At 44.0% G+C, this 255,157-nt stretch overlaps 2 protein-coding genes and 1 non-coding gene across 4 annotated transcripts; 1 reads left to right on the top strand and 2 right to left on the bottom strand.

Moving 5' to 3' along the window:
• The first annotated feature begins 30,624 nt into the window (after positions 1-30,624).
• ELAPOR2 (endosome-lysosome associated apoptosis and autophagy regulator family member 2) lies at positions 30,625-124,267 on the top strand. 2 transcript variants are annotated; one of them, XM_038741037.1, is made up of 22 exons: positions 30,625-30,711; positions 77,219-77,339; positions 83,098-83,293; positions 85,308-85,455; positions 89,094-89,180; positions 92,580-92,685; positions 95,831-95,983; positions 96,400-96,488; positions 97,721-97,901; positions 99,752-99,880; positions 101,568-101,658; positions 103,449-103,551; positions 105,939-106,076; positions 106,473-106,736; positions 107,342-107,515; positions 109,467-109,656; positions 110,863-110,959; positions 111,227-111,328; positions 116,079-116,205; positions 118,033-118,211; positions 119,452-119,617; positions 121,512-124,267. In XM_038741037.1, exons 3-22 carry the CDS (start codon positions 83,130-83,132, stop codon positions 121,569-121,571), a joined length of 2,748 nt encoding a protein of 915 aa, XP_038596965.1. In that variant the 5' UTR covers positions 30,625-30,711; positions 77,219-77,339; positions 83,098-83,129; the 3' UTR covers positions 121,572-124,267. The 2 variants fall into 2 exon arrangements, with proteins under 2 accessions (XP_038596965.1, XP_038596964.1); XM_038741036.1 differs by lacking the exons at positions 30,625-30,711; positions 106,473-106,736 and having other exon boundaries at positions 77,264-77,339.
• On the bottom strand, positions 36,305-36,442 carry LOC119921192. Its single transcript, XR_005448497.1, has one exon. It is a non-coding gene; the product is annotated as a small nucleolar RNA SNORA7 (small nucleolar RNA).
• Positions 124,268-129,178: 4,911 nt separating the features above from the next.
• GRM3 (glutamate metabotropic receptor 3) lies at positions 129,179-251,420 on the bottom strand. Its single transcript, XM_038741404.1, has 6 exons — positions 251,240-251,420; positions 182,893-183,493; positions 171,363-172,218; positions 148,283-149,349; positions 142,999-143,173; positions 129,179-129,737 (listed from the first exon to the last, which is right to left on the bottom strand). The coding sequence occupies exons 2-6, from the start codon at positions 183,352-183,354 to the stop codon at positions 129,664-129,666; spliced, it is 2,634 nt and encodes an 877-aa protein (XP_038597332.1). The 5' UTR covers positions 183,355-183,493; positions 251,240-251,420; the 3' UTR covers positions 129,179-129,663.
• Positions 251,421-255,157: the final 3,737 nt, after the last annotated feature.

Here is a 255,157-nt window from a genome sequence, read left to right as displayed (position 1 = left end):
TAATAAATATGTACAAACACATAGACATATATACATTCATTCGTTCATTCAATCGTATTTATTGAGCGCTTACTGGGTGCGGAGCACTCCCCCGTTGTTGATCGGCGAGGGCCAAGAGAAGGATGAGGGAAAATCAATCAATCAATCGTATTTATTGAGCGCTTACTGGGTGCAGAGCACTGGACTAAGCGCTCGGGAAGTACAAGTTGGCAACATGTAGAGACAGTCCCTACCCAACAGTGGGCTCACAGTCTAAAAGGGGGAGACAGAGAACAAAACCAAACATACTGACAAAATAAAATAAATAGAATAGATAGGTACAAGTAAAATAGATAGAGTAATAAATATGGACAAACATATATACAGGTGCTGTGGGGAAGGGAAGGGGGTAAGATGGGGGGGATGGAGAGGGGAACGAGGGGGAGAGGAAGGAAGGGGCTCAGTCTGGGAAGGCCTCCTGGAGGAGGTGAGCTCTCAGTAGGGCCTTAAGTGACTTGCCCAAAGTCACACAGCTGACAATTGGCAGAGCCGGGATTTGAACCCATGACCTCTGACTCTGATGCCCGTGCTCTTTTCCATTGAGCCACGCTGCTTCTCCCTCATCCTTCTCCCCCTTCTCTTTTCTTCTCCCCCCCACCCTCCTGTCATCCTACATAATCAATCCAATATCAATCGTATAATGAAGGTGGTATTTGTTAAGCGCTTACTATGTGTCAAGCACTGTTGTAAGCGCTGGGCCCACTGTTGGGTAGGGACTGTATGTGTTGCCGACTTCTACTTCAATCAATCGCATTTATTGAGCGCTTACTGTGTGCAGAGCACTGGACTAAGCGCTTGGGAAGTACAAGTCGGCAACACATAGAGACAGTCCCTACCCAACAGTGGGCTAGTCGGGGTAGGCCAAACCAAACCAAACCACATAGTAAGCGCCTAACAAATACCATCATTATTATTCTCTGGGCCTCAGTTCCCTCATCTGTAAAATGGGGATGAAGACTGTGAGCCCCCCGGCGGGACAACCTCATCACCCTGTAACCTCCCCGGCGCTTAGAACGGTGATTTGCACATAGTAAGCGTTCAATAAATGCCGTTATTATTATATACATTCCTTCCTTCCATCGTATTGATTGATTGAGAGAACAAAACCAAACATACTGACAAAATAAAATAAATAGAATAGATATGTACAAGATAAATGGAGTAATAAATATGTACAAACATATATACATATATACAGGTGCTGTGGGGAAGGGAAGGAGGTAAGACGGGGCGATGCAGAGGGGGACGAGGGGGAGAGGAAGGAAGGGGCTGAGTGTGGGAAGGCCTCCTGGAGGAGGTGAGCTCTCAGCAGGGCCTTGAAGGGAGGAAGAGAGCGAGCTTGGCGGATGGGCAGAGGGAGGGAGGGCATTCCAGGCCCGGGGGAGGACGTGGGCCGGGGGTCGATGGCGGGACAGGCGAGAACGAGGAATGGTGAGGAGGTGAGCGGCAGCAGAAGAGCGGAGGGTGCAGGCTGGGCTGGAGAAGGACAGAAGGGAGGTGAGGTAGGAGGGGGCCAGGTGATGGATGGACAGCCTTGAAGCCCAGGGTGAGGACTTCCCAAGTGCTTAGTACAGCGCTCTGCACACAGTAAGCGCCCAATAAATACGATTGATTGATTGCTGGGGGAGTTGTAAGGTCATCAGATTGTCCCACGTGGTTCAGTGGAAAGAGCACGGGCCTTGGAGTCAGAGGTCATGAGTTCGAATCCCGACTCCGCCACATGTCTGCTGTGTTCGTTCAATCGTATTTATTGAGCACTTACTATGTGCAGAGCACTGTACTAAGCGCTTGGGAAGTCCAAGTTGGCAACATATAGAGCCGGTCCCTACCCAACAGTGGGCTCACAGTCTAGAAGGGGGAGACAGAGAACAAAACAAAACATATTAACAAAATAAAATAAATAGAATAAATATGTACAAATAAAATAAATAGAGTAATAAATAGATGCAAACATATAAACATATAAACAGGTGCTGTTGTCTGTGAAGAAGTGAGAACGGCGGCCAGTTTTGACCTCGGATGGGTCCCTCGGTTGGGTTTGTGAGGGAAATACGCTTTGATGATGATGATGATGGTGGCATTTACTAGGCGCTTACTAAGTGCAAAGCACTGTGTGACCTTTTGCAAGTCACTTCACTTCTCTGAGCCTGTTACCTCATCTGTAAAATGGGGATTAATCAGTCAATCAATCAATTGTATTTATTGAGCGCTTACTGTGTGCAGAGCACTGTACTAAGTGCTCTGGATTAAGACTGTGAGCCCCACGTGGGACAACCTGATCACCTTGTATCCCCCCCAGCACTTAGAACAGTGCTTTGCACATAGTAAGCACTTAACAAATACCATCATTATTATTATTAATCCCCATTTTATAGATGAGGCAACTGAGGCACAGAGAAATTAAGTGACTTACCCAAAGACATCACACCTGACAAGTGGTGGAGCCGGGATTAGAACCCACGACCTCTGACTACCAAATCCGTGTGCTTTCCACTGAGCCACACTGCTTCTCCTTTATACTTAACATTGAATTGAATATATATATTCAATATATATTCAGCTATTCCCCTACTTCTGTTTCACCCCCGTGTCTCTATGAGGTGTGGGTTGAATTTAAGGGAGGATTGATAAATCCTCCCCAATCCTTAAGAAATCCTGCTATTTATATTTTTCCATCCAAGTTCTGGCCTCTTATCCCTACCCTTTGTTTCCATTCTCTTAGCTGGGATCCTATGCAGGCAGAGCATTTTCTCTAGGTCTGGGATTAATTTTTTTTAGTAAACCCTCCTGTGCAAACTTGCCAAAGGTTTCAAAAAAAACCTAAATACATTAAATACATTGGTTTTCCTCTTCCCATCTTTTATCAGCCCCGTAGATTAGTGGAACATGCTGGGGAATGTGTCTGTTATATTGTACTCTTCCAAGAATTTAGCACAGTAAACGCTCAATAAATACGATTGATTGAAAAATCATGTTGCCTTCCAAGAAGTTGTGTTTTTCTAGTGCACACCTATCCTAAACTTTATAATAGGCCCTTCCAATTTGACAGGCTTAGAAGTGCGACTGACTAGTTTTTAATTCTCAGGATCTCCCAGTGATGTATCAGTTATCCCGTAAAGTGGCCATCTGTAATGACAGGTTATACACACCTTGCCAAGAGTTCTGCAGTCTGGACCCAGAGATTTGTTTTTATCCAGTTTATCAGTTTTGGTATAAAACATCCTAAGGTCTATATAATAATAATAATGATGGTATTTGTTAAGCACTTACTATGTGCAAAGCACTGTTCTAAGTGCTGGGGAGGTTACAAGGTGATCAGGTTGTCCCATGAGGGGCTCACAGTTTTAAACCCCATTTTACAGATGAGGTCACTGAGGCACAGAGAAGTTAAGTGAGTTGCCCAAAGTCACACAGCTGACAGTTGGCGGAGCTGGGATTTGAACCCATGACCTCTGACTCCAAAGCCTGGGCTCTTTCCACTGGACCACGCTACTATATCTGATTGTGACCCAGTTCCTCTGATCTGGCTATTACCAAAAAAAAAAAAAGGGGGTAATCTCAAGGTGGGAATTCAAGAACTCATTGAGCCCCTTGCCTGTTGTTTTCATCTCTGCAAGCATCTTGTACATCACATCATCAAATGGCTTCAGCCAAATTACAGAATTAAGCAAAAAACAGTAGTGGTTTTTAAAAGGAAGAAACAGGACCAAATGAGTGTTTTCACAAAAATGACATTTTTCTAAGGTAGGTGATTCTGATATCCAGAATTTGTTTTAGCAACTCTCTCTGTGGCTGGGTGTAGCTGTTATCTGCTGTCCAGAATTTTCTTAGGAATTATTTTTTTCAGTTGTACATTTCCATTACCAAAAACCACCATGCATCCCAGTGGTGCCAGCACATATCAAAGATCTGTTTAGGTTGTATGGCTCATAAAATACACTAGTCTACTCATTATTAATATTATGGTATTTGTTAAGCACCATACTATGTGTTAAGCCCCGTTTTAAGTATTGGGGTAGATACAAGTAAATCAGGTTGGACATAGTCCCTGTCCCTAATAGGGCTCACAGTCTAAGTAGGAGAGAGAACAAGCACTGAATCCCTATCTTATAGTTGAGGAAACTGAGGCACAGGTAAGTTAAATGACCTGCTCAAAGTCACACAGCAGGCAATTAGCAGAGCTGGGATTAGAAACCAGGTCCTCTGACTCAGGCTCTTTCACTAGGCCATGCTGCTTTTCCATCGGTGAAAGATGAAAAAATCAAGGTTGAGAATTGGGCAGCTTCTTCAAGCCCCTCTGTTATCAGGAAACAGCAGTAAGAGGTAGAGATGGGTTGAGAGAAAATGTAGAACAAAACAGACAAACCAAATGCAGCAGTCAAAGGCAGATAACATCAGACCATGGAAATGCTCCATCACCTCGCCCCCTCCTACCTCACCTCCCTTCACTCCTACAGCCCAGCCCGCACCCTCCTCTCCTCTGCCGCTAATCTCACGGTGCCTTGTTCTCGCCTGTCCCGCCGTCGACCCCCGACCCCCGACCCATGTCATCCCCCTGGCCTGGAATGCCCTCCCTCCAAACATCCGCCAAGCTAGCTCTCTTCCTCCCTTCAAGGCCCTACTGAGAGCTCACCTCCCCCAGGAGGCCTTCCCAGACTGAGCCCCCTCCTTCCTCTCCCCTTCCTCTCTCTCCCCATCCCCCCGCCTTACCTCCTTCCCCTCCCCACAGCACCTGTATATATGTATATATGTTTGTACGTATTTATTACTCTATTTTATTTGTACATGTTTATTCTATTTATTTTATTTTGTTAATATGCTTTGTTTTGTTCTCCGTCTCCCTCTTCTAGACTGTGAGCCCTCTGTCGGGTAGGGACCATCTCTATATAATAATAATAATGATGGCATTTATTAAGCACTTACTATGTGCAAAGCACTGTTCTAAGCACTGGGGAGGTTACAAGGTGATGAGGTTGTCCCACGTGGGGTTCGCAGTCTTCATCCCCATTTTACAGATGAGGTAACAGGCCCAGAGAAGTTAAGTGACTTGCCTAAAGTCACACAGCTGACAAGTGGTGGAGCCGGGATTTGAACCCATGACCTCTGACTCCAAAGCCCGGGCTCTTTCTATATGTTGCCAACTTGTACTTCCCAAGCGCTTAGTACAGTGCTCTGCACACAGTAAGCACTCAGTAAATACGATTGAATGAATGAATGAATGAATGTTCGGCAAAATGAAGTAATCATTTATCAAGCTCTGGTATATTCTGCCACTGAATAGTCATGTTTGATTCTGGTCAGCAGCATCAATCATGCCTTGGCTTAAAATGAACATTTGAAATACGGCATTATTCCAAGGAAGATGGTGCATTTCTTTCAGGAGGTTGAGCAGTGTCTAGGTAATTTTGCAGGCCTAGAAATTGGCAGCGTAGGGAAAATCTCTGTGCCGTGATGCCGCCAGGTTGGCTTTGAGTTGTTATCACAAGTGAAATTTTAAGCCACATACATCAGCATAGCATGTCCAAAAAAAATTTCACGTTCATCAGCTGAGTGACCTGGGGAAAGTCACTTTATCTCTCTGAGGCTCTGTTTCCTTGATTAAAGAGAGAGATCCAGTGTTAGTGAGCTCTCCGCTTCATCTCACTTTGTTTTTCGTCATCCCTGCTTTTGCCCTGTGAGTTGTGATGGTCGTTGTATTACAACCAGCAGATGTCCCTATTGTTCAGGCGGATCATTCCCCCCCGCCAGGCAGAGAACATCACTTGGAAAACTTTGTTGGTACATTCATTCCTTCAATTCAGTCATATTTATTGAGCGCTTACTGTGTGCAGAACACTGTACTAACCGCTTGGAAAATACAATTCGGCAACAGAGACAGTCCCTACCCAAAAACGGGCACAGACTCTAGAAAGGACCAGCTGTCAGAGAAGAAATTCTTCCTGCAAACCTTCCTTACCTTGGAAAGGGGAAAAAAAAATAGTACCAATTACAGGATTACCTACGGGGTGAGCAAGAAGAGGTGGTGGTTAATCTACAAGGCAGCGAGGCTAAACTACCGACAGAGCATTAACAAACTGGATCAATGAAGCTCCAATCCACAGACCGTGGAATAAATCCCCATGAGGGTATCCAGTCCCTCGGTCACTGTCTACTTTCACCTTTACACAGGCCCAGCCTGGGTTCTTCCCTCACAAGCCCTGAACCCTCAGTTTTGGGAGATCAATCATTCAATCGTTTTCATTGAGTGCTTACCGTATGCCAAGCACTGTATTAGGTGCAAGGGAAAGAAGAATATAGTAGAGTTGGTAGACGTGTTCCCTTCCCACAAGGAGCTCAAAGTCTAGAGGGGGAAATCTGGATCACTTTAGGTCGTAGACGTTATTCTGATAGGACCCAGGGAAAAAATGGCTCTACAGTTATTATTGGGAGATCAGTCCAACTCCAAGGTAGGGAAGCAGCATGATCTAGTGGAAAGAGCATGGGCCTGGGACTCAGAAGACCTGGCTTCTAATCCCAGCTCTGCCATGTGCCTGCTTTGTGATCCTGGGCAAGACACTTAAATTCTCTGTACCTTAATTCCCTCATCTAAAAAATATGGATTCAACACCTATTCTCCCTTCTACTTAGAATGTGAGCCCCATCCACCCCAGAACTTAGTACCCTGCTTAGTTCATAGTAAGCACTGAACATATATTACAATTATTATTGCTTTATTTATTAAGCACTTACTGTACTAAGTTCTAGGGAGAGTACAGTTTAACTGGTAGACATGATCCTTACCCACAGGGAGCTGTCAGTCTAGAGGGGGGAGACAGAGAATTAAAATACATTTTGAATATGTACATAACTGCTGTGGAGCTGAGGGTGGGGTGAATAAAGAGTACAAATCCAAGTCCAAAGGCAACACAGAAGGAAGTGATCCTGATGTGAAAATTGGAGTGAGAGAGTGAAGAGGACTTCTACTTCTGTTCTCCTTTGGCCAGGGAGCTCTCAAGGGAGTCCTCTGTCATACTCTCCCAAGCGCTTAGTACTGCACAGTGCACACAGTATACGCTCAATAAATGCCATTGATTGACTGATTGAGGTGGCTCTGAATACTGAACGTAAAGAGCTGCTGAGAAGCAGACATCACCCTAACAACTGCACCCCTCTGGGCTCTGTGGAAAAGGTTTGAAATTGGCAAAGCCTCTGCCTTACTGTGATGAGGAAATTGTGGGAACATCCAGACTGCAGTTCAGGAGAAACCCAGGAGATGAGTCTGTAAGCTCGATGTGGGCAGGAATGTGTCTGTTTATTGTATTCTCCCAAGCGCTTAAGTACAGTGCTCTGCACTCAGTAAGCGCTCAGTAAATACAATTGACTGACTTACTGATGAGGCATACGATGGAGGGAATTCATCTTTGACCAGATCTAGTGGTGGGGCAGTGACCTTAAAGCCACACTGAAGCAGAAGCAGCATGGCCTAATGGCTAGAACATAGGCCCGGGAGTCAGAAGGACCTGGGTTCTAATTCCGGCTCCTCCACTTGTCTGCTGTATGACCTACAGCATTTCACATTTCTGTGCCTCTCAGTTCCCTCATCTGTAAAATGGAAATTAAGACCATGAGCTCCACGTGGGGCAGGGACTGTGTCCAACTTAGCTTGTATCTACTCCAGTGCTTAGTACAGTCCCTGCCCTGTAGTAAATGCTTAATAAATGCCATTTAAAAAAATTTGAAGCAGTAGGAGATTTTTGTGTTTGTTGGCAATGCCACACTGTCTCAGAGATTTTGTCCTTCTCTAGCAACAGGGAGAGATAAGGGAGGGAGCAGAAATTTGGGCAGGGGATTCTGGAAAAATGAATGTGTTCTCCCTAAGTGTCAGGGTAACTGTGATGGAAGTGAGGTGGGGCTGTTGCCTGGTCAGTGACCCCCAAATTTGTCATTCTCTAAGGGACGTCAAAATAGGCCATGTTCTTGTGGAACTGTAGGAGAATCCTTTGTTACTTCTGAGCATCATTTAAGTAAAAACTTCTGTTTAAGCAAAATTCACATTGACTAAGAATTAGCTATTTTGGGCAGCCAAAGCTATTCCTGTACCATGCTATATTTTAACAGAAACCACACTCAAGGTGTGAACGGCAACAGGATTTGAATACGGATGCTATCTTGAACAACCCAGTCATTTTCTCACATGCATATAATGCTGGCAAAAAGATGCCTTTGATGCTGTCTATGAAACTGCTGTGGATTAGCAAAGAGAGGAATGGGGCACTTGGGGAGGAAATCATGACTATGGGCCCAAACATAGCATTAAGGGGAAAGTGCAGTGGCCTCCTGGAGACTATGGTGAGATAAAACAGCGAATGGGATTGGGAGAAACTAATCGCACATGGCTGGCAGCAAGGGTTTGAGTTAGGAGACCTAAGCCCAGGGACTGTGTCTGAACTGCCCATACTGATTCTTCCCCAACATTTAGTATAGTGCTTGGCACACAGTAATTGCCTAACAAATGTTATTATTATTATTATTACTTTCACCAAGTCATAGTTCTGCAAACCCCAAATTGCCCTAGAGCGTGCCTCTACCCCCATACAACCCCCCAACTCTTCCTCTTTCAGACACATTGCTACTTCCTCACAATTTACTGGTATTTGCCAACTGCCTGGAAGCACATTTCTGCCCCTGATGGGATGGATGGTTATGGGATTGGTGTCCATTTTCAGGGACCTCCCCCTAGGTCCCTACAGGCAACAACTGAAATAGTTCATTTACAAAAGATGAACTGCATGGCAGTTCATGAAAAAATACGGATCTGAGAATCTGAGAGGATCCTGCTGCTGTTTGTGGCCACATTTCCATTTTCCCTTTCAGCCCAACACAAAGGGGACTCTGGTCTTCGGCCACACAGAGCCCTAATAGCCATGAGGCCAGTCATAGTAGTAACAGTAGGACTTAGTAAATGCTTACTGGGAAAGAATAGCCAGGTGGGAATTAGCCACAGTCCCAAGCCATCAGGAGGCTCGCAGTCTAAGAATAGGAGGGGAACAGATAAGGGAAAGATGAAACAAGAAAAACACTAAGCAACAGAAATGACAGGGACAGATAACCAGAATAACAGATAACAGATAACAAGTTGTTGCCAACATGTACTTCCCAAGCACTTAGTACAGTGCTCTGCACACAGTAAGCGCTCAATAAATACAATTGATGATGATGATGAAGAATAAAAACAAAAAAGCAGTAGGGTACTGTGGCTAGGGGAGCAGAATTTCAGGCTCCTCGTGGCTCAGAGTTCAAAACATCCGCAGCCATAGTGACTGCTTTAGCAGTGGCTACCACAGTCTTTTTAAGGGTCCACAGTTTGTTTAGGCTTTATGCTGCAGCTGTTATGTTCTTTCTGTTGTGTTGGTGCCAGGAAGGTTGGGATAACAAGGCAAGTTACTGATAGCAGGAATGCTAACTCTGTCTTCTCCCATCTTCCACCAGCCCCATCTAGATCCAGAGGAGTTCTGAGGGGTCTCCATGACCAGGATGCTCCTTGTCCATCAGGTTCCAGCACAGAAGTAGAGGCAAGACTGAGATCTAGGCCTCCATCAGTGTTCTTACAGAAAAATAATTTGGTCGGCGCATTCTCTGCACATCAAAAGCTTTATGCAGCACTTTTATTTTCCAGAGCCCCTTCACATCACTTACCTCTTTTTCTTTCTCACAACATCCCATGAGGTAGGGAATGGCAAGAATTACCCCCATTAATGGAGGAGGAGTCTGAGATGACATAAAGGTTTTGCAACTGGAGTGTAGTCACACAGCTGGCCAGAGGCAGAGCTGGAATGAAAACCTTGCTCCAGACCTGTGCTTTTTCCCAACTGACTCCTCCACCCACCCACTCTTCATGTTTAATAGGCATTGTTTGTGCAGTTGGAAATACGGTAAACCAAGAAAATCCCACACATGTTTGGGGTTTAACCCAGTAAGAAATTCTGGTCACAGACTGCCTGTAGGCACAGATTCTAGGGCCACAGCTCCAGTTGCAAAACCCCACACCATACATATAGGTATAAAAAATGCATTTTGAAGATTTCCTAGTTTGAATTACATTTATTAGTAAACTCAGGTAGAGGGTTTTGTCTTCAATGGACTCTGAAGTGGGGGGCTAACTGTGTCTTAAGGATTAAGCAATGGTAGGTACATTAAGTTTAGCTGTATCATACCAAATCTAGGGAAAGCATGTCAGAAGATTTGTGACCCCCTTTCTGCTCTTATTTTATTACTGATTTGTGGTTTAATCCCCTGAGGAGTCTTTATCCTTTCAACTTCAATTTTCTCATCAGTAAAATCGGATAGCAATACTTAACTGCCACTTTAAGAGCAGTCACTTGAGTTATTGCTGTCTTCAGAATAGGTGTCTCTATCTTGATGCATTAAGAGGGGCTGTAGGATCATTCATATTTCAGGAGCAAACATTGCATTTTATAATGCTGGAAATGAGGATGGCATTCCTAGTGGTTCAGCAGTCCTAGTGGTTCAGCTCTTCCAGTCTTGAATCAGGGCTCTCCAATGCTCTCTAATTTTAGGGCTACAGGATTATTCAAGATTTCACCAGATGTGTACCTTGTAAATGTTTGATTTAAATTGTGCATTAAAATGAAAGGTGGATGGGCCCTCAAATTTATGAGGCCAAAATGAAATATGTTGAATTATCATTTGGAGAATACAATACAACAGAGTTGGTAGATATGTTCCCTGTCCACAAGGAGCTTTCAGTCAAGTGTCCTCTCCTAGCCCCAGTTTTGGCCTATCACCGTGGACCTATCCCTCTCTATAACATGGGATGGGGGTTAGCCAGGCTTCATCTGCCCTTGTGGGTGAGGGTGGAGGATCCTCCTTCCCTTTCCCTGATTCCCTGCAGGCACCAACTGAGGCTTGGACAGCTCTAGGACCACCTTTGTATCCTAGACAAAAGCTGGTGGTTCTAGTTTAAGCCTTCTGGAAAGCCACAAAGGTCACGTCATAGCTTTTAAAGGAATAGGAGAGATGCTCAGTGAAACAGGAAATTATTAAATTTGGACAAGGGGGAGGGAGGGAAAAGAGAGAGAGAGACCATCTGGAGGTGGGGGCAGTGGAAGATGAATTGTCAGTAAGAGGGTGGAAAAAAATGGAAGCATTAATGAGCAGCGGGACAATACAACACCCCCACAGGGATAATGCCAGAGGAGCATCAGAAGGTAATTTCCCACAAGATTTGCCTATCACTCAAGTGATACAGCTACAGATCGTCCAGTCACTGCACACACCAGGCTCTTCACTAATGGTCTTGTAGTCAGTCTTAAATTATAGAAGGATGACTGCTGGATGACTTCATGAGAAAATAGGGTATTTTCAAAAGCCACACCATTAACACTTTTTTGCCAGTAGTAAGGGCTTGATAAATACCATTTCCACTACTGAATGTGAATTTAATTCTCCCCTCTTTTGAAAAGTCTGAATCCAGGCATATGTGGTTAGGTGGTGATTCATAAAGTAGCTTTGTTCTAAGCAGTGTCACAGACTTGAGTGTGCACACTCTTCCAGTTAGGAGAATTAAACTTTGATGTAACCTGTGAAGTAGGAAATGCTTTTTTAGATCTCACAAGCAAGATAGAGCTAACTTGGTAGCTTTGCGAAGGAAGCGATTGTAGTTAGAATAATAATAAGCACTTGCTATGTCGACTTCTGATTCTTCGTATGACATATGCTCTGAGACCTCCTGTAAAGTAAATTCAGGATTTGCATAATGAAGGATAGATTAGCCGACCTGATAGAATTGTCGAGCTAGAAATTTCATCTTGAGGTCATCTTGCCTATCCCCCTCCCTTGGGGTGGAATTGAACCTCATCTATCCATTTGGTTTTGCCTCTCACCTCTCAAGGAAGTTTCTACTCTGTACTCAGGTGTCTGTCCCCAGGTGTCTGTAAACAGAGTCTTGCAACTCTCAGAGACAAGATCATCCTGTTGGCTAATCTAAATCCCTCCAGTAGTAACTATACAGTAGTCTAGAAATTTTGAACACAACAGCCGTGTCTGCGTGCTCTAAATTTTTTTGAATTTGATTTTATGCTCTGTCCTGTGAAGATTCTCTAAATAGAACACCCCAAGCTTCTCTATTGCAGCTTTAATCATCTCAGTTCCCTTAACTCCTGCATAGATTCAACCTGAGACATAGCCCACAGTAACCAAATAACCCAATTTGGGTGGGACAGTCCCAAAATGTTAAGGTCTGTCTCTCCTCTCTTAAGTTTTTGGATCCAGGTCCATGTACTGAAAAACCTCAAGGAAAAAGGTGGCCGGCTAAAATGCATGAGCATCTCAGGTGATGGGAGGGGTCCTATGGGGAGGGAAATGCATACCCAAGTCAGCCCTAGACCCTCCCTACACCGGGGAAAGACAGGGAGCAAAGTGGGCACATCTAGTTATTTGGGAGAAATGTTCTCTGTAAATCCAAAGCATTAGTCTTTTATTTTAGTTGATAAAAAATGTCATTATTAAACAGCAATATTGCTACTAAAAATAACATGGCTAGGGAATCTCCTTTTATTGTAGTGTACCACAAACAGAGTTAACTTTGCACTAAAAAGTCAGTCGGACCCTGTAGTTGCCTGAATTTTCATGGAGCAACTTGCAAAGCCATACTGATAAATAATAATAATAATAATAATAATAATGGTATTTGTTAAGCACTTAATATGTGCCAAGCATCGTACTAAGCACTGGGGTGGATACAATCAAATCAGGTTGGGCACAATGCCTGTCCCATATGGGACTCATAGTCTCAATCCCCATTTTACAGACGAGGTAACTGAGGTACAGAGAAGTGAAGTGACTTGCCCAAGGTCACACAGCAGACCTATGGAGGATCCAGGATTAGAACCCATGACCTTCTGACTCCCAGGACTGTGCTCTATCCACTATGCCGTTCTCCTTCTAAACTGCAGAGATTAGAGGCCTGAGCTCATCCTTCTAACTGGGAGCTATTTCCTTGAGCGTCTAATGTGCTTTGCCTTCTTGTTGTGGTATTGCCTTTGTTTGTGGGTGCCGAAAGCCCTCAATTGACCTAGATTGAATTTGGAGTGCTCCCTTGTGTCTGCCCTGCCTATGGCCTCTCCGCTGTTGACAGAGCTGGACGTACATTATTAATAATATTATTTATTTCCTGGAACCGCAGGTGCATGGAGCACTTTAGTTGAGAGCCAAGAGAGACAGAGGAGACAAACACTCCATCCTGGAGGATTTACTGTCCTGGCCCATTCCTCGGGGACACGCACAATGACAGAAGAACAGTAATTGGCTTGGTCTGAATGCTGTACAGAACAAGATGTAGCGGGGAGAGGTGATGGAGAAGAGAAGAGAGCAGCAGCCGGTTTGAAGACAGTCATTTATCTGGAGGCCTGAACTGCCCACCCTATTTAGCTTTGCCAAACCTCATCCTGCCCTCCTTCCAAGTCCCTCTAAAAAGTCTCAAAGCAGTGTGGCCTAATGGAAGAAGCACCTATCTGGGAGTCAGAAGACCTGGGTTCTAATCCTGCCTCCACCACTTGCCAGCTGTATGACCTTGGGCAAATCACTTCACTTCTTGGTGCCTCAATTTCCTCATCTACATAATGGGGGTGCAATACTCTGTTTTCTTTCTTACTTAGACTGGGATCCTCATGTGGGACAGGCCCTGGATCTGATCTGCTTATCTTCAGTGTTGACCACATAGTAAGCGCTTAACAAATATCACAATTCTTCTTCTTCTTATCTCCCCCAAGAAGCCTTTTCTGTTTATCCCCAACACATACACTCCCACCACCCACACCCCATCATAGTCATGTCACCCTCAACAACCTTAGTACCTGAGGGTGTTCATTAATTTGCAACTAATTTATCTAACCACTTCTTTTTATGATTCCTACCTATTTCCTGGTCCTTTCTACTATTCAGTAATGACTAACTTGCGGAATTCTCTAGGGCCTATGCCTTCTATTTATGTTTGTTCCCTAACCACCCAAGAGAGTGTCCTGCACACTGTATGCCCTCAGCCACTGTTGATGTAGATGAAGGTGAGATGACACAGGAACCATAGTCGGGAGAGGCAGAGGTGGAGTTGGGTCAAAGCCAACAAAAGGAGAGGGGAAAAGGTTTGTATCTGATCTGAATATGAAAGTGTTTTGTCTCTCTTCCCTTCAGAAAGCTTCTTGAGAATGGAGGTGTTATCTTCTAATTTAATTGTAATGTCCCCAGCTCTTAAAGCTCAGCACACGGTGGGGGCTTAAGCCATGAAAGATCGGAAGATTGATACAAATAAGAGGTGGAAAAGATGTTGGAGGAAGGCCATGTGCCCATCCCCCATCTAAAAGAGCTAAATTTTGAGTTTCTTAATCCTAAAATGTGTCACATTTCCTTCGAGTCATCAAATCAATGAATCTCATTTCCGTGGAGTCACAGACCTTTTCTCGTAATGTTCCTGTACAAGGTATCTGTCTTTTATGGCAGCTTATTATTTTTATTATTATTTTACTCTTTGCATTTATCTAATCCTGAGGGTTTTGGGAGATTACCAAGGCAATCGTTAGCTGTACAAAATTCCTCTTCCCTTCAGTTTCAGATTTACTGAAACCGTTGTTAATGTAAATGTAATGCCATTAAATTTGTGTCAAAACCTCAAGGATTCTGGCAAGGAAATGCACACTTTCCCTAATAGTCTGACTTTAGAAAGCAAATCAAAGGTGGGCTAACATCTTCAAATAGCATCAGAGGCAGCAAAGGCCTTTTGTGCTGACAATAGGTATTTCAAGTGGATGGTTAATGTATTATTGATTATAGTTTTACTAGTCAGTTATAGGAAGATTGAATATCCTCACCCACTCATCTGGGGACAGGAAACAGTCAACTCTCCTGCCCAGCAGGGGAGACAATGGGAAGGATTTCTTCTGGGACACCCATCTCACGCTTGAAAGATTCACCTATCAGAGGGGTCTGGAGGTTCCAGAACTGTTTTCAATCAATTGCATTTATTGAGCGCTTACTGTGTGAAGAGTACTGGTCGAAATGCTTGTCACTGTACTAAGTACCAAGTGTATAAAGTGATTGGTCATCCAGCTTTGCATTGGACTGTCCAGTTTTCAGCTAGTCTGTCTCCTTTCCAGTAGATAGGGTGTCAAATGCCTTTATGTAGGGTATCTTGGTATTCAATACTCAGCCTCCCTCTCCATGGCTCCTACTGCCAAAATTCATGACTCAGAAGCAGAAGAGAGTTTAGAGGGATCTGGGAAGGGAACACAAAGGCTCTGGAACAAGAAGGGGGTGAAGAGGTACCTCAGAGAAACACTCTGGACTTGGACAAACTCAGCCCATTTCCTCAAAAGATTGGGCCAACGTTGTGTAAAGCTGCATGCCTGGCATAGTGCACATGATATAATAATAAGTCACACAGCAGACAAGTGGCAGAGCCGGGATTAGAACCCACGTCCTTCGACTCCCAAGCCCGTGCTCTTTCCGCTAAGCCACACTCCTTCTCCTATATGATATCACACACACATGTGATATGTAATATCACATGTATTTCCAGGTCCAGTAGTTCTGGATTACCTCTTTGCTCATGATATTTTTATTAATGGGAGTACTGAGACAAGGCTCTGGAAACATGGGCTCCCTTGGAACGGATTCACAGAAGATTAAACGTTGAGCTGCTGGATTTATACGACTCACTTTAACCTAGGTAAGGCTGATACAGCCTCATTTCCTGGGTCTTCCTCATTCTCTTTCTCCTCCTCCTTTTCCTCTTCTCCCTACTCCTCCTCCTCCTCCTGCTCCTTTTCCTCTTCCTCCTCCTCCTTTTTCTTCTTCTTCATCCCTTTCTTAAGGTCACACACCAGGCAGGTGGCGGAGCCGGGATTAGAACCCAGGTCCTCCGACTCCCAGGCCAGTGCTCTTTCCTCTAGGCCATGCTGCTTCCTTAAGCAGTGAAGTAATCCCAAAAGTACAATCAAAAAGGGCAGTTCCCTGGAGGGCACAGGTTGAGTGGCTTAAAGAATAAGGGCTAAATCATGTAGGAATAGCCAAAGACTCAGTGAAAGCACACAAAAGCCTTATCTCCATCAGAGATCCATTAATAATATTTACTGAGCACCTGCTGTGGCAGAGCACTGTATTAAGTGTTTGGGAGAGTGTGATGGAGTCACTCATCTAGAAGGATTTGGTCTTGAGACTTTAGGACCAAAATGCCCACCAAGAAATTGCTGATGGTGATGATGGTTTGAGCACAGTGCCTAAGAGCTCTCTCAGACCCGCTGGTCTTGTTCTCGCTGGGACAAGGAGGGCAACGAGTGGATAGGAGTACAGGGATGCAGCATACAGGGAAGTTCATGCCCGGGGTTTTTACATGAAGGACCCATTGATGGCCCAAATGACCCCAGCCGAGTGCTGATACTGGATTGCAGCCCCATGGCCCAGAAGGCAGTTGCCTTGTAGTTCCTGCGGTTTTCAATGCCCAAATGCCCTGTCACTATCAGGGAGCTGGCTGACAATCTAATCATGGTCAGGATTGGTTTAGAGATGCCCCAAATGTTGAGAGGCTTCTTCCCTCAGTACCTATTCCTCAGTTCTCCGAGTGAAGTGCTCAGCGGTGCAAGATAGTTTGAGTCCTCTCTGATTTTCCCAATTGACAACTTGAATTAATTGCCATGGAATGGATAATTATGGACGGCGCACACTACCCCATGACACTAAATCGCTCTGTCAAAAAATGCAATTAGCTGTGTGAGTTTTGATCATGTAGCTACTCTCCTCTGCAAACTGTCCATACGTAGAACCATCTGTGAGAAGATCTGTTTGATGGGAGTTCAGAGCATGGGAATATATGTTGTAAGAGATGTGTTCAGATGTAACCCCTGCTTTTCCCATCCCGCCCTCCCCAATTATGAAACCCTGCATTTTAAATAGTCACTGATTCAGCTTTATTATAATTTGGGCCAGAGGCTGACCCAAACTATGCTGTCTGTTTAAGAAAAATCCCTTTTCTCAGTGATGAAGGAAATCAGCTTAGGACTCTATTAGTAGCTCCCTTGTTGTGAGACTATCGAGAAGGTTGTTGACATTAGCAAGAACACTTATAATAATACTAATAGCAACACAAACACTTGGAATTTGTATATTATGGTGATTAGATTTTTCCAAAACACTTTTACAACCTTCATTTAATAATAATAATAATGATGGCATTTGTTAAGCATTTACTATGTGCAAAGCACTGTTCTAAGCACTGGGGAGGATGCAAGGTAATCAGGTTGTCCCACGTGGGGCTCACAGTCTTCATCCCCATTTTACAGATGAGGTAACTGAGGCACAGAGAAGTTAAGTGATTTGCCCAAAGTCACACAGCTGACAATTGGTGGAGCCGGGATTTGTGTCCCCCCCAACATCTCTCAAAGATAGGGAAGGGTGGGGATTCAAGTGTCATAGCAAGTCCATGAAGCTGGTCTGTGGCAGAACCAGCAATGAGAACCACGTCTCCACATTTCTTTTGTTAGATGATGCTGAGCCCCAGTTGATTAGCTCCCAGAGAACTGATGAGCAGGTGTCTCTGGAAGGCTCTCCTTTCCTTTCTGCAGCCTGCTCTGGTCTCATTGGGCTGTATTTCTCTCCTTCTTCTATCTCAATCAATCAATGGGATTTATTGCTTGGGAAAGTACAATAGAACAAGTAGATTTGAGCCCTGTTCTTGGTAATATCTCTCTCTCTCTCTCTCCCCTTCTTTCTCTGTTTCATTCTGTCCCTCTCTCCGCCTCTCTCTCCTGTACCCCACTGCTCTGGGAGTCAGAAGGCTGGGTTCTCGTCCTGTTCTGTCTCTAGTTAGCTGCCTTATTTTTATGGTATTTGTTAATTGCTTTCTATGTGTCAAGCACTGTTCTAAGTGCTGGGGTAGCTATAAGCTAATCTGGCCAGACACAGTCCCTGTCCCACATCAGCCATATTTACCATGTGTTTACTGTGTGCAGAACATTGTACAAGTTCTTGTGAGAGTACAATATAACAGTTGGTAGACATGTTTCCTGCCCACAATGAGCTTATAATCTAGAGGATGGGGCTCACAGTCTAAGTAGGAGGGAGAACAGGCTCTGAATCCTCATTTTACACTTGAGGAATCTGAGGCACAGGGAAGTTAAGTGACTTGCCCAAGGTCAGTGGCAGAGCCAGGATTAGAACCCAAGTCTTCTGGCTCCCAGGCCTGTGCTTTTTCCACTAGGACCCCTTGCTTCCTGGCTTGGATGAGGACTGTACTTTGCAAGATGCTACATCCCTGTCTGCTATTCACTCGCTGCACTCCGTATGCCAGAAGGAAGATGGTCGGTGGGGTTGAGAGAATTTGTGTGGCTCCCTGCCACCACAAACATGAGAATCAATATTTTTTTGCAGGTTAGTGAACTCTTTGGAGTGAGGCTCAGTCATCATTCCTGATGGAAAACTCCATCATCATCATCTCTCTCTCTCTCTTTCTTTCTCCCTTCCCACCCCTTCCTCTTTTGCTCTCTTTCCTCAATACAGGGTTGAACTCAACGTCGGAACAGGTCACAGCTGTGAAGCCACTAAAGGCAGCACCTTTATAAAAAGACTCCACCTCCTGTCACCTGCGTAGGATTTCGGGTGAGGAATTAAATTCCGAAAAAAATTCTCCAGCCCCACACACTGTGAACTCCTGCCTTGCTCCAGTTCTCTGCCATTACAAAGTTTCGATATTCTGGACACATTGACAGCAGGACAGTCCTCACCGCTGCTGGTGGCCCGCAAAATATCACTGCGTTGACACGCTCCTCTCAGCTTGGGAGAGCAGTGAATTTGCTCTCTGTTCACCTGCCCCTGCCACTTTAGCAAGCCTCACTATAGACCGTAGGAACCACCAGGCAACACGAAGATGTTTCCATTTACTTCTCTGATTTCTGAGTGTAAGAGGCTTTTAAAGGACCTCTGCCCTCCTAGTGCATTGTATCAACCACCCGGTGACATGTCAAATGACAGATAATGAATGGAGGGCTTCTATAACAATGTGAGTTCTTCTTTAGAGAAAGGACAAGAACGCAGCTGGAGAAGCAAAATCAGATTTTTCAGGTGAATTCAGAATGGAGGTCACTCAGCTGCCAGATGCCATAAAAGAACAGTGTGATTTTCAACATTCCAGGCTGTAGTTCTAAGTATAAAATGGAGCAGAGCTCTGAAAATGGAGCAGAGCTGCAGGAATCCCCAAACCTGAAAGGGATGAAATTAGATGGCCCCTTAAGCCACCAAGGGGTGTGAGGCTACTCCTGACCTCACCCCATTCGATTCTGGGGTGGAAACATTTGAAGGAGCAGAAGAACTCCAACTGGGTGAAAGCCGCCAGGGCCAGAGAGCCCTGGGATCTCTTACAGATGGCCTCCCGAGACAGGGGGCTTACCCGATCTTGAAGGTTTTTTTTGAAATCAGTCAGTAATATTGATTGAATGTTTACTGTGTGCAGAGCACTGTACTAAGCTCTTGGGAGAGTACAATAAAACAGAATTGGTATACATGAGAAGCAGCGTGGCCTAGTGGATAGAGCGTGAGTCTGGGTGTGAGAAGGATCTGGGTTCTAATTCCAGCTCTGCCACTTGTCTGCTGTGTGATCTTGGGCAAGTCACTTCACTTCTCTGTGCCTCAGTTACCTCACCTGTAAAATGGAGATTAAGGCTGTGAGCCCCATGTGGGATATGGACTGTGTCCAATTTGATTATCTTGTGTCTACCCTAGCGCCTAACAGGGCTTGGCACAGAGTAAGTGCTTAATAAATGCCATTAAAAAAATTACCTTCGCACAAGTAGCTTACCTCTCAAGTTGCTCTTCTGCTTCGATTTTTGGACCCTACTAGAATCCCAGACTAATGTTCCCCTAAACAATTTTCCCTGGGTACCTGAGTTTTGTGAATGTCCAAGGGAATTCAGTTCAGGCTATTTCCACCCTTATTTTAACTTTAGCACGTGGTTTGGTAAGGTTGATTTACCCCAGGGCTCCAAGATCTTCCCCTGCCCAGGGATACTGACCAAGTATTTTAGGCACTTGCTTAAACTCCTTCAGACCTCTAGGTCCTATTTCACATGCTGAAACACGAGCTGACTGGACACTTACTGTCCTTGTCCAATTTATCTCACTATAGAGCTCATTTCACCCTACGTCACACAGTTTTTAGAAACTCTACTTAGAGTCAGACATGAAGGATGTTGAAAGAGCCAACACAGAGCTATGTTCTGTGTTCTGTTAAGTCCTGTAAGAGTGAAATCTCCTTGTGGGAAGGGAATGGGCTTTGTGCTTCCCTTGTACTCTCTTAAGTGCAGAGTACAGTGATTCTTTCTCAGGCGGTGCTTAATGAAAATTATTACTTCATTGCTTAAATAAGGGATCACCCATTGAAGCTGGAAAGTGGTGAAGCAGCGTGGAAAGACCACGGACCTGGGAGTTGGAGAACCTGGGTTCTAATCCTGGCTCTGCCCCTTGCCTGTTCTGCAACTCTAGTCAAGTCACTTGACTTCTCTGTGCTGCAGTTTTCTCATTTCTAACATGGGGAATTAAATACCTGTTCTCCCTCCCCCTTAGACTGTGAGCCTCAAATGGGAAAAGAGCTGTGTTCACCCTAATATTTTGTATTTATCCCAGCACTTATACTTTGAGATCCTTGTGGACAGGGAGCATTTTTGACTCCTGACTCCTACCCTAACATAGTAGAAATCTTCTATGCTAAGGTAAACAGAATCAAGAAAACTCTGTTCAGTAAAAATCTTAGTTGACCCAAAATTAAGCCGGCTTAGCTTCTGAGGATCACTATGGGATCAAGTTGTTACCCTCCCAAGCACCTGTTCCATGGTAAGTACTCAATAAATACTATCAAATGAAATGGATGAATGAATTGGTGTTAAGGATCCTGTACAGATTGTTGTAACTCTAAGATACCATTATCGGAAACATTTTCACTGGTGAAGTAACCCAATCGAAGCTGGATTTGCAGGCTGTGGGAACCAAGGTGAAATTAGAGATCTCGGTGCTCTGCACACAGTAAGCACTCAATAAATACCATTGATGATGATGATGATGATGATGGTGGTGGTGGTGGCCATGAGAACAGAGAATAAGTAGTCTCAACCTGGCTTGCTCTTCTCCCATTCTCAGAAGCATTCTGATTCCTCTCCAGTGCCACTACTCCACAGGTAATCAGGGGAACTAGTGGGGTCTCTCTGGGATGGGGTGGGCTGGATGTAACCTCCTTGAGAGGAGGGAGCGGATCTACCAACTCTATTGTATTGTAATCTCTCAAGGACTTAGTATAGTGCTCTGCATACAGTGAGCCCTCAATAAATATCGATTAATTGATCTGGTCCATAGGGCCCTTCACTTGCATCCTTTCCCTCTTTTACTTTTTCCAGGGGCTTTTTTCATGTAGGATGTTTTAGAAGTTTAGATTTAAGAGGCTCAATGGTAGATAAAATAGATGGAATAAGTTATTGGTTCATTCTCCCCTGCTAAACAGGTTTTAGTTCACATAATGATTTTCTAGTCATCCTGAAGTCCATTTCTCCTCCTCCATATATGGTGGGTGGGTGGATGGGTTACTCTAAAGACTTTACAGCGATTGTTTCCTGCTGGCTTTTGGAATCCTGTAGATTTTAAAGCAAGATGCAATAAAAACTATTTCTGGAAGAGATGGGTTATTAAGCCTGAAGATACAGCCAGAACATAACGATGATGAATATGAAATGAGACGTCTCACTGTTTGGTCATATAAATTTTGCATTGAAGTTAAGGGAGATAATGATCTTGGTTAAAGCAGTGTATGAACTTAAAAGCACAAGGCTTGAAACGTTCAGGTTTAGATGACTCCCTATATAAATATGTTAGCAAGGCTTGAAGAGCACCTTGGTCAGAGTGGAAATGGCATTTGAAGGATGAAGAGAAGAAAGCCGTTGCAGTTAAGATAGACAAATGACTTAGGGAGGAGACAAAGCAGAGCAAGCTCGATTGTTCAGGCAATCTGTGATCACTGTGCAAATGGAGGGGAATTGTAGCAAGGACATTACCAACAGTTCACATCACCAAATGGGAAAGGTGTTTTGTGGTCTGGGAGGGGAGTGGGGGAGATGATCTGACAGGTGTCTTGGTGATGAATTGAAATCAGTCAATAGTATTGAGTGATTGTTTATTGTGTGCAGAGCACTGTACTAAGATCTTGGGAGAGTACAGTAAAACAGAATTGGTATACATAAGAAGCAGCATGGCCTAGTGGATAGAGCGTGAGCCTGGGTGCCAGAAGGATCTGGGTTCTAATTCTGGCACTGCTCCTTAGCTGCTGTGTGACCTCGGGCAAGTCACTTAACTTCTCTGTGCCTTAGTTACCTCATCTGTAAAATAGGGGTTAAGACTGTGAGCCCCACGTGGAACAACTTGATCACCTTGTATCCTCCCCAGAGCTTAGAACAGTGCTTTGACATAGTAAGCGCTTAACAAATGTCATCATTATTATTATATATTACTTCACTTCCCTGGGCCTCAGATACATACATCAGAAAATGGGGATTAAGACTGTGAGTCCCCTATGGGACATGGACTGTGCCCAGTATGATTATCTCATATCTATCTCAGCGCTTAGTACAATGACTGGCACATAGTAAGTGCTAACACATACCAATAAAAAGGATTGAAAAGACCCCAAATGATGGCTTTTTGGCCTATTAGCTCAATGAAGCCCAGCCTTTCCCAGTCTTCACCCATGCCCCCCCTGCTAAACCCCCTGCCCACTTTTCACCATGACATACTCAGTGAGAAGCAGACACCTCTCACTCCCAGACTCATGCTGTTTTGGCATTCGGTATTTTTTTTGGAAATCAGTTAATCAATAATATGTATTGAGTACTTACTATATACAGAGCACTCTACTACGCACTTGGGAGAGTACAATACAACGTAATTAGCAGGCATGTTCCCTGACCATAATGAACTTGCAGTCTAGAGGAAGAGACAGACATCAGTATAAATAAATCATTTATGATACATAATTTAAAGATATGCACACAAGTGCTGTGGGATTGAGGGTGGGACGAATATCAAAAGCCCAAGGATCACAGATCCAAGTGAATAAATGGCACAGAGAGGAGGAGAATGAGGCATGGAAAAGACTTGATTGGAAAAGGCCTCTTGGAGCAGATGTGACCTTAATAATGCTTTGAAGGTGGAGCGTGTGGTAGTCTGGTCAGTGCCTGGTACATAGTAAGTGCTTAACAAATACCATCATAATTATTATTATGTGGTGGTGGATGGGCAATCCCTGGAGGTTCTTGAGGAGCCCAGCTTTCTTCCAGCTTGGCTCTTGCCATGGAGTTCCATGGGTCTGAAGTGGCCCCAACATTCCCAGTGACCAGCGAGCAAATTCAGAAGGGTCAGGGGTCTCCCCAGAGAAAAGCTCTAGGTTCAGGTGACTTCAGATGGAACTCCAAAAAGTGGTGTATAGTTCCCTGAGTGCCTGACCTAGTAATCATGGATTTTTTTCAGTTGCAGCCCACACAAACACTCTAAGGGTGTGAGCAAAATCTAAGGGTGAAAGCGTATGAGCTCCCACAGTCTGTGGGTATGAGTAACTGTGAAGTCGGGCATGTAGTTCCCAAAGGCGTGGGACTTGAGAAGTGGCCCAAATTCACTGCACCCATAAGACAGCCTGGGTACAACCCTTCTTCACCCCCTTTGATGAGTGTCCTGTATAATACTTCTCTATTGAAGTCCCCTCCTGTACGTATGTGATTCACCTCAGTCTTGCCTGGCCCACTGAAAAGGGACTAGTTGGTTCTGACTAAACGCTACTCAGAAGCTCTAACTGTGGATTGTGAGCTCATGGTGGGCAGGGAACGTACCTACCAACAACCAACTCTGTTGTATTGTACTCTCCTAAGTGCTTAGTACGGTGTTCTGCACAAAGTAAACACTTAATAAATACCACTGATTGATTGATTGATTGGATGGGGACCTCTCACCAACCACTTTAGCTTTTTCGCTTGATTTGGGTTTTCCCATGTAGCCACTGGCTGGCAGCCCAAACCCCTGAGCTCAATCCCCCTTGCTATAATTCAACCCCATTAGATCCCCAGTGATCTGTCCACTGTTTGTTTATGGCTTAGTACTGCACTCTGGTCAGCTTTAGTTATCTAGGGACAGGAGGCCTGGTTTGTGGGTTATCAGGCTCTAGGCATCCAACCCACTTTGGGGTCATTTTCCTGTCAGCACCTCAACTGAAGGCTGTCAAGGAGTAGAGGTGAAACCCATAACTGTTCAGTTAGGCTACTAGTTAGTACTCTAGTAAAGGGTCTGATGAGAAGAAGATTGAAGGTAAAATGAGGGTTTTAGTTGATCTGTAGATTTCAAGAATCTCAAGGTTTCCCAGGCCACAATTAGCATAATCAAGAATGGATTATACTCATTTTTTACCCACTACAGCCTATTTTCTTGCTAGTGTTAAATCTGTTTGTTTATTAATATTCACATGGCGTCTTACTTTCACAAAGAGATTAGATATTAAATTGCCAGCCGCCTCGACTTTCCCTGAAGAACTGAAATCTGCGTATACCAATCCATCTACGACATTCCCCTTATCTTCAAAATGATTTGTGTCATCCAAGATGAAATTTGAGGTGATTGATTCTTTTTCCACAGCCGCAGCTTGGCAATTACTTAACCCTCTGTTTCCTCCTCTTTTCCAGGGTGACTATTAAAAAACCTTAGGGTTAAACAAAGCTCTCTAGATGCAGTTCAGTCTATCCATCAATAGTATTTATTGAGCAGCAACTGTGTGCAGAGCACTGAACTAAGTCCTTGAGAGTATACAATGGAGTTAGAAGACCCGACCCCTGCCCTGAAGGGGTTTCAGTGGCTGGTGCTACTTTCTGTTGGTAGATATCCATGTAGGTGTGGTGAATGCTTGATGTCTGTGTATGTATGTATGTGGTAGAGGTGTCCATGGAGGTGTCTGCATTTACCCAACCAGCTTGATGTTACATGAAGATTCTATGATTTCTTCATCTAGGGTGAGGTGGCTATAGGGTGGGTCTCTATAGCTCGACCATTTTCTTTCAGTGTATGATCAGGGGTTTCCCATGCCCTGTGGCTCTGGTCACCAACCAAACCGTTTCAGTGCTCGTCTCTTTGCTGCTCTAATAAATAATAGGCTCATGGGCTCTTTATTCTCTAATACAGTGGCTATGACCCCAGTAAATGGTTTCAATATGGTTCTTGGAGGACTCCTGGATTTGAAAGCTGGAATCCACCATACTGCTGATGTGGAGAAGTGCACAGATTCAAGGTCAAATCACTCTATTAGTGGTGCTTATTGAGCATTTACTGTGTGCAGAGCCGGTCAAATTTTTTTATTCCTTCAAGTTAACTTTTCTTGAATCAATCAATCGGTGCACTGTAGTGAGCACTTGGGAGAGTAGAGTATAAAAGAGTTGGTGGACATCCCTGCCCTCAATGAGTTTAGAATCCAGAGGAAGCCACTTATGCTAGGCATTGCTCTGACCAAAGCCTGGGGAAGCTGATTTTGAGGTAGTGGTAGAGGTAGTCTGGGGGAAGACAGGAGACTGAATAAGAGAGGGAAGCCAGAAAAGAGGGGATGTTGAAATAGGGTAGAGGCAAATCTGCACCTGGGCTATGGAACGGGGAACATCATCACCATCAGCTTCATTATTATTTATTGAACGTCCACTATGTGCAAAACACTATAGTAGGGGCTAGGAAACTGAGAGTAAAAGTCAAGACTTAGCTCCTGCCCTCGAGATGCTTTCAGTCTAACTGGAATAGAGAGGGAAGGGTGAATGGGAGAAAGGTTCCAAGAAAAGATTAATTAAGGTTGACCCAGAGTGGATGTGATAGGCAAAGGAGAGAACTTGGGGACTGGGAGATGGATTATAGCTGTGATGGGGAAACCAGGTTTGAGAAAATCATGAATTTTGTGTTTGGTATGCCCAGTTTTAGGTGGCAGAGGGCCAACATAATGTAGAAATAAGCTCACTGTGGGCAGGAAATGTGTCTACCAACTCTGTTGTATTTTCCCATGTACTTAGTACACTGCTCTGCCCATGGTAAGCGCTCAATAAACACCATTTTTGATGGTGATGATGATGAGTAATTTGAGAGTGGAGAGGGTGGGATGTCAGAGACAGTGATTTTAATGTGTGAGGATCTGCAAACGGATTCACAACAGCATTCAAATCACTGTTATTTTATCCAACAGAACTTTCACTTAGAGAGGATTGATCTTAGAGGAACTTCTTTAACTTGGGGATCCTAGACAATTAGATGCTGTTATTCACTCTTCCAAAATTTTATCATTTAATTCTTTTCTTGGAGAAGGCCCATTAGGAATGCCAGTGCTAACCTGTTCCCAGCCTCGAACGCAGAAGTCAGGGCATTTCAGAGCTGCTCCAGAAACTTTGACCATCCAGAGACGGTTGCAAAGATTTCTAAGGACAGCGGATAGGTCTTCTCAAAGAAGAATCGGCTTCTTCTAGGGCAGCTGTTCAGGCAGGACCCAATAAAGTTTCCCCTAACTGAATTCCTCTCACTAGGAGTTACAAAAAGACAGCCCAGAGGAGGCACGACTGGTTTCCTAGAATAATAATGACAATTGTGGTATTTGTTAAGTGCTTACTATGTGCCAAGCACAGTACTAAACCCTGGGGTAGATCCAAGATAATCTAGTTGGCCACTCCCTGGGTCACAGTTTAAGGGGAACAAATATTGAACGCCCATTTTACAGATGAGGAAACTGAGACCCCTAACTACTCCTCAGACAAATGGTGGAGCCAGCATTAGAACCCAGGTCCCCTGACTTTCTTGGACTTTATGTGGAAGATACTTATTTGACTACTTTATTATTATCATGATAGTATTTGTTAAGTATTTACCGTGTATCAAGCACTTTTCTTACTGCTGGGATAGATACAAGTTAATTAAATTGGACACAGTCTCTGTCCCCCATGGGCCTCACAGCCTAAGTAGAAGGAAGAACAAGTATTTAGTCCTTATTTTACAGCTGAGGAAACTGATGCACAGAGAAGTTAAGTAACTTGTCCAAGGATCACATACAGCAAGCAGTTGGTAGAATCAGAATTAGAACGCAGGTCCTCCAACTCCCAGGCCCGTGCTCTTTCCACTAGGCCATGCTGCTTTATGAAAGGAATGGTACAAGGTACCGTGAGAGCCCGACCCTGACAACGAATCATGGTCTTATTTTGTGAGATATCTGGGGTTCAGGTTTCTGATCAATCAGCATGGCCATTCCACCTCTTTTTCCAGAAGCTAGAAACATAGGCTTAAAGCCACAGGCCTGGGAAAGATTAAAGCCTAAGATTCTTGTGGCCAGAGGCAAGCCACTTAACTTCTCTGTGAGTCAGTTCCCTCATCTGTAAAATGGGGATAAAGATTGTGAGCCACCCGTGGGACACCCTGATCACCTTGTAACCTCCCCAGAGCTTAGAACAGTGCTTTGCACATAGTAAGTGCTTAATAAATGCCATCATTATTATTATTATTATTTGGAGACAGGCATGCTAATGTTAGAAAGTACACAATGACACTTGAGAGTCTCTGGACGGTATTCTCTAAGGAGACATGGTAGGAATTTCACTAATGATTTATTCGTCAGCAAGTTCAGCAAGGCAGTTTTCTGCTTTGGAAAGAGAAATGACCTTTTGCAGGTGATGACAGCATAACTGGTATATTTAAATGTAATTAGGAATTGGGTTACCAAACAGCAACTGAAGCCACATCCAGAATTAGTACTGGAGATGAGAAATTCTATTAGTCATCATTTAAGAGGCCAACTTTTAATTCAGAACTGAGATTTTACTAACATTTGATTCTGGATTAGTATTTTTACAGTAACTACACTAGGGCAGGAAGAATTGGGCAGCTTAAAGTAAGTGGTAGAGAGAGGAGGGCAAATTTATGACTGTCTAATATGATTGCATTGTATCTACCTCAGCACAGTGCTTGGCACATAGTAAATGCTTAGAAATACAATTATAATGATGATGATCATGAAAATCCTTCCTGCTAGCTAAAGTCCTGGTTGAATTGGAACAGATCCATGTCCTTGGCTAAATCATTTAATCCTTAAACTCCTTAGTTTAGCCATCTGTAAAGCAGGGATGGTCAAATAGCTACTTCCATGATGCTCCTAGGAAGCTCTATTAGTTAATGGGCTTCATTTCCCTCATCTGGAGAATGGGGATTGAGACTGTGAGCCCCATGTGGGACAACCTGATTGCCTTGTACCCTCCCTAATGCTTGGCACATAGTAAGCGCTTAACAAGCCCATTTTGGGCAGGGATAGTCTCTATTTCTGTATTGTACTTTCCAAGTCCTTCTACAGTTCTCTGCACACAGTAAGCGCTCAGTAAGTATGATTGACTGAATGAATGAACAAATATCACCATCAAGGGCATGGGTGATGCAGAAGGCAAGGAAACAGGTGGAGAGAAAAGAGATTATGGGCATGAGGCGTGATGGGGCTTCCTTTCTGCTGGGGCTACAACAACTAATAGGAGGCAAAATAAAAGAAAAGGAGGCGGTAAATGTTGGTAAAAGGTGGCACACTCGAGGGGAGGCATTTCAGGCTGGCCCAACGTCAGGAGGATTTAATAATGAAAACAATAATAATAATAATGGTATTTGTTAAGCGCTTACTTTGTGCCAAACCCTGATATAAGCGCTGGGGTAGATACAAGGTAATCAGATTGTCCCACTTGGGGCTCACAGTTTCAATCCCCATTTTCCAGACGAGGGAAGTGAGGCCCGGAGAAGTGGAATGACTTGCCCAAGGTCACACAGCAGACAAGTGGCGGAGGTGGGATTAGAACCCACGACTTCTGACTCCCCAGCCCGGGAGCCTTAGAGACGCCACGTTGCTTCTAGGCTGTGAGCCCGTCTTTGGGTAGGGACCGCCTCTATCTGTTGCTGATTTGTACTTCCCAAGCGCTTAGTCCAGTGCTCTGCACCCAGAAAGCGCTCAATAAATACGATGGAATGAGGCGGTTTAAGGAGATAAGTGGGCGGGTTTGCGTGTGAACCCCAGACTCTCCCCCTTTTCTCCAGACTGAGCCCCCTTTTTCCTCTCTCCCTCCCCATCCCCCCCACCCTACCTCCTTCCCCTCCCCACAGCCCCTGTATATATGTTTGTACAGATTTATTACTCTATTTATTTTACTTGTACATATTTACTATTCTATTTATTTCGTTCATGATGTACGTCTAGCTTTACTTCTATTTATTCTGATGACTTGACACCGCATATCTTGTCTTGTCATTCATTCAATTGTATTTATTGAGCGCTTACTGTGTGCAGAGCACTGTACTAAGCGCTTGGGAAGTACAAGTTGGCAACATATAGAGACGGTCCCTACCCAACAGAGGGCTCACAGCCTAGAAGGGGGAGCCAGACAACAAAACAAAACATATTAACAAAATAAAATAAGTAGAATAAATATGTGCAAGTAAAAATAAATAAATAGAGTAATGAATATGTACAAACATTTCTAGACTGTGAGCCTGCTGTTGGGTAGGGACCGTCTCTATATGTTGCCAACTTGTACATCCCAAGCACTGTACTAAGCGCTTGGGAAGTACAAGTTGGCAACATATAGAGACGGTCCCTACCCAACAGCGGGCTCATAGTCTAGAAGGGGGAGACGGGCGACAAAACAAAACATATTAACAAAATAAAATAAACAGAATAGATATGCACAAGTAAAATCCCGGCTCCGCCAATTGTCAGCTGTGTGACTTTGGGCAAGTCACTTCACTTCTCCGTGCCCCAGTTCCCTCATCTGTAAAATGGGGATGAAGACTGTGAGCCCCCCGGGGGACAACCTGATCTCCTTGTAACCTCCCCAGCGCTTAGAACAGTGCTTAGCACATAGTAAGTGCTTAATAAATGCCATTATTATTATCATTATAATAAATATGTACAAACATTTCTAAGCTGCGAGCCCGCTGTTGGGTAGGGACCGTCTCTATATGTTGCCAACTTGGACTTCCCAAGCGCTTAGTACAGTGCTCTGCACACAGTCAGTGCTCAATAAATACGATTGATTGAATGAATGAATGAATGAATGAATGAATGAACGACGAGCCCGCCCCGTCCCCCGCCCCTGGCCGCGGCGCGCATGCTCCTCGCAGCCGGGGCCGGAGCCTCCCTCCCCGGCCAGGCCACGCCCCTCTCCGGCTAGACCACGCCCCTCCGTGTTAAGGCCACGCCCACTCGACTAGGGCACGCCCCCATCAGAGGAGCGCCCCCCCCCCCGCGCGTGACAGCGCCAGCATCCCGGGAGCAGCTGCAGCTGCAGCGGCGGGCAGGTAGCGGAGCCGTCCGCCCGTCCGTCCGGCCGCGGATCCCGCATCCCCGCCCGCCCGGCCGCCCGGCCGGCCATGGTCCCTCCGCGGAGCCGGAGCCGGAGCCGGAGCCGGAGCCGGAGGCGGCGGGGGCAGCGTGGGCCCCGGCGCCGGCCTCCCGGGTCTCCGTGCCCGGCCTGGGGCGCCGCCTGGATCTGCTGCTGGGCGCTCGCGGGCTGCGGGGCGGCCCCAGCCGGCGGACCCGCCCCCGGCCCCCCGCTGCCGCCTCCCTGCCAGGAGGTGAGCTGCCTTCCCCCGTAGCCCCCGACCCACAGCCCACCCGCACGTCACCGCTCTGCCTTGCCCCCGACCCTGCCTGCCCGCCTGCCTGCCTGCTCCTCTACGCCTTTCCCTCCTTCCATCCATCCCTTTCTCCTTCCCCTCCCCACCTGTATATATGTTTGGACGGATTTCCCTCCTTCCCTCCATCCCTTTCCCCCTCCCCATCCCCCCCGCCTTACCTCCTTCCCCTCCCCACCTGTATATATGTTTGGACGGATTTCCCTCCTTCCCTCCATCCCTTTCCCCCTCCCCATCCTCCCCACCTGTATATATGTTTGTACGCCTTTCCCTCCTCCATCCATCCCTTTCCCCCTCCCCATCCCCCCCGCCTTACCTCCTTCCCCTCCCCACCTGTATATATGTTTGGACGGATTTCCCTCCTTTCATCCATCCCTTTCCCCCTCCCCATCCTCCCCACCTGTATATATGTTTATACGCCTTTCCCTCCTTCCCTCCATCCCTTTCCCCCTCCCCATCCCCCCCGCCTTACCTCCTTCCCCTCCCCACCTGTATATATGTTTGGACGGATTTCCCTCCTTTCATCCATCCCTTTCCCCCTCCCCATCCTCCCCACCTGTATATATGTTTATACGCCTTTCCCTCCTTCCCTCCATCCCTTTCCCCCTCCCCATCCCCCCCGCCTTACCTCCTTCCCCTCCCCACCTGTATATATGTTTGGACGGATTTCCCTCCTTCCCTCCATCCCTTTCCCCCTCCCCATCCTCCCCACCTGTATATATGTTTGTACGCCTTTCCCTCCTTCCATCCATCCCTTTCCCCCTCCCCATCCCCCCCGCCTTACCTCCTTCCCCTCCCCACCTGTATATATGTTTGGACGGATTTCCCTCCTTCCCTCCATCCCTTTCCCCCTCCCCATCCTCCCCACCTGTATATATGTTTGTACGCCTTTCCCTCCTTCCCTCCATCCCTTTCCCCCTCCCCATTCCCCCCGCTTTACCTCCTTCCCCTCCCCACCATACACGTATTTCCCTCCTTTCATCCATCCCTTTCCCCCTCCCCATCCTCCCCACCTGTATATATGTTTGTACGCCTTTCCCTCCTTCCATCCATCCCTTTCCCCCTCCCCATCCCCCCCGCCTTACCTCCTTCCCCTCCCCACCTGTATATATGTTTGTACGGATTTCCCTCCTTCCATCCATCCTATTTATTTTATTTTGTTAGTATGTTTGGTTTTTTTTTCTGTCTCCCCCTTTTCGACTGTGAGCCCAATGTTGGGTAGGGACTGTCTCTATATGTTGCCAATTTGTACTTCCCAAGCGCTTAGTACAGTGCTCTGCACATAGTAAGCGCTCAATAAATGATTGATTGATTGATTGATTTCCCCCTCCCCACCCCCCCCGCCTTACCTCCTTCCCCTCCCCACCTGTATATATGTTTGTACGCCTTTCCCTCCTTCCATCCATCCCTTTCCCCCTCCCCATCCCCCCGCCTTAACTCCATCCCCTCCCCACCTGTATATATGTTTGTACGTATTTATTACTCTATTCATTTATTTGTACATATTTACTATTCTGTGTATTTTATTTTGTTAATGTGTTTTGTCATCTGTCTCCCCCTTCTAGACAGTGAGCCCGCTGTTGGGTAGGGACCGTCCCCCTCTCCATCCCCCCCATTTTACCTCCTTCCCTTCCCCACAGCACCTGTATATATGTTTATATGTTTGTACATATTTATTACTCTGTTTATTTTACTTTTACATATCTGTTCTATTCATTTTATTTTGTTAGTGTGTTTGGTTTTGATCTCCGTCTCCCCCTTTTAGACTGTGAGCCCACTGTTGGGTAGCGACTGTCTCTATATGTTGCCAACTTGTACTTCCCAAGCGCTTAGTACAGTGCTCTGCACACAGTAAGCGCTCAATAAATACGATTGATTGATTGATTTTGTTTTGTCGTCCGTCTCCCCCTTCTAGACTGTGAGCCCACTGTTGGGTAGGGACCGTCTCTATAGGTTGACAACTTGTACTTCCCAAGCGCTTAGTCCAATGCTCTGCACACAGTAAGCGCTCAATAAATATGATTGAACTGAATGAATGAATGTATATATGCTTGTACATATTTATTACTCTGTTTTACTTGTACATATTTATTCTGTTCTATTTTGTTCATATGTTTTGTTTTGTCGTCTGTCTCCCCCTTCTAGACTGTGAGCCCGCTGTTGGGTAGGGACCGTCTCTATATGTTGCCAACTTGTACTTCCCAAGCGCTTAGTCCAGTGCTCTGCACACAGTAAGCGCCCAATAAATACGATTGAATTGAATTAATGAATGAATGTGTATATGCTTGTACATATTTATTACTCTATTTTACTTGTACATATTTATTCTGTTCTACTTTATTTTGTTCATATGTTTTGTTTTGTCGTCTGTCTCCCCCTTCCAGACTGAGCCCTCTGTTGGGTAGGGACCGGCTTTAGATGTTGCCAACTTGTACTTCCCAAGCGCTTAGTCCAGTGCTCTGCACATAGTAAGCGCTCAATAAATACGATTGAATGGATGAATGAATCCATCCATCCCTGCCCTTCCATCTCTTCCTCCTTCATCCCCCAGCCCTTCCTCTTTCCCTCCCCATCCATCCCTGAGATGCAGGCTTCCCGCGGCTGGGGGCAAGTTTGGGATAGTAGCGGGGTGTTTGTGTTTTATTATTTTTTTTGTTGTTTTTTGGAGTGGGAAGTGGGTGTCTTTGAGCTCGCCCTTGTCCCAGCTCGGGGTTTAAAGGCAGGGAGGGGACTGGGGACACCCCGAAGCATGGGATTTTCCCGGCCACCGCTCATCTCTCCCCTCGCATGCAGCTGGATGCTTTCGGCCAGCTCAGGTGACCGAGCCAAACCGTCCACTGTCCTCTGGTCCCAAGGCCCCCGCCGGCCCATCTGTTGGGATTCGTGTTGTCCTGGCAAAGGCAGGCGGTAAAGATGGGGTGGGAGAGAAGAATGAGCGGGTGGGGAGAGGGGATGTTTGCAGGAATTCAGCAAAGCGAAGAGAACCCCGTCTCGACCATTTGGAGATGCTACATCACCTGGCCAGAGCAGTTGCCATTGAGGTTTTTGTAGCGTGAGCCTACATTGTTGGTTTTCTGCTGCTGCGAGGGATGATTTATGGTTGTGTGAGAGAGAGGGAGAGAGGCAGCCGCTGCCTCCTGCTGCTGTCAGACTGCCCACACTGTGCCATGGGGCCCTGTTGGCTACTTGCACTATTTATCTACCCCCAGGGCCTGCTTTACAGACTGTGTCCATTGAAACGGACGGAAAGATGAGGTCAGAAGTGAAGACAAATTTAAGGAGACCATCCTGGAGAGGATTATTTAGGGGGCTTGTAGGGAAATACGGGATCAGGTCAGTTCATTTGGAAAGAAAGAGCTGATCAGACAGCCGGTCTGTCAGTGTAACAAGACCAGATCTGAGCCTGGTAACCCCTCCTCTCCTCACTCTCTGCCCAGGCTGGGATTAAAGAGGTACCTTGTCCTGAAAATCCTTGGTTCCGTCTTCGTCCCTGGTGTACTTTTGATGGAGTCGTCCACTGAAGCAGCCTACAGGGTGAACTGAATTAAAATCAAAGTGTTGTCTGCCAGGATGCAGTTGTGCTTTGGCTGAGGAAACATGGCAAGCCGCTGACTTAATTTGAATTGATCAATTCTATTAACCACAGCAGTGATTGTGTGCTCTCCTGCTGCTTAATATGTAAAGCAGAGGTACAAGGCAGAGCCCCTGAGGCTGCAGGAAGGGGAGTGGGGTGGGAGCAGGCTTTTGGTGGGCAGCAGGATAGACTCCTCCAGGTCCTCCACTCGTTTTGGACCACAGTTAAGTTAATCTCCTGTCGACCTCATTAATAATAATAATAAAAATAATTTTGGTATCTAAGTGCTTACTATGTGCAAGGCACTGTACTGAGTGTTGATAAATGATAATTATGGTATTAAGTGCTTACTGTGTGCCAAGCACTGTTCAAAGCGCTGGGGTAGATACAAGGTAATTAGGTTGTCTCATATGGGGCTCATAGTCTTAATCCCTATTTTACAGATGAGGCTACTGAGGCACAGAGAAGTGAAGTGGCTTGCCCAGGGTCACACAGCAGACAAGTGACAGAGCCAGGATTGGAACCCACATCCTCCGACTCCCAAGACTGTGCTCTTTCCATTAAGCCACACTGCTCCCCTACCTAAGCAAGCATAAACTTCTGTAGCTAGCCTCTTTCCCTAGAGAAGCGCATGGCCTAGCAGAAAGAGTGGGGGGCCTTGGGGCCAGATGACCTGGCTTCTAATCGCGACCCTCTGTCTACCCTTGGGCAAGTCACTTAAATTCTCTGTGCCTGTTTCCTCATCCGTAAAATGGGGATCCAGTGCCTGCTCTCCCTTCTATTTTGATTGCGAGTCCCCTGTGGGACAGAGACTGCAACCGACCTAATTAATTTGTGTCTACCCTAGTATTTAGAACTGTTTGACTCATAGTAAGTACTTAACAAATACTATTATTATTATGGTTGTTATGATGATGATGATTTGTGCCACTGCCTGGGTCAGCAAGGAATGCTCTGTTAGGTTTAGAATTTGCACTTGGACTATGATTGGCTGGGAAGGCCGGGCCCTGTGGTGGGCAGTAGGAGGAACTGGGACAACAGGGGCAAATGTCATTATCATCAATAGGATGAGAGGAGAAAGAAGGGCAGGGAATGGGAGGTTGGAGCCATCAGGGTGGATGAGGAGAAGAAAGAGTCTGGCTACAGAGGGGCCAGCCAGGACAGGGAGGGGGGCATGGTCTTTTGGGGTCAGACTGGGTTTCATTATAAATCATATCTTAAATGGGAGAGTCCGTACTCTTGAGTAAAGCTATGTTATTGGAATTTGCAGTTGGACGATATGATGTGTTTTAAAGTATTACTGTTTTTTTTTCTTTCCAACCTGTAAACTTTAAGGCCCACATGGCATCGGTCCCTTTTAATGAGGTGTCTGTTGAGTAAAACGAAGTGAAATTAAATGGAATGAAAAGATCAGGGGTCGGGAAAGTAATCTTGTAGGAACTGTTTCATGGTTGATGAATTAGGGCAGCTTTCTAGGTGTGAACCACTTCTGCATTGGAGAAACCAAAGGACAGTTGAAACCTGGGAAAAATTGAAGCTGGAGACTGGGTGTGACTTTGCTGACCACAGGACAGGGCTACCTTTTTTATTTGCTAAAAGCCTCTTGACACTTGCTCCCCAGATTCTAGGGCTAAGTCTCCCTTTCCCTGCCTGTAAAAGGTGACAGAAATGTCAGCTACTTAAACATTGTGAGGAAACAGCTCTTACATGTCACCTGCCACTTACTCAAGGGATCTGTTGTTGTCTTATGCTGCCGTGTCCGACCCATAGCGACTCCATGGACACACCTCTCTCAGAGTGCCTCACCTCCATCTGCAATCGTTTTGGTAGTGTATCCATAGAGTTTTCTTGGTAAAAATATGGAAGCGGTTTACCTCCTTCCCCCTTCCATGCAGTAAACCTGAGTCTCCACCCTCGACTCTCTCCCATGCTGCTGCTGCCCAGCACAGGTGAGTTTTGACTTGTAGCAGATTGCCTTCCACTCGCTAGCCACTGCCCAAGCTAGGGAGGGAATGGATATGTCTCTGCTTGACTCTCCCTCCCGTAGTTGAGACTGATAAAGTCCTGGAAACTCTCCAGGTGCGACCCTGAGAGGTGTCAAGGGGATTGGGAAAGGAGAATTTGTTTTCAGGCTCTGAGAATTGAGGTTATCCTGGCTTCCAAAGTGTGTGGGTAAGGCAGCCAGTAACATGGTAGCATGTCTGTCGTTGGGACAGAACAAACCAGGATGAAGGAAGAGGTTACACTTCGAGGGACCAGTTCTCTCACGTGGCTGTTCTTTTGAGAGGAGATGTCCGTCAAAGACCTGAGCCTGCTCAGTTCCTGTTTTTAACCAAAGAGTGACTGCTGGGTTCCTATTTGGGCGAGGTGTGTGGAAAGGATTCAGCACCGCTTTGTCTACCATCTGTGATTAGGGTGGCCAGATGTTTAGCTCCTAGGCGGCCTCTCCCCTGCCTGGTGCAGATAGAGCATCCGGTTTCTTTGTGTCTGGTAGTTTTATTGTCAGTGTCCAGGCTCCTGCTGCTCAGATGCGATTCCTGTTTCCAGAGGGCCTTGGGAGGGGGAATCATAGTTTCCGGGGTCAAGGGTGCCCTTGGACAAATGCTCTGTATTTAGCTAAACTCAGCGCATTTCTGCAAAACGGCACATTTGTGTTCTCATACATGGTATGCTTGGTCTAATGCATGGCACGTGACATCACATGTGTCTCAATATTTGTCAAAGTCTCTCTTATCTGTGACCTTGAAAGATGCTTTTAGTACTGGATGAAGCAGCTTAGCTAAGGCATGTGAAGCAGAGTGTGTCTGTTATATTGTTCCACAAGGGCATATCTTCCTATTTAGAGAGAGCTGTAGGTTTCAAAGGAAGGGAGAGCTGGGGAAAATGAGGGAGACACTTTTCTTTGTTTGATTATCTTAAGCCTAAACAGTATCATCTGGGAGAAAAATGGCTATTAGCTAATGAGAACAAACCAGCAATGTTGAACTGACCCTACTGACGGGCCCAAAGAAAGAAGCCAATCAATCAGTTTTATTTACTGGGAGTTCACTGTGTGGAGAGCGCTGTACTAAGTACTTGGGGAAGTGCAATACAACATAGTTGGTAGACACGATCTCACCCTTCAAGAAGCTTACAGTCTAGTGGAGAAAACAGACATTAAAATGAATTGTAGAGAAAGGAAGCAATAGAGTGGGTCAGAGAGGAGTGAGTTGCAAAGTGCTGAGGAGGTACAGGTCCACAAATATAGGTGAGGGAGAATAGGGTGGGGTGATGAAAAGGAAAGTTTTTTGAGGGAATTATGGGTTTTAAGGTTGAGGTGCGTGGTGGTCTGTTGGGTATGAAGGGGGAAGGAGTTCCAGGCGGAAGGGAGGGTGTGAGCAAGGAGTAATGGCGAGAGAGACGAGAGCAAGGCATGGTATATTGGTGTTAGAGGAGCTAAGCATGTGGGTTGTGTTGTGGATGGAGAGGAGCAAGGATAGATAGAGAGAGCTGGTTGAGGGCCTTAAAGCCGACGAGGAGGAGTGTCTGTTTGATACGGAGATAGATAGGCAACCTTTGGAGGTTTTTAAAGAGTGGAGAGATGTGTGCAGAATGATTTTTCTAGAAAAATGTTCCGGGCAGCAGAGTGAAGTATGGACTGGAATGGGGAGAGGCTGGAGGCAGGAAAGTCAGCAAGGAGGCTGATTCATTCATTCATTCAATTGTATTTATTGAGCGCTTACTGTGTGCAGAGCTTGGGAAGTACGAGTTGGCAACATATAGAGGCGGTCCCTACCCAACAACAGGTGAGACGAGCTCTGACAACTGCTTGGATAAGTGAGGTAGCAGTTTGGATGGCGAGGAAAGGGAGACATTGTGAAAGGGTTAAATGTCCTGGGTTGGAGTGGGGAGGGGGCACTAAAGGAAATGTTACATTAGGGCTTCAAGAGGAAAATTATCAGTGGGTCTTTGAGATACCTGTGCAGAACTGCCTGACACTGGCTTCAGCAGTTCATGGTCTTTTATCTTTAACCATGACACCCAAATAATGGTGTCTAATTACAGTAGACAGCTCCTAACAGCCAAGGAGCTGAACGCTTTGCAAGCATTAACTCATTAGTGCTCTTAGTATTTCCTGTAGTTGGGTTGAGATTAAATGGCTGTTTGAGCGTGTACAGCACACTATCTTTAGCTTTAGACCTTGCTGTTGTTCGGTAAAGTCATAACTGGCTTCCTAAATATGGGAGAAACTCCCTTCATTCCATTGTGAGGAAGTCAGTACTATTTATTGAGCTCTTATTGTGTGCTGAGCACTGTATTAAGTGCTTGGGAGAGTACAATAGAGGTAGTAGGCATAATCCCTCCCTTCAAGTGGCTCAGTGGAAAGAGTAGGGCTTTGGAGTCAGAGGTGGTGGGTTTGATCCCGGCTCTGCCACATGTCTGCCGTGTGACCTTGGGCTAGTCACTTAACTTCTCTGAGCCTGTTACCTCATCTGTAAAATGGGGATTAAGACTGTGAGCCCTGCGTGGGGCAACCTGATCACCTTGTATCCCCCCCAGTGCTTAGAACAGTGCTTTGCACATAGTGTGCGCTTAACAAATGCCATCATTATTATTCAAGGATTTTGCCATTTAGTGGGGGAGACAGACTCTAAAATAAATTACAAGTAAAGGGAGAGTTTAGGAGTATGTGCATGAATGCTATAGGGAAGGGGAGTTGTGGGGTAAGTGATTAGGAGGTGAGGACTCAAATGCATAAGTGATACAGTAGTAGGAAAAAGTGGTGGAAGATGAGAGGTTAACCAGGGAAGGCTGACCTGGGTTCTAATTCTGGCTTCGCCACTTGCCTGCTCTGTGATCGTGGGGAAGTCACTTAACCTCTCTGTGTCTCAGTTTCCTCATCTGCAAAATAGGGATTCAGTACCTGTTCTCCCTCCTGTTTAGGCTGTGAGCCCCTTGTGAGACCTGATTGTGCTGTATATACCCTAGCACTTAGTGCTCAACAAATGTTGTTGTTATTATTATTAATAGATTTGATTTTAGCGCTTTGAGCATTTGAAGAGTAATGGCCACCCAATTGTGAAGGGAGAATTCCAGGCAGGAGGGAGGGCCCTGAGCAAGAAGTCAGTGGTGGGAGAGACAAGAGCAAGGCACGTTGAGAGGTTGACATTAGAAGAGCAAAATGTTCAGACAAGATTGTAGTGGGAGGAGAGTGAGGGATAAGTGGGATGGAGAGAGCTGATTGAGAGCCTTAAAGCTGTTGGTCAAGAGTTTCTGCTTGATGCAGAGAGGAATGGTAACAATTGGAGAATTTTCAGGAGTGGGGAGATGAGTAGAATGTTTTAGAAAAATGATCTGTGCAGAAGAATGAAGTACAGACCAGAAGGGGAAGGGGGTAGTGGGGGAAAGAAACAGGGGGAAGATCAGCAAAGAGGCTGATGCAGGAGTCCAGACAGGCTGTGACAAGTGTTTAGACCAGCATGGTCACAGTTTGGATGGAGAGGAAGGGATGGATTCCATTAGTGTGCAAGGCCACAATTGTATGGTTGTTTCTGCCCTATGTTGACCAGGCCACTGTGTGTATGTTTTACAGTTTATATATCTTCATTATTTGTGTACCCCTTATCATTTTTAAAGTGGGAGTTTTGGTAATAGAGCATGTAGGGCAGGTTAGCTGATAATTTGCTCAGAGGCTGCTTAGATAGATTTCCAAATATTTGAATTTACCAAATTCTTACCAACAATAAGCAAAAAGGTCCTCTGTGTTTAATGCAACTTTCTAAATTCAGAAGTTAGAATACTTGATCATTTAAGATGCATATTTAATGGAGTCTTATGCATTAAGGAGTCTTATGATTATTGATACCAAGTGCCAAAGTATACCAGGGAGATAGTTTAAAATAAAAAAGCAGTTCATGGCTAGTATGGACCGCCGTGATTTAAGCGTATTTTTAACATGCTGTCACTGAGCAATTCATCAGAGAGATGTATGTATTTTTAGGAGATTATTGGAAGCCACAGAACCTATTGCATATTCTCATGTTAAAAAAAATCCCTCTGAATTTAGGTCTCCAGTTATGGAGCCAAGTGATACACCAATTCCTAATCCAGAAGTGCTAATTTGTTTGACTCTGGTTTAATAGCACTTTAGTAAAAAGGCTCCACTTTCTGCAGCCTCTGGGTCTGAGAACTGATCCTCTCCCTTCTGCCCCATTGAATCTAACTGATACAAGTTGGGCTGTTCAGGTGGTGGATTATTCAGACCCCAAGATAGTAAATGGACTGAGTGCCTGGGCATTTGTTATCTGCCTCTTGTCCAGCTCCTACCTCATTGCTGCTCTCTGCGGGCAGCAGAGGTGAACCCTCCAAACCCAAGTAGCCTGTGTAACCTGGAAGTGGCCAGAAGCCTGCTTCTCAGGGTCACCACCTACCAGGAGAGTAAACTGTATTCTAGCGAAAGCATTCCACTCCCAAACAAGGTGGATTTTTGATTCACCCGCTGCGACTGTTAATTAGGCTGTGTTATGGGAGAAATACTCTCTGCCAGCCCGTTTTCTGGATGAATATCATGCTTACTGTGTGCAGACCACAGTTCTAATCGCTTGGGAGAGTACACCATGGCAGACTGTTTCCTGCCCACAGCAGATTTACAGTCTACAGTGACCAATCATATTTATTGAGCGCTTACTGTGTGCAGCATGTTGTACTAAGCGCTTGGGAGAGTACAGTATAACACTATAACAGACACATTCCTGGCCTACAACGAGCTTAGATTCCACAGTGATGTGTTCTGCTGAGCATAATGGAGGAGCCATGGACCTGCTGCTTTGGAATTAAAGATCTGGGTGAAGGAATCAGTGATGGTGGCATGAGTGGTTTGCAGACTCTGTCTCTCTCCCACTGGCTGTGCTCCAGCCAGGGCCTGGAGGGCATCGAGCGAGTAGGAGAGGAGGACTGCAGCTCATTGCAGACTTTCCTGCAAGGTTTATTTTACATGCTGGACCCCCTGATGGCCAACGGCTGTAGCATAGTGCCAATAATAATTGTGGTATTTAAGTGCTTACTATGGGCTATTTTAAGCGTTGGAGTGGATACAAGGCGATTGGATTAGACACAGTCCCTGTCCCGGAAGGGGCTCACAGTCTTAATCCCCATTTTACAGATGAGGTTACTGAGGCCCAGAGAAGTGAAGTGACTTGTCCAAGGTTACCCAGCAGACACATGGCGGACCTGAGATTAGAACCCAGGTCCAGGCTCTATCCACTAGGCCATGCTGTTTCTCAATGCTTGTGCCCTTTGACCTGTAACTGAGGAGGGGGGGTTCCTTGAAGGCCAGTGTGGTCTTCACAGCTCAGATTAGCCAGTTGTTTTTCAGCTTTCTTGCTGGGCTGGTCCGTCTTGCAAAATGTCCTAGGTGGTTCTCAGTCAGAAACCTTTCTCGCTGATGGAACAGACATTCCCATCTGGCGAAGCTAGGCTTAGTCCCCAGGGCTCTTGATTCCTAGGCCTCTTGATTCCTCGGGCCAACCTCTCTTCCACTAACCCCAGAGCAGGGCTGGGTGGAAGGATAGGTTTCTAGATTCGGTTGCGGAAAAGCCTAGCCTCTTCCTTTTGGAACCTGTTTCTCCTTCTTGGCTTTGTGCCCTAACTCACCAGGTAGGGAAAAAAGTTGCCCTGCCAGGGAGTATGGTGAAGCTGACCCAATCAATCTTTTCTGTAGTTCTGATGCCAGCCTCTTGATAGGGCTTACTCGGTTCAGTTGTTTTTTGTTTGGGCTTTCATCAGACCGAGTTCTTTTCTTTGGTAGTGGGAGGTCAGCTCGACCCTGCAGTAATCTCAGACAATGGGGTCTGAAGAACCCTTTCAGTCTCAGGGCTCCTGTGATCATGTCTCCTTGGAGAGAAAGCTGGAGGCAGAGGCAGGGGCTGCGTGCTGCTTTGGAAATGCAGTGTCAAATCATGCTAATAGTTGTAGGTTTTGGTTAAGTGCTTACCATGTGCCGGGCACTGTGCTTTAATGGTCGGGTAGAAAAATAGGGAGTCCTACATGGGGCTCACAGGCTGAGGGGAAGGGAGAACAACTGTGAAATTGTCATTTTGCAGATGAGGAAACTGAGCACGGAAAGCCAAATGATTTGCCCCAGGCCACACAGCAGGCATGTGGTAGAGCTGGGATTAGAACCCAGTTCTCCTGCCTCCCAGTCTTGTGCTCTCTCCATAAGGCCTTTTTTTTAATGATATTTGTTAAGTGCTTATTGTGTGCCAAGCACTGTTCAAAGTACTGGGGTAGATACAAGGTAATCAGGTTGGACACAGTCCCGATCCTCCATGGGCTCACTCTCTTAATCCCCATTTTACAGATGAGGTAACTGAGGCACAGAGAAGCAAAGTGATTTACCCCAAGGTCACATGGTAGACAAGTGGTGGAACTGGGATTAGCACACAGGTCCTTCTGACTCCGAGGCCTGTGCTCTAGCCATTAGGCTATGGTTGCTGACTCTCCTCTTGGTGGAAAAGGCAACCAACTTTCTAGTTCTTTTTCTTGACTGGCATGACTGTCTTTCTGAATCACTCCAATGTATGTACATGGTAGCATTCTGAGGTTCTTCCCTCAAGCAATGCTGCAGTGGATATGTGTTAAAGTCAACATGAGACAGTCAATACCAGAAAGATCTTATCAAGGTGAACCGTGTTACTTGGGACAATTTCTTGCAAGCGGAACAATGTCCATGTACTTATATATCCAAACGTGTCTGATTTTAACAATGTTTGTAGCAGTACAGTTTGCATATGTGATACGCAGCTGCTTCAGGTTGTTTTGAGGACAATACACCTTTCCGTATGCAGTTTTGGGTTGGCCATTGATGGCCCTCCCAAACTCCAGATGGTGAGATACCTCAGGTCGGATCAGGACCTCGTAACTGCTATTTTGCAGGTCTAAACCAATTTTGTGCGATCCTAGAGCACTTCTCCGGGGGGATCCCTGAGCCCCTTACGTACTCCAGAGCCCCCCTGTTCCCCTCCAGGGCCCAAGTGTGCTGTCCCACCAGGTCTGAGCCACAAACTTTGGCACCAAGAGCCAATGCAGAGGCTGGGTTTGGTGCCCAAAAATTTTAAAAGGGCATAAAGGAAGGGGTCTGAAATAACAGAAGCTGTTGGGAATAGGCCATCCCTAAACTGGACTGTCCAATTTAAGACTGGACTTCCATTCTGGACTCATTTTTATTAAGGCCTCTCTCTCTTTCCTGGCAGAACACTAATTTCCTCAGTTGCATGAATGGTTTTCTTTTGACTGGTCTTCCTTCACGGTAATCTCTCCCTCTCCCCCTAGGCCTACTTCTCATTCCTCTTTCAGGGTATCTGAGTTCATTTTAGTGGGCCCAGATTGCTGGGTGACACCATGGGGCGTCGAAGGGATTTAGAAAAATGGATTTCTGTCTCATTCTGTCTGAATGAGTTTCGGCCCCACCTATTCCCTGCTGTCTGCCTCTGTGAAATAGAAGATAAAAATGAGTTAGGGAAGTGATTTGCAGCAGCACATATACTTTATTGGGAGACTGGGGTCAGTATGAGAAGCAGAGGGGCCTAGTAGAAGGAACACAGGCTTGGGAGTTCAGGGGATCTGGGTTTTAATCCCTGCTGCGCCACATGTCTGCTATGTGACCTTGGGCAAGTCACTTAATACCTCACTTACCTCATCTGTGAAATGGGGATTGAGACTGTGAGCCCCATGTGGTAAATGGACTGTATCCAACCTGATTATCTTGTCTCTACCCCAGCACTTAGTACAGTGCCTGGCACTTGGTGAGTGCTTAACAAAAGCCATTTAAAAAAAAAGTATGGCCTAAGGTTCTGAATTGTCCTTTCTTAGATCCCCTCAAAATGGCCTTTATCAGATACCGATTACCTCCCTGGAAGCCATTGTCTGGCCATCCTTTCCCTGGAGTAAAATCAATCAATCAATCAATCATATTTATTGAGCGTTTACTGTGTGCAGAGCACTGTACTAAGCGCTTGGGAAGTACAAGTTGGCAACATATAGAGACAGTCCCTACCCAACAGTGGGCTCACAGTCTAGAAGGGGGAGACAGAGAACAAAACCAAACATAGTAACAAAATAAAATAAATAGAATAGATATGTACAAGTAAGATAAATAAATAAATAAATAGAGTAATAAATATGTATAAACATATACATATATACAGGTGCTGTGGGGAAGGGAAGGAGGTAAGATGGGCGGATGGAGAGGGGGACGAGGGGGAGAGGAAGGAATGGGCTCAGTCTGGGAAGGCCTCCTGGAGGAGGTGAGCTCTCAGTAGGGCCTTGAAGGGAGGAAGAGAGCTAGCTTGGCGGATGGGCGGAGGGAGGGCATTCCAGGCCGGGGGGATGACGTGGGCCGGGGGTTGATGGCGGGACAGGCGAGAACGCGGCACGGTGAGGAGATTAGTGGCAGGGGAGCGGAGGGTGCGGGCTGGGCTGTAGAAGGAGAGAAGGGAGGTGAGTTAGGAGGGGGCGAGGTGATGGACAGCCTTGAAGCCCGGGGTGAGGAGTTTCTGCCTGATGCGCAGATTGATTGGTAGCCACTGGAGATTTTTGAGGAGGGGAGTAATATGCCCAGAGCGTTTCTGGACAAAGACAATCCGGGCAGTAGCATGAAGTATGGACTGAAATGGGGAGAGACATGAGGATGGGAGATCAGAGAGAAGGCTAATGCAGTAGTCCAGACGGGATAGGATGAGAGCTTGAATGAGTAGGGTAGCGGTTTGGATGGAGAGGAAAGGGCAGATCTTGGCAATGTTGCAGAGCTGAGACCAGCAGGTTTTGGTGACGGCTTGGATGTGAGGGGTGAATGAGAGAGCGGAGTCGAGGATGACACCAAGTTTGCAGGCTTGTGAGACGGGAAGGATGGTAGTGCCATCAACAGTGATGGGAAAGTCAGGGAGAGGGCAGGGTTTGGGAGGGAAGACAAGGAGTTCAGTCGTGGACATGTTGAGTTTTAGGTGGCGGGCAGACATCCAGATGGAGATGTCCTGAAGGCAGGAAAAGAAGCCTTTGCTTCTCTGATGCTAAGCTACTCACTGTACTTCAGTCGCATCCACCTCGTTGCTGACCTGTTGCCCACGTCCTGCCTCTGGCCTGGAACACCCTCCCTCTCCATATCGTACAGACAATCACTCTCCCCACCTTCAAAGCCTTACTGAAGGCACAGCTCCTCCAAGAGGCCTTCCCTTCCTAGGCCCTCATTTCCTCTTCCCCCACTCCCTTCTGCATCTCCCTGTACTTGGATTTGCTCTTTTTATTCACATCTCCCTCAATCCCACTGCGCTTAGATACCTATCCATAATTTATATTAATTTCTGTTCCCCCTTTAAGCTTGTTGTGGTCAGGGAACGTGTCTACCAACTCTGTTATATTGTACTCTCCCAAGTGCTTAGTACAGTGCACTGCACACACTAAGTACTCAATAAATATGATTGAAAGGAAAAAAATGAAGAAAAAGCGCCATTTACTGCTTTCCTCTATTCTGAATGGTACATTAAGCAGGACTGCCATCTCTGCTTTCCCATTTTGTAATGTAATCCTAATAAAAATGGCCACATTGATTTACCTGAAGATTAAAGCTGGCATTGGTTTAGATTGAAACTAGATTAAAGCAGGCAACTTGTTCTATTATATTTCCTTTTTTTTTCCCACTCCCAATGTCTATCCCTCTGGATATCAGCATCAAATGTGAGACGAGTTTGCTTGACATTATTTTGCGGGCATGAAAGTAGCAAATCCTTTGAGTTTTCTCCTCTTGACTTCCCATCAGTTCTGTCAGTGTGGAAAGGCAATTTCACTTTGAATGTTTGCTAAGTCATGGTATTAATGGAAATACCCGAACATATGGCTATATTCATAGGCCTGTTTTTATGTTGTGCGTGGTTCGTTCGAGGAAATGTATAGGGAGAATGGGTTTGAGTTTGTTTTCAAAGCAGTGCTGCCAGAACAGTAATACCTTTCCGCTTACTGCACTAAATAAGCCTTAATGATAGGCAATATTTTTTTGCTAAAACAATTGGCTGCTTAGGCAATGAAATAGAGCTCTTTTTATTGAAATTTCAAGAACCGAGAGGACATCACACTTTGAAGAAAACACATGTAATTAAAACTTCTTTAAAGAGTCAGAGACCATGTCTTCTATAGTTGTGGAATTATTTAACTATGTCCCACTTTTATTTTAAGAGGGTGGTCAGAAGAAGGGAGAAAAGGGGAAGAAAATAATTTTCAACTGAAATTCTCAGAAAGCAGTGGAGAAGAGGATAAGAATTACTACTGATTTACATATACTAAGATCGGGTGGGAGACAGATCATATTTGTTTGGCATTTAATGAGCCCTGAAAAATGCCACAGGGATTAATATATTATTTTCACTAAGAAAAGGCTTTGCTTTTGACTCCTCTGTGGGGTATTGATGACTGTGCATCTGAGGACAGAGAAGCACAGCCTGCCAATTATTGTCGGAAACAAAGGGGCTGGCAGTGCTAGCTTGTAAACAGTTTTGCATCTTGCTCTGTGTTGGCCAACAGATGGCTGCCCCTGTGATGTCATCAGGGCTGGTAAGCCAAGTAGGTTCTGTGTTGGAGTCGGAGGCCTAAAGGAGCAACTTCATGTCTTCAGGGCAAGCTGTTGGGGCTTTAGCCAGATGGCTTGCTCACCCTTGAGAAGCAGCATGGCTAGTGGCTAAAACTTGGGCCCGGGAGTCAGAAGGACCTGGGTTCTAATCCTAGCTCTGCCATTTGTCTGTTATGCGACAGACTATGTGGGCAGGCACTTAACTTCTCTGTGCCTCGGTCATCACATCTGTTAAAATGGGGATTAAGACTGTGAGCCCCATGTGGAACATGGATTCTGTCCAAATTGATTACCTTGTATCTACTCCAGCACTCAGGACAGTAACTGGCACATAGTAAGCATGTAACAAATACTTGGAAAAAACAAAAAAACCTTAAACATGCCCTGAGGCAGGGTAGGATGTTGCTGTTTATGTTCACTGAGAAGAACTTGCTCTGTGCCAAGCACTGTACTGAGCACTGGGGTACCATAATTATTATTATTACAGTCAAGATAATCAGGCCAGGCACAGTCGCTGACTTCATAGTCTAAATAGGAGGGAAGGACATTAAAGAAAGAGTGAGCCAGTTACTGCTTCCCTCAATTCTGAGTGGTCCGTTAGGAGTGACTTTGGAGGGAAGGGAAGGCTTTGGGGATGATTTCCTGCAAGCCCATTCCAGATGGTGCCACTTGGAGTTTATCTTCAGGTTAGTGGTTCTGTGAGTGTTCCAAAGGCCTAGAGATGGCATATATGTTTACTAGTTTGCTATGACCTGTACCATCCTCTGAGGTGGCCCATGGCGGGGGTGCTAGGGGTGACAGGGCAGCCCCCTGGATCTGCTGATCCATAGCCCTGAAAAGCCACACAGTGGGCTCACGCCCTCTCCCCCCATCTCCACCAACGTTTTGGGGGGAGAGGGTTGGTGGGACCAGCCTCAACTCTAACCCACACCTGGGTAATATGCCAGCAGTGAGAGTGAAGTCTTTTCCCTTGTAATTTTACAGCAAGCCCCAGGCGAAGTCCTGGCGAAGACCAAATAAGAATCCTTCTTCAAAATAGACAAGGCATGGTGACAGATGATATAACGCTGTTTTTCTCTCTCCCCCAACCCTACCCACCACACACAGTCACACTTAAATGACTAAGAGATGTAGGAGGGTGGATCATATGGGGGTATTTTAACCCTGTCCACTCTGTCAATTCACCCAGAGGGAGAATAGCAGACTATATCCGAACAACACATTTTAATGCAGTAAGGAGTGAGTGGTTTGGGGGAATGGAGGAGCACTGCATGTTTTGGGGATTAAACAAAGGACTTAACGTATCATTAATAGCATAAGTCTGAGGAAAAAATTCAGCTTCCCCAGCCACTTCTGTTCCCTCTTCCTTTCACCAATTCTGAATGAAGTTCTTGAGTTGGTTTCTGTTTATACGTTTTTGCTTTCTTTGTCTGCCCCATTTTCCCAACTACTCAGGGGCTCTGGCCCTTAAGGGACACAACATTCATTTCACACACAAAGGCTTGGGGTGTGAGGGTGAGAAGGTAATCATATCTTCAGAGAGACATTAGTCACTGTTTTATTCCTGTGCTCTGCTTAAAACACCCACTTGGGCAGCCTTGCCTAAACAGCACTAGCACTGCACTAAGGTTATGAATAATATAGGTTCAAATAGGGTCTCCCAGTAAAATAGGTTTCCTTGTTATTTCAAACACTTTTTTTTCTTCTTGCTGTAAAGAGGTTGTTTGGCACATAGTAAGTGCTTAATAAATGCCATTATTATTATTATTATTATTATTCAGTAACAAAAAAGTGTCTTTTGGTAATGCAATGCATTGAATTTTAGAAGTATCTCATATGACGCCTGTCACCGCTCACATTAATTCACGCAAACACAGATCTAATAGAGAACTGCTATCTCCAGATGCTCATGAAAACGCAAGGTGAAAAAAGACACTTTGGTGACTATTATCACCAAGCTGGGTTGATAGATTTGTTGGAATGGGTTTTTTGATATTTCCAATATGACAGGCAATTTTCTTTTGGGAAAAATTAGGTGGAGAAGTCTTTTTGTAGCCTTTCAATTGCACTTTATAATTGCCGAATACTTTATGGTCATTTGATTCTCCTATCTTCAGCAAGGTGCATTATGCGGTTAGGGAATGTGACAGAAGAGATGTAGCTACTTGTTCAGGGACACAAAGGTGTTGTTAATAATTATTAATCGTTAGTGAATTTTAAATTAAGAGCTCCTACTTGTAATATGTCCCTATTTTCCATTGGCCATATTATTTCAGCCTTATAGATCCTGGGAACCATGGAATTGAAATAGATTAATAGATCCCCTTTCACATCTCAATCAATCAATCAATCGTATTTATTGAGCGCTTACTATGTGCAGAGCACTGTACTAAGCGCTTGGGAAGTACAAATTGGCATCACATAGAGACAGTCCCTACCCAACAGTGGGCTCACAGTCTAAAAGGGGGAGACAGAGAACTGAACCAAACATACCAACAAAATAAAATAAGTAGGATAGAAATGTACAAGTAAAATAAATAAATAAATAAATAAATAGAGTAATAAATATGTACAACCATATATACATATATACAGGTGCTGTGGGGAAGGGAAGGAGGTAAGACGGGGGGATGGAGAGGGGGACGAGGGGGAGAGGAAAGAAGGGGCTCAGTCTGGGAAGGCCTCCTGGAGGAGGTGAGCTCTCAGCAGGGCCTTGAAGGGAGGAAGAGAGCTAGCTTGGCGGATGGGCAGAGGGAGGGCATTCCAGGCCCGGGGGATGACGTGGGCCGGGGGTCGATGGCGGGACAGGCGAGAGCGAGGTACAGTGAGGAGATTAGTGGTGGAGGAGCGGAGGGTGCGGGCTGGGCAGTAGAAGGAGAGAAGGGAGGTGAGGTAGGAGGGGGCGAGGTGATGGACAGCCTTGAAGCCCAGGGTGAGGAGTTTCTGCTTGATGCGCAGAAGCTCCTTCAAAGCTTTCATAAAAAGTCACTTCCTCCAGGAGGGATTCCCTGATGAAACCCACATTTTTTCTGATCAAGGCATTTCATCTCTCATGCATGTATCTCTTTGCCATTGATTCATTTAATCATTTGTGTCCCTTAGGTAGTTTTTTCCCCTCTCAATTATTGCACATCCACCATTTCATGTCTATCATCTCTCCCTTTAGACTGTAAACTTTTTGAGGACGGGAATGGTCATTTATTAAAGTGCCCCGCACATTATAGGAACTCAGTCGAGTGATGGTGGTGGTAATGCTGAGCGTTGCCTTCTGTTAGAATTTTAAGGTGAAGGGGATTCATATGGACCTATAGTCACAAAGTCACTCTCCAGACAATCAATCAATAAATCAATCAGTGGTATTTATTGAACACTTACTGTGTGCAGGGCACTGTACAATGCAACAGAGTTGGTGAATACAATCCCTGCCCACAATGGGCTTACAGTCTACAGGGAGAGGAGCATTAAAATACATTGCGGATGCACATGCTGTGGGGCTGAGGGTGAGGTGAATACCAAGTGTGCAAAGGGAACAGATCCAAGTGCAAGGATGACACAGAAGGTAGAGGGAATCCTACTTAGCTTTCCAAATTGAGAGTCTGTCTGTGCTCTCGGGAAGTCTAGACTAGTAGCCTTCCCTGGGTTTCCTCTGGGTTTGTGGGGTGAAGCGAGGAGTGGCAGTCATCTACAACACGTTCTTAGGAAGACTCTGGGCTTTTGTTTAAATATCGAGGTTAAAAATTAAAGTTTCTCAGTCAAATTGCTCTTGGGGCGTTCCACTCATCTTTTGCTTCCTCAATTCTCCATATGCTTTCCCTTTTCTTTTGTTTTTTTGTATTGTACTTTCCCTAGTGCTTAGTACAGTGGCCTGCACAAAACAAAACATTATGCATTCAATGAATACCACTGAATGACTGGTGAATTTGAGGCAGAAGCAGAGTGTGGACAGCACTGTTTATTGTTGTATTGTACTTTCCCAAGAGCTTAGTACAGTGCTGTTCACACAGTAAGTGCTCAATAAATACAGATGGATGAATGAATGAATGAGGACCTTTTGCTTGGCTGGGCTATAGGCCAGGGACTCTGTTCTTCTGCTCTTATAACGGTTTTGTTGCTGGGTTTGTGTAGATATGGTTATAGCCTTCGGCCATGGCTCCATCGGCCTTTGGTGCAGTGCTGAAACTGGCAAATAGGCAAATATGGGCTGTCAGTCACATGCCAGGCAGAAGATTTTAATTTTGGGCTACGCTTTATGAATATATGAAATTGTCACAGACACCAAACTTTCCTAGCAAGGAAAAGTGATGGGACAATCCAAGTGGTGTTCACTGAAACTCTTCTTTGGGTTATGGACACAAAATAAGAGGCAATCTCTGCCCTCAGTGAATTTATAACTGAATTAGGAGTCTGATAAGCTCCTCTTCTTAGCATCAGGGGAAATATTATTATTGTTGATGGCTTAGCCTATTCAGCCTCAACAAAGAGATGTTATTATGACTTAGAACAAGGTTATCTTTGTGTCTATCATTAATTGTGAACTCATCTGATGATAATAATAACAATGGTAATTGTTAAGCACTTACTGTTTGTGCTGGGCACTGTACTAAGTGCTGATCTATTGTTGTTCATTTAGGCATGTGTATTTATTAGAGAAGCAGTGTGGCTTAGTGGAAAGAGCCCGGGCTTTGGAGTCAGAGGTCATGGGTTAAAAGTCCTGGCTCTGCCACTTGTCAGCTGTGTGACTTTGGGCAAGTCACTTAACTTCTCTGTGCCACAGTTCCCTCATCTGTCAAATGGGGATGAAGACTGTGAGCCCACATGGGACAACCTGATCACCTTATAACCTCCCCAGCGCTTAGAACAGTGCTTTGCACATAGTAAGCGCTTAATAAATGCCATTATTATTATTATTACTTAGATTTACTCGTGCTCTTAACACATTATTCTGTTTTCTTGCCAGATGGCAGCTTCAATCAATACATCTCTAGATCTACAGATAGGTATAGTTCTGTTAGCAGTCTTAACCTTGGTGTCATGTAATATTAGTGCTGGGTCTGAGGTGGAATGAAAGCCACAATGTTTCAGATCATATTTTCCCTTCTTTCTTGGACAGTTAATTGAAAAATCCACATCTTTCCCATGACTGGAGAATTGGTTGGCACTAGTTAAATCTTTGCTTCTGGATTATTGGAAAAAGAGGCATTCTTGATAAAATAAACTTTCCAGAAATTCACTTTTCAGTTGCTTCACCGTGGAAAGAAAGACCAGGGGTAGATACGGTTTGGTTTAGATAAAGAGATAACTGTATTTCAGCTTTTATAGACTATACATCCAGGGTGAAGCCTGGAAAATAAATATGAGCCAATTTGAACTGCTCTGTAGGAGGGAGACAGGCATTTCTGTAGCACATGAAATGGTGTGGCCTGACAGTAACAAGGTATTAGGGCCAGAGAGCCTTTCAGAGATGAACACCTCTGTAGCCCTGTTGAGAGAGGCTTTTAAATTAAGGATGGCTAACCAGGGCTTTCAGAAATCGGAAAACAATCCGGGTTTCTTTTAATAGGATTCTTTTCAGACTAAAGGTCTTATTTATTGAATGGACAGAGCACAATAGAAGCCCCATCAATTAAATAGACGCAGATTGCTCCTTCCAATTTGGAGGTCTCCCAGGTTTTTGACATTAAAAGAAGTAGGCCGTTATCATCATGAGCTGCTTTGCAAGCAAGACTCATGCAGATTAGCCTAATAACGCAGTAGTTTTAAGGTATTGTCTACCTCAGCTGTGTTATGGCTAAACGTGAGAGTACCTGATGGGGAGAAGTTGTGTGGGGGGGATGTGGGGATACCTGGGCTCTGTTCCCAGCTCCGTGATGCAGTTGCTGGATGACGTTACCCGTATCGGTCGGCATCCCGTCTCTAAAACAGGGATTACAGTTCTGCCTCCTACTCACCTCACGGGACTGCTGTGAAGCTAATTAAATGTCACTGAATTATATTTTGCAGTTATTAAATTGATGCTTCTCCCCTCCACTCCCCAGCCCCAAGAACATAGGTTGCTTTAGACATTTTGTTTTGCTAAGCTGACATTGATCTTCACCAGACCACTGGCTTTTAGTAAATTAGCATGAGGGAAAACTGATGGTTGTGTATAGGGGACTCAACATGGAGAAATGGTTTGGCTGGCAGTGAGAGAGGATTGTCTGGGCATGAAGAACTTCATGTCTCTGGAGCAGGCTTCTGAGGAGTTGTGTGTGTATGTGTGTTTGTGTGTGCATGAGGGAGTAATATCTGAATAGCCTTGGAACTAGATGTGACCCTCAGGAAGGCATTAAAAGGCTGCCCAGGACCTTGAGCTTTTATTTTTCTTTAATGGTATTTGTTAAGCTCTTACCATCTGCCAGGCACCATACTACAGTGCTGGGGTAGAATACAAGCTAATCAGGTTGGACACAGAACCCATGGTTGTGTACAGGGGACTCAACATTGAGAAATGGTTTGGCTGGCAGTGAGAGAGGATTGTCTGGGCATGAAGAACTTCATGTCTCTGGAGCAGGCTTCTGAGGAGTTGTGTTTGTGTGTGCATGAGGGAGTCATATCTGAATCACCTTGGAACTAGATGTGGCCCTCAGGAAGGCATTAAAAGGCTGCCCAGGACCTTGGGCTTTTATTTTTTCTTTAATGGTATTTGTTAAGCTCTTACCATCTGCCAGGCACCATACTACAGTGCTGGGGTAGAATACAAGCTAATCAGGTTGGACACAGACCCCATGGTTGTGTATAGGGGACTCAACATTGAGAAATGGTTTGGCTGGCAGTGAGAGAGGATTGTCTGGGCATGAAGAACTTCATGTCTCTGGAGCAGGCTTCTGAGGAGTTGTGTGTGTGTGTTTGTGTGTGCATGAGGGAGTCATATCTGAATCACCTTGGAACTAGATGTGGCCCTCAGGAAGGCATTAAAAGGCTGCCCAGGACCTTGGGCTTTTATTTTTTCTTTAATGGTATTTGTTAAGCTCTTACCATCTGCCAGGCACCATACTACAGTGCTGGGGTAGAATACAAGCTAATCAGATTGAACACAGACCCCATGTTACAGATGAGGTAACTGAGATCCAGAGAAGTGACGTGGCCTGCCCAAGGTCACACAGCAGACAAGTTGTGGAGCCGGGATTAGAACCCCATGTCCCAGGCCCATGCTGTATTTACTAGGCTATACTGCTGGAGTTAGGTTGTGCATGGTGCCACCTCCACAATGTATCCAGAAGCCCTGGAAGTTGGACTGTAGTATCTTTTCCCCTCATCCTTCTCTTGGCCCTCCCCGACCAACAACGGGGGAGTGCTCTGCACACAGTAAGCGCTCAATAAATATGATTGAATGAATGAATGTGTATATGTCTATGTGTTTGTACATATTTATCACTCTATTTTACTTGTATATATTTATTCTATTTATTTTATTTTGTTAATATGTTTTGTTTTGTTGTCTGTCTCCCCCTTCTAGACTGTGAACCCGCTGTTGGGTAGGGACCGTCTCTATATGTTGCCGACTTGTACTTTCCAAGTGCTTAGTCCAGTGCTCTGCACACAGTAAGCGCTCAATAAATACGATTGAGTGAATATATATATGTATATATGTTGGTACATATTTATTACTCTATTTTACTTGTACATATTTATTGTATGTATTTTATTTTGTTAATATGTTTTGTTTTGTTGTCTGTCTCCCCCCTTCTAGACTGTGAACCCACTGTTGGGTAGGGACCGCCTCTATATGTTGCCGACTTGTATTTCCCAAGCGCTTAGTACAGTGCTCTGCACACAGTAAGCGCTCAATAAATACGATTGAATGAATGAATGAACCAACAGTGGGCCTCCAACAGGCTGCAAGAGGACCACTGAAATAGGAACCCAATCTAAAAGAAGAGTGGAATGTGAAGCTGCCCTTCTCGTCAAATTCACTGGAGCTCAGTGGGAGTAGTGGAGGGTAGACAGCTCCAGGAGCTCCAAAGTTGTAGTTGATTCAGCATTCCAGAAGGCCTTCCCAGACTGAACCCCCTTTTTCCTCTCCTCCTCCCCCTCCCCACCTCTTTCCCCTTCCCCACAACACATATATATATTTGTACAGATTTATTACTGTATTTTACTTGTACATATTTACTATTCTATTTATTTTAATGATGTGCATATAGCTATAATTCTATTTGTTCTGACGATTTTGACTCCTGTCTACATGTTTTGTTTTGTTATCTGTCTCCCCCTTCAAGGCTGTGAGGCCGTTGTTGGGGAGGGACTGTCTCTATATGTTGCCGACTTGTACTTCCCAAGCGCTTAGTACAGTGCCCTGCACACAGTAAGCGCTCAATAAATACAATTGAATGAATGAATTCCTGGAAGAAAGCGGATTCACACTGTCCACCAGTCCCCTTCCCACCTTCCCCAGGTTGTCAAGGATGTCCAGACTTGTGGCAGGAGTTATTATGGAGGACAAGCACAGGAAGTGTATGGGACATGGAAGCAAGCATTTAATTGATGGAGAGAAACGTGGGTTTTTTGTTTTCTTTCTGTATGCTCATGCTCAGATGCCAGAACTTCATTTTACACTTGAATGACTGCTGCTGTTCAGCATGCAGTTATTTTATATTCGCACCCTCCTTCTCCCCTCCCGGAAAAGGGCATCTGTTATCACATTCATTATTTATCTGAGAGAAACAGTTTCCCTTAATTATCTTTTCCTTTGCTGGAGGCTGGGCTCTGCTCTCTCCCTTTTGAAAAGGGGATACAAGCACTGTGCCTGTTAATATATTTTAATTAGCTCGATCACTACCAAGCCAGCCAACCCCACCCAGCTTTCTAGATGTCTTTGTGGACAGGAGCCCATGAATGGGGTGGGGGCGGGGGTGGTGGTGGTGGTGTGTGTGTGTGTGTGTGTGTACACACACGAGAATGCACTTAAATCACAACTGCAGCCCAGTCGAATGGCAGTGGATTGCAATGTGTCATTTCCCGAATTCTGTGTCCCTGGATGTCACTGCTAAGGGTAGAAAGCCTCGTTCATTGGCACCTCTCGAGAGAGAGAGCTCGGAAACAGGTTAGCAGGAGTGGATGCGGGCAACTCTTAAGGTTCAGAGTCTTAATTAACCAATGCATAACTCTGTCCAGAGCTCCTGGCAGTATCGTGTGAGCAGAGCAATTGATTTGACTGAACCACTATTATTCGTTCCATTTTTTTAGTCAGGGAAAATGAAGCCCAGAGCATGAAGCAGGTATGTATGTCTCTTTCTGGGCTGTTCACGGCAGATCCCATGTGCTGTGGGACCGACAGACCTGGCTGCCGCACACAAGTACTGTGAACACAGAGAGCCCAAGGGAAATATTGGGAAGAAAACATGGCTTTCCCCAGGCTTCACAGCAAGGCAGAGTGGGGCTTCAGGGGTGACTGGATGAAGGCAGCATGGCCTAGTGGATAGAAAATTCTAATTTCCGCTCTGCCACTTGTCTGTTGCATGACCTTGGGCAAGTCACTTCACTGGGCCTCAGTTGCCCCCTCTGTTAAATGGGGATTAAGACTGGGAAACCCACAGAGTACATGGACTGTGTCCAACCTGAATAGTTTGTGTCTACCCAGGGCATATCAGTGCCTGGCAATTAGTAAGTACTTAGCAAATACCGTTGAAAAAAAAAATCTAATCTCTGCCATTTTGCTGTGTGTCCTTGGGCAAGTCACTTCACTTCTCTGTGCCTCAGTTTCCTTACTAGTAAAATGGGGATTAAAACACCTGTTCTCCCTGCCTTTAGACTGTGAATCCAACCAGGTCAGGGTCTGTGTATAATCTGTTTATCAAGTATCAACCCCAACACTTAGTACAGTGCTTGGCACATAGTAAGTGCTAAACAAATATTATTATGATGATGATGATGATGATAGAGGTGTCAGCCAAAGGATGTGGGTGATCATATCCCTGTTCTGGTTGGCAGGCTACTCACTGTAGTTGATAGGCCCTAAATTTAGCTTTTTTTTTTAAAGAAAAAAATAATGGGCAGGGGGAGGGAGAGGATAAGATTATGAACCCGATGCAGTGTAGATACAGAAGGCTTTTGCCACATCTAGAACCACTAATTTGTCCAATTTCTCTCGGAGCAGTGGTGCTTATCTAGCACTGACGGATAATAGTCAGGAGTGGTGATAAGTGCTGACTGTATGAACTTTGGAACTGACCTGGTTTTCTGTTGAGAGCCATGGTGGGTAGAGCACAGGCCTTGGAGTCAGAAAGACCTGGATTATAATCCTGGATTTTCCACTTGTCTGTTGTGTGACCTTGGGTAAATTACTTAACTTCTGTATGTCTCAGTTACCTCAACTGTAAAATGGGGATTAGGACTGTGAGCCCCTGTGGAACAGGGACTGTGTCCAACCTGATTTGCATGTATCCACCCCAGTGCATAGTACGGTGCCTGGCACATAGTAATCGTTTAACAAATACTGTTATTATCATTATCATCATGTGACTAATCAAGGTGGTAGTTTATATAATATTTTGCATAGTAATATTTACTTGGCATAACTCCGGGAAATTTACTGCTACCATGGCACATTTTTCATTTCAGTTATATCCCATCTAGGATTTTATTGGGGACATTTATTTATTGCCTCAGCACACTGCACTTAGTCTGTGTGGCTGTCACAATTAAAATAAGCTCTAGTAACTACATATATGGAAATACTGAATCAACTAGAGAAGAATTCAGCGTTAGTGGCTACTTGGGAATACAAGAGTGGTTTCTTGGCCAGGTTCCTTCTAGAGGGGCAGATAAGAAGTTATCTTTACTCCTAGGTGCAGTGCCCCCGAGTGTAAAAATAATAATGACAATAATAATAATTGAAGTATTCAGGTGCTTGTTATATGCTAAGCACTGTACTAAGCGATGGGGTAGATATAAGATATCTGTCTCCATGGCCTGTGCTCTTTCCACCTGGCCATGGTATCTGTGGGGGTTTCCTGGCCCAGAGGTGCCCAGGCTAGTAGTTACCCTGCAATTGGGAGGTCCTTGTTATCTTCCAGGCTTCCGAGTGGTGGATTCAGACCAGTCTTTTCTCATTATAGGCAGGAAATGCATCTTCTAATTGTGTTGAGTTGTACTGTCCCCAGCAGTTACTACAGGGCTCTGCACAGGGTAAGCACTCGATAAATACCATTGATTGATTGGAGCAGCAGGGTGCTGGTTTGGCATGCAGGAGCCTGGGGGATTGTGACCCGGGAGCTAAGCATCATGAGAAACAACTAAACCCTTCTTGATGAGTAGAGGAGAATGGATGATCATCTTTGTTTCTTTCGGCCTACCCCGACCTCATTGTTGCCAGGGCTTTTATTTACTCCCAAGCACTTAGTACAGTGCTTTGCACACAGAAAGCGCTCAATAAATATGATTGCATGAATGATTGAATTTGCGTGGTGGAGAGGCTAGAAAGATTTACCTCATAACTGTCCAGGTCCCTCAAGGTTACTCAGTGACCATGACTTCTCCTCCTGGATCGACAGAACTACAGTGGATGGAGAGAAGGGGATGTTTGCCTGCTGGTCTTGCTGGGGAAAAGATTCTTCTGGACTTGACTTGTCTGGGGGCCGGTCTGCCTTGAGATGCAGCTGTTTTTGAGGCAGACTGAAAGTCTACTGAGGATGTTTGGTGATAATAATAATTGTGACATTCGTCAATCACTTATGTGCCAAGCACTGTACTAAGCGCTGGAGTAGATACAAGTTAATCAGATCCCACATAGGGCTCACAGTCTTAATCCCTGTTTCAAGATGAGGTAACTGAGGCACAGAGAAGTGAAGTGATCTACCCCAGGTCACACAGCAGACAAGTAGTGGAGTCGGGTTTAGAATCCTGCTCCTTTGACTCCCAGTCCTGGGTTTTTTCCATTAGGCCTTACTGCTCACAATGCCTACCCTGGCCCCGTGCTCCCATAGCACCGAGCCCAGGGAAGTTATACAGTGACAATTCCGACACCCTCAGGAGTTCCAGAGGAAGTTATGTAGTGTTGGAGCTGCCCAGAAAGAGAAGTCTGGTGAGAGACAGCCGTTGGATCCTGGATGCCCACACTGAGGGGGTTCTGAAACAGACATAGGGTTGAGAGGGGGTGATGGTGTGTTTGTTGTGTGTGTGTGTGTGTATAGGTGCCTGGGTGTACTCTCAGTCAGTCATACTTATTGAGCACTTTGTGCAGAGCACAATACTAAGCACTTGGGAGAGTATGATATAACATACTCATTCCTTGTCCATAATGAGCTTAGAGTCTAGACGGGAAGACAGACACAAATAAAATTACAGATATGGATGTAAATGCTGTGGGGTTGGGAGGGGGGATGAATAAAGGGAGCAAGTCAAAGCAGCACAGAATGGAATGGGAGAAGAGGAAAGGGAGGGCTTGGTCAGGGATGGCCCAGAGAGGCCTCAGTGATTCTGCTCTCCCCTCCCCCCTCAAACCCCCCAGGATAAATCAGGCCTGTGCTTCAGTCAAGGACCCTCAGAGTGGCCACCAAGCACCTGTCTTCCAGGGGAGAAGGACAAGGCACTGTTAGTTCTTGAAAGTTTGTTCGGTTCATTTACGTTGACAAGTGGCTGCTGAAATTCTTTTAGGATGTGGATTCAGGGGTCTGAGAGGAAGGCCTGACAAAGGAATAGGAGATTTAGTTCCTGTAATTTGGCAACCTAGACTATCTGCTTTGGTCTTAGGGCTGTGGGGAAGAAAAGACACCCCCCAAATTGAGCCATTCAGTGCCTGAGGCAGTCTACTTTGGTTCTCGGTTGTCTCAGGTAGAGCAGAGTTCCTTAGAGGACAAAGAAACCACAGAGGAAAACATCAGAAGCCTGGCTTTCTGTTCGCCCTGCTGTTGAAATTTAGATTTAGAGCTCATTTGGCAAATAGCTGCAAAAAGAGATGGCGATCTGCTTTCATTTAAATCTGTATATGAACACCACCCACTCAGACGGGCAGAATATTATTTAAATTTCCTTAGGCTTCTTGGCAGCCTCTTTCATCTGACAGCACCTTGCCAAAATGTTCTTTTTTCCTGTCACCGTTCTCTAAATGGCAGGTGCAAGAAGAACTCATTCCGAAGGAACTTCAATTTTTATTTTTTCCTGTGCTTTTCCCAATTTAGGCTTTTTCAGTTCATCTTTTAAATGCCCTCTCAAACTGCCCTCTCAAAGGTCACCAGTGACCTCCTGCTTGCCAAATCCAACGGCTCATACTCTATCCTAATCCTCCTCGACCTCTCAGCTGCCTTTGACACTGTGGGCCACCCCCTTCTCCTCAACACGCTATCCAACCTTGGCTTCACAGACTCCATCCTCTCGTGGTTCTCCTCTTATCTCTCCGTTCGTTCATTCTCAGTCTCTTTTGCAGGCTCCTCCTTCCCCTCCCATCCCCTTACTGTAGGGGTTCCTCAAGGTTCAGTTCTTGGTCCCCTTCTGTTCTCGATTTACATTCACTCCCTTGGTGACCTCATTCGCTCCCACAGCTTCAACTATCATCTGTACGCTGATGACACCCAAATCTACATCTCTGCCCCTGCTTTCTCTCCCTCCCTCCAGGCTCGCATCTCCTCCTGCCTTCAGGACATCTGCATCTGGATGTCTGCCTGCCACCTAAAACTCAACATGTCCAAGACTGAACTCCTTGTCTTCCCTCCGAAACCCTCCCCTCTCCCTGACTTTCCCATCTCTGTTGACGGCACTACCATCCTTCCCGTCTCACAAGCCCGCAACCTTGGTGTCATCCTCGACTTCGCTCTCTCATTCACCCCTCACATCCAAGCCGTCACCAAAACCTGCCTGTCTCACCTCCGCAACATTGCCAAGATCCACCCTTTCCTCTCCATCCAAACCGCTACCCTGCTTGTTCAAACTCTCATCCTATCCAGTCTGGATTACTGTATCAGCATCCTCTCCAATCTACCATCCTCCTATCTCTCCCCACTTCAATCCATAGTTAATGCCGCTGCCCAGATTGTCTTTGTCCGGAAGCGCTCTGGGCATGTTACTCCCCTCCTCAAAAATCTCCAGTGGCTACCAATCAACCTATGCATCAGGCAGAAACTCCTCACCCTGGGCTTCAAGGCTCTCTATCACCTTGCCCCCTCTTACCTTATCTCCCTTCTCTCCTTCTACAGCCCAGCCCACACCCTCCGCTCCTCTGCCGCTAATCTCCTCACCATGCCTCGTTCTCGCCTGTCCCGCCGTTGACCCCCGGCCCACGTCATCCCCCTTGCCTGGAATGCCCTCCCTCCCCACATCCACCAAGCTAGCTCTCTTCCTCCCTTCAAAGCCCTACTGAGAGTTCACCTCCTCCAGGAGGCCTTCCCAGACTGAGCCCCCTCCTTCTTCCCCCCCTCCCCCTCTCCATCCCCCCAGCCTTACCTCCTTCCCTTCCCCACAGCACATGTTTATATGTATATGTGTTTGTACGTATTTATTACTCTATTTATTTATTTTACTTGTACATATTTATTCTACTTATTTCATTCTTTTAATATGTTTTGTTTTGTTCTCTGTCTCCCCCTTCTAGACTGTGAGCCCACTGTTGTGTAGGGACCGTCTCTATATGTTGCCAACTTGTACTTCCCAAGGGCTTGTACAGTGCTCTGCACACAGTAAGCGCTCAATAAATACGATTGAATGAATGAATGAAATGGCGGGAGGAGTGCAGGACAAAACATTCTGTAGAGACTCAGTCAGGAAATTTACCAATCAATCAATCAGTGGTATTTAGTGCTTACTGTGTGTGAGGCACTTGGGAAAGTACAACAGAACAAAGTTGGGAGACACAATCCCTGCCCACAAGGAGCATACAATATACAAGGAGAGACAGACATTAGAATCCACTAAGGATAGAAGAAATACTAGAGTCATAGAGGACAATTGTAAACATGAAAATAATCCTTGTACATATTTACTGTTCTTTGTGCATATTTACTATTCTATTTATTTTATTTTGTTAATATGTTTTGTTTTGTTGTCTGTCTTCCCCTTCTAGACTGTGAGCCCGCTGTTGGGTAGGGATCGTCTCTATATGTTGCCAACTTGTACTCCCCAAGCGCTTAGTACAGTGCTCTGCACACAGTAAGTGCTGAATAAATGATTGAATGAATGAATGAATCCTAGTATATACTCCTTAACCTGCAGTAAATCAGGGATATGTTTGGGTGTAAATAGGAAAAGTACTTATGAAAGACCATTAACATAATTTAGAACCTCCTACCACAAAAAGAAAGTGCAGCCAGGTCTGGGAAATGTGCTTGAAAGAAACGAGCCAAAGGTGATTCCACACAATTCCACCCGTAATGAATGTGGATGTTTAAGGGGATTTTAGGATCTATGGCGGTACTGCTTCTCATTACCCTGTGCTCTTCTCTGCTTTGCCTGTCCTCTGAGCCCCCAGGATTATAGCAGAATGATAAAAACATGAGCTCTTTATCCCTGTCGGGCACTTGTCACCTGACCGTTTCCAAACACCGGATACATAATTGTCGATCCAGTCCTGTTTCCATATCCCTTTGTCACAGGAATCATGAGTGCCTCCTGAAGGACAGCCAGGCCTGATAACCCTCCTGTGAATGGTGGAGGGGAGGCGAACATTTATTTTTTTAATGGAAAATAGTGATAATTGTGTTATTTGTGAAGCACTTACTCTATACCAAGCAGTATGGCAAGCGCTGGAAGCGTACAGATCAGACTCAGGTCCTGCCCCTCACTAGGCTCTCAGTCTAAGGCGTAGGGAGAACAGGTATTTATTCCTCAGGAAACTGAGGCACAGAAGTGAAATGACCTGCACGAGGTCACATAGCAGGCAGGCTATGAACCTAGGGCCCTGACTTCCAAGCCCGAGCTTAAGCAAGGTGGTGTGCATAGTGCCCTGCTCGAGTCTCGCGGAAATTCCTGCAGGAAGTGGGTTGTCCGGCCTAGGAAGTGGCCCAATTAGTGGACTCACCTGCAACTGACACTGGCATATGACCACTACCACAACCGTCTTCAACACTGACAGCATTGGTTGAGCAGCCATGGTGCTTCCTTTCCAGCTCATCAATCAATCAATGGTATTTATTGAACACTTACTGTGTGCAGAACACTGTACTAAGAACTTGGGAGAGTACAGTACAGCAGAGGTGGTAGACATGATCCCTGCCCACAAGGAGAATACATTTTAGAAGGGGGGAGACAGAGATTAAAATAAATTAAAAGTAAGGGAAATGGCAAGGTACAAGGATGTGGACATAAGTGCTGTGGGGCTGAGGGTGCAGAGGATGCCAGGGGTAGGATGTGGGTGAGAAATGAGATGGAGGTACAGTGAGAAGGTTAGCATTAGAGGGACAGTGAGAGGGACAATGTAATTGGTTGTCTGTGCTGTAGTTCGGGGGGGAAAATCAGGAGCGAGTGTCTTTAGGACAGACTGCAGTTTGAGTCCTTTCCATAGGCCTGCCTTCACCTGCTAGTTGGGTTTTGTCATTCTGTTATCATTTACCAGGGCCCTAAGACAAAACTGGTTTGCCAGGTTTCAGGGCCCAGTCCAGCAGTCAGTGAGCCTCCCAACTGGAATCCCTCCAGGTGAATTTGGGGATGAAGGAGGTGGTGGGAGTCTGTTAATTCAAGTATTTTCAAAGAAACCTTCCCGATCTTCATATTTTCAACCCAGTCACCTTATATGGAGTGTGGGTGAGTGAAATAGTTGTGGGTGAGAAATTGCCTTGGAGGCAGATTACAGATCGTGCATTTTCTGCACTTATCCAATTCTGTGGTCTCCAGGTAGGAGTAATTACATGAGGGGCTGTGGATTCGATTAGCTGATATGCCCAAGGAAGAAGATGTGTAGAATAAAAAGGCAGACAGGGAACACCTGAGGGCTTTGGTGGTTTGATTGAGATTTAAATTGCTTGTATTTTAAGAAAAAATAAAGTATCTGATTTCTGTAGCCTTTGCTTGGGGTAAAGCGGTATCACTCTCACTGGGACCGCAGCTTGATAGTAGAGTGTGGAGCTGGCTGATGAAATCAGAGAGCTTCCAAAACACGGTGTTGACAATAGTAGGGACACTGAGTTACAGGAATTCCTTGTCTCCTGAGCTTTTTTATCAGTTTCCTGTTGGAAGTGACAGTTTCCTTCCTTTTCTTTCATCAGTATGATTTATTTTTTCTAAGTCTGGAAAAGCCACTATTTCTCTCCCCAGTTGAACACTTTGGCTCTTTCCAAATTTTTCTTTGCTAATTGGTCTCAGATATCTGGGAACTCATTTAATATGTGAAGTGCTTTTCAGTGTTTTTTTTTTTTTAAACCAGTTACCTCATTTTAGTCAAGCTTTTGAAAAATAGAGAATTTCTTTGGAAGTCTCCATTGCAGCGTGGTTACACAGTGTGGGGATTGGAGGGAGAGATGGTGCTTTTCTGGATTAGTCTGCTGGGCTCCTCTCACCCCTATAACTGTACGGCACTGTAAATTGTCTGTTTTCTGCAGTTTGCATTCCTTTAGACTTTTACATTTTAGGGTTTTTGCCACTTGGTTATTGCTTTTAGTAGTTAGGACATGAACAAGATGGAGCAAACAGCAGTGTCTTCTAATACAAAAAACAAGTATGTACTTGTGCTTGGTCCATCTTCCTCTGGAAACCTTAATCTCCCCAGAGGGAGGCATGACGTCTTGTTTCTCCTTTAATTTCCCCTAGCACATAGCGTCGTGCTGTGCAGACAGGCGACATGTAATCAGGACTACTGACTGGGGCGGAAGACCAGGGAAGACCCAAAATTTTACCCACCCTTTAACTGTGCATGTCCAGGAATTCCAAGTTGTGGTTGGAATCAGGACTACTGACTGGGGCGGAAGACCAGGGAAGACCCAAAATTTTACCCACCCTTTAACTGTGCATGTCCAGGAATTCCAAGTTGTGGTTGTACAGTCTGGGAACAATCAGTCTGCTCAATTGCTGCAAGTGCCATTGGTACCTAACTTCTGAGTTCATTGTGGGAATTTTCCATTTCTCCCATTCTTTTCGCCACCTCAGGGGAAACATTTGAGGACTCCGCAGCTCTTGTCCAAGGGTCCTGAACAAATTGCACAAATTTGCACAAAGGGTATTTGCACAAATGCCCAGAAAATTCAGTGTGTTGCAGAAAGCATTATTTACCAAAATTTGGGCATGTTAGTAGAACACGGGGCTGGAAGTCAGGAGGACCTGATTTCTAATTCTGGCTCTGCCACTTGTCTGCTGTTTGACTTCGGGCAAGTTACATAACTTTGCTGTACCTCAGTTCCTTCGTCTGTAAAATGGGGATTCAGATTGAGAGACAGCGACTGTGTCCAACCTGAATATCTTGTAATAATAATAATAATGATGATGGCATTTGTTAAGTGCTTACTATGTGCAAATCATTGTTCTCAGCGCTGGGGGGGATACAAGGTGATCGGGTTGTCCCGCGTGGAGCTCACAGTTTTCATCCCCATTTTACAGATGAGGTAGCTGAGGCTCAGAGAAGTTAAGTGACTTGCCCAAGGTCACACAGCAGATGTGTGGCAGAGTCTGGATTTGAACCCATGACCTCTGAGTCCCAAGCCCAGGCTCTTTCCACTGACCCACGCTGCTTCTCTACCCCAGTGCTTAGAACAGTGCCTGGCACATAGTAAGTGTTTAACAAATACCATTATTATTAATAATAATAATAATAATAATAATAAATGCACTGCATTTTGACAATTTGAAAACAGCCTGTGCCTTTGGCCTCTGGTGCTCCAGGCTTAGCTTTGCCAGGACTCACTGGCCTTCGACAAGTCCTTAGAGGTCACTATGCCTCATTGGCTATATTAAGCTCCTTTAACAACCCTCAGATGCTGCAAGGGAAATGAATTTAGGGTTCAGTAATTATAGATCCTCATGAATGAGAGTGACAACTTGAATGTCTCTGGGCATGTTGCATATCCTTAGCCTGAAGGATTGCTGAGCTGCTGCTCCCATTTAGGGATCATCTTCCAACTCCTAAGCCTCCTGAGGAACAGGAACCATGTCTAATCCCAAACTGGGTATCCTTTCCCAGCGCTTAGAACAGTGCTCTGTGCACAGTAAATACTTAATAAATACTACTTCTACTATTGATTCCCATTGCACTAACCCAACGCCATATACAGGAGTGTCTCTTTTTGTTATTCTTGCACAGTAAGGCATAGCTTCACTTAGCCTTTCTTCCGGATCCTTTAAACAGTTAGCTTACAAAGAAATTGACTTCATCTGTCAGGAGATTTTACTTGTTTCTCTCAGGGAGCTGTGGCCCCTTAACCTTGTCAGAAACAGTAATTGTTCCAATTCCATCTATTTTTGTTCCTCTCCTTGACAACTTGTCCTCTGGTTCTCTTACACTCTCTTTGGCTTTCTTCTTAAAAGAAGGGTTGTAAAGGGGTAGATTTTTTTTCTTTCTGGATTTCATGAACAAACCTAAGTGCACCTCAAGAATTCAGACCAACTCTTTCAAATGAGATGGGTTTGCCTTTTCTAGCTGAAAGCATCCCTCAGAAGATGTTACCACTTTCTCTATCGTGCCCAACCTTTAGGCTTTTTGTTCCACTTGTGATATAGATATACATGGATAGAGAGCAAAAAAGAGAGAAGAGATGGACTGTAAACTCCCCGCCCCCATCCCATTTTGGCCTATGGGATCTTAAACAGGTTTTTTTTTTCAAAATATGAAACTATTTATTGAGCAGAACCCTATGCTGGTGTTTATAATGAGTGTTTTATTTATGCAAAATTTTGTTGCTTTTTGTAATTGGATATAGAATGCTAAAGTTTGGGGAATACTAAGCACCCCAAAGGTTAGTTAGCCCTGTCTCTGGATAGAGGCAACCACCCTGGGTCCCTTCGTTGATGGGAACTAAAATGGAAACCACTTAACTGTGCCTCAGTTCACTCATCTGTAGGGTGGGGATTAAGACCATGAGCCCCGTTTGGGACAGCGACTGTGTCCAACCTAATTATCTTGTATCTACCCCAGCACTTGGTACAGTGTTTGGCATATAATAAGCACTCAACAAATACCATTTTTCTAAAAAAACCTCAAAAACCAGTTGATGACTGGCCCATATCTTGCTAACTCTTTGTACATGCTTTGAGTCAAATGGCTTGACAGAAGGTCACAAAGAAAGATGCTGGAACAAAGTCAAATCTCCTAGCATCAAAAGTACGCTTACACCGCTACACCGTTATGTTGGGTGGAACCCGTGAAGAGAATGAATGGTAGTGGGATTCTGTGTAACTGTGCTGTTGCAGCTAGACTAGGGCCAGCTCTGCCACTTGCTGCTATGGGACCCTGGAGAAGTCACTTAACTTCTCTGTGCCTCAGTTTCCTCCTCTATAGATTGTATAGTCACCAAGTGTCCTAAGAACACTCGTAATCAAGACCCTGGGTGACCAATAGAAGAGTTCCTTTCCTGAGGAACCCCAAGACGAGTCATTATCTCAGAGGGATTTGTGCCAGAAATCAGGAGATGTTCTGATTTCTCCTTTTTCTCCCATTCTCTGTCAGCCAGTTGTATTTATTGAGTGCTTACTGCATGCAGAACACTATTCTAAGCATTTGGGAGAGTGCAATATAACAGACACATTCCCAGCCCACAGTGAGCTTAGTGTCTAGAGACTCTCACCTACCCACTCTGTGACAGAGACTGCCTACACTGGCTGTGTGAAGAAGGGAAGGAAGCATAGACAATCTGAGGGAGGGCCGTCCAGACCAAGAAGGATCTTTGCCAGGCCATACGGTTCGGTGAGCTCTGGTCTTGCCGATGGACGCTGTGCTTGGCACGTAATAAGCATTGACAAACATCACACTGGTTACTATGGGCAGGGATTGTCTCTATTGCCAATAAGTTCGATTGATTGATTGATTGATTGCCATATTGTACTTTCCAAGCACTTAGTACAGTGCTCTGCACACAGTAAGCACTCAATAAATACAATTGAATGAATGAATGAATATTATTATTTTGAGTAACACTGATTTCCTCCAAACACCGTTTCCTAAAAACCAGGTATAATTAAAGCAAAAATAAAACTGGAGTTTTTCTTTGCACTATTCAACTTCAGGGGTTTTGTTCATCTCACACCCCTGCCTCTTTGAACAATTAGGAACATTTGTTAAAATAATAATAGTAATAAATTGTGGTATTTGTCAAGTACTTACTGTGTGCCAAGCATTATACTAAGCACTGGGGTAGATTCAAGATAATCAATCACTCAATCATATTTATGGCAGAGCACTGAACTAAGCGCTTGGGAGAGAATAATATAACAGACACATTCCCTGCCCATAATGAGATGTTGGACTCAGGGGGCTCACAGTTTAAATAGGAGGGAGAAGAGATTTGAGCATATTGAACCCCCATTTTACAGATGAGAAAATTGAGGCATAGAGAAGGCAGAGGGGCAGATATAAAATACAACTGCACTTAGAGACTAACTCTTTCTTTTCTAGCTCTATAAATGCCAAGCATTTGATATAAAGAAGAACTTCCTTCAAAGTGGGTTAAATTCTGCCCCTTTGATTAACCTTTTAAAATACCTGGAGAGGAAGTGGCTTCCTTGAGGTGGATGCAGGAGGTAAACATGGTTGAAGCTCCAGCAGCAACAGGATAAGCAAGCGGTGACTCAGGGGGCCAACAGCCCAGCCCGCGTAGAGCCTCGAATCCTTCTGGAGTCTTTCCGGATCCTCTTGTCATATCTGAGTAGAAAGCACAGCAAGCTCTATGGGTCACCAAAGGCAGGGTTGGTTTCAAGGTGACACTGTCTTCTTATGCTAACTTTGTATCCTCCCAAACCAAGGATCAGCTCTCACTTCTCGCCTCTTTGTGCACATCTTGCCCTCTGCCCTGGTACACTAGAGAGCCAGGGGGAGGATTTTAGAGCTTCAGGGGAGACAGTTGACATGATTTAAAGGGGAAAGCAAGTCAAAGACCTTAGACTTCTCCCTTTAGAAAATCAAACTGCCTCCGGGTGGTTGACTTTAAAGCCAAGAGGAAAATGTGAGCAGAAGCCAGATCTCTCTTCTTCTGATTGGAAGAGGATTTGTGTCGGAGAGAGCTGGAAGCAAACCTTTATATACTTGGAGAGATGTTTTTTCCAGGCTCTCTCTGCATTGTGATGTTGGAGAGACCACTGCCCCTTGTTCGACTTAACTTGGCATTAACAAGATGCTGAGAACTAAAGAGTGAGCTGAGATAAAAAACTTACTCATGTCAAAGCAGCATGGCATGCTGGTTAAGAGAACGGGCCTAGGAGTCAGAGGTCATGGGTTCTAATTCCAGATCCGCCAACCGTCTGCTTTCATCTGCTGTGTGATCTCGGGCAAGTCACTTCACTTCTCTGTGCCTCAGTTACCTCATCTGTAAAATGAGGAGTGAAGACTATGTGCCCCCTTGTGGGACAGGGACTATATCCAGCCAGATTAGCTTGTATCCACCACAGTGCTTAATACAGTGCCTGGCACGTAGTAAGCGAGAAGCAGTGTGGCTTAGTGGACAAGAACATGGACTTGGGATTCAGAGTTCATGGGTTCTAATCCTGGTTCGGCCACTTATCAGCTATGTGACTTTGGGTAATTCACTTAACTTCTCTGTGCCTCAATTGCCTTATCTGTAAAATGGGGATTAAGACTTTGAGCCCCACGTGGGACAACCTGATTACTTTGTATCTACCCCAGTGCTTAGAACAGTGCTTTCAAGGTGTCTTCTCACCTTTGGTTGTCCCCAAATTTTTCTGTTCCCTAACTGAAAACTTTCCAGAGTAATAATAATAATAATGGCATTTAATAATAATGATGATGTTGATGGTATTTGTTAAGCGCTTAACAGGCAGGTCTCTTGACTCCCCGTCCTGTTATAATAATAATAACGATGGCATTTATTAAGCACTGTGTGCAAAGCACTGTTCTAAGCACTGGGGAGGTTACAGGGTGATCAGGTTATCCCAAAGGGGGCTCACAGTCTTAATCCCCATTTTACAGATGAAGTAACTGAGACCCAGAGAAGTCAAGTGACTTGCCCAAAGTCACACAGCTGACAATTGGAGGAGCTGGGTTTTGAACCCATGACCTCTGACTCCAAAGCCTGTGCTCTTTCCACTGAGCCATGCTGCTTCTTTTGACTAGGCCGCCTCTTCCCTGCAGCAAGGCTGTGCTAGCCCAGTATTGCTAAGCACTTGGGTATCCATCCACCCTATCTTTTCTATCCATCAGTTGTTTCTAACTCTTGATACTCTATTGCTTCTGCCTGAAATTTGATTTTGTTTCTGTAAGCTTCTTGAGGGTAGGGATCATGTTTACTATCTCTATTGTATTTTATTTTCCCCTTGCTCAACATTGAAGTAATTTTGGACAAGTCACGTCACTTCTCTGAGCTTCAGTTAACTCATCCGTAGAATGGGGATTAAGACTGTGACCTCTATGTGAGACAGGAACTGTGTCCAACTGATTATCTTGTGTCTACTCTAGTGCTTAGTGCAGTTCCTCGCACACAGTAAGTGCTTAACAAATGCCATGAAAACCCTCCAAAACAACAACAAAAACCCACATTAACTCTAGGCAGTTCCATTCAACAGCACCTTGGTATTCAAACAGTCCAAAAATCTAAGAACCCCCAGGGAGTTTGGGAAAAAGTTATTTACGAAACACTCAAATACGGCAAGAAATCCTTTGGAGCAAAACTCTATCGTCCAGAGATGGATTACAGACACAGCCAAATCTTTTCTCCAAAGAATCAGTAATTGTGAAGCCACGTGGCAGTGTTCATCTTGAAAGGCAAAAATGGTCAGAAGAAGAGCAGTTTTCATGGGCTCAGTGTAGAAGTTGCCTCTTCACCCCCCCACACACACAAACACACACACAAGCATGTGCATGTGCAATCCCACAGCCAGCAACATCATCTGTGTACCCAGAAGACAGCTAGAATGTATGTATTTCCCAATTGCATGGGGAAATGGGGGACCCCAGTCCAGTTTGGTGTCTCTAGCAGCTCCCCAGAAGAGCATGTCCTGCCAGACCTCATTTCTGAGACCTTCAAGTAATAAGGCTTTCACTACTCCCAGAGGAAGACTCTAATATAATAAGTGCTTTAGATTAGGAACCCTTTTTTTGTCCTAATTACTGGACCACCCCTTCTTTCCTTCATCTACATCTGCACCGTTCCACAAATCATATTATCTACAGTCTCCTAGGCTCTGCCATTCTCTCTGTGCCACACATTTAGTTGCCCTGGAGTTCCTGCATTAGGGATTGGGTTTTCCATCCTCGTATTCCTTTGGGATAACAGGGTATGTGAAGTGCGATGTGAATTTAGAAGAAGCTGAAAATGCTTTCTCCCTTTCAGGCAGATGAGTCTGGAACAGACAGTAGCTGGCTGAACTCTTATTTTAATCCCACCCTGGGCTTCAAGTGACTTATTTATTTTATGTTCAGATAAGCCCTCTTTCGTATGTTAATATTTATAACACAAACATCTTTATCTGAAGACCTGATAGAGTCCTTTTGCACATTGTTCCTTTAAGTAACATTATACATCGATAATCAGGTTAAGCTGAAGAAATGTGTCTCTAGAACAGGTAATAGCAATGCAGACTCCTTCAAAGAGAAGAAAGATCACCTCTAGTTGAGGCCGTCAAAGGTGACTTGTCTTTCAATATTACCCTGAGGCAGGTAGGAATATGCTTTCTTTTTGTTGTTCTATATCAGGAAAGAGCTCCTTGTGAAGAGGGATCATGTCTACCCGCTCTACTGTCTTGGATTCTAGGTTCAGTGATCGGCAAACAGGGACTGCTCAATCAGTACCACTGATTGGTTGATTGAAAGGTGGAAGAGAGATCAGAAATAGGTGCCTGTGTGATTTTTCCGTATTTCCCATCCTCGTGACCGTAAGTCTTGACCAGATTTGGTTAGATTCATAAAAACCTTCCCCATTCACAGCGTGGTCCAGATTTTCAGTTCCTCTTTCAATTTTAGCTGTGGCTGAGTTTGCAGCCATCGCAAAGGTTGAGAACCCAAGTCCCTGGATCCCGTCTTACTCTTGGGAAGTCTGAGCTGTCCCAGAGTTTTGCGCTTCCCCAAAGTCTCTTAGCCGCATAGCTGCAGGGCTGGAATGGGAACTCTGAAATGTAGAGACTTGCTTGATGTTTGCAGGTATGATGGATACAGACATATCTTGGGCGAGCTGCTTTAGGAGACAGACATGCTGCCTGGATCTAATGCTCTCCCTCGTCCCCCTCTCCATCCCCCCGTCTTACCTCCTTCTCTTCTCCACAGCACCTGTATATATGTATATATGTTTGTACATATTTATTACTCTATTTATTTATTTATTTATTTATTTATTTTACTTGTACATATCTATTCTATTTATTTTATTTTGTTAGTATGTTTGGTTTTGTTCTCTGTCTCCCCCCTTTTAGATTGTGAGCCCACTGTTGGGTAGAGACTGTCTCTATATGTTGCCAACTTGTACTTCCCAAGCGCTTAGTACAGTGCTCTGCACACAGTAAGCACTCAATAAATACGATTGATCGATTGATTGATCTAATGCTCGGGATTTAGTACCTCAGCGCACACTCATTGATAAATAATCCACAGAAATATTCTTTTCTGTTTTTACGTAGCCCTCTGATATTGTTTGAAAGAAATACCTTACCCCATAGTAGTTGTGTCACATGGGCCTGGGAATCAGAGCACCTGAGTTCTAATCCATCTTCTGCCATTTGCCTGCTGTGTGACTTTGGGCAAGTCACTTAACTTCTCTGTGCCTCAGTTGCCTCATCTGTAAAATGAAGATTAAATTTCTGTTCTCTTTCCAACTTAGACAGTGAGCCCCATGTAGGACAGGGACTGTGTCCAATCTGATTACCTTGTATCAACCTCAGCGCTTAGTACTGTGTTCTGCATATAGTAAGAGCTTAACATATCACTATTATTATTATTTTTATAATTTAATTATCTATTTATGGATCAACTATGGCGCCTGCTGCTCTGGTTATAAATATTTTTATGTTTTTCTCACTGATTAGAGAGCAAGCTCATTTGGGCAGGGATTATGTCACTTCATAATTCTTTATTTCCCAAACACCTACTAAAAAGCATTGCCCCATGAAGATGTTCAATAAGTGGTGGTACTTCTACTTCTACTACTACTGCTACTACTACTGCTGCCACTTCTATCCTGACCTGAGGGCATTTAACTGTGAAAGTGATGGAATTATCAATCAATCATATTTATTGGGTTCTTTGTGCAGAACGCTGTAACAAGCCCTTGAGACAGTACAATATGTCAGACACATTCCTGCCCACAACAAGCTTACAGTCTAACATTAATATAAGTAAATGAATTACAGCTATGTTTGTAACTGCTGTGGGTGGGGAATGAATAAAGGGAGGAAGTCAGGGCGACGCAGAAGGGAGTGGAAGAAAAGGAAAAGAAGGCCTAGTTAGAAAGGCTTCCTGGAGGAGATGTGCCTTCAATAAGGCCTTGAAGCAGGGGGAGAGTAATTGTTGGATTTGAAGAGGGATAGATTTCCAGGCCAGTGGTAGAATGTGGGCAAGAGGTTGGCAGTGAGTTAGGCAAGATCGAGGTAAAGTGAATCAGTTGGCATTACAGGAACATAGTTTGCAGGCTAGGTTGTAGTAGGAGAGTAGTGAAGACAGGTAGGAGGGGGCAAGGTGATTGAGAGCTTTAAAGCTGATGGTAAGGAGTTCCTTTGTGATGCAGAGTTGGATGGGCAACCATTGGATATTCTTGAGAAGTGGGGGAACATGGACTGAGCCTTTTTGTAGAAAGATGATCCAGGCAGCAGAATGAAGTATGGACTGGAGTGGGGAGAGAAAGGAGGAAGGGAGGTCAGCAAGGAGACTGATACAGTAATCAAGGTCAGATAGGATAAATGCAACTTGGATGGTGAGGAAAGGGAGAATTTTAGCGACACTGTGAAGGTTGAACTGACAGGATTTAATAATAGATTGAATTTGTGGGATGAAGGAGAGGAGTCAAGGATAATACCAAGGTTATGGGCTTGTGAGACCAGAATGGAAAGGACAGGGTTTGGGTGGGAAGATAGGTATTTCTGTTTTTGGCACGTTCAGTTGGAGACGTTGGCAGAATATCCAAGAAGAGATGTCTTGAAGGTAGGAGGAGATGTGAAACTGCAGAGAGGGAGAGAGGTCAGGGCTGGAGATGTTGATATGGGAATCATCTGTATAGAGGTGGTAGCCACGAATGAATTCTCCAAGGGAGTAGGTGTAGATGGAGAGTAGAAGGGGACCCAGAACTGAACCTTGAGGGACACTCACAGAGAATAGGAGGCAGAGGAGAAGCCCGTGAAAGAATCTGAGAATGAGCGGCTAGAAAGATAAGAGGAGAACCAGGCGAAGACAGTGTCAGTTGGAGCCAAGGTTGGATAATGTTCTCAGGAGAAGGGGTTGGTCGACAATGTCTAAGGCAGCTGAGAGGTCGAGGAGGATTAGGATGGAGTAGAGGCCGTTGGATTTGGCAAGAAGGAGGTCATTGGTGACTTTTGAGAGAGTGGTTTCTGTGGAGTGAAGGGGACGGAAGCCAGATTGGAGGGAGTCAATGAGAGAATTGGAGGAGAGGAATTTAGTAGGTGTAGACAAGTTGCTCAAGATCAACAGTGTTGAAACTATTGGTTGAACTGAGGTATTGTATTTGTGAATTTTAATGATCCACTCTCTCCTTAGCCAGTGATATCTTGGAATATCAAGAGTTGCAGGATAGATGTATTATTTTTAAAGGATATAAAACTTCAAGCACCAGCCCCTGTTCCCTCATGCATGGGTTTCAACCGTTAAGGAGTATCTGCTTTCAGGGTCATGTAAAATTTATTGCAGTTACTCTCACTGTAAAATGTGGTTTCCCGTTTTGAGCACCAGAGTCCACAGGGGACCTGGAATTTTGAGGATGGTACAGAATGGTACAGTATTGTTATATTGTACTCTCCTGAGCACTTAGTATAGTGCTCCGTACATAGTAAGCGCCCAATAATTACAATCCACTGACTGACTGAGAAAGCTATTTAAGAAGGTTGAAGTTGGGGGCAGTGAGAAGGAACCTGGATGTTTTTAATTAGAACTATTTCCGAATTATTTCTAAAATTCACTGAACTATTTCCAAATGGGAGATATGCAGTGCATCATTAATAGATACAATACATAGCTCAACGTAGAGTGAATGGGAAGCGGTTTCCATGGTAACTATTTAATGCATAATAATCATCATTTTTCAAAATCTGCACTTGGTTAAAAAAACACACTGCTGTGCACTTCATTTTAATTCTTGATGTTTCAGAGAAGGTCTTATCTCTCTTTATGTATGTGTTCGTGCATATGTATTGGAGGGTCACTTGAGCTCCTTAACCTCCCACAGAGCAAAATGAGTTCTCTTGTTCACCACAACTGGAACTGAAATATCCAGGAACTGAAATACGCCAGTAATTCTTTTTCAAACTAAATGTGCATGGTGCTTTGTTGAACACTTAAAAGGCAGAGTCCCTGCCTGGGGAGTTTCAGCCTCATCAAATATAAAGTTATATTGTTCCGGGTTCCTGCTTAGAAGAAGAGCTTTGTACCATGTTAGGACTTGACGTTGGTTGCAAGGAAAATCATTATATTTGCCCCTCCTTTTTCTTCCTCATTGTGCTCCAAGTTCTGTGACTGCTATTTCAGACTTTCAGTGGAGGCCTCATAGCTGCTGCTGTTGGCATCATTCTGCGATTCCAATCTGGCCCCCTGGGACTGGCAGTGCCCCCCTCTCCATCTGGACCCGCAGCTCTCAGAGAGAGCCCATCATTCCCTCTGGAGTTTTTAGAGGGGGGAGAAAGTGAGGGATTCCCAGGGAATGGTGGGTGGGCTGGGGGTAGTTCAGAAGCAGCTGGGCCCAGAAGTGAAGAGAAGCAGCCTGGCCTAGCAGAAAGGGCACGGGCCTAGGAGTCAGAGCACCTGGGTTCCAGTCCTGACACTTCTACTTGCCTGCTGGGGTGGCCTTGGGCAAGTCACTTAACTTGTCTGTGCCTGTTTCTTCAGCTGTAAAACGGGGATTCGATCCCTCTGAGAGCTCACCTCCTCCAGGAGGCCTTCCCAGACTGAGCCCCCTCCTTTCTCTCCTCCTCTTCCCCCTCTCCATCCCCCCCGCCTTACCTCCTTCCCTTCCCCACAGCACCTGTATATATGTATATATGTTTGTACATATTTATTACTCTATTTATTTTACTTGTACATATCTATTCTATTTATTTTATTTTGTTAATATGTTTGGTTTTGTTCTCTGTCTCCCCCTTCTAGACTGTGAGCCCACTGTTGGGTAGGGACCGTCTCTATATGTTGCCAACTTGGACTTCCCAAGCGCTTAGTACAGTGCTCTGCACACAGTAAGCGCTCAATAAATACGATTGATTGATTCTGTTTAGACTATGAGGCCTATGTGGGGCAGTGACTGTGTCTGACCTGATTATCTTGCATCTACTTCTGCTGTTAGTCCACTGCTTGGCGAATAGTAAGTGCATAATAAACACCGCAATACTGCTACTACTACTTCTATTACTTATCATTATTATTATTATTATTATTATTAATGAGTGGGCAGAACAATGGAGAAGCAGAATGGTGTAGTGGATAGAGCACGGGCCTAGGAGTCAGAAGGTCATGGATTCTAATCCCTGCTTCGCCACTTGTCTGCTGTGTGATTTTGGGCAAGTCAATTCGCTTCTCTGGGCCTCAGTTCCCTCATCTGTAAAATGGGGATTAAGACTGTGAGCCTCATGTGGGACAGGGACTGTGTTCAACACGATTTGCTTGCATCCACCCAGCACTTAGTACAGTGCCTGGCACATAGTAAGCACTTAAAAAATGCCATAATTATTATTAAGTGAAGTGAGCATGATGGGGAGCCCGTGTGGCCCTGGGTAGGTACATCGTGTGTCTTTGAGGCTCTTGGCATTCTGGCCTCAGAAACCAGGGCAGATGGCCCTATTCTCTTGTCATTTGTGGTTTTGCCACCTCTGATCACATATCAGGTCCTCAGCTCGGGCATGCCCACTGAGAACTTGCACCCCAAGAATCTTGGTGGCCCCGGAGGAGCGGGAGGAAGCCCTGGAGTCTTCTTCCCACTTTGCCCTGGGCAGAGGAGCCTAGCCCATTGGGTCTTTGACCAGATTGTGGTCCAGGGCGGCGATTTCCTCAAGTAAATATTTTTTTGTATCCTTGTTTGCAGAACGATTACCACTTCGAATACACAGAATGCGACAGCAGAGGTTCCAGGTGGAGAGTAGCTGTTCCAAACCCCGCGGCGGACTGCCTGGGACTGCCGGACCCCGTGAGAGGGAAGGAATGCAGTATGTTGGGGTCTCTTTCTTTTTCTTTTGCAATCCAGTTATTTTTCTCAATCAATCCCAACTGCTTGGCCTTAGCATAAGTAGCAATTACATGAGTGCAAAAGGCTTTGCTCATGGAAATCTGTGTTTTTATTGCTTCCCAGGACTGAGGGCACTTGTGTTCAGTCAAATGCCCTCAGCTCCAGGGTCAACAAGAGCAGAAAGGATGTTGCCTTTCATCTGTTTATCCCTCTGTAGCCTTGACTTGTGGGCTGGAGGCACTGTAATTTCTCTGGGATTTATCACCAGCAGAAAGCACCCGGCATGTAATTCTCAGGCACCGAAGCAGCCAATCCTCTGCTTATCTGCACCTGTCTTTTGACTACAGATAATTTATGGAAAATGTTCAGTTTCACAAGTTATTAGATCTAGTTTACCAGCGTGTCCAATGGCACGTCTTGGGGTAATTAACAAATAAATCGGTTAGCAGGGAAACACTGTTAATTAAAATGGAAACCAAACTGTTTCGCCTGTTCTTCAACTAGCTCTGTTCCTCCAATAACTCTGTAGCTCGTGCTTCAGTTCATAACCAATTCTACAGACCCAAGCTGAGTTTTGGTCATTTAATGCTTTATCACTAAAAACTCCCAACCGCTGATGAATTCAGATGAGTGGGACTGTGGAGGCTTTAATCTTATTATCAAAAGCCATTAATCTGGGGGAGATTTAAGGTAGTCTCTGTTCTTCTTGCTAGGCCTCTTGTTATTTTCTGTGTCCGACCCTGCCTATGTGCTTTAAGTCTGAAGGCCCTACAGAAACAGTCTTAATAAAAATGGACTGAAAAATCAAGGAAAGCACAATTTATCACAACATTTTTGTTGAGGGAGTAGCTCTTATCTGAGGCACAACTGGTTACTGAAGCAGTTTTTGTCTGGGTGATTCTTCCAAAGCCCAGCCTTGCCACAAATTTAAATCTGCCTTAAAAACCAGAGAAGAGAGATGTTGCAGTTTCTGCAAAAAGCAAATGGGATTTGGTTTTGAAATTCAAAGGTGCTTGAATAGAATGGAGTCAGGTAAGTTGGAAGCAGGATTTTAAAGTCGGAAAGGTGTATTTGGGCATCTTTAGGTGTTAGCGTTCACCTGAGGGAAGTTAAAGGGATTGTGATCACTCTCATTAACATTTATTTAGTAGCTCAGCTTTGCCATGTGATGACTGACCAGTGGACTTCTCTCCTTCACTCTGACCAATAACTTCATCCCTTCTCTTAAATCAAAGCTCAAGGGTCCTTCCTTCATGAAAATTTCCCTAAGTCCCACCATTTCTTCCAAGTCGCATATATGCAGAGAACAGAATTTGACAGATTTATATTAATTTTATATTTAATTTGCTTCCCCTAATTGTATGCTTCTTGAGGGAAGGAAGATATGTGGGATTTAACAGATTCAGTGACTTGAGAGTCTGCTTTCCTCAGTGGTGGTGTTAAGTGACTGCTTCATCATTGTGGAGCAGGTCTTTGAGGAGAGAATTATATCTTCATGGGTAAGAACTGTTTGTGTAATTTCAATTGTATAGCATTTAGGCTGGTCTTTGCAGAGGGAAGGTTGCCACATATGTGGAACTTGGTCAGCCAGGAATTGAAGACACAGTGCAAAACTGGTTTATCAGAACTACTTAGACTGTAAACCGCTTGAGGGCAGGGATTGTAGCTGCTACCTAAATCATACTCTCCCAATTGCAGAGTGCAAAGCTCTGCACACAGTACATGCTCAATAAATACAGTTGATTGAACAAAGTAAGGACAGAATAAATGCCTTGATTGATTGCTTGGATCCTAGGCAGGTTCTAATAATTGGTTTTAACAATAGCTGACCAGTGTTTGCCAAGTTTAACTTCATCTAAGTTTATTGAGGAGTAAAAGAGCATTATCCAAGTTAAGTACGTTTTGGGTAATGCTTCATTTAACAGACATCTAGACAGTTGGCTCAACACTGTACCTCTGTGATAACCAAAATCAGTGTTTGGTACAATCTCTGACCTATAGTACTAATAATTGTGGGATTTTTTTTAGTGCTTACTATGTGCCAAGCACTGGGGTAGATCCAAGGTAATGAAATCCAACACTGTCCCTATGCCACAGTGACTCACAGCCTATGTGCTCAGTACCTACCAGTTATTATGATAGCCCAGAGAAGGACAGGGCAGTGGTGCCCTGGCTGCTTCCCTTGAAGTATAAGCAGTAGAGTGGTGGTGGTGGTATTTATGGAGTGCCTACTGAGTGCAATGCACTATACTAAGTGCTTGGGAAAAATACAGCAGAATCATGACACCTTCCTGCCCCCAAATAGCTTGCCCTCTAACAGAGGAGTTAGATTTTTGGAATTTGCATAGTCTCTGGGTGAACAGAAGATGATGAGCAGCAAATCTGAAAACTGCCCAAGGCCGTTTATGACCCAGGGCACTGGTCATAAAAAGACAGTTTTGCTTATGAGAAATCTGGTTACTGCTAACATTGCCACTGTTAGTATTATTTAACAGAGTTGCTGCCTGCCCCCCAAACTAGATACCTTTTTTTTTTGCTTTGGACACTTGCAAGGATTCAGGAACCATGCTCTGCACACAGCTTGCATTTGATGAATGCAGTGCAACAAAACAATATGTTTTGTTTTGTTCTCTGTCTCCCCCTTCTAGACTGTGAGCCCACTGTTGGGTAGGGACCGTCTCTATATGTTGCCAACTTGTACTTCCCAAGTGCTTAGTACAGTGCTCTGCACACAGCGCTCAATAAATACGAATGAATGAATGAATGAATGGTTGATGGTTGGAGTCTCCTGTCATAGATGATGGATGAGCCTCAATGCTCTCTTGAAGACTTCAGATCCTAGAATGAGCATAGATGGCTGGTGGTTTGCACAGTACCACTGATGTGCTTGTGCCTGCCAGACACGTTCCTGCTGGGTTTGGAGTGCAGTGAGGGAGTAGGTGATGGGGTACCATTGTTGATTTGATATTTGCCCCACAAGTAGGGAGCTGTGATTGGAGGAAGAGAGTAAATCAATATTCATCGAACACCTACTATGTACAGAGCACTCTACATACTCCTTAGGAGAAAGTGAGAGGAGACATGATCTTTGCCAATAAGAAGCTTAGTTGAGTGTTTATGGGATCTGTGGGAAGGGAAAGGGTCAAGGAAGAGAAAAACAAGATGTGGTTTTAAGTCTTTCATGAATAGGGAAGATAGGGGTCAGTTGGATGTACCGGTCAGGGCTATTGTGAAAACTACCAAGCTTATGAATTACTAAGAACCCTACTCCTCCAGAGAAACAAGGAAAGTGGCTCTCTTTTTTTTCTTAAAAAAAAAGACTCTCAGTAACACTTTCAGGCCAGACTGGAACCAGTTAATAAATCCCCTTGTCAGTTTACTAAATTATATCTTAAGCTGAAGGAGTCCTGATCCAACAAACTGAGTGAAAGATTCTTATTTTTTTCTGTGGGAACAGGCCCTGGAATCAATCAATAAAAGATACTTATTGAATGCTTACTGTGAGCAGAGCACTGTACTAAGTATTTGCACTATATAGTGGGAGATTATAATGAGGAGTGGTTGGGGGATGTCTGTCATTTCATTCGTGAGCCTTGGGTTTCCACGGCCACCCAAAACCATCTTTTTTTAAAAATGGTATTAAGCACTCAGTACGTATCAAGCACTGTTACTAAGGGCTTGGTAGATACAAGATCATCAGGTTGGACACAGTCTGTATGCCATAGGGGGCTCCATTTTACAGATGAGGTAACTGAGGCACAGAGAAGTTAAATGACTTGTCCAAAGTCACACAGCTGATAGGTAGCAGAGCCAGGATTAGCTTCCAGGTTCTTTGAGTCACCAGCGTGTGCTCTTCCCACTAGGCCATGCTGCCTCTCATCTCCCATTTTCCACTGCTTCCTTCCAGCCAGAACTGGGCATTGTGTATAAATCAATCAGTGAAATTGTTGAGCGCTTACTGTGTGCACAGCACTGTTCGAAGTGCTTGGGAGAGTAAAAGTTCAGATGTTTGTTCTTTCTGAATTTAGGCACTGTTCTGTATTATGGTAATGGTCATTGTTATGAATAATAACAGGGTTCATTCAACATACCCAAGTTTGTCCCATATTGATGTAGGTTAGCACAGCTTTTCTCAAGTATTAACTACTTTTCACAACACACTCACAGCTACCAAATCATTCTTATGCTTATTTATTTTGCCTAAAAAAATCTTGGCTTCATTCACTAGTCAACAAAATTGCCATTTGTCAGATGCTCTTTCCTTCTGCATATGGGTGCTTCGTTTGGCTTATCTGTTACTATTTGTTTGCTGGCTGTCTTGTATCAAATAAAGTCAGTCCCATAATAGACTATCATATGGGGGCTGTGTTTCTGAAGAACTTTGAGTTACAGAAAACTCATAGCATAGTAGTCGCGCTTCAGTTGCTGACACACAAATGCACCCAACATCACAGGCTGTTGTATCCAAGCATATAACTCCCTAATTCCACCCCAGCCCTCTGTCCAAAATGCATAGTGAACAAGAAGAATTCTGTGGTACTGTCTGCTCCTGCCGCCATTTGCTGATTGCACACAGGATCATCCCCCCTTCAACATCCATCATTCGCTTGTCGGAGAAAGTGGAACAGTGACTTTTTTTAAGCTCCAGGGGTGATCCAAGGCAGCAGGATAAGATACTGGCTCTAGCTGGACATTTTCATGTGTTTTTTTAAAGAGCACTGGCACTCGGGATTCCTGTCCAACATCCCATTCAGAGAGAACAGGGGGGAGGATGATAATTTGACAGGCTTTCTGTTTTAAAAAAGTGACACAGCCCCTATGGGAGACACTTAAGGATAGATGGATGGGCATTGTTCTTGGTGCTCTTGGACCACCTTCCCACCCCCATCTCACCTCCCTCCCTTTGGCAACATTGCAGAAGAAGACATATAGGCTGGAGCCCATAGCAGTTCAGGTGAATTAAACTGTTTCATTGCTGCTTAGCAAAGGCTATCAGGAAGGGACAGTGTGACACCAGATTACCACCATATGGTTTTTGGACAGAACCTTTACTGCTTCCCTTTTTTCTCATCTTTTCTGTCTTCAGTTGTGAGCTAAAACATCTTCATTTATTATTATTATTAGTAATAATAATAATAATGACATTTATTAAGTGCTTACTATGTGCAAAGCACTGTTCTAAGCACTGGGGAGGTTAAAAGGTGATCAGGTTGTCCCACGAGGGGCTCACAGTCTTAATCCCCATTTTATAGATGAGGTAACTGAGGCACAGAGAAGCTAAGTGACTTGCCCAAAGTCACACAGCTGACAATTGGTGGAGCAGGGATTTGAACCCATGACCTCTGATTCCAAAGCCTGTGCTCTTTCCACTGAGTTTTGTCAAAGGCCCAAGCAGCCCTCACTATCCAATTTCATCATACAAAGATGAGAGGAATGAATACCTAAGTTACACATTTTCAAACTACACTGCTGCTCTCCCCCAGGGTGGGCACAATTATTTTCAGATCCAAACATACAAATTAGCCAAGACCTAACTTAAATGCTACTATTTGAGGGAAGAAACAGACAGGTTGGAGTGTGGTCTGTTTCTTACAATGTGGGAGTTCTGAGTCAAGTAATCATCAGTGACTTTTGTGGTTGCAGCACTTCAGATGGCAGTCTGTTGAGGTGGGTGAGGACAGCAAGGGGAATTTACCTAATGCTTTAATGACCCGTGGTGAACGGTTGTTTTTTTCCAGCCTTCTCCTGTGCAGCTGGAGAATACCTGGAGATGAAGAACCAGGTGTGCAGCAAATGTGAAGCGGGCACCTACTCCCTGGGGAGCGGCATCAAATTTGATGAATGGGATGAGCTGCCGGCAGGATTTTCCAACGTTGCCACCTTCATGGACACTGCATTGAGCTCGGCGGAGAACAAGCAGGACAGTTGTGACAAGTAAGGGGTTTGAAGCAACCAGTTAGTCTTTCAGAGGGACTAGAGAAACGTTTGATTGTTATCCTGAAGGAAACAGTTGTTCAGACTTGAATTGCTTTTGGAATTACTAGTGAGTTACTTTTTTCCAGAGGGCCTGGGCCTGTCCTGGGGTAGGGATGGTCATAAATTCTACAGAAGCATTTGATCCCATCCACAGACCTGGGCCACTGCTAAAGAGAAAGAGGCTGCCTTAAAAAAGTTTATCAAAAACCTTGGCAGCATAACCAGCCTGGTCAGAAATGAAGAAATCTTTTCTGGTCCCTTTCCCCATCAACAGGGGAGCGGGTGGAGTAATTGGTTCAGTTTATCTCCCGATAAGGCGCATTTTCGCTTGAAGACACAACAAAATGTCATGGAAGATGGCATCAGAATCCTTTCACATTGCTCCAGGAAACTCACAGTATGCTCAGGGCATCATCAAATGTCCTCATATTGGTCCACGGAAGTGGCTGTGTGCTGATGACTGTGGTTAGCACAGCATCAGTATTTAATAGACCATCCAGGGCTAAAGCAATTAATGAGAGGGTTACTGTTAGGGAAGAGACTTTGAGAAGCTCATGATCCCAGGAGGCAGAATCAAAGATGGTACCAGCTACCTTTGGAAGTATTATCTAGTACCCAAGGTTTTAATTGAATAATCAAGAGCATCATTTACACACACTTTTGCCTATGTATATGCTTATCTGTTTCAGGTTAGATGGGTTAGATGGGCTTATAGCTCTACATTCTGCCATCTCTAAACAGGATCATCCATCCTTTCTTGGTAGACTAGGATAGTGTCACCCTTACAGTGTAGAAACTTTCCTTAGTTCTGACCAAACTGTTGCAGCAATTTAAGCCATGATAAAGTCCTCTGAGTCCCCAGATTGAATTTCCCAAGACTGAAAATTTGAGAGCGTACATGTTTCCAAGTCCAGTGTTTTGCAGTAGGAGGTGTTTAGGTTAGATATTAGGAGGAAAATCCTGATGGGGGTCAGGAAGCAGAGGAAACATGTCTAAGGAAGTTGTAGAATTTTACTCTGTGGAGGAGAGAAAGTAAAAAGGGTGGGCGATTATTGTCATTCATTTATTCATTCAATTGTATTTATTGAGCGCTTACTGCATGCAGAGCACTGTACTAAGCACTTGGGAGAGTACAATGCAACAATAAACACATATTCCCTGCCCACAGTGAATCCAGAGAAGCAGCGTGGCTCTGTGGAAAGAGCACCGGCTTTGGAGTCAGAGGTCATGGGTTCAAATCCCAGCTCCACCGACTGTCAGCTGTGTGATTTGGGCAAGTCACTTAGCTTCTCTGGGCCTCAGTTCCCTCATCTGTAAAATGGGGATGAAGACTGTGAGCCCCCCGTGGGACAACCTGATCACCTTGTAACCTCCCCAGTGCTTAGAACAGTGCTTTGCACATAGTAAGTGCTTAATAAATGCCAGCATTATTATTATCCATTGAAGTTGGCTTGAGTGTAGGCCTCTATGGACATAATAACCCCTTGAGATTTTTTTTTTCCAATTCTCTGACCCCCCCTCCTCTTCTTTCAGGTTTTTCTGAAGCTTTGAAAAATATGCAGGGAGGGAAAATATATGCAGCTATTCTTGGACTTCAGCTCTACCATTCTGGTAGCTTTGAGTTTGGATCCAGCCTTATGTAGGAGATCATTTTTATCTATCATGCACAGGTGTATAACGCCTAGAGTTCTAGAAATGGTTTGGATGAGTTTCTGGGAACTCTGGTAAGAATTAATATCAAATTGATTTTAGTGGCCAAGTATTAGGTGATCTGTAACAAGCATCTTAGAAAATCAATCCTGTCATCTGTTACAAAGTTCCAGAAGGATGATTGGCCAAGAATATTTGCCTATCCTAGGATGCCTCCCAGATCTTTCTCTGGTTTTCCACTACCTAGCCTGTGTAACTGCTGCCTCAGTTGGAAATTCTAGTGAAGAAAAAGGAAATGAGTTTTTCATTTTTGTTTACACAGCTCGTCTTGGATTCCTCATGGCAGTTACATCGAGTCAAACCGTGATGACTGTACCGTAGCTTTGATCTATGCCGTGCACCTTAAAAAATCGGGTTATGTCTTCTTCGAATACCAGTACATTGACAACAACATCTTCTTCGAGTTCTTTGTAAGGGGCTTTATCATCATCATCAACGGTATTTATTGAGCGCTTACTATATGCAGAGCACTGTGCTAAGTGCTCGAGCGAGTACAGTACAACAGGGCTGGCAGACATGTACCCTGCCCACACTGAGTGTACAATCTAGGGCTTTATGTTCTGTCACTTGACTTTTCAACCCCAAATTCAGTCCTCCAGGGAAAAGAATGTAACCTGGATACAGTTGCTGATTCTTAGAAACCATGTACCCTTTCCTGTGTTAAAAGGCTTTCTGATTTCCGTGGGGCTGTCAGAATAAAAAATCAAAGGTAGCTGAAGTCCTCTAATTTACTTTTCTGTAGTTTTGCCGTTTCTTTCCATTCTATTCTTGTCAGGGAGGCTTGAGCTATTAGCTTCAATTTCTTTTGAAAATCAGTTTCAGTAACCTGTGGCCACTTGTGTTCTGGAGAGCAAACTGACATTCTCACAAAACCCATTTTCAATTTTAATTGAGAAAATCATGGCTAATTGGGTAAAGCCTTTCCAGCAAAGCCTTCCATTATGGTATCAGGGGCCTTTTTGATGCACTTCAAATTCTCTGTACTCTGGAGGTCTAACTGGTGTTATTAAACCACTTCCATGAGGAGGAAATAAGCATTGGAAATGACTGAAAGATTCTTACTTCTGGAACAGTATAAAATTGGAAACTGTCATTACAGTGGTGCCCTACATATTTGGGAAGCGATTGGTCTGCCTTGCTGCTGAAGGATAGCACTGTAGAACTCATTTCTGAATTCTTGCTAAATTCCTTCTCCTGCTGTCTGTATTTGCAAAGGAGAGAATGCCGGCAAAAATGTCATAACTGCAGAGCATCTCCTAACTGCTTGAGTCTTTTTGCTAAGTAAAGGCTTTTGTAAACCCTTTCACTGCCATAACTGCACAAATGTTTGTAATTGTTTCTATTAGCTAGGTTTGGGGGAAAAAATACCCCTCCTTGAATTATCTCTGCCACTTACCACCTGTGTGATCTTTGGCAAGTCACTTAACTTCTCTGTGCCTCAGTTCTCCCACCCTCAAAATGGGGATTTGGTACCTGATCTCCCTTCTACATAGGCTGTGAGCCTTATATGCCGCCTGATTATCTTGTATCTAATATACAAGCGCCTAGTATAGTGTTTGACACATAGTAAGCACTTAAATACCACACTTATTATTACTATTATTATTAATAAATTGACTGCACAGCCCCAACTTGGCAGGAAATCACTCAACCCCCGCACTTCCTAGGAAGACCCAGGCTCAGGGAGTGCACCTGTTTTCTGGAAGCATGGCCCCCTGATGAGGGGAGATGGAAGATACCAGTTATCCAGAACTACAGCAACGTTCAAGGGTCCATAACAACCTTCAAGAGGAAATAGCAGTTGGAACCCTGTACATTAATGGGGTTATATGATGCGAACAAGTAACCAGATATATTACCCTCCACCGCTCTTAAATAAACAACTTTAATTTCTTGCTTTACAGAGGGACACAGCCAGATCCCACCCGGTGTTCTGGGGTGGAGCCAAGTAGCATTACTAACAATGGTTAAAAAAAATGCCCCATTTTAGAGAATTGAAATGTGTAGCGAGCGACTTAGGTGTTGAAGTCACTTGAGCAGAAAATAACTGAATCGCTATCTGCTGTAGGCCTAGAGAATCATTGCTTATTCAAGCGTTAATTGTAAAAAGTATTTTCAGCCTCCAACTTGCTTTTAATGGCCTGTCCCTGACATTAAAACAGCCATTAGACTTTTAGTAGAGTACTTTTAAATGCCATTAAGACAACTTCCCTGGTAACTGATATTCCATTTGGTGTTTGGATGCAGACTCTGATTCCTGACTATTTAAGGAAATAACTTTTTGGAAAAGCACCTTTTCTCTCTTCCAAGAAATGTGGATGGGGAGCAGAAGAGAAAGGGAAAGGGATGTACAGTGATTGAGCAGAGGAGGAGTGGGAGATGAGATGGGGACCCAGTACCAGTGCTGTTTATGCCAGGAAAGTGAATTAAGAGCTGGGTTCTTGGTTTCCATTTCAGTGCACCTGCGGAAAATAGTGTCCTAACACTGAGTGGAATTACAACTCAGATACCCCAGGAATACATAAATGCTGAAATCAATCAATCAATCAATCAATCGTATTTATTGAGTGCTTACTGTGTGCAGAGCACTGTACTAAGCGCTTGGGAAGTGCAAGTTGGCTTTCTCCTGAAAGAGAGGAACTGTGTTCTTTTGCAACAATAATAATAACAATGATTATGATGATAATGGTGGTGGTCTTTATTAAGCGTTTACTGGTCTCTTGCCTCACAGACTTGTGCTCTTTCCACTAGTCCACAATTATATCGAAAATGAGTAAATAGCTATGTCTGTTCAAGATGTATTTACTGAGCCCCTCGAAATCTAGGGGCCATGTTTAGTTCCTAATCTGTGTATTCTCTCCCAGACCTTGGTACAGTGTTCTGCACAAACTAAGCCCTAAGTCCTATTACTATTACTTCATATTGGAAGCCAAATAGTTCAGATGAGGATTGGGAGTCAATATGCCTGATACTAATGCCAGTTCTTCGTCCATTCTGCTGGCAGACTTTGGCTTTCTGAGTTTTCCCATTTATAAAATGGATCTAATAATACTTACCCCCTCTTCCCTAGAGATGATGCAAGGGTAAATAGGAGAATATGGAAAGCCCTTTGGAAAAGTGAAAAGTGCTATGCAACTTCGTGGAAAGAGCACGGGCTTTGGAGTCAGTGGTCATGGGTTCTAATTCCGGCCCCACCACTTGTCAGCTGTGTGACTTTGGGCAAGTCACTTAACTTCTCTGTGCCTCACTTACCTCATCTGTAAAATGGGAATTAAGACTGGGAGCCCCACCTGGGACAATCTAATGACCTTGTATCTCCCCCAGCTCTGAGAATAGTGCTGGCACATAGTAAGCGCTTAACAAATACTGTTATTATTAGAATTAGTATTTGCAGCATAGTCATGGCAGTTTGAACCACTAGTAACAACCAGAGATGAAGCCATACACCAACTTCCTGGGTGAGAGAGAATGAATGCCAATTTTCTTACTTTTAGGATCCGTGTACCATGATAGACTGGAGCAGTCTGGCACGTGATGTGTGTGTGGGCTGAAGTACGTTTGGTAACTGATTAAGAAAGCTGCTTTAGCCTGCCTTAGTAAGATGCCATTTCCTCTCAGAGTGCATTGCACATGCTCAGGCAGTCCTTCATCTCCTGCTTAGTCCAGAGAAGTGACAGTCCTGGTTTCCAACACTACGATTGCTCTCTCCTCTGTGTCCAGAGAGACAATCAATCAGTGGTATTTATTGAGCACTTACCATGGGCAGAGCGCTGTACAAAGCGCTTAGGAGAGTACAGTAGAACAGAGTTAATGGACCATAGTCCCTACCCACAACGAGTTTACAATCTAGAGGACGAGCTTAGAGTCTAGAGACACTAGAGCCTCTCGGGCCCTGATCTAGCTGCGTGTGTTCCCAGGCTCCCTCCTTGATGAGCGAGAAAGCCAAGTCTTTCTCGCCCTGATTTTCTGCCCAGGGGCTTGGGTGGGCACAAGCTCTAGTTGAACCCAGATGCAGGAGGTGTAATTGTGGCTGCTGCTTGCTCCCCAGATTCAGAATGACCAGTGCCAGGAGATGGACTCCACGACAGACAAGTGGGTGAAACTGACGGACAACGGAGAGTGGGGGGCCCATTCGGTGAGTTTCCAGTGTATGTCTTTGGTGTCCCTTTCCAGGTTTCTGTCGCCGGCCCCCAGCCTGGCTTTTTTGTTATTTATTTTTCCAAGCTTCACACAGGCGTGTGAGGAAACAGACAAATGAAGTTGACACATAAGCCGTTGAATCTCAGGGGTGGCCAGGCTGTGGCTCACAAAGCCACATGGGACTCTTCTTCCCTAGCCATAAATCCAGAGGCGAAAAACTGGGTAGCAAATGTTCTGTGGCTTGTTTCTCGGGGTGCCGGCGGGTGGCTGTGAGCTTCTGCCCTGGTGGCCCCAGTGGCCCAGTCTTTGTGAGCCTGGGACTAGTTCAGGGAGGGATGCGGTGCCCAGCACCCCCTCCACAACAATCCCTAGCAGTCTCATGTTCGTTATCATTCACTGGTCTCTCCTGACACTCCCCACACTGGTCCCCAGCAGCACTTACTCTCCTCCGCTTTTAAGCTGTGGTTCTCAGCCATTATTATTATGGTATTAAATGCTTGCTATGTGTCAAGCACCATTCTAATCGCTGGGGTAGATGCAAGTTAATTAGATTGAACACAGTCCTGATCCCACAGGGGGCTAAAGTCTGAGTTGAGAGGGAAAATGGGTACTTAATCACATGAGGAAGCTGAGGCACAGAGAAGCTAAAACGCTTGGCCAACGTCGCGCAGCAGGCAATTGGTCAAGCTGGGATTAGGAGCCACATCTCCTGACTCCCAGGCAGGTAGTCTTTCCATTAGGCCATGCTGCTTCTCGCTAGGCCATGTTACAGTTTTGGTGCATGGCTCTTCGATTCACAAGCCTCAGTCCCCACCACTGTAGCGAAGGATCGGAAAGCTAGGACCTGGTTCAGCCAGCTCATGCAATTCTTGAGCGTTCCTCTTATGCACATGTCCAAGACTGAACTCCTTGTCTTTCCTCCGAAACCCTGCCCTCTCCCTGACTTTCCCATCTCTGTTGACGGCACTACCATCCTTCCCGTCTCACAAGCCCGCAACCTTGGTGTCATCCTCGACTCCGCTCTCTCGTTCACCCCTCACATCCAAGCCGTCACCAAAACCAGCCGGTCTCAGCTCTGCAACATTGCCAAGATCCGCCCTTTCCTCTCCATCCAAACCGCTACCCTGCTCGTTCAAGCTCTCATCCTATCCCATCTGGACTACTGCATCAGCCTTCTCTCTGATCTCCCATCCTCGTGTCTCTCTCCACTTCAATCCATACTTCATGCTGCTGCCCGGATTATCTTTGTCCAGAAATGCTCTGGGCATATTACTCCCCTCCTCAAAAATCTCCAGTGGCTACCAATCAATCTGCGCATCAGGCAGAAACTCCTCACCCTGGGTTTCAAGGCTGTCCATCACCTCACCCCCTCCTACCTCACCTCCCTTCTCTCCTTCTACAGCCCACCCCGCACCCTCCACTCCTCTGCCGCTAATCTCCTCACCGTACCTCGTTCTCATCTGTCCCGCCATCGACCCCCGGCCCACGTCATCCTCTGGGCCTGGAATGCCCTCCCTCCCTCTGCCCATCCTCCAAGCTCGCTCTCTTCCTTCCTTCAAGGCCCTACTGAGAGCTCACCTCCTCCAGGAGGCCTTCCCACACTCAGCCCCTTCCTTCCTCTCCCCCTCGTCCCCCTGTCCATTCCCCCCCATCTTACCTCCTTCCCTTCCCCACAGCACCTGTATATATGTATATGTTTGTACATATTTGTTACTCTATTTATTTTACTTGTACATGTCTATTCTATTTATTTTATTTTGTTAGTATGTTTGGTTTTGTTCTCTGTCTCCCCCTTTTAGACTGTGAGCCCACTGTTGGGTAGGGACTGTCTCTATATGTTGCCAACTTGTACTTCCCAAGCGCTTAGTACAGTGCTCTGCACACAGTAAGCGCTCAATAAATACGATTGATGATGATGATGATGATGATGATGATGCACCACTTTTCTTTCTTTAACATCTCTTTCTTGCCCCAAGCTGTGGGCCAAGGAGAGAAGACTATGGAACAGATTCATTCATTCATTCAGTCATATTTATTGAGCACTTACTGTGTGCAGAGCACTGTACTAAGCGCTTGGGAAGTACAAGTCGGCAACATATAGAGATGGTGCCTACCCAACAACGGGCTCACAGTCCAGATGGTCCCTACCCAACAACGGGCTCACAGTCTAGAAGGGGGAGCCATAAAACAAAACAAAACATGTAGACAGGTGTCAAAATCGTCAGAACAAATAGAATTAAAGCTATATGCACATCATTAACAAAATAAATGGAGTAGTAAATATGTACAAGTAAAATAAATAGAGTAATAAATCTGTACAAATATATATACAAGTGCTGTGGGGAGGAGAAGGAGATGGGGGGATGGGGAGGAGGAGAGGAAAAAGGGGGCTCAATCTGGGAAGGCCTCCTGGAGGAGGTGAGCTCTCAGTAGGGCTTTGATAGCAGTGGGAGTCACCTGTTCCCCTCCAGCATTTGAATGAGCCAACTTTGTGACCTAGAGTGTCTGATATTTGTTTGTTTCCCTCAATATTTTTGGGGGTCTACCAGGATTAGCTAGTAAATCATGGGCCCAAACCCTGTATTTTCTTAAAGAAATCTGGGCATGGGCCTGTTCAACTAGGCATCTTTACTTCAAAGTAAATGATTGAGGAAAAACCACTTACCTTTTACACTTCATCCTGCAGAGAGTTGGGTGAGAGTCTTTTCTGAATTCATGATAACATCCATCCTGCCATTTGGCTTCCAAGTGCTTAATGATGTTAGAGCCTTTCCCAGAGGCTCTAAATTCAGATCAGTTTGGGTCAAGATTCCAAGTGCAAGAGGAAGGTAAAGTGGGAGAAAACCTTGATATTCACAAGCAGGCCAGATTCTTCTGTAAACATTTTTTTAGTATTCACCTCCGATAACTCAGTGAGCTTAATTTTCCAGCAAAATCAATAATCCGTATCCAGCGAGGAGTCAAGCATGCCCCCCTCTCTCAGCTATTGTGAGACTGGCGAGAAACAAGCTGCATTTCAGAGGAGTAAAAACCATCAAATGATGACATACCAATTCCCGGTGAACCACGCCAATGGGGAAAGGGTCAGCTGGGTCAATTGAAATCCTTACCTATAAACTAAAATCCCAATTTCAGTCGATAACTTCCGCTTCTTCCTCGAACAAACCCATCTCAGGGGCTACCTGTGAGAGTTCAGTTGACTGGATGGTCTTCCTGCTCCTAGTGATGGGGACCTGTGGACTACTATGTGGCCAAAAGGCAGCAGAAGGGGAGAACTCTGAGGGCCGGAGAGCCCGAATAACTGAGAGCTGAGAATGCTGGAAATTGAGATAGAAGGCTAGGCCTGGCGTGCTTGAGAGGAGGAACCAGTCATACCTTTCTTGTGCCTTTGCAGGTATCCTTGAAATCGGGAACCAATATATTGTACTGGAGAACCACTGGCATCCTTATGGGTTCGAAAGTGGTGAAGCCTGTGCTAGTGAAGAATATCACCATCGAAGGTATTTTCGTCCCCTTGTGGGTCTCCACTCAAGATGTCCGAGGAGAAAACAAGTCTTCTTGTGGGATATAGCAGGCCTCTAGGAGAGGGTCAGGGGTTCCTGAATCTCCTCAGATGTGGGAGTTAGTTAAGCTAGCAAGCGCTTCATTCAGTCGTATTTATTGGGCGCTTACTGTGTGCCAAGAGCTGTGCTAAGTGCTTAAGCACTGTACTAAGTGCTTCTGCAGCAGCAGAGAAGCCACTGCCTCTAGAGCCTAATCGAGCTGGCCTGAGAGGCACTGCACTGAGCCTACTGCGCCCAGTCAATCACGTGTGCACCTGCCCGCTGCATTACCCTTTTCCTTCTCTCTCATCCTAGTAATAATAACCATCATAATAATTGTGGTATTTGTTAAGCGCTTACTAGATGCCAGGCACTGTACTAAGCACTGGGGTGGGAACAAGCAAATTGGATTGGACACAGTCCATGTCCTAGAAGCCTTACTCCCTACTTTACAGATGAGGTAACTGAGGCACAGAGAAGTGAAGTGACTTGTGCGAAGTCCCCCAGCAGACAGGCAGCAGAGGTGGGATTAGAACCCAGATCCTTCTGTCTGCCAGGGCCGGATTCTTTCCACTAGGCCATGCTGCTTCTCTTCCCTGCCCTTTTCTCCTTTTCTTCTCTGTCCATTTTCCCTCTGCCCTTTCCCTCTTTCTTGTGTTGTCACATTTGTTACCTAAATTTACCGTATTTCCCATTTGCAGGAGGAGGCCAGCATTGTTAGCCCCTACTTTACAGGAGGCTCTTCAAGATCACACAATCAGTCAATGGTGAAGCCAGCCTAGAACTCAGTGCAGTTCACCTAGATGCCTTGCGTCCATCCCATCACTTCCAAGACCCTGCCTCACCTTACACATTGTGGGAGGGAGGGAGCAGAGGGAGAAGGAAAGAGGGAGGGGAGAAGAGGAGGGAGGAGTCACACAGTTGGACACTGATATCAATAGAATGAATGAGGAGTGCTTGGGGAAGGGGAACAGATTGTCTGAAGCCTTTGGCTTCCCTTCTCACCACCGCTTCTTAGAGGCAGTAAAACTGTATTGCTTAAGACTGAACTTATCTTCCCTCCCAAACCCTGCCCTCTCCCTCACTTTCCCATCACTGTTGATGGCACTACCATCCTTCCGTCTCACAAGCCCGCAACCTTGGTGTCATCCTTGACTCTGCTCTCTCGTTCACCCCTCACATCCAATCTGTCACCAAAACCTGCCAGTCTCACCTCCGCAACATTGCCAAGATCCGCCCTTTCCTCTCCATTCAAACTACATGCTATCCTGACTGGATTATTGCATCGGCCTCCTCTCTAATCTCCCATCCTCCTGTCTCTCCCCACTTCAGTCTATACTTCACGCTGCTGCCCGGATCATCTTTGTGCAGAAACGCTCTGGGCATGTTACTCCCCTCCTCAAAAATCTCTAGTGGCTACCAGTCAACCTACGCATCAGGCAAAAACTCCTCACTCTCGGCTTCAAGGCTGTCCATCACCTCGCCCCCTCCTACCTCACCTCCCTTCTTTCCTTCTACAGCCCAGCCCACACCCTCCACTCCTCTGCCACTAACCTCCTCACTGTTCCTCGTTCTCACCTGTCCCGCCGTCGAACCCCAGCCCACATCCTCCCCCTGGCCTGGAATGCCCTCCCTCCGCACATCCGCCAAACTAGCTCTCTTCGTTCCTTCAAAGCCCTACTGAGAGCTCACCTCCTCCAGGAGGCCTTCCCAGACTGAGACCCCTCTTTCCTCTCCCCCCCCCCAACCCCCCCGCCCTACCTCCTTCCCCTCCCCACAGCACCTGTATATATGTTTGGACAAATTTATTACTCTATTTTACTTGTGCATATTTATTCTATTTATTTTATTTTGTTAATAAGTTTTGTTGTCTGTCTCTCCCTTCTAGACTGTGAACCTGTTGTTGGGTAGGGACCATCTCTATATGTTGCCAACTTGTACTTCCCAAGCGCTTAGTACAGTGCTCTGCGCACAGTAAGCGTTCAATAAGTACGATTAAATGAATGAATGAATAACCAGTCTTTCATCCAGGGCCCTGGCCATGGTCACTGTCAATGGTATTATTATTATTTCTTCATTATTGTATATCACTCCCTCTGTTTTCCCGCCCATGGCTCATTTTACATCATGGCAAGATTTTTTTTTTTAAATTGCTATTTAAAACAATCTGGAATTAACAATAACATCTATGATTCTCTAGTTTGAGGATCCCATATAAAATGTTCCAGCCAAAGATGTGGTAATTTTAGTAAATGGGTCCATCTGCTGGCCGAGGTGGGAATGGCAAGTCTGAAAATAAAAAGCGAGTTTTAAGTGTGGTTCATTCATTCATTCAGTCGTATTTATTGAGCCCTTACTGTGTGCAGAGCACTGTACTAAGCGCTCGGAAAGTATGCAGCACCAAATAATAATAATAGTTATGATAATAATTGTGGTAATTTTTGAGCATTTATTCTACGCCAAGCACTGTGCTAGGCACTGAGGTAGATACAATACGATAAGATCAGACACTGCCCCTGTATCACATGAGGGAAGCAGTGTGGCCTAGTGGATAGAGCACAGGCATGAGAGTCAGAAAGTCCTGGGTTCTAATCCCAGTTCTGTCACCTGTCTGCTGTGTGACCTTGGGCAAGCCACTCACTTCTCTGTGCCTCAGTTACTTCACCTGTAAAATGGGGATTAAGACTGTGAGCCCCATATGGGACACGGACTGTGTCCAACCCGATTACCTTGTGTCAACCCCAGCACTTTAAAACAATGCCTGTGACATAGTAAGTGCTTAACACATACCATAAAAAAAGGGCTCATAGTTTAAGGATGGAAGACAATGGGTATTGAATCCCCATTTTCCAAGTGAGGAAAATGAAGGACAGAGAGATTTAGGGACTTTCCTAAGGTTAAACAGCAGGGAAATGGCTCTGTCATAAGCAAGCAAACTGGGGTAGCTGGTGGCTCACTGGGGGAGCAGATAAATAATATTGTTTGCCTGTTTGCCAGTGTGACACAGACACTCCACCCTTGCTAGGGGAAAGAAGACTTCCTGGGCTTTTTTTTTTTTTGACTTCCTTTGTTCCAACTCAGCCCACCTACCTCTTGTCCATAGGTGTTGCATACACATCAGAGTGCTTTCCATGCAAACCCGGCACATTCAGTGACAAACCGGGTTCCTGGAATTGCCAGGAATGCCCAAGGAACACCTACTCAGAGAAAGGAGCCAAGGAATGCACAAAATGCCAGGATGGCATCCAGTTCGCAGGTAGGAAGGGGGACAAGAGGGCATGGTTGTTTTTGTTCAGTGCTAGTCTGTGTTGCATAAAACCTCATGTGAATCCAGAACAAGGCCTGGAAATGATACAGGTTTTTAAGTACACCTGTAAGTATTGGCCAGCGAGCCTTGGTGGAGAAAAAACAATTGCGTTTTAAACTATATGGTTTACGAAGCAGTTGGTACCCTGCCTCCGTCTTGAATCTTCATTACTGATGAATTTTATTAGGATTGGGCAAGAGCTCTGCTCCTCCGATAACAGGGTAACAAGAATCTGTGGCTGTGGAGAAAGCTTGAATCCCATTTCACTTGGGGCAGTAGTTCCAGATCAACCTCACCCGCTCTAATAATTGATTTTGCCTTTTCCTGGAAATGGTGTACTTCTGAAACTCATTTTGACTCTGCAGATGAAGGATCCAGCCAGTGCACAGACCGCCCTCCTTGCACCCCGAAAGACTTCTTTCAGATCCACACGCCGTGTGATGCTGAAGGAAAGGTAATATCAGAGTTCATACCCTTCCACTTACCTCAAACCATGACTCATTTATCCACTGAGGAGCTAAATGAACCAGTTAAAATACATGGAAATGGACAAAGAAGGGCATTTTAAGAGCCACAGTTGTGCTGAAAGCAATGCTGTCGTAAATGGTACCCTTAAAGTCAACAGTTCAAATTACTGGTTGGAAATGTCATGTGACCCCTCTTTAATGAGCTGCAAACTCGGTAAGATTTGTCAGTATAAGGCATGCAATTACACAATAATTCAGTTTATGGCAGATTGCTGTGTAATTGCATTTATAAAATCTTAAGTAATTACCATACAAACTGCATTTAGCCAGAGGAAAAAACATGTATATGTTCTCTGAGGATTCCAAGCCTGTTCATCATCATCATCAATCGTATTTATTGAGCGCTTACTATGTGCAGAGCACTGTACTAAGCGCTTGGGAAGTACAGTTGAAACCAAATGACAGAAAAAAAAAATTGACATTAAGAAGGCAGAATAAGAAGTTCTTTGGTTACTTTTGCATTTTTGGAATAATAAAATTGCTCCAAGGCATTGCTTTTGTACCTTCATGCTTGGTGTTCATGGATGGCAGTAAAGACCCTATTTCTGACAGGGAGCATCTAGAGACATAGATCTTCCTTCTGGAAGTGGGGAGGGATGAGATGTCTCTCTCTCTCTCTCTTGCTCTCTCTCTCTCTCCCCTCCCCCCCAACCCTTTACCTCTTTCCCTATCTTGCCCTTTTTCTTGTAATCAGGAGGGTTAGTAAGACCTCAGAAAGTGATTGCATCGGGCTAAAAATATCTGTTCTCCCTCCTTCTTAGACTGTGGGACCGGGATCGTGTCTGATCTGATCCCCAGTGCTAAGCGGAGTGCTTGGCACACCTTAAGCCCTAAGTAAATTTGTTCGTGAACAACATTATCTGATGTGTCTTTTTCTGAAGGATTCTGTTAAGTGTTGGTAGGGAGATTGATTGGAACTCTTATAGCAGGGGTTACCAATCTTCGGGGTTCCTCTTTAGCCCCTGTCCTGTTTTATCTCTTGTGATTCTCTGTTTCCTTTCCCAAGTTGTATGTGTATACAATGTAGTCATGGTACTGGACTTATCCCTCAACTTCTCCTTCCATCTCCTGTCTCCCCCAACTCTCTTCCTTTTCTCAAAGACTTCAGGTGAATAAATGAGGGAAGTGCAGACCGTGACTTTCCTGCCTCTTATTTCAGACTCAGATCATGTACAAGTGGATTGAACCCAAGACCTGCCGGGAAGACCTCCCTGAGGCGATGAAGCTACCGCCTTCTGGAGAGAAGAAGGAATGTCCACCTTGCAACCCCGGCTTTTATAACAATGGGACGTCATCCTGCAGCCCCTGCCCATCCGGAACATTTTCAGATGGGACTCATGGTAGGCAGTTTCAGCTGAGGGATGGTCAAACCTGCACCCTCTCCCCTTGCTTTCCCGTCCCTGAAGGGAGGCCTGGGTCCAATGAGGGGAAGGATATGATATTTAAAGTCAGAGGCCTTTCACAGAACAGGGTTCATATCTAATTAGCTAAGAGAATAGCAGTGTGGCCTAGTGGAAAGAGCACTGCCCTGGGTGTCAGGCGACCCAGGTTCTGATCCTGGCTCTGCCAGTTTTCTGCTACGTGACCTTGAACAAGTCACTTGACTTACCTCACTTCCCTCATCTGTAAAATGGGGATTCATTGCCTGTTATTTAGACTCTGAACTTCATATGGGCCAGGGACTACGTCCTACCTAATTGCCTTGTATCTATCCCAGCACTTAGAACAGTGCTTGGCATGTAGTAAGCACTTAACAAATAAAATAATAATAATAAAGGATTCTAGAAGATGGGCAAATTAACCTGTCATGGGTTTGAACACCAAATGTAATTGAACACTGATGTATTCTTTACGTTATGAGATCAGAAATTTGTCCCTTAAAATCAACATTTTCAGTTTTTTTCAGGGTTTTGTTTGGAATGAGTATCTCATTAGCAAACATACCTGTCTGGAGATCATAAAGATCCAGTCAGCTTATAAATAGATAGCTAGTCATTATATTGCATTTTTATATTTTGGAGAATGTCATGTATATAAAAATTTATTTTCTTTCTAATACGGCTTTGGGGAAAAAAACAAACAACTATTTTGCCCTCTCAGGACTGCAGAGATTGCTGATTTCATCCAATTTACTAGCAGTGTCCTCAGTGAGGGAGGGAGAGGCTGATAAATTGTTTGAATTTATTTGCATTGCTGTTCTGGTAGTAATCACAATAATGAATACCATCATTATTAACTAAAGTGCTTACTTAGATGCAAGATAAGCAAATTGGATCCACTTCCTTTACTCCACAGAGTTCTGACTCAAAAAGGGCAAGAGGACAGGCATATTAGCATCCCTTCACCCCCATTATAGATGAGGAAACAGAGGCACAGAGAAGTTGTGACTTGCCCAATGTCACAAAGCAAATGAGCGGCAGGTCAGGGATTAGAAGCCAGGTTCTCTGACTCCCAATGGATGGAAAAAGGGCACCACATTGTTTTACCTATCAGAGCCCCATTTGTGGCCCGGCATATTTGCCTAGGTTCAGTGGGTTGGATTGGTGTGTAGCAGGAAGCTGAAATGCAGCAGAGGGGCCTCTTGCCTGACCCAGTCCAGTCTAACCCAGGCAAAATGCCAAATGTGGAGCCCTCACCCTGATTCTCAGGGGACAGAGAGGCATGCCTTTCTGCTGTGCTATTGCAGAGTTGTGCCTTTAGCTTCCGAAGCTCCAAGTTCTGAGGAGAGCTGAGTCGGGAGGGAGGAGGGAATTGGTGTGGTTAATTATAAAAGTCCTCGAGATAAGGGATCATGTCTACCAACTCTGTTTCATTGTACTCCTCCACTTACTTAGCACAGTGCTCTGCACTCAGTAAGCACTCAATAAATTCCATTGATTGATTTATTCTTGCAGTACAGGGGATATCACTAGGAGCATAATAACTCTGAAAGAGATCTTCAATTCTTTTTCTTTCCCATGGGGAATGGCCCAAGTATATTTCTCTGACTGGTTTCAGGACTTCCATTTCTTCATGGATCTCAAGGAAATATTGTACTCTTTCCTAAAGGGAAAGGTTTTAAGAAGTTTGGCTCTCTCTCTGGAGCTAAAGCAACTTAGTGAAAGAGGAAGAGATAATTTCCGGGATCCCGGTGTGGCTGGTATTTATCTGTGCGATTGTGTGCACTGATCTTCCCTTGTCCCTCATGTAGAATGCAAGGCATGTCCAGCGGGCACAGAGCCCGCGCTGGGATTCGAATATAAGTGGTGGAACATCCTGCCTGCCAACATGAAAACGTCTTGCTTCAACGTGGGAAACTCCAAGTGCGATGGAATGAATGGTGAGCCCACACAAAGAGTTGGCTCTGTACCTGGCCTGCCTCGTCCCCGCCTGAAGCTCTGGGCACATCGTGGGGCCTGAGAGATTCCAAACACATCTGGCCACCAAAAATTCAGAACAAGTAACACAGGTCCTATACAGCCAAAGAGCAAGATTTTATCACCATGTGGGTCTCTCTTACCAAGGCTTTACATTTGTCTCATGCTTCTTGGGATCTGGATTGAAGGATATTTTTAGCATGTGGGTTTTTCTCTTTATTCCTTCTCAAATAAGTGCCTTTTCATGGACAGGACCTCCCCCGCCCCCTCCTTTGTCTCTGGTGTGAAATGGTTGCACATTGAGGGGAAATCTTTCCTTTGGGAGTGCTTGGAACATGGGTCTAATTCCACATTCTAGTGAGATGCTCCTCATCATCATTTGATTCTTGTAAGAAAAAAGTAGACCTAATGGATTGGGTGTTAGGTGAGAATAGGGTGACTCACTGAAAGCAGGTTCTGCTGAAAGCTTCATTATACCCAGCAAGTTGTGGAGGATATTTTATGCCTTATATGAAGTGAATGTGGATTTTATTTTGTTATGCACACTTAGCTCCTCTAAATGCCAACCTACTCATATCTCGATCTTGTCTATCTTTCCACCGACCCCTTGTCCACTTCCTCTGGCCTGGGACACCTCTCCCTTCATATGCGACAGACCACCGCTCTCCCCACCTTCAGAGCTTTTTTAAAATTACATCTCCACCAAAAGGCCTTCCCTGACTAGCCCTCATTCCCCCTACCCTCAGCCCCATAGCCCTTACGTGCAAACCCATAATTTATTTTAATGTCTGTCTCCCCTTCTAGACTGTAAGCTCCCGGTGGGTGGGAATCATATCTACCAACTCTGTTGTACTCTCCCAAATGCTTACCTCAGTATTTGACACACAGTAAGCACTCAATGAATAGCATTCACTACTTCCTACTAATTTTACTGTACTCTCCCAAGCTTTTAGGACAGTGCCCTGCACTCAGAAGCTGCTCAGTAAATGCTTTTACTACTACATGAAAGATCTAGTCTTCCCGAGGATACAGTAAAAGGAAAGGATAGAGTTGGAGGAGAATGGGCTTTGCCTGCAAGAGATGCTTACTCCTAGTTTTATTCCCAGCACATCCAGATCTGAGGTTTCATAGACTGTGGCATGAGAGACCTTCAAAAGGTGCCGGGCAAGCAGGCAAAGCCCATTCTCCTCCAACTCTGTCCTTTCCTTTTACTGTATCCTCGGGAAGACTAGGTGATGCCTTTCCCCCATTCATTCCCAACAGGCACCTTGGCATTTTCAGACACTCCAATCACCTGGAGGCTAGAAGCCAGAAGTTCTGGATATTGAATGGAAGAAAACTACTTTGTTTCAGAAAAATGCATGCCTTCTCTGAGAAAGATGAGAGAGTCTCCATTCTTATTCAGCTATATCACCCAGCTGTTTCCTACTTGGGAATCAAGGAGCAAAGAAATGCCTTTGCCGGTGTGTGCGAGCCACATAAGTGGGCCTGTCATTTGCGACTGAAATCGATCATGGCTGCTTCTTCAGGAGAATTTAATTCCTGTGATGCTGGAGTTTTTGAGGGAGAGTTATGAGAAAAACATATGCCTTGATCCAACTGAGGCTGCTTCTCTGCACTGATTTTAAAATTAGGCATCTATCTTTGCAGGTTGGGAGGTGGCAGGTGATCACATCCAAAGTGGGTCAGGAGGCTCCGATAATGATTACCTCATCTTAAACTTGCATATCCCAGGATTCAAGTAAGAAAAAACACTTCTTTCTGACCCTGGGCTGGGCTGACTGCTTTTCATGTTGTCTTGGGTTGGAAGACACTGGGTAGAAATTCCTTGGCATTAAGTTGTATGAGTGTATTTGTAGAAAAATAAAATGTTATGTAGGAAGTTGACCTGAGAAAAATGAATTCCCAAGGCTTTCCAGAAGAATATATGAATGGAAAGGATGGTAGTATTTATTCTTACCTTAGCCCTTGTTCAGTTCAAACCAGAAACAGTTATAAACAACAATAAAATAGCCAAGTGACAGACATTTTGGGAGAGGGAACATGACTTAGTGAAGTTGGTTATGGAATTAGGGAATAATAAATGAGGTATTTAGGTGCTTATTATTTGGCAAGCACTGTATTAAGTGCTGGAATAGATCAAATATAAGTGGATAGGTCAAGTCCCTGTCCCACAAAGGACTCACAGTTTAAAGGGGAAGGAGAACAGACACTTAATCCCCTTTTTTGCAGATGAGAGGCTCAGGCCCTGAAAAGTTGTGGCCTGCAAGTGACAGAGCTGAGATAGGAACCCAGCTTTCCTGACTCCCAGGTTGTAGGTACCCAGCAGACACCTTTCAAATAAAATTACTCCTTTTCAATTGAAACTTTCACTGTCAAATGTCATGGTACTCTGGGATCTGATATTTTTTCACCTTAAGGATCCCTGGATGGTCTAGGGCAAATCACAAGAAGCAGCATGGCATAGTGGAAAGCGCACAGACCAGGAAATAAGAGGACCTGAATTCTAATCCCAGCTCCACACCACTTGTCTGTTGTGTGACTTTGGGCAAGTCACATCCTCCCTGTGCCTCAGTTCCCTCTTCTGTAAAATGGGGATTAATTCCTACTCCTTCGTACTTTAAATTACAAGCCTAATAGGGGAAAGGGACTGTGTCCAACCTGATCATCTTGTATCCACCCCATTGTTTGATACAGTGTCTGGTACGGAGTAAGCACTTAACAAGTTCCTTGAAAAAATCACTTAAGCCTCTCTTTTGGTCTGCTTCTCCACAATAACATGATCAGCTCCCCAGCAGTGTTTAGGGGTGTTAGTTTGTGTTGCCGTCATTCCGTTGAGAAGATTCCGGTATTTGCATCCTTAGTATAGTGTGGATCTGGAGCAGTGATTCTCAGATAGCAGAGTTTTCCCCTATACCCGCAGGTGGTTTCATCACAAGATTTAGGGGACTGCGGCTATTAAAAATCAGAATCACGTGAAAGCATTCAGCACGTACAGATATACCTGTGTGTCAGCCAGGGAGTTTCTTCTCAAAGTGTGTCTTCGTGTGTACTCTGCTTCCTTTTCTGTGGAGGCCTCTCAGCATCACTGTCTCTGCAGGTCTCCTTGTTTACCTCTGTTTCTCTTTGTAGCCACACAGATAGCTCTCTGGCAGTGAGTTATCTTGGTGGCTGTAGATTCCTGACAAACTGTTACTCTGGGAGCTGGGGGAGGAATGTCTCTCTATGGAGGCGTAGTTGTTTTGTGGAGGGATTTCTGGGTTTTCTGATGTTGATTTGAGCAAGTCACTGAATTTTTCTGTGTCTTGGTTTTCTCATCTGTATGAGAAACCTCCCCTCTACTTAGATTGTGAATTGTATATGGAACAGGGACTGTGTCCAACCTGATTATGTTGTTCCTATGCCAGCACTTATTACAGAACTTGGCACAGAGCAAATGCATAACAAATACTATTTTTTGTTATTATTTCCAGTTTGATTTCCAAATTGTAGTTAGACCTCAAAATTACTGCCTTTCCCTTTGGCCCACAGACCTCCAACATCCATGACAGGGGCCACGGGTTCTGAACTAGGAAGAGTAACCTTTATATTTGAGACCATCTGTTCAGCTGACTGTGTGCTCTACTTCATGGTGGTAAGTGAGAAGGTGATCTCTTCATAGTGAACCATGGAGCCTAGTAATTGAATAATTTGTCAGAGTGGTCTTCTGTGCTGTGCTATTTCCTGTTCTTATTGTTCTCTTAAATCAGCATCTCCTATTCATTTTATGTAACCCTACAAGCACACACAATTCTTTAAAAAAATCAGGAAAAGCCCAAGTCCACCAGGAACTGGCAGGCCCAATCATTCAAAAGTACTTTTGAGTGCTTATTGTGCACAGAGCACTGTACTAAGCACTTGGGAAAGTACAATGTAACAGAGTTGGTAGAGTTGTCATTTCCTGCCCAGGAAGACAAATAGAGAATATTGGGGAAAAGTAATATCTTGGGGGAAAGCCCCATGTGGGACATGGATTGAGTCCAACCTGATTAATTTGTTTCTACCCCAGTGCTTAGAACAGTGTCTGGCACTTAGTAAGCACTTAACAAATACCTTTTTTTTATTAAAAAAAAAGGGGATGGGGAGCTGCACAGTGGAGAATCAGAGAATGAAAGCAAGGGCAGGAGAAGGTTTAAAAGAGGAGAGATTTGGGGGTGGATATGAAAAAAACTCACTGAAGCACCCTGGATGAGACTGGGGGGATGTTTTGTGAATATAATTTTTAGGAAAAAAATTGTATTTTTGCCTCAAATTTGCATTGGACAAAGAGTCATGCTATCAGCCATATACTGTTAGTAGTACTGAAGCTGTGACGACAGAAATCAATTTTTTTATGGTGTTTGTTAAGAGCTTACTGCGTGCCAGGCACTGTACTAAGCATTGGGGTAGGTACAAGCTAATCAGGTTGGACACCGTCCATGTCCCACACGGGGATAACAATCTTAATCCTCATTTTACAGATGAGGTAACTGAAGCCCAGAGAAGTTAAGTGACTTGCCCAAGGTCACACAGTAGACAAGTGGCAGAGCCAGCATTAGAACCCAGATCTTTCCGACTCCCAGGCCCATATTCTATCCTCGAGGTCACAATGCTTCTCAAGATGAACAGACAGGTACTTATTGTGGCCATCCTGTGTCTAAACCAATGCAAGGAACCATAATGTCATCACATTTGTCTGAGCCCCAGAGCGTAACAGTTGTACTGGGTGTTGGGGCCAGTATGAAGAAGCAATCAATGCCATGGCAACCCTGCCTTGTCTGTTCAAACCTAACCTAGCACTTTCCAGTCCTACAAGGCCTTTATTTCCGACCAAATAATAGTTGCCAGGACCATTTTGTGTAGTTTGCTAATAAGTTAAGAATCTGAGAATTTTTGTAAGCTCATTGTGGGCGGGGAATACATCTACCAACTCTGTTACCTTGAACTCTCACAAGTGCTTAGTACAGAGCTCTGCCCACAGTGAGCACTCGATAAATACCATTGATTAATTGACTGATCCAACATAATGTCAAATTCACCTGGTGTAAAAATGTATAGTGTTAAGAAAATGCAAATACATTGTGCTCATATTAGAAGGTGAAGTAGATAGAAGATCCATAATACTTGGGATCAAGTCATAGGCAGATTTGGGCTTTCTATGGCTTTTGTTTTTACCATTGTGTGGGGCTAGCCCCAGAAAACTGGGACTGCCCCTCCAGGAAGAGAAATCAACCTTATCCCTTTGGAAAAGGAATATTTTATTTAAAGTGGGATAAATTCTAGGGTTTGCCGTAAAGTATCTGTTACTAGGTTGCTGTAATAAATGTTGTAAATTTTCAGTTTGTGGTATTTATAGAATGCTACTCTGTGCAGAGCACTGAACTAAGTGCTTGGGAGTGTACAGTTCAGTTGATAGACATGATCCCTGCTCTCCAGTAGCTTTGTGGGCATTTTTAACGTGTCCAGGAAGCGGGGGACTGTCATAGGCTGAAAAACCTGGGAACATTAGGCAGGCCGAAAACTGTTAGGAAGCTTGAGGCCAGGGATCATGTCTAACAACTGTATCGTACTCTCCCAAGAGCTTAGTACAATGCTCTGTGCAAAGTGAGCGGTCAGTAAACCTCATTGATTGATTGATGGACCGGGACTGGAGCAGGCCTGGGTGTTGAGCCAGGGGGTGAGGCTGGAAAACAGCAGGGAGCAGAACCTGATGGCAGGCAGGTCTAGAGAGCTGGGGCATCAGCAGCAGAGCGTCCGAGAACTGGGGATGCAGAGCTGGGGAGGAGAGTTGCTCCAATTTGGAGAAAAGAAGGAGGTTCTTTGGGGAGAAGCTTTGAGAACAGAATATCAGAAGTGAGTGGCACTCCCGGGACTATGGGGTTTGACTGTTGGCAGATTTTCGATCTGCAGCTTTCAGATCTTTCGGTCTGTGGCCCAAGTGGTGTACCCATGGATTTAGGGCATGCTCTGTCATTAAAACTGACCTTGCCGTTTGTATTATAGGATGTTAACAGGAAAAATACCAACGTGGTGGAGTCGTGGGGGGGAACCAAAGAGAAACAGTCTTACACCCACATCATCTCCAAGAATGCAACTTTCACCTTTACGTGGGCCTTCCAGAGGACAAATCAGGGCCAAGACGTAAGTATATGCTGACTTTTCCAGACAGAGACAATGCTAGAGGGGTAGTCTAGAGTCCCAGTTAAAGAAAAAAAGAGAGGAAGAGACAACTGGGTACATTCTGAGCACGTCCCCTTCAGACTTCATTCTGGGAAATTAAGAGTCTGACCTTCTCCCTGAGACTTGTCTTGAAGAAGTGTCTCCAGCATCTGCAGGTTCGGTAGGGTGGAGGAGATGGCATTCCTTTGTAATTATTTTGTTTTTGAACTTTGGGCAAGTGACAGGAAATGGGGAATTGGACCCTGCCAGAAACAATGTCATTCAGAGGACTGGGTTGGCCAGAAAACATTTACTGGGGAGTGGCAGTATGAACTTTTGAGAATTTCTCAGGGTCGTCACCTTCCGCTCTCCTTTCAGAGCAGACGCCTGCTAAATGACATGGTGAAGATCTACTCCATCGCTGCCACAAACGCCGCTGACGGAGTAGCCTCAACCTGCCGCACCTGTGCCCTGGGTTCGGAACAGTCTGGCTCTTCTTGTGTGCCCTGCCCTGTCGGCCACTTCATTGAGAAAGAAACCAACCAGTGCAGGGAATGCCCCCCGGATACCTACCTATCTGTTCACCAGATCTACGGCCAAGAGGCTTGCTTCCCCTGTGGCCCGGGCAGCAAAAGCACCCCGGTATGGCGTGGCTCTGGTATCCGTCACCTGCCCCGTGTCCTCCCCGTTAAGTGGGTTTCAGACCCCGTAGGCAGAGACAGATCTTCATGTTGCCCCAGAAAGCCCTATGAGGTGATTCGTATTGAATGATGCTTTTTCTCTGGGGAAATAGAAGAAATTCCATGACAGATGAAAAATGGCATCTGGCGAATTACCCTCAGACAGAGAAAATGAACTGCCCTAATACAGTTGAGAATGGAAGCGACTGTCCAGAAAGTAGCCAGTGGGTCCCAATTCTGGTATCGGGAGTACGTGGGGAGAAAACCTGATAGGTTGAAAGATTTCCTTTTTGACTCTTAGGTAACTCCTCTGAGAATGCTTTCGCTCCATCTTTGCTAATTCTTTCTAGAGAAGTGGCTCTGCAACATAAGCGCTCACTGAGAACCAGAGGTCCCTGAATCAGTTGTGGGTATTTAACAAGTGCTTACTGTCTTTCTTGAGAGTGCAACCCCTGTAAAGTAAGGGAACGGTATATTTTTTAAGTGAAAAATGAAATCTGCAACCTTTGATCTTGCTCATTAATGATCTCTCCTTTTTTGATTCTTTTGGCTCCTCTCTTCTAAAAGGACCATTCATTTTGCTTCAGTGACTGCCTCTTCTCTTATGTCAAAGAAAACCAGAGTTTGAATTATGACTTTAGCAACCTCAGCAACACTGGCTCACTAATGAACGGCCCCAGTTTCACATCCAGAGGGACCAAATACTTCCATTTGTTCAACATTAGCTTATGTGGACATGAGGTGAGTGTTGACCATCCAGGTGGGGAGGAGTTGGTTTTGGAATGAAATCAATTTGATCATTCTCATCCAATAGAGCAGGAGAAATCTTTCTAAAAATCACAGTAACTTGCCAGGAATTGAACTCTGATTTTTGTGAAACCTCAAATAAGTTTTTTTTTTGTTGAACTGGAAAGCATTTTTGTCAAGTTCTCATTGAAGTTACAAATCCCATGCAGAATCAGTTAAATTACCAAGGTCTGTACAATGACATAAGCACTCTGCGGGACATTTTTTTTTTTTTAAAAAAAAGCAAATCAGAGTTGTCTTCCAGAGTTATTTCTTTGGTCAGTATCCGTCTCTTGAATTGGTTTTGCTCCCTTTTTTGTCAACTCAAGGGGTTATGCGATGTTTCAAAATCTGTCTTTTCCAGGAAGAGTTTTTTAAATCAATAGAAATAGTTTGAGGATATAAAGCAACTGGCTAGGGTGACCTTTGGTAGCCCAGCAGCAGAAAGCGTGATAGGTATCTCAGGAGAACCTTAGATTGATGCCTTCTGTGGGGTAGGATTGGGAGAAGTGTGTTGGGAAATATCATTTTCAGCCAAAAAAATAGGAGATGGATCGTGTCATGGTCAAATACTCATCTGTGCATGTGACACTGAATGGAGGATGTGTGTAGTAAATAAAGAATTATGGTTCTTGGCTTAGAGAATTATAGGATTTGTCATCCAAAACTGATCCATTGAATTTTTGATCAATTTATTATTTTCAGTTCTAAATGAAGAAAAAACGGTTATTCCAGCCATGCTTTATGGGAGGGGAAGGGGTCTATAAAAGTTAATCGTATGCTAGTGGGTTAGGTCCAGACTGTTGTTGTTTATTCTGGGTGCTTTATTTTTTTTTGCCATTGGGTGGGTAGTAAGGTTGGTAGGATAGTAAATATTTTGATCATCATAGCATCTTGAGCAGAAACATACATTGCTTCCTGCTGATGGGCTTACACTGAATTCCTGAAATGTCAGTGAGTTTTCATCATCCAACATGTCCAACCTCAGTGATGATGAATAAGCCCAAGTGAAAAAATGTATTTTCATCGTTTACATTTCTTGCTGGAACCTAGGGCAAAAATAGCATCTGGCAAATTACTCTGACAGAGAAAATGAACTGCCCTAATACAGGTGAGAATGGAAGCGACTGTATAGAAAGTAGCCAGTGGGTCCCGATTCTGGTATCAGGAGTATGTGGAGAGAAAACCTCATAGGTTGAAAGATTTCCTTTTTGACTCTTCTCAGGTAACTCCTCTGAGAATGCTTTCACTCCATCTTTTCTAATTCTTTCTAGAGAAGTGACTCTCCAACATAAGCCACACAGGCTGCTTCTATGTGCTAATAGACTCACTCCTTTATTGAACATTTTCTGCAACTTTTTTGGGGGAACCATCGTGTAAAACACCCCCTGTTACCAGGCAAACCTCATCTTTGTCAGTGAAGTGTGTTGAGCAGCAGCTCTTGGAAGTGCAGAAATTGGAGAATAAATCAGGGGTGGGAAGAGGCTGTCTAGAATTCAGACACCACACTGAGTTTATTGAGGACGTCAAGCGACTGGCTGCAGTCTGCCTTTTGACTTTCCTTTTTTCTGCCCAAAAAATTACTTTCTACCTAGTGCCTGTGGTAGATTGGAGGAGGTCTAAATCTATTCATGTGGCATTTTATGCCTTCTCAAATTTGACACCTTTCCTATAAGAGCTTTCATCCTCTCTGTTCAACTTGTCCCAGCTGACGGGGGCTACTTTCCTAAGGCAAACTTTCCTTGGGCAGCAGGTATGATGCTTGCATTTTCTGGAGTGTGAGTGGAGGGTGTCTGCAGTGTGTTCCACCACACTCTGTGGCTCCACTTTGTGCCTTTGGGGGAGGTTGGGAGAGTAGCCCATAGTCTCACTGATGTGGAAACTACTCCCTTTTTTATGCTCTCAGGGGAGGAAGATGGCTGTGTGTACAAATAACATAACCGATATCACAGTAAAGGAAATGGGAACGGAGTCCGAAGATTTTACCAAATTTGTTGGCGCTTTTGTGTGCCAGTCAACCATCATTCCCTCTGAGAGCAAGGGCTTCCGGACAGCGCTGTCAACTCAGTCCATCAGCCTTGCGGATACGTTTTTAGGTGGGTATTTTTTTGTTCCATCTCCAAAAGAAACACCACCATAGAGAACAGGGACAGATAAGGCTCCGGGAATCCCAGTGTAGAGGAACCCCCTTCTGGGACCATTCTTGCCCTCTCTGACCATTCCCAGAGAAGTCTTCTCCCCCTACTTATATCTATGTTATATATATCTATAAATGATACATCTATTTTTTAAAATGGTAATTTGTTAAGCATTTATTATGTGCCACTGCTAGAGTAGATAATAATAATAATAATAATAATAATAATGGTATTTGTTAAGTGCTTACTATGTGCCAAGCACTGTTCTAAGCGCTGGGATAGATACAAGGTTATCAGGTCGTCCCACTTGGGGCTCAAGTCTTGATCCCCATTTTACAGATGAGGTAACTGAGGAACAGAGAAGTTTAAGTGACTTGCCCAAAGTCTCACAGTGACAAGCGGCAGAGCCGGGATTAGAACCCACGACCTCTGACTCCCAAGCCCGGGCTCTTTCCACTAAGCCACGCTGCTTCTCTATGGTGATGGAGAAGCGGGGCCAGAGCAGCAGGGCAGGGCGGGGGGGGGGGGGCAGGCCCAGACCAGGCTCCGCAGGGGCGGGTGTGCAGCAGCATATTAGATACAAGCTAATCAGGTTGGACACAGTCCATGTCCCACATGGGGCTCACAATCTTCAGTTCCCTTTTCCAGATAAGGTCACTGAGGCACAGAGAAGTAAAATGATTTGCCCAAGGTCACACAGCAGACAAGTTGGAGAGGTCCTTCTGACTCCTAGGCCTGTGCTTTATCCACTAGGCCATGCTGCTTCTCGATATATTTTAAATTATTTGTCAGCTGTGTGACTTTGGGCAAGTCACTTAACTTCTCTGTGCCTCCGTTCGCTCATCTGTAAAATGGGGATTAAGATTGTGAGCCCCACATGGGACAACCTGATCACCTTGTATCCTCCCCAGCGCTTAGAACAGTGCCTAGCACATAGTAAGCGAGCGCTTAACAAATGCCAAAATTAGTTTTAAATTATTATATTGAGGTGTTATCTCCCCCCTCTAGACTATAAACTTGTTATTATCAGGTAATGAGCCTGTCAACTGTAATATTGTATTCTCCCAATCGCTTAGTGCAGTGTATTGCCCACAGTCAGCGCTCAATAAATTCCAGTTGATTGATTGACTATAGTTCATTGATCCCATTTTGATTGCTATTTAGGAGCAACTGCGGAAACCACACTGCAGAACATCAATGTGAAGGAAGAAATGTTTCCTTCTCCACCGAGACCAATACCTGACATCCATTTCTTCTACAAGTAAGTGGAAATTTCACCCCTCTGGATCTGCCTCAAATCCTTTTGGCTAAGGGGTACGCCCAGGGGACCTTTAACCCTGGAATCATAGTCTGAATATCCACTGGAAAATGCTCAAGGGTAGAAAATGGGGCCCCAACTGTGATCTTTCCTCCATCACTAGTCATCAGAACATTCCCCAAGCAGGGTCACTTGAAGTGGAAAGAGGTCTGCCTTGTGCAGTTGTGATAGGTGAAGTCTCAAGTAACTTCTGATCTGGTTTTGCAACAGGTCTTCCGTGACTACGGCATCTTGTGAAAATGGACGTTCCACTGTGGTGACGGTGAGGTGTGAACCCACCCGACCAGGACAAGGCTTGATTTCAGTTTCCAGGTATTTTTACCTTACCTTGTACAATAGAAATAATTGTGGTATTTAAGTGCTTACTATGTGCCGGGCACTGTACTAAGTGCTGGGATGGGCACAAGTAAATCAGGTTGGACACAGTCCACATGCCACGTGGAGCTCACAGTCTTAATCCCCATTTTACAGATGAGGTAACTGAGGCACAGAGAAGTAAGGTGACTTGCCCAAGGCCACATAGCAGACAAGTGGTGGAGCCGGGATTAGAAACCTTCTGACTCCCGGGCTCCTGTTATTTCCACCAGGTCAAGCTGCTTCTCTCATCGTCTTGAAAGCATCAGCGACTAAGGAATAGGGAAGGGGCGTAGGCCTCCCTTTCTGATCTTCTGCTGTCGTTGTCACCTTTGTGACCCTTCTCTTTCCCCACTTGAAGTGTCGAGGACCTTCAGTATTGTACTCTCCCACATGCTTAGTACAGTGCTTTGCACACAGTAAGCGCTCAATAAAAACGATTGAAAGAACGGATGGAACTGGAGTGCTGTCGTGGGGCTGCTAGGTCTGCAGAAAGCCCGTTCTCCCTTCAAGCAGTATCTACGTAGGCCACAAGAGGGGGCTGTACCACCAGGTTTATCATCTTTTAGACCAGATTCATAATAATAATAATAATGATAGCATTTATTAAGCGCTTACTGTGTGCAGAGCACTGTTCTAAAAGCTGGATAATGGCTTTTATTAAACGCTTACTAAGTGCAAAGCACTGTTCTAAGCGCTGGGAAGGTTACGAGATGATCAGGTTGTCCCACGGGGGGGGGGGGGGGGGGGGGGGGGGGGGGCTCACAGTCTTAATCCCCATTTTACAGATGAGGTAACTGAGGCACAGTGAAGTGACTTGCCCAAAGTCACACAGTTGACAAGTGGTGGAGCCGGGATTTGAACCCATGACCTCTGACTCCAAAGCCCGGGCTCTTGCCACTGAGCCATGCTGGGTTCATTCAATTGTATTTATTTTAGACTGTGAGCCCACTGTTGGGTAGGGACTGTCTCTATATGTTGCCAATTTGTACTTCCCAAGTGCTTAGTACAGTGCTCTGCACATAGTACGCGCTCAATAAATACGATTGATGATGATTGAGCACTTACTGTGTGCAGAGCACTGTACTAAGCGCTTGGGAAGTACAAGTCGGCAACATATAGAGATGGTCTTCTTTTAGACCAGATTCATCATCATCATAATAATAATAATAGCATTCATTAAGCACTTACTATGTGCAGAGCACTGTTCTAAAAGCTGGATAATGGCTTTTATTAAACGCTTACTAAGTGCAAAGCACTGTTCTAAGCGCTGGGAAGGTTACGAGATGATCAGGTTGTCCCACGGTGGGGGGGGGGGGGCTCACAGTCTTAATCCCCATTTTACAGATGAGGTAACTGAGGCACAGTGAAGTGACTTGCCCAAAGTCACACAGTTGACAAGTGGTGGAGCCGGGATTTGAACCCATGACCTCTGACTCCAAAGCCCGGGCCCTTGCCACTGAGCCACGCTGGGTTCATTCAGTCGTATTTATTGAGCGCTTACTGTGTGCAGGGCACTGTACTAAGCGCTTGGGAAGTACAAGTCGGCAACATATAGAGACGGTCTTCTTTTAGACCAGATTCATCATCATCATAATAATAATAATAGCATTCATTAAGCACTTACTATGTGCAGAGCACTGTTCTAAAAGCTGGATAATGGCATTTATTAAGCTCTTACTAAGTGCAAAGCACTGTTCTAAGCGCTGGGAAGGTTACAAGATGATCAGGTTGTCCCACGGGGGGGCTCACAGTCTTAATCCCCATTTTACAGATGAGGTAACTGAGGCACAGTGAAGTGACTTGCCCAAAGTCACACAGTTGACAAGTGGTGGAGCCGGGATTTGAACCCATGACCTCTGACTCCAAAGCCCGGGCCCGTGCCACTGAGCCACGCTGGGTTCATTCAGTCGTATTTATTGAGTGCTTACTGTGTGCAGGGCACTGTACTAAGCGCTTGGGAAGTACAAGTCGGCAACATATAGAGACGGTCCCTACCCAACAACGGGCTCACAGTCTAGAAGGGGGAGACAGACAACAAAACAAAACATGTAGACAGGTGTCAAAATCGGCAGAACAAATAGAATTAAAGCTAAAAAATCACCGGGCAAATGTTACAGTGCTTCCCAGCAGGTGAAGGGCTTTACCCTACTTACTACCTTGGGAAAATATCTCCAGGCTGATTTACACTCTGCTACATTGCATAGACAAAGAAGCCGAGGCACTGACCTAATTGGGAAAAGTAGTTGACTAATAAAATATCCCCAAAAACCTGAAAAATGGTGAAGATGAACCCAGTTATCCTAGAGTGTGGGAATTATAGCCTTGCAGAAGTCCACATGAGAGAAAACCCACATTCACCTGTTTCTGGTGTTTTGTGAATGTATACATGTGTTTGTGACTTGTTCGTGAAGGAAACGAGGAAGCAGAGGTTATTGTGATCCTTAGTAAAATCTTTGGTGCCTTAGCATGGTCCTGGGCTGATAACCACCTGCTGTGTTGGAAATAATAATAATATCTGTTAAGCAATTACCATGTGCCAAAAGACTGTACTAAATGCTGGGGTAGATATAAGATCATCTGGTTGAACACTGTCCCTGTTCCTCATGGAGCTCACAGTTGAAGTTAATGGTGGAGCAGGTATTTAATCCCCATTTTACAGAAGAGGAAACTGAGGCCCAGAGAAGGAAGTGATTTGCCCAAGGTGATCTAGCAGACAAGTGGTGGAGGTGGGATTAAACCTCAGGTCCTATGAATCCCAGGTCCACTGAGCCAGGCTACTAGGAAATACTTGTAGAGCTCTAATTGAAAGGCACTGCTCTAGAACTAGGTTGGAATAATGGCTCTGTCAAGAATGTCTTGAATAGACATCTTTATAGAGGGTCACACACGGGGAAAAATCCTGCATTTTTCTATAAATGCTATGAACCATTGTAGTTTACACTTTTGCGTTGTCTTTTTTGCCATGGTCCCCATATTTAAGGGTGTTTAAGGCATTGGAGTTTTCCAGACTCTTTATGTGTCCTATTGGCTACTCTGGGACATCCTGCTTGGAAATGCGGTGCTTCCTGATTGTATCCATGCCTAGCTGTCCGGCTGGCCCAGCCTTGCCACTCTTTCTCCAGTTGAAAAGGAGCTGGAGAGGCTGGACTGGGAGGTTGGGCTTTCAGATCCAAACTTTGGACGGGAAAGAAATGACCAGAGTTAAATTTATTTTAATTTAAAATTATACTGTAGTATATTGTACTTCCCAAATGCTTAGTACACTGCTGTGCACTTAGTAAACACTCGATAAATACCTGTTCTCCCTCCTACTTAGACTATGAATCCCCTGTAGGACAGGAACTGCATCTGGCCTGATTAATATGTATCTTCCACGGGGCTTTGAACAGTGCTGGACACATAGCAAGTGCTTAACAAATACTATTAGTATTATTATTATCGATAATAATAAAAATAAATGATTGAATCCGGGTTTTCTCCTTTGTGAAGCAAAGTAAGCAAAGTTGTGTTCCCTTTCCATCTAATGTTCACTCGCAAAATTACACCGAAGTACTATTACGGTTTTTACCATCAGCCAATGTTTATGGAGCCTGCCATTATGTGCAAAGCGCTGTAGGAGCTCCTGTGTGGAGATACAAAGGAGAGGCACCGTCTCCACCCTCATGTCTTTTCAGAGGGTTTTAAAGATGGCCAGGGCTGTGGTCTGGCGGATCGGTGGAAGAAGGATGTTCCAGACCAGAGAGGCGGTGTCATCAAAAATGATGCATGTGTAGGTTCTTCAGTTTTTCAGTGCCCATCTGCATGGTTACTTTAGAAGCACATCTATCAGTCAGTGATAATTATTGAGGGCTTACTATGTGCAGAGCACTGTATTAAGCAATTGGGAGAGTACAGTACAACAGAATTAGCAGGACTGTTCGCTGCCCATAACAAGCTTACAATCTAGAGTGAATGTTGACTGTTAGAGGATGGTTAAGATCCATTGCCCCTGGCAGACATGCCTAACATGTCTAAGACGTGCCTAGACATAGGCACATGACTATTGAAGTCCCAGTCTGGGAATATATGTCAGAAACATCTTTCAAAACCAAAACCTCTCTCTCTCTCATTAAATAAGATAATGGATCCGCTAGGTTGTGCTTGTTATTTCTGTAGTATCCAGGTGTCTGTAGGCACTGTGTCCACAAACGGAATTGGAAGCTGAGGCTGCCAAACTGGGTGTTGCTTAGCTCAATCCTAGAGGAGGATTTTGAAGCAAGAGGCTAAATTTACACAAATGAAAGGGGTTGAAAACCTGGGATGTGATGAAAGAAAAACCTTCTACTGATTTTAACAAATTCCTGAACAAAGCGGATTCTACCCTCCTCCCCCTCACCCCCTGGATTCTTTTTCAAATGGTTCTCGCTATTTTCAGTGAGAAACGCACACCTAGTAGCAGCAGGCTCGAAACCTCTGATTCATGCAATGTTTTAGTGTGCCAGTAAATGGTGAATGGCGGATTGATCCCTGAGGACTTTGCTGCCAAGGAACAGGACACGGAAACTCTTTCTTTCTCTGCTGAGCTTAGTCTCCCCCGTCCAGGGGCCTCATCTGGAAAGTGGGCACAAGCATGACCCCTCGGACTGGCGTCAGGATAATCCACACATGCTGGCTGGGTGTTTGACCACCTTTCTGAGCTTCCCATGCTCTGTCTTTTCTTGTTTAGCCTGTGTCCGGCTGGCACCTGTGATGGCTGCACCTTTTACTTCCTGTGGGAGAGTGCAGAAGCCTGTCCTCTGTGCACTGAGCACGACTACCACGAGATTGAAGGAGCTTGTAAGAAGGGAGTTCAGGTATGGAGCTTACCCACTGAAGAGTTTAGTGGTGCAGGTGAGGCCATTCAGGCTGGTCCTTCCCCCCAGGAGAGCTGTTCTGGGAGATATTCATGGATAAACTAAAGGAATGTTTACATGTATTCAAAATCAAGACTGGTGCTTTAGCGGCAGAACCTACTACCTGTCAAGATTGCAACAAATAAGAAAATGGATGCAAACAAGGGATGATTGTGTCATTCCCCCCCCACCTCCCCAGCCACCTGAAATAGCCTGTTGTTGTCAAGAGTTATTGTCCTTGAGAAGTAGTGTTGCTTAGTGGGTAGAGGTCAGGCTTGGGAGTTAGAAGGACCTGGATTCTAATCCTAGCTCTGCCATGTGTCTGCTGTGTGATCTTGGGCAATTGATTCATTTAATTTTCTGTGCCTGTTAACCTCATCTGTAAAATGGGGATTAAGACTGTAATCTACTTCATCACTATAGATAACATTTAGTGGCTGTTACCCAAGATCCATTCGAGGGTTCATTATGTCTATTGCTACCCTCTCCTTTTTATAAAGAACAAATGGTATTTGTTAAGCACTTACTATATGCCAGGCACTATACTAAGCACCAGGTGATACAAGCTAATCAGATTGGACACAGTCCATGTCCCACATGAGGTTTACAGTTTTAGTCCCCATTTTACAGAAGAGGAAGCTGAGACACTCTTTCCCTTTCTCCTCCCCTTCCCTTGTTTTGGCCATCTCTTCCACATCTCTCTCTGTCTTTTGTCTTGACTTCCTCAAAACAAAGACCATTCCCATTTGGCCTCTCTTTTTTCTCCCCCATTCCCCCCAACACCCCCTGCTTTCCAAACTCCTCTTCAACTCCCTTATCTATTCTTTCATGCTGATGTCTTCCTTCCATCCCCAACGTGCTTAATTGCTGTCATTAATGGGTGCTCATTCACAGTACAAACCCACAGGTGTTTTGCTCTGTCACCTTGAAGACATGAGGAGTGGTCTGAAAACCAACTCCCACCCTCCTCCCCTCCCTTTTCTGGAATGGGATTGGGGAAGCAGGGGAGCATGCTCCCAGACCTTGTATCAGGCTTTATTCAGAACAAGAAGGGTAAGCGAACACTCTCCTTTATTACATTCCAGTGTAACAAGGAGCCCAACTGGGAAACCCCATGTCCATTTCTTTTTTCACAGACAGTGTGTGCAGGAGGCTCTGTGATGCTCACACTCCTAGTTACAGTCCCACCCAGCAGATGGTCCGCACCGTGATGGACCATTCTGTAGCAGTCTTGGATTTCCATCTCCTGTTTCAGTAATTGGCAGGTGGAGGGAAAGCTAGGTCCTTTGTCAGATTCCTTGTAAGGCTTAATCTGTATCAGCCTCTAGACTGTAAGGTCCTGGGGCACAGGGAACGTGTCTCTCAATAACAATAATAATAATAATAATAGTGGTATTTGTTAGGCGCTTACTATGTGCCAGGCACTGTTGTAAGCACTGGGGTGGATACAAACAAATCGGGTTGAACTCAGGCCCTGCCCCACTTGGGACTCACAATCTTAAGCCCCATTTTACAGACAAGGTAACTGAGGCACGAAGAGGTTGTGACTTGCCCAGAATCACACAGCAGACACGTGGTGGAGCCGTTATTAAAATCCAGATCCTTCTGTCTCCCAGGCCCATGCTGTATCCACTAGGCCACACTGCTTCTCTGTGTTATACTCTCGCATGTGCTCAGAGTGCTCTGCACATAATAAGCTCTCCAATTCCATTGATTGATCCAGATAAAGCACTTTCAAATGAAGGTTCTCTCAGTATCACCTGTGGGCTTCTTTTTTTTCATTTTAAGGAAACCCTGTATGTTTGGAATGAGCCAAAACAGTGCATTAGAGGCATTTCCTTGCCAGAGAAGAAGCTGACAGCCTGTGAAACAGTTGACTTTTGGCTAAAAGTCGGGGCTGGATTGGGGGCTTTTATGGCGGTGTTGCTTGTGGCTTTAACCTGCTACTTCTGGAAGAAGAATCAAAAGTGAGTATGTGGAGTTGATGTTTGAAGAGCACCGAAGGTTTTGTTTGGATTATGAACCTGTAACCTTAGTGCGATCCAGCTTTTACTTCTAGAATGTTCCTCCAGAAAATAAAGAAAAAGTTTTCAGGGACAGTTCTACATAAAGGGCTCTAGAGAAAGTGAGTGGATGACCTAGTATCAGTACACATCTTGTTTCTCTCCCTCACCCATTTCTGTGGTAGGTAGAGATTTCAAAGAAGCTACCCAGTGGCAGAAATAGCGTTAATTTTCTCTGGGAATTTTAATGGTGTTATTACGCTTCAATTATTTGCATGTTGTCCAATGGAAATTTTAGTTTACAATGATTATGGCAGTGTAGCAGTTCTGCCTCCCCATAAAACACTTTGATTGTTTTCATTGTCTCATAATTAACAACCAAACTTTAGAAAATCTTATCCAAAACCAATTCTCCCTCTCTCCCTCCCTCGTATGCATTCAGATGAGAAAAATAATCTGATTCAGTGTTATGTGACCATTACCATAAGTTGTCCACGTACCAATTGCTTTGGTGTAAGAGAAGCAGTGTGGCTCAGTGGACAGAGCATCGGCTTGGGAGTCAGAGATCATGGGTTCAAATCCCAGCTCCGCTGTTTTTCAGCCGTGTGACTTTGGGCAAGTCACTTAACTTCTCTGTGCCTCAGTTACTTCATCTGTAAAATGGGGATTAAGATTGTGAGCCCCACATGGGACAACCTGATCACTTTGTACCCTCCCCAGTGCTTAGAACAGTGCTTTGCACATAGTAAGCACTTAACAAATACCAAAATTATTATTATTACTAAATCAGTAAACACAGACCATTCTCCCCTGCTACACTAAAGCTCCCTGTGAGCTGGAAACATGTCTACCAGCCCTGTTGTACTGTATTCTCCCAAGTGCCTAACTCAGTGCTCTGCTCACAGTAAGCGTTCAGTAATACCATTGATGAGGATGGAGGGAAATGGGTAGTCATTGGATTTGTAAGTGTACTATATGGAGATCTCGAGGCATTAGGAGTCGTAACCCAGGCTATTAGTTTAAGGGCAATTGGATTCTCTCTAGGAGATATCGGTTGATGTATGCCTTAGCAGCACAGGAAGTGTTGGGTGGAGGGTTTCCTGAACTATTTTACATGAGCTAGAATATGGCTACCTGACAGTAAATGACTTTCAACCTCTATCAAAAGCTGAAACAATGAATCATCATTTTAACCCCTCTTTAGGCTAGAGTATAAATATTCCAAATTAGTGATGACGGCTAACTCAAAAGAATGCGAACTTCCAGCTGCAGACAGCTGTGCCATCATGGAAGGAGAAGACAATGAAGAGGAAGTTGTCTATTCCAATAAGCAGTCACTATTGGGAAAGCTCAAATCCTTGGCAACAAAGGTGAGGGGGAATTTCAAACTTGGTACTATGCATTCATAGACTAGAGACAGCTCACATATATGGGGTTGGCATTCTGTCCTTGAGAAACAGTGTGGCTTAGTGGAAAGAACATGGGCCCAGGAGTCAAAGGACTTGGGTTCTAATCCCGGCTCCACCATTTGTCTGCTGTGTGACCTTGGGCAAGTCACTTCTCTCACCTGCCTCCATTTTCTCATCCAGTTAAAATGGGGAATAATAATTATTATTATGATATTTATTAAGTGTTTTCTATGTGCCAAGCACTGTTCTAAGCATTGGGGTAGATACAAGGCAATCAAGTTGGACACAGTCCACATGGGGTTCATAACCTCAATCCTCATTTTACAGATGAGGTAAATACCTGTTCCCTCTCCTACTTAAACTTTAAGTAGGGACTCCGTAGGGACCTGACTAATCTGTATCTACTCCAGCACTTAGAACCATTTTGGACACATTGTAAGCGCTGAATGAGTACCCTAAGTAATTCAGCCTGTGAGACAGACTGAGATTTTTATCTTCATTGTATTGCAATGAACACTTCCCCTTATTATTATTAATCCTCTGCAAGAAGACTACATTTTTTTCCATCCTGTGGTATCACTAAAGATACGTTACTGTGGATCGTGCATCTCAGCAGGGAACCAGTGTATTATGAATTGCCTGAAAACAGAGTCTTTCAGTATTAGCTGAAAGCATCCGGGAGGGGACAGTTTTGCCACCCTACATTTAAAAGCAGGAGAAAGGGAAGGGGAAATAGGTACTACCTAGTAATTAAAAATGAATTGATCAGGGAAATGAGTTTTAAAAGGAGGGAGCCTAGAGAACTGTGCGACAAAAGGGAAGCATTTCCTGGTTGTATTTTTGTAATTATTGCTTTGCTCGCTCCTGATCTGGGCAAAAGGTTCCAGTGGTTGCCTATGCACTGTGTTGCTCACTACCCATGAAGTCCAAGCCCACTCCCCACATCTCCCTTCGGTAAGTGAGAAAAAAGGTAGAGATACTGGCAGAGGAATGGTGGGCTTTAGTGAGGGAAGGTGCTCAAGGGTTTTGCCTGAAAACATAATGCTTCCGTCACTTAATGCAGATGGTAGCATTGCCCACAATGGTTATTTGCAGATATGTTTTTGTTTTCAATAGAGGAAAATACCATTTCCAGTATAGAGGGCTAAAAAGGGCCAGTAAACTTCCAGCTCCTCACAACCATCCTTGATTATTTTTAATGTGGAGAAATTTTCTCTTGGCCATCAAAAGGCCAGATCATTTATTGGATTAGGTCTTTGGATGTGGGCAGGGAATGTGTCTGCTAATTCTGTTGTACTCTCCCAAGTGCTTAGTAGAGTGTTCTGCACATAGTAAGTGCTCAGTAAATACCATAGATTGGATATGGACAAAAACTCCTTTTCCTTTCAGTTTCTTCCTCCATGTGCTTTCAGTTTGTCCTTAATTGAATTGAAAGCCCATGGGTTCTAATCCCAGCTCCGCCACTTGTCAGCTGTGTGACTTTGGGCAAGTCACTTAACTTCTCTATACCTCAGTTACCTCATCTGTAAAATGGGGATTAAGACTGTGAGCCCCACATGGGACAACCTGATCACCTTGTATCCCCCCCCCAGCACTTAGAACAGTGCTTCGCACATAATAAGCGCTTAACAAATGCTATTATTATTAAGTATAATTAAATAATTATTCTGTAATAATAAGCCCCTGTTAATAATGAGCTGTACTTTCCAAGTACTTAGTACAGTGCTCTGCACGCAGTAAGTGCTCAATAAATACGATTGAGTGAGTGAATGAGCTGACCTTGAGGTAGGGGGATGGACCAAATGGTTTCTTTCTCCATGGTTCAAGTAATATCTGTTTTTGGTTTTTGTTGCAGGAAAAAGAAGATCATTTTGAGTCCGTACAACTGAAATCCTCAAGATCCCAAAATATATGAAGATGCAGTTCCATCTTCAGACAAACATAGAAAGAAATCTGTGTTCTGTTTTTTGCAGGAACACATTTTTAAGCCTATCGTGGCCCACATCACATTGGTGATACCTGGAAGGAATGCTGAGCCGTTTAGTGGGGGGAAAGGGGAAGAGGAGGAGGTGAGGTGGTTAGAGAGCTTGGTTGCCTTATCACGCGGTCGAGTACCTTGCCAAAAAAGGAAAGCGGGCAGTTGGTTCCTGAATTGGTGGTAAAGTTCAACTCAGGAAGAGATATACATATATAAATATAATGGAAATGACATTTATGCCAACTTGTGCGCGGCCGATGCATGCCATTGTAACTTATTGGTAGCTTTCAACCATTGCATACATGAGAACTGCGGTTTGGTGTATGAATGTGTGTGTGTGTGTGTGTGTGTGTGTGTGTGCGCGCGTGTGCGTGTGTGGATGCATGTAATTCCAGGGCATTTTTTTCTCCTTTAATTTTGGGGGAAGACTTGCAATTTATGTAAGGTACCATCCTTTTTTTAAAAAAAAAAATACGTTTGAAAACAGTTTTGATTCAAAATGCTAAGCAGGTCAAGAAGAACCTAATGAGTTTTTCCTTGAAATTAAAACAAATCTGAGTTCTCAAGTGCTAGGAAGGCTGGGTTTTTGCTCAGACCCCTGTGGTTCCCTAATGCATTTACTTCTCAGGAGTTCCATTCTGGGTGGAACTTATGATGTCCTAGCAACCAGGCAGGAAATGCCCAACCGAAAATGTGGGGGAGACTCTTTAGAGAGAAAAGAAGAAGCAATCCATAGTTACCTCCTTCCCACCTCCAAGTGTATGAAAAGGAAAGTCAAAGAATGCAAAAGGGAAAGGTTGCAGGGGCTGTTTGGCCCCAGAAAACAGCTGAGATGAGTGATTTTTATCTGGATAAGAATCCTCAGGCAGCGCCCGGAGGTCGGACGTAAGATGGACTCCATCAGCAGTAAGAGAGAGTCGATTATAGCATGCATGATTCAAGGTGATACAGCTAGTGGAGGTGTTTCCTCCATGGGATGACTTTTAAAACTCATATGTGATTTGTTGAATGCATGTTTGAATGAAGCTGGGATTGGCTAATTTTCTGAGAGCCATAGCACTTTTAAGGGCTGAATACAGGGCATCTTTGCCCTAGGCACTACAGTCAACTCCTAATTATTCATGCCGATGGAAGGAAAGAGAGAAGGGGATTCAATAAATGCAGGTGGTGAGTTTAGAAGTGTTCTGGGGAGGATTACAAAGGAGTTGACACAACTACAAGAAGCCCCAGTGTGGTTTGAAGTGTTCAGTGAATGACTGGTGAATCGAACCAGCTATAGCTCAACTCAAGCAACACACCAAGTGGGCCAAGGAAGGCTGAGTATGTGGGGGAAGAGGAGGCTTATCCGCTAGAGTGCCTGAGGTTGCAAAGACCCCAGTCCCTCCCGTGTCAGTTTGGATTCAGCAAGTCTTATGTCTTTGGCAGAATGCCATTGCCGTCCAAAGTCACTTCTGTGGTGTCATCGAATGAACGTTAAAACAAGTGAAGTTTTGTTTTGTGTCCTTTTGTACCATTGCACACAGTAATGAACGCTGAACATGCCGTGGTCGTACCATTTACTCATGGTCTTTCTGGAGAGCATCACTTAGTAAGTGGATTTGGAAGTTCAGTTCTTTGGCCTTTTATGAAGAAGTTTTTAACGTTGCTCAGTTTGATTCCACTAGTGGAATGCGATGTAGAAGATTTTAGATTTTCCTTTGATCAAAATTCTAACAGAGAGGGAAAATGGCTATGGAATCTGCCCTTTTGGATTGTTGGGGGGAACAGCAGGATAAAACCAACTCTGCAGTGCGCCGCAAGACTGGATGGAGTTAGGACGCTTCCCCCGAAAACTCCCATCACCTCTTTCTTCATCCTTAACTGTTCTCAACGTGTGTGACCAAGCCATAGAAATAATTGGGATTTTCTCCCTGGTGTCTCCTTTCTTCTTCTGTTCCTCAAATCTCTGACATGTCAAAAATGCCTTAAAGTTTAATGAACTATCTCCCCGTGGAGTTGATGAGGGGAAGTTTCTGTTTATTTTTGATTTGTGATAAAATAGCATTTTGTCCGTGCAGAGCTGGCTTCGCTCAGATGAGTCCATCTTATGATTCTAAACGATCATCATTTTATTCCACGTTATCCCGAGCCCTGGACAGTTTCAGTTGGCTCAGGATTCTGAGAAAAGTTTGCCAACTGATTCTGGCTTTAAAAATTCTTCTGTTTTTCATCCCAGTTTCTGTTTTGGCTTCCATAGTGCAGTGGAATGTTGAAGGGCACAAACAAATTAGGGAATTATATGGTAGCTTTTAAATTGATCTTGGGTATTGTTTTTCTTTTTTGTGGCGTATGTTTTGCAAGTGGTAAAGAAAGAAGGTTATACATCGGTTTTCATAAATGGGCACAGTTTTGAAGCCTTAAATACTTTCGTTAAGCCAAGTGGCGTCTGTAACATCTAGTGCTCTGCCAAAATGTATTTAAAATAATCTTCCACTAGATGAAAGATCGTCTTGTACAGATAAATTATTTTATGCCTTCAATGATGTGGAGCAGTTTGTGTTTAGATGATTAAATGGATCACATTTTATCACTGCATTTGCATTTTTATTTATTAGCAATCAAGTCCCTTCCAGAATTAAATACATTTCATCACATCCTTGTTGACTTGAGAGTCTTTTTTTCATCTCCCCAAAAAGAACCAAAAACAAAACAAAAAACCAGATGGTAGTGGTTCAAAAAGCAGTCACTGGTCTAGGAGGTGAATATATTTACTAGTGTGTGGGTGTAGCAATGAAGAGAAGTTACTAATCTACAGTGTACATTGTACAAGCACCCTTGCACGTTAGTGCAAGCCTCCTAAGGACTGGATTGAAATCCAATCTAGAGAAGCAGCATGGCCTAGTGGCAAGAGCATGGGCTTGGGAGTCAGAGGTCATGGGTTCGAATCCTGGCTCTGCCACTTGTCTGCTGTGTGACCCTGGGTAAGCCACTTCACTTCTCTGTGCCTCAGTTACCTCATCTATAAAATGGCAGTTGAGACTGTGAGCCCTACATGGGACAACCTGATTACCTTGTATTCTTCTCCAGTGCTTAGAACAGTGCTTGGCACATAGTAAGCGCTTAACAAATACCATTATTATTATTATTAATTAGACTATAAAGAAATCATGCTGTGAATATGGAAATATTTTAAATAAAATAATGAAAAACCCAATCCTCAGTACTAATACTGTACTGTAACATTCATGAGTAAGGAAAGGAGAGTTGTTTCCATTTGGAAGATTTGTTCAATGACTAGTTTTAGGGTGAACGTTGGCTGACGAAAAACTCACTATTTCTGACTGATGAAGCACTGTGGCCTAGTGGATAGAACACAGGGCTGGGAGTCAGGAGACCTGGGTTCTAAATCTAGGTTCGATACTTGCCTGCTGTGTCACCTTGGGCTAATTGCTTCATTTCTCTGTTTCTCAGTTTCTTCATCATTAAAATAGGGAGCCAGTACCTGTTCTCCTACTCCTAGCCTGTGAGCCCCAACAACTGATCAATCGTATTTACGTAACACATTGGGTGCACAGCACTTTACTAAGCTCTTGGGGGGATACAATATAATAGGTTTTTTTAATGACATTTATTAAGCACTTACTATGTGCAAAGTACTGTTCTAAGCGCTGGTGGTAGTCACTTTCCTTGCCCATGTGGGACCAGAACTGAATCCCATCTGTCTATATTGTATCTACCCCACCCCTTAGTGTAGTGCTCGGGCCATAATAAGCACTTAACAAATACCCACTATTACTGTTGTTATTATTATTATTGTTATTCTAGAAATGCCTGGTCCTAGTGATCAGTCAAATAGCTCGGAGGAGATGTTTTACCAGAATTTAAAACTGCCTGAGTGTGGAGTTGTTGAATTTAGTTTATGGGACAGGCCTCCCTGGTGAGCTGCTGTCAACACCTCAGTCCAAAACTCTTAATAATAATTAATAATAATGGCATTTATTAAGTGCTTACTATGTGCAAAGCACTGTTCTAAGCGCTGGGGAGGTTACAAGGTGATTGGATTGTCCCACGGGGGGCTCACAGTCTTCACCCCCATTTTACAGATGAGGTCACTGAGGCACAGAGAAGTTAAGTGACTTGCCCAAAGTCACACAACTGACAAGTAGCGGAGCCAGGATTTGAACCCACGACCTCTGACTCCAAAGCCCGGGATCTTTCCACTGAGCCACACTGCTTCTCTAGGAAGAGAAGCTCTTCTCTAGGAAGCTGCTTCTCTCAGGAATAATAATAATAATAATTGTGGTATTTGTTAAACAATTTAGTATGTCAGTCACTGTACTAAGCTCTGGGATAGATGCAAGTAATTGGGTTGGACACAGTCCCTGTCCCACATGGGATTCAATCTAAATCCCCATTTTGCAGATGAAGAAACTGAGGTACAGAGAAGTGAAGTGACTTGCCCAAGGTCACACAGCAGACAAGTGGCAGAACAGTTTTAGAATGCAGGTCCGCCGACTCTCTTTGCTTCTGGTTTTGGAGGTAAATTTGGGCACCTCTAGATAAGCCCATGCTAGGACCTGAGAAGAAAATGGGCATAGAATTACTTGCTCAGCACTAGAACTGTTTTGTATGTGCTATTGATGCTTACTGCAATCTGGCGGACCATTGCTAGGGCATTGATAAATACAGGAAGGCAGGTGACTGCACTATGAAGTGTTTGGTCTAAGACATTTGTCTTCAATTTAATACAAGAGGCTGGTGTTTGCTGGCTAGAACATGGATAACAATTTGAGTCATTTTTGACCTTTGGCTCAGTCTCAGGAATGATTAATGTCACAACACCCAGGGTCCCCATTCATAGTTAACCAGGCACAGACTTGGGCCTTGGGTTGGGGAAGGTGTCCACTAAACTGGAAATTGGATGTTTGAGAATCTGGCTTCTGGTTAGCTTTGGCAGTCTACCTAAATCTGGGCTGCCCATCAAAATCCTGAGACATTTTACAGTTTCCCTAACATCCCATAACTCTCTGAGAGAGAATTTTATGTTCTAACCAAACAGATTAGTATTAGAGAGCAGACAAGATTCTGGCAAATCTTCAGCGCCTCTTATAGTATTAACTAAGAATGAAATATACTGTAAGAAGAAACCCATTAACAGTGAAATATGAGGAGTCTACAAATGCAAAGCTACACACACAAAAAGTTTGTGGACATTCAGGGATACTGAAACTTGGAACTTGACATTCTTATTTTCCCCAATGACTTTCATATGTCACTTGTTCTAACAACTTCCTGTGATGCAGAGTAGGTGTGTTTCCAGCATCAGCACAACCCTGGATCTCTTCCCCGACCTGCAGATGGAAAGGATAAGCTATTCTTTTCTGTTCTCCTTGGACAAAGCCAAATTACCTCAGGTGTGTCTCTTTCTCTGATCCTGGAAGTTCCATCTCACACCCCTTTCCTCCAGAAGATTAATTTTAAACTTCTCATCCCCCGAGCTAAGTGAGGTGATTTAAATGAGATAATAATTGTGGTATTTGTTAAGAGCTTACTATGTGCCAGGCAGGCCCAAGAACTTATGATGCCACTCTTAAACCATCTTTGAATCTGAAAACAATTGCTCCTGTATGTGTAGCTCAGGTTTCCGTAAAATCTCCACTTTCGAATTTGTGTAGTTTAGAAACGATTGAAGCAACCCGATATCAACATCAATGGTGTTTATTGAGCACATTTTATGTGCAGAGCACTGTATTAAGCACTTGGGAGAATATAAATACACCGGAGTTGATGGTCCTGTTCCCCTCCCACAATAAGAAGCACCATGGTCTAATGGATAGAGCACAAGTCTGGGAGTCAGAAGGACCTGTGTTCTAATCCTGGCTCCATCATATGCCCACTGTGTGATCTTGGGCAAGTCACTCCATTTTTCTGTGCCTCAGTTAGCTCAACTGTAAAATGGGGATTAAGACTGTGAGCCCCAGGTGGGACATGGACTATGTCCAATCCGGTTACTTCATATCTTCCCAAACACTTCGAACACTGACTAGCACATAGTAAGAGTACAGCGTCTGGCACATAGTAAGTGCTTAACAAATACCATAATTATTAAAAAATACCATTAAAAAGAGCTTACAGACTAGATGATAGATTTATGCTCTGGAAATATAACACGCATAGCAGCACAAACCTATGGTGGATAAAATGGCTTCAAGGTGTCTCTCAATCTGGGTATTCTGCCCCTTTCTGGGAAAACCTTTTTTTTAAAAAATTTTCTAGCAAGTACTTGTTAGGTGGTGGAATTTGGTTGAACTAAATATGGGGCAGAGGGAAAGAAGATCAGTTGCTGATAAACTCAGGCATTGGCAAAGATTGGGAATGTGTGGGCCTGCATCAAACTGGGCTTCTTCAAGCCTTTCTGTAAATAACAGGACTGGTTGTCAAGACTCACCCACACACCCTGCCAGTCTGTCCTGGAGAGATCCTGGGCCAGTCATCTTGGCACAGTCTTTGAGGTTGGCACAGCCCATTTCCTTGCCATCCTTAGCATGTGTGACATCCGTTATGTGGTCTGTGTGCGTCTCTTTCATCAGCTTCTGCTAACCATATGCTGAACATATACTCAGCTGACACCCCTCCCAGTTCCAGGAAGAAGACAGGAATCTGTTTGGTCTAGCAGCAAGTAATGGGTTTTTGGGGGGTTTTTTCATGGTAATTAAGTGCTTACTATGTGCCAAGCACTGTTCTAAGTGTAGGGATAGATAAAATGTAATCAGGTTGGACACAGTCCATGTCCCACATGGGGCTCACAGTCTTAATTCACATTTCACAGATGAAGGAACTGAGGCACAGAGAAGTTAAGTGACTTGCCCAAGGTCACACAGCAGACAAGTGGAAGAACCAGTATTGCAATCCTGGTCCTCTAACTCTCTTTGCTGCTGTGTAACTAGTTACTGACATTTGTTTGAAAATGTTTTTTCCTCTTGCAGATGGGGGTCTGCGATGAACATTAGTGTAAGTCAATCAGTCAATCTAGGTGAGGTGACAAAGGGTGACATGAGAGAGAGGGAGAGAGAGAGAGGAGAAAGAGGAAGCCACAACTATATAACTTTTAAATGGAAAAAGTCATCGGTGTCCTGGAGAAACCCCTCTAGAGGAAACATCACTAAACAGCGGAGCCATCGTGGCTTAAAACTCCAGGGTCTTTTGTGGTTTTAGGATAGAAATTGAAGTGCACGGGAAACACAGAGGGGAGTGGGAGTAAATGAGGGCTTAGTCAGGGAAGGACTCTAGGAGATGTGATTTTAATAAGAGTTTGAAGGTGGAGGAGGGTGTGGGTTGCCAGATATTAAGGGGGAGGGAGTTCAATTGGAGACTAGATTCCCGGTCATCCGACTCTCAGTTCCATGCTCAGGCCATACTACCTCCATGCTGTAAAAGCTAAGTCATCCTTTGACCCTGTCAGGTGGGTTTGGAGTTCCTGTTTACCTCCGAGGGACCTACTTGTCTTCTTCAGAATTCCATGCAATTTCTGGAGGGTTTGACAAAAATACACATCCACCATGCTGAAAAACCTTTAAGGTTTTATTGTGGCTACCTTTACATTAATACTGATGCTTTTGTGCTGAGAAAAAACAATCGGTTACACATAATGTAACTTTAATATACAACATAGAAACGCATCCTAAATTAGTTACAACAAAGACCTACAAAAAACTCCATAGGAAAAAAGGTTATCTGATATTGCAATCACATCTGCAGGAGACTCACCCCCTGTGGCCCTAGTCATCACTGCTGGCCTTGGCAAACGATGGTCATTGACACGTCCTGGGGATCTGTTAATAATAGGGCGGGGAGGGGTGATAAAATCAGCCTAAAAAGTTCTAGCACATCACTAGGTACTGTACAGTCCTCAAAAATAATCGATTGTACTGTTCCTAAAAAAAAGGTACTAGGTTGCGGTGTATGTCGCTTTGCTCGTTTTGGACTGACGCCACATGGGCGCCTTTGTCTAACAGTCTGTCGACTCGAGCATCGGACTGTCAGGCCGCGATCACAGGGATGAGGTGGTCGAGTCCAGGACTTCCCTCCCATTGCAGACCGCTGGCATGAAGGTGCCGGCTGACGCTGGAAGACACAAGCGCGAGAGCCGAGCAGTTAGCCAGGTGAGGAAATGGATGTTTTTCATCCCGGAGGGGTGGTGCCTTGCCAGGTGTCTACCAATCTACCTGTAGCTGGGTGGGGGACAAGGTGCCCTCTGGGCACCACCTCACCATCTCCGTGGCAGAGCTCCCGGTCCCCCAGAGCCATGGCCTGGCATCGTGCCTCTGGCAGCATTACTGTTTGGACAACTGGGGACAATGATAATAGCCCACCTCATAAGCCTCTTCTGATGCTAATATTTTCAAATCATTTCCTAACATTTTGCATGATTCAATTTGCCACCTTTGTATTGCATCGGTATAAGATTTTTGGCCAACTATTTTCTTTCCTTACTGGAAAAATAGCATTACTATTCCACATTCTGGGAATACGGGATATTGTGGGGCTGTGAGAAACGGAGGAAATGATTATTTTATTTTATCATACTAACTCAATTGCTTCTCCCTTCATAAATATTTTACATGTGTAGCCCCTGTTTGCCCATCTGTTATTCCCTGAGGTTGTAAAATTGTGTAACAGTTGCATTTTGGGGGATGAGCCTAGCTATTATCTGGAGAAAACCCCCTTAGGACATGTAATTGTGATGCTGGGTCCATTTTCTCAAGCGTTGTTGCCAGAATTCTATAATTATCCATTCTGTTTGAAATAGGGGTGCACTGAGTCTCATAAGGACATAAGCAGCTCTGGGTCAGGCCAAAGGTCAATTCAGCCCAGGAGTCATTGTCCTACAATGGTACCAGGATGCTTTGAGGAAGTGTGGAATCAATCAGTGGTATTTATTGAGCTTCTCCTGAGTGCAGAGCATTGTAGTGAGTGACTGGGAGAGCAACCTCTATGATATTTGGCCTAGCGACTATGGTTACAATATCCAGCATCTCTTTCATTTCCTCTACAGCTCTTCACTCCTCTAATAAATCCTTGGGACTCCTGTCCATGCATTTATCTCAGCTCCCTATTGTAGAAGTAGTCATAATGGTATTTAAGTGCTTCGTGAGTGTTTGGGAGGTACATTGGAACCATATTTATCACCAGCTAGGAGAGGAGCAACAGGTATACTAATTATGGTACTCGTTAAGTGCTTATTCTGTGACAAATACCCTTCTCAGCATTGATGTAGATACAAGGTAATCAAGTATGACACAGTCCCTCTCCGAAGTGGGTCTTACAGTCAAAGTAGGAGGGAGTAGGATTTAATCCCCATTTTATGGATGAGGAAACTGAGTCACAGATAAATTGTGATTTGCCCAAAGTCACACATCAGGCAAGTGGCGGAGTCCTCAGACTTCTAGGCCCATGATCTTTTTTACTAAGTCATGCTGCTTCTCAAGTTATGTGGACTCTTTTCATGTTTTAATACATTCAAAAAGCAAACTGCACCAAAAATAATCAGTTTCTATGGAGTATGGAATTCCCCTGATTTAAAAAAAACCTCATTTGGTCTTCTAATTTTATCTTTAAGATGAATACCATCCATCCAGAACTCTGTCTCCCCCTTGGAAAGCAACCGAGGGACATATCTTTATATATTATAAATTATTTATATTAATGTCTGTCTTTCCCCTCTAAACTGTAAGCTTGTTATGGGTAAGGAACATGTCTGCTAAATATGTTGTATTATTCCAAATGCTTAGTACAGTGCTCTACAAACAGTAAGCACTCAATAAATATCATTCATTGATTGACAGTTGCAAATACAGTGGTCTTGGAAATCAAGATTTCCCCTACAAAACTTTTTAACTTTGCAGCCAAGGACCTCATTGGTTCTGACAATGTGTTTTTTCAGTCATTGTCCTCTGTTTTCCTTCAGCAGGGTTTTCTTATGCCAAGTGTATCAGTCAGTCTAATGGTTCAAGCTAGGCTCACCACTATCCCTGTGTTACTCTAAAGGTGAATGTATAATTCATCAGGCTTGAAAGGACATGCATTTTGATCTGACCAGATATTCCTTCAACTGTTGCATGTCCCTCACCCAACTCCCAGTACCCTAATAATCATCTGTTTTGTGCCCATGGTGACTTCTCCTGCTACTGATTACTGACTCCATCTTTTTTCTCATCCATCCCCTTCACTACAAGGGGACCTTTGGGTCTATCCCTGCTGTCACTGAGTAATCATCCCTGATTAATCTCTGTAGCCTGGGAAAGTGAAAGACACTGACTTACAAGGTCCTTTTGGATGCCTCTGGGAGTTGTGGGGAGATCTTTCCCTGGAGAAGAAGCTGAGAAACAGGATTTCTACCAAACTGCCTCCCTCCCCCTCTGCACAATGGGCTTCTCTAGCAGCTAATAATAATTGGGATGGTATTTGTTAAGCACTTATTAAGTGCCCAGGCACTGAACTAAGCACTGGGGTAGATACAAGCTAATTGGGTTGGACGCGGTCCATGTCACATATGGGGCTCACAGTCTTAATCTGTATCTTACAGATAATAATAATAACAATAATGATGGTATTTTTTAAGCGCTTACTATGTACAAAGCACTGTTCTAAGCGCTGGGGGGATACAAGGCGATCAGGTTGTCCCACGTGGGGCTCACAATCTTAATCCCCATTTTACAGATGAGGTAACTGAGGCACAGAGAAGTTAAGTGACTTGCCCAAAGTCACACAGCTGACAATTGATGGAGCGGGGATTTGACCCCATGACCTCTGACTCCAAAGCCCGTGCTCTTTCCACAGATGAGGTAACAGGCTCAAAGAAGTTAAGTGACTTGCCCAAGGTCACACAGCAGACAAATGGTGGAGTCAGGATTAAAATCTAGGTCCTTCTGACTTCCAGGTCTGTGCTCTATTCACTAGGGCATACTGCTTCTCGCTATGTGCCAAGCACTCTGCTAAATGCTGGGGAGGATACTGTCATTATCAGAGTCCCTGCCCCATACTAGGTTCACAGCCTAATTAAGCAATGGTATTTGCTGAGCACTTACTGTGTGCACAGCACTGTACTAAGTGCTTGGGAGAGCATAATACGGCTTCAAGGCTCTCCATCACCTCGCCCCTCCTACCTCACCTCCCTTCTCTCCTTCTACAGCTCACCCCACACCCTCTGCTCCTCTGCCGCTAATCTCCTCACCTTGCCTTATTCTCACCTGTCCCGCCATCGACGCCCCACCCACATCCTCCCCCTGGCCTGGAATGCCCTCCCTCTGCCCATCCGCCAAGCTAGCTCTCTTCCTCCCTTCAAGGCCCTACTGAGAGCTCACCTCCTCCAGGAGGCCTTCCCAGACTGAGCCCCATCCTTCCTCTCCCCTTCGTCCCCCTCTCCATCCCCCCATCTTACCTCCTTCCCTTCCCCACAGCACCTGTATATATGTATATATGTTTGTACATATTTATTACTCTATTTATTTATTTTACTTGTACATATCTATTCTATTTATTTTATTTTGTTGGTATGTTTAGTTTTGTTCTCTGTCTCCCCCTTCTAGACTGTGAACCCACTGTTGGGTAGGGACTGTCTCTATATGTTGCCAGCTTGTACTTCCCAAGCACTTAGTACAGTGCTCTGCACACAGTAAGCACTCAATAAATATGATTGATTGATTGATTGATCAGAAAGACGTGATCCCTGCCCACAAGGAAGTTACAGGCCGGATGAGGAGGAGGAGAAAGGGACTAATCTAAGGGGGAGGGACAGCAGGTATTTAATCCCCATTTTATAGATGAGGGAACAAAAGCACAGAAAAACTAAGTGACTTGTCCAAGGTCACCCAGCAGGCAAGCAGCTGAGCCAGGATTAGAACCCAGTTCTCCTGACTCCCAGTCCTGCACTCTATCATTAGCCCAAACTGCTCTCCGTAGAACTTATAGACAGCTCCATTGCTAGTGGATCTGGTACCCAAAACCATTTCAATAGCCCAAGACCTAAAAATAAAATCCATCCTCCCAGAAAGATATCTTCATCTTAACATATCCATATGTAGGGGGTAGGACAAATGGGAAAGAAAAGATGTATGTGAATTAGATCTCTATCTAGCTAATGCTTTCCAAACTGACTTTAAAATCTTTAGACCTTCTAAAATTCAATTTGGCTTAGAGAATCTGCAAGCGCTTTCCTCTTACTACTTCGACATTACTATCTCTCTGCATCTTACCCAATCTCACAACCCCAAGCGCTAAGGGAACATGCAGTACTGCCTGAAGTAAATATATTAGTTCCCTTTCACACAGAATCCCGAACGAAAAGAGGACTGAGAAAAGGAAGAGATAATGCGGAAAATTATTTTCTGTTTGCTGCTGGATTGCTGTTCATTCCAACACAGCATTTCTTTCAGAATCCGAGCTGCATTTTGTTTCAAATCAGGTCTATCAAGTACCTATCAACGATATACGCACCAACACATTTTACACATTTCTTCACATATAGGTACTCAGCTCCACTCAGCTCCATGCTCACAATAACATTTGAATAGCAATGAGGGCAGTTACGCACCAGACATTTCTTTTCACCAAATTCTGTATTACAAATCTGATTTCAGGAAGTCCAAAGCCTCTTGAGATCAGTTTTAAAGGGCAAAGAGAATTTGTTAAAATTTAGAAAATTTGTGGATTTCCTTCAAAAGCAGAAAAGGGGATATTTTGACTTAAAATATTTTATCAGGATGTGCTTATAATTATATCATCAATTATCCTCCTCAAATATTACTTACTGAGCATCTTCTTGGGTGATCAGGGTTAGAAAACCCAGACTTTTCTGAGACCGGAGAAAACAATAAGGCCTTGTGGACAGCTGAACTCATGGAATCAATCAGACCAGAGAAGCAACATGGCCTAGTGGATAGAGCATGAACCTCGGAGTCAGAAGGACCTGGATTTTAATAATTTCTCCACCACTTGTGGAGAAATGATACTTGTCTGCTGTGTGAACTTGGGCAAGTCATTTCACTTCTCTGTGCCCAGTTACCTCATCTGTAAAATGAGGATTAAGACTGTGCGCCCTATGTGGGGACATGGGCTGCGTCCAAATAGTAATAACGATGGTATTTTTTAAGTGCTTACTATGTGCCAAGCACTGTTCTAAGCAGTCTTGTATCTACCTTAGTCCTTAGTACAATGCCTGGTACACAGTAAGTGCTTAACAGATTACACTTCCCCAATCAATCAATCAAATCAAAGGTAGCTGTTGAGTCCTTACTGTGCACAGAGTACTGTACTAAGAATTTGGGAAAATATTGGTAGATACAATCCCTACATACAAGGAGCTTACAGCCTATAGAATGTTAGAAGAGTCTCTCTGCTATTGAACATTAGAGCACTAACTTGTTGATAAAACTCTGCTTTCAGACTGACAGAGGAAGATGCCACCTGTGCAGGTTTGGAGGGAAAGCTTTGCCAGCTTTTTACGCAGCCATCTCCTCCAACTTTATGCATATGTTGAATTTCTGTTTTCCGACACTAATGCTCTCATTGCCAGAGAATTCTCTGTGATGAATATTGCAGCAGAGCAATGGCAGAATTTCAGAGAGACCCAGGAGAGGCTGTGATAGTGATTAGGATCAATTTATCTGGGAGATGGTAGGAGTTTTATAGATGATTTTAGCTTCTTTAAAGAATATATTCATCAGAGTGATTCCTTTATGAATTAATGGATCATTTTAAAACAGCTCAGATGAATATTAACCAGTTTTTTCTCTTTTTCTCTGGGGAAGCTGGAAACGAGGAGGGCAGAAGAAAATGTTCTAAGGACACAATTAAACGAAGCCTCAAATGGTGGTTTAGTGGCTAAGGTGAGACCAGCATGGCTTAGTGCTATCAAGAAGGAAGTGGCACCCCATGAGCAAAAGCTTCATAACAAAGGAGAGACACAGAGGCAAAAGAGAAAACAGTGCCTGGCAACGCAAACATTAAGCATGACAACATAACAAGGGACAACCCTTCTGTGTGCACAACATGGCTGAGACTCCCCCTTGGGACTGTAAGGTCACTGTGCACAGGGAACATGTCTACCAACTCTGCTATATTGTATGCTCCCAAGCGCTTAGTACAGTGCTTTGCACATGCTAATATGATTGACCGATGGACTTTACAGTCATACACACTCATAGGTGAATTATACTATCACTTTGTCTTCTTAAAATATGCCAGAATAAATTGTCAGGACAAAATTCCCAGAAAGAAGTTAAATGAATTGACTGCCTGATTTCTCTGAACCTCATACTCCAGCTGCAAAGCTTACTCTATTTTTAAAGAATGGCTTAACAATATGGTCTGTGCCCCCTGGGTGGGGGGAGAAGCTGTTTTAGAATGATTCAAGTGAAAGGAGAAAGCTGAGAAGTACAAACAACTTTCTTTTTAAGGATTATGAAATATACTGTTCTTCATCTTCAATGTGGAAAAACAAAGAGTTGCAGTTGGAAAGGGTAAGAATAGGCTCAAGAAGCATTTCCTGTATGTAGAATCCAAGGATTCTGAGGGCAGTCACATTTTTCACCATCTCTTTCTTTAGGAAATGTGCTTTTCGGTAAACAGCTACTCCTGATACTCTATGCAGGGGTTTGACTCAATCTCATGAATCAGTCAATTGTATTTTTTGAGCACTTACTGTGCACAGGGCACTGCACTAAGCACTTAGGAGAGTACAATATATCCCCCTGAACTCCCTGCTGGCCCCATGAGTCTTTATTTTGCAATGCCAAGTTAATTCCATTCATTTCTGACTATGTTTCACTTGTACATTTCTATCCTATTTATTTTATTTTGTTTATTTTATTTATTTATTTTATTTTGTTTATTTTATTTTATTTTGTTGGTATGTTTGGTTCTGTTCTCCGTCTCCCCCTTTTAGACTGTGAGCCCACTGTTGGGTAGGGACTGTCTCTATGTGTTGCCAATTTGTACTTCCCAAGCGCTTAGTACAGTGCTCTGCACATAGTAAGCGCTCAATAAATACGACTGATTGATTGATTGATTGATTGATGTTAAGTAAGAGTTTGTGTGTTTTAATGATTATTTGTCTACATACAGTGCAAAAAAGGGCACCATAGGAATCATGAAGGGAAATTCTGCTCCTCTAGCCAAAGGTCCCTACTGACTTTTTTTTAAAGTTTTGTATATTGCATATTTGTCCTTGTCCCTTATACTGTTTTAATGTTCTAGGAATTTCATTGCTCCTAATGTGACCATCTCCCCTCCCTGCCTGCTACCCATATTCATAGTGAGCCCCTTGAGGGACAGGGTTCGTGTCTAATTCCCACTTGTAGATGCTCTTTCCCAGCAGTTAGTACAGTGCTCTGCACACAGTAGGGGCTTAATAAATGCAACTACAATTCTCCAAGTCCCACTTTTGGCCATCCAATAAAGGCTGTAGTTTCTTTAATAGTATTTAAGCGCTTAGTATGTGCCAGGCACTTTACTAACTGCTGGAGTAGATACAAGATAATCAGATTGGACGGAGTCCATGTCCTACATGGGTCTTACAGTTTTAATCCCCATTTTACAGATGAGGTAAATGAGGCCCAGATAAATTAAGTGACCTGTCCAAGGTCACCTAGCAGACAGGTGGTAGAGCCGGGATTAGAACCCAGGCCTTCCTGATTCCCGGGCCTGTGTTCTATCCATGAGGCTACGTTACTTCAAGAGCTGGTTGTACAGCTCTCTGTCTACATTGCCCATCCATCTTCAGGCTTGTTCTTCATCGTCTGAGCTCACTGAAAATGTCAAACATGTAATATTTGAAAACACTTCTCATGAGCTTTTTCTCTTGGTTTTCTGAACAAATTTTCCAAACACAAGTTATTTTGCAAATAAAAATAATATTAACAGTTCCCGAATTTGAGTTAGAAACAAGGGACTCTCCTAATTGGATTTTGGCATAAGGACAAAATCTCCGTATGCTTTTGGTCCCTCTGGATCCAAGTGTGGGCATCATTAGTTAGCACGAGCATCCTGGCTCATCTTAATTATAGCGACATTGCAGGGAGGTGAATGGTCATTACCAGCAGCAATGAGGAGAGACATATCCTGGCTCACCTAGCTCTTAGGCATGTGGTCCAGACAGACCAATCGTTGATGACAAACACACACGTGTGCTCACCTGCATTCTGACAAGCTTGGACTCTGCCTGTTTTATTAAGTTCACCGGCACCTCAGCTGCCGCTTGTGAATGTTTGCCATTCCATCTGTTCCCCAGTTACAATTCTGGTGTGCTTAACTCGGGGAACAAGCTGCCACATGCTCCTCGCTGGGACTGTTGGAGCTGAGCAGGGGAGGGGAAAAAGTGACCTATTTATTTTTATCGCCATAAGGAAGGGGTGTGCAGATGACTGCAAATGAAGGAGACGGAGACGCCGAGAGGAACCTGGCTGCAGCATGAAAACATCAAATATTCTCTTAGGTAATGAGGTATTTGGTGCTGGAACACAATCTGGATGATTGTATCCATCATCTAGGAATATTTTTCTTTTGAGGGCCCAAAGCATTATATCAAGACTACCTTTGCATCATTCATTCATTCATTCAATCGTCTTTATTGAACCTTACTGTGTGCAGAGAACTGTACTAAGCACTTGGGAAGTACAAGTTGGCAACATATAGGGATGGTCCCTACCCAACAACGGGCTCACAGTCTAGAAGGGGGAGACAGACAACAAAACAAAACATGTAGACAGGTGTCAAGTCATCAGAATAAATAGAATTAAAGCTAAATGCACATCATTAACAAAATAAATAGAATAGTAAATATGTACAAGTAAAATAGAGTAATAAATCTGTACAAACATATATACAGGTGCTGTGGGGAGGGGAAGGAGGTAGGGCTGGGGGGATGGGGAGGAGGAGAGGAAAAAGGGGTCTCAGTCTGGGAAGGCCTCTTGGAGGAGGTGAGCTCTCAGTAGGGCTTTGAAGGGAGGAAGAGAACTAGCTTGGCGGTTGTGTGGAGGGAGGGCATTCCAGGCCAGGGGGAGGATGTGGGCCGGGGGTCGACAGCAGGACAGGTGAGAACAAGGTACAGTGAGGAAGTTAGCGGCAGAGGAGGCATCAGACACCCCCGTCCTATTTTGGGAGAAGGTGGGGACCTTCCCAGAGGAGTTGAGGATGTGATGGGTCTCTGATCAGTGGGCCAGGGAAAGCACATTTTTCTCTGAAGAGCCGTTACCTAGCCACGGGTGGCTGGGGCAGAGTGGTTACACTTGGGGAACAGAGAAGCAGCGTGGCTCAGTGGAAAGAGCCCGGGCTTTGGAGTCAGAGGTCATGGGTTCAAATCCCGGCTCTGCCACTTGTCAGCTGTGTGACTTTGGGCAAGTCACTTAACTTCTCTGTGCCTCAGTTACCCCATCTATAAAATAGGGATGAAGACTGTGAGCCCCCCGTGGGACAACCTGTAACCTCCCCAGCGCCTAGAACAGTGCTTTGCACATAGTAAGAGCTTAATAAATGCCATTATTATTATTATTATTATTAACAGTAGATAGGGCAGAGGATGATAATAATAATGATGGTATTTGTTAAGTGCTTGCTGTGTGCGAAACACTGTTCTAAGTGCTGGGGGGGATACAAAGGTGATCAGGTTGTCCCACGTGGAGCTTACAGTCTTAATCCCCATTTTCCAGATGAGGTAACTGAGGCACAGAGAAGTGAAGTGACTTGCCCAAAGTCACACAACTGACAAGTGGCGGAGCGGGGATTAGAACCCACAACCTCTGACTCCCAAGCCCAGGCTCTTTCCACTAAGCTACGCTGCTTCTCATGATGGGAAAGAGGGGTTTTTTAGGGACTGGTGGTTAGGGCTGAGGATAATGAGGAGAAGGCAAAGAAACTCATTTCACAACTGGAAACAACCTGACGTGGAAATTCTTCAGAATTCCCTAAATAATAATAATGATGGCATTTGTTAAGCACTTACTAGCAAGACATGTGACAGAGTTGGGATTCAAACCCATGACCTCTGACTTCCAAGCCCGGGCTCTTTCCACTGAGCCACGCTGCTTCTCTAAAATCTGTTCCTAACTCTCTTCCTCCCTTCAAGGCCCTACTGAGAGCTCACCTCCTCCAGGAGGCCTTCCCAGACTGAGCCCCCTCCTTCCTCTCCCTCTCTCCATCTCCCCCGCCTTACCTCCTTCCCTTCCCCACAGCACCTGTATATATGTTTGTACGTATTTATTACTCTATTTATTTATTTATTTTACTTGTACATATCTATTCTATTTATTTTATTTTGTTAGTATGTTTGATTTTGTTCTCTGTCTCCCCCTTTTAGACTGTGAGCCCACAGCTGGGTAGGGACTGTTTCTATATGTTGCCAACTTGGACTTCCCAAGCGCTTAGTACAGTACTCTGCACACAGTAAGCACTCAATAAATACGATTGATTGATTGATTGATTGATAGGGCACGGGCCTGGGAGTTACAAGGTTTGCTGCCATTTGTCTGCTGCATAGGGACAGGGCACGGGCTTGGGAGTCACAAGGTTTGCTGCCATTTGTCTGCTGCATAGGGATCCCCCAAGCTCGCTCTCTTCCTCCCTTCAAGGCCCTACTGAGAGCTCACCTCCTCCAGGAGGCCTTCCCAGACTGAGCCCCCTCCTTCCTCTCCCCCTCTCCATCTCCCCCGCCTTACCTCCTTCCCTTCCCCACAGCACCTGTATATATGTTTGTACGTGTTTATTACTCTATTTATTTATTTTACTTGTACATATCTATTCTATTTATTTTATTTTGTTAGTATGTTTGGTTTTGTTCTTTGTCTCCCCCTTTTAGACTGTGAGCCCACTGTTGGGTAGGGACTGTCTCTATATGTTGCCAACTTGGACTTCCCAAGGGCTTCGTACAGTGCTCTGCACACAGTAAGCACTCAATAAATACAAATGATTGATTGATTGATAGGGCACGGGCCTGGGAGTCAGGAGGTTTGCTGCCATTTGTCTGCTGCAAAGGGTTAGGGCACGAGCCTGGGAGTCACAAGGTTTGCTGCCATTTGTCTGCTGCATAGGGATCTGCCAAGCTCGCTCTCTTCCTCCCTGCAAGGCCCTACTGAGAGCTCACCTCCTCCAGGAGGTCTTCCCAGACTGAGCCCCTTCCTTCCTCTCCCCTTCTTCCCCCTCTCCATCCCCCCATCTTACCTCCTTCCCTTCCCCACAGCACCTGTATATATGTATATATGTTTGTACGTATTTATTACTCAATTTATTTATTTTACTCGTACATATCTATTCTATTTATTTTATTTAGTTAGTATGTTAGTATGTTTGGTTTTGTTCTCTGTCTCCCCCTTTTAGACTGTGAGCCCACAGCTGGGTAGGGACTGTCTCTATATGTTGCTAACTTGGACTTCCCAAGCGCTTAGTACAGTGCTCTGCACACAGTAAGTGCTCAATAAATACGATTGATTGATTGATTGATTGATAGAGCACGGGCCTGGGAGTCACAAGGTTTGCTGCCATTTGTCTGCTGCATAGGGACAGGGCACGGGCCTGGGAGTCACAAGGTTTGCTGCCATTTGTCTGCTGCATAGGGATCCCCCAAGCTCGCTCTCTTCCTCCCTTCAAGGCCCTACTGAGAGCTCACCTCCTCCAGGAGGTCTTCCCAGACTGAGCCCCTTCCTTCCTCTCCCCTTCTTCCCCCTCTCCATCCCCCCATCTTACCTCCTTCCCTTCCCCACAGCACCTGTATATATGTATATATGTTTGTACGTATTTATTACTCAATTTATTTATTTTACTCGTACATATCTATTCTATTTATTTTATTTTGTTAGTATGTTTGGTTTTGTTCTCTGTCTCCCCCTTTTAGACTGTGAGCCCACAGCTGGGTAGGGACTGTCTCTATATGTTGCTAACTTGGACTTCCCAAGCGCTTAGTACAGTGCTCTGCACACAGTAAGTGCTCAATAAATACGATTGATTGATTGATTCATTGATAGAGCACGGGCCTGGGAGTCACAAGGTTTGCTGCCATTTGTCTGCTGCATAGGGACAGGGCACGGGCCTGGGAGTCACAAGGTTTGCTGCCATTTGTCTGCTGCATAGGGATCCCCCAAGCTCGCTCTCTTCCTCCCTTCAAGGCCCTACTGAGAGCTCACCTCCTCCAGGAGGCCTTCCCAGACTGAGCCCCTTCCTTCCTCTCCCCCTCGTCTCCCTCTCCATCCCCCCATCTTACCTCCTTCGCTTCCCCACAGCACCTGTATATATGTATATATGTTTGTACGTATTTATTACTCTATTTATTTATTTATTTTACTTGTACCTATCTATTCTATTTATTTTATTTTGTTAGTATGTTTGGTTTTGTTCTCTGTCTCCCCCTTTTAGACTGTGAGCCCACTGTTGGGTAGGGACTGTCTCTATGTGTTGCCAATTTGTACTTCCCAAGCGCTTAGTACAGTGCTCTGCACATAGTAAGCGCTCAGTAAATACGATTGATGATGATGATGATGATGATGTTCCCCAGAAGGTCTCCAATGACCAAGACCCTAATTCTCGGGTCCCCCTATGCTCAATCGTGAAAAGTCTTTTTATTTTGTTGCTGAGGTGCTTGCCCTGGGAAAATGAGAAATGCACAACGTGATAGGGCACCGTTGCTGTGGCTGTTTCTCTGGAGATTCAGGACTGGTGTGATGGATCATACCAGAGAAATGTTTGTACATATTTATGACTCTATTTATTTATTTATTTTACTTGTACATATCTATTCTATTTATTTTATTTTGTTAGTATGTTTGGTTTTGTCTCCCCCTTTTAGACTGTGAGCCCACCGTTGGGTAGGGACTGTCTCTATATGTTGCCAATTTGTACTTCCCAAGTGCTTAGTACAGTGCTCTGCACACAGTAAGCGCTCAATAAATGCGATTGATGATGATGATGATGATGACAGAGCCTAAGCCTGGGAGTCAGAAGGACCTGGGTTCTAATCCTGGCTCTGCCACTTGTCTGCTGTGTGACCTGGACAAGTCACATAACTTCTCTGGGCCTCATTTACCTCATCTGTAAAATGGGGATTGAGTGTGAGCTCCACGTGGAACAGGGACTGTGTCCAACCTGATTAACTTGTTTCTACCCCGATGCTTAGAACAGTGCTTGGCACATAGTAAGTGCTTAACAAGTACCATAATAATGATAAATATTATTATTATGGATCGGTGCCCATGGTCCGGCCCTGGAGATAGCCCTAGACCTCAAACCCAGCATATTACAGACACGCTGTGGGCGTGGATGGTTCCCTAGGCCTTCGCCTGGTTCATGATCTCTGTGGCGGTGGAGGAAGTCAGGGATAGAGAGTGCTGCACTTTGTACTTACACTGAGAGTAAGAGGTTCCAGTCCCACTGACACTGAATCGATTCAGATGAAGTCTGTGTGTGACCACATTCTTCTGGGGTTGAAACAGGATGATATGGACTTTCGGGGCAAACAGGCAGCCCAGCACCACAAACCCACTTAGGCTGACAGAAATGCACATGGTCGTGGTCTGCACCTGGGAGAAAAGGGGAAAGAAAGATATTTTTAATAATAATAATAATTGTGGTATTGGTTCAGTACTTACTTTGTGTCTAGTATCGTAGTAAGCGCTGGAGTAGATTCAAGACAATCAGGTTGGGCAGTCCCTGCCCCACATGGGGCTCACAGTCTAGGGGAAGAGGGAGAACTAGCACTGAACCCCCATTTTACAGATAAGGAAACTGAGGTACAGAGACGTTAAATGACTTGCCCAAAGTCTCAGAGCTGGGATTTGAACCCAGGTCCTCAGACTCCCAGGCCTTTCTCTTTCCATCAGGCCACACTGCATTATTGGTTAGTGTTCAGCTATTTAAAAGCAAGAAAACAAGTGGAGAAGGGTTTTGGAAAAGGAATCCAGCAGCTACAACTGCAGGGATTTCATCTACCAACTCTATTGTATTGTACTTTCCCAAGTGCTTAATAAGGTGCCCTGCACATAGTAAGCACTCAAATACCATTGATCGATTGATTGTGAAATGCAAATAATTTAGTGGTGCCACTTCATCTTCACCATTTGGAAGTGGCAATGGTTCAGCTGCCCACCCTATAGGACTTGGAGATGAGGAATTTTGCTGTGATTTTCGCAGCCCTCCTTGCTTTCCTCACTACGGTGGGATATAGCAACTTCAACCCTGGAAATGAAGTTTGTGTCCTTAGGGTTCAACTCTAGGGTATCAGGGAATGTTTGAGCTGGGAAAGGCTTAAAGAGATCATCCGGTCCAGGCCCCTGTCTCCAGGCACAGGGGGAAAAGAAATCAGTCATCTGGTGCAACTGATGAGTGCTCTTTCATTTAGAGAGCTCCAAAACCTTCCTCCATAACCTGTCCCAGTGGTACTCTTTCCTATGTTGTTTGGTCCTCCAGGGGCATTGGAGACCAACTGTTCCAGGATCCTTAACCTTTCCCGAACAGAACCCAGGGAACTGAAGTAGAAGCAGTATTGCCTCTATATGTTGCCAATTTGTACTTCCCAAGCGCTTAGTACAGTGCTCTGCACATAGTAAGCGCTCAATAAATACGATTGATGATGATGATGGAGAGAGCCTGGATCTGGGAGTCAGAGGAATTGGGCTCTAAACCTGCCTCTGCCAATTACTTGCTCTGTGATCTTGGGCAAGTCACTTGACTTTTCTGTGCCTCGGTTTCCTCAATTGTAAAATGGGGATTAAATACCTGTACTCCCTCCTACTGAGACTGTGAGCCCCCATGAGGGTCAGGGACTGTGTCCAACTTAATTAACTTGTATCTACCCCTGTGCTTAGAACAGTGCTTCACATTCATTCAATCGTATTTATTGAGCTCTTACTGTGTGCAGCACACTGTACTAAGCGCTTGCACTGTATAGTAAGTACTTCACAAATACAATAATAATAATAATAAGTTTCAAGCCATCCTTTTCTCCAGCTCTATTTGTCATCCTTCAATCAATCTTTGCTCCAGTCTCGCCACACCCTTTGGAACTGCAATATACCGAACTAGGCAGAGTTGGACCGAGCAGAAAGGAAGAATGACTGCCTATGCTTGGCCTGTTTGAATAGAATATTATGTCCGATTGCTGTTTTAAAAACAGATTTGCTGAGTCTGGCATTAAGGAGAGTTTGCTTTTTTCCAGTGTTATTTCCATTTACTCGTTGCAGTACTGTTGACCATATGTGGGGGAGGAGCTCTTTGGAAGACTTTCAAACATTGAGCTAGAGTTCAAACTAATTACTACTTCAATTATCAGCAGTCCCAACATCCCAAATCACTTTTGCTGAGTGGACTTAGCCATTGCTTTTTTTAAGAAGGAACGAAATATCCTGATTTTGCAATAATTTATACGAATGTGGGGGCGGGGGGGAGCGGGAGGAGCGGTTGTGGGGGGCAAGTGGCCTAGTGAAACGAGCAGGCCACTGTGAGTCAAGAGACCCAATTTGTAATCCCAGCTTCATCACTTTATCACTACTGTGTAAACTTGGGCAAGTCATCTAATTTCTCTGAGCCCCAGTTTCCTCATTGGTAAAATGGGGATTAAATACCTATTCTTTCTCTTCCTGAAACTGAAATTTCCATGTAAGGACTGTATCCAATATGATTATCATGCATTTACCCCAATGCTAAGCATAGTGTTTGGCACATAGTAAGCCCTTACCGGATACCATCATGATTATCATTACTAGAACTAAGACTTGAAAAGACCTAATGCAAATAAATGCATTTTATGCCTCTCAGGTTTGTGATCCAATTCTCTTAATAATCTGTTTCATACCCTTGGCTTTGGCTTCGGTATATTTTCCTACATTTCCTTTACACTCTTGTCTTCTAGGCTAAATTGTTTAGTTCCTTCAGTTTCTACTTGTCTGCTTGACCTTTCAATCTTTGAATTGTGTTTTGTCTTTCTTGAATTGCTTCTGGAGAAGTTGCACTTGCTATAGTACCTGAACGGAGTGGGACTGTCACCTGACCTTGAGTGTTGGGTTCTAGAGCAATCAATCAGTAGTACTTATTGCAAGCCTTGAATGCAGATCACAAGAGTATCATAGACTTAGATCTGGCCTCCTACTTCATCAATAAAATTAAATGCATCAGGTCTGACCTCCCCAAAGTCACTCCCCCAGCTTCTCCAACCCCCCGGTTCACAACACTCTCTGCTACTCTCCCATCCTTCCCAGCAGTATCCTCAGAGGAGCTCTCCTCCCTCAAGTGCTACTCCGGCCACCTGTGCTTCTGACCCCATTTCCTCTCATCTCATGAAATCTCTCGCTCCGTCCCTTCTCCCCTCCTTAACTTCCATCTTCAACCGCTCACTCTCCACTGGTTCCTTCCCCTCTGCCTTCAAACATGCCCATGTCTCTCCCATCCTAAAAAAACCCTCTCTTGACCCCATTTCACCTTCTAGTTATCGCCCCATCTCCCTCCTACCATTCCTTTCCAAACTCCTTGAACGAGTCATCTACACGCGCTGCCTCGAATTCCTCAACATCAACTCTCTCCTCGATCCCCTCCAGTCTGGCTTCCGTCCCCTACATTCCATGGAAACTGCCCTCTCAAAGGTCACCAATGACCTCCTGCTTGCCAAATCCAATGGCTCATACTCTATCCTAATCCTCCTCGACCTCTCAGCTGCCTTCAACACTGTGGACCAACCCCTTCTCCTCAATACGCTATCCAACCTTGGCTTCACTGACTCCGTCCTCTCTTGGTTCTCCTCTTATCTCTCCGGTCGTTCATTCTCAGTCTCTTTTGCAGGCTCCTCCTCCCACTCCCATCCCCTTACTGTGGGGGTTTCTCAAGGTTCAGTTCTTGGTCCCCTTCTGTTCTGGATCTACACTCACTCCCTTGGTGACCTCATTCGCTCCCACGGCTTCAACTATCATCTCTACGCTGATGACACCCAAATCTACATCTATGCCCCTGCTCTCTCCCCCTCCCTCCAGGCTCGCATCTCCTCCTGCCTTCAGGACATCTCCATCTGGATATCTGCCCGCCACCTAAAACTCAACATGTCCAAGACTGAACTCCTTGTCTTCCCTCCCAAACCCTGCCCTCTCCCTGACTTTCCCATCACTGTTGATGGCACTACCATTCTTCCCGTCTCACAAGCCCGCAACCTTGGTATCACCCTCGACTCCGCTCTCTCGTTCACCCCTCACATCTAAGCCATCACCAAAACCTGCCTGTCTCAGCTCCGCAACATTGCCAAGATCTGCCCTTTCCTCTCCATCCAAACCGCTACCCTACTCGTTCAAGCTCTCATCCTATCCCGTCTGGACTACTGCATCAGCCTTCTCTCTGATCTCCCATCCTCTTGTCTCTCCCCACTTCAATCCATACTTCACGCTGCTGCCCGGATTGTCTTTGTCCAGAAATGCTCTGAGCATGTTACTCCCCTCCGCAAAAATCTCCAGTGGCTACTAATCAACCTACGCACCAGGCAGAAACTCCTCACCCTCAGCTTCAAGGCTCTCCATCACCTCGCCCCCTCCTACCTCTCCTCCCTTCTCTCCTTCTACAGCCCAGCCCGCACCCTCCGCTCCTCTGCCGCTGCTAATCTCCTCACCGTGCCTCGTTCTCGCCTGTCCCGCTGTTGACCCCCGGCCCATGTCATCCCCCTGGCCTGGAATGCCCTCCCTCCCTCCCCACATCTGCCAAGCTGGCTCTCTTCCTCCCTTCAAGGCCCTACTGAGAGCTCACCTCCTCCAGGAGGCCTTCCCAGACTGAGCCCCCTCCTTCGTCTCCCCCTCCTCCTCCCTCCAACCCCCCCGCCTTACCTCCTTCCCTTCCCCACAGCACCTGTATATATGTATATGTTTGCATGTATTTATTACTCTATTTATTTTACTTGTATGTATTTATTCTATTTATTTTATTTTGGTAATATGTTCTGCTTTGTTCTCTGTCTCCCCCTTCTAGACTGTGAGCCCACTGTTGGGTAGGGACTGTCTCTATATGTTGCCAACTTGCACTTCCCAAGCGCTTAGTACAGTGCTCTGCACACAGTAAGTGCTCAATAAATACAATTGATTGATTGGACATGATCCCTACCCTCAGGGAGCTGACAGTTTCATGGATATGCTGTAAATTATGCAAGGTTGGGAAAGATTTGCATTCTGTGTTCGAGAGTCCTGAAATCCATGAACTGTTTCAGGACACAGCTCATCCACCTAAAGGTGTTGGGGGGAAAATAAGTTGAAAGATCTCGATACTCCCTGCCCACAGTCGCACAGATAACCCAGCTGTAGTTTCTGGGCAGTCACCCAGATTTTCTGGAGAACACACGACCCATAGCAAACTCCTTTCTGGAGTGGCTAATCCTATTTGGAAGCCCATCAGCTTTGGGCTCTATTTTCCCAGAAGGCTCAAGCAATCAATGGTATTTACTGAGCATTGACTGTGTGCAGAACACTATACTAAGTGCTTGAGAGAGTCCAATACAACAGAGTTTGTAGACCTGTTTCCTGCCCACAGCCTTCATGCTCAGCAGGACATTTGCAACAGAGGGAAACATGAAGGATGTGGGAACTGAGACAAAAAGCAAGGCCTCTGGCTTACACTGGCAGCGAAAGCCAAAAGGCTTAGGCAGCCAGAGAGGGAGGAGAAAGACTTACCCTGTAGTCGCTAGACGTGACGTAAAATATAGGGAGGAAAGCCAGCCAGATGATACAGGTGGTATACATGGTGAAGCCGATAAACTTGGCTTCGTTGAAGTTCTCGGGGCACTTGCGCGTCTTGAAGGCGTACACGGTGCACAAGATGACCAGGACCACATCGTACGTCAAGGAGATCAGCATGCTGGAGTCCTTGACATTGCACTTGAGTATCACGGTCTCGCGCTTCTCGGGGACGGTGAACCTGCGCGTGCCGGGGACCTCGAGGACCAGCCACACGGACACCACGGCGAGCTGCACCAGGATGAGGCTCAGGCAGATGAAGACCTGGGAGCCGGGGCTGATGAACCGGGGCCTCCGGGCGCCGTTCTTCACCCCGTCGAAGATGCGGGCGATGCAGTTGGTCTTGGTCAGCAGGGCGGCATAGCACACGGCGAAGGAGCTGCCGAGGCCCAGCCGGCGCAGGGTGCAGATGGCCGGGGAAGGCTTGGCGATGAAGAAGAAGGTCATGCTGTAGGACAGGCAGACGCCGAACAGCAGGATGTAGCACAGCTCCCGGCCCGAGGCCTTGACCAGCGGCGTGTCGTTGTGCTTGACAAAGACTGTCACCACGGTGCAGGTGCACACGAAGCCCAGACAGGCGATGGTGACCGGGCCGATGGCCCAGGCGTCCTCCCATCGGATGTAGTCCTCCGGCAGGTCGAAGCAGCCCGAGAGGTCGGCCGTGGGCCACTGCCCGGGTCCACAGTCCCTGCAGGTGAACTCATCGGCCAGGTACTCGTAGGGCTCGCAGGGGATGCAGATCCAGCAGCAGACGTCCCCCGGCTGCATGTTCTTCATCTCGTTGGGGGCGCAGGGGTCGCTGCACTGGGAAGTGGGGACCGAGTTCCGGGACCAGTGGATGGAGTCAACGTCCAGGGTCAGGCTTTCTGCCCAGTGACCCACCTTCAGGTAGGCGTACCTGCCGCCAACAAACTGGAAATTGAACACGTTGTAGCGTCCAATCCCATCCCCGAAGGTGTCAAACTTCACCACGTTGTCCGTGCCTTTGGTCGGGTTGAACGGGGCTGTGGAAGGCAAATGGGGAAGGGAAAAAAAGGCCGGGCTTCGGTGAGTCGATCTTTCGCGAGGACTGAACATGGTAAGGATGCCGAGTTTGGACTCTACCTCCCCAGAAAATCCCTAGCTTTTTCGGGAAAGGTCTGGCTAGTATGGACTTTAATCTGGATATTGGCTGGAGGAGCCTCCCGGGTCCTGCAGCTAACAATAACAATAATAGTAATCGTGGGATTTGTTAAATGCTTCCTATGTGCCAAACACTGCACTAAGCGCTGGCACAGATACAAGATCATCACAGCAGACCCAATCCCTGTCCCACATGGGGTTCAAAATCTAAGTAGTAGGGCCAACAAGTATTTAACTGCTCTTTTACAAATGAAGAAACCGAGGCATAGAGAGGTAAAGTGACTTATCCAAGGTCACCCAGCAGGCCAGTAGCAGAGACAGCCGATCCCTCCCTCAGCGCTGAACTGGAGACGGAGACATGGGCATGGGGAGAGAGAGCAGACTGAGGCTCTGAACAATAGCGCCTAGAGAAATTGAGTACTGTGCTCTTTTCCTACCTTCCTAGCACCCCTTGACTGTGAGCTTCTTGTGGGGAGAGAATGTCTTCAATACGAATTATCCTTGTAGATTCCCATTCAGTTCAGCATAGTGAATAATGATAATAATAATAATAAATAATTATGGTATTTGTGAAGCGCTTACTATGTGCCAAGCACTTTTCCAAGCACTGGGGTAGATACAAATTAATCAGTTTGGACACAGTCCCTGTCCCCCAGGGGGGTCGCACTCTTAATCACCATTTTACAGATGAGGTTGCTGAGCCCCAGAGAATAATAATAATAATAATGGTATTTATTAAGCGCTTACTATGTGCAAAGCACTGTACTAAGCGCTGAGAGACGTGAAGTAACTTGCCTGAGGTCACAATGCAGACATGTGGTGGGGTCAGGATTAGAACCCAGGTCTTTGGGACTCCCAGGCCTGTGCTCTATACACTAAGCCAAGCTGCTTCCTAGTGTAGGATGCTCAGTGTGTGTGTTGTGTTTGATGGTGACGAACGGCTGAAGAGACTCTAGAAGAGGCAGTTTGAGCCACTGTTTTGCAGGCACTGCCTTGATCTAGTTAAGGTGGAGGCAGGGTACAGTCAGGGCAGTGGGCTGATCCAGGTGCCCCTGGGCCACACCTGGGAAGAAAGCCATTTTAACCATCTCCTCAGACTTCTGACTGGCAGAGAGGCCTCTGAGCATGGCAGCATGGTGACCATCCAAGACCCTCAAGCCCCAAGATATTGCCAAAGTGACCATTTTTCTAATGGTATTTGTTAGGTGCTTACTGTGTGTCAAGAACCGTTTTAACCCCTGGGGTAGATACAAGTTAATCAGGCAGATACAGGCCGGTCTCACGTGGGGCTCACAATCAAGTAGGAGGGAAAACAGGTATCGAATCCCCATTTTTCAGTTGATGAAACTGAGGCACAGAATAGTCAAGTGACTTGCCCAAGGTCACACGGAAGACAAATGGCAGAGCTGGGATTAGAAACTAGGTCCTCAGGCTCCCAGGCCCGGGCTTTAGTCAATAGGCCACACTATGGGGTAGTACAGAACAACTTGTTATCCTGATTTGGTCCTGTGAAAGCAGAGAATCACTCATGCTTTCCCTGAATATATTTATCAGTAGGCAGAGACTATGTCTACCAACACTGTTGTAATCTCCCAAGTGTTTAGTACAGTGCTTGGCACAGAGTAAGCAGCGCACTCATTAAGTACCATTGATTATGGCCTCTTGTGCATTGACACTGCTTGTTCTGGGAAAACAGCCTTCAGGACCATAGTTTTGTAGAAATTGACACTAACAAAGTTCTAGAGATTTCCCTTTTCCTCCAGCTGAAGCTCACCAGAAAATAATCGTAATAATGGTGGTATCTGCTAACAACTTACTATGTGCCAAGCACTTTACTAAGCATTTGTGTAGATACAAGATAATTAGTTTGGATTGGGGCACACCTTCTAAATAGGAGGAAGAACCTGTATTGAATCCCCATCTTACAGAAGAGAAGCATTAAATACCACTGATTGACTACCTCATTTGCAGAGATTTTTAATTTGGAGGCTTTTGCAGGACATGTAAATCAGCCCTCCCAGAAATTATTTAATACTTAGAACATGGGACTGGGAGTCAGAGGACCTGGGTTCTAATTCCAGTTCCACCATTTGTCTGCTGCATGACTTGGGCAAGATGCTTCACTTCTCTATGCCTCAGTTACCTCTGTAAAGTGAGGTTTAAGACCGTGAGTCTTTTATGGGACTGTATCAACCCCAGTGCTTAGCAGAGTGCCTTGCACATAGTAAGTGCTCAACAAATACCACTAAACAGTAATAATTCTTATAAGACTCCACGTACTAGCCTCTCCTTTGTTTTGGGGTTGCTAAACTTCTGCAAAAAAGGGGGGCAACTAGGTGAGTAAATACAGTATGATTGATTGATGTGGTCAGTGACAAAGGAAAACTAAACTAAATTCTCCATCCCCCTGCCTCCTCCTTCCTCCAGCCGAGGATCCATTAAATGGAGATCGTGACTTACTAGGGACTGTGATTGGCACTTAATAATTCTTCAATAACCTGTCTGTTATTGCCACTGGTCGACTTCATTATTCAGAGCATTAATGGAGATGAGGATGTCACTGATGCCTACTTGGTTTCCATTTTATAACCAGGTTATATCCCAGGTTACCGTTATCACTTCCATCAAATGGGATTAATGGAATAAAAAACCAGATCTGAAAATCGATGAGGTAGGGAGCGGGGTGAAACATTTAGTGTCTCTGATCACGAGAAAGACTCTGGATAGATCCAGGGTTAAAGACCTCTACAGACCTCTGGGCAAAGGGACTGAAACCTTTTCCACTGATGACTGGCGAATGGAGAAATAAAAAGGGAAGCTCTGGATGGCAGTAATTAATTTCCCAACTGATTATGAGCAAAATCACTGAAGCAGTTCGCACCTGCTATTTATCCACATAGCTGAGCAGCTGGGGGCAGACACCATTTAGAATCCCAGTTGCCTAGTCTCACATATGAAAAATGCTCAATGGGTCCAGAACTTGAATAACAAAACCAAGTGCTTAAGGGGGGATATTAAAAAGGATCACCTTGGGTGTTTATGGCTGAATAAAGGGACTCTCTGACCACCCACTGTTTCCCTGGAAAATCAATATTGCCCATTTGCTCCTATGCATAAGTCTTATTGTTTGCCCCTCCATCAAACTAGCACAGTACCCTAGGCAGAGCAATCCATTAGTAGCTGGTTTGGGTTGGTGATGACTTAACAATTTTTTTTTCCCCACCCTCATTCCTGCTATTCCAGGAGCCCTTTTATTTTTGCACTGCTTGTTGCCTCCTGTTTATTTCTTTTGGAATTCTTGGTCGACTTTCCACAATCTCCTTTGAATTTCCTTTCCAGTTTATATTTGAAACACAGGATTTGCATTGAGGTTGCATAAGGGGGTGGGAGGAGGGAGCGAGGGAGGAAAAGAGTTGGCCTAGTGAAAAAACCAAGGGGCCAGGAGTCAGAAGACCCAGATTGGAATCCAAACTGATTTAGTGTGACCTTGGGCAAGTCACTTATCCTCTCTGTGCCTTAGTTTCCCCATCTGTAAACTGGGATTAGTCAGATTGTGAGTCCCAGGAGGGACAGAGACTGTGTCTGAACTCATAACTCTCTATATACCCTAGCATTTAGCAAACTCTCTATCTATCCTAGTATTTAGCACAAAGTAAACACTAATAACAATATAAAATCTCATTAGAAAAAAACTTCCTTGAAGGGACCTAATGCTCCAGCCAGGATTGTCTCATGTACAACTCCAAAATTTATTCATATCTATCTATATATTCTATCTTCCCCTCAAGACTCTAAGCTTGTTGTGGGTAGGGAACATATATACCAACTATGCTAATCTGTACTCTCTCAAGTTCTTAGATGCTCTGCATTCAATAAGCTCTCAAGCAATACAATTGATTGATTGCCCCATATCACTGAACATGGCAACCTGGACACTTTTTCCTACTCCCGTGCTACATCTCAAACGAGCTTCCCCCATGGATTTGATGCCCTCTCCTTTATGGTCTATGCCTGTAAAGACCACAGCATCTCCTAAGTACTCCTTTCAACCTAGACTGTGAGCTCCATAAACGACAGGGACAGTGTCCAACCTGATAACTTTATCTACTCCAGCTCTTAGAATAGTGCTTGGCACAGAGTAAGCACTTAACAAATACCATAATTATTATTCAGGCTCTCATTCTTACAGTATTGCCGGTCTCGTTTCTCTGAATTTACTCAGGCAGTGACCTTCCGAGAAGTTAAAATAGTTAGTCATCTAACTAGGTCACAAATACTAACTGATCCTTAAAGCATCTCTGGGAGGTCTTTTCTATTTTTCTTCTTTTATTTTACTAGCTTGTGGGCAGGGAATGTGTCTACCAACTCCATAGTACTGTACTCTTCTAAGGGCTTAGTACAGTGCCCTGCACACAGTAAGTGCTCGATTAATACCATTGATTGATTGGTAAAGCACATACTTGCATTTGAAAAATGATCGATTTGCTCCAAACACATTTATACATTATGGGAAGCAGCATGGTCTAGTGGAAAAACCATGGGCCTGAGAGTCGGAGGCCCTGGTTTCTAATCCCAGCTCCACCACTTGCCTGCTGTGTGATCTTGGGCAAGTCAGTTAACTTCTCTGTGCCTCAGTTTCCTCATCTGTAAAATGGGGTTTCAATGCCTGTTTTTTCCTCCTACTGAGATTGTGTACCCTGTATGGGACAGGGACCGTGTATCTAACCTAGGGCTTAGAGGACAGTGTTTGGCACAAATTAAGCTCTTAACTATTATCATTATTATTATTACACAGACTTTTCCATGTACCTCGTGGATGTCATCCTATCTAATGTTTTGCTGAAGAGGAAAAGGGACTCTTCCCTAATTTCAGATTCTTTATGAGGTGAGAACCCATAGCTTAATACGGTTTAGCTGATCTTCAATCAGCCTCCCCGTGCTGCAGAACACTTTTATTCTCACTAGATGGTGCTGCGAAAACTGCCAACATTTTAGCAAGGTGGGTGGCGGGGAGAAGAAGCTTTTGCTTTTGAAAAGTCTCCTATCATGGCATTATGAACTCCTTCATCTCAGAGGCTTTTTGTGCTCTTGAATGTACCTTTTGTGCTCTTGAATGTACCTTTCAATGAAAAAGTTAGCCAATACCACACAAATTCAGTCAGGGGAAGTCTGTCAAATATGAGATACAAAGTTCATTATAACGATTATTGTTATCAATCAATGACATTTATTAAGCATCTACTATGGGCTAAGCACTGTACTATGCACTTGGGAGAGTACAGTACCACAGAGTTACGTACTATTCTGTGCTATAATAATAATGTTGGTATTTGTTAAGCGCTTACTATGTGCCAAGCACTTGTTCTAAGCGCTGGGGGGGATACAAGGTAATCAAGGTTGTCCCACGAGGGGCTCACAGTCTTCATCCCCATTTTACAGATGAGGGAACTGAAGCACAGGGAAGTTGAGTGAATTGCCCAAAGTCACCCAGCTGACAAGTGGTGGAGGCAGGATTCGAACCCATGACCTCTGACTCCCAAGCCTGGGCTCTTTACACTGAGCCACACTGCTTCTCTATACACTGTACTATACTCTGTGGCAAGACAATGCAGTATACAAGATAAGCAAGGGTTTAGTTGTTCTGTTCAATATGTCCAGCCAAATTGCCCACCAAATCCTCAGTTCTCTTTGGTTTTCTATTTGGTTTTAGGAAAGCATCTGACTCAGCTGGGCACCTGTTACTGGGATCTTCTTTCCAGAGAACAAGCAGATTCTGCAGCCTCCTCAACTGTGGAACCACTGGTTAGTTTGTGATGCTACTTCTTAAGTGCTTTTTTAAATGGTATTTGTTAAGCACTTTCTATATGCTATACTATACTAAGCCCTGGGGTAGACACAGGATAATCAGGTTGGACAGGGTCCCTGTCCCCTATAGGCCTCACAGTCTTAATCCCCATTTCACAGAGAGGTAACTGAGGCACAGAGAAGTTAATTGACTTGCCCAAGGTCACACAGCAGACAAGAGGCAGAGCCAGGATCAGAACCCAGGTCTTTCTGACACCCAGGCCCATGCTGTATCCATTAGGCTGCACTGCTTATTATGGGCCCAGCACTGTGCTAAGTACTGGTTTGCTGCCCATTTAAAAGATCAGATACAGTCCTGTCCCACATGGGACTTGCAATCTAGGTAGAATTATGATGATGAAGATGATGAAGATGATAACTGTATTTAAGTGCATACTATGAGCCAAGCACTGCTCTAAGCACTGGGATAGGTACAAGATAATCAGGTTGGACACAGACCCCGTCCCATATGAGGCTCATAGTCTATGTGGGAGGGAGAGCAGGTATTGAATCCCCACTTTACAGATGAAGAAATTGGGGCACAAGGAAATTAAGAGACTTATCCAAAAGTCACAGAGAAGACAAGTGGCAGAGCCGGGATTAGAGCCTAGGCTCTTTCCACTATGCCATACTACTTCAAGAATATTCTATCTAGGTTGATTAGGGAGAATAATCTGTCACACTGAAAGGGAAACGGTTTGATTCGAGGAGTTCTCAGATGTTCGGCAGCAAGTCTCAGCACTCACACTGGCTACCAGTAACACTCCATGCTTTCGCAAGAGTCATTAAAGGAATTTGTTCCTTCAGGGGAGAAAAATTTTATATATTGAAGAGCAATTGAATCTATCTTTATATTATTGAATGGGGTTATACTTCAGGAGGAGAGCACATCACAATTAGAAAAGCCTTCATTAAAAAAAAAAAGCTTCATAGAAACAAATTTTCAGTTTTTCACGGGGATAAATGCTCCTATTCCCCACTTTAGGAAGACATTCCCTAGCTCCTACTCTGCAAAGGACTGGAAGCTATTCCTTTCAGAATTGCGCTTTTCAGTGCCACACACAGAACAAAATGTGGAGCATGATAGGAACAGAAAGGAAGAAGAGTGTGAATAAACAGCTCTCGTGGTGAAAAATGGCCTTAATGTTAATCATCCAAGGTGCTTAATAACAGTAACCGACATTGAATTAAAAACATTTTTCATTTTGGGTGAACAATAGCCCTCCCTCCTGTTCAAAGAGAAAGCACAGCAATTTTATTCAGGCTATAAGGCTGAAATTTCCAAAGATAAGCAGCCCAGCTTAGCATGAATAAACTGAAATTCCAAAAGGCAAAGCCAAATTAATTTCCATTTTATATTTCTCTGGCTTGGGGGCAGGATAAAATGGGTAGAGATTTCTTTCAATTTTTAGGGGGAAATGATATCAAGGTAACACAAAGGATTATGAATTGCTTATCCAAGTCCTATGAATGGGTGAATGATTTGAACCTGCAGGTTAGGGAAGAAAAGACTTCCCACACACCAGCTCTCAGGATATCATCTCCCTCCTGGAGAATTCGAAGACGGCCTAGTCATCTGCCCCCATGAGCAGAGCAGAACCCTTGGCTCTAAGAGTTTTGGAAGGGACACTCATGGGTCATCTTGTCCATACCCCTGCCTCCAGAACCTCTCTTTCACCAACCCAAGGCAGGTGCCCATTCCACAGGTGCAATGTGAGGAACAACCCCTCCAACTTTCTAATGATGATGATGGTAATATTTATTAAGCGCTTACTATGGGCTAAACACTGTGCTAGGCACTGGGGCAGATATAACACAAGCAATTTGGACACAGTCCCAGTCCCACACAGGAATCATAGTCCAAGAGGGAGGGAGAACAGGTATGTTATCCCCATTTTACAGAGGAGGAAACAAGCACAGAGAAGTGAGGTGACTTGACTGAGATCAGACAGCAGGCAAGTGGCAGAGCTGGGATGGCAAATATGCAAATAACATTCCCTTTGCCTTTCATTCATTCATTCATTCATTCATTCATTTAATCGTATTTATTGAGCTCTTACTGTGTGCAGAGCACTGTACTAAGCGCTTGGGAAGTACAAGTTGGCAACATTATAGAGATGATCCCTACCCAACAGTGGGCATGGCCTCGTGGAAAAAATACAGGACTGAAAGTCAGTTCTAACCCTGGCTCTGCCCCTTGCCTGTTGTGTGACCTTCAATCAAGTTCTTTGGTACCTCTGTTTCCTCATCTGCAAAATGGGGGTAAGACACCTATTCCTTCTATTCCTTTGACTGTGAGCCCCATGTTGGACAGGGTTTTTGTATAGTCTGTTCATATTCTGTTTACCCCAGCACTTGGCATATAGCAAGAGTCTAACAATACCACTATCATTATTCTTCTTTCAACTATTATTTTTTTTAAAACAAACTGGTCCAAGTGGTTTGCAGGGCAGTTTCAAAGTCCAGTTCAGATCTTATATTTCCCACATTCAAGAAATGTTATAACATGTATAGATGGAATATTAATCAACCTGCCACAGTAGTGAGAGTGTGTGTGTGTGTGTGTGTGAGAGAGAGAGAGAGAGACAGAGAGGGAGACACTATGAGCAGAGAAGGAAGAAAATAAATGTATTTCAGAAGTTTAGGATTCTTTAAAGTAAGGGAGAGACACATAGCTAGAAGTAGCCTTAGGGGACCTGGGATGGCTTCAAGTTTATGCTCGACATCATACTGGGAGAGTCACAACTCCTTCCACTACTGACTGCCCCAGGTGGGTGCAAAAGAAGAAAATAAACAAAGCTGAATCTGACAAAACATCAGATGGAGAACATCAGATGTGATTCTAACAGCAATTCTGGAATTCTTTCAAAATTCAGTCCTTATTAGTCCTCTGCACTAAATCCAAGTAGAACATCTAACATCCCAAAGAAGAGATATTTTGCGCATTTTATAGCAAAATATCCCCATGCGAAGTCTTTGCTTGGAGAACAATGTCAGCTAATGGAGGGCTACATGTACAGAAGGCAGGCTTTCTTGTAGAAAAACATCCCCTACTTATCTCAGGGAGAAGTTGGGTACTCAGGAGACACACAAAGCAGAAAGTGCTTTGTGTTTCTGTCTTTTTTTGTCGGGGGGTATACAAACTAAACATTTCAGAAACTACAAAGACTAAATAATGAAGAGGTCACGTGCTTTTCCTCTGCAGGGTAAACTCTTTGATGGCAGGCATCCTGTCTTCTAATTCCCCAAATCCTTAGTAGAAAGCATTAATGATAGTAGAAGTAGAGGTAGCAGCAGTATTTATAGACTGTCCATTTGGTGCAGTGCACTGTACTAGATGCTTGAAAAGTCCCCTATAATTACCTCACAGGTTCCCTGCCCAGTAGGAGCTTACACTCTAACAGACACACAGTATGTTTTCATTAAATACTACTGATTGATTATTTCTGCAGAAACAGTCATAGCATTTGGACAGAGTTATTCTAAGAACATTTCTACCTTAACAGTAGAACACATGTGGTAATACCACTGTTTCAGACCTATGGTCTATCCAGCCCAGTGTTCTGTCTTCTACCATGGCAACAGAATGTGTGGAAAAATGTGTGTGGAGGTCACACGACAGGCAAGTGGCAGAGCCAGGATTAAAACCCCAGTCCCTTGATTTTCAGACCTGTAGTATTTCCATTAGGCCATGCTGTTTGCTTCTCATGACATCCATCCTACTGCTTAGACATGGACAATCCAGGGTGCCTAAAGTTTCCTTCGATATCCCTAACTTCCTCCCTGTGATATCCTGTAATATCCTGTGAGCCCCATGTGGGACATGGACTGTGTGCAACCTGATTATCTTGTATCTATCCCAGTGCTTAGTACAATGCCTGGCACCATGATAGGGGCTTAACGAATGCCATTAAAAAATATCTCCTTTAGGGGCCTCTTTGTTCCTTGAATTTATCTAAACCCCTCCCAAACCTACCCATACTTTTGGTCAGCACAGCTTCCTGTGGTGACTCATTCTCTGTGCTTACCACCTGCTGGGTGAAGAAGTGTTTCCCCTTGCTTTTCTGAATGTTTGCACTTCAGGCAGATTCTTTGTTCTTCCAGCCTGCTAATTTAAGGAGCAGTAGAAGGTAGAGATGACCGGAGGAGGAAGAGAAGTACACCCTGTTATTTGAACAACAGCCACAGCACCTGTGGCAACTTTAACAATCCAAATTAAACCTTGGGGCCCTAATGATCCCTGAAAATGGTTTGTGAGGCAAGCTGATATTTTGGCTCATGACTTTACCATCACTTGCCGGTTAGGCCTTTTGCCGTATGGTGATTAAACAATCAATCATATTTATTGAGCACTTATTGTATGCAGAGCACTGTAGTAAGTACTAATGAGAGTATAATATGACAGAGTTGATGGTCATATTCCATGCCCGCAGTGAGCTTACAGTCTTGGGGGGAATATTACATTTCTTTATGTGGACCAGTGGAAGAGCTTGGCCCTGGGTGTCAGGTGACCTGGGCTCTAGCACTTGCCTACTGGGTGACCTCACAAAAGTTATTTAACTTCTCTTTGCCTCAGTTTCTTCATCTGTTAAATGGGTATTAAATACCTACTCTCAATAATAATAATAATAATGGCATTTATTAAGCACTTACTATGTGCAAAGCACTGTTCTAAGTGCTGGGGAGGTTACAAGGTGATCAGGTTGTCCCATGTGGGGCTCACAATCTACATCCCCATTTTACAGATGAGGTAACTGAGGCACAGAGAAGTGACTTGCCCAAAGTCACACAGCTGACTAGTGGCGGAGCCTTCCCTTTTAGACTGTGAGCACCATATTGGACAGGGGCTGTGACTGATCTTATTATCTTATTTCTATCCTAGCACTTACTACAGTGCTTGGCACGTAGTAGGTGCTTCATACCACAACTATTATTATTATTCCCCTGACACTTCACTGAGGCTTTTTGTCCCCCAAGAAAGATCAGTCTTTGATTGTTATTTCAACAAGAGTATGTTCACCAAATGTATTTTAGCTTGGCCTTTAGCTGTTTCTCTGCCTAATTGTGTCTGGTCTTCAACCCTCCATTCACAATTCAGTATGGAGCACATACCAAGATGATTTCTAGACTCTGAGCCCGTTGTTGGGTAGGGACTGTCTCTATATGCTACCAACTTGTACTTCCCAAGTGCTTAGTACAGTGCTTTGCACACAGTAAGTGCTCAATAAACATGATTGAATGAATGAATGAATTTTGTTCTAGCAAGTGACCAAGATTCTTCATTCATGCTTTCTACAGAACCTATATTTTAGGAACGGTCTTAGCACAAACAGGATTATAGGCATAGAAAGGAAGGACAAGGGAAAAAATGTCATCATTTTCTTTGAAAAATAATGCTTGGTATAAAACCTCAAAATGGCGTGCAAACAATGCCAGCTGCCTTTCCCACCGACACCCCCTTCCTCCTATTTTGTGACTCCAGTAAATGACTTTGAAGTTCCTCTAGCTGTGAAAATTGCAGTGGCAAGCTAAGAGCTCTTTGGAGAGAAACGGTTAGGACTGCTCCATCAGATTCGGCAGGGTTCCGCACATTAGAGTCACATGCATGAAGTCTGACAAAGACACTGGAGATTCTTTGTTTGAAATCTGGTGAATGGGGAGTGGTGCTCTGCTCTGTCAACTGAGAGCAGCCTCAGAGGCCCGGCATGAGTGCCCTCAGCTTGCTCGAAGGCTACTGGTCTGGTGATTTGGGGCCCAGTCTAGCCGGTTTTTTTTCTCCGTTCAGTTGCTGTAGCTGTAAGCATCTGGGACCCGGCTCTTCTCTGGAGCTATTCCTGTGGGATCTCAGTCCCTTGAGGAAAATCCTCAGGCGTTAACTTTGAATTTAGACAAGTAAAAACGGTGGGGTGGGGTGGGGGGGAGCAGCCAGAGTGTTCAGTGCTTCCGAAAGATGGCTTCAGGCGCCGATTGGTCTGGTGTACAGATTTATTACTCTATTTTGCTTGTACATATTTACTATTCTATTTATTTTGTTAATGCTGTGCATATTGCTTTAATTCTATTTGTTCTGATGATTTTGACAGCTGTCTACATGTTTCGTTTTGTTGTCTGTCTCCGCCTTCTAGACCGTGAGCCCATTGTTGGGTAGGGACCGTCTCTATATGTTGCCGACTTGTACTTCCCAAGCGCTTAGTACAGTGCTCTGCACACAGTAAGCGCTCAATAAAGACAATTGAATGAATGAATGAATGGTGGCCATTTAGTGGAGGCAACTAGGGCAGGAGCACCGATGTGTTCCTAGTAGTTTAACAACATTTCTTGAGAATCCACTGGGTGCACTGCACTGTACTAAGTGCTTGGGAAAGTCAACAAAGGAAGAGATACGTCCCTTTCCCACAAGGAGCTTACCCTCTAATGAAGGAGATAGACATAAATTTTACCTCATAGAATAAATAATAACAAATAGTGTGATTTTTACCAAAAGAGTAAGAGACCCTCTCAGTTCTAAGATGGTCCCAGGAATTTTGGCCTGGATGCAAAAATTTCCTACCATGTTCATGGGATTTGTTCAGCATGGCTAGTGGAAAGAGCACAGGCCTGGGAGTCAGAAGAGCTGAGTTCTAATCCCTCCTCCGTCACTTGTCTGCTGTATGATCTTGGACATTTCACTTAACTTCTCTGTGCCTTAGTTTCCTCATTTGTAAAATGGGGATAAAATATCTACCTGTTCTTCCTCCACCTTACTTGGGATAGGGACTGGTTTTGATCTAAATATCTTGTATCTGCCCCAGCGCTTAAAGCAGTGTCTGGCACATAGTAAGCACTTAAAAATATCATTATTATTATTACCTTGGATAACTGCTATTTGATGCTGAATTTTCTACAGAAGATTCATGTTCTAAGGATCACATTTCAACCAGGTTATAATATGACTTAACAAATTCTAACTTTAAATTAAAAAAAGTCACGCCCCCTCACTCCCTCCACATTATGTTCATGGCAACCAGGGATAAATAAGATTCCTGAGCCCTCTGCACAGTCCCAGGCAAAGTTAAAACATACACATCAATAGTGGCAGAATGCACAAAGGTGGAAACTAAGGAATTTATCAAGGAAATAACAAAAGCAAATGGAAGAATGATTTACTATGGATAGCAGGTAGATGAAGATGCTGAATTTGGAATTCTTCCTTGGTTTATATTTTAGGGGGTAGTTGTCAGCAACAATTTCCATTTTGTGTTTGAGAATCATTTAACCCTCAAAAAGGAGGGATGATTTTTCTCAAATCAAGCAAATAGAAATTTAGAAGACTAAGAAAAGCAGAAATGATATCTATTTTGTCAGTTGTTAATTAGTCCAGGAAGATGAAGTAGATGATGTTTAGGGTTTTGAGGTATAGGGAGAAGAGCATTACAGAAACACAAGTGATTACTAGAGTAGTCAATATTTAGATTGTTAGGTGGATAAGGGCACTTCATCAGGGCATATTCCCAACACTCTGCTCAAGGCTCTCCCATGTACAGAAGCTCAGCTATGTAAGCTTAAAGAAAGAAAGACAATGCCCTTCTAAAATCACATCTCCTCCAGGATGCCTTCCCTGACTAATCTCTCATCTCCCCACCTTATTTCCCCTCCTGCCTCACCTAGACACCTTAGTCCATAACTCTTGGGCACTTACTCACCCCACTTCTCACCCTGTCAGCACTTACATAGCAGATAGTTATACTCCTGCTACTTGTAATTCATTTTAACATGTCTCCCTTTATAGACTGTAAACTCACTGAGAACAGGGATCATGTCTACTTTTTGTATTGTACTTTCCCAAGCACTTAGTACAGTGCCCTGCACTCAGTAAGAGCTCCATAAATGCCACTGATTGACTGACTGATCATCCCCTGCATATAGAATAAGGCTACTTCACTACATCTTTTCACAGGGGGTGCATTCAAGAGAAACAAATACGTTTCGGTGAGGATCAGCTGAAAACAAGGCAGCTTGTTCCATCTAAAGGCAGTTTATTCGGCTGTTCCTTGAGCCATCCTTCACTAGGTGAAAGAGTTAAGCCCTATGTTCCTTGGCTCTCCCAGCCATCAGAAGCTCTTGGGATTGGCAAAAGAGTCCCACTTATGGGTGTGGTAGCTCTGACGGCATCTGCAGCTAGAACCTCGGGTAGCTTGCGCCTGCATGGAGTCAAGCAACCCCAGAGAAAGGCTGCTTGTCAGCTCTGGGTTGGAGTAGCCCTGAGAGAGGAATCTGGGAAGCTAAGGCCAGGTTGCTTCACTCTCCGGATGCTGCTTCTTTCCTCTTCCCATGGCTTTAATTCAGAACCAGGCCAGACACGAATTATTTATTCATATTAATGTCTCACCCCCTCTAAACTATAAGCTCGTGGTGGACAGGGAAAGTGTCTGCCAACCCTGGTAGGTGTATGCAGGTGTGCTATGTACTTTTTGGACACAGTGTGTACTTGGTGAGACATTCTCTCTCATACAGCTACAAATGTCTCATCATCAGCCACTATGCCCCCGAACCAAAGGGAAATTCATATATGTTTGTATATCTTCTCTTTCTCATTTTTCCTACTTTCTTGGTCTCTCCCTTTCTGCTGTCCTCTTCCTCACTGGTCCATTGGCCCCATCCAATGAATGCTGAGATTTTTCAGGTGGACATAAAGGACTATTAAAGAGGAAATAATGAAGTTCTAACAGGAAAAAAGAATGACTAAGGAAACTGCTCTTCCTGGAGCCTAAAAAGGAAAAACCCTTGAAAACCAAGAGGACATCAAAAACATGTTGGTTTAGTTGTTTGAAGAATTCTGCCTAATTCATTATTTTGTGAGCCCACACATATTCTTGGTGATGTTAGGATGGGTATCAGTCTTTTAATTTGAAATTATTTACTCTGGGAAATGGCTAGAGCACAGGGCAGGAGGCACATGGGATAATTTATATGAGCAATCAAACTGCAATTACAAAGAAAATTAAAACATGACTTTAAAGTGCCTAACTCCACCCCCAGGGTGATAAGCTACTTTGTAAACACAGCAAGGGGACTCTATCTGATGTGGTCTTTTACTGCCTTGTTAATGGGACAGTGTACAATCCTGGGAGGGCAGAGAAAGCTTTATTTAAAGTAGTTTAGGAAGGGCAGGCTTTAGCAAATGGGAATTTCCAGGCTCCTCTCTGTGTCATTTGAATTGCATCTGTGCATCTCTTCCAGGTCTCTCATGTCCTAAGGACTAAGAGAGCCATGTATGCACACTTCTAAACCATACACCTGTCTGCTGTCCTTTTTTTTATGATTTGCCACTTGTGAAACAATTCCAAGTTCACTTTTCCCCAAGATTCTTTCTTACAGACCAGGGAGTCAGTCCATAAATTGTCTGGCAACCTATGTCAAGCATGTTGATAAATGGAAATTTGGAGAAAGATTATTATTTTCCAGTCAGATTTTCCATATAATTAATCTGGTATTTAATGAGTGCTTACTCTGCACAGAGCACTGACCCAAGTGCTTGGGAGAGTACAATAGAGTAAGTAGACACAATCCCTGCCCTCAAGGAGTTGACAACTTAGCGGGGGAGACACATTACAATAAATTACAGGTTTGGGAATCAACCATGTATGTTATAATAGAAGCAGCGTGCTTCAATAGAAAAAGCACGGGCTTGGGAGCCAGAGGTCAGGGGTTCTAATCCCGGCTCTGCCACTTGTCAGCTGTGTGACTTTGGGCAAGTCACTTAACTTCTTTGTGCCTCAGTTACCTCATCTGTAAAATGGGGATGAAGACTGTGAGCCCCACCTGGGACAACCTGATCACCTTGTATTCCCTCCCCCCCAGCGCTTAGAACAGTGCTTAGCACATAGTAAGCACTTAACAAATGCTATTATTATTATTATTATTGTTATTATAAGTATTGTGTGGAGAGGTGATGCCGTGAATCGTAAGTGCTTTGAGGGTGAAGACTATGCAGTAGGAAATTGGCCATACATGGGGCCATGAATGCCAGTGAGAACACCAGCGTGTCTTTTCCTACCATAGAATTTTGTGAGAATGCAATCTCCGTGTTTCGGAACAGGGTGAATTTGGGTTGAGATATGAATGCCTTACTATAGAAATTGGAATGAAATCTAAATTTTCTATATGGTTAAGTTCTTATGGGATGACAATCTAGTCACTGGTCAGTTTCTAGTGCCTAGAAACTGAAGAACTAGGAAAGTATTTTCAGATAATCTTACACATTTAATTTGGCAATGAATACTGAGAGCTTTTAACTGTCTCAATTCTAAAAGAGACTTTCTACCTGGTTAATTAGTTTTCAGATACATTTTTTTTCCAAATTTGACAGATTAATACAGATTTTGTTACTCAAAACACAATACAATCTGTTTTTATTTAGTACTATTTAAGAAAGCTATCCCCAAGTTCTTAGCACTCTAAAAGTGCTCTATAAAAATTGATAATAATGAGCATCACTGATTAAGCAGAGTAGTTGTTTAAACAGGTTATATTCTCAAGAGAACTAAAAAAAAGACAAACTTCAATGCCATGCAAATAACTAAGTTCATTCAAGATAATTGAATTTACTTTTATTGAGAAAGTTAAAGTCCACTAAGTATAATTGTGTATACCTGCATTCATAGAAAAGGCTTCAAATTTGTGATGTGTGCTGAATTTAAGTGATTTCCTGTCGAGCCGCTTTGCACCTTAAACATCTCATCAAACAGGACTCACCCATGGTCTATACTAAAGTATATACTACCAGTTTACTTACTCTAACACTTATTTCCCAAAATTCAATCAGTGGTATCTAATACTGTTTGCACAGTACTATACTATGAGCTCAGAAAAGTACAAAACAGAAACAATAACAATGGTATTTGTTAAGCACCTAGTATGATCCAAGCATTGTACTAAGCGCTGGGCAGATACAAGATAATTAGGTCCCACATGGGGCTCACAGTCTAAGTAATAATAATAATAATAATAATAATGGCATTTATTAAGTGCTTACTATGTGCAAAGCACTGTTCTAAGCGCTGGGGAGGTTACAAGGTGATCAGGTTGTCCCACAGGGGGCTCACAGTCTTAATCCCCATTTTACAGATGAGGTAACTGAGGCCCAGAGAAGTGAAGTGACTTGCCCAAGTCACGCAGCTGACAATTGGCAGAGCCAGGATTTGAACCCCTGACCTCTGACTCCAAAGCCCCGGCTCTGTCCACTGAGCCACACTGCTTTGGGAGCACAGGTATTAAGCCCCCATTTTGCATTGCATTTGCATTGACAGAAGGTGGTGTGAAAGACTGAAATTGGCTGACAAAGGAATAGAGTTGGAAGTGGTTTTCAGTGTGGCAAGATTGCGTGAATGAGTTGAATTCCCATGAGAGGTCATTCACACCTGAAATTGTCACATTGTTTACATTTGAGGATCCCTTCCCTTTCAATCACCACTTTGCTTATCATCAGGGCATTCTTTTGAGGGCAGAAGCAGGCATACCTCATTCTTCGCGTTTTATGGGCTGAGAGTATATCTTGAGAGCAGCCTGCCAATCACATTCAAAAGTGAGACTAACAATCCATTCCGCAGGAAGTGCACACAAGAAGGATAATGGTCTAATGGAAAGAGCAGGGGCCTGGGAGAATCTGGTTTCTAATCCTTAACCCCCCCCCACTTAACTGCTGTGTGATTTTGGGCAATTTGCTTAATATCTCTGGGCCTCACTTTCCCCATCTGTAAAATGGGGATTAAAAACTTCTTTTCTGTCTTAGGCTCTCATCTCCGTGTCTTTTAACACTAGGCCCGACCTGGTTACCTTGTATCTAACCCATCATTTAGTACAGTGCTAGGCATGTAGTAAGCACTTAGCATATAATTACAGTTATCATAAAGGCTGTCCTTGGTTGAAGTTAGGTAAATGTGGCATAAACGGACAAAAGGTTTAAACGAAAGGCAGTCAGGAGAAGATAAGGGGAATCCTGCAGGTGGGGATCAAGCTTTCTTCACTCAGGACTATTGTCAAGATAATGAGGATTGAGCAGATAATTCTCAGTCCTTTTTATAACAGTACAGTAGGCATGATATAGAGAAGCACTATGGTTTAGTGGAAAGAGCACGGTGTGGGGAGCCAAAGGACCTGGGTTCTAATGTTGGCTGGACAATTGCTTACTGGGTGAACTGGGCAAGTCACTTAACTTTTCTGTGTCTCCATTACCTCATCTGTAAAATGGGAATTAAGTCCTCCTCCCTCGGACTCTGTGAGCATGTGTACAGGGATTGTGTTTTATCTAATTTCTGTATACCTAACCCAGCACTTAATACAATGCTTGACAGATAATAAGAGCTTAACAAATATCATAGAAATAATAATAATATTTATGAGGCATTTATAGGTGCTGAGTGTTTGGATAGGTACATGGAAATTAGATTAGACATAATCTCTCTCTCTCTCTCTCTCTCTCTCTCTCTCTCTCTCTCTATCTCTATCTCCCCATTTGACTCATCAATCCAATCCCTGGTCCAGTAGTTCACAATGCTAGATTGAAGCAGCAGAAAATTAGCAAGCAGAAGCTAAATGATAATAGAAGAGGCACCTCCCCCTTGCTGTCAGGAAGCACATCAAATTTCTCAACCCCCAGAGGGGGTTCAAAACCCCAGCTATCATAGAACATGCAAATGAGATTCCATGTTCTAACTTGCACATTCCTCTAAGAATAGAAGACGAGACCAAGCAGGCCTTCCAGGCACAGCGCCGGTTCCTCTCCCCGCTGCCAGCTCTCCATCCAGCCTTTGGTCCTCCTGACTAACCTCATCAGCAGCCTCAGCTACAGGCATTATCAGCAAGTCCCAGGAGGAAAGGCAGAGAGACCCTTGATCCATTTTCTCCTTTAATAAGAGAAAGAAGGGAGTCTGGGAGAGGCTAGCTGTGGGGAAAGCTCATGTAGGGATAGTAGGAGTGAGCAGCCTTCAAACTTCAATCCTTAAGATGAATAAAATCTCTTTCAATCAATCAATCAATCATCTTGAGTGCTTACCAAACACTTGGGAGAGGACAAAACAACAGAATTAGCCGACCTGTTCCCGGCCCATAAGAAGCCTACAGTATAAAGGACGAGCAAGGTTGGAAGATGTTCCTTTAATTAAAAAGAATTTTACAAAGGTGTTGAGCTATTTAAAAGACATCCAGGTCCGAGTCTATCGTCTGTAATGTGAAATGCCTCTTGTGGACTTGTGTGCAACTGTGGCCACAACCTTAAACCCGTGTGTGATTTAAAGACATCAAATTTGTAGCTTTGGATCAAAATAAAAGGCACGTTACCTTGCAAATGTGCTTGCTAATTTTTCCATGGTTTCTCTGGTCATCTTATAGAATGTTAGGGTCACAAAGGCCCCTGAGAGATCATCTGGAGCATACCCTTGCCTCCAGGCAGGACCCAACCTCACCCATCCCAGACTGCTATGATGCCCTTTTTGGTATTTTGCCACCTTCTTGCTCAGGGAATTCTTCCTAATGCCAAGCCCCCTGAAAACCTTCTCTTATTTGCACTGTACTTTTTAGTAATTATTAACAATTGTGGTATTTGTTAAGTGTTTTTTATGTGCCAAGCAGTGTATTTATGAAGTGCAGGAGTAGATACAAGATAATCAGGCCTGACGCAATCTCAGTTCCACATGGGGCTCACAGTCTGAGTAAGAAGGAGAACACTACTCAATTCCCAATTTACAGATGAGGCACAGCGACCTAAAGAGACTTGCCCAAGGTAAAACAGTAAGTAAATGGAAGGTTGGAATACAACTCAGTTCCTTTCACTAGTGGGCCTTTGGTCTTTTCACTAGGCCACACTGCTTCGCTTCAGAAGCCTCCTAAGAAGGAGAGAGTGACAAAAAAATATGTACAAATCAGTGTAGAGGCATCTGGATAGGATAGATCCGAAGAAGCGGCTTCTTTACATACATTTCAAGTAACATGCAGAGAAATCTGTGGCTTTGACATTTGAAGGGTTCGCTGTTTCTTCTCTCTACCATGAATCTTGAAGACAGAATGGTTTTTCAAATGAAATAAAATATAAAATAGAAGTTCAGCAGTAATGGCAATCAAGGGCTTAGCTCGTAGCCATTGCTTCACCAGTACCAGTTATTACTCTTGTATTACTGAGTCGACAGAACTAGGTAGTAAAGGCTGAGTATCATTTTGAATGAGAGTTTGCATGAAAACACAGCATCTGCTTGGCATAACTAGTCTTCAGATTGATTTTCTTCTTAATACATATACAACGCCAAAGTCTCATCTCTAAATATTTTTTGAGGAATATACACAGATTGATATCCAGTTGAGGGAGCATCCCAGGCCAGGCACAATAACACTTCATGATAGCTTACACTCTACAGAATTCGGGAATACTGCAACATATTTGAAAAGACCTCTCTGATAAAGACCTCCTACATCTCACAGGCTCCGCAAATGAGTCCAATCTATTTCAATATAAAAATCTTTTAGTCTAGCTCTTTTTCTAATTAACTTTAGGAAGGGAGGGATACTCTTAAACCCAGAATGAAAACTATTTACTCAAATTTCCACTGAATTCTTGTGTCCTTTAAGGCTCCGCAACTCTTTGGCCCCTCCATTTCTATTTAGAAGGATTCGACTGAACCTTAGTTCACGTGTAATATCCTGTCGGTAATGGAGAAGGGGTCAAATGTCATGTACTGCAGCTCTAGCACAAACTTCACAGTGCAGGTTTCACGCTCAAATGATGAATGTGACCAGGGCTGAGAACTGAGTGGTTGCTAAGTGAAAGGAAAAAAAAAAAAGATGAAGAATTGTGGTATTGTGGCCACACACATTGTGCACTTCAGAGTGTGGTTTCTTTGGCAGCTTTTATTGCCTATGACAGCCAGCTTGAGGTACGTGGATGAAATGAGAATGTGTTAGAAGATGTGAGTTATTGGAAGTGTGTCTGTGAGATTTCCAGTAGATTGTGTTTGCCTTATAGCACATTGCTGCATTTCAGCCCACCGCACCCCTAAAAGCATCTATCTGGCAACAAAAATTCCCACAGTATCTTTATGAATATATGCATGCTTAATGGAAACATGGAATGTGGTGAAGTGGAATGGAACAAATCCCTTTATTTCCCATGGAAACAATAATTTCCAAATGCTCACTTTGCTTTAAGACAATAAAAAAAGATACATTTAGAAGAGTGATGATTAAACATACTTCCACATCCAATATTCCACAAGGGTTCCCTGTTGCAGGCAAAGCCCAGGATGGGTGTCTGGTGTGGTGGGGAGGTACTCTGTTTGCCCACACAGTGCCCACCATAGTAACCAACCAAAAAGGAATGACCTTGATTTCCCCATATTTGGAAGGTCCTGTGAGTTGTGGTTTTCTTTGTATGGTATTTGTTAAGTGTGTACTATGCTCCAGGCACTGTACTAAGCACTGGGGAAGATACAAGATAGTCAGATTGGGCACAGTTCATATTCCCACAGGGGGCTCACAGTCTTAATCCCTATTTATAGATGAGCTCACTGAGGCACAGAGAAGTTAAGTGTCTTGACCAATGTCACATGACAGAAAAATGATGTTGTCAGGATTAGAACTCATGTCTTCTGACTCCCAGACCATTGCTTTTTCCACTAGACTATGCTGTTTCCCAATTTCTCAGTTCTGAGAAACTACATGGGGAAAAGGTGTTTAATAAACACAGTTAATTCTATCCCTGCTACAGTCTCCTTCAAGACCCCTTTGCCCTGCTCGGGGCTCGAAGATGAATTCGTTCTTTAAAACTGAGCTGGACTAAGCTTGTTAGGAATGCTAAGGAACCACGGCGTGGCTCTCATTCACTCACTCAATCGTATTTACTGAGCGCTTACTGTGTCCAGAGCACTGTAATAAGCACTTAGCACTGTACTAAGCGCTTATCTTGGGATCACTCACCTAACTGTTTGACAACCAACTTGAACATGGGGCTGACCATTCTATGGGGTCATAAGCATGCTGAGTCCCAGCCCCCACCCCTCCCTGAGGAGGAATCAAGCCCATTTACCTGTGAAGTTGATTTTCAGTAGATAATCCTTGTACAGCTTCTTGCCATCCAAGAGCTTCATGGCATCGCAAAGCTTGGTGGTGTTGGGGCACAAGGTGCGCTGCATCTTGTGCAGGGCATGGGCCATGGCATAGACAGCGTTCACCACGAACATGATCTTGGATTCCTGCTCGTAGTTGGTGCTGTCGATGGCCAAGTGCTTATCGCAGGCCTGCCGGTGGGGCCTCTTGTTCTGCAGGCTGCACTGGAACTTCTGCTCCCAGAAGTCCCGGAACCAAGGGTTACGGTGATTGTTGTAGGGGCTGAGGCTCTGGAAGTAGCGGTCGAACTCCCGGATGGGGTGGGAGGCCAGCTCCAGGGTGATGGCCCCGTAGGCCACGTGCTCATGACCTTTGACTATGCTCTCCTGAGCACCCCAGCCATCGCTGGCGATCCATGTGAATGAGGCATTGAAGCGGCTGGCAGCGGCGATCAGCTCCCGCGAGTCATCGCTCCGCATGAAGAGAACCACCACCCGAGCGTTGGTCTTCTGCAGCAGCTCCCGGATGACGCTGTCATAAGACTTGCGGATGTTGGAGCGGCCCACCTTCTCCGAGGTGGCGATGCAGATGTTGCGGTGCCGGGCCTCCTGCTCGAAGGCCTCAATCCCCGTCTCGCCGTAGTCCCCTTCGGAGGCCACTGTGGACACATAGGTCCAGTTGAAGAAGCGCAGGATCTCGGCCATGGCTTTGGCCTGGTAGAAGTCCGGGGGCACGGTCCGGGCAAAGTAGTCATAGCGGGACTTGTCGCTCAGCTTGGCGCTGGTGGACGCGTAGCTGATCTGGGGGATCTGGAAGAGCCTCAGGAGGTTCGCCACCTGTTGGGACGAGGGAAGGGGAAGCGATCATTGCGTCAGCTGGACGGCTCGGTCAGAGATGAAAAGTCTCCCAGATAAGTCACCTGCTCTTGGCTCTCACCACCTTCTCCACTGGGGCACTTCTGGGGTTCACACCCATCTTCACCAAGGGGTGGAAGTGGGGGGAGAGTGTCTGTGAGAGTGAAGGGGTTAAAGGGTGTATTTGTGTGTGTGAGAGAGAGAGAGAGAGAGAGAGAGAGAGAGCGCGAGAGGGAGAGAGAAAAAGAGGGAAGAGAGAGAGGAAACGGACAGAGATGAGGGGGAGAAAGAAGACGGAGGAGAGATAAGTAGGAAAAAGGAGAGAGAGAAGAGGGGGTAGAAGAATATAGCGGGGAGAGAAGAGGGTGAAAAAGAGGGGTTAGAGAGGAGATAAAATAGAGGGTGGAGATAAAAGGGAGAGAAATGATGATAATAATAATAATGGTATGTGTTTAATGCTTACTATGTGGCAAACACTGTTCTAAGCACTTTGGGGGAAGAGATAAGAAGAAGAGAAAAGAGTGGGGAGAGGAATGAAAGGGGGAGTGAAGGGGATAAAAAGGGGGAGAAAGGAGGGAAAAAGAAAGAGGGAAGAGAAGAGAGAAAAGAGAAACAAAAGAAAGAGCAGAGAGAAAGGAAAACAGCAGAGTAATGAGGATTAGATGTTTGACCTATCTTCACCAACACTTCTTTCTAGGCTCATGGGATCAGTTTTCAAGGGGTAAATCTAATGGCAGGGTAAACAAATGTGCTGAGTCCACGTGTTTAAGGACTAATGAAATCCGCCTCATTAGCTAATAATGTAGGGATTTGTTTTTAATTTTCTTTGTCACCATTCAGCATGAAAGCATTAGGTCGAGGTCATGTAGATGGGGATTTGCATCCTGGACTATTATGTCCTCAAGTGGGCTTCTTGATTGGTGCGGGAGTCTGCTTGATTGACACCTGCTGCTTAGGGAATCCGGTGTTTCTCTGCCCCCCAGGTGGAAGTGCTGATGCCAGACTCTCTGGTGAAAGTTCCAGAAACATTCGTCTTGAGTGCGGGGGAATCAAGTCTGGCCAAATTCCTCTTAGTGCTTGATGTTGGGTTTGTTTTGGGTATTTTCGGGTCAAAATAGGAATTTTCTGCTAGATAGCTTTCTCTAGACTGTAAGCTTGGTGAAGGCAGGGAACATGTCTGCTAACTTTGTTAAATACTTAGTACAGTGCTCTGCACACAGTAAGCACTCAATGAATACATTTAATTGATCGATAAAGTTTCCCTCAGAAACTACATGGAGCCCACTGCCGGCATTTCCCCCTCCGGGTCTATTTCAATCTAAAATTGCATGTAATGTCAATGATGGGAATTTCACCTATGGTGGGTGAAAAACCAACTGGAATTCTGCTTCATCTGCTTGTCCCCAAAATGAGGGATTACTATTATTATTACAATATTTGTTAAGCACTTACAATGTGTCAAGCACTGTTCCAAGTGCTGGGGTAGATGCACGTTAATCAGGTTGGGCATAGTCCCTGTCCCACATAGTTTAACAGGAGAGAGAACAGGTATTTAATTCCCATTTTACAGTTGAGGAAACTGAGGCACGGAGAATTTAAGACACTTGCCCAGGGTCACATAGCAAGCAACTGGCAGAGCTGGGATTAGAACCCAGGTCCCTACTCCCAGGTCCCCTGACTCTCAAGCCCCTGCTCTTGCCATTAGGCCACACTGCTTCTTTTAACCTTAATCCTTTCTGAGGTTCAAAAAATGTGTTTAATATTTTCCCCCATCCCCAGAACGTCTTTGGAAATGAACTATCTGAATGCCTTTCTTAGGACTTCTCTCAACAGGAAAATATTGAAAATTGAGTTGAGGAAGAAATCAAGCAAGATTGGCAGCTTACTTCTAAGGAATTTACAGCTTCCTTGAATCAAACCTTCCAAATGGTATTTCACTTCAGAAGGTTAGTGTTGCATTAACATAATAGCTCCTGAAAACTCAGGAACAATTGCTCTATCAAACCCCATTGCACTTTCTGTGTATAGAATATATAATATTTTGTGTGTCTGCATACACAAAGGGAATCCTGCCTTTGATTCAGATCTTTGAAGGGAGGCAGGTTGGTCTAGTAGAAAGAGAATAGGACAGGAAGTCACTTGCCTGTCCTGTTGGGTGTCTGACCCACACAAGCTCTATCTTTCACTCTTTCTCCCCGCTATCATTTTTTTTTTTTAGTTTGGACAATGGACTTGAAAAAACCAGGTCACTGTAACTATACATATCAACAGTCATGTATTCTTTGTGTAGACAAACATTACACACATATAAAACAACACACTTTATTTTCATCATCAACAGTATTTATTGAGCACTTGCTTTTTGTAATATGCTGAACTAGTTTTAGCTCCATTTGAAGTACTCCAACATTTAAAAAAAAATTTCCTAGAAGTGAGGCAAATGATGAGGTAAAAAATTAGCTATAATTAGAAAATACCCTGCAAACTTCAGCATCCTGTCTCATTTTGAAATTTCCCTTCATTAAAATTTTAACTTTCCCTCTACGAGGCCCAGTTTGATGCAGACAGCTGTTAGCAAGAACACTGGTAATGCATAACAGCTAACATCTGACTTCCCATTAATCATCATGGGGTTTGGCAGCAAACCCAGCCTAATGATCACAAGTGTTAGCAGAGCTGATCTTCTGTTAAACTCACCTGAACTCTAGCTTTAAACTTCCAGGAATAATAACAATAATAATAATAATAATAGTATTTGTTAAATGTTGACAATATGCCGGACACTGTACTAAGTGCTGGATACAAGCTAATCAGGTTGGACAGGGTCCCTGTCCCACATGGGGCTCACAATCTTAATCCCCATTTTTCAGATGAAGTAACTGAGGCAAAGAAAAGTTAAGTGACTTGGCCAGGGTCACACAGCAGACAAGTGGTGGAACCAGTATTACAATCCAGGTCTTTCTGACTCCCAAACCCCTACTCTATCCATTAGGACATGCTCCTTCTCATTAGGTCCCTACCCTTATCCTAGCTTGGACCTGCAATTCAGTATGAGGTGAGCAGCTGAAAAGCTAGCACTAAGCATAACTCATCAGTAGTATTTTTTAAGCACTTACTATGATACTGTATTAAATGCTTGGGAAGGCACAACAGAGTTAGTAGGTACAATCCTAGACCTCAAAGACTTTATAATACAGCTAGGGATAAAGACACTAAAATAAACTATAGACATACAGAGAAGTTACGTGACTTCCCAAGGTTACAGAGCAAGCAATTGGCAGAGCCCAGATTGGAAGCCAGGTCCTCTGATTCCCAGGCCCGTGCTCTTTCCATCAGACCACACTGCTTTTTCTGCCCCATTGGTAAACATGGTGTGATACTGCCCTTGTAACTGTCCCAGGGAGGTAATAAAGGTCTCCCTGGAACTGTATCCAGGGGGCGGGGGCACATCCCTATCTCCAGGATACCAGAAAATTGGTATTCTGACTGATGACCCCCTCATTCCCACAAAGGGGTCTCCGGATAAGTGACTGACTCTCTTGGCCATGGGCCGGTTCAGTCCTGCCTGTCCCTCCCTGTGTCCCAAGGACCAGCGAGAACAATTTACATACCAGCCACCATCAAAGAATATAGGGCAGAGCTAGCCACAGAAAATCGGTGATTCCAGAAACAGAAGTGTCTTGTCTCCTCAGGGAAGTCAGAAGAATGATGGGTTTCAATAAAGCTTGTGAGGAGGCTGGCAAAGTATAAACGCTAAAACTATTATTTTTTTTTTTATCAGGCTGCAGTGCTATTTTTTTCAAGGAATAAGATTATAACAGCAAAATGGTGAAGGGCTATATTTGGCAAATCTGAGTGTAAGATTAGAAATCTGGAAATCTTACATGTTAAACTTTGGCAGAAATATTTATTATTAATAATAACAACAACCATAATAAAAATGATAAAACCTGAGGTTTTGGCTGAAGTGCTTTGGGTAGCTTTGTAAGTAGGCTATAGGTTAGAATCTACAGAAGCAAATTTTGTGGTACTTTGAATTTAGGTGACTGAAGCTTCCCTTTGGCTTCAGTGAACTCTTTAAACTTTCACATGACATATCTGAAGATTATAATGTGTTTGGGTGCCTAAATTATTCAAATAAATTTGATGTTTACATAGCCTAAAATTTGAGATATTATGATGCTTGAGTTAACTTTGAGGTGTGGCCCAGCTTAAGTAAGTCACTGCTAACAAGATTGGCCTTGACTTCAAACAGCCCTTCCGGGACAAAGATTTTCTTACATTTCTGTACCTCATTTATATCTGTAATTCATTTATATAGCCATAATTTATTTATTTATATCCATGTCTGTCTCCCCATCTAGACTCTTAAGCTCCTTGTGGGCAGGGAATGTGTCCCCCAACTCTTTTGTATTGTCCCCTCCAAAATGCTTAATACATAGGGATTTAATAAACACATTTATTTCCCATTTTCCCATCTTCAGGGATGTCAGAGATAAAGTGAAGCTCGGCTAAGGCAGGAAAAACTCAAGTCCTGAACACACAGCAAGTGAGAAATTTCCTCTTCAGGAACTGTACCCCATTCTCCATTCTCTTACCTCATTTCTTTATTTCTCCCTGTATCCCCCGCCCTGAAAATCTGGGTTTTAGTCCCAGTTCTTCCACTGCTCTGCTGTTGTGTGATCTTAGACAAATGCCCTTAACCTCTCTGTGCTTCAGTTTTCTCATCTGTAATATGAGAAGAATAACTGCTGCTTCTCCCTTTCTCACAGGAATGTTGTGATACCCTAATGAGTGAATTCACTGAAAAATACTGTGGAAAAATGAAAGCCCCCTATAAATTCAATATATTATTATTCATTATTATTATCATTATTCACCAGGATGGATCTATGGGCTTTGCAGACTTTTGGGACTACAAATTGGAACGGTGAGTTCTGGGGATGTTCACTGCTTGATGCCGTTATGTAACTGGCCCCACCAATGAGTAGTAGTAGTAGGAGTAGTAGTACTGATGGGATGTATTGAGTGCCTACTGAGTACAGTGTCCTGTACTAACACAGTGAGCATGTGGATGGTTTTTACCCTTTCTGATGAAGAATTGGAATCTAGAGCAATGCTATGGTTTAGTTTGAGGCTGGTAAAATCCCGGGATGTGAGTGACCCCAGCTGGAGGAAAGCTATTCACTTAAGGATTCTCTTGGTGGGAGACATGTCACACTGCTCATAAGCCCAGATGCTTGGGGAAGGAATGGGATAAGGGCATCATTTAGGACAGTCAGGGGAATTTCCATCGAGAGGATGAGAGAATTAAACTCTAAGGAGTCGGTCAGAGAGGGCTGGCTGAATTATGCCAGAGAGACAAGATGACAAGCAGATAGCAGAAGCCCATTAATTCCCAGGGGGCATCACAGTGACTGTCAAGTGGAATGCATGTTATCAGACCATCGTGGGGATCTGTGAATAGAGAGTGCATTTTGGTGCTTAATTGCTCTACTCCAATCAATTAATCAATCAATGGTATTTATTTAGTGCTACTATGTGCAGACCAGTGCTCTAAGGACTTGGGAGAGTACTATAAAAGAGAATTAGCAGATATGTTTCCTGCTCATAATGAGCTTACAGTCTAGAGGGGGAGACAGACAGTAATATGAATAGAAGAGATTAATATGAATGAGGATATTAATATGAACAAAATACATCACTATGAATAAAAGCACTGTGCTAAGCACTGGGGTAAGTACAAAATAATCAAATTAGTCACAGTCTCTGTTCCAGATAGGGCTCATAGACTAAAAGGGAGGGAAAACAGGTATTTCATCCCCTTTTTTCAGATGAGGAAACAGAGAGAAGCCAGAAGAATGGTTGATAGCCATGACAAATTGAGCACTGGCTGACTTGGCAAAATGTTTCACAGATCACACTGAATTGCACGTTAGGCAGTGAGCTTTACATGCCATCTTGGATATGTTGTAGAATGAAACGATAAACAATTAGGTCCTTATGTCATTTGCTTTACTTATTAATTTGTGATGACCTTAATGAAACTTTGGTGGTTTCTCAGCTTCCCCACTAACACTTTTCCCTGCTCCTTATAGTCCACTGATGCAGTGTACAACTGAGCAGAGTCAATCCGCTCTCTCGTACTCTTTGAAAGATGTCACTATGTGTCATTCAGCATAGGAGAATGGGGATTTATTAAGGAACAAATTAACTTCAAAGCAAAAATTTAAAAAGGTATCTTCATGATTACCTCATCAGGAATATTGACACAAAGCTGGATATCCAACAGAGTGGCCTCCTAAACAGGGGGTGAATTGTGACTTGGGGTGAAGAAGGGACTGTCTCTTAAAAAAATGATATAGTCTGCTAAAAAATAATCAGTTTTCATGTGACTGAGCTTTGGAAAGGGATTCTGATGAAAGGCCATACAGTGAAGTCTAGTGGAAAGAGCAGAATTTTAAAATAAGAAGGCCAAGATTCTTATCCTAGTCCTACTACTGGCCTGCCTTGTGATCTTGGGCAAGTTATTTCACTTCTCTGAAGCTATTTTCTCATCAGAAAAATGGTAATAGATACCTGGTCTCCTTCCCTCAAACTATGTGCCCTGTATGGAACAGGGACTGTGCTAATCTGTCTATCTTATATCTACCACCAACATTTGATGAATGCTTCATAAATTCCAACATAATCGTTCTTATTCTTAGGTTGAGCCATCACAGGCATCCATTTGCCTTACTAAACTCTACACAGAGACACAAGCATTACTATGGAATAACCACTCTAGTGAAGCATTTCTAGGAAAAGCAACAGATCCAGCTCCATTCTCTGCTAAATGCCTGTAATTCCCTTAGAAATGGCTATGAATGGCAAACATGAAAGGAGGACAGAAAGCAGCCTTTAAGATTCTTTGAAAAGAAGCTCTTATTAACAAACAGTGCTCATGAATCCTATGTGCATTTGCCTTTGATCCATATTGACTCTTGATTGTAAAGCTATAAAAGGTTACTGAAGAGTGATCTGCCTCTTTTAATGAAAACGTCAGTAAAATAATGATCCCACTCTTCACCAGTGGTAGTACAGCTTAACCCAGAAAATCATTACGGATTCTACAGTCTCTGGCAGTTTTCAGCGTGTGCAAAAATTGCCTATTGCACAAACCAGGGCAGCGGGGTACAGCTCTGTCTGACTTCCTGGAGAATTCTTTTCCTTTGGCGGGAGGATAATGAAAGGAAAGAAAGCTGGAGAGAAAGGGTCTCTGGAAGCAATTGGGTTGATAAAGCAATCCAGGTCCAACAGTGGCGATGATTAGTATAATAATACAATCACACAAAGGAGGATGCTCAGATGTTTTCTTAGTTCTAATGATCTGTAGAGGCAGTTTGGGATCTGAAAAATTTGTGCTATAACGAGGGTCTGCATATTCCATTTGGATAAGTTTTTTTTAAGTGATGGGAATTGCTCTTTCTGTTTTATTTATTGTCTATTATCTCCTTCTTCCTCTCCCCCTCTACTCTGTGGGCAGGGAATGTATCTGTTTGTTGTTGTACTCTTCCAAGTGCTTAATATAGTGCTTTGCACACAGTAAGCCCTCAATAAATACAATTGAATAAATGAATCTTTCTGTTGGGGACCAGAAAGGTGAACACTCAACAATCCACTCCAGGGCTTATTGGAACAGTGTTTGGCACATAGTAAAGTGTTTAGCACACAGCAAATGTATTATTATTACTACCGATGCCTATCAATCAATGAAATTTATTGATTGCTTACTGTGTACACAGCACTGTCCTCAGTATTTGGCAAAGTGCAATATAACAGAATTGAGAGTTGTGATCTCCCTGCATAAGGAGCTTCCAGTCTACAGTGGAGGCTGACTTTACAGCAGAATCCAGCAATCAATCATATTTACTGAGTGCTTACTGTGTGCAGAACATAGAGAAGCAGCGTGGCTCAGTGGAAAGAGCCTGGGCTTTGGAGTCAGAGGTCATGGGTTCAAATCTCGGCTCCGCCAACTGTAAGCTGTGTGACTTTGGGCAAGTCACTTAACTTCTCTGTGCCTCAGTTTCCTCATCTGTAAAATGGGGATTAAGACTGTGAGCCCCCCCCACGTGGGACAACCTGATCACCTTGTAACCTCCCCAGTGCTTAGAACAGTGCTTTGCACATAGTAAGTGCTTAATAAATGTCATTATTATTATTATACTAAGGGCTAGGAAGAGCACAATATGAATGAGTTGGTAGACACATTCCCTGCCCACATCGAGCTTACAGTCAATTAATCCATGGTATCTATTGAGCACTTACTATATGTTAAGCACTGTTCTAAGAGTTTGGGATGGTACAGCTCAACAGAATTAGGAGACATGTTCCCTGCCCATAATAAGTTTACAGTCTAGAGGGGGGAGAAGTCTAGCAGAAATGATAAAGTAGCAATGGATTACTGACAGATGCCATATTTGACCCCTGTATATTAGAGAATGGGGAAGGCACGTTAAGGTAGTGGCTACGATGGAGGAAATGGGGTAAACTAGCCCAAATCCAGATCAAAGAACAACAGAGCTGGGAGGCATGATCCCTGCCTTCAAGGAGCTGACAATCGAGTGGGTCCCTTGATGATGATGATGGTATTTGTTAAACGCTTACTATGTGCCAAGCACTGTTCTAAGTGCTGGACAGTCCAGCCCTGCTATCTTAAAGTGCCTAGAGCTCTTAGAAAGAGTAGACTGTTTCAGCATGCTGTGAACTGTAAAACCCAATTTAGAAATGTCGGTAAATTACCCTGATGATTTTGATAATTACAACGTATAGTGTTTCCTACTTGCCTAATGGAGTAAAGGAGTGTTTATGTGGAAAACTAATTATTGTAATTAGACATCCATAGCGTGTGCGTGCTATATGGGGAAAGAAAATTGGTGCTGCAGCAGCGGTAGGTGGGGTGAGAAATGATGGCAGAATTTTTTTCTCGATTTCTATATTGAAAGTCCAAGTGTTGCCATCTGGGTTGGCATGTGTGTGTGTGTTTGTTGGTTTGTTTGTTTTTCAGGTTCAGTCTCCACATCCCAATGTAACCCCATTTGCTGAACACAGCCCAGCCTTTGGGAGGATCAGGAGAGGGAGGAAACAATCCAGGGTTGGGGAGACAGTCATCTGCTCTCCCCTTTCCAATCCTTGACTCCTGCCCTTTGACCTCTGCTGCCTGCTAGCTCCAACCATGGGAGCAAGGCAGCCTTTCTCTCCCTTCTCCTCACATAGAGACCTCTGAGGCGGAGGCTCCATCTCCCCCTCTCCCCTACCCTCCCAGGATTGGGAGCCAAACAGAAATCAAGGGAACAGCCACTGGAGTGGAAAAAGCACAGGCCTGAGAGTTGCCTGCTGTGTGAACTTGGGTAAGTTACTGTCCTTCTCTATGCCTCAGTTCCCTCATCTGTAAAACGAGGATTTAAATGCCTTTTCTCCCTACCCCTTAGACTATGAGCGCCATGTAGGAGAGGAACCGTGTCCAATTTCTTCATACTCTATGAGTTCCAGGTTTTAGCACAGCACTTTGTAAATAGTAAGTACTTAGCAAATACCACTGTTGTTATTATTGGCTGGAGCCCTGGACCCGAGTCCTCACAACAGTCAGGTCTGGGGCCTACAGGGCATTTGTAACTGTCTTCCCCAGTTTTCCCACTGAGCCCTCTCTTCCCCTCCAAGGGAGGGACCTGTGTGCTCCTTTCCTATGTTATCCCTCTCATTGGTTGACACATATGCCTGTCTCAGACAAACATCGTTTTCCCTGGACCCATTGATTTCCAAAGCTCATCTCTAGATTTTAAGCTTGTTGCTCTCCCAAGTGCTTAGTACAGTGCTCTGCACACAGTAAATGCTCAATTAATATGATTGACTGACCGGAGGGTCTGAAAGGAGAGGTAGGGCAGACCTTCCGGCTCTGTCCAATTTTGTGACCGACCCAACTAAGTTGGGCTGCCCTGTATGCCCTTTCCCATTGTATGACTTTACCCAGCTCTCTTCTCAGTTGGGGTTCAGGAAAATCTATGTGGAATTACCCTAATGACACTCCACACATGCACACAAGCTGTGTCTTCTGCTGCCCCATTGCGCTGTATCCACAGCAGTGTCGACCAACAACTGAAAGTTCAATTCCTCAGCTGCTTAAAGCACAGGACCTATTGCACTTCAAGGCCACCAGAGAAACAGAAGATGGCAAGGTATTGCCCAGGTTAAGGAAAATGTGGCACTAGGCTATATTCCCCAGAGAAAAAGAAAGAGCAAGAACTGGTTATGAGCTTTTTAATCTTGTGTTAGGTACATGATAAACTATCCCTTTCCTTATAAATATTATCAGGTTATCCGGCTCCTCATCATGTATTTTTCATGATTTGCAGTAGCATCTTGGAAACAATTTATTATGTACCCAAAGGAAGGAAAGGGTTGAGGCTTGGCTAAAAAAAAAGAATGCACAACTGTATTGTACCTCACCTCCTGAAAGATTGCTGATCAAAGAAATGTCACACAGTTCATGAAATTATAACAGACATGTGCAATGAAGAGCAGAAAATGCCATTGGTCTGGAGTCAAGATAACAGGTGAAAAGCCCAATCAAAGCAGAGGCTCAATCTTCAGGATGGATGGCACATTGAAGACTCTTACCTGAATTGACACACTGCTGTATGAGCCACCTATGACGCCGGCGATCAGTAATGGAATGTTTTCTTGAATGGCATAAGACCCATCTGGGCACATATACTCAGCTTCATCCACTTTAGTCAAAGAGGCCCTGACAAATTCCAGAGATTGCTCCAATGCATAGGTATCTCTCGAACACGTGTCCAGAATATGCACCCCCAACTTCACTCCCGGCAGCAAATAATCGTCTCTGTTGATTTCATCAATGGCGAATAACATGGCTTCCAGGCGCTGGATGCCTCGGTCTTCATTGATTCGTCCACACTCTTCAGCTCCAGCTCCCTTTTCATTAATGGGAAACAATCCACCCAACACCAGGTCTCCTTCTATTTTTATCTCCCTCCTCACAAAGTTATGTTCCCCTAGAGCAAGTAAAAATCCTTTGGAAAACACAGCTAGAATAAGCACCTGGAACCCCGTCAACATTTTCACTGGGCCCTGCTTCCGCCCCTCCAGGGGACGTCAGTAGGAGGATCAAGTTGGGCCGGTCAGTCCTCCTGCTTCATCTCCAAGCCTGTCCCGGGAAGAATGGAGGGGTGGTCCGAAGGGATCTCTCACCAGATTCCTAAAGAGATAGCAGGAATTAACCACATGGGCCAGAAGAAATATTCCAATTTACTTACCTAAGCTGGGATCACGGTGGATTGTAATAATAATAATGATGGTATTTGTTAAGCGCTTACTATGTGCCAGGATCTTCCCGTCATTGTTAATACACCATTGGTTCTGTGGCTGGCTGGCTTGTTTCCTTTGGGCTATTGGATCACGGCTGCCAAGGAATTGCCCCAACACCCAGGGGTGACCACGTTTCTTTTTTTTAAATTATGTATTTTTTTAAAATGGAATTTGTTAAGCACTTACTGTGCGCCAAGCACTGTACTAAGTGCTGAGTTAGATACGAGATAATCAAGTTAGACAAAGTCCCTGTCCCCCCCATAGTTTTCAATCTTATTCCTCATTTTACAGATAAGGTAACTGTGCCACAGAGGAGCTCAGTGACTTGCCGAAGATCACACAGCAGACAAGTGGCAGAGCTGGGACTAGAACCCATGTTGCAGACACTTAGAAGGTACTGCTACAGAGATGGATGGCTCATGTCAATGGTAAAAGTATTTAATAACTCAGACAGAGAGACAATTGACACATAGAGACACCTTTGCCCTTGTGAACTATCCACTGACAAGTGAGGCTTTCTGTGTAGTAGATACCACTGAATTGATGGACTGATTGGAAATGTTGATTTGACTTGAATGTGTCTTGGATAGCCTGGCAAAGTTGCCCATGTGGCACTAGGTGGAGTATTTATTGATAATAGTAATACTAATAATAATTGTGGTATTTGTTGGGTGCTTACTATGTGCCAAGTACTGTTCTAAGCACTGGGATAGATACAAAGTAATCAGGTTGTCCCACGTGGGGTTCCCATTCTTAATCTCCATTTTACAGATGATGTAACTGAGGCAAAGAGAATTTAAGTGGCTTGCCCAAGGTCACACAGCAGACAAGTGGCAGAGCCGGTACTAGAACCCATGACCTCTGGCTCCCAAGCCCGTGCTCTTTCCACTAAACCACACAAAGTAAAGCAGCTTGTTATCTATCTGGGGAGACAAGCACAAAATTATTTACAGATAGGAGATGGAGAGAATGGAAACATGGATAAGTGAGTCACTAAGCACTTAAAGCAATGTTACGTTAGTGTTAATGGGTTCTTTGTGGGCATAAGTGCTGAGGTGGCAGTTGGCCAGCAATGACCTGGGAGAAAGACATTAATCAGGGATTGCCTCCTGGAGGAGGTGGGATTTCAGGAGGATCTTGTTGATGGGGTGAGCTGTGTTCTGGGAGATCTGAGAAAGAGAAGAAATCCTTAGGCAGGGGGAAGGGGATCAACAAGGGGCTAGAGAACACAGGCTGGGTAGGAGCCAGTGACGAGGCCAGATTAGAAGGTACGCTGTAAGCTCATTGTGGGCAAGGAATGTTTCACTAACTCTGCTACAGTGTACTCTCCCAAGTGCTTAGTATATTGCTCTACATGCAGCAAGCGCTCAATAAATGATTGATTGATGGAACCTTGATCCAAACAATTCATTCAATCATTTATTGAGTGCTCACTGTGTGCAGAGCACTGTATTAAGTGATTGGGAGAGTATAATATAACAATAGACAGACACATTCCCTGCCCACAGTGAGCTTACAGTCAGGCTAGAGGTGCTTACTGTTTGCAGAGTACTGTACCATGCGTGAGGAAGAGTGTGATATAATAGAGTTGGTACATCCGATTCCTTTCCTCACAGAGCTATCAATCAATCAATCAATCGATCGTATTTATTGAGCGCTTACTATGTGCAGAGCACTGTACTAAGTGCTTGGGAAGTACAAATTGGCATCACATAGAGACAGTCCCTACCCAACAGTGGGCTCACAGTCTAAAAGGGGGAGACAGAGAACAGAACCAAACATACCAACAAAATAAAATAAGTAGGATAGAAATGTACAAGTAAAATAAATAAATAAATAAATAAATAGAGTAATAAATATGTACAACCATATATACATATATACAGGTGCTGTGGGGAAGGGAAGGAGGTAAGACGGGGGGATGGAGAGGGGGACGAGGGGGAGAGGAAAGAAGGGGCTCAGTCTGGGAAGGCCTCCTGGAGGAGGTGAGCTCTCAGCAGGGCCTTGAAGGGAGGAAGAGAGCTAGCTTGGCGGATGGGCAGAGGGAGGGCATTCCAGGCCCGGGGGATGACGTGGGCCGGGGGTCGATGGCGGGACAGGCGAGAGCGAGGTACAGTGAGGAGATTAGTGGTGGAGGAGCGGAGGGTGCGGGCCCTATCTAGACTGATAGACCCTATCAGTCTAGGGGAAGTCAAAAGGAAGGAGTAGGGCCATTTGGGATCCTACAGAGGAGCTGAAGATTTGGAATAATAGATGGGAGTTATGGGCATGGGAGTCAACGAGGGAAGAAAAATAGTATGGCTCAGTAGTAGAACAGGCTGAATTTTAGTGGGCCAAGGTGAATTTGAAATGGTAGAAGATGGCTGGATTCTAGAGTTCACTCAGGGGCATACATGCAGGAGTTGAAAGTGGACTGGGAAATGATCAGAGTTGGTGTGGGGAGAACAATGGACAGAGATCTGAGGATGCCCATTATGGGCTGTTTAATAGATCGTGAGAAATTTTGCTTCCAGGACTGTCCCTGCTTATGAAGCAGAAGGCTGCATGCCTGAAAAAGGAGGAAACAAACAAAAAAGGATGAGAAAGGACATTGTTCCACATTTACTTCCATTGGTTTGTACATTTTCCCTCCCTGTTGTTAGTAGCACCCTTAAAATAAATAAGCTCTCCCTTGCTTTCTTTTCCTTTCACATGGAGGAAACCAAGGACTGTTTTCTTAGGGTCTCTATGTCAGCTGGGATATGTTTGGTTTCACTTGGTTGTTTTGGTATAAACTACAGGGATGACAACGGCAGAGTCTTTGGAATGTTTAGTGCTAAACCAGGGTCCCGCTGGGAGTTCTGCCTCAGGACACCAGTGGCTCTGATAAAAAAAAGTTGATATTGTATTTTTTATTTCATATTAATTTCTCAGTGGATGGTTTTGCTTTAATATTTGTGCTCTGTTCCCTTTGAAGAAAAAATGCAATGAAACACAAGAAACTTTCCAATTATTACTCTAGTGATAAAGAAAAAAGAAGTTACTCTTGAAAAAGAAATGCCTTTATGAGTATAATTAAAAAAGAACAATTAACTGGAGATCATTTTGACAGTCTGTTTGAGCATCTTAGAAAAGACACCCAATGTATGAGCCCCTGGGAAAGTTTGGTTGCTCATGGTATCAGTCCATTTTGGAATTCTCCCATTTTCAGGGGAAAATTAATTTAATAACAGAGAGAAAAATGATACCACAGGTGGAATGAATGTCACATGAAATATAAAAAGGAGTTGGCAGCTTCCCTCCCATCATAAGATGGAACCTGTTTACATTACATCGAGGAAATAAAACAATTAAAGGGAGTCACTGGGTCATGCTTTTGACTTTCCTCCCTCTCACCCCTTGTTCAGGCTCTTCTCCTAGCCAGAGACACTCTCCCCATATTCAAAGCCCTCCCAAAGCCCACCACCTCCAGGAAGCCTCCTTTGATTAACTACCAGTTCCTTAGTCACATCATCCCAACACCCATTAGCACTTATGTATTTTATTCCTGATTATCAGCACTTACGTATATGCTTATGTTTTTATTTGTATATTAGTAATCAGGACCTGATGCAGCTATTTTCATCCTGACATGTTTGTACTACATCCTGTTACATCCTTGTCCTCCTTCTGCCCCCACTGTTTGAAAATAACTTTTGTCCATCCATCTTCCCCATTAGATTGCAAACTCTGCTCCTGTTGTTCTCCCCCAAGTGCTTAGTAGAGTGTCTCATACTGAGGCACTCGACAAATTCCATGGATTGACCGATTTCATTCCATTACCTGATTTAGGGAGCCAAGACCTCCTGATTGGATCTGTGTTAACTTTGGCAAGTTGATAGTATGTGGAAAAGGAGGTGATTTTTGGTTGACTTACACCTGATGGACAATGGGGATGATACGGAACAGATTAGTTGACTGAGTTGGTGTGCATCTCTGCTCCATCTCACTGGATAACCCCCACCCACTCACTCATCCACACCCTCTGTGTCCAGCCATCCTGAGGCATTTGAAATAAGAAAGAAATGGCTGGATTATGGTGGGCTTCAACCCATTCTGTGGGCCTTGTTTCTGCCCTGGATGGAGAAAGTGGAGCATGTTATGGGACGCTCCAAAAAAGACTCGTTTTTTAGCATGCATATGATGGAAGTATTTAAAAAGGCAAGCTCTCGATAGGGAGAAAAATTCTCAGCATGCTGGTTAATGCTAAATCAAATATCTGGCCTTTAAACTTCTTACAATATCTCTTTAAAATGTTACATGAAGTACTCATTCAAAACTGTAGTTCCACAATCAATTGCAGCAATGTTTTAGTAGATGGCTTTAATATTTCACTACTTACCTTTTCATTAAAGCAGAATTTATTATGATTAAGGCTTCAGGGCTATGTATAATTTAGACACACTTAACATTATTTAAAACAGGGCAAAAGAATCAAATGAACAGAAAATTAAAATTTAAAGCTGTCTAAGATGGGCAAACACGGTTAATTCATTGTAACTGTTTGTTCCTGGGTGCCAGTATTTCCGATTGTGGGAAAGGGCAAGAAACCCCTTTCCAGGATGTTCCCATTAGAAATCAGTAAGCAGCAAATTCCCCAGATAAAAGGATTTTTTTCCCAGCCACTTTCTTAGCCTCAAAAGGACAGCCCAGCTGCTTAGCAGTCAAGGTTTCCTATTCTCAGATGGTAACAGACATGTCAACTGTAAACAAGTGCATGTACCTTCCACTGTAGGCAACATTCTCTGAAATGTTTTATTAATCAGCGCACTAATGGAATTTCCAAGGTGACTATTCCTTGCAGAGCTCATTGCTGGATGTGTGTGCCAAGGGAGTTCAAATACCCTGCAACACATGAATGCATATTTTCTTGCCCATACTGACTTTGCCTGGGGATTTAGCTGTGCATATGAAAAGCAGGTTGCCCCATCAGTAACAAGCAGGTTTTCTGAGTCTTGCCCCAGAAATGAACCTGCACCACAACCATTTACACGATTGATTCCCTGCAGTTGGCAAAAGTTCTCTTCCCCACCTTTTCTCCCTCTCCAATCTTCAATCTTTTAGACTGAGGGGACAGAGAGGAAAGCAGAAGGTGGGCTAGGCTGCAGCTACCATAATCAAAGACTGAGAATTCTTCATGTCAGACCTTACCTCCTGCTTTTACAGCTTTTCTCCTGAAGCAGCATGGTTTGGTGGATAGAACACAAGCAGCATGAATAGATAAAACAATAAGAATGCTGAGGATGGCTGAGGGGAAAGTGTGACTGGAGAGATGGGATTAATCAGGGAATGCATTCTGCAAAATGAGGAATTTTAAAAGCTTTGAAAGAGGGGAAAGCAACAGTTTATCTATTCTTGTGGGCAGAGAACGTGTCCACCAATTCTTCTGTGGTGTACTCTCCAAATCCTGTAGTACAGTGCTCACACAGTAAGCACTCAACCAATACCATTCCTAGTGCTTAGAACAGTGCTTGGCACATAGTAAGCACTTAACAAATATCATATTATTATTGATTTTCCTTACTTATCAGCTTTCTTCTTCCACTACACCCCAGCTCACACTCTATATTCCCCCCATGCTTGCCTTCTCCCCCTGCCTCCTTCTCAACTCCCTCACTTCTGACCCGTTACTCATGCCCTTCTTCCCTCAGAAGGTCCCTTCCCTTCCCTGTCCGCCTGAAAATCCATCTGCTTCAGGAGGCAGCCTCAAATTAAGCTTCACCTTTCCATGTCACATTCATTAAACACTGGCCCCTAGACCTTGCATTTATACAGCGTTAACACTACAGCATGTTTTTGACCTTTATTAATGTACACTTATTTACCTAAACTATTAACCTTCCCACACTTTTTGCTTTCTACTGCTGCAGCTTTTTGAGAAATTACCCATCGATTGTAGGATCCTTGAGGGCAAGTCATGTATTTCACGCCTCCATTCTCTTCCAAGCACCTAGGACGGCACTCTGTACCTAGGAGTCACTCAATACAGTCTATTGATTCATTCATTCATTCAATCGTATTTATTGAGTGCTTACTGTGTGCAGAGCACTGTACTAAGCACTTGGGAAGTACAAGTTGGCAACATACAGAGACAGTCCCTACCCAACAGCAGACTCACAATCTGGAAGGGGGAGACAGACAACAAAACAAAACATATTACAAAATAAAATAAATAGAATAGTAAATATGTACAATAAAATAAATAGAGTAATAAATCTGTACAAACACATATACAGGTGCTGTGGGGAGGGGAAGGAGGGAGGGGGGATGGGGAGGGGAGAGAAATAAGGGGGTTCAGTCTGGGCTGATTGGTTAATCGACTGCTTAGAGAGTGTCTTAGAGAGAGTGTTTCAAATCACCATTCACTTTCCATTCACTTGTTCAAAATAAAACTGCAAAAGCAAGTCACCATCTCCCTTCAGCTTGTTTAGCTCAGTTCCTGCTCCTTTAATTGGCATTTGCTCTCTAATACTTGTTTCTTGATTCACTTCCAGATCCCCTCTATTAGCGTTCAGGAAACCGCTTTCAGTCCGCAATCGGTGGACTTGTCACTTACCCTTGATGCCTGTTTTCCTGTTTTTCAAAAAAAATCCAGCTCCAAGCTGGCTGGATCTCTAATTACAATCAGTGCTTGTCCATCACTCACTTCCAAAAAGGTAAGACACCTGACTCTCCTTTACAGATCTCAACAAACTCTAAGGTCAAGCTTTGGTGGGAGCAATCTAAATGAGCTAAAGGAGCTGTATCAGCATAATCAGTGGGACAGCACTCTTCAATAAGCATATTGTCTCTGGGGTCACCACGTCCCCCCATCTGTGGCCAGATTGTGACAGAAATCCGTGTTCAAAAAGAACACTGCATTGTCTCTGTTTCATGGCCACACCATGGTCCATCCATTTCTCTCTGGTTAGACTGCCTTTTGAATCAGAGAATTACCAGACTGCTGTGCTGTTAAACTGCAGGAGTACAAGGCAAACAAAGCCACCTCGGGATTATCTGGTGTGTGTTTTATAATACTGTCATTTTTTTTTAAGTGCACAGGAATTCAGAGTCAATTCAAAAGTCTATGGGATCCCCATCAGACCCAGTGGTAAGTTCAAATTGTGGGGGATATGGGAGTAGCCTCATAGGATACCCTAAAACTTTCCCAATGTATAGAGGCAATGTAAATAGAGTAACTCTGGGAGGTTCTAGACTGATAGGCCATTTAGATTCTTTTCTGAAGACTCACCTTTGCCCCTGTGATGTTTATACACAATTTAAACACTGAGCCGGGAGCAAACCCATTAGCCTAACAAATACTATCTTTTTGTGCAAATAAATGTGAATATGGATCAGGAATCAATCAGTCACTTCCCACACAAGGATGACAGATGACAGCCTTCTCTTTCAAACAAGGGACTGCTAAACGTAAGTAGAGATATCTATCTGTCCGAATTCCTGTGTGCCTGCCTGTATATTGAGCTATCTATAGCTATATCTATGTGTATTTATATGTATGCATGTATACCTATATTCATTTCTACTCCATCCCAGTGTTCTAGGTAGTCTCAGGAAGCCATGTTTTGTTGTCTGTTTCCCCACTTCTTGACTGTGAGGCCGTTTTTGGGTAGGGATTGCCTCTGTTGCCGAACTGTACTTTCCAAGCACTTAGTACAGTGCTCTGCACACAGTAAGTGCTCAATAAATATGAATGAATGAATGAATGTGAGGCCCATGTTGGAAAGGGATTGTGCATATACCATATCTATCCCATATCTTGGTACAGTTCTGGCACATAGTAAGTGCTTAACAAATACCACAATTAATTATTATTATCATTAGAAAAGGAGGACAGTAGATAAGGCTATCTGTGTTCACTACTAGGTATATGATGTCTCCCTCATTGTAGCCGCTGCAGAGATAATACAAGGAAAAGAGATACAGGAAAGGATATCTTCTGCTCAGGTGATGAGAAAAAATACTTTGAGGAATAGAAGACTTTGCAGCGATTAACCAATCAATTGTATTTATTGAGCACTTACCCTTTGCAAAACACTGTACTAAGCACTTGGGAGAGAACAATATAACAGACACATTCCTGCCCACAACAAGCTTACAGTCTAGAGGGGAGTGCAGTAGACTGAAGTGCTTGTCTGTTGAGCTTTGTCAAGATGAACTGCAGTGGGCCCCTGGATATTCCACTCAAGGACCCCACTGCAAACTGGGAAAGGTTCCTTCTCTGAAGCGCTATATCTAGGTTCTGTTGTTCAGTGGAGTGTGAAATCACAATTAACAGAGCAAGTGTTTTGTAAGTGAGCAGAAGCTGCTTCCAATTACACCCTGCTATTAGCTGATTTTAGAACGAAGATGTCGAACAGCTTTATGATTACTGGACTGTGGCGTGTACTGAAAAACATTAATAAAACAGTTGATTCTGGATGTGCTCACGGTGATGGCATTCTTAATCTTGGCTATTTACCCAGGGTAGGAGAGGGGGAGGAGAAGAGCTGACAGCAGCAATACTGTTTGACTGAGTTTTGTTAATGTTTCCAGTTTAATTTACCCCTCTCTGTGACTCTGGTGAGACTACACCTGGATGATTCCAGGTTTGGTTTAAGGCTTCAGGCTCCTCAGTACCTGAAAGATGGAGATAAAAAAGGGCAGCTGTGGGAACACCCACGGGCATGAAGAGAGGGCTTGATTTATGAAGAAAGCTTAGGCGCTAACTACCATAAATACCTATATAACAGCTTTCTCTGAGAGCCGAACCCAAAAAATGTGAAAAAGAACCTTCCAGTTACTCATCAAGAGATAAAGATTTCAAAATTAAAACTTATTAGATGCCATCCCCTGGGTCATTAATACTTCCAGCTGGATCTCTTAAAGGGCTTTCTGGACATAACAGAGAATAACCACGTACTCAGTGAAAATGAATTAAGTTTATTAACACTTCATTATGCTGTCTTTCTAAGCAGCCTCTTGCTTCTTCAGGACACCACAATATTCTCCTGTTTCTGCTTGGCATGGCTTGGACATTGGGAATCTAAGAGGGATCTCACTTCTCAGGAATTCAGTTTCCAATTGGCAAAATGGGGCTTCTAAATCTTCCCTTCCTCCTGAGGGCATTGGAAGGGTCAGTGAAGTGAGGCTTAAGGGAAATCGAGGACTAGTTTTGAGGGAGTTTTGGATTGGTGTTTAAAGGTAGGTTCTTTCGCAAACTGTGACCTTGAGCAGGTTACCTAACAACCCATCTGTGCCTGGTGCCAATTGTTCCACTATGTTCTCCCTTCCTTCTATATCACCTATGGCCTTGAGTCTTTACTCACTAAGCATTTTGATACACACCCCACGCCCAACCCCACAGCACTTATGCCTATATGACTACACTCTGCTGTTTCCCCTATTTGTAAATTATTTTAATGTCTGGCCCTCATCCAAATCGTAAGTTCCTTGAGAGTAGGTACCATGTCCTCTAGATTGTAAGCTCGTTGTGGTCAGGGAATGCGTCAACAGTTATAATAATAATAATAATGATAATAATTGGCATTTGTTAAGCACTTACTATGGGCAAAGCACTGTTCTAAGCGCTGGGGAGGATACAGGCTGATCAGGTTGTCCCACGTGGGGCTCACAGTCTTCATCCCCATTTTACAGATGAGGTAACTGAGGCCCAGAGAAGTTAAGTGACTTGCCCAAGATCACACAGCAGACATGTGGCGGAGTCGGGATTTGAACCCATGATCTCTGACTCCAAAGCCCGTTCTCTTTCCACTGAGCCACGCTGCTTCTCTAAGTTATACTATCCCAAGCACTTAGTATAGTGCTCTTTACACAATAAGTGCTCACTAAATACCATCGATTGATTGATTTGTATTATACTCTCCCAAGCACACAGTAAGAGCTCAATAAATACCATTGCTTGGTGACCTTTTCATAGTATGCTGAGAAATAGCAGACTGCGGAAAACAAGTTTTTTGTCAAGCACGGCCTAGAATTAAACAGAACTTTCTTTCTAAGTTAGCCCCAGGTTTTTACAAGACATCTGACTGAAGCCTTGCCTCTAAACTGATGAAACTATAACCAGTTTTTATTACACATTTTGGCTAGAATGTGTTTGCAGAATGAGAAGCAGCATAGCCTAGTAGATAAAGCCTGGGAGTCAGAGGGACCTAGGTCCTTATCCCAGCTCTGCCATCTCTGCAGTGTGACCTTAGGCAAGTCATTTCACTTCTCTGTGCCTCAGTTACTCCATTTGTAAAATAGGGATTAAGACTGTGAGCTCCATAAGGAACAGGGACTGGGTCTAACCTGATTATCTGGTATCTACCCTCGCACTTAGAACAGTTCCTGGCAATAGTAAGTGCTTAACAAATACCATTTAAAATAAAGTGTTTTTCCAACAGCAGCATGGCCTACTGGAAAGAGCACAGACCTGGGAATCAGAGGATCTGGATTCTAATCTCAGCTCTGCTAAACACGAGCTGTGTGACCCAAGGCAAGTCACTTAACTTCTCTGTGCCTTGTACCTCAGTTCTCCTGTTCTCTCTCCTGCTTAGACTGTGAGCCCAATGTGGGCCACGGCTGTCTCCAAACCTTTCTTTTATGGTATTCGTTAAGTGCTTACTGTGTGCCAGGCACCACACTAAGCACTAGGTAGATACAAGGTAAGCAGGTTGGACACAGTCCCTGTCCCACAAGAGACTCACAGTCTTAATCCCTATTTTACACATGGGGCTGAGGCACAGAGAAGTGAAGTGACTTGCTCAAGGTTACCCAGTAGACAAGAAGGGGAGGCAAGACTAGAACGTTACTGTAGCATTACAGGACAACTGAATGTTTCTGTTCTTGGTAACTTATTTACAGATTCTGAAGCAGAACTGGGGTTTAAACATTGTGGGCCTCAGTATTAACACATGAAATAGGGATCATCCTTTTTCTGCACAGGGAGAAAATAATTGGTAAAAAAGAGCTGTGATCTTTTTCAGAGGAAAGGTGGTGTAGATAAAATAAAAATAGTGATTGTGGTATTTGTTAAGTGCTTACTATGTGTCAAGCACTGTGCTATGGGCTGTGTTAGTATCCAAGGTATTATTTTATAATGTTGGTATTGCTGAATTATACAAAGTCCAGAATCAGATCTAGAATGGAGATGGAGGTGGAGTCTTAAATCTGGTGACTTGTCTTTCCTGGGAAGGTGGAGGGAAGGGTTTGGAAAATTAAAGGACAGTCAGGTGTTGAGGAAAGTGCAAGTCAGGCTCTTCAGTAATGACAACTGTGGTATTGGTTAAGTGCTTATTATGTGCCAAGCACAAAATAATCAGGTTGGACCCAATCCCTATTCCTCATGGAACTTACAGTACATGTGAGAAGGAGAACAGGTATTGAATCCCCATCTTACAGATAAGGAAGCCAAGGCAGAGAGGAGTTAAGTGTCTTGGCCAAGGTCACACACAGACAAGTGGCAGAGCCAGCATTAGAACCCAGATACTCTGTCTCCTAGACTTGTGCTCTTCCTATTAACTGACTTTGCCTCTTCTTCAGGCAAATGTACTCCTGGACTCTGATGAAAGGCACCCTGAAAAATGACAACTCTACTTCTTCTCCCCAGAGGCCCCAGAACAATTTATCAATTGGGTCCCACCCTAACCACTGCCTTGCCTGTTCTGTCCTATATGGGGAGTTAAATATCTCTAAGGGATGGGATTGCATCATCTTAGTATGTGTGAACTGTGTGGTGATTGGGAGCTTTGTAAATATTAAACAAGAATAAAAACAATAACCACAAATCACCAAAGTGCTCATTTTAGATTGCTTCCTGTGGGTGTGTGAAAGCTCCCGAGATTGCTAAATGTAAGTCACATTAACTGGTAGAAATGGTTATGAATTCCTGATCCACCATGGAAAGCAATCACTGGTAAGTCATCTGTCAATTAATGGGATCCAGGGGAACAGGCACAGATTCGTTGTCACCTGCAGACGAGGGGCGGGCTCTAGCACCATGAGTCTATCCCCGACCTACCAGGGACCGGGCCTGAGCCAAATTTCGGAGTCACTATTAAGCAATCTTATTCTTTCCTCTGATATTTTCTTTCCTGATTCTGAAAACACCAACTTTCTAGAATGGTAATCAGTCATACTATCCCAGAAGCCTTAGCCAAACTACCCACTCTATTCAGCAATTAATCTTCTGACCAAAATTCTTTTTTGTACGGCTAAATCTGGGTGTTGAAAGATGGGGATCTGAAGTGATTGGGGATCCTAAAGTGACAGAAGGTGCTGCAGCACGTCAATCAGTGAATTAGTCAATCAAATGTACTGAAGGCTTACTGTGAGCAGAGCACTGTACTAAGCACTGGGGAGAGTTCAATACAAAAGAGTTGGTAGACAGGATCCCTCACCCAGGGAGTCTACAAGCAAGTATGGGAGAAAAGGAAGACTAACTTGGATGCTATTTTGAATTTAGGGAACATCATTTGGGGATCCCAGGTATGTTCAAATTTCTCCTTGTTCTTGGGCTTATTCCTCTCCCTGCAGGATCACTTCATTTTATTCCTTTATCATTTTGATGGATTAGTTCCACGATTTTCTGCCACCTTTTCAGATTTGCTCTACATGTCTAGTTTAGATGCTCACCTCCATGAAGGCAGAGCTGGCCTAGGCCCCTCTAGGATCCCTTCTCATGATTCTCTGCTTTGCTGGATTTCTCATGGAAGGATCCTTAGGGGCCATAAGCCCTTGTAGTGGCTGAGGTTCCTTTCTGAATGGGGAAGGAGATTAGAAAAGGTAACCCTAAAAACTGCTTACCTCACACAATAAGGGGCAATCTTTGTATGTTCAGTGTGGTCGGGACCATCTTACATTCCAGCCACATCCTCGCCCAGATGGAAGCATCCCCATCAGTGGGGTCATCTTCAAGTAGGAAAGACAACTTTTCATTGGACACAGACAAATAAAAACCACAGCAAAAAATACAATCTACAGTAATTATTTTAAAAGAATTACAGAGGGTTTTGAGGTAAGTGAAGGGGGTCTTCTGTTGAGTTAATTTTTTTGGAGGGGGCACAGTTCCTGAGGGCAAGGATCTTGTTTGCTGTAATGAGGGACGTTTTGCAGGGTCTAGTACCGAGAGGAAGGGGACTCTTCCTTCCACTGGAAGCTGTGGTGGTGGGTGCGGGTGAGCCCCTTATTTCCACATGGTCTGGGAGTAATAGATAACACAGAGTTGTTGAAGTGAACTGTCCCTGCCCTAGGTTTTTTTCCAAATGCCTGCCAGCCTAAATAGGCCTTATCTCGGTCAACTGGCGCAAACTCTCTATTCGGTTGTGGCCCAAAGCCCAGATATCTTGCGGCTTTTAAACGGAGCCAATCTGAGGAGAAAATGACCCAGATGCCAGCATGTGGGAGAGTTATGAGATAGAAGGAAAATTTCCATAAGACAAAAATATGCAAATGAGAAGTCCTGCTCTCTCTTTGCCACCATAAATCGGCTGCAAACACAGGATTGAGTGGAACGCCCCAAGAACCTAAGCATCCAAACTTGAGCCCAGGGAGGATGGAACTGTCAGGAAGTCAAGACCCTTGGAGCTCCATGGCCTTTGAATGAAGCAGGCAGGATTCCCATTACCCTACTCCTTAATGGACTAGTCTGGCCTACTGGGACTAGCATACTGATAAGGTTCATTTCTGCAGAGCAGCACACATCAATCAATCAATGTATTTATTTAGCCCTTACTGTATGCAGAGTATTGTACTAAGCACCTGGGAGAATACAATAAAACAGAGTTGATAGACACATTCCTACACTTGCACAAAATGACATAAATGAGCCCTTTCTGAAGAGTCCCATTAGATTGTATCTAGTTTGAGGGTAGTGATCAGGCTTACCAATTCCACTGTATTTATTCTCTCAAGTGCTTAATGCAGTTCTCTGCAGTAATAGCAGTAGTAACAGTATTTATTCAGCACTTAGTGTGTACAAAGCACTGTACTAAGCACTGGGAAAGAATACCCAGGTGGCAATTGGACATGGTTCCTGTCCCCCAGTGGGCTCACAATCTAAAAACAGAAAAGGGGAGAGGGGACTAGAGATGGATACAAAAAAAGCGCTCATTAAATGATATTGATTAACTTGTTGGGTCTTCATACAACTTCAGGATCTCAGGGTGTTTATGAGCAGAGAGTAAAGAGGTATGAATGAAGCTGATAAAGTAATAGAGTCACAAGATAGCAGCATTGCCTAGTGGATAGAGCGTGGGCCTGGGAGTTAGAAGGACTTGGGTGCTAATCCTGATTCTGCCACCTTTGCTGTGTAACCTTTAACTTCTCTGTGCCTCAGTTACCTCATCTGTAAAATGGAGATTAATACTGCGAGCCTCTTGTGGACCACGGACTTTGTCCAACCTGATTAGCTTGTATCTACCCCAGTGCTTAGTACAAATACCATTAAAAAAAAGACAGACCTTCAGGAATCAATCAATCATTGGTATCCAGTGACTGTCTAATTGGAGCAGTGACTAGACTAAGAATTTGGGAAGATACAGTAACACTAGAAGATACACTCTGTACCCTCCACTAGGCCATTTTGGTCCTAAAAACCACCCAGAAAACATGACAAAGGTGACTCTTTTACGATGGTGTCTTCCCTAGTGAATGCACGTATGTGGCTTGTTACAGCGGAAGGGAAGAGTGCTCAGAAATCATCTTCCTCAGAGGAAAGACTACCATAGTTTCAGGGACTGCTGGGAGGTCTTCTCAAGGGAAAGCTTTTTTAAAAAATTCCCAGTTGTCCGAGCTCATAAGGAAAAGGGAACTGATCTTTAACATTCTTAACCTGATAATGATTATAATAGGGTAATTTTTCAAAGCCCTTAATGTATAATAATGAGTATTTGTTAAGTGCTACGTGCCAAACACTCTGCTAAGTGCTGGATATGCCAAGCACTCTGCTAAGTGCTGAGGTAGATATCACCAGACCAGAGAGAATTCCTGTCCTAAATGGGGCACAGTCTAAGGGGATGGGGGAACAGGTGTCAATGCTACAGTCCTCTAGACTGTAAGCTCATTGTAGGCAGAGAACCTGTCCACCAACTCTGTTGCACTGTGCTTAGTACAGTGCTCTGCACACTAAGAACTCAGTGTGCAATTGATTGATTATATCATCTTTAGGGTTTCGATGAGGAAACAGGTAGAAAGGAAAAGAAACTAAGGAAATAAAAATGAAAACTGAGATCCACAGGCTTTCTCAGCACTGCTTTCCTGAAACATACTTCCTCAGGTCAAGGAACAGTAATATACAGAACAGTTACATTGACCATTCCCAATCCTGAAGCAGTCCCCCAAGTTGAAAGGCTAAGATACATTCCAAGGTTCTCTATTCCATGCCTGGAGTCAGAGTTTCAATAATTTCATTACGGTGAAACAGAGCAAGACTCTGCTGCATTCAGGTAGAGGTCATGCTGACCTGCTTGGAAAATGATTATTTTCTTGACCATCTGGTCCTTTCAGAGACCTCCAGGTGGATTTGGGGCTATTCGTCCAAGACTAACCTCTTCCCGTGGATTATGCCCAATAATTTTTTCCAGCCAAGCAAATGAGCATAGAGAGAAATTGGACAAGGGCTAAAGGAAAACAGGCTGTGGGTAAGTACAAATGATCATAAAACTAGAAAGTCCAATCCCCAGCACAGGCCCTGAAGATTGCAAAGATGATCCTGAACCTCTCCTCTTCTGCCACTGGGTGTATAATTGCTGTGACCTTGGGGGTGGGGAGAAGAGTGGGAGAAATATTGTTGTCTCTTTTAAATTATAAGGTTTCTTTTAAATTAACAATTCAAGGCTGATACTAGGCAGCTTGGCCTGGTAGAAAGAGCAGAGGCCTGGGAGTCAGAGGACTTGGGTTCTAATCTTGGCTCTACGGTGTGACCCAATTTCCTCATGTGTAAAATGGGGATTCAACACCTGTTCTCTCTCCTACTTAGACAGTGAGTCCTATTTGGGACAGGGACTGTGTCTGGAACTCTTATTGTATCCCTGCCCCTAGTAGTACTTGGCACATAGCGCTTAACAAATACCACGGTATTTGGTCTGGACTACCCTGCTTTTCCATTGTCGGTATGTGGAATCCTAAATATCTCTTTGAAATAGACCTTCATTTTTTTATGGTATTCGTTAAGCGATTACTATGTGCCAGGCACTGTACTAAGCACTGTGGTAGATACAAGGTTGTCAGGTTGGACACAGTTTCCATCCTGCATGGGTCTCACAGTGTTAATCCCCATTTTACAGATGTAGTAACTGAGGAACACAGAAGTTAAGTGACTTACCCAAAGTCACCCAGCAGACAAGTGGTGGAGCCAGGGTTAGTATCCAGGTTCTTCTGATTCCCAGGCCCATGCTCTATTCACTAGTCCATGCTGCTTCTCTGATAACTTGATTGGCAGCTCAAGGAACTCAGAAAATGCAAGGACCCTGGAGTCCAGAGATGGGGGGTCTAGAGATGAAACAATCTTTCCTGAGCAAAGGTGGGAATGACATTCTGGTTAAGCCCTTACTCTTTGCCAAGCTCCATGCCAACATGGTGAGCTGGATTCCGGATCATCAGAACTGACTAAATCACTGTCCCACATGGGACTCACAATCTAAGAACCCCGGTCAGGATTTGAAAAACTTTGGTTTATTTTTAGTCTAAGGGAGGAAGAGAAGGACCGGCCAGTTCAATCAGGACCTGAGGCTTTCGGCTGACAAGTCTTAAAAGGCCTTGGCTTGCTGTTACTGAAAGCAATAAATAGTCTGAACCATAAAACTCTAACACATAAACCATAACTGCAGCAACTCTACCTATGAGTCACTGCGCTAATGTGTCGGATTAAAGTTGCATTTGGAATCAAAACAGAAATAGCTTCACATCCCCTCACCGCTCCAACCAAGTCGGGCATCTCACTAAATTGCATTGTCCGTTTTATGTGGAGAATGACACAGGCCTGGGGACCACCCCCCCTTCGCACCCATCACTAGGAGATGCTCATGAGGAAATGCTTCTGTGATCCAGCCCTATGGACCCTGTCAATTTACCACACTGCAGCATCGCTAGTGTTGATAAGGATTCAGTCGATAATATGCCTCTCTGGGGTAGCAGGGGCGGGAGAGCGGAGTTGGATAAAATGATAAAACATAATAAATAGGATCTTCAGGTCTGACAAGCTGGGGAAGAAGATGAAAGATAATGACAAATCCATAATGAAATCATCAGGATCAACCCATCTATCAATCTGTAACCTGGCAGTCAGGAAAGATAAATATTCTCATTACGGTTTCCGCATGCACCACTTAGTACGACATGAAATAGATGGTTTATAGTCTCTCTAGTTAAGGTGCAGGATTGGAAACTTGCTTTCTGGATTAGAGGACCAATTGTTCTGCATATTTAGGGACTTTGCAGTCCCTCTAGACTGTAAGCATTTTGTGGGAAAGGAACGAGTCAGCTTACTCTGTTGTACAGTACTCTCCCAAGAGCTTAGTACAGTGCGCTGCACATAGTAAACACTCAATAAATGCCATTGATGGATTGATTCTTTGGGATATACAGAGCTATGCTGAGCTCAGATGGTAATTTTCTAAGTATGGCCTATGTCCACCCTATTTCACCGATGCGAGAAACCTAAAAGGCTTAGAACCCACTTCTTCTGACTCTCAGGCCAGAGCTCTTTCCACTAGGGTATGCTGCTTTCTGAAGAAAAAAAAAAAAATCTGCATTTTTGCAATACTCCTGCACAGTGTAAGATGGCCAGGATGGGGTTTAAAGCTACTATTATTTGAGGTTATTACCCAAACCCAGATCCCAAACCACAGGCATGGTGCCAGCACAAAGAAATGTCATCAGGCCAATCTACTTTTTGCTTCTCATTTTAGCTATTTTGAACAGTTTTCCTCTTCAAACTGCCAGAGCCCTCTCCAAATGAGGCTGAACTGCCACACACAGATTTTTCTCCAGTTTCATATAGGGAATAAAAGAAATGACTTCTTCCAGATTCTGTGCATGTTTGTGGGTGTGTACGTGCATGTGAGAGAAAGGATATTTCAGTGGCTTGAGGCTAAAATATGTGAAAGAATACCGATAATATAATAGGTAGCAAATACATGCCACCTTGGGTTTCGAAATAATTTGATGACTGGCATAAGATATTGTTCCAGACAGCTCCATGAGGTAGAGTGAGTGGATGTGTGAGACAGAGTGTTTGCTGTGGGGGAAGAGAGAGAAAGAGAAAGAAAAAGAGTTGAGAGGAGATTGTGGAAAAAGAAGCATGAATGAGCGGGAAAAAGAGTACGTATGCTAAAAAAAGGATAAAGCCAGCATTCTTGATTTCTGGGGCGTGAAATCAGCCCATCTGAGGAAAAAAGGTGTTTCTGCAATTGTAACGTTACAGCTCAATGCTCTCTTGGGAGTAAAACCAGATGCCAAAGGGCTCTCTAGCTTGAACACCTGGATTTGGTCACCTCAAAACAATTTTTCTCTTTTGGGGAAATACAAAATACGTCACTAACATGTTTTACAGTAATCTGAGGATTATGGGCAGCTTCATGCATTCCCATGGTAAGTTAGTCAGTCACCGGTCTTAGGGTGCCATCCATCACATGATATAAAACCATGATCAAGAGGAGACCAAGGCAGTGTCCATGCCATCTTACATTTGGATTGGAAAAGGGAGGAGGAGGATGAGGAGGAATAAGGGAGTTACTTGTCCCTGTGAACTCACTGCCCAGGAATTATGTCTGAAGTCTGATTTGATTATCTTTGTGACCTCTGGACATTTGTTATTCACCCCACTCTTAAGCCCACAGCACTTATGTACATACCTTAAAGTTATATATAATAAATTGCTTATTTATTCATATTAATGTCAGTTCCCCCCCCTAGATTGTATGTTCATTATGGGCAGGGAACGTTTCTGCTAATTCTGTTGTATTGTACTATCCCAAGCACTTAGTACAATGCTCTCAACATAGTAAGTGCTCAATAAATGCCATTAATTGATTGATTCTCTTGGATATACTGAGCTATGCTGAGTTTAGATGGCAAGTTTCTAGGTGTGGCATACATCCACCCTGTTTCACTCATGCGAGAAACCTAAAAGACTGAGGATATTGATAATTCATCAGTGACCCAGAGGAACTAAGGTTACAACTTCCCTGTTCTAGCAGCTCTAAGGCACTTTCCAGACTGACTGAACAGACATGTCAGAAAGACCAACTAGAAGGCTGTTCTGGGATGGGTTTGGGCCTTGTAATTGAAGGATTTTGTCGGCTGAAGTACATTAAGATTTCACTCTCTGACTTGCTTCACATCGAATGTGGTCAGAAGACAGTGTGTGGAAATGGTCCATGGGTGCTTCCCAACTATTCTCTGCACCTATGGTTCTGCCATAATGCTTGCTTTTGCTAGGCATTTGGACTACAATGTTTTTAAGGAATGAGGGTCCATCTGTCCAAAAACATGAACTCTTTGGATAACAGTGTCAGAAAAATATGGTTTCATCAATCCATCAATCAGTACCACTTACTGAGCACTTTCTGTGTGCAGAGCACTGGTCTAAGCATTTGCACACAGTTAGTGCTCAATAAATACCACTGATAAATTAACTGACTGATAAGTGTAATGGGGGTGGAGAGGTGCTTAGGTGACACAGAAGAAGCAGCAATGTGGCCTAATGGAAAGAGCACAGGCCCGGGAATCAGAGAGCCGGCATTTGAATCCTGGTTCTGTCACTGGTCTGCTGTGTGACTACTTAACTTTCCTGAGCCTCAGTTCTCTCATCTTCATAATGGGGATTCAATACCTTTTTTCCCTTCTACTTAAGACTGTGAGACCCATGTAGGACCTGATTTTCTTGTTTTTTCCCCAGCTTTTAGTACAGTGCTTTGCACATAGTAAGCAATTAACAAATGCCACAATTAAATACTTCAGAAGAGCTGAAGAGTGGGAAATAGAATGGGAAGGTTAGAGATTAATCATGGAAGGCCTCCACTCCACTCTGGATTTCCAAAGAGTTTAGGCACACGTGGTCAGAGTGTCCAAAATGAGTTTTCCTAACATGGGCTTTTTCAGGAACTCCACCTCCACGGTATAGAAGAACTTGGTCTATTAGTAAGTGAATAGAGATGTTTTAGGGTAAAAAGAATAGGATCACTTTGCCTGGAACATTAGCTCTGACCTGAGCTATAGGAATCGAGAAAGTTTGCAAATTTTCCTTCAATCCTTTATCACATTTGGTGTTGTTCAGGTCTTGGCTTCAAAGTGTGCTTGGATCAGCCACCTTTATGAGGGAAAGTAGGCTCAGTGAAATGAAAGGGCCGTAATGTCAACACTGTGATGAAAATCAAGGCCAGCACTTTTTCCCTTTTGGATGAATCCTCCTTCACATTCTATGGTTCCAACCCCAGCCATCAGTCAACTTATTTGTTCGTTAGTAATTTGGAAATGATGTGTCATTTCAAGAGGAAGCTGACTCTTTGCATGTGCATCAAAAATAGGGGCTGAAATTTTATTTTTCATCCCAACCAACCTAAAAGAGTATGTGGAGGCACTTATCCTGTAAATGGCAAAGAAAATATAGCAAGTAAACGCATCACTCCATTGCTAATGAATTATGGAACTGGGAACAATTCAGACATCTTAGCTGACAATTTGCTTAGGCCTCTATGACAAGTCAGCAGAAAATATAAGTTCGCAAATCTGAGGTGGTAAGCAAGTTTATCACAATTTGCCCTACCAATAATGTTGCAGAACGGAAAGAAATATGATTTTTTTTTTGGCCTTTTTCTGGCCTAGCCAGAAAGCAGATCCTTGAATGAAAAAGGCAAGGATTTTCTAAGGTAAAATGGGGCTACATTTCTAAGTGGTAAAGGAAAGATCTTCAACATTTTTTTAACAGGACACTGGCAGCATGGTAAAGAAAGAAAAAAAACCCACAGCAATAATAACTTCAGATGGCTGAAATTCCATCAGATGAAGCAGTAGATTAGTGGTATTCATTAAACACTTACTGTGTGCACAGCATTGTACTAAGTGCCTGGGAGAGTACAGTAGGAGTATATGAGAAATATGAACTTGTTAAAGTTCAAAGGACCAAGAAATGCCTGATTCCTGAGGCAACCTTCTTTGATTCTGGACTAATAAAACAACACGGCATGCAATTAGATAATCTTGGAGGAGATTGCCAAATAGCAGGATTGCTGTCCTTGAAGACACATTGTTTAAGGGAAGTTTTCAAAGACCTGATAAAAATCCCATCTCCTACATTTGTTAATAATAATAATAATGATGATAATAATAATAGTATTTGTTAAGCATTATGTGTCAAACACACACTAAGGACTGGGGCAGATAAAAACTAATCAGATCAGACACAATCTCTGTCCCACAGGGAGCTCACAGTCTAAGAGAGAGGGAGAGCAGGTATTTAATTCCCATTTTACAGGGAAAAGCTAATTAACAAAGCAGTTTAATGGCTGGGGCTTGGAAGTTTGTAACTGTTAAATCCCATTCTCTAGAGAGGCACCATTGGGATGCTTTTAGATAGTTGGATGACTTTGGTGGTAATAATAATTGTGGTATTTGTTAACCACTTATTATGTGCCAAGCACTGGGGTAGTCACAAGGCAATCAGGTCAGACTTAGTCCCTGTCCCACATGGAGCTCATGATCTAAGTCTAAAAGAACAGGAATTTAATCCCCATTTTACAGATGTGGACAGCAAGGCACAGAGAAGATAAGTGACTTGCCCGAGGTCACATACCAGGCAAGTGGCAGAGAAGCAGCGTGGCTCAGTGGAAAGAGCCCGGGCTTTGGAGTCAGTGGTCATGGGTTCAAATCCCTGCTCTGCCAATTGTCAGCTGTGTGACTTTGGGCAAGTCACTTAACTTCTCTGCACCTCAGTTACCTCATCTGTAAAATAGGGATTGACTGTGAGCCCCCCCGTGGGACAACACGATCACCTTGTAACCTCTCCAGTGCTTAGAACAGTGCTTTGCACATAGTGTTTAATAAATGCCATTATTATTATTATTATAACACAGGTTCTCTGACTCCCAGGCCCAAATCTTTCCTCTAGGCCACACTGTTTCTCCAGGTTGGGGCCCACACTGAGGGTGCTGACAGATGAGCAAGGTAGCACCTTGAGAAATATGAAAAGCCAAGCAGATATTGCAGAATATTCCATTAAAAAATTATATTTATAGTACCTGTTAAGTACTTACTATGTGCCAGGCAGTGTAATAAATGCTAGGGGAGATACACAGTCTTCTAGACTGTGAGCCCGTTGTTGGGTAGGGACCGTCTCTATATGCTGCCAACTTGTACTTCCCAAGCGCTTAGTACAGTGCTCTGCATACAGTAAGTGCTCAATAAATACGACAATGAATGAATACAAGCTAATCAGGTTGGACAGAGTCCATGTCCCATGTGGGGTTCACAGTATTGATTCTCATTTTACAGATGAAGTAACTGAGGAACAGAGAAATGAAGTGACTCACCCAAGGTCACACAGCAGACAAGTGGCGGAGTCAGGATTAGAACCCAGGTCCTTCTGACTCCTAGGCCCACACTCTATGCACTGGGCCAAGTTGCTTCATCAGACATGTGAAAAACTTACACGGGTTGTGAATCCGGAGACCCAGGTCCCAGCAGCTTAGTGGTGAAGTCTACCACTGGCCTGCTCAGTGACCGGGGACAAGCCACTTCACCTCTCGGGGTCCTGGTTTCTTCATCTGCAAAATACAGATATGTTATCTGCTCTTCCTCCTTCTTAGACTGTGAGCCTCAGGAGGGGCAGAGATTTTGTCTCAACTGATTAACTTGCATCAACCCTAGTGCTTAATACAGTGAGTTCTTAATAAATTGCACAATTGTCATCATTATCATTCAGTCTTCTGTGGGGAAAAAAGAAGGGAAGAGAGAAAGAGGAAGAAAGAGAGGGGGAAGGAGGGGACAGGAAGAGACAGAGAGAAAGGAGAGACAGAGACAGAGAGAATGTGTTTTCCAGTCTGAACACCAATGCAAGAAATACAGCTCGATACATTTTCTTCTCTGCCATTTTGAATCCCTCCCTCATCCTTTCTAAATACTTTTGAATATGGTCATAAAAGGTCTCCACCCAACCTGACTGTAGCTAAGCTTCACTGAACTTGTTTTCTGAGGTTTTGACAAACTGCAAAGGGCAGGTGGCTAGTAAAGCAATATCCATTAAATGCCTCAGGTGGTTCCAATTCCCCAGTGCTCAAACCTGAAATCTGAAGAAGGTTCCAAAAACTTTTACTGGCAATTCAGATACACCCACAAAAAATAAAGCAAGTACAACCTTCTCCTTATTGTTTGTTTCATAGACTGTACCTTGTGATAGAGTTGAAGCTGTAATAGTCCAATGGAAGCGTTACTTTCTGCTTTTTACCTAGCGCTACCAATACCTGATTGTACTGGAAAATCATTAAATTGTACTTATCCATCAGTTACTTTGTACACAGCACTGTATTATTTGCCATAATCCCTGCCCACAAAAAGCTTACAATCAAATATGGGAGACAGACAGATATAAGGACAAGGATATGCCTAGTAAAAGCAAGATTGTGTAGGATGTCAGAGTTGAATCTATGTTCTGCCCTACAATAAGAACTCAATAGTTGTGACTGACTGGTTGAAATAAGTAACAATGTAAAGTGATAAACACAGCTGATCTCTGTATTAATTAATTCAATCATATTTATTGAGCGCTTACTGTGTGCAGAGACTATGCTAAGCACTTGGGTAGTACAAATCAGCAACATATAGAGACGGTCCCTACCCAACAATGGGTTCACAGTCTAGAAGGGGAAGACAGACAACAAACAAGTAGACAGGTGTCAATGTATCTACAGAGTAGGTTCTCCCATAACGTATCCTTTTACTACACTTTTTTGGCTACAGCATTGTTGAAGAATTAGGGAATGTTCTTTTCACAATGCACGACCTTTGGATAAAATGTTATCTGGTAGAGGAATAAATGGGTGTGGGCATTCACGAGATGTCAGTCAAGCAGTGAGTACTATAATTCAATTTCTCCTTAATGTGAGGCAGTTTAAGACTCTATCCACAGTGCAGGGTGGAAGGTTGGACAGAACTCAAAGGAAGGCAGAAAAATGACTATAGATCAGATGGCCAGCTCCACCCTGCCAGAGAGCAAGTCAAGCCATTTAAAGGAGTTCAGAATTCCTGCTTGTGTGCAAGTGGGGAAGTCTCAGTTTCCCTGTCTATATAATGGGCATGATCACATAGAGACACAATCATATTGACCATAGGAGGCAAACTAGAATTGGGAATTTGGGAATTGGAGCTGCCAGGATGTGGCAAAAAAAAATTGCAGTCTTCTATATTGGGTTGGAGAGAGGGCCTTTCCTTACCCCCTCAAAACAGGAATTAGTCTCAGGTATTTGGAACCAAAATGCATTTCTGAGTCACAGTTGAGACAGTGCATAAGATAATCACAGAAAAGCTCTTCCTCTTATCATCTCTTGCTCCTCCTTACACCCACTGAGGTAATTTTTGACTGTATCATTCTCAACAAAATGTCAGTTTACAATAAATCTGAATGCAAATGCCCCTCTGTTTGTTTTCCAGCATTTATTTGCTTGACTGATTCTTTATATTGGCGTATGGGTTGGTACTTAGTTAAATCGGATTGTGATGTGGGGATTCACGCTTGGACAGAGAGAGCTTGCTTAACAACATGGAGATAAATAGTGTGTTTATTCATTATTTAAGACATTATTTAAGACATCTGAAATAATGTCTTAAGGTCAGGGAGGGCTCTAGAATGTAAATGCTGGTAGATTTCCATTTCCATTTGGATAACACCATGGTCATCAGACACATTTAAATCTTAAAATATGACTAACATGGAAGGAAACATTTGCTTTGCTTATATGACAGTATCTCTCCCCTTTGTAAGAATCTGACAGCTTCACTGAGCCCATGAGAATTAAGATACAAATGAATGTGCATCAATAAAATATGCTTACCATTTTTTTTTGGTTTGGAAAACCAATCCTGTCTTTTCTACTTGCAGCATGGCATGTGCAGTGTTTTACAACTACTTTCAGGTGGGTTTTTTTGGTTATTTTCCCCTATTTCTCAATATTCTCTTTGTGTTGTTGAAATCAATAGCGCTGCTGAGTTCTACCTGGTTTTTAATATTTCAAAAGCTTCTTCCTGACTGCCCATTTTTTTCACACCCAGAATTTTGTAAGCTGAGAGAGACCTTTAAATTCCATGTTTTCAAACAATCAGTGTGTCCCATTTGGGTTCAAAAGTAGAACATGCACTTACGATGCTCCAGGATCCCAATGATTTTAGAAAGTCTGATGGCTTTTTTATTATTGTTATGATTTGGAAAGAAAAAATAGAAGCTTCATGATGCCTTCATAATAGGCCTATAAATTTACATCTGGGAGAAAAGGAATAGCTTCTTCATTGTAAGGGAGACTGATGCAGACAGGAAGGCGGCAGAATAAAACAGGATCAAATGGCTGCCACTTGCAGATCATTATTCTGCTATCTGTCCATTACCTATCAATGTGAAGGTAGTAAATGCCATCATGAATTTAAATAAAACTCATTACTCACATACTGTTGGAGGAAGGGGAGAGGGAGATAGTGGATATATTTTACTGTGCAAAGATATGAAAGGGAAGGCATTGTGGCTGGTTTATTTCATCATGATATCACTTCATCCCTTCTTAATAAAATAAGGGGCCTTCTGGTGAGAATCTAGCATAGTAAATGGGAAACAAGTCTTTTAAGAGATAGTATCTCTTTCCATCTCTTTGTTGGAGCTTTGACACTGTCTTCATAAAATTATAAGCTCCTTGAGGACAGGGACCACGAATTCTACCTCAGTTATCATCATATTATTAATGGTATTTATTGAGAGCTTACTGTGTATAGAGCACTATATTAAGCTCTTGGGAAAGTTTTTTTTAATGGTAGTTGTTCAGCTCTTACTATATGCCAGACACTGTATTAAGGACTGGGGAAGATAGAAAGTTATGAGGAAGGACACAGGCCGTGTCCCTCATGGGGCTCTCAGTCTTAATTCACATTTTGCAGATGAGGTAACTGAGGCATGGAAAAGTGAAGTGACTTGCCCAAGATCACACAGCAAAGAAGTAGTGGAGCCACTGACTCCCAGGCCCAGCTTTATCCACTATGCCATGCTGCTTCTCAATATAACTGAGTTGGTAGACACATTCCTTGCCAACAACCTCTGTTATCCTATTCCGAGGGTTTATTAAGAGTGTTCTACATGCAGGAGGCACTCAGTAAATAGCACCAATTATTTGACTGAAGGATCTTGGTAAATCCCTTAGTTTTCCTTATCTGTAAAATGGGAATAATCAGAGCTTTCAGTGTGGTTTAGAAAGTGGAGGTGATCCTAAAGCATTTATTTTTTCACGCTGGGACATCTGTCTCAGGAGGGGCTGAGAAATATCTGTGCAGTTTGACATTAAACAAATGACTTGCCAGTGACAGGTGAAATTACCTCTGCATTAGGATCACACATTTTGGAAGCCAAACTCAGCCCTCTTTGGTAAACTCCCCTGCTAGACAGTAAACTCCTTGAGGAGGGAAATAAAGAACGGTGCTTGGCACATAGTAAGCACTTAATAAATGCCATCATTATTATTATTATTATTAAATATGTCCCTCCAGGACACAGAACTGGGAGTTAGATGACCTGGGTTCTAACCCTGGCTCTGCCGCTTCTCTGCTGTGACCTTGGGCAAGTCACTTAATTCATCTGTACCTCTGTTACTTCATCTGTAAAATGTGAATTGGTACTGTGAGCCACAGTTGCTTCATCTGTAAATTGGGGATTAAGACTTTGAGCCCCATGTGGGACACGGACTGTATCCAACCTGAATAACTTGTATCTACCCCAGTGCTTAATACTGTGCCTGGCACATAGTAAAAGCTTAACAAATAACTTTTTTTTTTTAAAAAAAAGGGCAGGCAGTCAGAACTCCTGGCTCTGATTCCCTTCAGTCGCGAATCAGTCAATCAATTGCATTTTCTGAGTGCTTACTGCGTGCAGGACACTGTACTAAGCGCTTGGGAAAGTGCAATATAAGAGAGTTGGTAGACATGTTTTCTGCTCTGTCCTGGGGCTCACCCTCTCAGTTTCTCCAGCTGCAAAATGAATACCGCAGCTCCCAAGTCCACCTTCTGGCTGAACCTCTCCCTCAATTCTCCTGCTTCTGTCTCCCTGGCTTATGCTGTTTCCCTAGCTTGTAACTCCCTCCCTCCTCACACTCTACAGACCACAGGTCTCCCCACATTCAAAACCCTCCTTAAATCCCACCTCCTTCAGCAAGCTTTCCCCAGTTATTTTCCAGTTATATCATCCCTTTAGCAAACTATATAGCACATATGAACTTCTATCCATCTTCCTTAGCACTCATGTATATTTACTGTCTGCTAAATGTATTATTTTGCTAATGTTGTATATATTTTTATGTTTGTCTCCCCATTAGATCGTAAGTTCCTTGTGGGCAAGTGATGTGCCACTTCATTCTGTTCTTCTCATGTTCCTCATGCAGTGCACCACACCAAGTGGGTGCTCAATAAATATTGTTACTATTATTATTATTATTATTACTACTATGACTGCATTCACATATATCAAAGGAAAGTTTAAGTAGTTGGCCAAGAGCTTTGAAGAAGAACAAAGTGTTTTTGAAGAGCTTGATACTATAATTTATTAAACTGGCCTCTGAGCGATTTCCTTTTAAAGGAGAAATAATTGTCACGTGTGTATATTCCCTCACCCTTTCATGGTCCTTTTCATTGTCATTTAAAACAATTTTTCAGACTTTCCGTCTCTGAAGATCACAGCAGAGTGATGGATGAAAACGTCTTGCTTGGATTATGCAAATCTGTGCTGAGCTTTCCTAGTCAAATGGTATTTGGCATTTTAGCTGAAGCAGCCGTGTTACATGACACCACACTAGGCTTTCTCTGGGGCCCCTCTCCCCTGCCCTTCCACCTGCCCTAGAATAGCATGGATCTGAGGCATTTAAATCTCTGAAACAGTCCTTTTCCTCTTCATCTCTGTGCCAGTATGTCAGTCAGTTGGGAATAGTGCTGGGTGGCCCCAGCACTTTTTTTAAAATGGTATTAGTTAAGCACTTTCTATGTGCCAGGCACTGTACTAAGTGCTAGGGTAGTTACAAGATAATCGAGTTGGACACAGTCCCTGTCCCAGCAGATGGTGTGGCCCAGTGGATAGAGCACAGGCCTGGGAGGCAGAAGGATCTGGGTTCTAATCCAGTTCTGCCACTTATCTGGTGTATAAACTTGGGCTAGTCACTTCACTTCTCTGTGCCTCAGTTGTCTCATCTGTAAAATGGGAATTAAGACTGTAAGCCCTAGGTGGGGCAGGGACTGTGTCCAATCTGATCACTGGCTCTGCTAAGTAGTATTGAGAGTTCTCATAGCAAAGGTGGGGGAAAAAAACAATAATAATAATTGTGGTTTTTATTAAGAGTTTACTATGTGCCAAGCACTGGGGGAAATACAAGATATTCACGTCCCACATGGGGCTCACAGCCTAAGTAAGAAGACAAACAGGTGTTGAATCCCCATTTTGCAGAGGCACAAAGAAATTAGTTAACTTGCCCAAGGTCATACTGCAGTCACATGGTAGAATCAGAATTAAAACCCAGGTCTTCTAACTCCCAGGCCCAGCCACTTTCCACTAGGCCACACTGCTTTTCCGAGTATAACAAGTATTATGAGGCCCTAGCTTCTGAGTCCAGAAATCTCTATGTGAATGGGGCTTCTCATTTGGATTTTTTCATGTCTTCATTGCAATCACAGCACTGTCTCCCCACCTCGTCTGTGTGATGCCCGAAGAACATGGAAGTATCAAGATGCAGCCTTTTAGTTGCTATTTTGCCTACATAACCAGCTGGCAAAGAGCAAGAGCAACTGGCAACCAGCATGTAGTGCACTGTTACAATTTGTAATTCTCCAAGAGAAAAATCTCACATCCAAAAACCAAATCATCCTGTTGGACAAGAATACCATTGAGTGTGATGTGCAAAGCGCCTGGGTTAAAATGGTGAAAATCGATCCTACAAGTTGGATGCATTTAACACCCAACAAAGTAACCTGCTTCTCTGCCTTTCTTGTTTGAGGTGTGCTACTGCTAAGGATTTGATCTCTGACTTGCAGGGCACAAGCTACTGTACCCCTAGAAGACAGAATGTGGTTACTTCAGTCTGGTTAAAATAAGAGATCTATTAATATCCTTTTATATGGGGCTATTAATAATAAATAAATAAATATTAAAGACATAAAGGACCAGGTTGACTGAACTCTTGAGAGTTATAGTTGAGGGTAGATTTCCCAGCTCTTTTTCCCCATAAACATGCCAAATTTTAAAAAATAGGGTGGGATTTGGAACGCAAGCTCATTATGGGCAGGGAATATTTCTGCTTATTCTCTTGAACTGCACTCTCCCAAGCCCTTAAGACAATGGTCATTCATTCATTCAATCGTATTTATTGAGCGCTTACTGTGTGCAGAGCACTGTACTAAGTGCTACTATATGTAGACAATGGTCTACAAATAGTAAGCGCTCAATAAATACTACTGATTGATCCTGACCTACTAAGGAGCATGTGTGTTTCTATGTGTACGTTTATTTAATAAGGAGCATGTGTATGCATTTGTATGTGTATGTGTATTTATTATTATTATTATTATTAATAATAATAATAATAATAATAATAATTATGGTACTTGTTAAAGGTTTACTATATGCCAAGCACTGTTCTAAGCACTGGGGTAGATACAAGTTAATCTGGTTGGATACAATCCCTGTCCCACATGGGGCTCACACTCAATCTCCATTTTTCAGATGAGATAACTGAGGACCAGAGAAGTTAAGGGACTTGCCCAAGGTCACACAGCAGATATGTAGAAGAGCTGGGATTAGAACCAGGTCCTTCTGACTCCCAGGCCTGTGCTCTATCCACTAAGCCACGCTGTTTCTTGCATTTATATGTGTTTCCTTCAGAGTGGCCCTGAAATCCAACAGCAAAAATATGTATCCTGTATGTGTGGGGGTGAGTATATATATACATATATATGAACTTGCTTTAAGAAGCCTTGGTCCTGGAACCTGAAATCTGGCAGGCGCCTGTAGACAGATCCTGGCACGGGCCCAGGGTTTAACACTTGTTCCTCCTGCCTTGTTCCTTCAAAGTCTACGGGGGTGGTGATAGGACCTCCTAACTGGAGCTTCACAATTTTTAAAAGTTCCTACCTGGGAGATAGAAGGGAGGATTTCACTAAATTGCTTTTTACTGCTGCTCAGTTGAGCAAGGTTGGAGTTTGATGGCTGAGATTTATAATGAACAATGGCTGCCCCCTCTCCCCCGTCCCTGACTGGTGCCCACAGAGAGACTCTGACGACCCAGCCCACCCCCACCCGTCTGCCCTGAGCATTGGCCGGGCTCTTCCTGTGGCACTGCATTTCATGTCATTTAAACTGGGGACCTACTGAGGTCACTTTGGAGAGAAGTGTGACGTGATAAGAATCTGACCACCAGCATGGTTGTGGAAGCAGCAGGAAATAGAACTGGAAATCAGCAGGGAGAGTGATGATCAGAGCCTCAGGTAAAATGGTTGTGCTAGGGTGTGCTAGAAGTAGTGTGGCCTAATTCAATTACATATTATAAGTTTCTTATTCATTCATATTAATGTCTGTCTCCCCCTCTAGACTGTAAGCTCGTTACAGCCAGGGAACATGTCTACTAATTCTGTTGTACTGTACTCTCCCAAGTGCTTAATACAGTGCTCTCAACATACTAAGTGCTCAAACACTACCATTGATTGATGGAAAGTGCATGGGTCTGGGAGTCAGAGAACCTGGGTTCTAATTCTGGCTCTACCACTTACCAGCTGTGTGATCTTGGTCAAGTCACTTCACTAAACAGTTCCTCCCTTTCCCCATCTGTAAAATGATGTTATTCAATGCCTTTTCCTTGCCTACTTGGACCAGGAGTATCACGTGGGACACGGACCATGTGGGACCTGATGAACCTGTATCTCTCCCAGCTCTTGGCACATAGTAAGTGCCTAACAAATACCACAATAATAATAATTTTTATTTATCATTATTATTAAGGTTTTTCCACAGTTCCCAACTGATCCCTAAGCTTCACCACTAACCAGAAAGAATTTATCCCTCTCATTTTCCTATATCTCCCCTTGGCTGCAAACATAGGGTACAAAATCTCGCAGTTCTCTGAGAAACTTCTCAGTTGGTGCCCTCCATTCACAGCAGGCCTTTTTACTAATGCTTTTGGCTGCCCCATCAGAGTCACTTCCCTGCTATTATGAAAACTGGCAACAGGCAAACTGGCAACCTCGTGACGTCCATCAGGCACAATGAAGCTTACTTCTTGGGTACTGTTTCAGTCATCAGAAAAACTTCAGTTAATTGGGAAGAGGGAGAGTGGAAAGAGCCCACATTGGGGATTCTGAGAATCAACACTGCCATTGGTCTGCTGGGTGACCAACTGCAAGTCATGTAATCTTGCTGGGCCTCAGTCTTCTCTCCTGTAAAATGGGGATATTAAGACATGCCTCTCCTTACCTCTCAGAGATGTCAGAAGTTTTTAAGCTCCTTGAAGGCTGGGCTCATGTTGGCCACCTGTATTGTATTATACCAAGCTCATAGTGCAGTTTTCTGCACACAGTAGGCGATCAATAAATAGTAACGATGGTTTGGACGAATGAGATAATTAAGTGAAAGTCCCTGGGGGTGCCCCTGAAAAACCTCACCTCCCTCATCATCTTCTCTTTGCCTTGCTCAGATTTTGACTCTCCTAATGTTTATTGCTAACATTTACCAGTGGTGCCTTAGTTAGAAATTCCTCATGGCAAAAAAACTCCTACCTAGAATAATGAATTAGTTTCTCCATTGCAGTTTTGAAGAGTAGGTCAGAATTATTTTCTGTGTTACACAGTAGGTGCTCAATAATTACTGCAATTGATGCTATGGACACTGAGGCAGGCAGGAATAATTTAAGTGACTTGCTGAATGAACATCCAGAGTAACCAGGACTAAATTTTGGAATAATGAACTGCAATCACAGGGTGCTTGAATCCCATGAAATATCACAGGGCTGGGAATTGGGAGATTTAGATTCTCTCCCCATCTCTGCTACTGGCCTGCTGTGAGACCTTGAGCGAGTCACTCAACCTCTCTGGGCCTCAATTTCCTCATCTGTAAAATGGGTATTAATATACCTACTCACCCTGCTCCTTAGTTTGTGAGTCTGAGACAAGGATTATTGCTGATCTTGACTATTCTTATCTACCCAATGCTTAGCACATCATAAATACTTAATAAATATCATAATTAACTATGAAATGACCTGAACTTGGGGAAGATAAATGCTCCACAGTAGGAAAAGAAGAACTGCTTCACACATAGAGAAAACAAACCAGCTTTGTTCCCAGATAAGAGATAAGACAATCTAGAGACAGTCCCTAGATTATAAGCTCCTTGAAGGCAGGAAATGTGTTTTCTTATTCTGTTGTATTCTCCCAAGTGCTTAGTATAGTGCTTTGCACTCAGGGGCAGTGTGAGAAGCAGTGGGGCTTACTGGAAAGCCTTGGAGCTGGAGAACTTGCGTTTTAATTCTCAATCTGCCGTTTACCTGCTATGTGATCTTGAGCAAGTCATTTAATTTCTTTGGGCCTCAGCTTCCTCAACTTCAAAATGGAGACTACATACCTGTTATTCCTCCTTCTTTAGAGTGCAAACCTCACATGGCACAGCAACTGTGTCCACCTAATTATCTGGACTCTACCCCAGCCCTTGATATATAGCAAGCACTTTACGAGTAACACAATAATGATTATTATTGTTACGGAAGTTGCTCAATAAATACCGAGTAACTGAATAATTAAATCAGTTGATGAGAAACAGAGTAGCTAAGAAAAAAACTAGCATCTCTAGGCAGGAGTATCATTATAGATATCTATGAAGCCATGTAATTCAGAGAGGGGAAAAAAAGACCTGCCGTTGCAGGTAACAAAATGGGAAAATTTTATTAGACCTGCAGCCAATCAGGATAAATCAGGTCACTCAAATTTTTTTCTTCAGTGTTTTTCTGTTTTTTTTTCCTTCTGGAATTATCTGGATAACTGCCTCAACTCTCCATTTGGCCTGTGCAGATGCAAAAGAAATATGGTGGCAAGCATTTAGAGTTCCTAATTTAGCTGTTAACACATTTAGGGTTGTCTCCTCTTCTCTGCTAAACCCCCGGAGGCCCACATTGCACGTCAAATAAGGAGCCTCTCTTTCTGGTCCTTCCATTTCCTTGGAGATATTTATTTCTACATGAATTCCTCCACCTCCATTCTTTCCAGTTGCTAATTCCACAGGCCCTTATGCAGCACCGAAGGGAAATGTGTTGAAATACCTAAATCGAGCTCTGAGATGGATGAATTGACACAGGCTCGCTCTGATCGCCGGCCAGAGGCCTGTCCCCAACTAGCCAACATCACTCCTTTTTTCCTTTTGGACGTTGTTGTTAATGTCCAGTTTCCTGCCAGTGGGAGCCTGTCTCTTCTCAATGGAGGACACTTCACCCTCAATTGGCACTTTAGAGCCCTCAGACTCCTTTGTGAAGACATTCGGCTACAAGACTCCCCTTGGCTGTTTCTCAGCTGGCTCCAGCTTTTGGAGTCTCCCTGACATCCACAGACGCTAATCTTCTGCGTGAGGCACTGAAGGGAGGTGGGGATAGAACCTCAGAAGCATCATCTACCTCAGAGGGAGGTCGAGCCTGCCCTCTCTAGACCCAATCCCTGCACGTCTCCAAGCTCCTGGATGGAGCATTATGAGGCTTGGATACTGGTCCAGATGAATGGCAGGAAAAGGAAAGCTCTGAGACAAATATTTCCTTTCCCCTGCACATCTGGGGATTAAGACTCTGAGCCCCACGTGGGGCAGCCTGATTACCTTGTATCTATCCTAGTGCTTAGAACAGTGCTTGGCACATAGTAAGCGCTTAAATACCATCACCATCATTATTATTATTGTCATCTCATCCCCTGCTGCTGAAGGCTTAAAATCACCATCCCGTCCAAGCCCCTGACACCAGCAAGGTTCCAGCTGAACCACTGCGGGAAAGCGGGAACTGATTCTACGTTTAAGGACCCTCGGCAAGTCTTCCTGGGACAACAACTCCACTCACCTCCCCATTCCAGTGTTTACTGGCTCTCACTTTGGGAAGTTCTTTGTGATATGGAATGTAATCTTTCTCTCTGTTGATAGTCCATTTGTTCCCATTCTGGCTCTCAGGGAAGTGGCTTTCTTTAAACTGGCCACACACTGAGGTGATATACCTTAGCAAAAAGATTGAGTAGGCTTGGCTTTATTTTACCCTCTCATGCATTTAGTTACAGTGCTCTGCCCACAGTAAGCACAATTGATCGATTAATTGATCACAAATCCCAACTCAAACGAAGCCAAGCTAATGATGACTATGCCCCAAGAGGCCTGGGGAAGAAGCAGTCCAGTTCATTCTGCATGCTGCATTCTGCTTGGATGGCCTCCCGCCACTTAAAACTCAACACGTCCAAGAGAGGACTCAATCTTCCCTCCCAAACCCTGTCCTCTCCCAAACTTTCCCATCACTGTGGATGGCACAACCATCTTCCCCGTCTCACAAGCCCGAAAACTTGGGTGTCATCTTTGATTCCACTCTCTCATTCACCCCACATATCCAATCCATCACCAAAGCCTGCCAGTCTCACCTTTACAACACTGCCAGGATCTGCCCTTTCTTCTCCATCCAAACCGCTACCATCTTAGTACAATCACTCACCCTGACCCGACGGGATTACTGCATCAGCCTCCTTTCTGACCTTCCAACCTCCTGCCTCTCTCCACTTCAGTCCATACCTCACTCTGCTGCCCAGATTATCTTTCTACAGAAATGTTCTGGGCATGTCACCCCCCTAAAAAACCTCCAGTGGTTGCCTATCAACCTCCATATCAAGCAAAAACCCCTCATTATTGTTTCAAAGCTCACCATCACCTTGTCCCCTCCTACCTCACATCCCTTCTCTCCTTCTACATCCCAGCCTGTGCACTCCACTCCCCTGGTACTAATCTTCTCAATGTGCCTCCATCTCACCTGTCCTGCCGTCGATCCCTGGCCCACAACGTCTTTCTTCCTCAAATCCACCAATCACTCCTCCCCACTTCAAAGCCCTACGGAAGGCTCACCTCCTCCAAGAGGCCTTCCCAGATAAGCCCCCCTTTTTATTAGCTCCCCCTCGCTTCCATGTCACCTCGACTTGCTCCCTTTTGCTCTTCCCCCCTCCCCACCCCACAGCAATTATATATGCGTATATATTAATTCTATTTACTTATACTGATGCCTGTTTACTTGTTTTGATGTCTGTCTTACCCCTTCTAGACTGTAAGCCTGCTGTGGGTAGGGATTGTCTCTCTTTACTGCTGAACTGTACTTTACAAGCGCTTAGTACTGTGTCCTGCACACTGTAAGCACTCAATAAATACAAATGAATGAATGAATGAATGAATGAATGAATGAATACTGAACTCTGGGCAAGGTGCAGTGGTCTAGGCTGGCCACACACCCCAAGGAGACAGTCACTCGATGCCTTGGGTATTGTGATCTGTCCTCACTTTTATTATTTCAAAGAATGCTGACAATATGTAAATATGGGTGGACCTGTCTGGATACAAATATAAGCCACAGAAGGCCCAAATTTTTATTTGCAGAAATATTAAAAACCAGGTCTGCTGTAAATGATGTGATCATTCTAGTAGCACATATGTTTATGTTTGTATCCCATTAGGATGTTAGCTTTGTTATTTTGTATTTCCCAAGTGACTAGTACAGTGCATGGCACTAAGGAAGTGCTCAGTACGTGTTACTAATAGTAGTACTACTATTACTGCTGAGTACTATTACTACTAATTGTGGTATCTGTTAAGCGTTTCTTACTATGTGCCAAGCACTGCTCTAAACACCTTAGCATTTTACTCCTTCAAGGGGCCAAGAAGATCCCCAGATTGTACAATGATATATCATTCCAGTGTTACTGTGCAGTAAACTTGATCAGCATGAACTTTCTTACAGATCTTTAAGAATATCTCTGGCCCCCAAGATATTGAATCAAACATTTGATACAGTGTATTTCACCCTGTGGGTGAAATAAATATTGCTCCTACTATTTGCAGGGGAGGGATGCAATAGATGATCGCTAGAGGACCTTTAAGTATCCTTTCAGCATTAAGGATGTGGGTTTGGATGTTCAAAGCAAAAATCAGAACCTCAAATAGAAAATTGTCTGTATTTTTATGGCTCCTTTTTGGGTCATTTTTTTGGTAACTCCATTTGGTTCCCAAGATCGTAGATGGGAAGCAATGAAATAACATTCTGAATAACTTTGGGTCCCAAAGCAAACACGTTGTGGCCACGGGTTGCAGATTTGACATCATCATCCTCAGTGGTACTTATTGAGGGCTTATTCAATCAATCAATCATGTTTATTGAGCACTTACTGTGTGCACAGCACTGTGCTAAGCGCTTGGGAAGTACAAGTTGGCAGCATATAGAGACAGTCCCTACCCAACAGTGGGCTCACAGTCTAGAAGAAGCTTATTATGTGCAGAACACTGTTCTAAGCTCTTGGGAGAATACAGTGTGACTGAGTTAGCAGGCAGGGGGAAGGACTGGGGTCATTGTAGCTTGTGTGCTTTTCCTTCACCACTGCGTAATTCATTCCCTGGCTGAATGGCTAACAGCTTCCTCCTTTAGCCAGAAGGCCCCCTGATTTATCAATCACTTTTCCCATGTAAACGGCTTGTCTTGCAGGAGGGAACAGAACTATATCTCTAAGGGATCTGCTGAGGTTATTGGTAGGGACAGTCCTAATGGTCAGCCCTTCTGGGGCATATAATGAAAACCATTCTCAGTGTTTCACTTTAATGGGAAAATAAATGACTCACAGATTGAAAAATAAATGACACCGAAAGGACAAGGCAATGCAATCTGAAAGGGTGAAGAAAAAAGGAAGGAAAGAAAGAAGAGAACATTTGACGGCAAAGTATAATTGAAACTGGTCTATAGCACTCACAGCTACATGCTGCTACTGTTGTCTGCCAGATTCCAGAGCCTTGTTTCTGAACTATATTTCACACAAGTTCTACCCGTTTGCTTTTCCTCTTGCTGCTCCGAGTCCTGCCGTTAATGGTGGCTCTTTGTAGGAAGGTAGTCACAGAAATATAAACCTAATAAGCTGTCCCTTTGACCAACCTCTTCTGGGCCCTCAGACCTGAGTCTAAAAATGTTTCATATTCGACTACTTTCAGTTAATTCATTCTTCATTTCTAAATGCTTCCCTCTGGGAAAATGTGCACTTGAAGTTGCTGTAGACAAAGTCTACGAGTCTGTAGAAAAGCAGACTGTGTCAATAGAGGTTAGAGGCTGCTAGAACAAAAAGCAAGAATCTTTGAATAAAAGACCTCAAGAAATGAAGAGAAAAGACATAATGTCTAATCCTAACAGGCTCAGGAGACCGCCCCCCAGCTTTAGTCCACCCACAAAAACCGGGCTCCAGAAGCAAGATTAATTCCTAGGGAACAGGTGTGAGCAAGCAGGGCCTTCCAGGGGTAAAATTCACAAAACTCTCTTTAACCTGATTAAAGCCAATAACTTGCCATACTTTCCTTTGGTGAACTGCACATTTTCCAGTTGTTTAATGTTGACCTTTAGCCGTGGATCAAGAATGGAGTTTATCCCTGGACTCATAAAGTGCAGTGACAGTGGAGTCTAGCATGACTTCGAGTCCCTTGTATGACAGAACTGTATCCAACCGATGATCTTTTATCTACTCCAGCACTTAGTACGTTGCTTAACATATATCAGAAGTAGTATTATTATTAAATCTGATGTTCTAATCACCCAGTGAGTCCAATGAATAATTTATTGAGTGTTTACTGTATGCAGAGCACTGTATAACCCGTTAGGAGAGTACACCATCTATAACAGAGTTGAGAGAAATGTTCCCTGCCCACAGTGAGGTCACAGCACAGGTCTGGAAGTCAAAGGACCTGAGTCCTAATTCCAGCTCCACCACTTGTCTTCTGTGTGACCTTGATCAAGACACTTAACTTCTCTGTGCCTCAGTTACTCATCTGTAAAATGGAGACCAAGACTGTGAGCCGCATGTGGGACAGGGTCTATGTCCAACAGGATTATCTTGTATCTACCTCAGCACTTAGTACAGTTCCTGGTGCATTGTAAGTCAATCAATCGTATTTATCGTAAGTGCTATTTATCGTAAGATAAATCGTATTTATCGTATCGTATTATCGTAAGTGCTTAACAAATACCATTTTTTAAAAATGTTACACTGCACTACACTCCTGGGGTGTAAAGAATAAAGAAGTGACACATACCCTTCCCACAAGGAGCTTACACTCTAATGGGGGAGATACTATAAAACTATTTCAATTCTTATGGTTTAAGCCACAGGGTGATGATTCATGCTAAAATTCTGGGTTCTGAAGAAATTGTAAAGAAAGTCACTAGACTTCTTGAGGGCAGAGAGCATGTCTATAAAATCTAATGTATTGTGCTCAGCATGGCTCAGTGGAAAGAGTCCGAGCTTTGGAGTCAGAGGTCATGGGTTCTAATCCCAGCTCTGCCAATTGTCAGCTGTGTGACTTTGGGCAAGTCACTTAAATTCTCTGTGCCTCAGTTCCCTCATCTGTAAAATGGGGATTAAGACTGTGAGCCCCCCTGTGGGACAACCTGATCACCTTGTAACCTCCCCAGCGCTAAGAACAGTGCTTTGCACATAGTAAGCACTTAATAAATGCCATCATTATTATTATTATTACTCTTCAAAGCACTCAGCACAATGCTTTGCCACAGTGACTGCTCAAAGAATACCTCTGATTGATTGACTGTGATAATTCTCCTGATCTGTAAGGAAGGCAACAAGCCAAACTGGTTGGGCAAGCAGCACTGAGGTTGGAGGGAAGGGGCTGATGGAAAGGGGGAGGGAAGAGTGAGATAATGAGGGGCTATCTTCTTAAGGACCCATAGCTTACCATTAAATCATGATGCATGTTACTGGGGGTCTTCTGGAGACTTGGGAACTCCAGGAGACCCAATCCCTTAGGGCTGGTTAAGTGAAAAGAGTTGTAGAATGGCTCTAACCTTGATGCCTCCCTCAGCCCTCCTGTCAACACTCCAATCTGGATTCTTATGTCTACTGTAAGGAATGCCTGATAAACCATTTAAATCCCAGATTAAATCCCACTTGAACCTTGCATTAAAAACTGATATTTTCTGACCTCTTAAATTTGGGACAAGTCACAGATTCTGGAGGGAAGGATTTGGTGAACTTTCCCTTCATAAGGAGTCTGTAGAAAGACATGACTATGACACCAGAAGCAAGGGTAATGAGAAGAGAGAGGTAGGGAAGGAGGGAGAAGGAGTCATTTCTCTGGACACTGAGGGTGGAGCCTGGCTTGAAGAGGGATAAATCTCCTTGGGTTCTACGAAACCAGAAAACACTGCAGAAGCCCACTTTATGGAGAGATTCAACTAGGAAAACACACTAGTTTGTCCTATTGCTTCCCTTTCCCCAGTATGAAAATAAAAAGTTGATTTTTGGATTGTTTGTTTGACTAAGAACAGTTTACCTAGCTTGTGGTTTCCAAGGAAAGGAAAGCTCACTTGCTCTTTCATCTCATTTCTTCTCTGGCTGCTTCCCCTGCCCACTGAGAATCAGTGATGTCCCAAAATGTCTTCTAGGAATGATATTTCTGACACAGCATCATTAGTGGCACATAATTTATGGTTGGTGTTGGGAAATGTATTGCAGGTGTGCTAGTTTGTTGCCAAGTACCGATGCCTTTGTCAAAGCCAAATGGTCTAGTAACAAAGTCAAAAGACAGGAAGTTAGGAAGCAAAAGGTTCTGTGAGCTCTGATTATAATTGTCACATATAATTTTAAGGAGTAGACAAAAGTTAATAACAAATTAAAGTTCAAAATAAATGAGGAAAAAGGGATTTCTGTTAAGATTTTATATAAAACTGAGTGCCCATTTTGGCTCCTGATTTTGATTTTTACAGTCCCATACTAACTACTACTACTGCTGTCAATTCTAAGCTCCTTGTGTGCAGGGAGTGTATTTACCAACTCTGTTCTATTGTAAAAATAATAATTAATAATAAGTATGGTACTTGCTAAGAGTTTACTATGTGCTCTTCTAAGCACGGGGGTAGATCACAGTTAATTGAGTTGGAGATAGTCTCTGTCCCACATGGGGCTCACACTCAATCTCCATTTTACAAATGAGATAACTGAGGCACAGAGAAGTGAAGTGACTTGCTGAGGTCATACAGCAGACGTGTCAGAGTCTGGATTAGAACCCAGGTCCTTCTGACTCCCAGGCAAGTGCTCTATGGACTAAGCCATGCTGCTTCTCTACTTTCCCAAGCACTTAGTATAGTTCTCTGAACATGGTAAGTGCTCAATAAATACCACTGACTGATTAAAAAATAATTGTGGGGTTTGTTAAGTGTAATATTATATACCAAATGCTGGGGCAGGCACAAGATAATCAGACTGGACTAACAGTGTAAGATTAGGCTCATAATATAAGAGGGAAGGAGAACAGGTATATTACTGCTATTTTTCAGGTGAGGAAACAGACACAAAGAAGTACTTGGGCAAGGTCATACAGCAGGCAAGTTGCATAGCTGGGATTAGAACCCAGGTCTCTTGAGTCCCAGGCCCATGCTCTTTTCACTGGGCCACAATGCTTCTCCAATTTAAGTAGAATGAGAACTGAGTTTACAAGAAATGGCTCACATTCTGCCCTTCCCCATAAATGTCCTAGTTCACCATGGGCAAAAGTGAATTGGGGCTATTATTCAGTCCAAAGCAAGAGGGGAAGGCAACAACTGGGGAGACTGGGAAGAAACTAGGTTTTGGCCTGAATTATTCAGAAAATGGCCTTCATTCTCAGCTTCACTTGGCCAATGGGGGCCAGGACCAGTGTCTCCCAGAGAACTGTCCCAGTTGACCACAGGAGGAAGTGTGGGACTAATTCATTTGTGGAGAAAGTTCCTAAAACTTCCTGTCTTGGAAACTCCAGTTGAGCCTGGCCTCCATCTCCTTACATAAGCTTTTGCGGGAGTAATCTGGTAATTTCGCTGACTTTCATGGTCTTGGACCAGAGCAGCCTGACATTTCTGCTGAAGGAGAAATGCTTCATCCTTTTTATATTTTAGGGTTAAAGCAGTTTGCCTGTTTCAGTGCCCAGTGTGATGTGGTCACAATATCCCTGCCACAGTGAAAATGGTAACAATGGATCTTTACCACACTCCCAGGTTTTAGTATGAACAGTAAAATTATCTCCACTGTCCGGACACTAAGGCAAAATGCCCACAGCCAGAATCCAGGCAGATTTCTAACCCCCACTGTATGGGTAAAGAAACTGAGGCACACAGAAGTTGTGACTTTCCCCAGTTCACACAACAGGACAGTGATGGAGACAGGATTAGAATCCAAGTCTCCTAAATCCCAGTCCTGTGTTTTTTTCCAATAAGCCATGCTGCTTCAGTACTAGAGCAGGGAAAAAGACGCACAGCCTCTAGCTTAGTACTGTGCTTTGAACTCAGTAATTGCTCAGTTAATACGATTGACTGATTGATTAGCACCAGACTGACATGATAAAGCCTCAGATGGCTGAGTGAAAGAGTGAAACAGACACTGGTTAGGGATCTAAACTAGTGTGTGCATTGCAGTATCATGTGCCAGTTCAGGTCCAAAACGACAATATAGCAGTGGACTTAAGTGGTAAGGTCGTCACTGGCAAGCTAAAATGGACAGGATCGTTTGGGCTCCCTGAGCATGAAGGTCTGTTCAAGTGCGTTAGTCTGAAGTCCAGTGTGGTCTAGTGGAGGGAGTGTGGGCCTGAGAGTCTAAGACCTGTGTTCTAACCCAGCCTCCCTGCTTGCTTGTTGTGCGACTTTGGACAAGTCACTTAACTTCCCTCTGCCTCGGTTTCTTCATCTGTAAAATGAGGATACTTGTCTCCCTGTCCCTTAGGCTAGGGCCCCAGGTGGGTCAGGGACTGCTTCCAGCCTTACTACCTTGTATCTGCTCCAGTGCTTAGTATGATGCTTGGCATGTGGTAAGTGCTTAACAAATACCATACTTATCTTATTATTATTACTATCCCACCTTCCTGCTCCCCCATGCTGGAATCCCCAGGCCTTGGGGAGAAGGGTCAGGTTTATGGCGTCTTGGGATGACAAGGAGGGAAGAGATCTATCAGTTAATCAACGAAAGATAGTTGTTAAGCACTTACAATACAAGGCACTTGGGAGAGTACAATTCAGCTGGTAGACAGGATCCTTACCCTCAAGGAGTTTACCATCTAATAGGGGAGGCAGATGTTAGAATAAAGAGCTAATAGCTTTCCCTTCTCTGTTTGTACTTGGAAAAGGAGAAGCTGCATGGCCTAGTGGATACAGCATAGGCCTAGAAGTCAGACGGACCTGGGTTCTATTCCTATCTCCGACACTTGTCTGCTGTGTGACCTTGTACAAGTCATTTAACTTTTGTGTGACAGTCTCATCTGTAAAATGGGGATTAATACCACAAGTCCCATGTGGGACACGGACTGTGTCCAACCTGATAGTTTTGTAACTACCCCAGTGCTTAGAGCAGTGCTTGGCACAGAGTGAGTGCTTAACAAGTACCATTATCATTATTATTATAAATGAGAAGGGGAATGGACCAGGATGTTTTGTATGCTGACAGCTATGGAAAGGAGATGTACTTGAAGGGAAGAGACAGGTAGGGTTACCATCCGTGCATGATGATTGCTGAATCATCTCCTTGCTACATGCATATAGCAGAAATGTCGGAACGGAAACATCAGGGGCTTCCTGCTGAGCCAACAGCTAAATGACAGAGAAACAATATGACTGCAGAAACATATACTCAAACAATGCTCCCAGGTGCTTTTCCCTTACAGCAGGCCCAGATGCCGAATCGAAGAGACGATTCTATGACCTGAACTCCACAAAGGTGCCTCCAACCCCAAGCCCAGTTCTAATCTGATGCCTATCTTCTGTGATATTGGGCAAATCTCCTCTGTCTAAAGTACAACCCCTGCAAAACAGAAAAAAGGACTTCTCTTGTAATCTGTACCATTTGTACAGCTGTGTTCCTTAAAAGGGATTCCTGAATCCAAACTGGGAAACAAATAGTAAGGAATGATAATTAAGGAGCAGGTTAATGAGCTCTGCTGTGTTCAAAGCTCATTGGGATTTAGATTTTAAGCAAACTGCATGTTTTAGACATTTGAATTTGTTATTCTTGGCAGAACAGATATTTCTAGCTTTGAAGAATGTAGTCACTCATAACTTCACTCTCTCACTCTCACTTTCTCTCTAATTCTCCCGTTTTCATAACTGAGAAGACTGCATTTTAATCTTTGTATGTTTGTAGTCAATGGTAAGCATTTTCATATTTTTCAGGAATAATTATTTGAAAATTAAATCCTTTTCATTTCATGCAAGTCTTATTAAAATGAAATCAGAAGTGGTAATGAAATTAACTTAAACCCTCTCACAATTGTTTTCGTTCCACAGTCCAATAAGCTCTCAATATATGCTTGTTGAGGATGATGCTAATGATGAATTTTGCTCAACATTTTATGCACTTGTTTTAAATAAACAAAATTAGTTTGAACAGCTATCAAAACAGATCCTTCCTAATGAATGCCTCTTTACACATCATGTATCTAGGATATATTTATAAGGACAGATATGGGTCATTTTCTAAGATCATTTCTCCAGATTAACTTTAAAAACCATGTCCACTGTCTTATTTTGTCCTGCAGTTGGGTGAATTTCACTTGGAATAAATAAACCAGCCAGGTAATTGGAATGCATTTGTTAGCTCCTCTCTTTTAGGTGATAGGTTCAAGAACCAAACACATGGATATAGTACACAATGTAACCACCATTATAAATGCTCTGAGATTGTAGCAATTAAGTTGCAGCAGGAAGAGAGCTTTGATCTGTACATTCTAAGCCAACACAAATGCTTTGAAAATAATTACCATGAAAGTAGCCCTTGTATGGGATCTCTGGAAGGTGAAGATACCAATTATTTGTACTTCAATAGATAGTTATGGGTTGAATGCAAGTATGTGTCCACTGTCACCAGGCACAACTAGGTCAACAGTTGCTTTCAAAAGCATTAGATGCTGATGTGTGACTGGGCCTTCAGAGCAGAATCATGGGTTTGGGCAGTCAGGTGTGAATATTGCAGGGTGCTTTGGGGGTAACTGGGCTTTTTTCACTCTGTTAATGAATAAGACATTCCCTGGCTATAAGAAGCTTACAGTCTAGAGGAAGCCAGAGTCTTGGCACCTAACACCTATTTCCACTGCCACACGACTGCTTTTCAGAGCAAGTGCTTGCTGTGTGACCTCTGGCAAGTCACTTAATTTCTCAGTGTCTCAGTTTCCTCAACTGTAAAATGGGATACCTGTTCTGCTTCTGACTTAGATAATGAGCCCTACGTGGGACAGGGACTGTGCCTGACCTAATTAACCTGTACCTTCGCCAGCTCTTAGAATCGTGTTTAACACACAGTAAGCCCTTCAACCAATACCATGAAAAGTGTAAAAATTGATCCAGTTCCAAAATATACAGCGCTCTGGGTTAAGATGAACACTAAGTACTGCACTGAGGACATTGCTTCCTGAAGAATCCATGAGGACATTTAGGATGCTTTTGATAAGCAAACAATCACATGTGAATGCAGATTTACTGATCTGTTAGCCACAGATTGCAGATAAAAATGCGATAGAAATGAAAATCATGTGCAGCTGTGAAAACTGCATTTCAAAGGATTTGGCAACAACAGGTGAAAAAAGAAAATCAGGGACAGTGCTGTAAACCCCACCTTGGAGGTAACAATATTTAGAATGGGCACCTGGCCAAATGTGATCAACAGTTAGGTCTGGGCTTCTATATTTATGCTGCAACTCTTAACACTGTAACTAACAATCGTATTGCCTAAGAATGGATGAACGCCAAGAAAAATGCAGATTGGATCTGTGGATTTATGGTTGAATTTGCTCAATATGTGTCTGTATGGATTTCTGCTACTTCCGTCCCATCCTAACCATCTCCTCCTTCCTTTCCTCCAGAAGATATTTCCTAAGATAAATGATGAAGAATGTGAGGCAATATGAAAACAAAAGGTAATATATTAAAACAGCAATTTATTTCAAGGGCTCATCACCCTTGAAGAGACAGGGCCACACATTTTGGGGGTGAAGGTTTATTGGTTTCATGACCTCCTGAAAGATGCTAAACTGTTTTTTAATATTAAAATTCCTTAATATACAGTATAAGTGCTCTCTGTAGAAGATTGTGACTTGGACTGCATTACACATTTTATTAGTGGCATTTGTTAAGCATTGCCAAGCACTGCTATGTGCCAAGCACTGTATTAAGCAATGGACTAGATAAAAGATAATCACACTGGACACTGTCCTTATCATTCATTCAATCATATTTATTGAGCCCTTACTGTGTGCAGTAGCTTGGGGGGTACAAGTTGGCAACATATGGAGACGGTCCCTACCCAACAACGGGCTCACAGTCTATATGAGGCTCACAGTCTTTATCCAATTTTACAGATGAGGCAATTGAAGCACCGGGAAGTTATGTGACTTGAACAAGGTCACACAGCAGGCAAGTGACAGAATCACTTTATCTGTTATCTGAGCGTGGCTCAATGGAAAGAGCACAGGCTTTGGAGTCAGAGATCATGGGTTCGAATCCAGCTCCGCCACATGTCTGCTGTGTGACCTTGGGCAAGTCACTTAACTTCTCCGAGCCTCAGTTACCTCATCTGTAAAATGGGGATAAAGACTGTGAGCCCTACATGAGACAACTTGATCACCTTGTATCCCCCCAGCGCTTAGAACAGTGCTCTGCACATAGTAAGCACTTAACAAATGCCATTCTTCTTCTTCTTCTTCTTATTATTATTATTATTATTATCTGTATTACAATAACACGTCCTGCTTCTACTCTGTACCCAGGACTACACGACAGGAAGATTGCATCTGAAGTAAAAGATTTGCTCTCTGTCCTCGAGGAACTTCAAGTCTCACTGAGAAAACTGGAGAAGACACCTGTCACCTCCCTAATAGATAGGGGCCCCGGGAATACTGGTAAGAAACTGGCTGTTTTCTTTGAGATATTAGATGAAGGAATCTTTGGCTCAAGTAGCCCACAGTGGCCCATCCAATTAGGTGGTTTGGATGTTCCTTACTTGTAACTTTGCACTAAGCCAATGGTTCTCTTTGGAAGCCCTGAAGCCACTTGTTCGAAGGGTGTCTTGAGAGCTAAATTCTTTTGTAAGTGTGTTGATGTCGGTCATTTTTATCCACACACAAAGTGCATTTCACTGCTTTATTAGCACTTGAGATAGCCAATGGGATATAGCCACTGTGCTAGGCATGTGGGAGCACACATGCCTCTAGACTGTAAGCGCATTGTGGGCAGGGAATGCCACTGTTTCTTGTTATATTGTATTTTCGTATGAGCTTAGTAAGTGTTCTGCACACAGTAAGCACTCAATAAACATGACAATGAATGAACGGTGAAAGTAAAAGACAATTCCTGCTCTCATGGAACTTACAGTCTACTGAGGAGAAAGACAGTTTACATATTTACAATGGGAACTGGATAATATAGTTATAATGGGGGAAAAAAACTAAATTAGGCTAGAAATGAATAAGTAAATGGAAGCAATAAACCAATATATACATAACTGCTCTAGGTGGCAAATGAGATAACTTGATCAGGGAAGAGGGCAAACTCTGACACAAATCAAGGCAGGGGGGTAACTGCAATCCAGTTATGAAGTCAAGCAGGTTTAGAGTTGGTTATCTAGAGAACGGAGATCATCGGTCTGTTAACAAACTGGCTTGAGGCATTTGAAAATATAAATCTTTAATCTGATAGGTTCCTACTAACCCCTTCTTGTCTGTAGTGCTAATGGGGTGGGCTTGAAAGTGAAATGGAATTTCTGGAAAGAAAATGTGCTTTATATAAATTTCCCAACTCACATCATTTTCTGGTCTCCTATGACAACCTCAACGTCAGTGATTTATTCTGGGCAGTTAAGTTACACAACAATATATATGAGGAAAATTTTGGCAAGTAATTCATTGACTGGATAACTTGCCAGGAGCAGATAATCATTTGGAAAATACAAAACTCGCTGGAACAATAAAGGGGTGAAGTCTGGAGATTCGGCCTGGGAGGGTGGTTGTACTGAATTTGATTCCTGGACTCTCCTGAATACGTTCCAATGGCTTAGGGGAGCTCCTTAAACCCCTCCCTGACTCAATTTATTTTTTAGTACAAGGATGCTGTGAGAAAAACAAATTCAAAGAGGGTCACTTTCTCACTTTGTCCCCACCCTGACACATCAATCATAACACAGCCTATCTATAGCTCATAAAAGGGAGCAGAATCCCCCAGTAACTTCTGGTGGAGACTGCAGAAAAAGAAATTGGCCTCACATAATCCAGAATAATGGTATTTATTAAACACTTCCTATGTCCAAAAACTCAGGTAGATACAAGATAATCAGCTTGAAACAGTCCCAGTTCCACATGGGGATCACAACCTAAGAGGGAGGGAAAGCTGACACTTCATCCCCATTTTTTGGATGAGGAAACTGAGGCCTAGAGAGGCTAGACAACTTGACCAAGATCACACAGAAGGCAAGTGGAGAAGCCAGGACTAAGACTTTCAAATTAGGCCCAGTCTCTATATAGTAGTAATAATAGTAGAAGTCCTCTAGATTGTGAGCATGTTGTGGGCAGGGAACATTATCTACTCTGTTATATTGCACTCTCCCCAAGTACTTAGTATAGTGCTCTGCACACAGAAAGAGCTCAATAAATGACTGATTGACTAATTGCTTAATAACAGTAATAGTAGCAACAGCAGCATTTATTGAATGCACACTTGGTGCAGGGCACTAAACTAGATGCTTAGGAAGAACTTAATAATACAGTGACGTTCTCTGCCCACAAGGAGCTTACACTCTAATAGGGGAGACAAGCATAAAAAGGTTTACAACTAGAGAGGTCAAAAATAAATCAAGTGGACATAAATGAATGAACGCTAGGGAGAGAGTAGGTACCTACCTTTTCACGTGGTTCATGTTCCCAAAGTAGACTCCTTAAACCTGTGTACCATTTTAAAAAGTGTATTAGTCTACAGGGAGATTTAAATTTTCTTGATACTTAGGGGTAGGGTTAAAAAATGAGTGATGAGATGTTTTATGAATGGAGGAGTGTTTGTTGGCTGCCAAGAAACTCCCCCAGTATTTGAAATCTCTCTCCTGTTGCCTGTATAAGTGATTAATCTTCACAGGCTGGTTGAGAGTAAAATAACAAAAACAAAAAAACCCTCCTCAGACATTTCTTTATAGAATGGGATGCAAGATTCCTTACCTCTCTTTTAGAAATAACTTATTAATTTCAAAACTCTTATCCTCAATTCCTTTGCGTATTGCATGTGGCTTAAAACCCCTATGGAATTATTTGAATTTCAATTCCATCTCACACTTTCATTAAAATCTACTTCAACCTGATTCTGTAATTAACATTAGCATTAAATCCTTATTTCTAACTACCAAAATCTTCCAGTAAGTTTAGGTTACAATTACAATGTAATTTTGATAAAATAATTAGTTGTAATAGTATTAGAAATATACATATGATAGAAAGCATTTAATTTTCCTTACATTAATGTATGTTTCTGATTTTTATGTTCTTTCTATCATACTGCAAAGTGTTTTCTATATAAAACATTTGGTAAACATTAAAAATATGCATTAGTTTCATAATCACTGCAATGCAGAAGATTCTTAAGGGTATAGTAGTTCTGCATGAAACAGGCCAATAGATTAATTGCTTTATTTTCCTTCTCTTCCCACCGTATACTAATTTATGTACAAAGCCTCAGGACTTGAGTAAATTTTACATCACACATGAAAATCATCGTGCCAATAAAAAGAGAACATAATGTTTAAAGAAAGACCGTGAAATTAAAGTCAAACACATCAAATTTCATGTAGTAGTAAATATTTGAGGATGAACCAAATAACTGCACTACAACAACAACATTCATATGGAGAAAGAAAAGTATTTATTCTGCAAGTGAGGAAATAAAAAGCAGAATACAGTTTCAGAATGATGCAGTTGCTACAATTATGTATAATAATACAAACATTATTTAGGGGTGAGGCTACAGATGGTACAGGGACTTTGGATTTTCTGAGGGACCTATTGAGAGAGGTACTGCTTGGGTTCATTCTGTAATTAGATTTGGTCACAATGGAAAACACCACTCGGAGGGAGGGCACACATTTAACAGGTGTTATTTTGGCTAATGAGCAAATGTCTCTCACAATTACTCTGTTCAGAAATTATTCTCTAGTAGTTAAATTTATGGAGGCCTCAGCAGTAATATTTTGGGTATCTGGGCATTAGAAATAGGGTTATCATAGCACTACTGTGGGAAGAAAATGCCACCATTTTAAAGCAGTGTGACATGCTCATTTTGCATCAGTGTCTTAGACACTTCATGAAGACTGATTGCCTATCCTGCCCTCAACAAGATTAAGCTAGAGGATCTTGAAACGTTCATACACCTTCAGTTAAGCAGAACTGCCAAATGGTCATTTGCAGGTTACCGTCTTTTACAGTTTGAAGCTTACCAGAGGATGCAGGGTTGTAGGAGGTTAAAAGTGAATCTTGCTCAGGTCTTCCTCTAGATAGTAGGTTGATTCAGGGCTGGAAGGTAGGCAAAGAATTGCTTCCCAAATCCCACAACTCCAGGAAGAGGGGGAACCCACTGAAGTTTGAAAGTGGCAGATTCAAATGGAACAACAGACTAAACGTTTCCATGTAATGGGTAGCAAGCATATGCCTCAGAAGGTCAAGGGTGGCTTGGATGAATTCATGAGGGAGAGGTTTCCAAAAGCATTTTTAAAGGAAAGGTTGTGAATATTAGGTGATTCAAGAAGGGCTAATGGTGGGCAATTAGTGGGTTAGGTTAAGTTGAGAAGCAATTTTCCTATTGGAGAGCGCCTGAGTCTGGAAGTTAGATGTGGGTTCTAATTCCAGCTCCACCATTTGCCTGCTGTGTGACCTTGGGCAAGGCATTTACCTTCTCTGTGCCTCAGTTTTCTCAATCCTATTTACTGAGTGCTTACTGTGGGCAGAGCGCTGTACTAAGAGCCTGGGAAAGTACAACATAATATAACAAAGTTGGTGGACACATTCCCTAACTAAAACAAGTTTACAATTTAGAGTCCTCTAGGACTTACAGTCCTCCTCTGTAAAATGGAGATTAAAGAGCAATGATTCCCCCACTCTACCCCAAGCCCTGGGTGGGATAGGTACTGTATCCAATCTGGTTATGTATCCCAGTGCTTAGTACAGTGTTTGGCACAAATAAGCATTTGACAAACCTTGATATTATTAAGGATGCTAACGGATACACCTATATCTCTGAGGATGGCTGTCATAGGGCCCCATAACCCTGTTAATTCATTCATTCCTTACTGCCACTGTCAGAGGCAGAATTTTGGTTTTCATTAGAATATTGGTCTGCTCCAATAATGACATGCTATGGCTTTCTGTTTTGTTCTATATCAATGCAGGTTGTGAGCTCTCATCATCAACCATCCCATCTTCCCTGATGTATTTATAAACACACATTGATAACACTGATTGGTCAAAAATGACCTGTCAGGAGAAAGTATCCCAGCCTCATCCTCTCCTTCTTGGCTGTGGTGAGACTTATACCGAGAGGGCACCTGGATAGAAAGGCAGGTATCCAAATGACTACAGCAACGACGAATTCTGGCTTGAGCCAAGTAGCTCACTCTTGGTGGCTGGCAGCATGGTTTGGGCCTCTTTCCTGAGATGGTGCTGAAATGTTCCTGCAAAGAGGGGATCCAGGCCATTTCTGGCTTTTTTTAAACTTTTGAAACCTTAACTTTCAAATCTCCCCTCCCTCTAATCCTCCATCAACACTGCTTTATTTCTTAAAGGCCCAAGGAGAGGTCTAGATAGCAGTCACTTTTTTACCTGAAATCTTTCTCTTTCCAGGAAAGGCACCAAAAACCCTACTTCCCCAAGGAGTTGATGCTAGTCAGTGAGTGGATGTTAAATCAAGAGAGATTCTCAGAGAGGATGGAATGGGTTTTAATTCACTGAGTTACTCAGTTGAGTTACTGCACTGGGTCAGTAGCTCTGAGGCTTAGGTGAATCAGGCCTTGTGGGTTTTTCAACAGTCTGTGAGTTTCAATTTACATAAAACTAGAGATTCAGAGGCACAGATGAGTTCATAGGAGTCGTTTGGGCAAAAATCTCCAAAAAGGTCCCCTAGTCCTCACTTGATGCCACAGTAGATGCAGTGGCTCTTCTATTCCCTCTCCACTCCTCTCCTCACACACCCCTGGGGGGAAAAGCAAAGTGATTCTGGGTGGTCATCTCTCCTTACCCTTTCACCTTTCACTTTCCTAGACCCTGCTGCTGCCTTGGTGAGGCAAACCCAAGCTGTAGCAAGTCTCACCATTCCACCACTCTATTCTTCTCTCCACTGTCCCCGTGGGAACAGGCCATTGAAAAGGTTATTCGTCTTCCCTGCCTCACATGTTGCTCACAGTCTATGGGGGAGGGAGAACAGGAATCGTATCTCCATTGTACAGATGAGGAAACTCAAGGACAGAAAAGTGAAGGGAATTGTCAAAGGACAGAAAAGTGAAGGGAATTGTCAGTGGTCATATAGCAGGTAAGTGGCAGAGTCAAGATTAGAGTCAATTAATTATGGTACTTGCTAAGCACATAAGTACCAAGCACTGTTCTATGCCCTGGGTAGATGCAAGATAATCAGGTTGTACACAGTCCCAGTCCCACGTGGGACTCACAGTCTAAGTAGGAGGGAGAAGGTTTTAATCCCCATTTTACAGATGAGGTAACTCAGGCAAAGAGAAACTAAATGACTTACCCAAGGTCACACAGCAAACACGTGGGGGACACGTGAAAAGCAGTGTGGCTTAAGGGATAGAGCATGAGCCAGGGTGTCAGAAGGACTAATCCCTATTCTAATCCCTGTTCCACCACTTGTCTGTTATGTGATCTTGGGAAAGTCACTTCACTTATCTGTGCCTCAGTTACCTCATCTGTAAAATGGGGATTAAGACTGTGAGCCTCCTGGGGGACATGGACTGTGTCCAAACAAATAATACCCCAGCATTTAGTACAGTATCTGGTACTTAATGCATTCAAAAATTAAAAAAAGAAATTAAAAGAGGTGGGATTAGAACCCAGGTCACCTGACTCCCTGTCCTATGCTCTTTCCACTAGGTCATGCTACCACTTCCCCAACATCTTGCCATGTCCCACCCAGCCCTGAACTGATTGCCACCTGGGTCTTGCTAAGCATACTCCTGCTTCTGACCCCCTAATCCTGTGATAGGGGAACTGAGGGGAACTGTTTCCACTTCAGCTCTTTTGGGACAAATACTGTTTTACCCTGGAAGGCTTCCATTTCTGTTACCCTTGACCTGGAAACCGTGACAATGAAAGGTATGAGAGGAGGGAAGTTTGAGTTGGGCCAGCTTGTGTGATGTCCACCAGCAGCAATATGGCAGGAACTGTTTAGGCTCAGTGAATTCTGGGAGAGTGGCGGAAGAGGGGCAGCAGCAAATCCTGCTTATTTACCCACCTAAACAACGACTTCATAACCTAGAGGACATGCTCCCACTGCTGTTATTTACAAAGGAAGAAAACCCAGCCCTGAGGAATTTTGGTTCATGGCTCGCCTCCTGGACGATTCTGGGAAAGGTCACAGCCACCAGGGCCCTTGATTTCTTCATCTGTAAAGTGGTGATCTTAATGATTTCCACTAATCCCCCATGAGCCGGAGAAAATGTTTAAAATGTGCAGAGATGTTCACCTGAAATAATGACCCCCTGTACTTATAAAGCTGTTTTTATCTGGGGACCTCAAATGGCAATATAAATGTTAATGGGAAGCAGCATGGCCTGGTGGATAAAGCACAGAGGACCTGGGTTCTAATTTGAATCCACCATTTACCTGCTGTGTGACCTTGGGGAAGTCACTTAACTCCTCTGTTCCTCAATTACAAAATGGAGATTTAATACCTGTCCCCTCTCCACCTTAGATTGTGAGGCTCATGTGGGACAGGGACTGTATCTGCCTGATTAACTTGAAACTAACTCAGATCTTAGAACAGTGTTTGACACCTAGTAAGCACTTAAATACCACTAAGCCAAGCCCTCCTTACCACCACCCCCCTCCAAAAAAAACAACCTTCTTTACTCTCAGAATAACCTTCTTGGGAAATGTCACCCTTGCTATATGGCAGTTACACATATAAACACACTTAAATATGCCTCCCACTCAGATAATCTTTTAGTGCCTCAGTTTCCTCATAGAGGGGAGAATAATCTTTTATTCCTCCCTCCTTCCTGGGCTATCATACGAAGAAATGAAATAATTGTCATAGAAGTGATATAAAAATTTAAATGACAAAAAATACAAGGCAATATTATTTTCTCTTATTGGGAAGGGCAAATAAATTCAGTTCTGTCGGATTACCAGAGTCATACACCAATCAGAAATACATTAGTTTTTTACTCTTCTGCACCACCCAGTCTACAAGGCTGACCTTACACATCCTTTGGAAAAGGGAAGAATCAAGATGATAATTATTAGCACTTCATGGTTTATAAATATTTTGAAGCCTTTAGAGGAGACGTGTATAATATTCCCAAAGAATTATTATTCATGCTACTTAACCTCGAAGTATTTTTCTTGTTAGAAACACACTTCTTGCTTTTCTTTTCTCTGAAAAAACATGGATTAATCACATGGGTCATTTTTATCCATCAAAATGATACAAAACACTATGAAACTGGATGCTGGGTTTGATGAACTGTGTTTGGCACACAGTAAGCGTTTAACAAATACCATCATAATTTACTGTTATGAGTCTCACAGACTGCAATATCAGGTATTGGGATGAAGGTTTTTCAGCCTTTGTGCTGATGTGGAAATGTAAAGAAATGGAAAAACAGTACTGAACAGCCAATTTCATTCCTAGAATTTGCTTGGAAAATCACCAAGAAAATTGGAAGTCTCATATAAGGTCTAATCTGAAGGAAATTCAAGATTAGCCTTTTCTGTGGAGGTAACAGAGAGCTCAAAGTCAATGGCTTAATAGGATTTCTGAATCTGACAGACTGATTGATTGTCACATTCGCCTGTATATATGTTTGTACGTATTTATTACTCTATTTATTTATTTTATTTGTACATATTTATTCTATTTATTTTATTTTGTTAATATGTTTTGTTTTCTGTCTCCCCCTTCTAGACTGTGAGCCCACTGTTGGGTAGGGACCGTCTCTGTATGTTTCCAACTTGTACTTCCCAAGCTCTTAGTACAGTGCTCTGCACATAGTAAGCACTCAATAAATATGACTGAATGAATGATTAAATATTTCGGAATGTGAGATCAATGTTTTAGTCAAGGATTGAAGCTCATAGCTTATTTTGGTTAATAAACCTTTAAGTGCATTGAGACAAATATTTTTAAAAAGAGACAGTCGCTCTTGTCCCCAACTCAACTCTCCTATCCAAGGGTCTCTTAGGGGCTGCTCTGAAGAAAGAAAGCTTCCTCTACCACTTCCCTTTGTGTATAAAACAGGCTTTAACCAAGGAAACTACTAGGAGTAGAGCTGTTTACAGGGCAATCAATCAATTAGTGGCATTTACTGAGAGCTTACTGTGTGCAGAGCACTGCACTAAGTGCTTGGGAGAGTACAATACAGAAGAGTTAGTAGACACATTCTCTGACCACAGGAGTCCACAGTCTAGCAAGGGAGACAGACAATATAAATGAATTATGTAAAGGTATGTAAGTGCTGTGAGGCTGAGCTGAAAATCAAGTGTTCAAAGGGTACAGATCCAAGTCTATAGGCAATGCAGCAGACAGTGGGAGTCAGGGAAAAAAAGGGCTTAATCGAGGAAGGAAATTAAAAGGGAAATGGAAAGAGTGCCAGAATACACTAAATTTCTCATTAGTTCTGCCACCTAAATCTCATTCTACTCCACTGCCTGATTTCCATTAGTATCGCCTTCAATGCTTATAGACCTTGAGTACGAGGGCTTCTTTTCATGGCTGAAAAATTCTCCAAGACTCTAAACTGGGGAAAGCAAGATTAACCTACTTTGTCAAATTGGAAGTTATATGGCTAGAAATGAGGGTGCTGGGTTTCTTGATAGAATGCTGCTCAAGATCTGGTGTGCAATGCCTGAGTCTAGTGGAGGGTTAAAAATTTTTGTGGTGTATTCAGAGTGAAGATAATTCAGGTTAAAAAGTATATTGATTTACTTTTAATTATCTATATGTAATTATTGATATTTCATTATATGTCATGCTGGAATTTACCAGATAATTGTTCAACACTCCTCTTTACTTCAATTGCACAGACCTAGCTGAAGTGATAATTGGTCAAAGAGTAAGTTCAAAAACAAGTCAGAGAGAAAAAAATCACAAAGCCAAGTTGCTTTAAAGACTACAGCTTGTTTCTTTTGCAAACAAAAGCTCCCCACAATTGGCTTCAAGGTTTTCATCTGACTCCTCCTTTCCTAAATGTTCTCTTCACCTGCTCTTCCCCAATTCTGTTCCTCCCAAAGCAACCTTCTATCTATACCTCCCTCAACTTTCCCCTCCTCCATGCCCTTGCTCATGCCATTCTCCCCCAGCTTGTAACTCCCTCCCCCATCCTCACATCAAGCGGCTCTGCCGCTTATCTGCAGTATGACCTTCGGAAAGTCACTTTTCCACACTGGGTCTCAGTTTCCCCACCTGTTAAATTGAGATTTAAAACCTATTCTTCCAAATTTCAACTGTGAACCCCATGGAGGACAGAGGCTATGTCCTACCTATTTTGTATCAACCTCAGCACTCAGTACAGGGCTTGGCACATGGTGAGCACTTATCGAATACCAAAGTTATTAATACTATTACTATTCACAATCAATCACATTTATTGAATGTTTACTGTGTGCAGAGCATTGTACAAAGCACTTGGGAAAGTACAATACCATTGATCGATTGGTCCCCTTTGAGTCCCACTGAGATTGGAGGACTGTGGAGACGGCACTGCGGGGTCAAAGTGCCATGTTTTAGGGATGAAGTCTCAGTTTATGGCCATTCAGCTCTCCACTGGCTGGGAATTCACTGCTTAGTAGTTCATCCAGTGTAGGGGGAGCAGGAAATTGGGTCAGACCGTCAGTTTTGCTATCAATCGTATTTATTGAGTGCTTACTGTGTGCTAAGTGCACTTAGTACACTGTACTAAGCGTTTGGGAGAGTACAATACAACTATTAATGACACATTCCCTGCCCACAGTGAGCTTACAGTACAGAGGGCAAGACAGACATTAATATAAATAAATGAATTATGGATATGGACATTAGTGCTGTGGGTCTGAGGGAGGGGTGAATAAGGAAGCAAATTCAAGAGCAAGAGCAACACACAGGGAGTGGGAGAAGAAAAAATGAGGGCTTGGCCAGGGAAGCCTTCTTGGACGAGATGTGCCTTGAATAAGGCTTTGAAGGTGAGAAGAGTAATTGTCTCTCGGTTATGAAGAGGAAGGATGTTCCAGGCTACAGGCAGGATGTGGGCGAGAGGTTGGTGTGAACAGATGATACTAAGGTAGAGTGAGTAGGTTGGCATTAGAGGAGCAAAGCGTACAGGCTGTATTGCAGTAGGAGAGTAGTAAGGTGGGAGGGAGCAAGGTTACTATCATTATTGTTATTATTATTTTCATTATCAGGCAGCCCACAGCTTTCCCTGATTAATTTCCCAGAACCCTGAGCCATCTCGTTTTGCCAATTCTAGCATTTATAAACTTTACACCCTTAGCACTTATGTATATGTCTACGGTATTTGATCACCCACTAGTTGGAAATATTTTTGTGTTTGTTTTTGCTATTAAAGGGTAAGCTGCTTGTGGTCAGAGAATGTGCGATTTGATATTCTGGACTTAATAATAATAATGACATTTATTAAGCACTTACTATGTGCAAAGCACTGGTCTAAGCACTAGGGAGGTTACAAGGTGATCAGGTTGTCCCACGGGGGGCTCACAGTCTTCATCCCCATTTTACAGATGAGGGAACTGAGGCCCAGAGAAGTTAAGTGACTTGCCCAAAGTCACACAGCTAATTGGTGGAGCTGAAGCACCTTCATAGTACCAAATGTGCCCTCGCAAAATGCTACTACTACTATCACCACGTACAAGAGCACCAACTAGGCTGAATATAGCTACTGTTAAAAATCAAACATCTAGGAATTTAAAGGATCATTCTTAGGGACTAAATTAAAGTAAATTGACCAAATAAAGACTCTCACAACAGTCTCCATTTCCATCTTTCTCATGGCTTCTTCTCTTTGTTTGTTTTGCACTTTAGGATTTTCCAACGAAGTTCCGGGGTATTAAAAACTAATGCCAATATATTGAGTTTACATTACAAGCAAGTTAAAATTCCCAGCCTGTCAGAGCACTTCTCCTAGGATACCAGGAAAAGCAAAGTTCAGCTAAACTGCACAATTAATTCTAAACCACTTCTGAGTGGAGAGAAAAGGTTGCGTTAAAGCTATTCTGCTCTCTTCCTAGGGATTTAAGGTCAGTTCAAGAAACAGAATTACTATTCCCTCAAAGCTGCCTCTCTGATTTGTATTCTTGTAATTATCTTCTCAGGTCCTCTTCTTTTTTAACTTGTAAACTCTGCTTAATAAATCAATTTGAGGATTAGATACATGTAAATATACCTACTCAGTAAGATAGACAAACAGAGAGATGAAACAGGACAGTGGCTGTAAGACTCTTATGACTGATGTCTTACTTTTTGGGTTCTGGGCAGATACTCTTCATTTAAGGAAGCTCTGCCCTGTAGTATTCACAGGAAAAACAAACAAACCAGGTGCTGAACCTTTTGATTTATGGAAAAGTGGTCTCCTTAGACTAATTTAGAAACTACTGGGTTAAAAGAAGTCAGTAGGACTTCATCATTCAACTACAGTATGGTGAGAGGAGGATTTAGATCAGAAAAAGAATCATGGACATTATATTGACTACTGATTGCATACAGGTCAATGGCAATCAATAAGCATACACTGAGTCCCATCTGGGCTTCCCTTCAATTATGGTTTACAAGGAAAGAGTGAGAACGGGTAAAGTTTCACTTCTATTTGTGCATCCTGTGATTATCCCAGAAGGGGAGGTAAAGAGAACCATGAATTGCTAACTGAACAGGATACAGGGAATCAATCAAATTTATTAAGGGCTTACTATGTGCAGAGCACTGTACTAAGTACTCAAGAGTGTACAGTATAACAGAGTTGCTAGACACATTCCCTGCCCACAACGAACTTTCAGTCAAGAGGATTCATGAGGTTTTCCAGGGCAGTGAAACTCTGCTTCAACTCACCTCCAGAGTTGTCACAAGCCCCTTTCTTAGAGGTCAAGTGCTGTGTACCTTCAGCTTTTCAAGAGACTGAGGTTACAGCTTCTTCAGTCATAGGCATGGACAGAAGACATCAGCAACAATAGTGAGCAGAAAGCCTAGGCTTAATCAACAATGCTGTGACAATGGAGACTTGCTTTGGGGAGGAAGGGATTTCCAGGAGAAAGGGATTCCAGAAAATAGTAGTCTTCTTTATTTGGTCAACCTCCCTCCTAGTGTAGCTAGATAGATAATGAACGAACAGAATCAGCATTCCTTACTACTTACGGAGCAAAATTCATTCATTCAATAGTATTTATTGAGCACTTACTGTGTGCAGAGCCCTGTACTAAGTGCTCGGAAAGTACAATTTGGCAACAGAGAGAGAGAATCCCTACCCAACAGCGGGCTCACAGTCTAGAAGGGGGAGACAGACAACAAAACAAGTAGTCAGGTATCAATAGCATCAAAATAGATAAACAGAATTATAGACATACACATCATTAATAAAATAAATATAATAATACATGTGTACAAATATATACACGTGCTGTGGAGCAGGGAAGGGGGTAGAGCAGAGCTTTTCACCATGGGTGAATGGTTATTCTATTTGTAAGACTATGCCTGAGCACACATAGCATTAGTCCATGAGCTAGACAACAACTTTTGTTTCCTAAGAATTTCCTAAAACATCATTCTACATCTCCCCACTCTTCAAAAGCCTCCAATGAATACCCGTTCCTCTCCACATCAAGCAGAAACCCCTGACCACTGGCTTTAAGGCACTCAATCAGTTCTCCTGCCTCCTGTTTATCCTTGCATTTGTCTACAACCCACCTTGCCCCTTCATTCCTGTCAAATCAGTCTACTAACAGTTCTTCATTCTTGTTTAATCCTGCTGCTGAACTCACACCAGTTCGGCTTTCTGAATTCACCTCCCAACTTCATATCTGGCAGACCACTGCTCTCTCCATCTCTAAAGCCCTTCTGAAATCACATCTCCTCCAGAAGGCCTTCTCTGATTAATCTCTCATTTCCCCATTTATATCTGCTCCCAACTGCCACTTTGGCCCTTCCACAAAACCTAAGGACTTGGTACTCACCCCCTTCCAACCCCATCAGGGTTATGAACACATCTTTAGTGCTTAGTACAGTGCTCTGCACACAGTAAGTGCTCAATACATACAATTGAATGAATGAATCTTTAAATTCTATTACTTCTCCATACCTATAATTTTAGTATTGCCTTCCCTACATAGACTGTAAGGTCCTTGGGAGTAGGGATTGCCCTGTTAACGCCTTTGCACTCTCCCAACAGTGATGGGTCACACATGCTATTAAGAAGAAGAGAGGAATGATAACATCTGAATTTGGTTTCTCTTGAGTGGGAGAGTTTAAAGGGGGAGAAGCAGATGGAGAAAAATGATGTGACTACAGGTAAAGGTGGGATAAGGGAAGTAGCATGCTGGATGTTCATCACCGAATTCTGCTTAGAATTCTGTAGTTTGGCTTCTGTAACTCTGGAGTTACACTTCCAGCTTGAGAAGCAAAGGCTGATGAAAACAATGGGAATGGAAAAGTTTTACTGAGGGAATGCTGAACATATTGCTGTTCTAGTTTGTGCATATGAATGAGGCCGATTCCTCTGTCCTTTCTACCACTGGGTCTCAGGATGCAATATTTGACGCAGCAAGGTGTCATAATCAGTGGAAGAGAGACTTGCTGCCTCAACAAGCTGAGAAATTACCAGCACTGTGGATTGCCAAACGTGCTCTAAGAACTAATTTCTTGCCTGGCTGTCTCATTCCTCCACTACCTCACAGAACTTGAGTCTCTCTGGGGGATTCCAGAACCCGTCTTACTGAGAGAATGTGTATTCTGGCTCTGGGTTCTCCATTCTACTTGCCAGAAACCCAAGTGGCCAATCTGGAAGCCACATCTATTCTGGAGCAAGACTTCTTGCAAGATCTCCAAGGACAGGTGTGCTCTAGGAAATGAATTTTCCCCCAGAAAATGTCAGTTTGGGACCCGAATCTTCCCAGAACAAGCCCAGCCTTAGATGCCGATGCAATATCAACAAGGATTGTGTGATGCCATTAGAACCAGTTCTTTAATAATAATAATGGCATTTATTAAGCGCTTACTATGTGCAAAGCACTGTTCTAAGCGCTGGGGAGGTTACAAGGTGATCAGGTTGTCCCACAGGGGGCTCCCAGACTTCATCCCCATTTTACAGATGAGGTAACTGAGGCACAGAGAAGTTAAGTGACTTGCCCAAAGTCGCACAGCTGACAATTGTCAGAGCTGGGATTTGAACCCATGACCTCTGACTCCAAAGCCCGTGCTGTTTCCACTGAGCCACGCTGCTTCTCAAAACCATGCTCCACTAGCCCAAACCCCTCACTTAAGCCTAGGCACTTAACAGGTTTTTGTTTTTTTTTTTACTGTTTTTTATGGTATTTATTAAACAATTACTATCTACCAGGCAATGTACTAAGCACTGTGGTACATACAAGCTAATCAGGTTGAACACAGTCCCTGTCCTATGTAGGGCTCAAAGATGAGGCAAAAGTTAAGTGACTCAGCCAAGAACACTCAGCAGAGAAGAGGAGGAGCCAGGACTACAACCCAGGACCTTCTGACTCCCAGGCCTGTGCTATTTCCATTAGGCTATGCTGCTTCTCTTTACTGTTCCGGAGTGTGGGTAAGGGTTGGAGGAGAGGGTTCAAGGCACAGTCCAAGAGGTAGTGTGTATGTGAATGGGGGGAGTGCAGGGTGGGGAGGTGGGAGAGACACATGGCACAGGGCTCTCAGCCAACCTATACAGCAGCCATCAATTAAGCAACCCACCAAACTAATCAGGATGCATTCTGACAGTCCAACAGCCTATCCCCTTCCATAGATGGAGAAAGGAGGCAGGGAACCCTGATTCATTCAATCATATTTACTGAATGCTTACTGTGTGCAAAGCAAGTACTGAGTGCTTGGGAGAGTACAATAAACACACACATTACCTGCTCACAACAAGCTTACAGTCTAGGGGGTGGGGAGACAGACATTAATATAAATAAATAAGTTACAGATAGGTACATAAGTGGGGCTGGAGCAGGGGAAGAACAAAGGGAGCAAGTCAGGGTGACAAAAGGGAGTGGGAAAAGAGGTAAGGGGGGGCTTGGTCAGGGAAGAAGGCCTCTTGGGTATTTCAATCAATCAACCAATTAATAGCATTTATTGAGTGAATACTGTATGCAGAGCTCTGTACTGTTTCGAAGAGCTCAATACAGTAGAGTTGGAAGACACGATTCCTGTCCTCGAGGAACTTACAATCTAGGAGAGTTTACAATATAGTGGATCTTACAATCTAGTTGAGTTTTTAGGGACTTCGCTCACTCCTCAAGACCTCTCCTCCTAGATGGGAAGCTCAATCACTCATCTGGTGACATCAGCAGGAGTGCAGCCTATTACAGGGGAGGAATTGGGCATAGAGGAGGGGGCTTGAAAAAAATCGGGAAAAGCGCCAGAGCTCTGAGGTAAGTGAGGTAGGCTTCAACAGTATCAGGAAGGCTGGGATTCAGCAAGGTGAACCACCAGGAAGGGATCTTTGTATGATGTGTCTACAGAGGCAATATGGCAGTCATTTACAGGGTGTTAACACCTGAGTTCAAGTTAAGAACAAGTGCCCAGTCAGGGATAGATGGCTATTCCTGAATTAAGTTTAATATTTTGTCATACCACTACTGTTGTTGAAATCTTTAAGGAACTACTAGTTGTAAACTCACAGTTAGATGGAAAGCTACTAGCTAGGACCCTTCTAGAATATAAGGTCCCTGCTAGTGTCAGCTCCTTGAGGGTACGGAATCATGTCCAAGAACTTAGTACAATGCTTTGCACACAGTAAGTGCTCCATAACTACCACGGGTGGATTATTGCTTTGGTTTTTATTTGTTAAGTGCTTACTGTACCAGGCATTGTGCTAAGCACTAGGGTAGAAACAAGATTATTGGTTTGGACAAAGTCCCTGTCCTACATAGGGCTCACAGTCTTAATCCCCATTTTACAGATAAAGTTACTGAGGCTCACAGAACTGACTTGCCCAATGTCACAGCAGCAAAGTGGCAGAGCTGGGATTAGAACCCAGATCCACTGATTCCAAGGCCCATGCTCTTTCTACTAGGCTACACTGCTTTTCACTGAGGATATTGGTTATCTGAAGTCTATGTGCCTGAGTAGACTGTATATGGGACCTGCATATTCATAGAGATTGCTATCCTAAGGAGAGAGAGTGGATAATTTGGCATTCACTCCCAACCTCAGCAGTCCCCCCTCAAAAGTGAAGGACGGGCTGGCTGAACACAGGATGCTTCCCATGCCCTTTGCTGGGGTGTACCAGAGCAAATTAACACAGAGCACTACGAGAATTCCCGCTCTGAGTGTAAACTGCCATGGACACTGGGACCCTGGTGTTACAATGAGGCGCTTGACCTCAAAAAGTGAAAAAATATTCAGTCTTCCCCAGCTGAGTCCAAATCCCACTTTTTGATTTTGGTAAACAGAACCAGAGGATTCTGTGAAATATTTTCACACTGAATTTGGTTTGCTCCCAGCTGACAGTGCGAGTTCTCCTTCTGTTTTCTGTTGCAGAGCATGAGGCATTTAAAGAATTCTTAAGTACCTACCACATCTAAAGCCCCCTTTTATATGCTCCAGTCCACATATTTTTCATCTTATCACTTCAAAAGGCTCAAGTCAGGAGAGTCTAGAATTCTACCTTCATTAGAGTAATGATGCTGCTGGTTAATTATGTCTAAAGAGGCTAAGGTCGGACTAAGTGACTCTCTGTAGTGCTATTGCACAAGTTTAAACTCAGGTTCTCTTCCATTCTAGTAGTAAAATTTACATGATATCAGCATCTTCAACGCTATATTAGGTTCTAAAGAGCAACAGTTCAAAGGGGACTGAAAAGCTGAAGAGCACAGAAGTTTCCATTGTAGAGAATACAGGGAAATGGTTCTAGTGAATCAATTTTTCAACAAAAATTGCTTGTACACGCATACTCCACCGTAGCATATAGTTTAGACAGAGTCATTTCAAAATTCAAGAGCCTCTAAAAAGGTGAGTTTTTTCCCTCCCCTATTGTATCTTTAAAAAATTAGGATACACGTATTGAAAAAATGTCAAAAGTAGTACTCTTCCAAGCACTCAGTACAGTGCTCTGCACATACTAAGCGGTAAGCGGTAATGCAAAGTACAGAGCTTTGCATACGGCAAGCGCTCAGTAAATGCAATTGAATGAATAGTAAATGCTCAGTAAATACGATTGATTAATCGATTAACTTATTAGCAAAGAAATTCAGACCCGGTACTGCCCTCTTCACCCTAGATTTATGAACTGTGTTTCTATTCTGCAAATTTATTGGATGGAACCTTAAAAACCTGCAAAGAATAATCTATAGCAAGTATAGTCCAAGAGGGTATAAGTACAAGTAGCATGATGCAATTGAGATAAGGGAACATTAGGTTAAATATCATCACAAAATTCTTAATAAGGGGGACTATTCGACTGTGAAATAGACTTCCAAAGCCAGTGGTGAAAGTCACTGCTTAAGTCATTTAAATCCAGACTGGACCAAAAAGGTCCACCAAACCACTTCAAAACACATAACTCTGTGGGATCTGCCGGTATTAGAGGTGGGAGGTGACTAATGTAATAGATTTTTCCTTTACACTATTTGCCTTAATTCTGCTAACTTGGTCTTGGTCTATGGTGTATACTCTTCTACTATTTTTCATTGCTTCTGTGTGGCAATTCTAGTGCATTAATCTAATGCAGGACTGAGCTGAATCAGTCTGAGTAGCCTCACAAGTTAAGTCACCACAAAAGAGCTGGGCAAAGCAGCTGGAAAGCAAACGGGTTTCCTACTTCATTCATTCAATCGTATTTATTGAGTGCTTACTGTGTGTAAAGCACTGTAGTAACCACTTGGGAAAGTACAACAATAAACATTGACATCAAATGCCCACAACGAGCTTACTTGTGTCTCCCTGCCTCGATGGGCTTCTCAGAGGATTGACCCAGAAAAAACAACTCTCCCTCTAGGTAATTCAGAGCATCCTGGCCCCCCCCTCCAGGCTGAAAAACTGATGGCCACCCTCCTCTTGTTCCTAGGGGATGGAGTGTTTGTTTTTGTTTCCTTTTTCCAATGATTTTTGTGGACTTTGATGAGCAACTGTTAAAAAGTTGCAAAATTCCATCCCTGTAGACAGCCGAATTTCAATTGGGGTGGGGTGTGTGTGCGTGTGTGCATGTCTTCAGCCGGACTTGTGCATGCCAGAGGGCATGTATGTGTGTGTGGTTTGTACCCACAGAAGTAAGGAAAAACAAATGTACACTCAAGCTGCTTTCTCAATCCATTCCCCACACGTTCCATCTCTGCTTCCATCCAACATGCATGAGCAAGTAACAAAGGGAATTCAGGAACTGGGTCAGTTTTTTTTTTGTGTTTCACTATGTAGTACAGCACATTCTCCAACACCTAGTCCCCTTCCATTCAGGTTGCTCGCTAATTTCAAAACGGTATCTCCCAAAAGGAGGCGAACTGCTGAATTTATTTGTATGATCTCTAAATCTGTTCCCTCTCACTTGACTTTACACTCATTTTCACAACTGGTCACATGTCATCCCACGGTGAGAATACAGCTCGATGCTGAAAGAAGCTACATCTTTACACTGAGCCGCAGGCTCATCCTAGCTCTGGCATAGTTCTCGATACTACACTTTACGGAAGGTGTCGGCTTTACCATTCAAACATTTTCTAACAGTAATAATAATAATGATGGCGTTTTATTAAGCGCTATGTGCAAAGCACTGTTCTAAGCGCTGGAGCCAGGAAACGAGACCACAGGAATATCAGGCTCATTACCATCTTTTAGACTGTGAGCCCACTGTTGGATAGGGACTGTCTCTATATGTTGCCAATTTGTACTTCCCAAGCGCTTAGTACAGTGCTCTGCACATAGTAAGCGCTCAATAAATACGATTGATGATGATGATCTCTGATAGAAGCCCACTCTATTTACCCGTTTCGCAGAGGCATTGTTATTCTTTTTTCTTCCAGACCTGCAGGACTTTTTCATTGACACACCTACTTCATTTTGAACGGCGGAGGCAAGTTTTGAGGGCCGGGAACCCAGCATGCCCATCTGGGCTATAGGGAGATTCTACCCAAGAGTTCAAAAGACAGATTTTCAGCAGGTCGAAGCACAGCGTGCTTTTATCTCACTAGGTAGCCGAGTTCATTCCGACGGATGGACGGCCAAAATCATGGAAGTGCTAGCTTTCTTCTAGAATGACAGGATTTTACGGAGGCGAGATTCTGTTACTGACATCATCGCTTGAGGGCGGGGGGGGGGGGGGGGGGAACAAAGCACTTTAAAGATACCTTGTGACCAGTAGATCACTATTCAGTCATTTGGGTAAATAACTTATGTTTTCAAGAATACACATATGATTTTATAATTATTAAGCAATGGTACCGGCTACCCCGAAGGTCGGGTGGAGCAGCCCATTTACTCTAAGGAATTCTGTGCGTATGCTCTTTCTAAATATACCTGTGAAATTACTGCACATCACATCACTGTTCCGTACATGCAAATGCAACAGACTTCAAATTCAGTGCCAAGATAAAGAGGGGTGGGGAAGATCCGGAGACGCTTGGGAGGGATTTTCTCCTTATCTCCAGTGGATGCTGATTTTTCTAAAGGAAACAATCGATCCTCTGCTTAAGCAGTGCCTGGCAGGTGCTACAAATGGAAGCATAGAAACTCAAAGATCTCTCTAGCTCTTTCCCTCATACTAACGTCTTGACTTTAACTGTCCTGGCTTTCTTTCTTTGTATCACACAAACACACACACACTCACTCATTCTCTCTCTTACACACACCTGTGCGAATCATTTGGCCCTAGGATCTCAAAAGAGTTTACCAGTCTTGAGTTTTTTGCCACCCAGGCCCCTTGAATTTTTCATAGCAATCTCATAATATGAGTCAGACGCAGGGCTAAGAAAAAAAATGGATTACCTAGGGGAATCTTTCAAGTTCAAGGGGGTCTCAGGAGGTTGGGGACGAAACGATGCCGAGGGTGAGGTAATAAATATCTTAGGAGATGAAACCTTTCAGCGGAACGACCCACTTGATTCTCGGATCTAGAATCGGCCCCCTGCCTTCGCGTCTGATCAGAAACCCGAATGGGATGGGGGTCGAGGGGTGGGAGTAGATCGGGGCCTTCCCATGCCTTTTCCCCATGTTTTCCCCAAAGGTCGGCTCGGCTGGGAGCAGGGATTTGGGAGCGCTCCCGCGGGGGCCCGCAGGGGTGCCAACCGCTGGCCAACATCTGGCTGCGTCTCGCCTGCTTTTTCGCATCGCCCTACAGCCGGGGCACCCATGCCCCCACCTCCCCAACCCGGCCTGCCCTCGCCAGGGCGAAACACGGCATCGACCCATCGCCAGCCCGGACCCCCCCCCCACTTAATCACGGGGTGGGGGCAGAGGTGAGAGAGAGAGAAGAGAGTTGAGAGTGGTCATTCATCCAGTCATTTATTGAGCGCTTACTGTGCGCAAAGCACTGGTCTAGGCGCTTGGGAGAGTTCACTGCAACACTAAAAAGGACCCATTCCCTGCCCCTCCGGGAGTCGAGGCGGTTGGGAGGGGTCCAGCCGCCCTTGGCACCCTGAAATCCGGGACCCTCGGGGGGGGAGGGAGAGGAGGCCTGCCCTGCCCTCCCGCCCCTATCAATCCCGTGTCTCGTTGTCCGGGCCGGAGCGCGCCCGAGGGATGGGGCTGGGGTCCCGGGGGCTTACCGTGGGCGCAAGGGCAGGCGGGTCCGGCTCCTCCCGGGCTCCGGCTCATGGTGGGTCCTCGACAGCCGACCCCCCGCCGCCCACTCTCCGTCCTGTCCCCGGCCAGCCCAGAACTTAGTTTGCCCCCGCCATGGCCAACTTGGCCGAGGACTCGCCCTCCCCCCCCCGCGCCCTTCCCCGATGCCCTCCCGGTTCTCTCCGGTGCCCGCTGGCCCGGGGCCCGGGGAGCAGAGCATCAAGGCCTCCCGGGCGGCGGGAGGGTGGAGGGAAGGAGCTGGGGGTGGGAAGGGGGGCGGGAGGCAGCGGTAACCCCGGTGGGCCAGCCGGGGGAGGAGGGCGGCTCTTCACAGCCGCGACCCCCCGCTCCCCAGGCCTCCAACCCGCGTCCCGTGCAGCGGAGCAACTTTCCCCCGCCCCGGCCAGGCGGCATCCATCGCCACTCTCGGGGGTCCCCGGCCGAGGCACGGGTCTCCTCCGGGCATGGCTTTCCTTTCTCTCCTCCCACCCCCCGGCTCCGCTTTAGGGAGTCGCGGGGCGGGCGCGGGGGGGGGTCGTCGCACGGGTTTCGGCTTCGCTCGAGGAGGTTGGTGCAAAGCCTCCAGCGATCCGGGAGAGGCGGGGACGGGGGGGAGAGGGAGGAGGTCTGCAGGGGAGGAAGCGCGGCTTCGGCTCGGGCGGGAGGTGCGTGCGGATGGCAACGCCGAGGGGTTTTGGAGGAGCGAGCGGCAGGAGGTGGAAGAGGTATATGCAACGCAGTTGGTGCAAGCGGTATATGCAACGCCGAGGGGGATTCGGAGGAGCGGGCGGCAGGCTGTGCAAGAGGTAGATGCAACGCCGAGCGGGATTCGGAGGAGCGAGTGGCAGGCGGGGCGTGCAGTAGGCTGGCGGAGGGGGAGAGGGCAGAGGGAGAAGGGAGGAAGGGAGAGGGAAGCAGCGCTAACTTTGAAGCTCAGCTATTGCTCTCGGCACGGCCGGGAGCCGGGATGGACGGTCCTAGGAAGGAGGGGGTCCTCCCGTGCATCCATCCCGCGCTGCTGGGGGGCTGCCCGGCGGGGAGGGGAAGGGAGCGACCGGGCGCAGCGCGAGTGGGGCCGGGGTGCTGCCTTTCCCCCCGGCCGGAGGAGCTATTCAACTAGCCCGGCGGCAGCCCGCCGAGGGCTCGGCCAGAGCGGTCCCTAGATCACGCTGGAGGGAGACGCTCTTGTCTCCTAGCAACCCTCATCAATCTTCCTGGAGGGCGCCCAGGGCGGCCTTCCCATTGGGCGGCTTGGGGAGGCAAGCCACGCCCCTCGAAGGATGCTGCCGCCGCTCTCCTTCTCTTCAATTTTAGTTGATCATAATCATAGTGATGGTATTTGTTAAGCGCTTACTATGTGCGAAGCACTGATCGCAGATCTTCATTCCTGTCCACTTCACACTAGGCCATCTCCTTCTTCTGGCTCGACAAACCCGCAAACGGCCCCCTTCTATTGTCCCCTTCCCCCCTTAAAAAAAAAAACACCTTAACTCTCTGCCATTAGTCCCGAAAGAGAAAAAAAAACTCTCACGGAACAGCTCAAAAAAAAGTATCAGAAGGACAAAATTACAACGGTAAAATCACAAGCTCTATTCTTTTTAAGCCTACAAGTGCATCTTTTCAAAAAATCACCCAACTTATTTTTCCCCCCTCTCTTAAGTGGTACTGCACTAACATTGTGTTAACCAAGGACTCCGAGACAAGAAGCCAAAGACGATTAAACTTAATGTTTTAAATGTTGCGTTCGTCAATATTTAATGTTTAGTTATTTAACAACTGCCGCCTTTTGTAATCTAGCCACCTTGTTCAAATTCGATTGCACGTGTCCAATATCACGTCAGGTCCTTCTCGAGAATCAAAGACATTTGGGGAGAGGAGTATTCCTAATTTACTCTGAAGTTCACTGGAACTGGACGGAACACTGTCAGATAATCATGAAACTGTACAACGGAATTTTGCTGGTAGTAAAATTTTCACGCCACCTAAGTGAACCTCATTAGAGCACTCCCTAAATCCCTCCTATTGTGTTCCTCCCGATTGTTATAGCACACTTTCCGAGGCCCCAGAAATCTGCATGACCTTTTCATGTTGTAATTGGGCATTTGTAGAACCCCTCTGGAGCACTCAATATGAATTAGGCTGACAAGGCACAACCACAAAAAAAGTGTAAATAAATATTTATCCGGCACCGTAGTGTTCTAAATGCTTTAGATGAAGGATTAGGACATTTGCTAAAAAAGGAAAGTTCAAGTATTAATTTCTATTTCCAGAATCCTCTCCTCTTCCCCCAAACCCAGATTAACACCCCTTGGGCATTTCCCCACAGATATTTGGACAGCCCACACATGCTACTAATGGTCTTTGACCTTTCAGAGAGTGGAATCAAATGTAGAATGACTTCAGGGTCCCAGAAGTGAATGATTGTTTTAGATGTACCCCAGAAAATAATCTCTGTCTCCCAGAGGCTTAGTGAGACAAGATGAATGGATGGATAAAGTCCGCAGTATTGGTGTCTTGTGCAATGCCTTCTTCAGTGGTTGTAATTGTGGTATTTGTTAAGCACTTACTGTACTAAGTGCTGAGATGAATACAAGCACATTGGGTTGGACAGAGTCCCTGTCCCCACGTGGGGCTCACAGTCTTAATCCCCATTTTACATATGAGGCAACTGAGGCACAGAGAAGTTAAGTTACTTGCCCATGGACACACAGCTGGCAAGTGGCAGAGCTGGGATTAGATCATAGGCCCCTCTGCCTCACAGGGCTGTGCCCTACCCACTATGCCATGAGGCATCTCATCTCTATACTTAAATTCCCTCCAGTTATTTCTCACATAATTGTTTTGGCCTCTAGTTTGACTTATGAAGCAAGCTTTGCATAGGAGTTTTTGTTTCCCAGGCAGTTTTCTGCCGGTGAAGAAGATCCTGCTGATTCTCTGACAATTGCAAAACACATGCAGGTTTTCTTATCTCTACCTGTTGGCTTTGTTAGAGAACCATTGCTATTTTCTAAAGCACCATAAACTCAACTGTCTTCTGCAGTAAGTCACTTTGAGATGAGCCGCTAATTAAAATTTGATCTGACAGATAGCAAAAAGCCGTTTTTTAAAACTGTTGTGCACACACTAAAAGGCTACCATCCAGCAGCACTTGGTGCTTTTGATACTATTTTTATTTACTGTCTGTTAGACAATGTACATGACCAATAGTTTTTAAAAATAGTGCTAAAAGGTAACTTTGAAGGCATCTTAATTAAGGCCAAATTAATGTGTTTTTTATGCCCCCTATATGACACAGCTCACTGGATAAGGAAAGTGTCTTCAAGTTTGTCCCTGGTGTTATATATTGAGGTGGAAAAGGGAAGTGGATATGCCACCCTATCCACAAACTCTAAAAGAACCAGAGGTCAAGTTTTGTCTTGGGAATATTAGGACTCTGAAAGAGATACAGTTTTCTCCTAATTCCAGATGTCCATATGAAGATGTGGCCAAGGGTATATTTGTTCTCTTTCCCTACCTCCTTTCCCTGTGCTAGAGACCTTTCTGGGATAATAAAATCGAAGAGTTGGAAGAGATTCCAAGCGTTCAGTTGGATCCAATCATTGCATTAAGGCAGCTGAGTGAAATACCTATCCAGGACAGATGGCTGACCAGCTTTAGAAAAATAAGTGTTTCCCAGGATGGATTATGTTTTCTCAGCAGCCGGGTTCTGAATAGCTGAACTCTCTTTTACTTTAATTTAAAGGTAGTTTCCTCTAATTGGAAATGGGAGAAGGAATTTGTCCATCAATCAATCAATAATATTTATCGAGCTCCTGTTGGGTGTAGAGTACCACATAGGAGAGAACACTAGAATAAGGAAGCATCGTGGCATAGTGGACAGAGCCCGGAGCCTGGGAGTCAGA

Source organism: Tachyglossus aculeatus, assembly GCF_015852505.1.
Source record: "Tachyglossus aculeatus isolate mTacAcu1 chromosome 12 unlocalized genomic scaffold, mTacAcu1.pri SUPER_6_unloc_1, whole genome shotgun sequence".
Taxonomy (NCBI): Eukaryota; Metazoa; Chordata; class Mammalia; order Monotremata; family Tachyglossidae; genus Tachyglossus; species Tachyglossus aculeatus.
This window is presented reverse-complemented; position numbering and strand designations above follow the sequence as displayed.

Coding starts and splice junctions, on each gene's coding strand:
- ELAPOR2 (XM_038741037.1), top strand. CDS start 83,130: ATGAAGAACCAGGTGTGCAGCAAATGTGAAGCGGGCACCTACTCCCTG. Junction 85,456..89,093: donor ACATCTTCTTCGAGTTCTTT/GTAAGGGGCTTT, acceptor CTTGCTCCCCAG/ATTCAGAATGACCAGTGCCA. Junction 103,552..105,938: donor GTGTGCTCTACTTCATGGTG/GTAAGTGAGAAG, acceptor TTTGTATTATAG/GATGTTAACAGGAAAAATAC.
- GRM3 (XM_038741404.1), bottom strand. CDS start 183,354: ATGTTGACGGGGTTCCAGGTGCTTATTCTAGCTGTGTTTTCCAAAGGA. Junction 172,219..182,892: donor ACAGCAGTGTGTCAATTCAG/GTAAGAGTCTTC, acceptor TCGTCCCAACAG/GTGGCGAACCTCCTGAGGCT. Junction 129,738..142,998: donor TGGAACCTCTTACTCTCAGT/GTAAGTACAAAG, acceptor TGTGTCTTCCAG/CGTCAGCCGGCACCTTCATG.